We start from the raw sequence: 243,793 nt of genomic DNA on the forward strand, positions 1-243,793 counted from the left end.
AGGAAAGAAGACTCCAAATCTTCTCCCTTTACAGCATGGTCCCTTACCAGATGCCTTAGTGAAGGAATCCGGTGACAAACCATCTGTAAGGAATGAGGCAAGAGACAACATGGAACTTTGGGGATGTTTCCACAGCCAGTTAAGGAGGCTCCTATTCATCATGTGGTTAGCCAATGGGAACCCATTATAAAATGTCTTCAAATGCTTCATAGCCTCCACAAGGCAGTTCCCTTACACACAATGGCAGTTCTCCTAGAAGCAAGATCCTCAGCTTCTCCATGTGAAGAGAGCCAAATGAGGCAGACCTCTATTCTCTATGTAACTAGCTGTCTAGGCACTGGGGCAAGAAGCACTAAATATACCTTCAACACGCTTTGTATTTCATAATATGAAAAATGGTACAAAAATAATTAAGAGAAATTCAATTAAGTGAAAAAGATCCCAGATAAACTGGGAGGTCATTGCTGGTAAGATGAAGAAAAGGAGGAGGTATGGGCTTCATTTTACAGAAGCTCACCTATTTTATGGCTGCCAGGAGATGGAAACAAATTCTTTGGTAGCTACCTACTTTAGTGCGTTAATCTCCCTAATTGGTGCCAAACACAGCTGATTCTTTACTGCTAAAATGAAAATGGTGTCAAAATATAACATAACTATACCAACTTTTAGAATGATCAATTTAAACTTTTGTGCCCTCTGAATTTGGAGGTGAGGGAGTCCTAAGGTAAATAAGCCCCAGGCACCTCACCCTAGTTAAGGCATTGAACAGAGCTAGAAAGGATGGAGAGTAGAAATAATGGACCTGAAGAATGAATTCTCTCTACAAATACTTGATTATTAATTTTTCAACATTTTCTTGAACTTGATAGAAAACTCATCATATCAAAAGATTAGCCAATTCCATTTTTAGAAATCTCTGATTGTTAGGAATTCTTTCTCAGGGACAGCCAAAATTTGCCTTTTTATAACTGTCTCTACTCATTAATCTAGTTCTATTATATAGAGCCAAAAAAAAGTTCTTAATTCTTTTTTTTTTTAAACCCTTAGCTTCAGTCTTGGAGTCATATTGACTCCAAGGCAGAAGAGTGGTAAGGGCTAGGAAATGGGGGTCAAGTGACTTGCCCAGGGTCACACAGCTGGGAAGTATCTGAGGCCAGATTTGAACCTAGGACCTCCCGTCTCTAGGTCTGGCTCTCAATCCACTGAGCCACCCAGCTTCCCCCTAGAAGTTCTTAATTCTTATTCTACATGGCAACTTTTCAATGTTTGATAATACTCTCCTGGACTCTCTATTTGGTCCAGATCTGTGATTTCATGTAGGGAACTCCCAGGAAGGAAACTCAGTCTATCAAGGTAGCATTGCTACAACTTGCAGGTTAGAGAGCTGCCTGAGGCACTAAGAGGCTTGCTCAGAATCATACAGCCAATATCTATTGAGAAAAGGTTTGCACTCAGATTTTCGAAGACCAGTCTTCTATCTATTTCCCACTCTGTCTTTCATAGTTAACATGCCATAACTAAGTGGAATTAAATGGCAAAGTCAGCAAACTTTGGCACTAATCACAAAGCTTATTGAACTAGAAAAATTCAGTCAGTATCTTTCATGGGTTTTAAAATACAGATTTTCAAAGATATTAACCTTCATTTATTAAATCTGCAACATAATACTGTGCAGTAATGGCTAAACCAAGATTTTTCTGCCCTCTGAATTCTCCTACTTACTGACAGTTCCCAGATTTTTATGATTACAGTGATGCTTGTGTAAACTAGGTATGGTTTTTTGATCAACAAATATTTATTGGTCATCTGCTAGTGTAGGTAAAGGGAAAACATAAAAAATATTTTTGAACACAAAGATCTCTAAAGAACTATAAACCTTTACAGTAGAAGTTCTTAATCTTTCTTGGGTCATAGACTTCTTAGACAGTATGATGAAGCCTATGAACTCATTCTCAGAATATTTTAAATGCATAAATAAAATTCATAGAATTACAAAAGAAGCCATATATATCAAAATAGAATTATCAGAATAATGAAAAGGACAGATTCCCAGACTGCAGATTAAGATCCCTACATTAGCTCTTTTTGTAGTGGCAACAAAAATTAGAAACCAAGATGTCCATCAATTGGAGAATGGCTCAACAAGTTGTGATACATGGTTGTAATGGAATACTATTCTGCCATAAGAAATTATGAATAGGGTGAGTTCAGAAAAATATGGATTTTATCAACAGATGCGAAGTGAAGGGAGCAAAACCAAAAGAACCATGTACACAGTAATGGAAATATTATATGATGATCAATTATCAGAAAAACAGTATCCAACATAACTCCAAGGAACTCATGATGAAAAATGCTATCCATAGCCAAAGTAGGCACTGTTGGAGCCTGATCATAGATCAAAGCATTCCATCTTCCACTTCATTTCTTTTATGAGTTTTTTCTTGCAAATACAAAATGTGTCTTCTTTCATGACATAAGGAATATAGAAATAAGTATTGCATGCTAGTACTGGTATAACCTACATAAGACTAGCACCTCAGAGAAAGGGAAGGAGGAAGAGAATCTGGATCATAAAATGTCAGGTAACAATTGTTAAAAATTGCTTCTACATAGAATTTTTAAATAATTAATTTTTAAAATTTGGTCAATTTGGAACATTATTCCCTGGTTACAAAAATCATTTTCTATTCCTCCCTCCCCTTCCCCCTCCCCTCCCATAGCCGATGCACAATTCCACTGAGTATTACATGTGTCTTTGACCAGAATCCATTTCTATATTGTTGGTATTTGCACTAGGATGTTCATTCAGGGTCTACATCCCCAATCGTATCTCCCTCAACCCATGTAATCAAGCAGTTGTTTTTCTTCTGTGTTTCTACTCCCACAGTTTTTACTCTGAATGTGGATAATGTTCTTTCTCATAAATCCCTCCAAGTTATTCAGGATCACTCCATTGCCATTAATGGAGAAGTCCATTACATTCAATTGTACCACAATGTATCAGTCTCTGTGTACAATGTTCTCCTGGTTCTGCTCCTTTCACTCTGCATTACTTCCTGGAGGAAGTTCCATTTCCCATGGAATTCCTCCACTTTATTGTTCCTTTGAGGACAATAGTATTCCATCACCAACATATACCACAATTTGTTCAGCCATTCCTCAATTGACGGGCATCCCTTCATTTTCCAATTTTTTGCCACCACAAAGAGCACAGCTATGAATATTCTTGTACATGGCTTTTTCCTTATTATCTCTTTGGGGTACAAAGCCAACAAGGCTATGGCTGGATCAAAGGGCAGACAGTCTTTTAGTGCTCTTTGGGCATAGTTGCAAATTGCCCTCCAGAATGGTTGGATCAATTCAACTCCACCAGCAATGCATTAATATCCCAACTTTGCCACATCCGCTCCAGCATTTTCTCTGATTACAAGAGATTTAGAGCACTTTTTCATGTGCTTATTAATGGTTTTGATTTCTTTGACTGAAAATTGCCTATTCATGTCCCTTGCCTATTTATCAATTGGAGAATGGCTTGATTTTTTGTACAATTGATTGAGCTCTTTGTAAATTTGAGTAATTAGACCTTTGTCAGAGGTTTTTGGTATAAAGATTGTTTCCCAGTTTGTAATTTCCTTTCTGATTTTGGTTGCGTTGGTTTTGTTCATACAAAAACTTTTTAATTTGATGTAGTCAAAATTACTTATTTTACATTTCGTGACTCTTTCTAAATCTTGCTTGGTTTTAAATTTTTTGCCTTCCCAAAGGTCTGACATGTATACTATAAGGTGTTCACATAATTTACTTATACTTTCCTTCTTTATGTTCAAGTCATTCACCCATTCTGAGTTTATCCTGGTGTAGGGTGTGTGAATCTTAAAAATTCTTGGACCCTACTTCAGAACACTTGGTTAAGACCATTCCCCATTTTAAACAATGAAGGGACTTAGATCAGGAATGTGAGACCTCTACTTCACCCATACTTAAAGCATGCCTTAGGGGAAGATAAAGTTGTAAACTCCTTGCTGAACAATGAAAAGCACTTAACCCATACTTATAGTAAGGCAAAAGCCCTTAAGCTGTGCCTATTTTTAGATCTAATACAAAAAGGTGCTAAGTACCTATAAAGGTCAAGCAACTTGTAAACTTGCAAGGAGCAAAGAGGTGAGAACTTACTCAGAGGTTTTAGTCTACTTAGGTATGAATTACTCAAAAGTTTAGTCTACTCAGGTGTGAATTAAAAATGGTCTGTCCTTTGGAAAACATCTACTGTGATTGGTAGGTGTAAGAACTTAGGGGAGGTGACATAGGAGAAAATTTGCTTTAAAAAGGAGCTCAGAAAGGGCTCTGGGAAGCATTCAGCTGGAAAAGTCAGCTGGAGATTGAGCTGGGAAAAGCTGAATTGGAGGAGGCAGATGGCCAAAGCTGCTTGATTGAGCTAGCTGAAGCTGAACTGGTGTCTCTCTGAACACTAAAATCTTGCTTTGGACAGATCTTGTGGTGAGTTGATAAAAAACTGACTAATCTTTCTATTAGGGCTTCAGTCTAGGCTGGTCTAGCCCTTTTCTCATTATTTCCTTTTACTCTCTCTCTCCCTTTCATTAATTCCTCATTAAAATCTCTATAAAACCCAGCTGAATTTGGGTATATTTCATATTTGGGAATTTTTCCCTGGCAACCACTTTATATTTTGATTTAAATCAAGACACTGTCTTGAAACCATATTTCTGGGGTCACAATTTAAGCCAACCACTCTTTTAATTGTTACAGTTTATGGCTCCCACTATTTTATTTGCTACAGGTGTGAGGTGTTGATCCAAGCCTAATCTCTCCCACACTGTCTTCCAATTTTCCCAGCAGTTTTTATCAAATAGTGGATTTTTCTCCCAAAAGCTGGGATCTTTTAGCTTGTCATAGATTGTCTTGCTAAGGTCACTTACCCCAAGTCTATTCCACTGATCCTCCTTTCTGTCTCTTAGCCAGTACGAAATTGTTTTGATGAACACTGCTTTATAGTATACTTTGAGATCTGGGACTGCAAGGCCACCTCCCTTTGTATTTTTTTTTCATTATTTCCCTGGATATCCTTGATCGTTTGTTCTTCCAAATAAACTTTGTTATTGTTTTTTCTAATTCAGTAAAAAAGTTTTTTGTAAGTTCAATGGGTATGACACTAAATAAATAGATAAGTTTGGGTAGGATGGTTATTTTTATTATGTTAGCTCGTCCTACCCATGAGCAGTTAATGTTTTTCCAATTGCTCAGATCAAGTTTTAGTTGTGTGGAAAGTGTTTTGTAGTTGTGTTCGTATAGTTCCTGTGTTTGTCTTGACAGATAGATTCCTAAGTATTTTATATTGTCTAGGGTGATTTTGAATGGAATTTCTCTTTCTAATTCCTGCTGCTGAGATGTGTTGAGATAAATAGAAATGCTGATGACTTATGTGGGTTTGTTTTGTATCCTGCAACTTTGCTAAAGTGGTGATTACTTCCACAGATTTTTAGTTGATTCTCTAGAATTCTTTAAGTAGACCATCATATCATCCACAAAGAGTGATAGCTTGGTCTCCTCATTGCCAATTTTAATACCTTCAATTTTTCTTTTCTAATTGCTACTGCTAGTGTTTCTAGTACAATGTTAAATAATAAAGGTGATAATGGGCATCCTTGTTTCACTCCTGATCTTATTGGGAATGCATCTAGTTTATCCACATTGCAGATGATGTTTGCTGATGGTTTTAGATATATACTGTTTGTTATTTTTAGTAAAGATCCTTCTATTCCTATACTTTTTAGTATTTTTAGTAGGAATGAGTGGTGCATTTTGTCAAAGGCCTTTTCTGCATCTATTGATATAATCATGTGATTTTTCTTGGTTTGCTTGCTGATATGGTCACTTATGTGGATGGTTTTCCTGATATTGAACCATCCTTGCATTCCTGGTATGAATCCCATCTGATTATAGTGAATAACCCTCCTGATCACTTGCTGGAGTCTTTTGGCTAGTATCCTATTTAAGATTTTTGCATCTATGTTCATTAAGGAGATTGGTCTATAGTTTTCTTTCTCTGATTTTGACCTGCCTGGCTTTGGAATCAATACCATATTTGTGTCATAAAATGGATTTGGTAGAACTCCTTCTTTGCTTATTATGTCAAATAGTTTGAATAGTATTGGGATTAGCTGTTCTTTGAATGTTTGATAGAATTCACTTGTGAATCCATCAGGCCCTGGGGATTTTTTCTTAGGAAGTTCTTTGATGGCCTGTTCAATTTCTTTTTCTGATATGGGATTATTTCAGAATTCTATTTCTTCTTCTGTTAATCTAGGCAATTTATATTTTTGTAAATATTCATCCATATCACCTAGATTGGCAGGTTTGTTGCCATATAATTGGGCAAAATATTTTTTAATGATTGCTTTAATTTCCTCTTCATTGGAGGTGAGTTCTTCCATTTCATCTATGATACTGTTAATTTGATTTTCTTTTTTTTTCATTTTTTATTAGATTGACTAGTACTTTGTCTATTTTGTTTGTTTTTTCAAAATACCAGCTTCTAGTCTTATTTATTAGTTCAATAGTTCTATCACTTTCGATTTTATTAATTTCTCCTTTAATTTTTAGAATCTCTAATTTGGTTTTCTTCTGAGGATTTTTAATTTGTTTGCTTTCAAGTTTTTGGATTTGCATGTCCAAATCATTGACCTCTGCCCTCCCTAATTTGTTAATATATGAACTCATGGATATAAATTTTCCCCTGAGTGCTGCTTTGGCTGCATCCCATAGATTTTGAAAGGCTGTCTCATCATTATCATTTTCTTCAATGAAATTATTAATTGTTTCTATGATTTGTTCTCTAACTGATTGTGTAATTACCAATTAATTTTTGATTTACCTCTCCATGTACCCTTACTAATTATTATTTTTATTGCTTTATAATCTGAAAAGGTTGCATTTGTTATTTCTTCTTTTCTGCATTTGTATGCCATGTTTTTATGGCCTAGTATATGGTCAATCTTTGTGAATGTACCATGTGCTGCTGAAAAGTAGGTGTATTCCTTTTTGTTCCTATTTATTTTTCTCCATATATCTATTAACTCTATTTTTTCTAAGATTTCATTCACTTCTTTTACCTCTTTCTTATTTATTTTTTTTATTTGATTTATCTAAATTTGATAGTGGTAGGTTTAGGTCTCCCACTAGTATAGTTTTACTATCTATTTCCTCCTTCAATTCTCCTAGTTTCTCCATTAGAAATTTGGGTGCTATTCCATTTGGTGCATACATATTGATTAGTGATATTTCCTCATTGTCTATACTCCCTTTTATCAGGATGTATTTGCCTTCCCTATCCCTCTTAAACAGGTCTATTTTTATTTTGGCTTTATGATGGCAACTCTTGCCTTCTTTCTATCAGTTGAGGCCCAATAGGTCTTGCTCCAATCTTTAATTCTGACCTTGTGAGTATCTACCTGCCTCATGTGTGTTTCTTGTAGACAACATATGGTGGGGTTTGGGGTTCTAATCCACTCTCCTATTTGTCTATGTTTTATGAGTGAGTTCATCCCATTCACGTTCAAAGTTATGATTGTCACTTGTGAATTCCCTAGCATTTTGATATCCTCTCCTAGTTCTGTCCTTTCTTCTTTTGCTATATCCTTTTAAACCAGTAGTTTACTTTCAACCAATCCCCCTAATCCCCTCCCTTGATATGCTTTCCTTTCTGGTCCCTCCCTTTTTGTTCCCTTCTTGTTTTTTTTTTAGGGTCTGTTAAGTTCCTTCCCCTCTCTCCTTCCCTCCCTTTTTGTACTACCTCCCCCCTTAGTTTTAGCTTCTCACTTACCCTAGGATAAGATAGAATTCAAGATCCTAATGGATCTAGATGCTCTTCCCTCTCAGAGTTGATTTCACTTAGAGTAAGGTTTAAGTATTATCTATTAGCATTCTCTTCCTCTTCTTCTTATATGAGTATTCTTCCCCTCCCCTTCCCATGTGTATCTTTGTGTGAAAAAGATTATTCTATTTAGTTTATTTCTTCAAGTATCACTTGGTACCCTCTTTGATTCCCTCCCACCCTTTTTCTTTCTTTGCATAACATCTTCTATCCCTTAATGCCCAAATCTTTTCCTATGAGTGATTCTTCTGATTACTATTATAATGAATACAGTTTTTGGGAGTTAAAAATTACCTTTTTCCCATATATTAATATATGTAATTTGATCTAATTGTAGCCCTTAAAGAAGAGAGTTTGAATACAAAGAAAAAACATTTTTCTACTTTTCCCTCTTTTTTCTTATTTAACTTTTCATGTTTCTCTTTCTCTTTGTGTTTAGATATCGAACTTTCCACTTAGTTCTGGTCTTCTCTTGACAAATACTTGGAAATCTTCTATTTTGTTGAATGTGCATACTTTCCCCTGGAAGTATATAGTCAGTTTTGATGGATAGGTGATTCTTGGTTGAAGACTCAGTTCTCTTGCCTTTCTGAATATCATGTTCCAGGCCTTGTGGTCCTTTAGTGTGGAAGCTTCCAGGTCTTGTGTGATCCTGATTTGTGCTCCTTGGTATCTGAATTATCTGTTTTTAGCTTCTTGTAGAATTTTTTCCTTAGTTGAAAGCTCTGGAATTTGGCAATTACATTCTTGTGAGTTGTCTTTTGGTGGTTGTTCTATGAACTCTTTCAATGTCTACTTTGCCCCCTTGTTCAAGAACATCAGGGCAGTTTTCTTGGATGATTTCTTGTAGTATGATGTCAAGATTTCTGTTTATTTCTGGCTTTTCAGGTAGACCAATGATTCTCAAATTGTCTCTCCTTCCTCTGTTTTCATGATCTGTCCCCTTGTCAGTGAGATATTTTATGTTTTCTTCTATTTTGTCAGTCTTTTGACTTTGCTTTATTAATTCTTGTTGTTTTGCAAGATCATTAGTTTCCAGTTGCTCAGTTCGGGTTTTCTGCTTTAACCTTTTGATTTTCAGCTATAATTTTTTGGTTTTCAGCTTTAATTTTTTGATTTTGTGATATAATTTCTTGATTTTCTTTTTGAACCATTTCCCACTTATCTTGCCAGAAGGCTTCTATATTTTTGATTAGCTCCAATTTAAATTCTTCCAAAGCTTGTGGACAATTTCCATTTCTTTTGGAATGTTTTGGAGCATTTATTTGGATTTCCTCTTCTGCTGTCTCCTCTGTAGTCTGTATTTTTCTTCCATAAGAACTATCCAAGGTCAATCCCTTCTTCTTGTTTTTCTTGGTGTTGGGAAGTTATTCCTGGGCACTGTTTACCATAACTATGATTGTTGTTCCTTCCTTTTCCAGTCAGAAATCTGAGTGAGGAGGGTAGGCTCTCTGTGTATGGAGCTAAGGAGCAAGGCTTTTGCCTGAGGCAAGCTCTTGAGTCTCCACTGCTGCATTGCCCTTCTGGGGGCGCCCAAGGTCTGTGTTCCCCTGTCCACTTGCCGGGGTTTTGAGTGTAACTGGTCTCAGGGGTAGGTCCTTGGTGGTCTTAGTCAGCTCCCAAGACCTAGAGCTTCCCCTTGCATGTTCCAGAGGTGCCCCTCTCTCACTCTTTGATTCTGGTGCATGCTGGCTATAAGCTCCCAAGCTCCCCCGCCGGCCCGCTGGGGTTTTGAGTATAACTGGTCTCAGGGGTAGGTCCTTGGTGGTCTTAGTCAACTCCCAAGACCTAGAGCTGCCCCTTGTACATTTCAGAGGTGCCCCTCGCTCACTCTTTGATTCTGGCACACGCTGGCTCTAACTCTGGCTCTGTAGGTGAGGTGGGGGAGGGTAGATCAGCTCAAATTTGGGTGGGAGCATTTTCACTCCCTTAATGTGTGGAAATGCTTAGATCCCACATACCTTCAATGCTGCACCCTACTGTAGAGTCCCTTTGTTCTTATGAGAATGGTTTTTGGGGATCTTTTTAGGTCTTCTATATCAGTGGGTCTGAGGAGGAGAAGTGTCCCACATCTAGACTGCCACCGTGCTTACCTGGATGTCCTACATATAATTTTTTTTAATTTAAGTAAAAAAAAAAAAGAATCCCTGTTTTGTAATCTTCTTTCTCTGTAAACAGGGATAATTATTAACAAAACAGTCCTCAATTGGCAAGAAAATTGTTAATGATAGCATTTTATTGCAATAACTAAGATCTATGAGTACCATCATGCTATTAAAATTTACAGTGTGCATAAACCACCAAATTTTGGAAAATTCAAGTAAACCTCTCTTGCTGATAGTTAATAATAAAAGCAACAAACTAAATAAACTGTGACAGAAAACAAACAAAAAATACAATTGATGTGACCTTGGGAAAGTAATTTCATTTTCCTGAACTTCAGTTTCCTCATCTTTAAAAAAGGGGAAATGAGTAAGGAATCTTCAAGATCATCTCCCAAGTATGTCCTCCATTAATTCATGTGCTAATCAATATTCTCAAATAACAGACATTCATTGGCTTCAGTCACCTTATAGTACAACAGTTAGTGTATAAAATTATTAAGTATGAGGACAAATTGGCTTATTATGGCAGTTTGTTTACTTGAATTTTTGTTCTTTAGTTCACAACTCTTAAGTGAGACTTTTCCTTTCCACAGGGCACAGAAAGAATACTGGAAGAATTTGTTGCCAGCTTCAGGAAGGCCATACTTTCCTTCTTTGTCAAAACCAAATGCCTGAGAAAGAATGCCAAAGGAATAACTAAGTTATAATAACAAAAAGAGGTCCTTCATGAAGACTTCTTTGACCACGTTAGCCCATATGAATTATGATCTTTTATTATTGTTTAATTATTCAAAAGGCTTGACAAATTTCTCCTGAATCAAGAAGTCAAAGAAAATTGTAAATTACCTGCATTAAAAAGTACTTATCAATGGCAAAACATGGCTTTAATTCCTTTTCTTTTTTAAGTTTTAGCTGTGGGCAAAGCCAAAGAAGAGGGAAGCTAGATGATACAGTAGATAGAGCACTGGGTCTAGAGTCAGGAAGACCCTGAATTCAAACTCAACCTCAGACACTAAGTGTATTACCGTGGGCAAGTCACTAATTCCTCCTTACTTCAGTTTCCTCATCTGTAAAATAAGCTGGAGAAGGAAATGGCAAATCCTTCAAGTATCTTTGCCAAGAAAACCCCAAATAGGGTCAAAAATTGGACAGAACTGAAATGACTGAATAACAAAGCCAAGGAGATAGGCAGATATGTAAAAGGCCTCAGAGGTGTCCCTGAAGTCCACCCACAAGCCCATTGTCACAAAAAAGGGTTTTCTCTTCAAAGAGAAAAACTCCTTTCTCCAAAAGAGATTTGGGGGTTACACAAGTATTTGCATAATTATAAAATTTGGAAATTGCCAGAAAGCAGTAGAGTTCAAAGAAAAGAAATCTCTGATTAAACATTAGTTTGTAGTATTAAGAAGGAGGCAAGGAGGGCATAGGTTTTTGTGGGAGAGCTGGGGTGGGGGTGGGGAGTCCTAGTATTTCCAAATACATTCCTCCTTTTCTAAGGATGGACATTGAATGGGGGTAAGAATGGAGTGCCCTTCTCCAGAACTGGTACTGGAAGATCAAGGCAACTTTAAAAAAAGTGGACTTTGTAAAGTGGAATTGTTCAGAGTGAAATAGGGAAAACAGCAGCTTCTGCTATGGGTATATAGTGGGGGGGAGGAGAACATGAAAAATTAAGGAAGAACCTGAAAGGACCATCTGTGCTGGGTGCAATGGGATTTGTAATGGATGCCCTTGCAGTGGTGACATGATGGGAAGTTCATTATATCCAGTTGCTGCCTTTCATCCTGTCTATATCCCCACGTCTTAGCCATCCTCTCACTTAGCCCAACCCCTGGTCATCAGCAGCAAATACTATCAGAAGAAAGAGTATGAATTACTACTCTTCCTCCCACCTAAGACCCTACCAATCAATGTGACATATGGAAGAAGAAGCAAGGAAGTACCTAAGTAACCATTGGTCCAGAAAGGAAAATTAAAGCCACTTTTAGAGATAATTTGCTTTCTTGTGCTCTAGAAAACACACCAGAAAAGGAAATTGAGATAGAACTGGAATGTTCATATTTTACATGACAAGAGGTGGGAAGTGAAGGGAGAGGAGTCTGTCCTCCCTTTGCTGGGCCTCCTAACTTGTGTTCTCCCCCACAGTGGTTAGAGAAAAGAGGTGGGGAAGACTGACTTGCTTTATGATTTGTTTAATGTTAAAATTTATCCAGTTGGCAAAAGAGTAAGAGACAGAACCAGCTGTCTTTTCTCCTAGATAATTAATAATTTGTTATTTGCTGGCTTGGTTTTTGTCCAAAGGTTAACCAGTTTACATTGTCCTCTTTTAAAAGAGTCAGAGAGAGAGAGAGAGAGAGAGAGAGAGAGAGAGAGAACTTTCTGCATTAATTATTCATATTTTAATGAAGAAAAGTTCCAATTATTAAATCTTTAACAGTAGTCACTTGAAAGGGTAGGGATGTTCCCCACCAATTAGTATAATAATGGAAGGTCTGAATCTGAAATGAAGGAATGGAAGGAATTAATCAAATATGTATATAAACTAGGTACCAAAAATATAAAAGAACAAAAGATCAAGAATATCAAGGGAAATAATGGAAAAAAAATATAAGGGAAGGTGTCCTAGCAGTACCAGATCTTAAATTATACTATAAAGCAGTGGTCATCAAAATAATATTGTACTGGCTTAGAGTCAGAAGGGAGGATCAGTGGAATAGACTTGGGGTAAGTAATCTCAGCCAGACAGTCTATGATAAACCCAAAGATCCCAGCTTATAGGACAAAAATCCACTATTTGACAAAAACTGCTCAGAAAATTGGAAAACAGTATGGGAGAGATTGGGTTTAGATCAATATCTTCATATCCTATATCAAGATAAATTCAGAATGGTTGAATGACTTGAATATAAAGAAAGAAACTATAAGTAAATTAGGTGAACACAGAATAGTATACTTGTCAGATCTTTGGGAAAGAAAAGATTTTAAGACCAAGCAAGAGTTAGAAAAAAATAAAATAATGTTTAAAAGTTTTTTAAAAGTTAGAAAAAATTACAAAGTGTAAAATAAATAATTTTGATTACATTAAATTAAAATGTTTTGTACAAACAAAATCAATGCAACCAAAATTAGAAGGGAAGCAACAAATTGGGAAACAATCTTCATAACAAAAACGTCTGACAAAGGTCTAATTACTCAAATATATAAGGAACTAAATCAATTGTACAAAAAACCAAACCATTCCCCAAATGACAAATGGGCAAGCAACATGAATAGGCAATTTTTAGATAAAGAAATCAAAACTATCAATAAGCACATGAAAAGTGTTCTAATTCTCTTATAATTAGAGAAATGCAAATCAAAACAACTCTGAGGTACCAACCCACACCTAGCAGATTAGCTAACATCACAGCAAAGGAAAGTAATAAATGTTGGAGGAGATGTGGCATAATTGGGACATTAATGCATTCCTGGTGGAGTTGTGAATTGATCCAACCATTCTGGAAGGCAGTTTGGAACTATGCCAAAAGGGCTTTAACAGACTGTATTCCCTTTGATCCAGCCATACCACTGCTGGGTTTGTACATCAAAAAGATAATAATGAAAAAGACTTCTACAAAAATATTTATAGCCATACTCTTTGTGGTGACAAAAAAAAAATGGAAAATGAAGGGATGGAGCTCTGTGGTTGTGTCTCCTTTCATTCTGTCAGCCAATAGTGTGTGTGTACAATCTCACATTGGCAAATTAGTGCAAGTGGCAGTGGTGTGCTGCATTTCCATTGTGTACAGTATGGTATTCATCTGAAAAAATTCCATGATATAACAAAAACTCCAGGATACAGAATTAGATTTTATCTTTTTTAAAACTTGCGATAGTGAAGCCGCAATAAGTGAACTGCAATATAGTGAGGGACAACTGTACTTCCTACTTCTGTGTCTCTGGGAAAGTCACATAACCCCTGTTGCCTAGCCCTTACCATTCTTCTGCTTTAGAATCAATAAACAGTATTGATTCTAAGACAGATGGTAAGGGTTTAAAAAAAAAAGAATAAAGGGCCCCCTGAGAAAGTCCAAAAGCCATGGAGAGGACATCAATCAGAGTCATGTAATAGTAGCATTCACATTGGACCAATTTAGGCTCCTAGGAGCTTTGTTGTTTCTAGCATTCTGACCTGACCTGACATAGGATCTTGGAGATTTGGTGAAAAAACATACAATTAAATAGCTTTTAATCATTCACATCAATTAATATGTTAAGTTATAACTATTAATAGTAAGTAATAGTTCTAGTTATTAGTTGATTGAATAATAGGTACTGATAATCAATAATCACGGAATCAAAGGAAATAGATCATTATAAAATAATTGTAGAGATAGAATCACATGTTAACTTTTACAAATGATCAGGGTGTTAAACCATGCTATATGTATCTGCATCTCACTGACTCCTATGATTAACATGCTCACATTAAAGTCTGTTTTGCTCAGAAGAATTTCTCCCAGTTTCAAACTAGCCCTCTGAATCCCAAAGATTCAGGGTAGGGGACCTGGCTCCAAGAGATGGAGGTCAGTAAAAAAATCCCAAGACCAAACCAAACCAAGATGATCATTCTCTCAAAAATGCAGCAAAGCCTAGCCCTGGCACAAAGCTCCAAGTCAGGAACTAAGACTGGAGAAAAAATAAACCAAAGAAAACAACTAGTAATAATAATATCTAATATTTGTATAGTGTTTTAAGTATTTGCAAAACATTTTATACACATTATTTAATTTTATCCATACAACAACCCTGAGAAAGAAAAAGCATAAATAAACATAGAAGAAGGGCAAGAGGGACAGGCATCAAATAAACCTCATGCCAATCTGAAATGGACAAAGGAGAGTTGAACACACACACACACATACACAGAGTCTGACATGGAAATAGATCAAACTCAACAGGTAAACAAATAGCTAAAAGGTTATCTTTTTACCTAAAGCCCTTCCTGATACTACTTAATAGCAGTGCCTTCCCTCTGCTAATTATCTCCAGCTTAGCCTGTATTTATTTGGTTTGTACATAGCTGTTTGCATATGGTCTACCCCATTAGACTATGAGTTCCTTGAGTTGCTTTTCTTTGTGTCACTAGCATTTTTTTTAGAAACCCTTACTACCTTCTGTCTTAGAATTAATACTAAGTATTGGTTCCAAGGCAGAAGATCAATAAGGGCTAGGAAATGGAGGTTAATTGACTTGCCCAGGGTCACACAGGTAGGAAAGGTCTGTGACCACATTTAAACCTAAGTCCTCAATATTGTAGCTTCTAGACTCTCCTCCTACCAGCACTACTCAGAAACCTTTCCTTTCCTTTTCTGGGTTGACTCCAAACAAATGGGTCACTCTCTCCTGATTCCAAAGGTAAATACAAATGGAACAAATGCATCACTCATTGCATCTTACAGCACAAATCAATTTTATGACGAATCTGTGTCCTCAAGGACTGACACTTTCAGGTTGAGGAAGTTAGAGATAATAACTGAGAAGATCCTGTAGAGGAAGAGATCAGAATGCATGGTAGGGACAGCTAGGTGGCTCAATGGACAGAAAACCAGCCCTAGAGTCTGGCGGTTCTGGATTCAAATCTTGCCTCAAACATTTCTTAGCTGTGTGGCCCTGGGCTGGGCAAGCCACTTCACCCCAATTACCTAGCCATTACCACTATTCTGCCTTGAAACCAATATTTAATATTATTTCTATGACTGAAGGTAAGATTTTTAATTTTTTTTAATATTAAAAAAAAGAATACACTGTAAACAAGAGAAGTTCAGTAATGAAGGGGACGAGTTATGAAGCTGAAAGGACCACAAGAGGAAGACCACAAGGAAAGGAGGAAGTGTTTGAAGTATGTAAGTGAAAAACTGTAATGACAATAAGATGGAGCTAATGATGAAATCTTGAATTCATTCTACAATAGTAAATAAGTAATTCAACAAGAAAATTCAATTGAACATTTCTATAAATGCTCTGTGCATTAAAAAAGTCAATGTACAAGAATATTCATACCTACACTCTTTGTGGTGGCAAAAAATTGGAAAATGAGAGGATGTCCATCAATTGAGGAATGGCTGAATGAATTGTGGTGTCTGATGGTGATGGGATACTATTGTGTCCAAAGGAATAATGATCTGGAGGAATTCCATGTGAACTGGAATGACCTCCAGGAATTGATGCAGAGTGAAAGGAGCAGAACCAGGAGAATAATGTACACAGAGACTGATACACTGTGGCACAATCGAATGTAATGGATTTCTCTATTAGTAGCAATGCAATGATCCAGAACAATTGTGAGGGACTTATGAGAAAGAATGTTATCCACATCCAAAGAAAGAACTGTGGGAGTAGAAACACAGAAGAAAAACAACTGCTTGATTACATGGGTTGAGAGGGATATAACTGGGGATGTAGACTCTAAAGGATCACCCTAGTGCAAACATCAATAATATGGAAATAGGTTTTGATCAAGGACACATGTAAAACACAGTGGAATTGCATGGAATTGCCTGTCAGCTACTTGAAGGATTGGGAAGAAGGGAGGGAAAGAACACGATTCTTGTAACCAAGGAAAAATATTCTAAATTGTCCAATTAAATAAAATTTTCAAAAAAAAAAGTCAAAACATTCCTTACTAGAAAGGAATTTACATTCTACTTAGGGAGGGGAGACAAAGCAAAGGAAAAGTCTGTGTACATCCATCCTTAAGAAACCACTGCTAGGCCCACAGGGGCTGAAAGGCTGTTCTCACTTTCTAAAGGACCCTTAGATGACAAACTATTTAGAGCTTAGATTTTAGGTTCACATCCAAGATTTCCAATATATATATATATGTATATATCTTCTCTTACTAAAAGACTAAATCTCTTCACTACTATTACTACATGACTTGAAAGAGAGTCTCAAAACTCCCACATGGTTGATCGGAACCAGAAAGGTCAACTCTGATCATAGTTCATAGGATGGCTTTCATTATACAGAGGAAAAAAAATAGAATGTGATTTGTAGAAAGAGTAAAGGGTCATTGGGCTAGACAAGCAATTATTTGAATTTTCTGCCCTCACTTGATCTATACATGTCATGAGTACTCAGTCTTCTTCCTAGAGCTATTATTGTCCTCTACTCACCTCAACCAGACAACTCCTACTAATATTACCCTCATTCTTCAGCATGTGGCAATGAATATTTCTTTTTCCTGCAAGTGAATTTTCTCATAATTTTGATGCCAACATCTTGAGCCCACACCCAACAAGCAAATCTTGATTTGACACTTTGAGATACAGAGATTCAAAGACATGGTTCCAAGTTTGGTCATTTAGATGCTTGGTTTTAATGGCTCTCAGTAAAGAAAAAAATGAAAAGATGGCATACAAAGAGAAAGGTAGATACAAATGGAAGAAATGCATCACTTACTACATTCATTAAATTACAATACATATTTTTCAGTGTATTTAGGTGATGCAGTGGATAGAGTGCTGGCCTGAAGTCAAGATGACTCATATTTCTGAGTTCATCATTTACTTACCATGTGATTCTGGGCAAGTCCCTTCATTCAGTTTGCCTCCGTTTCCTCATCTGTAAAATGAGCTAGCAAAGGAAATGGCAAACCACTCTAGCATCTTTGCCAAGAAAACCCCAAATGGAGTCAAGAAGTGTTGGACTTGAATGAAATTACTCAACAACATACAGTATTCACTCCAGCAAATTAATTTCTTGGCTAATGGATGGACAAATTCACATCTCTTCTAATCCTGGACTGGACCAAGTAGATTACTCAGGATTTTACTCCTGCCTTTCTGATTTCCCAGTAAATTCTGGCATGGATTCTAACTCCAGGACTTCTGATTGTCCTTCTCCTAACCTTTCAAATCTCACAAGTTCATAGATGTCTCCATTTCTTCACTCTGAAACAGGAAAAATTAGGAAAATAAACACTGATAGAAATAATAGCAGGGCTTTGTACTACTTACAAGATATATGGTCTTATTGGGAATCTGAAGGACTAAGACCTCTCTTGCTAAGCCCAATCAGACAGGAAAGAACAAATCTTCAATCCTATGGTTTTGATCATTTTTTAAAGGCACCTGCCTATTTTGTAAGGATTAGTTTAACCAAAATTGGATATAATTCATAAACCCACTAAACCAGGTACATGAAATCTTCGATACATTGTAATATGTTGAAAGAAAACAAATTAATAAGAAAGCCACTCTCCACTCCTCTGGGTTGTAGAAATCTTATTCCTGCTCTTCATACATCCTCATGTGCTGTATGTGAAGTATGATTGTCTGATAGATCAAGAGAGAATATGTGTCACATCACACATTAAATATTAATAGAACTGATCTATGTTCTATTTGATATACATTTAAATAGATATATAAGTAGAAGTTCTAATATTTTCTTTTTATACTCCCAGTATATTATCTTATATACTCCTAGGATCTGAATACCCCACTTTGGGAGCCTCCAATCTAATCTAGTGTTTCTATTTCATAACTGAGAAAAGTGAAGTCCGGAGAAATGAAGACTTGCTCAAGGAAACATAAAACTGTAGTTTAAAAAAAAATCATTTTGCACAGATTTTGAAAGCTAAAATATGTGGTCATTAGAGTGACTTGTTAAATATTAAATATAATGAGAAAGTAATTTAAAAATCATGTGCACTGGAATATACTAAGAATATATGTAGATGTACTTCAGAATAAAATAAAAGTTTAGGGGGGTTTTGCCAACAGGAAAATGAAGTGATTCCCCCTTTTTTTTTCCTTCATAAAATGGAAGATTTGTAAGTAGAACAACCAAAGGAAACTGGCTGAAGCAAGCTCATTCCAGTTCCCCAGTAGATGTTGACTGTGGATTAAAAAATAAATAAAGAAATGAAAGCCAGCACAGTGAACTTTGATAAAAGTTGTCTCACTGATAATGTCAGGGGTTGAACCCTGCCAATGGTTTCGTGAAAACAACCTACAATGATTTGAAGAGATGAGTTGAAATGAGAGGTGAAGGTTAGTTGACCAATAAGGTTCCTGCCTCATAGTAGTTTGATGCTATTACCCTAAGGCATAAGCAAGTTAGGCAATTCATTTTGGCTGAACAGTGAGAACTACCCTCTGAGGCAAACACATCCCTGGATCAATCAATAATGAAAATGCCTGAGTTTTTGGAAGGGTACACTTTTATCTGAAATAATTGGATTTGTATGTGAATGTATGTGTTTAATATTCCAGAAAATATTTGGTGCATAGAGATACTGACATGGTTAACATTTATAGCACCATCTTTAACCTAAAGGTTAAAGGCACTCCATTTACTACTCTAATGGAACAGCAAATGGAGTGCCCGCCCCTTCCTGAGTTCAAATCTGGCCTCAGATGTTTACTAGCCATGTGATACTGGGCAAGTTACTTAACCCTGTTTGCATCAGTTTCCTCATCTGTAAAATGAAGTCCATCATGGTGTGCTGCATTAAAGAAGATGTTGGGTTCTATGAACAAAGCTGAAGTGTAGTAACTCAAAAGAAATGAGATGCGCAGATTTAGAGATATCTCCATCCCAAAGATTCATGCTGACTATTTTTTAAAATCCTTTGGGTGGGAGGCGGGGAAGCAACGGGCAGGTAGGTTGCTTAGTGGATAGAGAACCAGGCCTAGAGACAGGAGGTCCTAGGTTCAAATGTGGCCTCAGACACTTCCTAGCTATATGACCCTGGGAAAGTCACTTTGCCTAGCCTCTTCTGCATTAGAACTAATACATAGTATTGATTCTAAGACAGAAAGTAAGGGTTTAAAAAAAATAACATTCTATAGAGAGTGTCAACATGGAATCTAGAAACCCCAAACTTGTAGCCTAGTAAGATCTAATGAACCCTAAGTTTTAGGACTAGCTTGGAAGTTGGAGACCCCCAAACTTGTACTGGTTCCCTGCACCCATGAGAATCCATCCTGAAGGGAATCTCAGGCTAGTGGTTTCAGACTGAATGATGGACCCTAAGGAAAATGACAGTCCCAGTTAGGTGGGGCTAAGCATATGCTAAGTACCCTTTTTGTCTTAGGTAGTCTTCCCTATTGTATCAGAGACCCTTTCCTAGGAGGACCCACACCTGGGCAGAGACCACCCTTTTAGTATTCTTTGTAAGTAGCCCCTTCTCTCACACCCTAGCCTTTATCTATGATTCTTTTCCCAAGCTTGATTTTATTCTCAGTGTAGTTTGAACACTCTCACTTTCTTTGTAGCTATAGTGATGTCAATCATCTTTCCCTGCTTCTGGATCTCCCCAAATGGTATATAGGTTCCTCATATTCTTTTGTTCCTTGGAATTGTCCAATCTAGCAAGGGTGGCATTCTCAGGAGTCAGTGTCCAGAGAAGCCAGAGTTCAATCCTCGGGCTCTGTGTGGAGGCCTACTATTACACTGAACCCCTTTTCCTTGATTAAAGAGTGGCTTTTCTAACTACTTCATATTTCTGTGTCATTCCCAGACAACACTTCCCAAGGTTGCACAAAGTAGTAAGCAGCCAATGTGGGATTTGAATCTAGATATTCTGTACTAGAGCAGAATTTGGATATTATATTTATATGTGTTCAGTCATTTTTTAGTCAAGACCATCTCTTCATGACTCCATTTGGGGTTTTCCTGGCAGAGATACTGAAATGGCTTGCCATTTCCTTCTCCAGCTCATTTTATAAATAAAGAAACGGAAGCAAACAGGGTTTGGGCTGGAATCACACAGCTAGTGAGTTTCTGAAGCAGGACGGAACTCGGAAAGATGAAGCTTCCTATAACACCAGATCTGAAATTGCATCCACTTAGACACTTAGCTGTCCTTTCATCAATTTCACTTATTTTTCCAATTTGTGTCAAATTGAGTTGGGATCAATAAATAGCATTTTTGATCCATTATGTCATCCAGCAGCTCCCTTCCATGTATACACAGAAATGCAAAATAGTCTATTCTAACTCTCAACTTCTATTTAAGAGATGTTCTTTCCTTCCTTCCAAGACACTCTTGAACCAAGAACTTAGTGTAGAGTATTTCCAAGTCACTGTGGAGCTGTCCTTTTAAATTGCAAGTTGCCATTGCAAGTGACTCTCATTGCCAGCTGAAATATTTGAGCTTGCAAGACATTTTTGACTATGCCGGTACAAGGCCAATCTAGGGAGGAAATATGACTTGCCTGTTTATGCAGTCAGTCGACACTTCGACAAATATCTTATCGGTCTCCATTGCAATAGCGATTATTAGCTACTATTAATATATTGGATAGCTATGCACCATATTGCTATGTGCCATACACATTGGTAACCGCCATCTTGGACTACCTCACCCACTGCTGCTCTATGTACATAATATGAAGGGGGAAGGCAGTAGCTGCTGGATGAGACCTGCGGATCCAGGAAGACATTACGCAAAAAGGGGTGCATGGCCTCAGCCTTGAAGGAAACTTGGGCTTCTAAGAGGAGATGAAGAAATGCACGCAATTAACTGCGCCAGCAACGTCAAAGAACTGACTGAGATAGGAGATTGTCTCGTGTGTGTAACACCTGGAAGACTAGCCTCTCTGGGCCAGAACACTCGGAGGAGAGCAATGTATTATAAAAAAATAATATCATAAACGCCTATGTAGAAATTTAGCGGCATGACTTGGGGCGGAATGTGCTAAAAGAATGATACTGCAAAACCCCGTTCAGATTAGCAGCAATTAGTCCGCGAGATCTGTAATGTGTCAGATGCCTTCTGCCGGCCTTGGGCAATGTTGATCTGGAGCCTGGGGGTTCTGCCTTACTGACTGCTTGCTTGGATTTCTCTCTTCCCAAAGCTTCGGTGAGCTCCGTGTGCTCTAAACGGTCTGATAAGGGAGAAGCTGGGGGGCGTGTTCCTCCGCCCACCCATGGTGTTGGATGAGGGAGGTTTCCACCCCATTCCAAAGGGTGAGGAAGGTATAAGGACCCGGACCAGGGAGAGGGCTCCTGCTACCTCTTGCTACTTCGCTGCTCAAGACTGCGGCAACTTTCCCTACCCGATCCCAGGGAAAAGCTGTTTGTTTGTAGGCAAAGATGGTACCTGCTGGAGGCAAAAAGATGAAGAAGGTGAGTCTCACCGTGCCTACGTGCTCTCTCTGTCTCTCTATTTCTCTATTTGTCTCTGTCTCTCCTCTATCAATCTAATTTGCGCTTTCGCCTTCTCACGCGCTTCCCGGTAGTGTGTCCTCTAGCCTACCTGCCCCTGTGCCTTTGGGCTCTAGGTGCCACATGCCCTATTTCCATGTCCTTGGACCCTGAGGCCCCGAGATCTTCTCGAAAATCAACGCCTTGGGGGTGGGGAAGTTTAGGGCTGGGAGTGGGGAGTAGAGAAATCTGTTGGAGAACGTATTGTAGTTCTTCGAAAGCAGAGGTATGTTGCCGGCTTCGGTCCCTGGGTCTTTCTGGCTGGGAGAGCTGGAGAGGTAGGGTGTGGTTTCGTTCTTGGGGACCGAAACCGGAGCCCTGGGGCTGTCGGGGCAGAGGAGCAGGGAGAAGAACCAAATAGGTACACCTCCAAGATAGGCAAAGAGTCGGACTACTTTCTCAAGCTGGAGTCGGAGCTAGATAGACGTATTGGGGATTGAAGTTCCCGGTTCAGCCCGCTGAAAAAGGTATAGTGGGGTAGGAGGATGGGGGCGGGAAGAGCAGTACTCGCGGACTACAGTCTCTCAGAGAGGATGCATCGCCTTTCCTGGTCTTCAGGTTTTTGCCTGTAAAACTGAGGGGGAGATTAGAATTTCTTCAGGACTCCTCCAGGGCTGATCTTTGTTGTTCTTTTTAAGAACTTATAAACTCAAAAGTTGGATTTCCTGGTCTTCTCATTCAGCTTTGCTAGAGAGCTGGGATGTTGGACGTGGGTTGGCAGCGGGGATATCAGGTGCTTAGGCAGAAGGTGGTTGCAGCACAGTTCGGATTCCCTTTGCCTTCCTTCTATCTGCTTGCTTTGTACCTGGGGGCTGTAGGAGGCCACCAACTTCTTGGGAGCAACAGGCAGGGGAGAGAGGGAAGAAAGGAGGTTGATATGCCAAGTTTTCTTCATCAGAAGAAATTTTCCTTAAAATCACATCCACATGGGTAGCCATAAACATTTTTTCAGCAATCTAGATCACACTTTAACAAAACTATTTTCTGGAAATCTGATAAAACTCTTTTCTGTTTTCTTCTTCCCCCTTTATTTTTAGGGAATTCTCCAACGTTTGGATTCTGGAGAGATTGTAATTGGAGATGGAGGATTTGTCTTTGCCCTTGAGAAGAGAGGATATGTGAAAGCTGGGCCCTGGACCCCAGAAGCTGCAGTTGAACACCCAGAAGCAGGTCAGTTAATGGGAATGACTACATAGTATCCTATCATGTCATTCTTAGACACTTTCCTAGCTGTATGACTGGGCAAGTCACTTAATCCCAATCATCTAGCTCTTATTGCTCTTCTGCCTTAGAACCAATACTTAATATTGATTCTAAAAGGGAAGGTAATAGTTAAAAAAGAAAGATTCTAGTAGAATATCCTCCTGCTAATAACTAAGTAAACCTCCTTTTCTTAACCCTTAAAAGGGAGATGGGGATCAGCTGGGTGGCTCAGTGGATTGAGAGTCAGGCCTAGAGACAGGAGGTCCTAGGTTCAAATCTGGCCTCAGACACTTCCTAGCTGTGTGACCCTGGGCAAGTCACTTGACCCCCATTGCCTAGCCCTTACCACTCTTCTGCCTTAGAACCAATACACAGTATTGACTCCGGTAAGGGTTAAAAAAAAAAAAAGGAGGTGGAGTGTAATTATATTGATTGCATGGCAGTATATTGAATACTGTCAAAAGAAAATCTCATGGATCCAGTTTCTTTCCAAGCCTCTCTAGAAATGTCCAGATCTGATAGAACAAGATGTGCCCTATTTTGTTTTTGGTTTTTGGGTTTTTTTCCTGCTCATTTTCACCCAGAGAGGTCTGGATTTGGCATCAAGAAGATTTGAGTCTGAATCCAACCTCAAATAGTTACTGTGTGACCTTGGGTAAATCACTTAAGCTCTCTTTGCCCCCATTTCCTCATCTGAGGAGAATAATAATAGCACCTAACTTCCAGAGTTGATGTGAAGATCAAATGACATTTTGTCATTTGTCAAATACTTTGCAAAGGATAAACTGCAATACAAAGGTTAGCCATTATTAATTTTTAAGGAATTTATTGGCTTAGAAAAGAAGAGGGCTCAGTGGTCAAGGAAAAATGAAGAAATTCCAGAGCAACAATAAATAATAACTGATTGTTTCAGCTAATATTTTAAGCTAATTAGCAATTCTTAATACCTTTAAGCTAAGAAAGGACCTTCCCTCTAGTTTTGTCACCCATAAATTCCCTCTTCGATCTAATTGACTATTCAATGAAGCCTGATTATCATCTCAGATATTAGATCAAGGACACTGGCTCAACATTATCTCCCAATTTTTTTAAATAATATTTTATTTGATCATTTCCAAGCATTATTCATTAAAGACAAAGATCATTTTCTTTTCCTCCCCCCCCCACCCCCCATAGCCGACACGTGATTCCACTGGGTGTCACATGTGTTCTTGATTCGAACCCATTTCTATGTTGTCAATATTTGCATTAGAGTTTCATTTAGAGTCTCTCCTCTGTCATGTCCCCTCAACCGCTGTAGTCAGGCAGTTGCTTTTCCTCGGTGTTTCCACTCCCATAGTTTATCCTTTGCTTATGCATAGTGTTTTTTCTCCTGGATTGTTCCGGGCCATTACACCACAACCAATGGAGAAGTCCATTACATTCGATTATACCACAGTGTATTAGTCTCTGTGTACAATGTTCTCCTGGTTCTGCTCCTCTCGCTCTGCATCACTTCCTGGAGGTTGTTCCAGTCTCCATGGAGCTTCTCCACTTTATTATTCCTTTTAGCACAATAGTATTCCATCACCAACATATACCACAATTTGCTCAGCCATTCCCCAATTGAAGGGCATCCCCTCGCTTTCCAGTTTTGGGCCACCACAAAGAGCGCAGCTATGAATATTTTTGTACAAGTCTTTGTGTCCATTATCTCTTTGGGGTACAGACCCAGCAGTGCTATGGCTGGGTCAAAGGGTAGATATTCTTTTGTCGCCCTTTGGGCATAGTTCCAAATTGCCCTCCAGAATGGTTGGATCAATTCACAACTCCACCAGCAATGAATTAATGTCCCAACTTTGCCACATCCCCTCCAGCATTCATTACTTTCCTTTGCTGTCATGTTAGCCAATCTGCTAGGTGTGAGGTGATACCTCAGAGTTGTTTTGATTTACATCTCTCTGATTATAAGAGATTTAAAACACTTCTTCATGTGCTTATTAATAGTTTTGATTTCTTTATCTGAGAACTGCCTATTCATGTCCCTTGCCCATTTTTCAATTGGAGAATGGCTTGATTTTTTGTATAATTGATTTAGCTCTTTATAAATTTGAGTAATTAAACCTTTGTCAGAGGTTTCTATGAAGATTTTCCCCCAATTTGTTGTTTCCCTTCTGATTTTAGTTACATTGGTTTTGTTTGTACAAAAGCTTTTTAGTTTGATGTAGTCAAAATTATTTATTTTACATTTTGTGATTCTTTCTATGTCTTGCTTGGTTTTAAAGCCTTTCCCCTCCCAAAGGTCTGACATGTATACTATTCTGTGTCCCAATTTTTAAAACACATTAAGAGACCTTTAGTACTTCAGACTTATCCCAATAAACTGAGTAAGTATTTTGAGGTGATAGACAGAAAGTGATGGGAGTAACTAATTGGTCTGAACACAGAGGCAAAAAGATGTGAAGTCGAGGTAAAGAGTTTTAAATGTGATCTTGTACAGAGCAAGAGGAAGCTCCTATTATGGGACTTAAAGGAGAGGAATAGAATAATCCAAGTGAGTTTCATAATGTGCAAAATAGGCCTTGCTAATCAGTGACGATGCAAAAAGAAGCAAAATGTCCTGCCCTCAAGGAGTTTACAATCTGAGGGAACCATAGCATGCACACAAATAGATGCAAAGTAAGCCACATTCAGGATAAATAAGAAATACTTAAAAGGAGACTTCCAGGAATGGGGTAGAATAGCCAAAGTGAGTTTCATAATGTAGAAAAGGAGTCTTTGCTGAGCTCTGGAAAAAAAGGCAAAAGACAATTCCTGCCCTCAAGGCGGTTCCAATCTAATGAGGGAAACTGCATGGACACAAAATATACAAAGCTAGCAATATACAGGATAATTTTTTTTAAATGAGCAGAAAGAGGTCCCTGGAATTAAGAGGGGTTGGGTAAGGCTTCTTGTAAAATATACAATATTAGTATGGACTTAAAGGAGGCTGGGGAGGTCAGTAGTTAGAGTGGAAGAGGAGGAGCATTCCAGGGATCTATGATAGCCAGAGAAAATGCCTAGAATGCACAGAAAAATAGAGTGCCTTGTTTATGGAATAGTCAGGAGGCCAGTGTCACTGAATTGAAGATTATATGGTAGGGAACAAGGTGTATTGGAAAGGTAGGAAGGAGCTAGATTATAAAGGGCTTTGAAAGTCAAATAAAACATTTTGTATTAGCTCCTGGAGGCAATTGAAGTGTCTTGTAGAGGGGAGGGGAGGTGATCCAGCAGACACTGTAGGAAAAATTTTTCCAGTGGCTTCATGTATTACCTAGAGCAGAGAAAGAATTGACATAGGGGGACACACCATCAGGCTATAGCAATAGTTGGGTCAAGAGGTGATGAGAACCTGCACTAGAGGAGTGGCAGTGTCAGAGGAGAGAAGGGGGAATATTTGACAGATATTTCAAAGGTGAAATCAACAGGCCTTGTCAGTAGCTTGGATATGGGAAGTAAGATAGTAAAGAATTCAAGATGACTTCTAAGTTGTGAATCTGAAGGACTGGGAGGATGGTGTTGTCCTCTTTAGTAAAAGGAAGATAAGAGGGGAGGTTTTAGGGGGAAAGATAATAAGTTCTGTTTCAGACATTGAGTTAAGATGTCTGCTGGGCATCCAATTTGAGAAATCTGAAAGGTAACTGGAGATGCAAAATTGGAGGTCAGGAGATTTGATCAGGAAAGGTAGACTTAGAGTCATCAGCTTAAAGATGGTAATTAAATCCAAAACCAAGTGAAGTAGTATAGAAGGAGAAGAAAAGACGATACAGGACAGAACCCTGACGGACATCTATGATTAGAGGTCATGATCTGGAGGGGATCTAGCAAAGAAAATAGTGAGGGAGTAGTTGGATAGCTGGGAAGAGAACCAGGAGATAATGATATCTTGAAAACCTAGAAAGGGAGAGTATAAAGGAGGAGAAAGCAGTCAACGTTATCAAAGACTGTAGAGAGGTTAAGGAGAATGAGAACTGAGATAAGGTCATTGGATCTGGCAAGTAAGAGATGATTAGTAACTCTGGAAAGAGCAGATACAGAGAAATGGTAAGATTGGAAGCCAAATTATAGGAGGTAGGAAGAGTGAGAAGAGAGAAAAAGGAAAACCCTTTTCAAGTTTAGCTACAAAGGGTGGAAGAAAAATAGGAAAAGGGTTTTTTTTCAAGATGGAAGAACATGGGCATATTTTACTCAGTAGGGAAGGAGCCAATAGACAAAGAGATGGAAAATAAGTCAAAGAACAGTGATGAAAGAAAGAACAATTTGTTGGAAGAGAGAGATGGAATGGGATCACAAATAGGAAAGGAGGTCAGTCCTGGTAAGGAGTAAGGCCATTTCATCATATGAAATGGGAGTAAAGAAAGAAAAGGTGGCAGAATGTATCTGAGTAATGGTAGATACAGAAGAGGGGGGAAAGTATTCATGGTTAAAGGCCTCAATTTTTCCTGTAAAGTATGAAACAAAGTTCTCAGCTGAAAGAGAGCGGATAGGAGGAGAAACCATGAAAAGTCTTGAGGAGGGGTGAAAAGGTTTGGAAGAACTGCTATGGGTTGTGAGTTGAAAAGGGGGATATAATAAATTGCTTAGCAGCAGTGAGAGCCCAGTTGATGTTGTGTATAACATAAATTTATAGTGGACCCAGTCAAAACAATTGTATGACAAAGGCAATGTATGATGGGGGTGATCCAAGACTGAGACTCAGTGGGCTCAGTAATATGATGAGGGGGCAAGAAATTGAAGAGAGGAGAATAGAGTAAGGTTGAATTGGTTCACTAAGGGATCAAGAGGAGAAGAATAGAGTGACTAGTGCAGGGGAGATGGCTTAAGAGAGAATTTGAGAGGTCAAAGGACTGGAAGTCACCATAAGGATGGAGAGTAGAGTTATATAAGGGAAGGCAGAGGGACTGGTGAAAAGCCAATAGATAATAATGTAGTGTTGGCAATTAATCGTGGTTAAGAAATCTGTCCAATCAAGAGTTTCTCACAAATAAGCATACTTTTTACTTAGCAAACTACATGAGTCTTATTAAAACCAAAATGCAGTTATTTGGGCTCAAAGTTAGGTAAACTCCATTTTGGTTACGAATATATCTCTTTGGAGATTATTTAGTTCTCCAGCATTTGCTTTTTGACTGAATTAGAGATTCTTTTCTAGTGATTTTGATGGTTCTTAGATTTAATTGATATTCTACTAGAATCTTAAATGATTCAAATTCCACTATACCATCATTTGGTTCTATATTCTGTTGCCAGCAATAGATTACTATATGCATTAGGAGCAATAGATTACTATATGCAAGACTTATGGGCACATTGCTATGTGGTATACTCCTTTTGCTGCACATTGCTCTTAATGTCAGATGCTGATCTGGTTAGGCAATGAAGCAGAAAGGTAGCCATATTTGTTCATCTTAAAAACAAATTTGCTAACTCCATTTATATAGGACTTGGACTCAGTAGCATTTTAGAATAATAATAAAAATGTTCATAAATCTAACAATAATCAAGTATTAATAAAATGATTTTATTATTAAAATTATTTTAAAATAATAAGAAGAATTTAGTATAATAAAACATCTTAGAAATGGGACAGAGATTTTCCAAGTTGGCTCTTTATCTTATTAGAATCAATAAGTCCCCTGGTCGAAAAATCTCTTACCTATGGCATGTCATATAAAAACCACAAAGCTGAAAGATATTTGCTCTTCAATATAATGCTACAACAAAAAAAATATTTCTAAAGGATGATGCAGCCGTGCATATTTAGAGCATCTTCCTGATTCCAAGGTGTAACGGTCCTTATCCCTAAAGGGACATGGCAGCAGCAGACATTCAGACTACATAAGTTTCCCTGATGCCCCACTGTCACCATCCTGTTCAGGGCCACTTATTCCCCTACCATACACATAAATATTTGTAACTTGCACAAGATCGTGCATGTTTTAAACATGCCAACAGCCTTGTGGAATATCTACCTGGTATTTTAGGATTTGGTGTAGAATTCTTTAAGGGAGGTTAAAAATAAAAAGGTTACCCTCTGACTTTAATGGCACAATAGAATCCTTGGGATTTTAGAGTGAATGCTTCAAGACTCCTGTGATAAAGAAATATAGACTGGTAGGATTGGAAAGGACTTTGGGAGGCCAGGAGACCTCCTTCTATGCTTCCAGATGTTCTAGAAGTTGGGGGAAGCTGGGTAGCTCAGTGGATTGAGAGCCAGGCCTAGAGACAGGAGGTCCTAGGTTCAAATCTGGCCTCAGACACTTCCCAGTGTGACCCTGGGTGAGTCACTTAACCCCCATTGCCTAGCGTTTATCACTCTTCTGCCTGGCAACCAATACATAGTATTGATTCTAAGATGGAAGGTAAGGGTTTCAAAAAAAAAAAGAAGTTGAGGTTTTTACTTCCATGAGAAATAGCAAGGTAGAGTTATAAGTATACAAAATCAGAATCAGGTGGATTAGGTTCTATAAAATTGTTGCATATTATAAGACTATTGGGTAAGTAGGTGGCAAAGTGGATAGAGGGCCAGGTCTGGAGTCAGGGAAATCCATTTTCCTGAGTTCAAATCTGACTTCAGATACTGTGGTCCTAGGCACATCACTTCCATTTTGCCTCAGTTTCCTCATCTGTAAAGTGAGCTGGAGAAGGAAATGACAAACCATTCCAGGATATTTGCCAAAAAAAACCCCACAAAACCAAATAGGATCATGAAGTCAGACATGGTTAAACAACAACAAAAGAGGGAGGATGTTACGTACAGTGATAGCAATGAAAATCGAATAAAACATCATATGGAAATCACTATATAAATCATAAATGCTATAAACATGTCATATTTGGTCTTGCTGATATATTAATAAATTCTGAGTTGTTACATGTGACTAGGTGTTAGTTAGTGAACAGTTGTTGAAAATGATTATGGCTCTGGGAAGGGGGGAGGGAAAGAAAATGAATCATGGAAACATGGAAAAATATTTACAAAGAAAATGATTACTTTATTTCAATTTACAGTTCGACAGCTTCATCGGGAATTCCTTCGAGCAGGTTCAAATGTCATGCAGACCTTCACCTTCTATGCTAGTGAGGACAAGTTGGAGAACAGGGGAAATTATGTTGCAGAGAAAATATCTGTAAGTAAGATCCCTCTGTGGAATCATCGAAATGATGTGTCTGGAATTCTCTTGGTATGTTGGTGATCTTCAGGACTCTTGAAAACTAGAGAAACGACAACGTCTGGGTGAAATGAACGACTCTCTTAACTGGGGAGTACTTCATATCCAGAGTCATTAAATAAGAGGTGTGCTGTGAAGATGGAAGGAAAATATCCCAAATGATGACCCTGATCTCAATGCCTGTTACTCCGTGTTTTACGTGATGAGGTACCTTTGCCAGACATTCAACTCTAAAAGAACTGTCTGGCGTAATCAAAGGAGCATCGATTTAAATGAATGTCATTGCCCGTCATTAATATACTGGTACTAGATTCATTTGCTTGAGAGATGACTATTTCAAAGTAGTAGGGTGCCAGCTAGTCTAAAGCCAGAGAGACTTGAGTTCAGTCCAGCCTGAAACCCTTCCTAGCTGTGTAACCCTGGGCAAGTCACTTAATTCTGTTTCGCCTTCATTTTCTTAATTGTAAAACAGAGTAACGATAATGCCTTTTTTCCCCTTAAAATATTATTTTATTTTAAGTCTCCAAAGGAAATATAATGATAATACATGCTTTTCCATCATAGGGGCAGAAAGTGAATGAAGCTGCCTGTGACATTGCCCTGCAAGTGGCTGCAGAAGGTGATGCTTTGGTTGCTGGTGGAGTTAGTCAGACACCATCATACCTGAGTTGCAAGAGTGAAACTGAAGTGAAAAAAATTTTCCGTCAACAGTTAACAGTCTTTATGAAAAAGAATGTGGACTTTCTGATTGCAGAGGTAAATGCTGTCCCCAGAGAGAGCCTACTTGCTCACTTGACACCACGTCACTTGGGCTGACTCTTCTGCAAAGATAATGCTCAATTGGTGGCCAAGAATTCAGACAATGAGGGCAACACTGAATTTGAACCCAATTTTCTTTCAGTATTTTGAACATGTTGAAGAAGCCGTGTGGGCAGTTGAAGCCTTAAAAGAGTCTGGAAAGCCAGTGGCTGCTACAATGTGCATTGGCCCAGAAGGAGATCTGCATGGTGTGACGCCTGGAGAATGTGCAGTGCGGCTGGTTAAAGCAGGTGAGCCCTTAGGGAGGTCTTTTGATGTCATGAAAAATGCACTTTGATGATGGATAAAGCACTTGTACTGGCTTTAGCTACTAGGAAAAGCAGGCATTAATAGCTTCTCCCTTCAGAGACTCAAAAGGCTGTTAAGAGGCAAACAGTTGCAATTAGGAGGTGGAAACCAGTGCCAGTATTAACACTCCTAATGAACCACTCCCTAATTAAACTCGTAGTTTTCTTTAAGACAGTAAGCAAAAGTCACAAGAATTTATGCTAAATAAGTTTTCAGACTTTAATAGCTTTAAAGCCAGCGTCCCAGTGGTTGAGCTGGATTGTTCTTGTTCATGAGTATAGCTCGTTTTATGTAATAGATGTACCTATTAAGGACAAAGTAGCCTCCTGTGGGGAAAAAAACATTTTATTTATTTACATATACATATATACACACATACATATATGTACATGCATGTATATGCATTGTAGAAATTGGGAAAGTCTTTTTCAAAAAAACTTTACCTTGGAGATCATTTCAAAGTGATTTTAGAACATGGGAGAAGAGCCCTCACTAATCACCTCTGATATATTACCTCGGCATGTGCCATAGCAAAGGATGATAATAGTCTTGCATGTGTATTGTTTCCCCCATTCAAATGAGAGCCCCTTGAGAACAAGAAGTGCTTGGAACACAATAAGAGCTAAATAACTAATTGGGAAGGTCCTACCAAGCTGAAAAGACTTGGCAACAGTCTCACGTCTAGGACTAGCCTAGCTACATTCCCTGCTCATTCTTCATCAGAAGGCTGGCCAATGGACACTGGATTTCAGAGCCATTTACACCTTATGAAACTGTCTCGTGAATGAAGCCCAGAGTGCCTCAGGGTGGGAATTACTCAGCCTGAGAAGAATCTCAGATGTTCTTGAAGTGCTGAAGAATGGCGAAGTGATGAGAGGAAATAAACATTCCCTTGAACATAGAAATAAAATGGTAAAGTAAAAATATTTTTCTTTCCACCTTTAGGAGCTTCCATTGTTGGTGTGAATTGCCATTTTGATCCTACAATTAGTTTAAAAACTGTGAAACTCATGAAAGAGGGATTGGAGGCTGCCAAATTGAAAGCCTATTTGATGACACAGCCCTTGGCTTACCATACTCCAGATTGTGGCAAACAAGGATTTATTGATCTTCCAGAATTTCCTTTTGGTAAGATGGGATATTAAATATTCTATTTAAAATATCAATAGCAGCAAAGCTATTTGCAATATCTTATTAGATTTATAGTTACTCTATGAAGTCAATCAGTATAATTATCTCCAATTTATGGACAAAAAATCTGAGACTCTCCTTTAGTCGCTCAGCTAGTAGGTTTCATAAGCAGCATTTGAATCTAGGATGTCCTAACTCCAAGTCTACTACATTGTTCACTCCCACCCCACCCCATCTCCAATTTTTTCCTCCAGTCCCTGGCATTAGCTGTAAATGAAAAAAAAAGGGGGGGTGGGGGAAGTAAATCAAATGACAAATTAAAATGAGATGAAAAGTAAAATAAAATCCAGAATAATACTAGAGCATTCATCCTTTTAAAAATAAATATCTTTCTAGATCCTCTAGAAGAAAAAACTAACTGGGATAATTTTAATTTTATTAAACTTTATGGTGCATTAGGAAAAATACTAAACCTGGATTCCAAGGACCTAGGTTTGAACTCCAACTCTGTTATTTATTACCTGGATTTCCTTGGCAAACTATTTAATCTCCGTGGGTCTCAGTACCTTATCTCGAAAATGAGGGGCTTGTGCCAGATGGCCTGAAACCCTTTCCTACTCTAAATATATGATCTTATGAATGAAAGCAATTTGTCATTCAGTATTTCATAAGGCTAGAGCAGCCAGGTGACACAGTGGAATAAGAGTGGCTTCAGGGGTAGCTGGGTATCTCAGTGGATTGAGAGCCAGGCCTCTATAGATACAGGAGGACCTGGGTTCAAATCTGGCATCAGACGCTTCCCATCTGGGTGACCCTAGGCAAGTCACTTAACCCTCCATTGCCTACACCTTACCACTCTTCTGCCTTGGAACCAACACACAGTATTGATTCTAAGGTGGAAGGTAAGGGTTTTTATTAAAATTTTTTAATTTAATTTTTTTTAAGTGGCATGGAATCAGGAAATTCCATCTTCCTGAGTTCAAATCTAGTCTCAGACACTCAGTAGCTCTTTGACTCTTAGCAAGTTACTTAACCCCATCAGCTTCAGTTTCCTCATTTGTAAAATGAGTTGAAAAAGGAAATGACAAATTCCTTTAATATCTCTGCCCAGAAAACTCCAAATAATGGGATCTCAGAGTCAGACATTACTGAAACACCTGAACAACAAAATTTCATATGTTGATATTATTAAAAATAAATTACTAGAAGATTTCTCCCAATGGTAGTTTTCTCTCCATCTCTTCCATAGGATTTATTAAACCTTTGGCTTCAATTTTTCTTCGAACTCCTTCACAAAGGATGGGGTGAAGGCCACGGGGAGAACACTGAGGTGGAACTATAGGCATGAAATATTGTATACATAGTGTTAACAGTAATATCTTTTCAATTATTGATTAAAAAAATAAGCTTTACCTGCCATCTTAGAATCAATACTAAGTTTTGGTTCCAAGGCAGAAAAGGAGTAAGGGCTAGGCAATGGGAGTGAAGTGACTTGCCCAGGGTCACACAGCTATGTATGGATAAATTCTGCTCATTTTCTTCCTTCTTCCCCTCTTTTTCCCCCTGGCCCCATTCTTTATCATAATGGATAATTCTTAGAAGAGTAAAAGGAGAGAAATATGGAAGGAATTTGAAATTATTTTCCATCATTAGTCAAGTGAATTGACTAATGAAACTAATTCATTAAAAAATCATTCTTCAATCATGTTTCTTGCTTTGTTTACACATTCTTTTTGGACAAGGTATTTAGGTTTGTTTCTGAAATCAAATTTTAAAAATTGTCATCTTTTTTTTATCAAGACTTACTTTTACTGATTAAGGAAACTCTTGAAGTTAAGATAAAATCATTTCTATTACAGGTCTGGAACCCAGAGTTGCTACCAGATGGGATATTCAAAAATATGCCAGGGAAGCCTACAAGCTGGGTGTCAGGTACATCGGGGGCTGCTGCGGATTTGAGCCTTATCACATCAGAGCGATTGCCGAGGAGCTGGCTCCTGAAAGGGGCTTCTTGCCTGATGCTTCTGAAAAACATGGCAGCTGGGGGAGTGGCTTGAATATGCACACCAAGCCCTGGGTTAGAGCAAGGTAATAATACATTTTGCTACTCTTTCTTCCTCATTTAAATTAGTTACAGGGTTTTGGTGACCAAGTCTGGCCTCAATGAATACTAGAACTGATTCAAACATTGGAAAACTTTTAAATCCATGTCTTATATGTCTTGAGACTTGATTTACATCAATTATTAGGTAATCCTGAGAGACTCCCAGCATGCTTTCTCCCCTTTACCAGGTTATGTCACAGAACCATTTTCATAAAAAAACTCCTTTAAGAAATGATGACTATCAAAAAGACGTCAAGGCTTCTCAACAAGTCATCACTGGATGATGTGATAGCAAAGTCTGACACTGCCATGAAAACAGTGGACATTCAAATATTAATGGGAGCATTTTAAGTTACAAAGATTTGAACATGATGGAAATGGATTAATTTTTAAATATTTGGGGCTATATTGGGATTGGGATTAAAAGCTGGAAACAATCTCAGAAGCCAGCTAGTCTACCCCACTACCACTTTCTCACCACCAATTTTTCAGATGAGGAAAATGGAGGCAGAGGAAGATTTAAGTGCCATTGACCATGGGCAGGATTTAAACCCAAGTTCTCTGACTTCAGAGGGCTTTCTCTTATGGCATGCCAATGTCAACAATAGAATAGATAATAGTTTTCATCCTATCATTCTACTCAGAATAGAAGAGGGACTTTCTAGGGCTTAAATTTTTGAAGTCAAAAGCAACCACACTGATTAAACTTCAATATGTTTTGAAGGTATGGCCATATAGGACTTAGAATGTATTGGCAAAACAGTATATTAATAGAAAATATCTTATTAGTCATAACCCATACGGGAAAATATTTAGACTGATTTTTCTTTTTTTTTTAAACCTTTACATTTTGTCTTAGAATCAATACTGTGTGTTGGCTCCAAGGCAGAAGAGTGGTATGGGCTAGACAATGGGGGTCAAGTGACTTGCCCAGGGTCACACAGCTGGGAAGTGTCTGAGGCCACATTTGAACCTAGGACCGCTTGTCTCTAGGTCTGGCTCTCAATCCACTGAGCCACCCACCCAGCTGCCCCTAGATTGATTTTTGATCCCTGAATTTATATTAGAATCCCAAAACAAACTTTGCTCAGAAAACAAATACACAAACCATTATCTGCCCAAATCAGCAAATTTACCTAAGTGTGCATCATCTCACTACCTAAATCTGGACCATAAAATAAATTCTTAAAGCACAAAAGTTCATTCTTTCAACAATTCCCTTCCTCGACACAGGGCAAGGAGAGAGTACTGGGAGTCACTACCGCTGGCTTCTGGTAGGCCATACTGTCCTTCTATGTCCAAACCTGATGCCTGGGGAGTTACCAAAGGAACTGCAGAGCTCATGCAGCAGAAGGAAGCCACAACTGACCAACAACTGAAGGAACTCTTTGAGAAACAGAAGTTCAAATCTTCGGTAGCCTAATGTAATCACTGTACTCTTGTTTCTTGGGTGCATTAACACTCATAATTTGTAATCTTCTCAAATTAAATAAAAACTGAACTTTAAAAACAAGATGTGATTTTGAAGCTTCCTTATTAGTGCCAGAATGGGGCTTTTCTCATTTCTTTCATGGTACTTTTGGGGAGATGATCAAATTAATTTAGGAGACCTTAAGCATAAGGCAATACATGTAGAAACTGAATAGACTTGTGTTATTGTCTTTTAGATTATTTTAACTACAACTGATCCATATCTCATTTTAATTCTTTCCCCTCAAACTGTCTGACCCCTCTTCAGAATGGATACTTATAGGTATCTAGGATGAAAAAAAAAAACTCTAAATTTTCTGAGGCCAGGTAGTCTACATTTTATAGATAGGAAAACTGAGCCCAGGTCTGGGAACTGTAATTAGATCAAAGCTACTATTTTTGGTAATAATGCATTAATAAATTATTAGCATACCTCTTTTTTTTTGAGAGGGAATAAGTTTATTGGATCAGTTTCTCCTGGAATGGGCACATTTACCCTCAAGTCAGAGAACTATCCAAAATGGGGATTTATAACCTTTGTGGCTCAAGATGAATTTCATCCAAGTCTCCATTTGGCCCAGTGACAGCTCTGGTGCTCCCATCTCTACAGAATGATTTTTCCAACTGACCACCAAGGAGCCCTTCACTCCCATCTGTATCCTCTCCAATTTTATTTAAAGTATGTGGGAGGAGGAAATCCAATTTCTTGGTTCTCCCTGGGCCAGCCCATGAGGTCTCTAGGGCAAAGTTTAAAAAATAGAGCTGGGACTCCTTGCAGCTCCTGCCCCTGAGCCAGGCTTCTCAATGCTGAGTGTCCCTGTATCTTCCCAGATAAAAATATCCCTCCCTATCCAACATTCCCTTATTAGGATATAGGTTCCTTGAAGATAGGAACTGAATCTTGTATTTGTATCCTGTGGAAAGGAAACTAGATTGACAGTTGGTGGGGAAAGGGGCAACTGGGAGTGGCAGTCGGATTTTGTGACTAGCACTTCCTTCCTGCCAGAAGTGGCAGTTGGGTCTTGTGACTAGCACTTACTGCTGGGTTTTTGGTTCCTTCCTGGTGTGGGAGGAGGGAGGAGCTTGTTCAGCCCAGTCTGGTGTGGTGTGCCTCTTCTTGGTTCAACCCAAAGATTCAGGCCCAATCACTTCTGAAAGTCAGACCTATTCTTGTTTGCTTTCTGTCTACTGCTAAGATTCTGAATTAGACAAAGTGAGGACTGATATAGAGTAGACAGGAGTGGGAGAAACCCTCTGCCACCCTCTGGGGCCTGGCCTCAGCTCTGAAGCTGAGAAAAAACTCCAATCCCAACTGGTTAATAAACTTTATATTATTTGAATTTGCAGTCAGATAAGTGGACTATCTTTTCTGTGTATAGAGGGAGCTAAGCATCAGTTCAGTCATTCAAGACAAACAGTCCTTATCAGACCCCTGCTGCTTTCTCTTAGCAGGGGGCATCTCTCTCCTTTGCCTCACCGAGTAATATTCCCTCTCTCCCCTCAACTCCTCCATACCCTAATACAAACCTCCCATTATTTCCCATTTTTCCAATTCCCCCATTTCCTTTCCATATAAATATTACAATCCCCAGCACTTAGCACAATGCCTAACATTGTAAGTAAGTGATAAATACTCTTAAACATTCAGTTATTCACTATACCAGAGTATTTTAGTAATATATATTTAGTGTATATTATATATATATTGTTGGACTACCTGTCAAGATGGTGGCTTAGAAGCAGTGAAAGTTCAGACCTTGGAAACCCTTCCTTACCGATCGCAAACTGACTGCTCCTAGGACACCAAAATTCAAGCTGAACAACAGGACAGACCCGGGGAACCCTCCTCCTGGACTTGGATCAAAAGGTAAGGCCCCCAAAAAGACAGAACCCTAGATCACTTGGATTTAAGGGGTAGGCAGAAGGAAGGTCCCAGGACCCAATCCCCCAACCCAGAGTGCTGAGCCCATGGCAGCAGCGGGAAACTCAGGGCTGGCAAAAGGGCCTCAGGGCTGGCTATTCTGAAGGACTCACCTTGAAAGTAACCTGAGCCAGTCTCTAGGGCGCCCAACACAGACAACAGAGAAACATAGAGAGAAAGGGGAAGCCTGTAGCCTCCTGGCTGGGTTCTTCCATCTGAGTCTCAAGGGAGGTTCCAGCTTTAGGGCACCAGCTGAACCCAATCCCATCAGGAGCCCTCAGAGCTACTGAAAGGACAGAAACCTCAGGGCTGGCAAAGGGGTTGCTCCTAAGAGCTTACCTTGAAAGTAACCTGGGCCAGTCTCTGGACATTCAATACAGACTGTAGAGGAGGAGGAGTTTTTTTTTTTTTTGGCTTGGGGATCATTAGGCCCACACCAGCTGAACTTAATCCCATCAAGAGTCCTCAGAGCTTCTGAAAGAACAGGAACCTCAGGGCCTGCAAAGGGGTTGCTCCAAAGGGCATTCCTTGAAAGCAACCTGGGCTAGACTCCAGGCATTCAACACAGTTGTGGAGGAGAAGGGTTTTTGCTTCAGGGCTCATTTGGGCCCAAACCAGCTGAACCTAATCCCATCAGGAGCTCTCAGAGCCCAGGGAGGCCATGACCCCTCCCCCTTTAGAGAGCAGGATGAAAGATGATCTTCAAAGAAAATCAGACCAGAAGGAAAAGGATGACCAAAAAGCCAGAGATGAAATCTAATCTTTAAGAACCAGAACACAACAACTGGAATCAAGTGACCTCACAAGGCAGCAGGACACTCTAAAACAAAACAAAAAGAATGAAAAAACTGAGGAAAATGTGAAGCATCTCATTCACAAAACAGACGATTTAGAAAATCTTTCAAGAAGAGACAATTTAAGAATAATTGGACTACCAGAAGACCACGACAAAAGAAAAAGCCTGGACATAATACTAGAGGAAATTATCCAGGAAAACTGTCCCCAAATCCTAGAACAAGAGGGGAAAGTGGAGATTGAAAGAATCCACAGATCACCCCCTGTATTTAATCCCCAACTGACAACAACAAGAAATGTTATAGCCAAATTAAAAAACAATCAGATGAAAGAAAAGATATTACAAGCTGCCAAGAAGAAGTCATTCAGATACCATGGAAACACGGTGAGGTTAACACAGGATCTGGCTGCATCTACACTGAAGGACCGAAAGGCATGGAATACGATATTCCAGAAAGCAAGGGAACTAGGTCTACAACCAAGAATAAAATACCCATCAAAACTGACTATATTCTTACAGGGGAAAGTATGGTCATTCAATACAACAGAAGAGTTCCGAGCATTCATAAATAAAAGACCAGACCTGAACATAAAATTTGATGTCCAACCACAGAACTCAAGAGAATCATCAAAAGGTAATTAAAAAAGAGGGGGAGAAACAAACAAAGCAACAACAAAAAAATTTTAAGAGACTCAATAAGTTAAAATGATATGTATCCCTATAAGAAAAGAGGTCATTGGTAACTCTTAAAAACTGTTGCTATCACCTGAGCAGCTAGAAGAATTACATTCAGAGGGAACAATGACAAACTGTATAGGATGAAAGGACAAGACATAAATAGGTATATAGATATATGCATGCATAAATACATATACATGTGTATGTATATATATATATGCATGACTAGAGCTAAAAAAGAGGTTATGACTAAAAGAAATGGGAAAAGAAACAAATGGGGGTAAATTTATATGTCACACAGAAGCTCATGGCAGGAGGGGGGAGAACATCGATACACTGGAAGGGTAAAGAGGTTGGAGATAGGAAATACTCAACTCTTACATACTTTGAAACTGACCCAAAGAAGGAAGAACAATCCAATCCATTGGGGAAGAGAATAGATTTGCCCCCTATAGGGGAATAGAAGGGTAAAAAACAGATTGCTGGGGAGTGAAGCAGTACAAGGGAGGGAGAGGGTGTGTGTGTGGGGGGAATTTTAAAAAGACTACAGGGGAAAATAAGGGAGGGAATAAGAAGGGAGGGGGTAGAAAGGGAAGTAAAATAAGAGGGGGGGACTAGGGGCACCAACTATAAACAAACATTGGTATAGAAGGAAATAGTGAAAGAAAAGGCAGGACCAGGAGTAGAAATCAAAATGCTGGGAAATACACAGCTAGTAATCATAACTCTGAATGTGAATGGAATGAACTCACCCATAAAACACAAGCGAATAGCAGAGTAGATAAGAATCCAAAACCCTACCATATGCTGTCTGCAAGAAACACATACGAGGAAGGTAGATACGCATAGGGTGAAAGTAAGAGGATGGAGCCAAATCTATTGGGCATCAAATGATAAAAAGAAGGCAGGAGTAGCAATCATGATATCGGACAAAGCCAAAGTAAAAATAAATCTAATTAAAAGAGATAGGGAAGGTAATTACATCCTGATAAAAGGCAATATAGACAACGAGGAAATATCTGTACTCAATATATATGCACCAAATGGCAGAGCATCCAAATTTTTAAAGGAGAAACTAGAGGAGTTCAAGGATGAAATAGATAGAAAAACTATACTAGTGGGAGGTCTGAACCTTCCCCTATCCGAACTAGATAAATCAAATTAAAAAATAAAGAAGAAAGAGGTGAGAGAAGCAAATGAAATCTTAGAAAAATCAGAGTTAGTAGACATATGGAGAAAAATAATTAGGGACAAAAAGGAATACACCTTCTTTTCAGCAGCACATGGTACATTCACAAAAATTGACCATGTACTAGGGCACAAAATCATTGCAAACAAGTGCAAAAGGGCAGAAATAATAAATGCAACCTTCTCAGATCACAATGCAATAAAAATAATAATTAGTAAGGGTACATGGATAGATAAATCAAAAATTAATTGGAAATTAAACAATATGATTCTCCAAAACCAGCTAGTTAAAGAACAAATTGTAGAAACAATTAATAACTTCATTGAAGAAAATGACAATGGTGAGACATCCTTTCAAAACCTATGGGATGCAGCCAAAGCAGTACTCAGGGGGAAATTTATACTCTTGAGTTCATATATAAACAAATTAAGAAGGGCAGAGGTCAATGAATTGGGCATGCAAATTAAAAAACTAGAAAGTGAACAAATTAAAAACCCTCAGATGAAAACTAAATTAGAGATCCTAAAAATCAAAGGAGAAATTAATAAAATTGAAAGTCAAAGAACTATTGATTTAATAAATAAGACTAGAAGCTGGTACTTTGAAAAAACAAATAAAATTGACAAAGTACTAGTCAGTCTAATTAAAAAAAAGGAAAGAAAAAAACCAAATTGACAGTATCCAAGATGAAAAGGGAGACCTCACCTCTAATGAAGAGGAAATCAAGGCAATCATTAAAAACTACTATGCCCAATTATATGGCAAAAAATGTGGCAATCTAAGTGATATGGATGAATACTTACAAAAATATAAATTACCTTAACAACCCCATATTAGAAAAAAGAAATTGAACAAGCCATCAAAGAACTCCCTAAGAAAAAATCCTCAGGTCCAGACGGATTCACAAATGAATTCTATCAAACATTCAAAGAACAGCTAATCACAATACTATACAAACTATTTGACAGAATAAGCCAAGAAGGGGTTCTACCAAATTCTTTTTACGACACAAACATGGTACTGATCCCAAAGCCAGGCAGGTTAAAAACAGAGAAAGAAAACTATAGGACAATCTCCCTAATGAATATAGATGCAAAAATCTTAAATAGGATACTAGCAAAAAGACTCCAGCAAGTCATCACAAGGGTTATCCACTACGATCAGGTAGGATTCACACCAGGAATGCAAGGATGGTTCAATATTAGGAAAACCATCCACATAATTGACCATATAAACAAGCAAACTGACAAAAATCACATGATTATCTCAATAGATGCAGAAAACGCCTTTGACAAAATACAACACCCATTCCTATTGAAAACACTAGAAAGTATAGGAATAGAAGGGCCTTTCCTAAAAATAATAAACAGTATATAGCTAAAACCATCAGCAAACATCATCTGCAATGGGGAAAAACTCAAAGCCTTCCCAATAAGATCAGGAGTCAAACAAGGATGCCCATTATCACCTTTATTATTTAATATTGTACTAGAAACACTAGCAGTAGCAATTAGAGAAGAAAAAGAAATTAAAGGTATTAAAATTGGCAATGAGGAGACCAAGCTGTCACTCTTTGTGGATGATATGATGATTTACTTAAAGAATCCTAGGGAATCAACCAAAAAGCTAATTGAAACAATCAACAACTTTAGCAAAGTTGCAGGATACAAAATAAAGCCACATAAGTCATCAGCATTTCTATATATCTCCAACCCAGATCAGCAGCAAGAATTAGAAAGAGAAATTCCATTTAAAGTCACCCTAGACAATATAAAATACTTAGGAATCTATCTGCCAAGACAAACATAGGAACTATATGAACACAACTACAAAACACTCTCCACACAATTAAAACTAGATCTAAACAATTGGAAAAACATTGATTGCTCATGGGTGGGATGAGCTAACATAATAAAAATGACCATTCTACCCAAACTTATATATCTATTTAGTGCCATACCCATTGAACTACCAAAAAACTATTTTACTGAATTAGAGAAAACCATAACAAAGTTCATTTGGAAGAATAAAGGATCAAGGATATCCAGGGAAATAATGAAAAAAAAAATACAAAGGAAGGTGGCCTTGCAGTCCCAGATCTCAAACTATATTACAAAGCAGTGGTCATCAAAACAATTTGGTACTGGCTAAGAGACAGAAAGGAGGATCAGTGGAATAGACTTGGGGTAAATGGCCTCAGTAAGATAGTCTTTGACAAACCAAAGACCCCAGCTTTTGGGACAAAAATCCACTATTTGATAAAAACTGCTGGGAAAATTGGAAGACAGTGTGGGAGAGATTAAATTTGGATCAACACCTCACACCCTACACCAAGATAAACTCAGAATGGGCGAATGACTTGAATATAAAGAAGGAAACTATAAGTAAATTAGGTGAACACAGAATAGTACACATGTCAAACCTTTGGGAAGGGAAAGATTTTAAAACCCAGCAAGACTTTGAACGAGTCACAAAATGTAAAATAAATAATTTTGACTAAATCAAATTAAAAAGGTTAACAATCTTCATAACAAAAACCTCGGACAAAGGTCTAATTACTCAGATCTATTAAGAGCTAAACCAGTTGTACAAAAAATCAAGCCATTCTCCAATTGAAAAATGGGCAAGGGACATGAATAGGCAATTTTCAGTTAAAGAAATCAAGACTATTAATAAGCACACGAAAAAGTGTTCTAGATCTCTTATAATCAGAGAGATGCAAATCAAAACAACTCTGAGGTATCACCTCACACCTAGCAGATTGTTCAACATGACAGCAAAGGAAAGTAATGAATGCTGGAGGGGATGTGGCAAAGTAGGGACATTAATGCATTGCTGGTGGAGTTGTGAATTGATCCAACCATTCTGGAGGGCAATTTGGAACTATGCCCAAAGGGAGATAAAAGACTGTCTGCCCTTTGATCCAGCCATAGCACTGTTGGGTTTGTACCCCAAAGAGATAATAAGAAAAAAGACTTGTACAAGAATATTCATAGCTGCCCTCTTTGTGGTGGCCAAAAATTGGAAAATGAGGGGATGCCCTTCAATTGGGGAATGGCTGAACAAATTGTGGTATATGTGGGTGATGGAATACTATTGTGCTAAAAGGAATAATAAAGTGGAGGAGTTCCATAGAGACTGGAACAACCTCCAGGAAGTGATGCAGAGCGAGAGGAGCAGAACCAGGAGAACATTATACACAGAGACTAATACATTGTGGTATAATTGAACGTAATGGACTTCTACATTAATGGCTTTACAATGTCCCTGAACAACCTGCAGCGATCTATGAGGAAAAAAAAAAACTATCCTCAAGCAGAGGACAAACTGAGGGAGTAAAAACACCGAGAAAAAGCAACTGCTTGACTACAGAGGATGAGGGGACATGATGGAGGAGAGAGGCTAAATGAGCACCCTAATGCAAATACCAACAACAATGAAATGGATTCAGAGCAAGGACACATGTGATACCAAGACGAATCGCTTGTCGGCCACGGAAGGGGTGGCGGGGGGGTGGGGTGGGGGGGAAGAAAAGAAAATAATCTGTTTCCAATGAGCAATGTATGAAAGTGACCAAATAAAATAATGTTTTAAAAATATTATATATATATATTGTTATATATAATATATAAATAATTTAGTAACTTATATGAACAGCACTCATGACACCAATTCTCCTTGTAAGCCCACAGTTCACAAAACTTCAATCAGAAAGTTGTATTTAAAATCAAAGAAAAACAAATGTCATGCAAAATGACACCAATGGGCTGGTAGAGTTCTATATTAGGGCACAGTCTCAGGTTCTTAAAGGCTCCTCCTGTAGTTCTTGCAACTCCCAGCAGGTGGCACTAATGCTACTCCCCATCACACTTGTGATGGCTCAGGACCGGTGAGATTGACTTGGTCCTTTGCATTTTGTTTGACAACATGCTAAATATAACAACAACTATCTGGTGAAGTGGATGGGGTGCTAGACTGGGATTCAAGAAAAATATTTGCTTTTGCAAACCCTAAAGTACCATTGACTCTTTTGTGACTCCATTTGGGGTTTTCTTGGCAAAGATACTGGAATAGTTTGCCATTTCCTTCTCCAGCTTATTTTATAAAAAAGGAAACTTGAGTGATGTGCTGAAGGAAAGAAAATATGGATTATCGCTTGTCATACCCGTGGTTTTGCTTCCTGTTCCTACAATCTGTGGATTTATGAGAGCAGAGAAGCTTCTGTTAGGCATTACATTGGGCTATGTGCCAACAAATCAGGTCAACAAGCATTTATTAAGTGACTACACTCTGCCAGGTACTAGAGGAGATGCTGGGACTAGAGGATTAGAAGTGGATTTTTGACCTGAAACTTCCAGGGAACTGAGAAATATGCCAGGAAGAATCTTGCATCTGTATTTTCCCAGGAGCTGGGAGAGAGAACTTTAGCTTGGATTATGGACAGATGCACGTTGAACTCAAGATTGTCAATAAAGATCAGGCTAAGAATTTTGGGTTGTTGCTCTAGGGGTAAGACACAGGCAACTATAAAACCTTGATCCTGGTGTTAAAAATTAGTTAAACTGAGAATAACCTGTTTTTTTTTCTAATGGCCCATGGATAGATATCTATGTGTATACACTGTGGTAAAGGATATTGATTTTCTAAATGGCTTGGCAGATGACTGATTATAGGGTAAATGCCAGGGAGAAGTCAGAAGAAAAGGATGTGATCTCAAAGCCTCATTTTAAGAAGGAAGAACCACTGGTCCCTTTGGTTGTAACAAGGGAATTTAGGAGAGAGCCTCAGCCTTGCATTCTGGCCATGTCACATTTGGCCACAACATTTTGTGAGTAGAGACCATGGACAAGAACTATAATTTTAGTTACATTTCCAGTGCCTGATGTAAGACACAGTCCCTTTAAGGTGCTCTGCTTTCATATGGGAGAAATCTTATTATATCTTTGGGGTATAAACCCAGTAGTGCTATGGCTGGATCAAAGGGCAGACAGTCTTTTAGCACCCTTTGGGCATAGTTCCAAACTGCCCTCCAGAATGGTTGGATCAATTCACAACTGCACCAGCAATGAATTAATGTCCCTACTTTGCCACATCCCCTCCAGCATTCATTGCTTTCCTTTGCTGTCATATTAGCCAGTCTGTTAGGTGTGAGGTGGTACCTCAGTTGTTTTGATTTTCATTTCTCTGATTATAAGAAATTTAGAACACTTTTTTTCATGTGCTTATTAATAGCTTTAATTTGTTTATCTGAAAATTGCCTATTCATGTCCATTTATCAATTGGGGACTGGCTTGATTTTTATTTTAGCTCTTTATAAATTTGAGTAATTAGACCTTTGTCAGAGGTTTTTGTTATGAAGATTGTTGCCCAACCTGTTGCTTACCTTCTAATTTTGGTTGTATTGATTTTGTTTGTACAAACCCTTTTTAATTTAAAGTAATCAAAATTATTCATTTTACATTTTGTGATATTCCCTATCTTTTGCTTGGTCTTAAAATCTTTCCTTTCCCCCATGGGAGCAATCTGATGAAAATCATGTGTGAGAAACAGAGAGAAGGCCAGTTTTGTTGGATTTTGGAATATAGGAGGAAGAATTATACCCAGTGAGGTCAGTGAGATAGGTTGGAGTCAGGTCATGAAGAGCTTTAAAAGCTAAGCAGAAAGGCAGCTAGGTGACTCAGTATATAGAATGCCAGACCCAGAGATGGGAGGTCCTGGCCTCAGATATTTCTTACGTGTGTGACCCTACACAAGTCATTTAACCCCAGTTGCCTGACCCTTCCTCCTCTTCTTCCTTGAAATGGAAAAAGAAAAAGAAAAAAGTGAAGCAGACTCCAACTAATAAATAGGCAAAGGATATAAACAGGCAGTTTCCAGAAGAAATCAAAGCTATCAATAGTCATATAAAAGTGATTTGAATCACTAATAATTTTTGAAATACAAATTTAAATAACTCTGAGGTACCACCTCATCCTCATGAAATTGGCTAACATGATAGAAAAGAAAAATAACAAATGTTGGAGGAGATATGGAAAAGTAGGATACCAATGCACTATTGGCAAAATTGTGAACTGGTCCATCCATTCTGGAGAACCATTTGGATCTATGCCCAAAGAGCTATAAAACTGCAATGACCACTACTGGACTTGAATCTCAAAGAGATCACATTAAAGAGGAAAGGACCTATATGTACAAAAATACTTACCACAACTCTTTTTGTGGTGGCAAAAAAAAATTAGAAATTGAGGGGATGTCTAGCAATTGGGGGATAGTTAAAGAAATTTTTGGTATATGATGGTGATGGAATATAATCATGGTATAGGAAATAACAAGTAGAATGATTTCAGAAAAACCTGGGGAAACTTTCATGAACTGATACAAAGTGAAGTGAGCAGAACTAGAACATAGTAATAGTAATATTGTAACAATCAACTGGGAAAGACTTAGCTACCTTGATCAATATGATGATCCAAGACAATTCCAAAGGACTCATAATGAAATGTTAACTGCCTCCAGAGGGAGAACTGATAAACTCTTAGTGCAAATTGGAGCATAATTTTTTTTCAATTGGGGGGGGGGTTATTGTTCTGATGTGGTTTTATTTTTTGTAACACTGCTAATATTGAAATATGTTTCTCATGACTTCAAATGCATGATTGATATTATATATGCCTTCTTAGAGGGAGAGGGGAGGGATACAGATAATTTGGACCTAAATTTTATTGTAAATTAGTTTTTAAAACAGATTTTATTTTTTTTAACCACACAGAGTAGTTTGTGTTTTATCCTAGAGGTAACAGGAAGACACCAGAGTTGAATGAGTAAGGAAATAACATTGTTGGATCTGTGTTTGCTCATTTAACTGACTCTGTGACTTAGACAATAAGATTCTGAAATACTTTTCTTTTCCCTCGGTAAGCTCTATTCTTATAGCACTTCATCCTTGATTAGCCCCTCAAATTGCTCAAAAATCTTTCTAGGTTTCTTTTCACTTCTATGTTTGCATTTCACAGTTTCTGCTCATAAAAGTCTTTTATTAAATTAAAGATCCATTTTTTTCTCCCGAAGGATTTTGACTCAGTTTGCAGGATAAGTTATTATTGGCTGTAAGCCTTTATTTTTTACCTTTGAGAATATTGTATTCCAAAATGTTCTCTCCTTTCAGTAATTGCTGCTAAGTCTTGTGTGATCCTCACTATGCTACCTAAATTCTTTCTTTATGGCTCCTTGAAGTATTTTTTTTTTTTACTCAGACACTCTGGATTTTGATTATAAAATTTCTGGGTGTTTCAGTTCGGTATTTCTTGTGGATCAGTAGATCCTTTGTATTTCAACTTTAACCTCCAGTTCTAGTAGCTCTGGATGGTTTTCTTTTATGATTAAATAATATAAAATATATTTGTATGTATAGCTACAATTCTATATCTCAAAAAGATCAAAGAAAGAGGAATAGGATCCATACATACAAAAATATTTATAAAGCTCTTTTTTTGTAGCAAAGAATTGGAAGCATAAGGAATATGCCAAGTGGGGAATGGCTGAACAAATTGTGTATATGAATGTGATGGAATACTATTGTGCTAAGTGGGAGCAGTTTCAGACAAACCTGGGCAGACTTGTATGAACTGATTCAGAGTAAAGTAAAAAGAGCCATCAGAACAATTTCTACAATGACAACAATATAATGGAGACAAATGACTTTGAAAGATTTGAGTTCCTAAGTCAGAATTCTCTGATCAGCATAATGACCAACCAATTCAAGATGGCTCATGAAGAAACAAGTTACCCATCTATTGATAGTAGTAATGGATTCAGAGTGCAGATTGAATTGACTCTTTTTTTTTTAATGTGGTTCTATGAGGGAAATTGTTTGTAGCAAGGGTTTTGTTTTTCTTCATTTCATAATCGAAAGGCAGAGTAGAAAATAGACAGATGGAAAGAAGAGATGTATTTTTTTTTCATTTCAAATGAAAATTAGTTGATTTTTTTTCCAAGAAAAGGTAGTAACCAGGGTTTTATTTTGCTTTATTGATCATGGTTTTGAGGGAATCTGATGATTCTCAAGTAATATCTCCTAAAATTGCTTTCCAAGTGGGTTATTTTTTAAAAACCCTTATGAGGACCAGAAAGGATGAGGCAACAGGGTTTACATGGTTTGTCCAGTATCACACAGTTAGGAAGTGCCCGAGGTCATGTTTGAACCCAGAACCTCCCATTTTGAAACCTGGCTTTCAAGCCATTGCACCACTAGGATGCTTCCAAAGTGGATTATTTTTGCTAGTCGATACCTTACATTTTCTTCCATTTTTTCAACCTTTGACTTAGTTCTATTCTCTTATTTTCTCACCCAGTGGCTAAGTTTTATTTATTCTATCCTATTGTTCAAGGAGTCTGACTCTTAGGCAAGTTATTCCTCCTTTGATTCCAAGCTATTTGTTTTCCTTTCAATTTTTTCACCTTGAACTCTCATTTCATTCATCATTTTAAAAAAATCTCTCATTTTACTTCATCCAACCAGTTCTGTAGTCTTTTTCTCTGAGGCTCTGCTTATAATTGTAAAGTGACTCTCGTTTCTGAATTTACTTCTTAGTCTCCTCTTAACCCAGAGTATTTTTTTTTTTAAATAAAAACCCTTACCTTCTGTCTTGGAGTCAATACTGTATATTGGCTCCAAGGCAGAAGAGTGGTGAGAGCTAGGCAATGGGGGTCAAGTGACTTGCCCAGAGTCACACAGCTGGGAAGTGTCTGAGGCCAGATTTGAACCTAGGACCTGCCATCTCTAGGCCTGGCTCTCAAACCACTGAGCTACCCAGCTGCCCACAACCCAGAGTATTTCTTAACTGTGCTTAGTGTTTTCTTCTGTTTATTCCTATTTTCAGTCTTAGTTCTTTACTCGGCATTTTGTACTTGGGCCATTACCCCGACCACTCTTGGATAGGTTGGGTATGCTTTGTTTGGGCCTGGACAAAAAGTAGTGAATGGGGTGACCCTGCCCTCTGCCTCTCCGTCTCTTTGGAGTCCCCTTCAGATGCTCTCTTTCTCCTTCTCTGAGCGATAGGCAAGTCAAAGCTGGTTCTGTGTCCTGCTATCATCCTAGGAGGCACCAGGGAAATGTTAGAGATCTTACTAGCCTCAAGCATCCTACACAGGTTTCCCCACAGAGATGTCCTGGAGCTAAGTTGGCCCTTTCACCCACTAAGTTTCCAACATGCTCACAAGCTGTCTTCCCGAGCAGCAACCTATCCAGGCTGCTTTGGTCCCTTTGTTGTGTTCTGACAGGCCAGTTCCTGGCTTCAGGCATCTGATAATTGAAGCCAGAGCTGGCTCGTAACCTCCCCAGTCAGAGTGCTTCCTGGCTTCAGGTCTCTCTATAGAAGATCCTCCTGATTTCCCTGGCTCAGCAACTCTTACTACTTCTGCTGGCTTCCATCTTTATTACGAGAGTTTGTGGCCGCCTCATAGGCTCAGCCTCTCATCACCTCGAGGACTTTGGTGTGTCACTTCTCTGCACTTATGCTGCCTTTCCTGATGAGGTCCCTTAGTCCTCCTCCAGCAGTTTCTAGATGCTTTTTATGCCTTTCTAGACTGGGCAGAGAAGTTTGCTTCTATTTCTTTGGGGATTTCTTTATCTTGGAGGAGGCCCATTTCAGATATATGCTAGAGTTGACGTGTGATAGAGCTGGGCTTCTCTGTAACCTTTCATTTCACCATTTTAACCAGAAGTCACTGCCAACATCATTTATTGTTCAGTCATTTCACTTGTGTCCAATTCTTTGGGACCCTATTTGGTCTATTTGGCAAAGATACTGGAGTGGTTTGCCATATCCTCCTCCAGCTTATTTTACACATGAGGAAACTGAGGTAAGCAGCATTAAGTGACTTGTCCAGGATCATCCAGCTGGTCGGTGTCTGAGGCCAGATTTGAACTCAAGAAGATGAGTCTTCCTGAACTCCAGTCATGGCGCTCTAACCACTGAGATACCTAGCTGCCCCTGTCAATATCATATAGGAGCTCATAGCTAAGACAGTCCAGAAGCAAACAATATCTAAAAAACCTTTAGTCAGGGGACATTTCTCAGAGTTTTTATAAATCATTAGAGCTGGAAGAGATTTTAGAGATTATCCTGTCCATGTTCATCATTTTTCAGATGAGGAAAGAGAGAGATTTCATAAATATGAAGCTAGAAAGGACCTCAGAGGGTAGCCAGTCCAACTACTTATCTTACAGTTGAGGAAATGGAGGCACAGAAGGATTAAGTGACATGTCCAAGGTCACATAGATAGGCATCATCAGAGGTGAGATTAGACTCAAGAGGCTCTGATGCTCCAGTCAGGGCTTTCTCTGTTGTAGCATGCTGCCTCCCTAAATAGCCACAGTCACAATGAATGAACACTTATTAAGCAGCTACTCTGTGTCAGGTACTCTGCTAAGCAAGTCAAATAAAGGGTTTGCCAAAGTTTCCACAAGCATGCAGGCAGCGAGGTAATTCAGGGGATAGAGTGGAGTCAAGAAGACTCATCTTCCTGAGTTCAACTCTGTTTGTCTCAGTTTCCTCATCTGTAAGATGTGTTGGAGAAAAAAATGACAAACTCCTCCAACATTGTTTTTAAACTCTTACCTTCCATCTTGGAACCAATATTAATAAATCAATAAAGGTAATTATCTAGCAGCAATGGGGATTAAGTGACTTGTCCAGGGTCACAAAGCTAAGAATTTGAGGCTAAATTTGAACCCAGGGCCTTCCATCCCTAGGTCTGACTTTCAATCCACTGAGCCACCTAGCTGCCCCCTAGTATTTTTGCCAAGAAAACCCCAAATGGAGTCATGATGATAGGATCAGATTAAATCCTAACAGTACCTGACACATAATAGCTGCTTAATAAATGTTTGTTCGTTGTGACTGTGGCTATTTAGGGAAGTAGTATGATATGAGAGAAAAAAACCCTGACTGGGGTGTCTGAGTCTCTTGAGTCTAATTTCACCTCTGATGTTGCCTATCTGTGTGACCTTGGACAAGTCACTTAACTCTTCTGTGCCCCCACTTCCTCAACTATAAAATGAGTAATTGGGCTGGCTATCCTCTGAGGTCCCTTCCAGCTCCAGATTTATAAAATCTCTCTATTTCCTCATCTGAAAAAATGATGAACTTGGTCAAGATAACTTCTAAAATCTCTTCCAGCTCAGCCCAGACAGGACTAAGCAACAAAGCAGCAATAATTAGAGTCTGTTTGGGAATACTCCCTAACCAATGAAAAACCATCTCTCTGTTATGGGTTTCCTAAACAATCTCATCTGCTATTTCTATCACAAAGAAGAGATTAATTGATAAAAAAGAATAATTTAAGATATTTTATTCTCTCAATTACATGTAATAAGACACAAATTGTCTTCCTCCTTCCCTTTCCTGCCCTCTTCCTAGAGATGGTGAGTAATTTGATCTGAGTTATTACATGTATTATCATGCAAAACCTTTACCATATTGTTCATTGTTGGAAGAGAATATTCATTATAAAGCCAAAACCCCAAAATAAAACCCAAAATGACAAGTGATAAATCCTATGCTTTCATCTGTATTCCAACTCCAACAGTTCTTTCTCTGGAAAGCATTTTGGGGGGACAGCTGGGTGGCTCAGTGGATTGAGAGCCAGGCCTAGAGACGGGAGGTCCTAGGTTCAAATCTGACCTCAGACACTTCCCAGCTGTGTGACCCTGGGCAAGTCACTTGACCCCCATTGCTTAGCCCTTACCACTCTTCTGCCTTGGAATCAATATTGAATCAATATTGATTCCAAGACAGAAGGTAAGAAAGATAGATAGATAAATGAATGAATGAGTAAATAAAGTTTAAAAACATTTTTTCAAGGAAAGCATTCTTTGTCATAAGTCCTTCAGAATTGTCCTGGATCATTGTATTGCTGAGAGTAGCTAAGTCTTTCATAGCAAAAAAATAAACATTAACATAGAGAGATTTTAGGTTTTTTAAGAGAAACTGTTGTCAGTGATTTGGAAATGGACCAGGAAGTGAGGACAGAGATGATCAAGAGCCAAACTATTTGCAACATTTAAAGGAACAAGTTGAAGGTATTTGGGGGTATGGGAGGGGAAGCAAGGGATGTTGAAAGACAGCATAATACAAAAGAATACAAGCATGATTCTAGGAAATGGAAAGATCAGCTGGCGATATTGGGGAAGAATTTCATGGGATTCACCATAGGATCATAGATTGATAGTTAGAAGGGACTTTGCAGGGCATTTACTCCAAGCCTGGAATTTGACAGATTAGGGAATTTAAGCACAGAAAAATAAGTTATTTGATCAATGAAGGGTTATCAGGGGGTTGCTAAGTGGCAGAGTACAAGGCCTGGAGTCAGGAAAACCTGGGTTCAGATCTGACCTCAGATACTTCCTAGCTGTGTGACCTTGGATAAGTCATTTAACCTCACTTGCCTGGTCCTTGCCTTCTTGTCTTAGAATTGATACTAAGAAGGTAAAGATTTTTTTTAAGTGGGTGAGGTCACCAGGAAACAGCTCTAGAAATCTTAAAGTAGCTTGAAACATTTTCCTGTGCTTGAAAATGAAAAGGAAAAAACGGAAAGAAAAATGTCACTAACTTTGGCCAGATGTGAACTTTAAAAAAGATTGGAAAGACATTCTAGATCTGTAAAATCACATGAATAGGGATACTAAAAATTAAACATTGTAATAATTTATATGCTAGTTTGTACTATTTACTTCTGGAACATCAAGGGAAGCAACTTTTTAGGAGCAAATGAATTCCATAAATAAGGTTTCAGAAGTGTTTCACTTAATTTTAAAAGCCGATCATTTTAAAATACCCTCAAAGCGACTTCAGCAACAACCATTTCTAGACAAATGGCTCCTGGGCCAGTTATACCTTATCCCTAACTATTCATCAAAAGAGATTCATTAGATTCCCTACTTACCACCGCTTTGTGATCGTTAGTTTTTACAGCTATAAGGATTCAAAATCAATAAAGCTTAATTTCTTTAAAACTCTTTTCAAGATCCAATTTTTCTTTAACTCAAGGTGACCTTCCTTTCAACTGTTTGGAGTCTTCGAAGTTTTACTGTGCTGTGGAAGCGAGTTCTCTCTCCCTACCCCCAAATACCTGGCCTGGATCTAAGATCAGAGGACTTGGGTTCCAGTTCTGCCTGCCACACCCTGTGTTGCTCAGATCAGCCAATTCAATCTGTTTCCTCGGCTGTAAAATCCAGATAATGTGTGCTCTGCCTACCTAACTGAGCTGCTGATTGAGGATCTAAAACATTCTCATAAACTCTTCAATGATACGTCCTTGGGAGTTGTCGTCGTTGTCGTCATTAATTAGTGCTCACACCTCTTCAATCATCTCTCAAGAATGGCCACTTTGGTCTCACAGGCAATCAGCAGCAACAACAAAGTTTGGGTTCCCTTCTGTGATCAGACAAGGCAGCCATTGCATTTCCTAATCAGCAAATGCCTTGGCAATTGTCAACAGATCCAAATATCTGAGTTCAAAATACCTGAGTTCAAAACTCCAAAACTAATCCTTGTCCTAGACTAGATCATCCTCCTTGAAGGTTGAAAATGGAACTTATTTAGTTCATATTCTGTTCTCAAGGAAAATCAAGCTCGTACATGTTTCATTTTTGTTCCAGATATGGGATTTCATGACTGGATATCCCAGTGTGGAAACTCCCTCCACTAATGTAGATTGGGAGATTGTCAAACTACGAACCAATACTCCCTCTAAAGCAAACTAAAATAATAGCTTAAATGTATTATAGTAACAATAACTATATTTATATTACATTGAATTTATTGAACATTGAATGTTCATAAAGATTTATACACATTTAAACCTAATAAGACTCCTCAGAGGATACAATAATACAAGTATTATTGCCATCTCCATTTTACAGATGAAGAAATAGACTACAGCAGGCAGCTACATAGCAGAATAAATAGAGCACTAGGCCTGGAGATAGGAGGTCCTGGGTTCAAATCTGACCTTAGACACTTCTTAGTTGTGTGACCCTGGGCGAGTCACTTAACCCCATTTGCTTAGTCTTTGCCACTCTGCTGCCTTAGAACTGATACTGAGACAGAAGGTAAGAGTTTAATAACAAAAAAGGAACAGAGAACGTAAAAGAATTGCCTATTTTGAAAGCAGGTCTTCCGGACTTAAAGTTGAACCCCCTATACACTACATCACATTGCCTTAGGAATTCCTGGCAGATAAGCACAAATCAGTAACAAATCCTGGACAGTTGCCTTGGGTATTGAGCTGTTAAGTGGTTTGTCCTGTCCGTGGTACCAGACAGAATTGATAACTATCAGACAGCTCTTCCCAGGTCTCCACCCATTCCACCTCCTGGTACTTCTAAGTTAAAGGCCAGTGTCCCTTTCCTTTGTGGTTTGTGTAGTCCATGGGAGTTTCCAAAGCCTTCCTGTTGGATAACACCATGTTCAGACCTATTTGTGATAGAACAGGTTCTTCCACATACTTAGGAACTCAGAGAAGAAAATTCCCTCTTCTACCGAGCTTCTTGTTGTGGGCAAAATGATGTTTATTTTGGTAATTTACAGGGCTCTCCCCACCACAGCTGGCAGGTTGGCAAAGGAAAACCAAGAACTTGGGGGCTGATGGTCCCTTAATAACAGATGAATTTGTGTCTGTTGAGCAGTTTCAAGCCTTAAAGCCTTATATATGTGTGTGTAAGTTATTATTATCCTTAGCAGTATTTCTTAGAAAGGCAAATCTTCCCCTGATGTTTACCACAGAAAATTGCTTTCATAGGAGCATCTCTCACAGAAATAGAGAATTGAAAGGAAGTGCTTATGTCCCCCAGCAGGTTCCCCTGATGAAATCTTCAGCCACTTACTTAGCGATCATAGATGTGAGACTGTCATTAGCTAGAAAAAAATCTTTAGCTGCAGAAATAATTCCCAGCTTCTGCCAAGGAAATAAAGAGAAGGGACAGGGCGATGCAGGGAATGCTACGTCTGTGCCAGAGCCAGTTTTGACCCTAATAAGCAAGCTCATGTTTTGGACTGGTCTGCCAAAATGCACTGGAATGAAAACCAAATGGCTGCAATTGTCTATGCAGAGAACAAACGATCAAGAAAGGATGCTGCAGTTGGAAGCATTCATGAATAATAGAAATTTTGTTCGTTAGAAACAGAGTATTTTAAAGCTTGGTGATCTCGTTCATTCCTCTAATTTTATAAGTGAGATCTTCAGAGAAATAAAGAAATATGCTTTTGTCTACAAAAACCAGCATTATAGTTGTCATATTATCAAGGGAATTCCAAACTTCCTTTTTTGTTTTGTTTTCAAATTTTTAATAATAACAATGATGAGCATTAAAAGAATACTTCAAGGTTTACAGAGAGCACTTTGCTGATTTTATCTCATTTTATCTTCCCAATAGTCTTGGGAATTAGGTGCTATTATTATCTCCATTTTACAGATAATAATACTGCCATTATTGTTGTTCAGTCATCCAGTCATGTCTGGCTCTTATTGACTACATGGACCATACCACAGTGATACTGTCATAGGATGTTCTTGGCAGAGATACTGGAGTGGTTTGCCATTTGTTTCTCTAGTGGAGTAAGACAGAGATAAAGTGACTGGCCTAGGGTTGTATAGCTAGTAACTGTCTGAGGTCAGATTTGAACTCAGGTCTTCCTGATTCTAAACCCAATACTCCATCCACTGAACCATCTTGCTATCTCCCAACACTAATACTAGCTAACCTTAATATCATACCCATTATTGCTAGGCATTGTGCTAAGGGCTTTACAAATATTTCATTTGATTCTTACAGCATCTCACAGATAGGTGTTATTCTTCTTCTCATTTTACAGATAGGGAAACTGAGGCAAACAGAGGTTAAATGATTTGCCTAGAGTTATACAGCTAAAAAGTGAGGTTGGATTTGAACTTAGGTCTTCTTGATCCAGACCCAGCAATCTATCTATTGCACTACCCTCCAGTTTTATTGACATATTTTGTTTTTATCTTAAAGTCTTTTCTGAATGAAAAACCTTGTTACAACAACAACAAAATAATCATAAGCAAATTCAATTGAAATGTCATGTGGTACTCTATGGACTATTGCACAGGGAATGTGTACATCCATACTCCTCTCATACCCTCAAGTCCTCCAGTGAAAGGTAAGAAGTATATTTCCTCATCTCTTCCTTCTCAGGACAATGCTTGGTCACTATAGTTATGATATTTGCTTTTGCTTTACTGTTCTTTTTGCTTACATTTTTGTCATCATTGCACGTGTTGTTTTCCTGGATTAGCTTTCTATACTCTTTTCATACAAAATGGTGTAGCCAAAAGAGCAGTAAACTTGGAGTCAGAAACACCTGAGTACAAACTCACCTCGGCCACTTATGAGCTGTATGACTTGGACAAATTGATTGACCTCTCTGGAATTCAGCATTCTCATCTTTGAAATGAAAGGTCCCTTCTAGCTCGCCATCTATGATCCTATGAAATGCCCCATGTTCCTCTGACCTTCTTCATATTATTTTTACCTTATGAAATGAGACTTTTATATTACATTTGTGCAGCACAATTTGTTTGGTTATTCTCCCAATTGGGTACTCATTTTGTTCCTAGCTCTCTACTAATAAATAATATTTATATGACTATCTTTGTACATGTGGACCCTTCCTTTTTGTCCTTGATTACCTTAACGTATATGACTAGCAACAAGATCCCTAGGTTGAAGAACATATTTTGGATTATAACTGCAAATTATTTCCAAAATGGTTGGATCAATTGATATGCCATTCTGCCAATAATGCATTAGTTGATCTATCTTCTCACAGTCCCTCTTACATGGAATATTTTTCTGATTTTTCATTTTTTACAATTTGATGAATATGAGATGAAATTGCAAAATTGTTTTAACTTGCATTTCTCCTATATGGCTGGTGACATGTAGCAATCTTTCATGTGGTTGTCCAAATTTCCTTTAGCAGCAAGCAAAGTACAGAATCAGTCATTCAACAAATATTTAAGGGTCTTCTATGTTCCAAGAACTGTACTAAACACTGAGTAAAGGCAAAAAAAACAATCCCTTCCCTTGGGGAGATCATGAAATGAGTAAAAAGAATTTTAAGAAAATTGTTTTCATCTTAAAAGAAAATAGAGATCTGTAGATAACTTTAAAAGGATAAGTATAGGGAAGTATTGGTGGATCAGGACACTATTAATTTAGCTATCTTAAGATATAGTAGTAGTCTCTCGGTAACCAAGGATGACAATTGTTTTTGTGCGTTTTTGTGCACAAAGACACCTGTGCATGAAGATTTAAGTGGAAAAGCTGATGCACAGAGACAGTCCCACTCTCTCGGCGTTGGAAGCCTGGGTCCAGTGGCACGAAAAGTCGTTACACCTGGAGACTTCCTCAGCTGCATTGGATGGCCGTGTTGTCTTTTGTACTCCAACACGCCCTAAGCACTCCACAGTGCTTTGCTGCGTCGCCATCTCAGCCGTTGAACCTTCTTGTTGGTTTCTTCTGCCTATTCCGCCGAAGCAGTCTTCACATGCTGGGTGAGCAAAGCCCTGGTTCACCAGGGGTTGATGACCCGATGGCTACCCTCACAAGGTTTAGCCGGCCTGTCGAAGCCGTTGCCCGGGGTGTGGCCACTGCCACATGCTAACAGCTACTGGGAGCCACAAGGGAGAGCTGGGTGTCAGGTGAGGGTCAGTGGCTGGAGAGCTGCCCTAGAAGGGCACGACAAGCCCTCCATACCAGAGATAGTACTCCTCCCTGAGGACCCCATACACCCCATATTAAGATATAATGGTTAAGAAAAGACATAATTCAAAACCTTTGCAGATTCCAAATCACCTAAAAATTTAATTAGTACTTTAATAGACACTTGGGTAACTAGACTAAAAGATACCTGGCATCACTGTCACGTTTTAAATGAGGGGTTCAGAGTGAAAAATGTCAAAGAGCCACCTTCCATCTCTGGATCTATGCTTACTGAAAACATTTTTACATACAAGTGAAGGTGGCTAGGCTATATGCATTTTCCCAAGTAGGACTGACATTTGAAAATGAGATATGGCGTTGTCAACTATTTGAATTAATCATGTTTTCTAGGACTTTGGGGCTTTTCTTAAATGGAAAAGGAGACTGAGAAAGAAAAGTAAGGAATCAAAGCAATTAATAGTTTTAGTAAAATAGAAGTATACAAAATATATTCTGCCAAATCAACAGCATTTCTATTTAACAATAACAAAAGCAAAGAGGAAATAATAGAAAGGGAAGTCTTATTCAAAATCACTATAAAAGACATAAAATGTCTGGGACTCAGTCTAACAAGACACATTCAAAACATAAATGCAATTTCAAATCACTTAAAATGCCTTATCAATTTTGTTTGTTTTATTTTATTTTCAATTTCCCAGCATTTATCTATTTTTTTCCAATTGAAAGAACCATCCTAAAGAATTAAAAAAAAAAAGGCAGGGGAGGATATAATTTCAGGAAAACCAACCAACACATCAATCAAATACAATAATTCTGTAGTGTTCCACATCCATAATCCCCCACTTCTGTAAAGAAGGGAGAAAAGAACTATCTTCCATCTCTCCTTCAAAGTCCAACTTGCTCATTAAAATTACAGAGCACTTCGTTTTAATTGTCGTTGCACACATAGTGTGTATTGTTTTCCCTTGCATCAATTCATAGAAGCCTTCCTATGCTTCTCGGTATTCATCATATTCATTGTTTTTTTTAAGCATGGTAATATTCCATTATATTTGTGTATATTTTTATATATTTTATATATATAATATATATTTGTGTATATATTGTGAGAATTTGACTAACAATTCCCCAATTAATGAGCCTTTACTTCGTTTCTGATTGTTTGCTACTACAATTGTGTGGCTCTAAATATTTTGATGGATATAGAAACTTTCTGCCTTAGACGTCCTTGCAATATATGGTTAGTAATTGGATCTCTGGATGGAAGGGTATGGAAATTTTAGTCATTTCCTTATTATAATTCCAAATTATTTTCTAGAAGAGTTGGATAAATTCAGTTTCACCAGGCCTCACTAGAGGGCCCTTCTTTTATAGTTCCTACAAAATTATCTTTAAAGAATCAAGAATTACTTAAATAATTAGAAAGATTTATTGCACATGGTTGAGCTGTGTCAGTATAATAAACATGATACTATCTAAACTCTTTCAAAGATTTAGTACTATTCAAGTCAATCAACCAAAGAGGTACTTTATAATGCTAGACAAAATGATAACAAATACATTCAGAGGAACAAAAGATCTAGAATCTGAAAGGAATAACTTTTTAAAAGTGAGAATGAAGGGGGAATAGCACTTCTAAGCCTCAAATCATACTGTAAAACAGTTAACTATTTTACTAGTTTGGGAAATTTTTGAGTATTGCAATTAATTAAATGGTATAAAGATATAGAACTATGAACATGTTTTCCTGGTAGTCATAACTATCTATTTAATAATCTATTTACGAAGAGAATCAAAAGTGTGTTACCCATGATTGCCAGTGCTGTGGGACAATAAGATTCTTTAATCTGGGCCTAGGTGGACACTTATCTATGAAATCTTTAATTTTTAGAGAAAAAGAGATACCTTGTCAGTTCATTTAGGAGTATAAAGCAAAAATATCCAAAGCAATTGGATCTATATAGCTATGCAGAATAAATAAACGATCATTTTAGGCATGTATATCAAAAGAATTCTTTTTATCTTTGAATTATTCAGCCATTTCCAAGAAAATTACTTCTGGATCTTTTATCCTTTGAGAGGACAAAGGTTTGATGAAGGGGTTTACAACAAGCCTTATAGATTCTATATATGAATGCCAACCTAGGCTTTGGAGGAGGGAACGATTTCTACAAGGGAAAAAATAACGTAGAGATTATAATATTAGAAGACACCAGACCTCACTCAATGCAGCTATGTGTTCAGGTGTATAAGCATGTACATATTTTCTAACAAATAATGTTTATTTATATTCGTAATGCAAAAGAATGACAGTTCTAAAAATCCCAAGTGTAAATGTATCATAGGAAAAGTCACAGTTCACCAACCAGACATTATGAAATTATTTGCAGCAGGCATAATTTAGTAGACCCTGCCACACTGCAGAAAAATAGCAAATTGAAAGGTTACCAAATAAATCTTTTTAACATTCATTTGAAAAAATTTTTTTAAGTTCCAATTTTTCTCCATCTATCCCATCTTCTTTTCCCTTCTCCCTACCTGAGAGTAAGCAATCTGATGATATAGATTTTGCACATGAAATCATATAAAACATTTTCCCATATTAGGCATTTTGTGGAAGAGATCTTAAACAAAAAAAAAATGAGGAAAGAAAGTGAAATATAGTGTATTTTGGTCTGTATTCAGACTCCATCAGTTCTTTCTCTAGAGGTAGATGATATTTTTCATCAGGAGTCTTTGGGATTATCTTGGTTCACTGTATTGATGAGAATAATTAGGTCATTCGCAGTTTTTCATCGTTCAGTATGGCTGTTACAGGGTCCAATGTTCTGCTTCTGCTCACTTCATTTTGTTTTGTTCATGTAGGTTTTTCTGAAGCTGTCGTGCTCCATATTTCTTAGACCAGAAGAGTATTCTATCGTAATCATACACCACAATTTGGTTCAGTCATTCTCCAGTTGACAGACATTCTCTCAATTTCCAATTCTATGCACCCCACTAAAAGAGCTACTATCAATATTTTTGTTTGTATAGGTCCCTTTATACCAAGTAATTTCTTGGTTTCTTCAGAACTCTCATTTCTGAGCAGTCTTTTCCTGATAGTTTCACCAAGTTAGAAATAAAGGCTGGACCTGAAATTTCATTGGTATAGGCGTAACAGTCCTCATAATATTGGGTGGCCTACAAGAAACAGAGCATTATAGAGAGATCTGAAATGCCCCACTCCATGTCTAAGGGAGACCAGAGTTCCTTCCACCTTCGTGGGGAGTAGGAAGTTGTTCAAGGATATGTAAACACGTCCTGACTTTCCTATCTTCAAGAAGAGTATTAAGCTTAAAATAGACCAATATGAAAGTGTGTTTTGTATGATAATACAGGTGTAGGACAAGGGGGGAAAAGGCTATAAAAAAGAAGAATTGATGAGAAAACATACCTTTCTCCTCCAGTTAGAGAGAAGAGACTATGAATGTAAAAGGTGGTATATAAATAGATTTCATTAGAAGGGAGGCTTCAATTGAAGAGAAGAGATGGTTTAGAGTAATTGACTGCAGTATAAATAAAAAAGGGAAAAACAAAACATTTTTTAAATTAATAAAAAACTTAGAATAACATCTACTTATTACAAGATTTTTGAAGTCTATGGGTCTGACTCTTTTAAGGATTCAGGATAAAAGACTGATACGTACCCAAGGGAGTAATTCTGGCTCAAACCTGGAGGTTATCATCCTGATTAACTTCCTTCCTCAACAAGTGTATAAGACAATAAAAGATATCAAGCAAATTTATTTATTAAAGCAAGCAAGATAGTTCTCTGGAAAGATACACAGATTAGTTTAAGTGACAGAATACACCAGAGTAAAGGTGCTCTTTGACCCAAGAGCAAGATGAAATCTCAGCTTAACTGGGAAGGGAACTATTTAATTCAGTGAGTTCCCTCTTAGCAGTCTCTGAGGATTCAGGTCCTTGGAATCAAGGGACATTTTTGAGGTGTCAGCTTTTTCCCTGTGGTTCATGCAATATCTCCTGTTAGCCATTCAAAATCAATGCCTTCCAGTAAAGGAAAGTGGTAAATGTTGGGAGGGTTGTGGCAAAATAGGAACAATAATCTATTGTTGGTGGACTTACAAAGTGATCCAACCATTCTAGTAGACCAACGATTCTTAAATTGTCTCTCCTTGCACGATTTTCTAAATCCTCTGTTTTGTGAATTAGATGCTTCATATTTTCCTCAATTTTTTCATTCTTTTGTTTTTGTTTTATAGTGTCCTGCTGCCTTGTGAGGTCACTTGATTCTAGTTGTATTCTGGTTCTTAAAGACTGGATTTCATCCTTAGTTTTTTGGTCATCCTTTTCCTTTTGGTCTGATTTTCTTCGGAGGTCATCTTTCATCTTCTTCACCTCATCTTTCATCTGCTTTGCCTCATCTTTCATCTCCTTTGCCTCATTTTCCAGCTGGTTGATTTTGGCTTTCAAGACACTATTTTCTTGTTTTAGTTCAAGTGCCTCTGTTTCCAGATGACTTATCTTAGTTTTTAAGTTCTTTTCCCAATTGTCTTCAGCCTCTCTTAATTGTGTTTTGAATTGCATTTTGAGTTCTTCCAAAGCCTGTATCCAATTCGCTGGGATTTCTGCTTTTTCCTCTGTCTCGTTCGCTCTTTGCTCATTACCTGTGCAGAAGCTGTCTATTGTAATTTCTTTCTTCTTTTTCTGTTGTTTGCTCGGGTTTACCCCCTTCTTTGCTCCCCATATTTGTATGTGCTCTTGCTCCTCTCATTTTTTTTTTGTTTTGGGGCTGTCAGTCTCCCCTCTTGGAGCTTTGTCAGATATCTTGGTACAGTCTCTAGGGGAGGAATGTTAGCTTCCCTGTCCTCTGGAGGCTTTTGATTGATTAAGTTCAACTGGGTTGGGCTGTATGTGCGCTGAGACAGAAGACTCCTGGAAGCCTGGGCCACCCAGGCTCTCTCTAGTTCTCTCCAGCTGCTTCTCCACTGTCTGCAAGGTTCCCCAGTGCCTTTGCCCACCTCCCTGAGCTCTGAGGAGTCCGGATAGGATTAGGTTCAACTGGATTGGTCTGGATGTGCCCTGAGGCAATGATGAGACTGGAGCCTGATGGAGGGACCCAGCCACAGTCCTGGTCTCTCCCTGGCTTACTCCCCACTGTCCACGCTGGACACTCTGAGCTGCTCACAAGGTAGACCCTCCAAACCAGCACCTTTGCCCACTCAGACATTCCCCCTGCCGCTGGGGGCTCAGCCCTCTGGGTTGGGGGGGAGAGGTCCTGGGACCTTCCCTCTGCCTTCCCCTTAGACCCAAGTATTCTTGGGTTCCAGCTTTTGGGGGGCTTACCTTTTGATTTGAGTCCAGAAGAAGGGTTCCCCACCTCTGTCCTGTTGCTCAGCTTGAATTTCGGTGTCCTAGGAGCATTCAGTCTGTAATCGGTAAGGAAGGGTCTTCCCAGGTCTGAACTTTTGTGGCTTGTTAAGCAGACATCTTGACTCCGCCTTCCCTGTCGATCCAACCATTCTAGAGGGCAGTTCGGAACTATTCCCAAAAGGCTATAAAACTATGCATACCCTTTGAACCAGTAATGCCACTACTGGGTCTGTATACAGCCCAAAGAAATAATTAAAAAGGGGAAAGAAACTACTTGTACAAAAAATATTCTTTTTTTGTGGTGAAAAAGAATTGGAAATTGAGGGATTTTCAAAACAAGGGTTTTGAAAGCAGAGGTCAATGTAAGGTTGAAATGGCCAACTAAAAGGTTGAAATTAAATAACCTGAGAAGGTTTTGAGGTATGGAGGGAGGGACTGGAAGGAAGTCTTGAGAAATAGGTTTAGGAGAGGTGAGGCATAGGGAGAAGTGGAATAATAGCAGGTTGTGTCATATTGGGAAATGTCAGACTTTCTTAGTAGGAAAGTAGAACACTTGTAAGTTAATGGTGAGATCCTGTATGTAACCATCCATATGCATGGCTAAGGTATAGTTAAAATCAGTCATGGGGTTAAAGGAGGCTAAGGAACTGGTAGATTAAGAATTCGGAGGGATATTAAAGTCCCTAATATAAAGTCAGGAGTTGAGGAGAAAAGAAAGATGGTGGGCCAGAAGCTGAACACTGAGAAAGGAGAAATAATTACTAAGGATTGCTATACATCAGTCACTATAATTTGGATTGAGTGGAAAATATTAATTGTATGAATTTCACAGTACAAGTACAAACTGGAAAGCTGATATAGAATGCCCTGCTGCATTAATGATAAAGAAATGATCATCAGTGCTTTAAATGTGTTATACTAACAAGTCAAAGAACACTATATAAAAGCAGTGAAGATCATAAAAAAATTTTGGAAGGTGAGAAAAGCATTTGGTAAAAGGCTGCTTTGGCCTTTGTTTTGGTAATTACATTTTGCAGAAATGCAGCCAAGATACATTGCCCAGGAAGTCATGCAGTGATGTCAACCTTAGAAGAAAGAAATACATAATTTAAAAAACCAAGCAGACATCAGACACTTTCAAGGAAGCAAATTTCAGGGTCACATATGGGGTCAGTCTAATTCACATCTGCATCTACAACTGCATATTCAAGCATCATAATGATGATCCTGAGTCATTAAGAAAATAGTTTGGCATGCTTGGTTTCACAAGGTCAGGAAGTATGCAGTGAGTTTTATAAAGATTTTCATTCAACATTTCAATGTTTAAAGCTTTGTTTACTTAAAAAAACTCTCTTCCTTAGAAGATCTCTAAAGCTGAAAAACAAGACTTTACTTTATGAGTAAGTTTCCACTGGGATTTATTTATCTGCCAATTTTCTTCCCAAGATGAACTATGTGTATAGGACATCATCTATGAGTCTGGTTAACTCCACACCTTGTGAACCACCAGTGGGACACAATGCCTGAAACTCTATCATTATAGATTCATTCATCAGTACCAGTCAGCAAACATTTATTAAGTACCTACTATGAACCAGGGACTGTGCTAAGCACTGGGAATACATACAAATAGAAGTCGAGATTTCCTACCTTCTAATGGGAGATTACATTCTAATGGGAGAAGATTATATATGAAAGAAAGCTGAAAAGGAAGGGGGAAGGAGATGAAGATATTTAGACTTGGGGCATGATAGAGTAAGTCATGGGGATAGTCCAGAAAAGTGTGAGACACAGCTAGCCTAGGTATTTTTTTAAACCCTCACTTTCTGTCTTAATAACAACTCTAAGACAGAAGGGCATTTGGTTGTTTGCTCAAGGGTCACACAACTAGGAAGTGTCTGAGGTCAGATTTGAACCCAGGTTCTCCTGTCTCCAGTCCTGGCACTCTATTCACTGTGATGCCTAGCTGCCCTACTTGGGCACTCTTAAATGGAGATTGGGAGGAGTCATCCTATCAGAAGGAGAATAAACAAAGATGGAGGGTACCTTCAATGTGAGAATTTCAGAATTAGAAAGAGCTTCCAGGATGGGATGCTTCTAGGACAAGGTAGGAAAAATCTGCAATGTATCCTTGAGAAGGATCCTCATCCACTTAGCTAAATATCATCCTATTGATGCAATTTATTTAAGCTTCAAGAATCCATGACTTCCACTTGCAAAAAAAGTTCAACTTCATTAATAATCAGATTTTTTTAAAGCCCATTAAGGTATTATGTCTAAGGAGCAAAAAATAACTTAAAGCAATGAAACTCAATGTTGGCAAGATCCCCAAAACAAGTACTCTTATTCTTTAGCAATGGAATAGCAAACTTGTAGATTCTTTATGGAGAGCAATCTGTCAGTACATAGTAAAGGTGAAAAAGCTAAACATGCATTTTGATTCAATAATTCCATCATTGAAACTACCAACTGAAAAGCCTTATGAAAGACAACAATAAAAACACTTCCTGCTGAAATGTTTTCATGGCTTAATTATATTTATTAATTACTAAAACTAGAAGCAACCTTAATATCCAATAAGAAAATGGCCAAAGACGATAAAAGAATGTCTACCCTTTGATCCAGCCATAGCACTGCTGGGTCTGTACCCCAAAGAGATAATGGACACAAAGACTTGTACAAAAATATTCATAGCTGCGCTCTTTGTGGTGGCCAAAAATTGAAAAACGAGGGGATGCCCATCAATTGGGGAATGGCTGAACAAACTGTGGTATATGTTGGTGATGGAATACTATTGTGCTCAAAGGAATAATAAAGTGGAGGAATTCCATGGGGACTGGAACAACCTCCAGGAAGTGATGCAGAGCGAGAGGAGCAGAACCAGGAGAACATTGTACACAGAGATTAATACACTGTGGTATAATTGAACGTAATGGCCTTCTCCATTAGTAGCGGTGTAATGTCCCTGAACAATCTGCAGGGATCTAGGAGAAAAAACACTATTCATAAGCAGAGGACAAACTGTGGGAGTAGAAACACCGAGGAAAAGCAACTGCCTTACTACAGCAGTTGAGGGGACATGACAGAGGAGAGACTCTAAATGAACACTCTAATGCAAATACTATCAACATGACAATGGGTTCGAATCAAGAACACATGTGATACCCAGTGGAATCATGCATCAGCTATGGGGGGTGGGAGGGAGGAAAAGAAAATGATCTTTGTCTTTAATGAATAATGCTTAGAAATGATCAAATAAAATATTATTAAAAAAAACAAAATAAATAAAATAAAATAAAATTTTTTTTAATGGGGATAATAATAGCACCTAAATTGTTGTAATGATCAGATGACATTATATTTGTTACTTGGCATAGTGCCTGGTATGTAAGAGGTGCTACATACATGCCTATTCCCTCCCCATCCTCCCATAATATAATGCAAAATGTTAATATTAAATTTTGTGGTTGAGACTGAATATATTTTTAGTTGGTCACCAGGGATTTAAATTCTAAATCCCAATGAAATACTCTAGTCAGAATGGGATTTTTGGTGGTTTATTTACAATAGAAGTGAGGGGAAAGCGCCAAAGCAAAATCAGAATGGCATATGCACTGTGACCCCATATTAGAGGAAAAATAAATGAGAATAAATAGAAAAAAACTGGTAGCATCTTAGAGGGAGAGAATGAAAAGTTATGATCTCTTTTGCATTAAAATTAACTATTTAGTTGTAGTCAAGTAGGTTCGTTTGGTGGTACTAAGCATAAGAACATACTAACTAACATTCATGAACTTTTTAATGAAGCTTTATTTTAAAATATATAATAATCCATTACATCTAGCCAATCTCATATATACCCTCTAGTTAACTACCATGAAAGTGGAGACAATAATCAAATCAATGCTACCTACCATTCCTACTGCAAAGAGCATATAATCAACAGCTCTGCTGTTCCACTCACAGTCCTAGTGACTCCTCGGTCCAAATTTCCTTTCCTTGGACACCACTATGCATATGTGTTATTTTTTCCTATAACAATACAAATCTTGGAGGAAAGAGACCATTTAACTTTTGCAATTGTATCCCCCAATACTGACACCTAGGTTCTTAATAAATGCTTATTCTTTCACCCAGGTGAATACTCCTCCCATCAATGTAAATATAATCTGACTGTACTTTATTATATCATCCTTATGAATTTCTGTGGTTATATGTGTGTACATTTGTATATATACATATATACATTTACATAATATATAACATCTTGTACTACTATATATTATATGTAGATATACATATATAATATATAACATAGTATACATTTGTGTATATGTATATATATATATTTATACATACATATATATGTACATTGTTGTTCAGTCATCTGATCCCACCTGTGTGTAACTACATTTCCCAGGAGCCCACTGACTTCCTGTCATTACATTCTTCCTGTAGACAGAGGATATTGGGCAGTGGGGTAGGTGATTCTGGCCTCTTTTATTTTGCTTCCTGTCAGTGATGGTGGTAAGTGGCATTTTTGAACAGGCTGAATAGCCATGGGCACGTGATTTTTATTTTGTTATCTTTTTATTCCTTTATTTCTAATGATCGTTAATAAATCTCTTAAAATATATTTTTATTATTTGAGATTAATTTTCATTTTTACAGTGATGGTGACCAGAAGTTGGAGAAGGAATTTTCAATTTTTTAAAATAGCCTAGATAAAATTTTTAAGTCATGTTTCTCCTGCCATGGCTTTTCGCCACTTCCCTACCCTCGAACTCCAAGAGAACTCTGAACTCTCTTTGGAGCTGCTGCCCTGCTTCTGCTGGTATGTTTGTTTGTCTGCTTTTTTCCTTCCCACTTTTTTCTGGTTATTCACTCTCCCAGCTTGGCTGTTTTAGTTTGAGGGAGCTGTTTCTCTTGCCCATCTGCTTGAGCCAGTATTCCTTGTTGCTGCTCCTGGCACTTGCTTCTGCTCCTGATCCAGCCTCCTGGGTCATCCCAGACATTAGCTCCTGATCTTCCTGATCTCAGTTGCTCCTGATCCCAATTGCTCATCCTCTTGCTCTGGCCCCAACCCCAGTCTCGGCCTAGACTGCTAATGCTGATCCTGTGGTGCTGCTGGTAGCTGCTGCCATGTCTTTGGAACTCACAAACTGGGAATCCTTGGAGTCACTCTCCAAGCAGCTGGTAAAAACTGGGGTGTGTTTTCCTTAGACAACAATTAGCCCCCTAACTCCCTTTCTAGGTGGCATAGGAAGCAAGTCACTCCCTAGTGTTTTACCCCATGGGGGAAGAGGAAAGAAGGTTACTCTTCCAAACAGGAAGTACAAAAAAAGCCATTGCACAGTGCCAAAGAAGCAAAAAGCTATTTGCATAATGCTAATCAAGCACAAGGTCAAAGAGACCAAACCAATCCTACACAAAGAGCGCAAGGACTTGATCATGTGTGAGACTTGAGGCTGTTTAACATGTGTTAAATGCAGGACTTCCTTGTAACACACACTCTATATCAAGTGCATAACATCAATTATTCTAGTTCCATCCTGGCTTCCATTCGCTACTAAAATCTAGTCCATTTTCTGTCTTTCATAGTGTGGAAAATTTTCTGTAGTCCTAGCTACTGACTGGGTAAATGCATAATTGCTTAAATCACTTTAATTGGGCCCTGATTCAAGGACCTGTTATAGGTTTATTTTCCTTTACTTAGAATTTTTACACATAAGACTTTGACATTCTATATTTCATTCACAAGTTATTTTTTTCTCTTTTATTTGGATTTTTTTATGTTTTTTATTTCTCTTGCTAATTGATTCATATACATCATAACTCAGTCATGCATCCCTTTAAGTGATGCCAGTGATTTTCAACATCCTGGGGGGGGGGTGTATTATTATTCTAAAATGCAAAGTTTAAATTCTATTGAGAGTAATTTTAGGATAAGAAACATGCTACCTCTCTGAATCCAGAAAGTGAACTGTTTGGAGAAGTTTAAAGACAATTTTAGTGTTGTGATTTAAATCTAAATTTAATTGGTCGCCAGGGAAAATCCCAAATAATAAAATACCCAAGTCAGCTGGAAATTTATGGTGATTTGATTGATATAGTGGAAAGAGATTAAGAAGAAGGAAGAAGGAAAGGGAATAGGATTTCTCTGGCCTGGCTAGTGCCAGAATGAAGACCAGAGGCTCTAGAAAGTAAGGAGGAAGAAATCAGCCTGAACTCCAAAAGGGCTCAGCCAAAATGCCTGAACCTGAATCAGCTCAAGGGCAAACTCACTGCTGAACCCAGACAAATAGCTGCCACCATGCCAAGATATCAGAACACTTAGCACACTGCCAGCCAGAGTTACCTCTCTGGGGAAAGAGGGAGAGAGAGGAAGTGACATGCCTAATATAGATGATTTTACATCACTTTCCTGCATCTCATCTGGTACCAATGATAGCTTAGCTTGACTTAGGACAGCCCAGGGGTCTGTCTGTTGTTTCTGATTTGCCATTTGCTAGCACATACCCATATAATGTGGGTGTGCACATTCCTGGGTGCTAGACGAAGCAAGATAGAGAGAATAAAAATCACAGAAGGCACCACGAAGATGCCTCCACAGACCACACGCTGCACCAGAAGATCCAGAGTGAACTTTGGGATGTGGTGATTTGAACTGTGTGGGTTTTAATGCATTTGTTTTGTATGTATACTCTTATGCCAAAGAGGACTGCCCCTAATTGGCTTTTTGTCAAAGTTCCTAGCAATATTTAGTTTTGTTCTTTTTCCCTTTTATCCCCAAATTATCATAATTTAAAAGTTGATCATGTTAAATGATCACTTGGGGAGAGTAGTCTCCCAAAATGATCATTGTGAGGAATGTATCATTGGAAATCTGTTACCCTAAAAATTGCATTTCCTGGGAGCCCAATGACATCCTGTCATTAGGTACTTCTGGTAGACAGAGGATATTAGGTAGTGAGGTGGCTGATCCCAGTCTCTTTTTTTTTTGCTTCCTGTCAGTGATGGTGTTAAGTGGGGTTTTTGAACAGGCTGATTAGCCATGGGCATGTGGTTTTTGTTTTGTTAACTTTTTATTCCTTTATTTTTAGTGATCATTAATAAATCTCTTAAAATATAATATTTTTTACTGTTTGAGATTAATTTTAATTTTTACATCTGACTCTATGTGGTCCCATGGACAAAAGTCCATGAAGTTTTCTTGGCAAATATATTACAGTGATTTGTCATTATCTTCTCCAGTGTGCCCCTATTTTACAGATGAATAACAGAGGCAAATGGGAGTTAAGTGATTTGCCTTGTGTCACACAGCAAATACATGTCTGAGCTGGATTTGAACTCAGATTTTCCTGTCTCCAAGCATTGGCTCTATCCTTTCCTCCCCATATACATATGTGTGTGTGCATATGTATGTGTATATATATGTGTGTGTGTGTGTGTGTGTGTGTGTGTGTGTGTGTGTGTATACACATGTGTGTATATCTATTTAGTTCTGTGGTCAATCTTCTCACTTAACTTAATTAAGCTAATCCTCCATCGATAGACTTCTAGTTCATCACTGGGTCTGAACTAAAAAATTTCCTACTTTGGTAGGGCAAACAAATTCCTTTTGCAACTTGGACTCTAACTGTATGTCCTTCAAAATTTTAGTCACTTTAGAATAGAATGAGTCATTAGAATAGTTCTAGTTAACTTTTTTGTTTGTATTTATTATCTCAATTTTTTTGCTGATTTTTTTATACCACCCTAATTTCCCAATATATTACTTCCCTATTTCCTATACAGTCATCTCTTATAACAAAAAAGGCAGTTAAGACAACTACCCAACATAGCAAGCATATTTGACAGCATATGCAGTGTTCCACATCCATGGTGTAAGGATGATATTAGAAAATAAGTATTGTTTTATTAGTTTAGGGATAAAAAGTAGAATACTGGCTTGAGAAAGAATTGGAGTTTGAAGCAAAGCTGAGAGAGCATGTTGATTTCAGATGTTGACAGTTATAACCATTTTTCTGTGTCAATTACTCTTTCTGGCAGTTGGGAGTTGCTCTCTGGCAGTTGGCAGAGACACACACTCAGATACTCTCTCTCAGAGCTGGAGGAGGTAACATTTTTGCCTCTCTCTGTCTGAGGGAAAGATCTTAAAGAGCTTAGTGTTTTCCTTTCCCAACTTGGGAAACACTATTGACTATCTATTGCAGTTTTTATAGATTGATTTAACTCTGAGAAGACCAAAGAAAAACCTGGTCTTTGAGTTGGACTCTGAGTCTGTTAAGGCTCAGAGTCCTAAGTGGATTCTTGTTGAGACTCAACCAACTAGCCTTTGCTATTTTATAATTTGAAAGCAAAGTTAAGAATTATAAGGATAATAGTGGTAGTTTTTATTTAGATAGTATAAATTTGGGTTAGTCAGATCAGGGAGGATTAGTGTAGCCTGTGAAACACAGGAGAAGCGGTTCCTTACAGAACCAGGGAGTTCTGGGTGGATTTAGAATCCCTTAGAATTAGAAATCCTTGTTATCCTTGTTAAATTTCTATGATTTTAAAGTCTAAAAGAAGTAAAATCAATTGCTAGTAAAAAATTAAACAAGGAGTCTGGGGGGGTGGGAAGCATGAATATATTAAAGAGATGACAAGAGATGAAATCACACCTGCCTCAAGTCATATATGAAAACAAGGATGATGCATCTTAAAGTACTGCCATAAAATGTGTTAGTTGTTAAAGAAAGGTGTGTCCAGATGACTGCCTACAGTTAACACCTGTAGGAAACATATGACAATAAATAAAAATCTAAACAGTAGAAATTAGTCAGTGGATTCATCATAGGCACAAACAAGTTTTAGGACAGGAAGACTGGAGTCTATCTCCTTGGATTTGTAGGCAGGAATGGGTGTGGAGGGAATGAGAAACAGAACAAAAGCAGAGAGCAAAGCAAATTTTTAATTGAGGGGTGGGGGTTTAGAAAGGTGGATAATATAGATTTTGTCCTAGTGCTTTTATGTCTAAACCTGGAATCCTCAACCTTTTTGTGTGTCCTGGACCCTTTTCATAGTCTGGTGAAATCTCTGAATCTTTCTCAGAATAATATTCTAAAATTCATAAAATAAAATGCACAAGATTACCAAGAAAACCAAAAGTTAGTAAAAATAAAGATGCGATTTTTTTCTCCTATACCCTATATTCATGAAATTCTCTATAGGTCTCTTGAGTCTGTGTATCCCAAGTTAAGAACCTGATTTAAAGTAAAATGTAGAGTGATGAATGGGAAATACCAATACCTCTTGGGGCCTATCTTTCATATGTAAAAAGGCAGTTGCAACAGAATTTAAAAAGAAAATGGAAGCAAATATATAGAAATTCTTTTCAAGATCTAGACTCTTCTTGAAAGCTCAATGTTTTGAATTCAATATTTAGAGATCCCCAATTCCAGTTTTTAGAACATGCCCAGGACAAGATTGGGGGTGCCAAGTAGACTGCAATTTTATTGATAAACTATTTTGCCTTCTGATTGATGACCAAATTTGAGGGGAGTATTAATTAGGTAACAGAGTAGATTAGGTTACTCAGATAATTAACCTATGTTATGTTATTAACATGTATTATAAACAACTAATTAAATAGTCAAGTAATACTTTTTTAAATTATTAAAATCAATAAATAAAATCCAAGTCTATTCAAACAACAAATTAAAACAATAAAAACTCAAGCAACACAAAGCAAACAGGATATGGACTCCTGACAATTCTCATTTATTAGATTTGCTGATGTGATCATTATTTCATATCCTATCATTGGCTTGCAGGGTGTCCAAGTAAGTGAGATCAGCAAGTATGCAAACAGAGAGTAGAAAAAAGTGAGATTCTTTGAGAAGATAGAAAATAAATCTTAAGAAAGTAGCCCCATTTAGCCTAGGTTGATACAGCTTCAAAGAAGGGATAAGTACTATTGTCATTCTTACTGTCTGACTTGTTTGTCACATGCTCAACCTACCACAGGACCTCCTTGACCCCAAATACCTAGTTCTCCACCTGTGGCTTCCTCTCCTACTCCCTTGATACTCCACCCACTCCTCCAGTACTTCTTCCCATTTCCCACTGCTAGTATCTCCCCAGGTCATCTACCTGGCCGCACCACATCTGTCTAACCCCCAAGACCTGACTGTCCTGTCTAGCCTGTTCTGTGGCCTATCCACTAATCACATGGGACCCCAAGCAAAATATCCAAAAAGGTCTCTTTTGGTCTGATGCTCCCAGAAATGCCTCCAAGCTCTGCTAGGACAGTTTGGAAAATAGCAATATTCAGTTAAAGGCTAGTAAGTTAGTGTAGACATAAATGCTTCTTAGTTTCTTCATAAAGACATTCAATGGCTCCTCCCCACTTATGTACAAAGGAAGTGTTCAGAGACTTTGACTAGAGGTTGTTCATACCTACAATAATGCAGTTGTTGGGAACACCTATTCCCATTAATTTTATGAGGATTACACTTTTCTTACTTGAATGGAATGTCTTCAAAATGAATACAGGAACACTGGAGTTTAGAGCTAGAAAGAAATTCAGAGATAACATAATCCAAGGCTCTCATTTTACAGATGATGGAGGCAAGCCCCATTCTCTGCATCCCCTTCACTTGTTCTCTCCTTGTGGTCTTCATTCTTTGAGGAAGGGATGGCCCTTCACCTTCTAGAGTGCACCCCTCTATTTGTGTCCTCCCTACTCTCTGCTACAGTCTCCTTCCAAAGCTTTACACATCATTGGCTTTTGCCTTATATCCTGTTTCTCTCCTCATAAATTGTTTCTGCCTAAGTACTCAGGACTCAGCAGTTGTTAAAATCTTGCCATTGCCACCTCCTCTAGCTACTGGCCTCTATCACGCTTTCCTTTCACAGATGGACTCTTATGTGGAGCCATTTGCCCTCAAAGTCTTCACTATCTCATCTCTGTCTGTCTGTCTGTCTGTCTGTCTCTGTCTGTCTCTCTGTCTCTGTCTCTATCTCTGTCTCTCTCTCTGTCTCTCTATCTCTGTCTCTGTCTCTCTGTCTCTGTCTCTCTGTCTCTCTGTCTCTCTCTGTCTCTCTCTCTCTGTCTCTCTGTCTCTGTCTCTGTCTCTGTCTCTGTCTCTCTCTCTCTGTCTCTCTCTGTCTCTCTCTCTGTCTCTCTCTCTCTCTCTCTCTCTCTCTCTCTCTCTCTCTCTCTCTTTTTTCTCTCATTTCTTAGTCTCTTGTAGCTTGCCTTCTGATCCCACAACTCTCTGGAAACTACCTAAGGAAACCAATGTCTTCTTAATCTCTAACTTCCCCTTTCTCAGTCCTCACTCTCATTCACTTTCTTCTGCTTTTAACATTATTGCCCACTACTTCTTCTGGATGCTATCTTTTGTGATAATACTCCCATCTTTCTATTCTGGCAGCCTCCTACTCTGTAAGGATTAATGTGTGTGTGTGTGTGTGTGTGTGTGTGTGTGTGTGTGTGTGTGTGTGTGTGTGAAAGAGAGAGACAGAGACAGAGAGGGAGGGGGAGAGAGAGAGAACCTGAATGGATCACAGAGAAATAGAAAAAGCAGAGCAGTTTTGAAAGTTGTAGGTCGAATCTATTATAGTCATGTAAAGAAAAGTAAACTGTATTAGGGACTCACTTCCACATACAATCCTCCCCTTCTGTTTTACAACATACTCTGGGTGCTTACTAACTTCAGGATAATTTTTTAAGGAAGAAAGATAATTTCCTTCCTTCTTCCTAGCTGATAGGAGTCCTGAGAGCCTTAATGAATTCTATACAGAATATCACTGAATCAGATAGAAGAAAGTTGGTCAGTGAAAAGGATTTCCTAAGCCCCTGTGTACACCAGGTATTGTGCTAAGCACTAGAATTTAATTTTGTTATTTTTAAATGCACTACATATTAGGAGAAATAGTCATCCACTTTAGGCCTAGCTGTAAGAGAAAGTTTTAATCTATGAGAATTGTAACAACTGATATTTTTATGGAGCTTAAAGGTTTACCAAACACTTTATATACACTATCTCATTGGATACTTGGGTCAAGTCTGTAAGATAACTACTTCAGTTATGAGTATTACTCACATTTTACAGAAAGAGAAACTCAAGTTCAGAGAGGGATTGTATATTGCTCACGGTCCCACAAGTAGTGTCAGAAGCAGGAGTCAAACCCAGATCTCTCTTGATCCCACATCCCAAACACTTTCCGCTAAATCATGTTTCCTTTTCAATGAACTCCTAGATTCAAAAGTTAAGGGGCAGCTAGATGGCTCAGTGTATTATTTGAAAGGCCTGGACTCAGGATGTCCTGGGTTCAAATCTGGCCTTAGACACTTTCCAACTGTGTGATCCTAACTTAACCCCAACTGCCTCGCCATTACTGTTTTTCCATCTTAGAGCCAATAGTTATTATCAATTCTCAGACAGAAGGTTCAAAGTTAAAGGATATTGATGTCATTCGTATTATTTTAATTTTATTCATTACAGTATCTTGTTTTCAGATGTTCTTACTATGTGCCAGGCACTGTGCCAAGTGCTAGGGATACAAATATAAGCAGAAAGAAAGACAGCCAGTGCCTTCAAGGAGCTTACACGCTCCTTGAGATGAAGGCTCCTAGAGCTGGGGCATTGTAGAGAACATTCAGGAGAATCAAAAGTGCAGCCAGGTCAGGAAGGAAGGCATGGCTAGCAAAGGCTTCCTCCTTCAAAGAAAGATTCTGCAAGGAGCTGGGTGTTTAAAGGCAGAGTTCTCAGGTCCAGAGAGTACTTCCAATGTATAAGATCCAAGAGTGACCAGGATGAAGAGGATCCTGGGGCATTGTAGAGAAAGTCCAGGAGAGTCAGACATACATCCTGTAGAAGAATAAATGTAGAATGAATTTTCCCTCTTCTCATTTCCAAACATATCCTTCCCTATTCTGGGCAGGGAAATCCCTTGGAACAAAGAATAAAAGAGACAAAAACATCCAATTCAACAAAAGTAATCAATACATCAACCAAATTGGCAATGTATGCCTTGACCCTTAGGAGTGGGAGAAAGATGAATCAATAAAGGGGATTGATGGAATGATGGGAGTTAGGAGGATATCTAGAAAAGAGCAGTGTCCCAGAAGTCCAGGAAGTAGAGTTCCCAGAAGGAGCTATTCCCCTTCCCTCACAAAAGAGAGAAAAATATTTTCTCAAATCTGGTGAAATTCTGGAGTTTTCAGTTTGGACATTTTCTATTTTTATTTTATTGTTCATTAGATACTCCTCGTTGACTGAGGGTAATGCTGAGACACAGTAAAACATTTGTATACATTTAAATAAAACAGAAATCGGGCATCCTATCTTCTGGTCCTTAAGGAATTTCTAAGAACTCCAATTGTTTTCTATGTACAAAAAGAACTGAAAGGAGAAATTAGGATTAAGCTACAACTAAAGACCTTGGAAGTTCAACTCTGGCCTCAGACACTTCCTAACTGTGGGACCCTGGGCAAATCATTTTGCCTTATTTGCCTCAGTTTCCTCATCTCTAAAATGAGCTGGAGAAGGAAATGGCAAACCAGTTTTTTTGGCCAATAAATTCCAATAACATATTTACCAATAAAATTCCAAATGGGATCACAAAGAGTGAAATGATTGAAAAACAACATGGGACCTGGACAGACAACATGGCCTCTGGAGAGATTTCACTGACAAGGCTGATTCACAGGGATCTGGAGTATTACATATGTGAAGTGGGTTTTCTCTGCAGGTTGGACCAGATGACCTCCGAAGGTCTCCTCTAGTTCCATGAATTAGATTTGTTCCCCTTGACTGCACCGTCACAGGATTTTCCAGTACTAAAGTCTTGCGCAGAATGTGCAATGCCGTGGACAAATGAGTCTTTCAGCAGGAACCTTAATGCCTTCATTGTTTTCCCAGTGTTTAAATGAGTAACCTGAGAATTACCTTAGCAAAGTTTTTTGCATGAATCTATAAATAATCCAGTGAGATGTCCAATAAAAGTCCATTGTTCTGCTGCACTGTTAAGGAAAATATGCCTCGATTCAATTAGTTGGCAAGATCCCACCTGCTGTAGGTACAATCAGCAAATATTGTAATGCTACGTCTACAGTATTGCTACATAGGTGTGAGTTATTTTAAAATAAGTCAATAATTTATTTGCAATTAGAATTAAATTCCCTAGAACTATCCCAGAGTGCATATAGGTCAGTCCCTTCATTTTACACTTGCCTAAAAATGTACCTCAAGTTGGAGAACTGGTTTGAATAAACCTCGGTTTTTTGTTGTCGATCTGGCACCCTTCAGCTTAGAATGTACTTCATGGAGCACTGGACTTGGTTTCAGGAAGGTCTGAGTTGGAAACTTACTTCAGAGATGGTGTGACCCTGAATAAGTCACTTAACCTCTCTAAACCTCAGTTTCCTCATCGATAAAATGAAGGAAATACTAGCATTTTTTCCCCAGCATCTTTGGAGAACTGAGGTAGCATGGGCAAACAGCTTCGCAAACTTTAAAGTGCTGTGTAAATGTTAGCTGCACTGACTTTTACAACACTTTGCTTCTTAGTTACTTACTGGTGTAAGGGGAGCACAGCTTCCATTTCTAATAGGATTTTGGAGGATTTTAATTAAATCTTCCCTTCTACAGGAAGTCTACCCCAATCTCTCCTAATCCTAGGATCTTCCCTCAATTAATTCTCGCCTATTTATCTGGTGTATAGCTTGCTCCGTGTGTATGTGTTTATTTGGATATTGTCTCCTCCATTAGATTGTCTTTTTCCTCTTTTTGTTTCCCTGTCTAGGCAGCGCAGAGTGTGGGTCCTGGAATCAAGAGGATCTGAGTTTGAATTTAGCTTCAAACCTACTGGCTATGTGACCCCAGGCAAGTCACTTAACCCTGCTGGCCTCAGTTTCCTTATCTGTCAAATGAGCTGGAGAAGGAAATAGAAAACCACTCCAGTATCTTTGCAAAGAAGCCCTAAATGGGGTCACAAAGAGTCAAACAAGATTGAAAAATGACAAAACAGCAACAAGCAAGATCTGCTTTTAAAAAAGATTTCTTAAAAAAGAAAACAGACTCAGAAGTTTAAGTAACTCACCCAAAGTTAACGTGGACAGCAAGAGGCTGGGGTGGGGTTTGAACCTCAGTTTCTCTGACTTCAAATTAATTGATCTTTCTGCTGTGCCACACTGACTCCCACATACATGTGAATTGATTACTTATTATTGTTTTCTTACATTTGATGGCATTCATTTGGAAATGATCCCAGGACAAGTTACAATCCCACTGTTGTTCAATTGTGTTTTAATATTTGGCAGCTGGATAAAATTATTGCATCATATAACTGAATTAAATTATTGAGATATAAAGTCATTGAAAGCTTCCTAGGGATAAATCCAATAGCATTCTACTGTATATTTTATCCTGCTCTTAGATAATTCTGAATTCTCTTATTGGATGAATGAATAAATAAATGCAAAACATTAATTAGTGTTCACTAAGAACCAAATAGTATGCTAAATGCCAGGGATAAAAATACCAAAGCTAAAAGTCTCTGGCATCAAGGAATCTATATATTCAAAATGGTGGGGATGACAGGGACAATAGAGTTCATGGTCCTTGATGTAGAGATAGTCATGTTTAGGACAGTCACTACATTTTGAAAGTTTTTCATTCCATATAGTTTGGAGGTTATTGAGTATTCATTTGGAAGTTGCTAAGTATTCAGTGGGGTGATACTTATTAAAAATGTTATTGAGGGGGGAGCTGAGTATCTCAGTGGACAGAGAGCCAGGCCTAGAAACAGGAGGTCCTAGGTTCAAATCTGGCCTCAGACACTTCCCAGTTGTGTGACCCTGGGAAAGTCACTTGACCCCCATTGCCTAGCCCTTACCACTCTTCTGCGTTGGAATCAATACACAGTATTGATTCCAAGACAGAAGGTAAGAGTTTAAAAAAAAAAAGTCATTGAATTTTTAATGTGTCAATAAATGTTTGGGACACTATGGGAAACAGTTTCATTTGTGATAATGTTCTAGTTCCAGGGCAATTTGTTTCATAAATTCTCAATAATATTTTAGGATCAGAGCAAGTAGGAGTCACTAAGCCTGGAGCTGGGAAGACCTGGGTTCAAATTTGACCTCCGATACTTCCTAGCTGTATAACCTGGGCCCCTGATTGCCTCACCCTTGCTGCTCTTTTGTCTTAGAATTGATACTAGGACAGAAGGTAGGGATTTTAAAAGGGAAAGAATATTTTTAGGATTTTCATCTGCAAAACAGGTATTGACCATGTTAATTTATGAAAGACAGCAAGCTTGTGATGCATCATTTGGGCTTCTGGATTGTGTCTTTCTGGAAATTCAGTAGGTGCTAGATTTTAACATTATCTCCAGGTGATCATGGTGTAACCATTGAATCTCTGATAATGATCTGGCTCTGGTACACTTTGTTGGTTGGTTTCTCAAGGATCCTTTGAAGTCTATATTTATAACATGAGGATTTGTGAAATGAAAGATAGTGAGTTTCTAATATAGAACTCTAACTACCATGTTATATCTTGTTAGATACTGAGTAGGTGATAAAGTTTTGCAGACTGAACTGATGTTACACTTTCATCCATATCTTGTATAATCTGCTTTGGTCACAAAGTCTGGACATCTTAGAAATAATCCTTATGAAATTTCTGTGGTGATAAGCTGAGCCTTAAATGCCATCATAAATCCCTTTATTTCCATAAACATGGCACAGTGGAGAGGTCATTGGACTTGGAATCAGGAAGACTTAAATTCAAATCCAATGACAATACTTACTGGCTGTGTGAACCTAGCTAGGTGAATCATTTTATTTCTATCTGTCTCCATTTCCACAACGGTAAAATGGGGATAACAATTCCCAAGGTTGTTGTGAGGATCAAATGAGACAATATTTATAAAGCACTTTGCATAGGATTTGGCACACAGTAAGTGCTCTATTAAAGCTTGTTCCTTCTCCTTCTCTTTGTCCACATATTGTTGGATGAGCTCCTGTAGATGTCACCGGTGGAAGACCTTCTGACTCTACTCTTAGAGAGTAGCCATTTCATAGGTCTTAGCCAGGGTTAGATCACTTTCAATTTTATTCAACTTTCAGGGATGGATGCCAGTTGGCATACATGGAGTGTTCATGGCAGACTAACACCTCTGGTGTGAGGGCTTGCCAACTATATTCAGGGCTGCTCATCCATCTTTGGTGTCCCCCCTTTGCCCAATCCTCACTTGTGTCTCCAGGAAGCTGTAGACTACACAGTGGCTACATCCTAGTAAAACCATCTGGATAATGCACTGACCTCAAACCCGTCAGTGAGTTGGGGGAATGTCCCAAGCATGTGATGCCATGATGGTGGCTAAAGCAAATCTGGAGGGCTTAGAGCTTGGTCAAACACAGAAGATTCCAAGGTCATCTACGGTATCCTGGTCATCAACAGTCATCTTGACTTTTCTCTGGCCACTAGATTTGATGACTCTGGAAAAGAGAGTGAGGCTGATGACTTTGTGCAATTCTTCCTCACTTAAATCCAATTCATGAGCAAGTTAATCCATCATTCATTCATGATGTCATTGATCTTCTTTAAGAACAAAGGATGAACAACCAGTTGTCAATCTTGACTAGTGCTCAGTTCAAAAACTGTTCCAAGAATATTTCTGAGAATACTATTATTATTAACAGTGGCTTCCTAGTCATTACTTTTTGATTGCTAACTGGGCATTTGGGGCAAATCTGGCAGAGTAATAAAGATACATTTCATTATGGGTAGATGGGAATTTGAACCCAGGAACTGATCATATTTGGAGAAGAATGGTAATACTCTACTTTGTGAATGATTTTAAAGGTCAAATATATAAGTTTATTTAAACATGTTTGGCTATTTAAAGGCCTTCTGGAGATATCTTTTTATAATCTTTCATCATACCCAAGTCATTTTTAAGCAAATATTCAGTTTTCCAAAACTAAGAAGCTGGCCATCTTAAAGCAGCTTTTTTACAAAGTCTACTTAATGTACTCCTTCACATAATGTCAATAGATTTGCCATATTTCTCCCCTATATATACATTCTTGTCCACTCCTGGATGACAGGCAGCTGCAGAGTATCTTTTTTTATTAATTTGTAATGAGTCCATGAGGGGCCCCTTATGTGGAAAGATATCCTCCCTAAATACTTTCTCCAGATGCACTGAGCCTTAAAATTCAATTAACAAGGCTTGAAACTCCCAATTAAATATGTAACCTAAAATGCAAATAACCTATGAAAGAGGAAGCAACAACATCAGCAGATTTAGATGAAAGAATAAATAACAGATATTGGGTCAGTCCTGACAGCCCACTCAGAGGGTAGAAGGAAACCCAACAGGGGAGAAGAAGAGGAAACAAGAGGTACTATAAGAAAAAAAAACAAAAAACAAAAACAGAATTTCCCCTACTTTGGAATTTGACATAGAGTTGATCCTGTAGGCCACAGTCCTTTTGTCTACTAAGAAGTAAAATGTCAGTCAAAAATGAAGAAAGAAAAGAGTTTTCAGTGTTATGTTGAAAGATCCTCTATTCCATGTGTTGGTTAGATTCTCTGGAGGATGTATAGGTGAAAATGAATAGGATAGGAATGGGGGGAGGATTATGGTCTGTGTCATTGGAGGGAGCAAACATACCTAGATGAAATCATAGATCAAAACTGTCTTGCTGCCAAATTTCTCATCTTCTCATCTCAGTTTTTTAAAAAATCATAGGATTTGGGTACTTCAAATGCTTGTTGAGTGATTGATTCTTCTAAATATCAATCAATTATCCACAGTGGTTGACCCTCAAAGATACACTGAAGGATAAAAATTCATACCCAGATAATGATACTTGGCTATAGCCCTTTACCCATGACAAACCATATGCAAAAACTGGAATACAAATTGTCATTAGGGAGATGGATGAGTGGAAAAGGAAATGGGATGGTCATGTAGCAAGAACAAGTGATAACAGATGAACAGCTCAAGGACTTCACTGGCTCCCAGGAGACCTAGAGGAAAATCCGCAAAGTATTGTACTCCTTGTGAAGGATACATGGAATGGAAGACATGGACATGATGAGAAGCATGGATGGAATGTACATATGACAGGGCTTTCCCTGCATTTGTCTAGACCACCCAACATGGAGACATCCTGCTTCTGGGAGAAGACATCCTGGCAACAGTCTCTTTTCATGGGCTGCATGGCCAGAATAGGCTGTATCTTTAAAACTAGGAGACTGAGACAGTCATATTCTCTATTTCCATGGCATCCAAAAAGGGTAAGGATCCTGTTCACCCAAAGGAGGGAGCTAGTTTACTCAATGTCAGCAAGACCAAAGCTCAAAACTAGTCTCAGATTAGTGTCTGTGCAGCCCAGGGCAAGTCAATTAACTTCTGTCTGCCTCAACTCTAAAATGGGGATAATAATAGTACCTATCTTTCAGGGTTGTTGTAAAGATAAAAGATACTACTTGTGAAGTACTCAGCACAGTGCCTGGACCACAGTACAGGTATAATGAACTGAACTAGTAAGTGAGGAAGAGCTGTTTTCTCATCCTTCCTCCGTTTACCCTATGGCCCTGAGAAATAGACTTGAGCTTGGGATTTTCATTTGTCTTGTCTTGTTTGTCTTTCTCTGTTCTAGAAGCAGGTGGTGTAATCCCCAGTAGTCACGGAAGTCTTGGAGCTAAAATTCCAGGCTGGAGATATCTCACCAGAGAAGTCCTTTAAAGTCAGGGTGCCCAAGGCTTGAGCCCAAGGGGGATTTGGACTTGGATCTTGGTGGCATTCTTCTGTATTTGAACTATATAAATTCATAAATAAGAATTTAGAAGTAAATTTCTTAAGCTAAGTTATAAACCTAATTTCCTTCCTTTTCTTAAAGACCAAGGTGGTATGGGAAAGAGTATATCCCACAGGTTGGGGGGGGAAGATATTTACATGTTTGTTTTTGCTATGGTTCTTATTTAACCATGAAGTCGTGTCCAACCCATTATGACCCCATGGAACATAGCATGACAATACTGTCCATGAGATTTCTTGGTAAAGATATAGGGATGGTTTGCTATTTTTTTTTCTCCAGTGGATTAAGGCAAACAGAAGTTGAACGTCTTTTTATTTTATTTTATTGATTAAGGAAAATTTTCCATGGTTACATGATTCATGTTCTTTTCCTCCTCTCCTCTCACCTCCCTCCCATAGCCAAAGAGTAATTCCACTGGGTTTTACATGTGTCATTGATCAAGAACTATTTTCATATTGTTAATATTTACACTAGGGTGATTATTAAGAGTCTACATCCCTAGTCGTATCCCCATGTGATCAAGCAGTTGTTTTTAGAAGTTAAATGCTTGACTAAGGTCACTCTTATTATCTAATAAGCATCTGAGGCTGGATTTGAACTCAGTTCTTCCTAGTGTTCTATCCACTGAGCTATCTAGCTGCTTCCTGTAAATATTCCTTTGTAAAATAAATATTCCTTTGTAAAAAAAAAAAAACCAATATGGCAGTTAAGGAGAGAAGGGGAACATAAAAATTGGGGAACACTATCAGTAGGGGCCAGAGTCAATGACAAAGAGTCTAGAGACCCCCCAACCCCCTTAAGGGTCCTAGAGAACCCTGGGGATGGGGGGAGAGGTGAAATGTAATACACCTGGCTTATAGGCAATGAAGTTCAGAGTAGTCACTATTATATACATTAATGGAGAGAGTACCTGCATTGATAACACTGTCATTGAAATAGGATTCTACTTAAGAATCACCACTAACATGGAGGGGGTATTGACACTTTGAGTTACTACAAAGCAGAATGAAAATAAGTTATTGGATGTGCACTGAAATATTGGAATGTGCTTCGGGTACTTTTGTCCTATTCAGGTTTCCATTCTGTAGCCCTACATCCATGCCATTCCTCATGTCCCCATATAGAGGCATTTCATGTAATGGCTCATTTCTCTTGATATTAAAACCAATCTCATCTACCAAAAACCTTGAGTCATACAAGGACAGGACAAGAGCCAGGCACTCAAGCCTGCTTTTAATTCTGCTTTTAAAATTATTCACTCTGAAACCTCAGGCAAGGTTCATAGATTCAAAGCTAGAACAATCTTAGAGGCTGTCATATCCAGTTCCTTCGTTTTACAGATGAGGAATTTGAGCTATCAAATGTCTGAAAGAGGATTTGAACGCCAGTCCTCCCTGACTCCAAGTCCCATGTACTAACTGCTACAACATGCACTGAGTCAGAAATAGTGTGTCCTAAGAAAAAAGATCAGAATGCAAATCACAAGACCCGGGTCCTAGAAGTGCTAGTCAGCTCTGACTTTTACTGACCTGAATCAAGGCACAGCCTCTCTGAGCCTCAATTTCCTGCACTGGAAAGAGAAGGGCCTATCTAGATGGCTCTCCAAGGTCCTTAACAGTTGCAATATTTGATGATGCCTGACTGATGTTCTCTGCCAGTGAATAGGCACAATTAGCCACCATCACAGTTTGTAGTGTTCTGTCACTTATTGACCTAGTCATTCTCTTGGGTTGTGGGGAAGGGAATCAACGATGCTGCCTAAGGATGGAGGTAAAGGGAGGGCAATGGAACACACAGGCATGAAATGCCTCTAAATCAGGACATAAGAAATGGGATGGGGGTAGGGCAACAGAATGGAAACCTGGACAGGTCAAAAGTACTCACAACTGTATAATTGAAAAATCTGTTACCCTAAAAAAAAGAACTACATTTCCCAGGAGCCCACTGACTTCCTGTCATTACATATACTTCCTGTAGACAGAGGATATTAGTGAGTGTGCAGGCCTCTTGGGGCTTTTTCTTGGGCTTGCAGCCAGCATGGAGGTGGCATGGTAGTCAGTGAAGTGCAAGGATTTTTAATGGGCTAATCAGCCATGGGCATGTGATCTTTATTTTATATCCTCTTTATTCCTTGATTTCTAATGATCATTAATAAATCCCTTAAAATATAAAATTTTATTATTGAGATTTAATTTTAATTTTTATATAACATATTCCAAGATTTCAGTGTATCTTGCCATGGGTGTGGGATCTCACTCATAGACTTCTTCCACAATGTAGATTCCAAACTCACTTAACAGCTTACCTAAAATCTGGGACAGCTAAGTGGTTCAGTGGATAAAAAGCCAGGAGACAGGAGGTCCGGGGTTCAAATGTGACCTCAGATACTTCCTAGCTGTGTGACCCTAGATAAGTCACTTAACCCCCATTACCTAGCCCTTATCACTCTTCTGCCTTGGAACTAAAGACAAAAGGTAAGGGTTTAAAAAAAAAAAACTTATCTAAGATCATTTGGCCACATCACAGTAACACAACAGTCTACAGAGTCTATGCTTCACTGAAGGAAGTATAGAGTTTTCCTTCCACAGAGCCAGTTTACAAATAAAACCCAATGTTTATAGAGCAGGACCTACTTTTAAAACACACATATTCACACACTCTCACGAATTCCCTCTCTACTTGGTGTCAACAGGGATTTTTGGATGACTCAGTTTACTCTTACCTTTGAGAAATCCCAGTACCAAGTACCCCTATTTTGGTTTGAATGTTAAGCACCTTTTTGTTTTGGAGGCTCTCTATTGGATGAGTTTTCTTCTCAGGTAGCCCAGTTTGACCTTTGCATTTGATTTGTACCCTAATGCCAAGAGGTTTACGCACCTGTTTGTGGTTAGTCACTGTAGGCTTCCCAAAAGGGTATAAAGAGACTCTCAGGTTTGCTATCTTTTTGGAGTTGGCACTAAGAGCTGTGTCTTCTCCCAGGGATACTTGGCTCCGTGTAGTATTTAGCTCATGACTCTGTGTGGTGGCCAAAATGATGAACCTGTCCCTTTTTCCTGATTAAAGAGTGGATTTTCTGACTACTTGGTAGTTCTGTGTTATTTTCAAGTTATCACTGGCTAGCTGTCAGGTCCTTCCCACAAGGACAAACAAGCAGTCAGATGTCAAGAACATGCCCATCATTGAGTTAAGATTCTTGCAAAGATTTTTTTTTTGAAGATGAGAGATTTCAAGTTGTTTCAGTTCCCTTACACTTGGCCTCCTTCCCTGGGGAGCAGAAACTTCCTCATCTGATTTCTTTAGCTCAGTAATTGTCTGCTCGGATTCCAGGTAAGGACAGAAGGGAAGGAAAAGGTTCACCTGCCTCATCAAGAGCTGGAGAGCAGCTGTGGCTTTTCCCTAAGCAAATGTTGACTTTTAAGCCTATTAAACATATTTCAGACAGATTCAAGGATCCCAGAGTTAGAAAGAAACTTACAGCTCTGATTCAACTGTCTAATTTTACAAATTAGGAAACTGATTCCAAGAGTATTGATTAGCCCAAAGTCACAGGATTAGTAACAGTAGTGTTAGTTAGGATTCGATTCCAGGTCCTCTAACACCAAATCCAAAACTTTGCCCACTAATTCAGAAATAATGCCTCTCCTCTGAGACTACCTCCAATTTATCCTGTATATAGCTTGTTTGTACATAGTTATTTGCATTTTTTTCTCCCCATTAGAATGGCTGGTCCATAAGAGCAGGGACTTGTGATATAGCCCCCGCACTTAAAAGAGGGGTGGAAAAGGGATAAATATTTTCTCCAGTAATATTTTATTGTGTTTTTTTCACCAATTACATGCAGAAACAATTTTAAACAGTTGTTTTCTGACGTTTTACTGTCCAAATTCTTCCCCACTCCTTTCCCTAAGATAGCAAGCAATTTGATATAGGTTATACATATGCTATCAAATACATATTTCTATATTTATCATGTTGTGAAAGAAGACATCACACATAAAAGAAAAGAACACCAAGGAAATAAAATGAAAAATGGCACATTTCAATCTGCATTCAGACTTCCTCTGGCAGGGAATAGTATTTTTCATCCTGAGTCCCTTGGAGTTCTTGGATCATTGCATTGCTAATAATAACTCATTTATAATTCGTCATCCTGCAATATTGCTGCTATTGTGTATGGTATTTTCCAGGTTCTGCTCACTTAACTTTGCATCAGTTCATATAAGACTTTCCAAGTTTTTCTGAAATCGTCCTGTTGGTCATTTCTCATGTTACAATAGTATTCCATTACAGTCATATACTGCAACTTGTTTGGCCATTCCCCAAGTAATGGGTAAAGGATAAGTATTTTTGAAGAGCCTACTATATGCCAGACACTATTCTAAATACTTTACAAATATTACCTTGCTTGATCCTTACAAAAATCCTGAGGTATTTAACACAGTGCCTGGCACTTAGTAGGCACTTAATAAATGCAAGTTGATTGACTGGCTCGTATAGAAAAGAGAATTTAGAACTAGAGGAGAACTCAGAGATCATATAATCCAACCCTTTCTTTTTATAGATGAGCAGACTGAGAGTCCACTAATAGTAATTGACAGAACTAGGATTCAAATCCTGGTCATGCAAACTCAGGTCTAATGTTCTTTCCTTCTTCTTTAAAAATTAATTTTCTTTATTTTTTATTACATTTTGAGTTTCAAGCTGCCTCCCTCACTTCCTCCCTCCCAGCCCCACACTACAGAAGGCCAACATTTGGAAGAGATAGCATCTGTGAAACCATACAAAACAGAGCTCCAAATATCATCAGTTCTTTCTCTGGAGGTGGCTAGATCTTCCTTCTTAGGTCCTTTGTAGTTGATTTGAATAGCTTAGTCATTCATATTTACTCTGCAAATAATATTGCTATTACTGATTACAAGGTTCTCTTAGTTCTGCTTATTTCACTCTTCATTATTTCATGCCAGTCAAGATCAACTTTTTTTTCAATCAGACCATGGTGCTAGATGTTATTGTACGGTACTGCCATGTTATTTTCTGAAATCACTTATAAAGCACAATTTGTCAAATTTGTTAAAAACAAAAACAGTCTACAACTATATATTCTAGTCTGTGTACTTTGAACTCGATATTAAAGTTCAAAGGTATGAGTAAGTAAAAGTCATGTTTATTTGCTTGGGAGAACAGTACGCTAAGGACGATGCTTTGTATCTGATAAGTTTCCAGAAATATTTGCCTATAAGTTATTTAAAACAACAAAAAATACTCTTATTCAAAAGTGATGTTATACTACTAATTTTCTCTTTTTAAATGGTCACTGAAGGAGTACACCTTGAATGTGTTTGGCTTTAATGAAGTTACCTCAAAGTACTTAAAAATGTAAATTTTTTTATTTTTATATACTTTTTTTTTACTTTTAAATTTACTTTTAATTTAATTATTTTAATTAATTTAATTAAAATTTACTTTTAAATGCTATTTACATGCTAAAATGCTATATTTCTATAGCACAATACTGGGATTCAAACTTCAGAACTTCTGATTCAAATTTGATTCTGAATCATCCAATAAACATTTATAAAGGTACTTTGCTGTGAGCTATGTATACAAAGATAAAAACATAAATTAGTCCCTGTCCTTAAGGAGTTTACCAACTACTTTGAAGGTTAGTTGATTAGTTGTGTCTGATGCCTGCCAACCCCATTTGAGGTTTTCTTGGCAAAGATACTAGAGCAGTTTGTAATTTCCTTCTCCAGATCATTTTACAGATGAGGAAACTGAGGCAAAAAGGGTTAAGTAAATTCCCCAGGGTCACACAGCTAGAAAGTGTCTGAGGCTGAATTTGAACTCAGGTCCACTTAACTCCAGGAAAGGCAATCTATCCACTCTACCACCCAGCTGTACTTTACCTACTACTAGAAGGATATAATATGCTTATGAAGGGTGTTTAAAAATAATTTATCAGCAAAAAAATTAATTTTTCAGGGCAGCTACATGACTCAGTGGATAGAAAGCCAGAACTGGAGACAGGAGGTCCTGGTTTCAAACCTGGCCTAGATACTTGGCAAGTCACTTACTCCAACTAGCCCAGTGATGGCAAACCTTTTAGAGACAGAGTGCTGGGCCCATCCCCCCAGATCAAGTGCCGAGCCTGCTCCCAACACATCAACTGCTGGGCACACTCTTCCCTCTTTACCCTATACTGGAGAGGGGAAAAAGCACTCCCATTGGACTGCTGGGCGGAGGGGAATGGAAAAAAAATGGCATCAGGCATGGTGGAGACAGGGAGGGGAGCAACTCTGCCCAAGTCCCTCTGCCATTCTAGTAAGGACTGGGGGGAACAGCAACATGCCCACAGAGAGATCTCTGAGTGCCATCTCTGGCACCCATGACATAGGTTTACCATCACTGGCCTAGCCCTTACTACTTTTCTTAGTATCTGTTCTAAGACAGAGGGTAAGGGTTTTAAAATAATAATAATTTATCTTTTTGTATTAATACTTTTCCCTTACATCACCTTCATTTCCAAATGTATGCCCTCAAAAAGAAAAGAAAAAAAAAAGAGAGGAAAAAAGTTCAACAAAACCAGTGATTTTCAGCTATGTCTGAAGAATTCACTTTTTCAAAGAGTCTTTTCTAAGGTTAAACTTCTTGGTCATTAGAATTACATAATAATTCGTTTGGGCTTTATTTTTCTCTCTGTTTATATTGTTATAATCATTCTATATATTGTTTTCTTGGTCTTGCTTAGAAGTCTCCCTGTACTTCTTAGAATTCTTTATAGTCATCCTTTCTTAAAGGGCAGTAACACTCCATTATATCCATGTAGCACAATTTGTCCAGTCATTCCCTAATTTTTGAGCATCTACTTTGATGCCCTTCAAAAGTGTTTCATTGAATATTTTGGTAAAAATTCCTTCCTTCCTTCCTTCCTTCCTTCCTTCCTTCCTTCCTTCGTTCCTTCCTTCCTTCCTTCCTTCCTTCCTTCCCTCCTTCCCTCATTCCCATCCCTCCTCCTTTCCTCTCTTGCCTCCCTCCCCTCCTTCCCCTTATTTCCTTCCTTCCTTCCTTCCTTCCTTCCTTCCTTCCTTGCTTCCTTCCTTCCTTCCTCTCTACTTTCTTTCTTTTTCTTTGATCTCCCTTCATTCCTCCTCTCTCCCTCTCTCTGTGTATACGTGTGTTTGTCCCTCTCTGTCTCTGATTCTCTCTCTCTGTCTCTCTTTCTCTTCCTTCCTTTCTTCTTGACCTATATATATTCTTAGCAGTGGGTTCTTTGGTCCAAATGGCATAGATATTTTAATTACTTTTTCTAAACACATAATTCCAAGTGCTTTACACAATGGTTGGATCAATTCACAGGCCCACAAACTTTACACCTGTGTATCTATCTTTCTGCAGCATCTCAACATTGACTATTTCCATTTTTTAACAACTCTGCCAATTTACTGGGTGTGAGATGAACCTTAGAGTTGTTTTGATTTTCATTTCTATTATTGGGAGTGATTTAGAGCAATCTTTCACATGGTTGTTAATATGTAATGGGACCACTTCCCCCATCCCCCAAACATATTTAGTCACCAGTCCTTAGAACATATAAATACAGGTGTGAAACATGGACAGAGAATTATATTTACTGGAGAAGAAGACCAGGAGACATTGTTCTTTTGACATAAGAGAAGGATTATGAGGTATTCCAAAGAGATGGAAATGATTCATATATGACACACAAGATAGGACTTGTAGAAGCACTGTGTAGATTTCAATTCACATCTAAACACCTAGAAGGCTGGCAAATTGTAGTGAAATACCTACCTGGCAAAGTAATTGAACCAAGCTGTGCCCATGTAGTTTGAGGAGAGGGGATGCCACAGTACCATAATACCTTTGAAAAGGGTGATCTTTACATAAAGTTTGACGCATAGTTTCCTGAAAACAACTGGATTAGCCCAGAGAAACTCTCTGAACTAGAAAACCTTCCAGCTAGATCTGAAGTTCCTAGTGTGTGTGGTTGATGACATAGAAGAGATGTGTGATGGCACTTGGAGCCCTGCAGGTGGTCAGAGGAGGAAGACTTAAAATGACAGCTCTGATGAGGAAAGTAGCCATCATTGATGTGGAGTACCGTGTGCCCACTGGTAAACACTGCTTTAAAAAAAATTTCATAAGAGGAAATCCTTTCCAGTTTTGCCTAATTTGTTTTCAGCAATCGAGCTGGATTGTCTAAACAATCCAGGTGAACTGATGGGCATCTATTGCAGCATATGAAACTTTTAAATTGGTTGTAGTATCTACAGAGTGTATAATATAAACTAACCATAAAGCTTTATATTTTCATTTTGACTGTTCTATAGCAGAATAAAACACTTAAAAATGGAGGGGGGGGGCAGCTGGGTAGCTCAGTGTATTGAAAGCCAGGCCTAGAGATGGGAGGTCCTGGGTACAAATATGGCCTCAGACACTTTCCAGCTGTGTGACCCTGGGCAAGTCATTTAACCCCCATTGCCTAGCCCTTACCACTCTTCTGCCTTGGAGCCAATACAAAACAGAAGGTAAGGGTTTAAAAAAAAATGGATGGTCATGCATGGTTCACTAATGAATTGAGCTCCCTTATTCTGTAGGTATTCTAAAGGGTTGGCTGGTCCCTTGATGTCTTTCTAAATCTTGAAAAATAAAATGGAAGCCACCCTGTGGAACTTAGGATGTTTGAATAAAAAGGCATACTGAGAAATCCATTTAAGGTCTTATGGATTATTTTAAACAGAAAAGTGGCTTATGTGATTAAGAGGCACTGGTGATAGTTGCTAATGAATATAAAAAAGGCATTTCAAATTTATTAATAAGGATATTTCAGAAGGCAAATATCTAAAATTCTTTTAGCTAACTAATAATGATAGCTTTATCTAACTTGAAAGGTTGTATCCCAATTTTTACTGCAAAAATCTTCTTTGTATTTTTTTTATCAAATTTTAAACTTTTTTCTAGATTACATATTGATACAATTTTCAATAATTATTTTCTATTATTTTGCAATCTGTGTTTTCTCCCTCCCACTGACCACCTTCCTCCCCAAGACGGAAGATAATATCCATTTACATGCATTATTATTCAATACATATTTCCATGTTCATCATGTTGTGAAAGAAGACAAATAGCCTATTCTAGAGAAAATTCGTGGAAGAAATAAAGTGAAGAATGGCATGTTTTAATCTGCATTCTGCTTCTGTTGGTTCCTTCAATACCAGTGGATAGCCTTTTTAATCATGAGTACCTTGGGATTGTCCTTGATCCTTGCATTGTAATTTACAATTGATCATCATAGTTTATTGTTGTTACTGTGTACAGCATTCTCCTGGTTCTGCTCACTTCCTTTTGCATAACTTCATATAACTCTTTACAAGTTTTTTTGTGATCTTATTCATTATTTCTTGTGGCACACTAATATTCCATTACAATCATGTACCACAACTAGTTCAGCCATTCCTCAAATCATGGACATTCCTTCAGTTTCTAGTTCTTTGACATCACTAAAAGAGTTGCTATAAATATTTTTGTACAAGTAGGTCCTTTCCCCCTATCTTTGATCTATTTGGGACACAGATCTAGTAGTGGTATTAATGAGTCAAAGAACATATTAATCCAAGAGCAGGAATATATAAATGAAAAGAACTTGTCCTCTAAATTCAGACTTTTAGCTTCAGTTACCCATATCTTTTCAACCATCCGATATAAAGCCTTGAAATGAAACTAATGAACTAAGGTGTAAATTAACAAGATGAATCACTTAAGATGTTGTGATAAAGCCAGTGTAATTGCCTAGATGGAAAGCCAAAGGGATTTCAAATCATAGTATCAGGTGGGGCTTCCTGTGACCTGAGCAGAGTTATTACTGCCATTAATGGAGCAATTCCTTTTCCCAACATGGCAATGAACCAAACTACCCTAAGTCATTTATAAACTATGCCGCTCAAGATGGGATATACTACTCTTTCCAAGTCATATACATTGCTTGACATTTCCATCATTTTAAAGTACAAATGAGTCATCCAAAGATCTAAAACATGACCATTGGTCTATGCATTCTTTTAGGTAATGCTGAAAGACTAGAGACTCCAAATGGTCATGGGTAAGGCTACAGTGTGGCCCTGCCCAAGATTTTTGATGAGCATACCACACTATTTTATGTGTTTATATGTTAACTTCTTCAGCACCTATTATTATAATGTGTAGGTACTATACCAAATCAAACATTACAACATAAGGTACAGTCAAAGGATTACACAAACTACAGAGAAACCCTCTAGCTGTTGAATGATTCAGACAATAAAAAAACAAAATGACAACAGGGAATATAAACAAAGTTTAAGATTCAGGGAAGTAAACCAAGTTTTTACTGTGCTCAAAAGACTAAGAAATTCTGGTCTAAAATGATAGACTCTTAGAGGACAAGGAAGTTTAAAAGAAATGGAGTACAGTCTCTCCATTTCTCCATCCATACCCCCATTACTTCTATAGTATTATTTATAGGTGGTCTGCCTCCCTCTGCCTGAACATGTTCTGTGATGAGGAACTCACTACCTATGAAGTCAGAGCTCTCTCTCCTTCCCTCCCTCCCTCCCTCTCTCTCTCTCTCTCTCTCTCTCTCTCTCTCTCTCTCTCTCTCTCTCTCTCCCTCCCTCCCTCTCTCTCTCTCTCTCTCTCTCTCTCTCTCTCTCTCTCTCTCTCTCTCTCTCTCTCTCTCAGCACTAATTCAAACAAAGTTCTTCCTCAAAGTGAGCTGAAATATGCCTCCTTATAACTTATCGTCTTTGGTTCTAGCTCCACCCCCCGGGATTATATAAATCATCAAAATTTTTCCCGAGTATGTGAAGTGAAGTTATGTATAATAAACCTTGAAAGGTAGGAGGGCCCACACCAGATCATGAAAAGATTTAAATGAGTAGGGGAATTCATATTTTAGCCTAGAGACACTAGGGAGCCTGAAGGTTTTTGAGCAGGAGAATAACTTGGGAAGATGAGCTTCTGGAAAATAAATTTGGCACCTGGCTAAGGGCTGTATGGAGAAGGGAGAGACTCAAAATCAGGCATTCAATTAGGAGGTTATTACAATAATCTAGGCAGGAAGTGATGAGGGTTTGAACTAAGGAGAGCCATTAACCTTGGATTTTCACAATATCTTATTTCAGTTCTGAAATCAGACTACAGATAGTTCACCCTGTGAGCATCTACCTGGAAGTCATTTTAAAATAATTCCTTTTCCAAAGGACAGTCTCCAAGTATTCAAAGTCTATTACCATGCTACCTCTTCTCCTGCTCCCCCACCTCAAGTCTCTTTTTTTTTCCCTAGACAAAATAATATGATATCCAGACCCTAAATCTTCATTGTTCTCTTCCTCTAGTTTCTTGGTTAGTCACTTCATTAGTTCAATTTGAATTTTCAATCACTTAAAACCCCTAGGACTTTTTCTGCTGAATAGCTACTAAATAAATGAATTATTTATTATTTATTAATTATTATATGAAAATATTTATTAAGTACCTTCTGTACCTGGAATACAAAGACAAAAATAAGATAGTCCTTGCCCTCAAAGAGTTCACATTCTAATAGAGGGAGAAGATACATATAGCAAAGCAATGAACAGGGAAGGGACTTTTGTGTTCTGTCTGGAAATATGCCAAGTGTCTGCCATCCTCTATTTACAAAACAATCAGTTTAAAAAAAATTAAAACCCTTGTCTATTGTCTGAGAATAACTACTAAGTATTGGTTCCAAGGTAGAAGAGTGTCCAGAACAAGGAAAAAGGGGTTAAGTGACTAGCTAGAAAGTATCCGAGGCCATATTTGAACCCAGGACTTCCTATTCCTAGACCAGGTTCTCAATCCCCAAACTTATTTTTTTTTAAACTTAAACACAGGATCTTACATTTATCCCTGTGAAATTTCATCTTTCCAGTTTGGCCCACTCTTCTAGACTGCCAAGATCTTTTTTGGATCCAGATCCTGTCACCAACCACAATTTGGTATGCCTCCCAGCTTTGTGTCATCCACCAGTCATTGCTTTCCAAGTGAAATGAGTTCCAAGAGACTGAGTAAGTCCTGTCATCTGTCATCTGCCCAGGCTTCTCTAGCAGTACTATCAGAGCTATAAAAGTCTAGCAAGAGCTGTAAAGCCAAAAGTTATTTGTGAGACAACTGAATTCTAATGCTTCCAAATCTACCATGGATTTCCTGAACTACCCCTTAACAAGAGACCACTGCAGAATTAGACACCCAGATGTCTGTGTGCTCAGTGCTGCCCACAAGGACAGACGTGCGTTATGACAGGCATGTGTATTATGCAAGACTGGAAACCCTTTCCAAACAGTGTAGGGAAACAGCTCTGTTTAAATTGTTATGCCAGGAACAGAAAATGACATTTTAATAATGTTGTTTTCCCTACTGAATGAATTTCAAAAGGGAAATCCATTTCCAGAAGTATATAACAGCAAGAGTATTTATTCCTTCATTCTCTTCCTCCCCAGGATTCTCCTTGACTGCAATACAGTAGGAAAAGAAGATAGATTGAGTTGATCCTCTGCCACCAAAGTTAGCTGGGTAAATTTTCATGATGTCAGTTCACCAGCAAGGTGGTAGAGTTACCCCCATGAGCCCTCAGTTATGGAAAACTTATTATATTAGCCCATTGGCCAGTAGGCAGAAAGTCCAATTCCCCATACAGATAAGACTGCTTGTGTGATTTGTAGATGCTAGGCTGCCCAACCTAAGCATCCTCCCCCCCCCCCCAGCTTTATCTGTCATTTAGTAAGAGGAGGCAGCTGAGGAGATGTGACAGTTTCATTTCCATGTGCATCTCCATCCATTCAACAGCTGGACCACTTCCTCAAGAGCTCTCTCATCTTCATTCTCTCACTTCTCATTCTTTGCAGCTGGCCTTCTTCTAGTCTCATTCCTTTTCCAGTCATCTAGAAAGCTTAAAGGGCCTAAAGCAATGAAAATAAAACTAAAGTGTCTGTCAAAGCTTTGAGATAATCTATTCTAATGGAGTTATTTTATTGGTGAATAAACTGAGATGAAATGGCCAGAGGCAAAGAGGCAGCCCAGTATAACAGAAAGAGCACTCAACTGTGGCTGAATAGGTCTGAGCTCAGGTCCCAAGAAGGGCCAATAACTAGGTGTGTGGTTTTCAGTATGTTACTTTGCTTCTCTATGTATATATCAAGTTCTTCACTTATAAAATAAAGAGATTTGGGACTGGATGGCCTCTACAGTCCCTTTCTGCTTCCATAGTCTTTATGAACTCATGTTTGCTCAATATCATACAGTTCACATAGTCAAAACAACTTGATATGAACATAAGGCTGTGTCCAACATGCTATGACAAATGATAAAAAGACTCTCCTTTTCGGAGAAAATATACAAAAGAGACATCTCTAAGGGGAAAAGAGAAAAGAGTAAAATAAGGCCCCCAAACTCCTGCTTGAATTTCATTTCTTTACAAGTTTCACTTTTGTTAGTATAGCAGCTTTCCATCATTGAGAAATTATAGTTAATTAGGGCCAAGCTGAAACATTTTTTTCATTGACCTCCTTTATATGAATTTAGACACCACAGGCATGCATAAAGTATCAGCCAACAAACCCTTCAGTTGATCCATGCATACCTATGTTTGAAACAGCCCTCGTTTATGTTCTCAACATTCCATAGCTTCCTCATCAGAACCTTCCCTCCAGTCTTCTTCATAGTCTGTCCAAGTCACAACCAAATCAGTTGTCCAACTTTGTTGCTCTCTTTACTCAATCAACGACAGGGCTCCTTGTTTCCTCTGTTCCTTTCTTTGGTATTTGGAACCCCTTCACCGTACACCTCCAGCCTCCCTCCCTTCCCAGACTCTTTACACTACTCACCTTCAGATACTCTATGGGCTAACCAAACTGTGCAGTCCTCACAAACATTTTACTTCCTGTCTTTTCACTTCCTCTTGCCTAGAATACACTCCTTCTTCAACTCCCCATTGAAAAATCCCTTTTGTTGTTCATCTGTTCAGTTGTTTCAGTTATTTCAGTCATGTCCAACTCTTCATGAGCCCATTTGGGGTTTTCTTGGCAGATATTCTCCTTCTCCAGCTCATTTTACAGATGAGGAAACTGAGGCAAAGTGGATTAAATGTCTAGTCCACTGTCACACAGCTGAATTTGAACTCAAGTCTTCTGGACTTCAGGTCCAGCACCACCTAGCAACCTTTAACCTCTTTTCAAGTTCAGGTCAATCACTATATCCTTCAAGAGGCCTTTACTGATCCCTTTAATAACTGGTGCCTCCTCACTCAAAAGTATTTTGTATTTACTTTGAATATATTTTTATTGTTTGTAAATGTGTATAGGCTATGCCATCTGTTAGAATGTGAATGCCTTGAAGGCAGGAATTGTTCCCCCAACACACACACTTGGGGATTCTTAGTGCCTAGCCCAGCTCCCAGAATAGAACAGGTGCCCACAAATGCCTGTCGACTGAGAGACAGAGAGGAAAGATCTTGTGTCACTTCATGGTCTTCATGATCCATAAAAAGGAGATTCTTAGAGCAATTTCCAGCAGGAAAGTAGTTTCTAGCATTCCTTGGTCAGAAGGACAATGGCTCACTATGAGACATCTTGTTCACAGCCATGTCTATAAACAAAAGTGGGCAGAAATAAGGGAGGTTGGAGGAATACTGTAGCAGTCATTATGTGGGGCTGGCATACAATTAATTCTGTTTTGTTTTTCCCCAGCTAATCATCCAAGCCTTAGGAACAAAAGCTGAATGATCAAGCCCTGTTCCAAGAACAGTTTTGATATCATTAATTATGTTGGTAAATAAACTCTCAAAAAGCAAATGAAAACAAATCAAGCCATATTTCAGCCCCCTTGGAAAGGAGGTGTTTGCCAAAATGGAAAAGTCCTAAGTGGAAGAGAAAAGAGGAGGAAGACATGTGCCACCCCTACACACACACACACACACACACACACACACACACACACACACACACACACACACACACACTAACTTCTAAGGAAAGCAAAGCATTGAGAATAAAGAAGAAAAAGAAAAATCCCTAAAAAGTTAAATGTTTTAAGACTATTGAAAGAGACAGAGAGAAAAATCAAACAGGAATTTGCATGTCACTCAATTAGTCACCTGTAGAGTCATCCAGAAAAGAATGCCAAGACTTTTATATAACTTTATGTCTTTAAATGCAAAGACTAGTTGGACAAGTTTTCAGACAGGAATTAAAATTAAGGCAAAAGCAGCAGGCACTGCCATTACATAGTAAGCATAGCATAAGGCAGGTTACATAGAATTGTAAGTGAGGTTTTTCTAGAGAATAGCACGAATCAGATCTTTTTAAAAATTATTTATTTTTTAAGAATATTTTCCCACGTTTACAGGATTCATTTTCTTTCCCTGCCCTCTTCACTCTCCCTCCCAGTGCCAACAAGCAATTCTACTGGGTTGTTCAAATGTTAGCACTTGATACCTATTTCCATATTATTCATTTTTGCTATAGAGCGTGAATCAGATATCTTGGCACATTCATGATTATTAGTAATCTACTACATAGTTCTACAATCATATCATTCTGGATTCACCAACATAATAGCATTCTTCTCCTCCAGAGCTCTTTTCGTGCTCGGATGTCAGGTCTTTTAGAGACATTATCTCATCAACTTCCCAACACATGCAGGGTGGGTGGGTCAAAGAGCAAAGACTGGGATCATAGAATTCTTGATTCTCAAATTGCTAGTCTAACCACCTAATTAGGTTGAAGCCAAGGCTGCATTTCATTGAAAGGCTTTTGATGAAAGGGCCATTGGTGAAGACCTGGAGAAGATGTAGCAAATCACTGAGTTTTGTTTGTATGTTTGTTTTTCTGGCAGTACTTGTGGGTTGAGGTGGAGACAATCAAAGGAAGAGGCTAGAGGACACCTGGCATCAGTCTTTGCCACCCATTTACTAGTCACTGCTTAACAGGAATGACAAAGAACTAGAGTGTGTTGATGTTCCTGGATCTTTCCCAATCTCTCCCAATTCCAGGGCCTTTCCTCTGTTTGTTAGTTCCTACTTGACCTGTATATAGCTTGTTTGTATATATTTATTTGCTTGTTATCTCTCCCATAAGACTTAAGCTCCTTGAGAGTAGAGAGTGTTTGTGACCTCTTTTTTGTTTCCCAGTGCCCAACACTAACCAGGCACTCAAATGCTTATTGACTGAATGACTAATTGAGAACTGAAAAGGACAAATGATACAGGGAATAGACCAGCTTCTAAGTTAGGAAAAGCTTAAAAATAACAAGAGCTTAGAGCCCCTCAGGATGATGAGAGGACAACTACGAGAAACAATAATTTGTCTTTTAAAACAATGAAGAATATAGATAAAAGAAATGCTTTAAATATATATATCCCAGATTTTGGGTGTAAGAGGAACACAGTTTTGGGACAAATAAAAATCTTGGAAAGAGTCCTGGACTAGGTTTTTAGTTCTGGCTCTGTCATTAACTAGTCATGTGATCCTGGGCAAATCATTTCACTTCCCTTAATATTATTTTCCTTATCCCTTTACAGAATAAAAGAATTGCACCAGATTCTTTTTTTTTAAATCATGTTACTATCCTTTGTTCTTATATCACCTACATTAAAAAAAAAAAACATCCTTACTTCTATCTTAGAACAGATACTAAGTATCAGATTCAAGTCAGAAAGCAGTCAGGCAATTGGAGCTAAGTGACTTGGGTCACACAGTGTGAACTTTAGATTACTCCATCCTACTTAGTCTAACAAAATCAGGAATGTCTACACCCATACTTAAGGATTAAGGATCTAGGAGAATGGCCTATGATAGACATGTGCTAGCAAATGACAAATCAGAAACAGCTGACAGACCCCTGGACTGTCCTAAGTCAAACTTAAGCTACCATTGGTACAGGTGAGACACAGGAAGGTGATGTAAAACTGTATATATATATATTTCCCATCACTTCCTCTCTCTGGGCTCTTTGGCGGTGGAGAGGTGACTGGTGGCAATGTGCTGAACCTTTCGGCATCTTGGCGTGACAGCAGCTGTTGTCCAGGTTAGTGGTGAGTTTTCCTTGATACCATACTGGAAGAAGCCTAGTAACCTAGTTCAGATGAGGCACTCTTCTCTGAGCTCTCTCGGAGTTAAGACTGATTCTTTCCTCCTTTACCTTTCAAACACCATTGTCTTAGAAAAGTCTCTAATCTTCAAAGACCTCGTGGTGGAGGACTTTGAACTCCCCCTGGCACAAGCCAGGCAGGAGAAATCCTATACCTTTCCCTCTCTCTTCTCCTTAATTCTTTCCCTCTATATTAATTAAACCACCATAAATCTCCAAGCTGACTTGGGTATTTTATTTGGGATAGTCCCTGGCAACCAAAATTAATTTAGATTAGGTCACAACCCTAAAATTATCCTTACAACAGCTAGGAAATGTCTGAGGCTACACTTGAATCCAGGACCTCCTGTCTACAGGTCTAGCTTTCTATCCTTTGAGCCATCTACCTGGTCCTCTATATTTTTAATATATCCCTTCCTGCCCCCTCTCAGCAAGCAATCCTTTATATCCATGTATAAAAAGAGAGAGGGGAAAAAATAGATCAGCAAAACTAACACACACATAAAAGAAGTCGTACAATATCAGTGGCCTGAATTATTTCTAGGGGCCATTCTAGTTTAAGATTTGGGATTCATTTTTAGAATTTTAATTTTTTTAAACATTCTTTTTAAATTTTAAGTTCCAAATTCTCTCCTTCCTTCCAGTCCCTCCTCCACTCATTAGAAGGCAAGCTATAAGATATCAATTATATATCTGAAGTCATACAAAACATTTCTATATTCTGTCACTATTATTATTATTTTAAGCCCTTACCTTCCATCATGGAATCAGTACTGTGTATTGGTTCTGTAAAGGGTGAAAATTATGGTTGAGACTGAAAAAAAATCTAAATTTAAATAGTTGCCAAGGGAAATCCCAAATAATAAAATACCCAAGTCATCTGCCAAATTTTTATGGTGATTTAATTACAACAGGAGGAAGAAAATATTAGAGGGAGAGAGAGAGGGAGAGAAGGAAAGAGGGAGAGAAGGAAAGGAGTTTAACTCAACCACTCTAGCTCAGGCTGAGCCAAAGTGGTTGTTAAGGCTTTGGAGAGCCAAGGCAGGGAAAGGAGTCAGTCCTTATCACTCATGTGACCAGTCTGAAGGAAAGCTGTCTGCTGGGCTCCTCCATGCTCAAGCTTCAGGATCGAACTGACTCTAGCCCTCCTCACAGGAAGTCTGGAGAACTCCCAAGGCTGTTCTCTACCTCACTTCCTGCACCTCACATGTGCCAATGGTGGCTCAAGCTTGACTTAGGACTGCCCAGAGATCTGTCCTTTTTTTGCACATGCCTGTTGAAGGCCATTTTCTCAAATAATTAAATCTTGAGTTTGATGCAGCCCTTCCTAATCTTAGGGTGGAGAAGGTGGGTTTCCAAGACCTGATTCTGTTATTCCAAGTATCACTATTGTTTTTGATCAGGAAATAGCTAAATCAGATCTTCTAAAGAATGGTCTGGTTAGGGTAGAATAGTTTTGAAATTCACAGTTCCAAGGCAGAAGAGTGGTAAGGGCTAGGTAATGGGAATTAAGTGACTTGCCCAGGGTCACAGAGCTGGGAAGTGTCTAAGGCCAGATTTTAACCTAGGACCTGGCTCTCAATCCACTGAGCCACCCAGCTGCCCCCTGTCACTATTATTTTTATACTGGTAGGCAAATTACTCTCTCTCTCTCTCTCTCTCTCTCTCTCTCTCTCTCTCTCTCTCTCTCTCTCGGCCAATCAGTTAGCACATTCTATTGTTTACTCCCTCAACATTTCTCTTATCTGTCCCTTCTTCTCCACCCACACTGCCACTACCTTAGTCCTTACTCTCACCACCTCTTGCCAACATATTGGAAAATCCCCCTAACTTGTTTCTGTTTCCAATAGCTTTACTGCAGTGTATTCATACCATCAATTTCCAAAAAATTGCCTAGCCCTGGCACTCTCTTGCTCAAAATCTTTCAGTAGCTCACTATTTTCTCTAGGACTTATACAAATTATACAAACTTGTTGGCCTGTCATTTAAGGACCTCAATAATATGAATTCCAATTACGTTTCTGGCTTTATTTTTTTTTTAATTTTATTTAGTCAATTTAGAACATTATTCCTTGGTTACAAGAATCATTCCTTCCCTCCCTCCCCTCTCCCCACCCTTCCCATAGCTGACCCACATTTCCCCTGGGTATTACATGTGTCTTTGATCAAAGCATATTTCCATGTTGTTGGTGTTTGCATTAGAATGTTCATTTAGAGTCTACATCCCCAATCATATCCCCCTCGACCCATGTATTCAAGCAGCTGTTTTTCTTCTGTGTTTCTACTCCCACAGTTTTTCCGCTGAATGTGCTGGCTTTATTTTTCTATTTCTCTTCTCCATGAACTTTGAATTCTAGGTAAACTAGATTCTTAGATCTCTTCCTTCTCCCTTGCCTCCATTCATTTGCTTGGGCTATCCTTCATGCCTGGAGGATCTTCCTTTACTTCCTTTACATCTTCCTTTACTCTGCCTGTTGAAATGTCCCCTTGAGTCTCCATTCAGATACCGCCTCCTCCCTGAAGTCAGCCCTGATTCCTCTAGCTGAAAATGCTCTTTTCCTTCTTAAATTTACCTAGATAACTAAGATAATTAAGTCTAAATCTAATCTTTACCTCCATCCAAACCATTATTCTTCCCTAGCTAGTAGATCAAAAGTCCTTAAGAGCAGGGAGGATGTCACTGACAATCTTTATATCTTTACATCTTCCACATGGGGTGTAGGGGGTATTCAGGGAGGACTGGCACCTCTGGTAAGAGGCTTCACCAAGCCCTTTTCAGGGCTGCTCATTCATCTTTGGTCTCTACCTTTCATCCAACTCTCACCTATGGCTCCAAGAAACTGTGATATATACAGCTACACACCCCAATAAAATCACTTGGCAGATTGGCTAAACTGTTGTGAGGGTAGTTGACAAGCTTCGAACCTATTAGTGAATTTGTGGAGTGTCTTCCCCAAGCATGTGAAGATTTCCCTTGGTGGAATAGGCAGATGCGTGACTTTTTCCAAAATCCACGAAGGTCACTGAAAATAGTTGTGGAATGTTTAGAACTTGGTGAGACATCAAAGACACCAAGGTCATCCACTGCATCCAAGTTGTCCTGACTTTTGTCTTGCCATTGGATTTCAATAATTCTAGAATAGAAAGTGAGACTGATGAACTTTTTTTTAACCCTTACTGTCTGTCTTAGTAGCAATTCTAAGGCAGATGACTGGTACGGCTAGGCAATCAGGGTTAAGGGACTCACCCAGGATCACACATCTAGATTTGAACTCAGGTCCTCCCAGCTCCAGGCCTGGTGCTCTATCCACTGTTACCTAGCTGCATCCTGAAGATGACTTTGTGCAACTCAGCCTCACTTTGTCTAATTCAAGAGTAAGTTAAGACATCATTTTTGTCATTAGTCCTCTTCAAAAATGAAGGATGAACATCTTTTGAGAGCCTCCTAGAGCACTAAGAGCATTGTTCAGGGAGCATCACATTTTAGTGTGAAACAGGATTTGAACCCACGTCTTCTTGGTTTCAAGGACAGCTCCCTATTCACCACACCACACAGATTCTCAGAATAACAGAAGCCTTTGAGGAGTGATTTAGACCAAATTATGTTCTCTTGATTCTTTAAGGGAAACATTCACTCCCCTTTCTAAAATAGCCTCCTCTTCTCTTGTAGTTTCTTTGTTCTATATACTAGTCCAGTGATTCATTTTGCCAATAGTTCCTGTCCTAATCTTCACTTAGACCTCTATAGTTTCTCATCCTCCTTATTCCTCTTCTACTTCTTCCTCCTCCTTCTCCTCTTCTTCCTCTTCCTTCTTCTATCAGAAGGGCTCCTTCAATATCACTTGGCTTGACTCCACTTGGAAACGAAGAAACTGAAGTTCAGAGAGAGAGAGAGATGTTGAAGTGACTTTCCTGCAGTCAAAAGTGGCAGAGCCCAGATTCTATATGAGCAAGACAGAAGATGAATTGTCCTCTATTTTTTGCTGAAAGAAAATGGAAAATGAAACAAGAAATGCATCAAAGGGAAGAAGAAAAAAAGATGTAAAATTAGAGCAGAATTATTGAATTATATCACTTGAAGAGCTACCAGATCCAGAGCTGCCTCATCAGAGGAAAAGTCATCAGACTCTTCTATCACCCATGAAGAGCAGTTAACAAGAGCATGAACTTGCTAACTCCCAAGCTATTCATGGGAGTTTTTAGGGCCTGAGCCAGGGATAGAGTAGAAATGAAATGAGCTAGGGGCACAGGGATAGGAATATTCTTCATCAGATCAAGAAAGTGAAGTTATTATGGACAAGATTCTAACCAATAAGGAGAATTTGTTGATGAAGTAGAAATAAAGGGGAGGAAGTAGCCATTCCATCTTACACTATGTGAAAGGGAAAAGATAGGAAATCTAGGCACAACTAGACAGTACAATCATAATACAATTTGCTGTACTATGGTACAATAAGCACCCTAGATTGGGAGGGGAAAAACAATTAGTCAACAAGTATTTATTAAGCATTTACCTGAACCAGTCTATGTTACAAAATACAAAGAATAAAATCCTTCTCAAGGATTTTGTTCTCAAGGAGTTTGTATTCTAAAAAAGGAAACAAGTATATACGTAATCATAGAGAGAATTAATATAAATGCATACAGAGTAGTTAAATACAAGGCAATGTAGGGGGGAGGATACTAACAGGTGGGAGAATGAGGAAAAAGTTTCATGCAAAAAGATAATGTCTTAAAGAAAATGAGGGACTCTTTAAGGTGGGCCAAGGGAGTACATCAAGACACGTGGGATTAGTGCAAAGGTCTGAACAGTTTCAAATTCACACATATCTGATTATATTATGTATCAGTTGTTATTCCTACCACTGAAGGAATCATTATCATCCAAAAATAATTTACTCTATTATTTATTGTTATTCACATTATTTGTTGTTATTGTTATTATTTTTATTATTTGTCACTTGCATTGGCCCTTCTCTCCCCTACCTTCACTATGGAAGACATCCACTTCCATCTGAACAATGGCAAGGGAAGCTAAACCACAGTGATCATCATTAGAGTCAGGAGCTCCTGAATAACGACTAGATGACAGAAAAAATCCACTCATGAGCATAGTGGGAAGAAGGTCCTATGACCTCTGGCCCATAAAGGATGTTCCTTGACTGATGATCAGAAAGAGGAAACCTTAAAGCTCAACTTGTAAGCAAAGATGGAAGAAAAGGACTCCAAAGACATTTGAGTTGGCCTAACATGATATGCTCAACAAATTTCCCAAGTTAGCTCCTGAATAGGGAAATACTGATGAACTGTTTTGAAATATTACATTAGGGCATAATGCTTAAATATATTTAAAGAAAAGTTACTGTGGTATAAACATAGGAGAGGAAACATCACTCCCATAGAAAACAGTGACATTAAATTCCATCATATCACTGTTAGAAGAATGTCTTCAAGACAATTATAAAAGAAAAGGTAACATAACTGTCTAAAGTACCAGAGTGTCATTCATTCTAGTTATTTCCAGTCCATTGGCTGCCTGTGAATTTTATCTTTCCAAAGGTGGCATGTAAAGGTTCTAGTCTTTTATTTGATTCTGGGTGTGGTCTCATTTTCTGTAAAACAAATGAACACAAGGCAGGATACATATGTCTGGTAGAAACATGAATGCCAAAGATTTCATGGGTTTTCAGTGGTATTTCATAATAATGTCCTGTATTTTGATGCCTTTGTTTTTTTCATTTGCTCCATTTTGTAATCATCTGCCAAACGCAAATATTCCTTGTCACATTTCAGAAATTATTCATTATTATTATTATTATTATGGGGCCATCCCTAAACATTTGTAAACAATGATCAGAAAATGAAGGGACCAAAGGATCTTGTTAAGAGGATAGCCAAAAAAAAAAAGAAGTTAGAGAAATAGCATTTAAAAACAATTTATTCTTGAACGTATGAGTGATTCTCCATTGCAATAATACTTTTCATGAGATTTATGGTAATAAAAGAGATTGTTTATTTTTTACTTACTCATCATATCAACAACAAAAAAAAAACAAGGGGGGAAAAGACTGTAGAATTTGGTCAAATATAAGATGAAATGCTGTTCTTCCAAGAAATGTTGTTTTAACATTACAATGTATACTTTATATTCACAGAAATGGAATCTGGGAATGCAGGTAGAGCATTTGTGCTCTGGCTCACTTTCGCAAAGCCAGATCAGCTACATTTGACCCTCAGGCACTAGAAATACCATGAAGAGCTTGGGATCCTCAACAGCTAGTCATTCCTTACCACCACCCCTCCCCTCGTCCCCCCATTACACAACCATTGCCAAGTGATCTTTTAGAGAACAGGACTGTGGGGAGGGCAGAGGATAAAATAACTCTCTTTGACTCCATCCACAACAATAGCTCTTAGAAAAGTAGTCCTCAGTGGTTCCAATAACAGGAAGATCTGTTATTGGATTGAGAAAATAGCTTTCTGTCTGTTACTCTATCAGGACCCCCTTGATTCAAAAATAACTTGTTTATTGAATAGACAAGTACATTGGCCCAGAGCTTAAGATACAGACAGTACAGAGTTGTTTTCAGCTATTAGAGAATAGGAGCTAAAGATTAAGCATAGAAAATTGGCCAGATTAGAAGGAACTGGCAGAATTTAAACACGGGTTTGAGGAATTTCACTCTGAGAATTAATTTCCTTCTCAATTTTCTTTGTCTGCAGAACAGTAAATTTCAACTTGGCTCTGGTGGCCTCTGGGTCTTGGATTAGTATTGATTTGTCTTTCATTTCTATCTTTGTTTCAAGAATGCGAAGGTGTCTTGTATCTTTAAGTGTATGATTAAGGATAGAATAACAGAAGTAATTTTGTTCTGAGCTAGGAATTCCCCCAATAGTTCATATGCATTTAAAACTGTCTTCTCCCTTTATTTAATAGGTTTCAGTCTTCCAGGAATTCTGTTGACCATTGTTAGAAAGAATCCTGGATGAACAGAAACGCTGACTCTTAATGAGCATATTATTAATCTTGGATGAAAATCCTGCCTTTGAAACTCATTTTCTGTGTTTCACCCTACATCATATATATATATACATATATGGGGGGCATCATATTTCTTATTCCATTGGACTGGAGAAGATAGAGGGAAAGAGAAAATTGGGAAATTGAAAATAAAGTTTTCAAATTTTAAATAATTTTCAAAAAAGAAACTCATTCTCTGAATGTCAGTTTCCTCATCTGTAAAATGGGGGTAATAAAACCAGCCTTATTAATAACACTTCCTGAGGTTATCATGAGGCCCATATGAGATTAACAATGCATGTAAAACACCTTGCAAACTTTGAAATACTTGTAAATGTCATTTTTATAGTATGTCCCACAAGTCTATGTGCAGGTTTAAGTTGCTAAAGTTCAAATGTTTTTAAATTTTAATATTAATATTTTATTTTTTCAATTATATATAAATAATTTTCAACATACATTTTTTAAAATTATTAGGTCCACACTATCCACAAGCAGAGGACAAACTGTGGGAGTAAAAACACCGAGGAAAAGCAACTGCTTGACTACAGGGGTTGAGGGGACATGTCTGAGGAGAGACTCTAAATGAACACTCTAATGCAAATACCAACAACATGGAAATGGTTTGAGTCAAGAACACATGTGATAACCAGTGGAATTGTGCATTGGCTATGGGGGGGGGGGAGGAAAAGAAAATGATCTTTGTCTCCAATGAATAATGTTTTGAAATGACCAAATAAAGTATTGTTTAAAAAAATTGAGGTCCAAATTCTCTCCCTCCTTCCATATTAGCCATGTTGTAAAATTTAAAATATAGATAACAAACAAGAAAAATAAATACATTTTTTAAAAAGTTTGCTTTGATTTGTATTCAGACTCTATCCAGTCTTTCTCTGGAGGTAGGTAGCATTTTTAATCATGGATTGTCTTGGATCTCTGTTTTGATTGGAGAGTCAATCAAATCATAGTTGATCATTATTTCAATGCTGCTGCTGTTACTGTATATAATATTCTATTGGTTCTTCTCACTCCACTCTGTATCGATTCCTATAAATCTACCCAGAAACCAATCTGTTCATCATTTCTTATAGTACATCAGTATTCCATCCCCCACTACAACTTACTCACCTCCGCTCTAATTGATGGATATCCTCTCAATTTACAAATCTTTGCTATCACAAAAAAAAAAACCTGCTAAAAATATTTTTGTACATATGGGTCCTTTTCCTTTTCTTATTTTTAATCTCTTTGGAATATAGACCTAGTAATGGTATTGCTGGCTCAAAGAGTTTGGGCAGTTTTATAGCCCTTTGGGCATAGTCCCAAATTGCTCTCCAGAATGGTTGGATCAATTCACAGTTCCAACAACAGTGTATTAGTGACCCAATTTTTCCACACCCCCTGCAATATTTATCATTTTCCTTTTCTGTCATATTAGCCAACCTGATAGGTATAAGTCAGTACCTCGGAAATGTTTTAATTTGCATTTCTCTAATCAATGGTGATTTATAGTATTTTTTCATAATGACTATAGATAGCTTCAATTTCTTCTTCTGAAAACTGCCTGTTTATATCCTTTAACCATTTATTAATTGGAGAACAACTTGTATTCTTATATATTTGACTCAATTCTCTCTCTATATATATATATATATACATATGAGAAAAGCTTAAATGGTTTTTAAGCTACTAGAGCTTAAAACTATAGGAAGACTTTTGGTACATGCTATATAATTGCTGTTGGGAGAGTAATCATCTTGTTAATGCTTCAGCAGAAGCAGCTTCTATTGTCTCCGGGTACCAGAAGACTGGCACATCATCATTACTGTTGTCATCATCATCATTGCTAGGATTTGTATAGGGTTCACTCTGTGCCAGGCTGTGCTAAGTTCATTACAAATATTGTGTTATTTGACCCTCACAACAACCCTGGGAGGCAGGTTCCATTATTATCATCTTCATTTTACAGTTAAGGAAACTGAGGTGGACAAAGAAATGACTTGTCCATGGTCACACAGCTAGTAACTGTCTGAGGCTGGATTTGAACTTAAATCTTCCTTCCCAACTCTGAACCCAGAGCTCTATGTACTGTGCCATTTAGCTCCTTAAAATCTAAAAAGGGAACTCAGTCACTGGAACACAAAGGGGGGGGGGGGCTCAAAGACAAGGTCCACCAAAGTTGAAGCTGGGTGCATAGAGTAAGGTTAATTTTTAACCTTTAATCTTTAAGTTAACCTTTAACAAGTGAATTGTTTTAAGGCTTCTAATATTATTCTACCTGTTCAGGACTAGTCAGGACTGAGCCTACAGGAGAAACATCTGCCAAGTTTAAGGGACATGACATTGGGGAGATAGCCCAACACCGTGTTGTGTTCCTTTCCAGACACCGTTAGCGTGGTATGAGGTGAACAGGATCTTTTCCAGTGGGTATACATGAGCTTGGAAGGAACTTGCATTTTTTGGTTAGCAGGAGTCTTAAAAAAACGAAGCATACCAGTATCTAGTCAACGTTTATTGCTTTCTTTTAAAGAGTCCTGGCTAATTGATATAGCTGTCCTTGTGAATGAGTTGTCCTCCTATCCTTTTGATTAGGAAACGGAAGAAAACTACATTGAAGTGAAACGTGAACTCCAAAATAAAACAGTGGATTTCTCTCAAGGGGATTCGGGACATCCTCAGAGTTCCCATTTGTGCTTTTATTGGATGCTTCTTCTTTGCATTAGTTATATCCATCCAGGAACTTCACCAAGTGGAAGTAGGCTCTTTTGAATTCTCTTATGTGGTCTGAATCATGGACTTGATGCTGCAAAGTTTCTTTCACAATCATCTAGTCCAATCCTTTCTTGTAATAGTTGAGAAAATTGAGACCCCAAGAAGTTAAGCAATTCGCCCAAGGTCATACAGGTAGTAAGTGACCCTAACCACTCAGTTCCTCAACCTACTCATTTCCCATGAGCTCCTCCTCTACCCCACCTCAGCTCCACCCAAAGGACATACCTTCCATTTTGCCATCATCCACAAATGTACCACCTTCATACTCAAGAATCTAAAAGCCTCTTATCTCACCATGATCTAGTGGCTTTTCACCTCTTTCTCTGCCTTCCTTTCCCCAACATAGTGACCTTCTGTTCCTTGACCCCTCAACTCTCTCCCAGACCTGTACAAGCATTTGTTCCTTTTCTTCCCATCTGAAATCCTTGCTGAATCAATTCAACTCTAGACTGCCTTTCTCTTTTCAATCTCTTGCCCCCTTATCCCATCACTGAAAGGAGCTAAGCCTCAGCCTTGGGTCACTCCCACCATTAATAAATGGTGTCTACACACATACTACTTAACAAAATTGAAATCATGCAATTGTTCTGGTTGGGTGCACTACAAATTTTATAAAATCTCAAGTGGTTCCTCATTGCTGTAGGCAATCCTACTATACTTCCCTTATCAACTCACTATCCCACTTTCTACAGGGGCTCTTCCACACTTTTTTACGCCTCCTTAAACTTTTCTTGGCACACACTCTCTCAGCTGAAATACTTCATATTTTACAGAAAAATATTGAGGTCATTCTCCATAAATTCCTTCTTCTCCCTTCTTCCTCATCTCCAAATCACTCCAGTGCCTTCTGCTATCTCCTCCTTTGCCTGTTTCTTGTGATCTAAAGCCTTGCCAGAGCTAACCCCTCCACTTGTTCAAATGATACCATTCCATCTGACATCCCCACCCTTACACTGCTTTCCAATCTCTCCCTGTCTCCTGGCTCATTTCCTACTGCCTACAAACATGCCTATGTCTCCCCTATTCTGAAGAAACTCTCACTTGATTCTTCTGCTTCCACTATCTTCCTATGTCTCTTCTGGCCTTCCTGACTAAACCCCTTTGAAAAGGCCGCCAACACTAGGTGCCTCCACTTCCTCTCCTCTTACTTTCTTAGCTTCTTCTGATCTTATCATTCTGATTTTATCATCTTCCGATCTTATCATTCTGCCAAAACTTCTCTCCTCAAAGTTACTGATGATGTCTTAGTGGTCAAATCCAATGGCCTTTTTTTAGACCTCATTCTCCTTGGTCTCTCTGCAGTCTTTGACATTGTCTATCACTGTCTCCCTCTTGATAGTCTCTTCTCTAGTTTTTCAGGACACTACTCTCTCCTGTTCCCTTCCCATCTCCATCTCCATCTCCATCTCCATCTCCATCTCCATCTCCATCTCCATCTTGTTCTTTGCTGGATCCTCATCCAGATCATGCTCCCTAACCAGAGGTATCCCTTACAGCTCTGTATCGGATTATTTTCTCTTCTCCCTCTACACTACTTTGCCTGATGATCTCATCAGCTCCCATAAATTTAATGTTATCTAATAAAATTTAATAATTTCATAAAATACCATCTATCTCTAGGCTGATGATTCTCCAGTCGACTTATCCCCAACCTCTCTGGTGACCTCCAATCTTGCATCTCCAACCATCTTTCAGATATCTTTGAACTGGATATTAAACTCAACATGTCCAAAAGCTAATTCATTATCTTTCTTTAAAAAAAAACTTACCTTCTGTTTTAGAATCAATACATGTATATTGGTTCAAAGGCAAAAAGGTAGTAAGGGTTAGGCAATTGGAATTAAGTGACTTGCCTAGAGCCAAACAGCTGGGAAGTATCTGAGTTCAGATTTGAACTTAGCACCCCTTGGCTCCAGGCCTGGCTCTCTCTCCTCCTGGTCACCTAGCTGCTCCTCCATTATCTTTCTCTCTAAACTCTCCCCCCAGCTCCCTACCTTTCCCTATTACCTCCAAGGGCAATACCTTCTAGTCAGTCCTTTAAGCTTACAACCCAAGAGCCATTCTTGATTCCTCACTATCTCTCAATTTCCCAGTCCAATCTGTTGCCTCTCAATTCCAATTTTGCTCCATGAGGTCTCCTTCTCTCCTCAGGCACCCTAGGTCACCCTCCCAGGGCAGGTGCTTGTTATCTACATCTGATTCTTATAATAGTCTGTTGATAGGTCAGCCTGCCAAGTCTCTCCCTACTCCAATCTAGTCTCCATTTATCCACTTGATTTGCCTAAAGCACAGGTCTGACTCTGTCACCCTTTACTCAATTACTTCCTGATGCTTACTCTTTGATCCAGCGTCACTGGCTTCCTGCTTGTTCCATGAATGAGACACTCCATCTCTGACCACTAGGCATCTTCTTTTGGCGGTCCATCATGCCTGGAAGGCTCTCTCTCCTCTTCTCTGCCTACTTACTTGGTTTATTTTAAGTCCCAACTAAAATCTTGTCTTCTACAGGAAGCCTTTCCCAACTCTCCTTAATTCTAGTGCCTTTTGTCAAGGTGGAATCTAGAAGCCCCCAAACTTGTAGCTTAGAAAGATTTCGTGATCTAACAATAGACCTTGAGTTAATTTTGAGTAGGGATGGCTAATCCCGTCAGATGCCTCTTTTTGCCTTAGAAGCTTCTCCCATCGTCCCACATCCACCTTTTGGCTTTTGACACTGACATGCTACCTACAGGTACAACTCAAGGTCCATTGTAAGAGGCAGTGAAGTAGGACTTTTCCCTCAGGGAGGAACTCTCATGTGACAAAGTCAAACCTGGGGTCTTCACCTTCAAACCAAGTAAACTGGGGATCACTAAATCTTTCTAGGCTACAAGTTTGGGGGCTTCTAGATTTCACCTTGACACTTTCTCTCTTGATTAGTTCCTTTTATCTTGTAATATAGCTTATTTGAACATATTTGTTTGCTTATGTCTCCTCTGTTAGACTGTAAGCTCCTTGAGGACAGGGACTATCTTTTGCCTCTTTTGTAATCTCCATTACTTAGGAGAGTGCCAGCACATACTGGCACTTAGTAAATGTTAATTGATTGAAGCTGCTTAGGGAGAATTTGAACCCAGATCCTCTGATTTCATATGCAGTCGGGTTTTTGGTTTTGTTTTGTTTTCACTGCAGGCCTAGCAATATTGGACCACTTTTCTCCCCATCTTTAGTCAGTAGATTGCCCAAGATTTGCTTTATCCAGATAATTCTTAAAAATTAACAAGAATTAACTACAAATGCTCTCTCATAGTTCAGAGATAGAATGGCCTACATGGCTCCCCAATTTAGTCACCCTTTAATGTGGAGGTGTTCCTATTTTCATACTATTATTACCTTCAGTTCCTAGGCTCAGAATCTGACTGTCTGATGTCTGTCAGAAGACAACCCCCTGGTAGGCATGGAGGACAAAAGCCATGGAAAATGTTGCTCTAGAACCTGGAGCCCTTGGGATGAGAAGGAGGAGGGACCAAGATCCCTTGAGCTCCACCCAACCTAGACTCCAGTGGCAGCCTCCACTGGGATTTGGTGCATTCCAAATAAACTTCCCTACTCAAGTGAACTTACAATAGATCCCTTTCTCCTCCCTCCCCTGGTGCATTGTTTCTAGGAGGGATAAATATAAACAGCAAATCTCCAGTACTTCAGCTCTGTCTTCTTGATTCTGACTAACCTCTGTGGAAAGAAAAATAGAGAGAATCTAAAAAGCTCTTGGTCCTATACAGCGATGTACTTTCATGTATTATGTATATACATTTATATGTTATCAATTTAGCTACAGATAACTTCTAGAAGTTGTTTAGGAAGCTAAAAGAGGAATTACAATATTCCACTTTGCTGTGGTTACTTAGTTTAGAAATACTGTCTTTCTGTGGTTTTGTGGTTTCCCTTTTTTTCACTACCATGAACTCTATTAACTGTGAGTATTAAAGATAGGTAAGATTTGCAAACTATGGTTTCCTGTATTTGAATAATACCTTATTAGGTTTTTTAAAAGCTTAGACTTTGGATATTAGATAGAGTTTTAAGGTGGAGAAAATACTTTCTTTTCCACTCTTGTTGGAGACATTAATGCTTTTTTTTCTGAAGCTGCTGCTCATATAGATTTTTCTTATTGCTTGAAATTCTGCATACAAAAATATCACATGAAAAACAATCCATTTTGTAAAGAATTATAATATAGAATTGGAAAATTTTACAATCAACATGCTCGCTGAGATTTCCTGAACTTCTCAATCACCACATAGTTAACAGCCTTCGTAGCATGAAGCCTTACAACACTACATGATTTCAGGGTGCTTAAGTAATTGTTGTTGCTACCAGAATAAAAACTTCAGGCCTTTCACTTACACACACTTAAAAATGAAAACTAACAGAGCATCGGTTTCTATCATTGCTCCCTAGTGAGCAGAATTGTGGTGTGTGCCCTCCCCTAGTAAATTACCCCTCCCCAGATCCTCTATTTCACCACATTTAATTTGTACATGTGCCTGTGATTCAGGTAGGAGAGGAAGGATCACAGGAAAGGAAATCTCAATGTGGTTCCTAAATTAAAGCAGTGAGCGGAAAGATAGAGCAAAGAGGATTAACCTACAGGTCACACAAAGCGTTGCCTTCTTCATGGGGATTGACTACTCTGTCACCATAGCACCAAAAAAGACTGAACTGCTATCCCTAAGCTACAGAAGCACTGATTATTACTAGGTTGGCCCTAGGAGCTATTTAATGGGTTTTGAAAATGAAACATTTTTCCCATTCACACAGTATCTTGGATAACACTACCGTTAATACTTTCTTCTGAGATTTGGGGTTAGACTGTCAAAAAAAAATAAAAACTTGACACATGTGATACCCAGTGGAATCGTGCGTCAGCTATGGGAGGAGTGATGGGAGGGGGGCAGGAAAAGAAAATGATCTTTGTTTCTAATTAATAATGTGTGAAAATGACCAAATAAAATAATGTTTAAAATGTAAAAATAAACAAATAAATAAATGAAAACTTCTCAAAGTGGTATTAAATTAAATTAAAACTTAAATTAACACCAGGGAAAGATAAAGAAGGTCATCTTCCATTCTTGAAGGAAGTTATTTAATATTTTTTATTTTATTTTATAATGACAGTTTCATTTGGATTGCCTGTAATACTTCTGAGTTTTAAGATGTGGAAGAAAGTGACCAGAATGTTAAGGGGACTAGAGACTAACCACTATGAGAATTTGTCGATAGAAGGAGTAGCATTTAACTTGGGAAAGGGGAGGCTTTGGTTAGAGGGAGAGCAGTGGAAGGTAAGGATAGGTGCATTTAATTGTCTGATGGACTTTGAAGTGGATGAGGAATTAGGCATATTTTCCTTGACTCCCAAGAGGACAGAAGAAGGACCAGTGGGTAGAAACTGCCAGAGTTATAACTAACAATTTTTTTGTGGGTGGAGGGGAAGGCAAATGCAAGATAAACATTTTTTAATACCAAATACTTAAAATCTGTAAGTTCTGTTAGAATGAAATTCTTTAAAAGTATAGATTATGAGAAAAAAAAATCAAAGCCTTGTTGTTGTTGTTGGTGTTTGTTCTACCTTTTGTTATCTTGCCTTGTGCAGGAATAAACAGTATGAAGTACATATCATTCCTCTTCTCTTTCTACTGGCATTGTCCTGAAGACCTTTTCAGTGAGCATAAAGAAGATATTACATCCCAATACTTTTATACAGTTCCAGAAAACCACTCCTTTTATCCACCTGTACAATAGTTCACAAAATAGTAAACAAAAGAATGATAAGAGCTTTTTCTAGGGTTTTTTCTATATGAACCACATCAAAAAGAAATTATGAGTGATATAAGAACTAACATTATAATACTTACAATGTACCAGGCACTGTGCTAAGTGTTTTGCAATTATTTTCTCATCTGATCCTCACAATAACTTTGGGAAGTAAGGCTATTATTATCATCCTCATTTTACAGATGAGGAAACTGAGACAGACAGCAGTGATTTGCCCAGAGTGATATAGCTAGTAAATGTCTGAGGCCATGCTTGAACTCGGGCCTTTCTGACTCCAGGCTTAGACCAAAATTGGAAATAAACTAAGTGGTCAATAATTGGTGAATAGCTATGTATTTGATAATATACTATGTCACAATTAAATATTATAAGTTTGTAGAATATATTCATTCATTCACCAAATATTAAGCATTATATGCAAGGCATTATAGTTAGATGCTTTGGGAAATTAAAAAAATACAGTACTTGACCTCCTGGAGTTTATAGTAGTCTAATAGATGCATGGACATATTCCCTTAAAATAAAGTAGAAAAAAACAGAACACAGTCTAGTACACACTGATTACAATGAAGCAGAAATTTTATATGAATATAGCTATTTATAAAGATTAGAAATAATTTACAATTTAAATGAGAAACATTAGAACAATTTATAAAGATTAGAAAATAATCTTGACTTTTATTTATTTTAAAAAAATTTTAACAAGTTTTAGAAAATTTTATTTAATTTAAAATATTTTTGCATGGTTACAAGACTCATATTCTTTTCCTCCCCTTTTCCCACCCCCTCCCATAGCTGACACACAATTCCACTGGGTTTTTACATGTGTCATTGATCAAGACCTATTTCCATAATATTGATATTTGCATTAGGGTGATTGTTTAGAGTCTACATCCCCAATCATATTCCCACTGACCGATGTGATCAATCATATGTTTTTCTTCTGCATTTCTACTCCGTACATTTCTTTCTCTGGATGTAGATAGCGTTCTTTCTCATAAATCCCTCAGAATTGTCCTGGATCTTTGCATTGCTGCTATTCAAGAAGTCCATTACATTCAATTGTGCCACAGTGTATCAGTCTCTGTGTACAATGTTTTCCTGATTCTTCTCCTCTCACTCTGTATCAATTCCTGGAGGTTGTTCCAGTCTCCATGGAATTCCTCCACTTTATTATTCCTTTTAGCACAATAGTATTCCATCATCAACAGATACTACAATTTGTTCAGCCATTCCCCAATTGAAGGGCATCCCCTCATTTTCCAATTTTTGGCCACCACAAAGAGCGCAGCTATGAATATTCTTGTACAGGTCTTTTTCCTTATTATCTCTTTGGGGTACAAACCCAGCAGTGCTATGGCTGGATCAAAGGGCAGACAGTCTTTTATCGCCCTTTGGGCATAGTTCCAAATTGCCCTCCAGAATGGTTGGATCAATTCACAAAACTCCACCAGCAATGCATTAATGTCCCTACTTTGCCACATCCCCTCCAGCATTCATTACTTTCCTTTGCTGTCATGTTGAACAATCTGCTAGGTGTGAGGTGATACCTCAGAGTTGTTTTGATTTGCATCTCTCTGATTATAAGATATCTAGAATACTTTTTCATGTGCTTATTAATAGTCTTGATTTCTTTGGCTGAGAACTGCCTGTTCATGTCCCTTGCCCATTTTTCAATTGGAGAATGGCTTGATTTTTTGTACAACTGATTTAGCTCTTTATAGATTTGAGTAATTAGACCTTTGTCAGAGGTTTTTGTTATGAAGATTGTTTCCCAATTTGTTGCTTTTCTTCTAATTTTAGTTACATTGGTTTTGTTTGTACAAAAACTTTATAATTTGATGTCAAAATTATTTATTTTGCATTTTGTGACTCTTTCTAAGTCTTGTTTAGTTTTAAAATCTTTCCCTTCCCAAAGGTCTGACATGCATACTATTCTGTGTTCACCTAATTTACTTATAGTTTCCTTCTTTATATTCAAGTCATTCGCCCATTCTGAGTTTATCTTGGTGTAGGGTGTGAGGTGTTGATCCAAATCTAATCTCTCCCACACTGTCTTCTAATTTTCCCAGGAGTTTTTATCAAATAGTGGATTTTTGTCCCAAAAGCTGGGGTTTTTGGGTTTGTCAAAGACTGTCTTACTGAGGTCATTTACCCCAAGTCTATTCCACTGATCCTCCTTTCTGTCTCTTAGCCAGTACCAAATTGTTTTGATGACTGCTGCTTTGTAATATAGTTTGAGATCTGGGACTGCAAGGCCACCTTCCTTTGTATTTTTTTTCATTATTTCCCTGGATATCCTTGATCCTTTATTCTTCCAAATGAACTTTGATATGGTTTTCTCTAATTCAGTAAAATAGTTTTTTGGTAGTTCAATGGGTATGGCACTAAATAGATATATAAGTTTGGGTAGGATGGTCATTTTTATTATGTTAGCTCGTCCCACCCATGAGCAATCAATGTTTTTCCAATTGTTTAGATCTAGTTTTAATTGTGTGGAGAGTGTTTTGTAGTTGTGTTCATATAGTTCCTATGTTTGTCTTGGCAGATAGATTCCTAAGTATTTTATATTGTTTTGGGTGACTTTAAATGGAATTTCTCTTTCTAATTCTTGCTGCTGATCTGGGTTGGAGATATATAGAAATGCTGATGACTTATGTGGCTTTATTTTGTATCCTGCAACTTTGCTAAAGTTGTTGATTATTTTGATTAGCTTTTTGGTTGATTCCCTGGGATTCTTTAAGTAAATCATCATATCATCCGCAAAGAGTGACAGCTTGGTCTCCTCATTGCCAATTTTAATACCTTCAATTTCTTTTTCTTCTCTAATTGCTACTGCTAGTGTTTCTACTACAATATTAAATAATAAAGGTGATAATGGGCATCCTTGTTTGACTCCTGATCTTATTGGGAAGACTTTGAGTTTTTCCCCATTAGCTAGTAGCTTTTGATCAATTATATAATCACTTATTAGAATTTTGAAAAGTATGCATGTGGTATTGGGTATAGAACTGATAAAATAGCTAGTGGATATATGCTTTACTTTTCTTTTCATAGATTTAGCATAGGTATGGGAATATCTAAGTGGAGATATCCACCAGACATTTGGTCACATGGAACTGGAACTCTGGAAAGGACTACATATGTACATTTGGGAGTCATCATCACATTCATGGGAATTGTTGAGCTCAACAAGAGAGAAAATGTAAAAAGAGAAGAGAAGATAACCCAGGACAGAGCCTTATCATATATCTATATTTAGAGGATAGGAAATGGATGATAATCTTGCAGAAAGGATTAAGAAAGAGCTATCAGAAGAGAAGGAAGAGAACCAGGAAGGAGAAATGTCAAGAAAATCCAGAAAGAAAACAGCAGTCTGGATGACAGGTCCATAGGGTCAAATCACTGCAGTGTCAAGAAGGAAGAAGACTAAGGAAAGGTTATTTGATACATTATTAAGAATGATAAATTCTTCTTTATCAAAACAATAGTTTGGGTGCCCTCCTATGGTTGCATGGTGGCCATTATTTTGAGTGAAGACATCATTTTCCTGCAAGGTGACATAGTAAATCCCTCTTAACTAACTCTAAGGTCATTCATCTTCATGGCTGAATAGTTGAAAAATCACAGACCAATCAGGGAGAAAAAATGGTGGGATTGAAATCCAGATGTTAGGCAGAAGGTAGATGGCCTTTTCTAGAATCATAGATCTATAGCAAGAAGTGTCTATTTGAACTGGCTTATATATGCTATATCATAAGTCTCCATTTTATTATTAATAATAATTATTTTATTATAAATCTGTTTAAATGAAATTTGTTCTCATTGAAAAATGTGGATTTATGTATGGGATGGATATACTAAAAAATATCTAATAATCTTGGCCATTGCATTTTATCACTGTGGGTTGTGCCCCACAGCCTGGAAAACTCTGCCTGCTAAAAATTTGTGATAGCCCCCTTTTCTTCAATTTGTATGGTAGAAATTGTTTCTTAAACTGAAGTTTCAAGTTAGAAATCTTCTTAAACTGAAAGTACTGAGGAAAAAAGTTAAAAACTAGTCTTCTCAATTCACAATGAACACCAAGTAGTATCTAAAAGCAGAGGTTTGGCCAAAGTTTCCAGCTGCTTGTGTGGTCTGACAATATTGACTTGTAACTAGCTGTTACTGGAGACCTAAAGATGTATAGATTAAACATTTGGACATTTGTGCATATTTATAGATAGGGATAAGAATGATTTCCAATTTTTGCAGTTGTACACTAGAAGACCTGAAATATGGATTAAATATCAACAAGATAGGAATGCCAATAAGAAATAGCACATATTCTCCATCCCAAAAAAGGCACTTTTTATGCTCATTTTAATGACATAGATTACAAGCCCAAACTGCCCAGTTTCTTTGTATTTATATATTTTTTAATCCTGGTAGCCCTGATAATTTAATAATTTATCAAGACTTTTAAGAGTTTAATAACGACATAATCAGGTTCCCAGAACAGTACATAATAATGAAACCTGAAGGCAATAAACTGCACTCTGCACCAGAATTCTGGAAATGGCTAAAATATTCTTGCAGCTGCTCGGTTTGAATTTAATTGGATGTCTTCTGACATCCTTTAAGCTACTTGAGGACAGACAAGGGACAGTTTTCCCTGTTGTCTTTGTATCCCTAATACTTAGCACAGTGCCTGGCTTTGCTTGTTGAATGGAATCCTCAAACTCACTTCTTCTCCCTTGAAAGTTTAATTTCAGGGATTTGGGAGACTATTCACATTAATCAAGGAGTTCTTAAGATCAAGATCTTGGTGAACTGGGGTTTTTAAGTTTTTGCTTTTAAAAATTTTTTTTATAAATGCAAGTCAGCAGTTTCCCTTGTAATCAGATGTATTTTATTTAAAAACATTTTGAGAAGGTGGCTTCAGAAGATTACTACCACATTAAAAAGTGAGGACTCTCGCCCAAATGCAATTGATTTCATTTGTTTTGTTTCCAAGTTTTCAGGGAGGAGTCTTCTGGACATTTTATATTGCACCCAATATTACCCCGAAATGACCATTCTAACACTTTAATGGGCGCCACAGAAAGGGTGACGAAAGAGTACTGAGGAAGTGTTCACATCTCAGTCTCTCCCATGTACACTCTGAAACAGTTTCTGAGGAGGAAGCCACAGCATCTTATTCCCCTATTTCGTTCCAGGTTTCCCAAGACTTCAGGAACACCTGCCCCAGAAGTCAACATCTACCTCGTCCCTTAACCCCATCCTCCCCATCCCAGGTGGAGAGAGCGCTGAGTTCCACGCACTAGCTCCTGCAGAAGGAATCTCAGCACAGGGTAGGAAGATGAGAGTATTGGGATGAGGATGTAGGAGCCCAAGGATGGGGGTTGGGAGAAAAGTAGGCGTGCCCAGTCCTGCGCGCGCCGCCGCCGCCGCCGTCGCGTCACCAGCGTGCCGCACGTGTCCATGTTTACGTCCCTCGTGGAGCCGGACGACGTCAGCAGCAGAATGGTAACATTGTTGCGATGATGAGGCGGAGAGTTTAGAGACGCGTCCCGCTTTGGCTGGGGTGGGCGGGGGCTGGCCTTGGAGACTGGGGCTGACACACTGACCCGACCCTACAGATCTCCGGACGGCGTCCGCTTCTTGCCCTTCCCCACTGTTCGCTGAGGCGGGACTACGTGGGGCCCTCTGTTTCCCTGACGGGAAAGGAGCGGCGAGCAGCGGAGCGGTGGGCGGCGGCGGCCGGAGAGGAGCGAGTTGCCGCAGCGCTGGCGCTTGTAAACAGATCCTATCACACGTGACCATGTGAACTACCTGCTTGGGCGACGCGTATTGTCTTTCTCGGCGGCCGGAGCCGAGCAACCGCCGCCGCCGTCTCGCGCGCCACAAAGAGCGCGGCCAAGCCCCGGGGCCGCGAGCGCTTGTGCGCGAGACCGAGCGCGGGCGCGACCCGGACTCGCTCCCCCAGTCCTCCTCTTGCTCTAAGATGGCTGATGGTGGCCGGTGAGGGGGGCGGCCGGGGCCGGTGAGTTTCTCGGAGCAGGGCGGGGGAGAGGGAAAGGGGCAGCCGGGAGCCCCGGCCCCGCCGCGCCAAGGGGGAGACCCAGCCATGTCGTTCGCGGTAGAGGAGACGCTGGAATCGGATTGGGTGGCTGTTCGGCCGCACGTCTTCGAGGAACGGGAGAAGCACAAGTTCGTCTTCATCGTGGCCTGGAACGAAATCGAGGGCAAGTTTGCCATAACCTGTCACAACCGCACGGCCCAGCGCCAGAGGAGCGGCTCCCGGGAGCCGGCGGCCGTCCGAGGGTCAGCGGAGGCCGGACCCCCGCCGGACAGTCCGGGTCCAAGGAGCGCCGGCGGCAGCCCGACCTCAAGAGGCCGGGGGGAGCCGGCGGCTGGCCGGAGGAGCCCCAGCTTGCGGCGGAGCCCGGCCTGGGCTGAGGGCGGTGCGGCGCGAAGCGCGCACCCGCGGGGGGATGCCTTACTTAGGGGCCCCGCGGCTAAAGCTGGGGATCCGACGCGGGCCCAGGCCAGCCCGAGCAGGAAAGCCCTGGGTAAGCGGGACGCGGCGGCCCCGGGGGAGGCGCCCGGTCCGTCGTCTGTGCGGGTGGTGAGCGCGTCTGGCGGGGCTGCCGAGGAGATCGAGGTGTTGGAGCTGGTGAAGGAGGACGAGGCGGCGCCGACGCTCCTGGAGCTGCCTGAGCCCGAGCCGCCCGCGGAGTTGGACTCGCCCCCCGAGGAGTGCAGCTGGGCCGGACTCTTCTCCTTCCAGGACCTGCGCGCCGTCCACCAGCAGCTGTGCTCCGTGAACTCGCAGCTGGAGCCCTGCCTACCCCTCTTTCCAGAAGAGCCCTCCGGCATGTGGACTGTGCTGTTCGGAGGAGCCCCGGAAATGTCCGAGCAAGAGGTGGACAGCCTTTGCTACCAGCTCCAGGTCTACCTGGGTCATGCTTTGGACACCTGCGGCTGGAAAATTCTTTCCCAGGTTCTTTTCACTGAGACCGACGACCCGGAGGAGTATTACGAGAGCCTCAGTGAGCTGCGGCAGAAGGGCTACGAGGAGGTGCTGCAGCGGGCCAGGAGGCGCATTCAGGAGGTGAGACCGGGACTGGGATCGGGACTGGGGGGGGGGGGGGGGGAGGGAACGGGGCTGAAACAAACATGTAGGTCACTTTGTTGCAGAAGGTTTGAAAGCAGTTTTGCACTTTTGTATCTGGTGGGGAAAGTAGATTTGGTTGGAACGTTTAGAAATTCTTGGCTTAATACCTCCAAGAACTGACATTTTATAAGAGTTTGCAAAATGTTATTTATGAATTCTCATTCTTATCACATTGACCCTGTTAGGTGAATGTTATCCCCCATTTTATAGATTAGGAAACTGAGGCTTTTAGGGATTAAATGACTTGCTCAGGGTCAGGCAGCTAATAAAGGTTTGGGGAGTGGAAATTTGGTTTCCACTGAGCCATAATGCCCTGCAGAATTCTGGTCTCCGTGATGATTTGAAGAGTCCCAATGGAAAGAGACGTTGACTCTGGAATCGGAGGACCTGGCTTCTTGTCAGGGCCTCAGTTTCCCCATTGGTAAAATGATACCGCAAATACTTTACAGTTTTTAATTCTATCATCCTAAATGATAGCTTATAAAACTTGGTTTTCCTGACTTTTTGAAGCATCTTGGATAAATTTTTGGTCGACTTCTCAATTCCTGTGTATTAGAGACCCTTTAAGAGTTCTAGTCTCTGTTCTGACATTGTCTAACCATGTTACCTAGTTCATATCATTTAATTAATTAATAAGCATTTTCTCAGCACCGTTCTTTAAAGAGGGTGGTGTACCTTTCAAACCTTACCTTACAAATACATAAAAATGAGACTGAGCTGGGGGGAGGGGGACAAAGCAATATCTTCACATACCAGTTAATAGTATTTATGTACATATACATACACACAAAATAAACATGAAGCGCTAGGGAGAGATTTGTTAGCCACTTGGGGAATTGATCTCTTAAAGCATCTGGAATGTGAGCTGAACTGTGAAGGGAGCCAGGAGATTCTAGAGGTGGAGGTGAGGAGGCAGACTGTTTAAAGGCATTTAGGTGCATGATGGAATGTCATTAATCTCCTTGGGCCTCAGTTAATCTCAACTCTTGGGCTAAACATTCCCCAAAGAGTTTAGACAATGCTTTTTTTTGTTGAAACCCTTCCTTTTTGTCTTGGTAACTACTCTTAAGACTGAAGGGCTAGGGCTTGGCAAATGGGGTTAAGTTACTTGCCCAGGGTCACATAGTCAGGAAGTGCCAAAGACCAGATTTGATCCCAGCTTTCTATCCACTGTGCCACCTACCTGCCCCTAGACAGGATATTCCTTAAGATTTCCTCATCCTCTACCATTCTATATAGACTTCTAACTTGTATCAGAGGTGATGGTACTGCAGGATTGGCCTTGGCAGTTAAGACTGACAGACCTATATCCCACCCAAGAAGAATACAATTCTTGTTATTTTTATCCACTAGTAACATGCCAATGCTAGGACTTCCCTCAAGACAACAAAACTGACCACATACTTTCATTTTATTTTTAACTATTGTGTAGTAGTTTAGTTAAACTTCGTACATATCACACCAGATAATTTGACTGACCATATGGAAAAGAAGCAACAGATCCTATTTAATACATATATGCTTTAAAAGGTTTTATAAACCTCAAAACTTAAAATCTTTTCAGAGATTGTTAGGAACTCAGGTTTCAAATAGTCTTTTTTAGGTTGTTCTTCAATTTTAAAGAGATAAGTCATTGGGAAGGAATCTTATGTTCAAATTTAGTGTAAACATTTTTTAGTTTCAGAATTTTAGTGTAGATATTTGAAAGATTTTGTGTCTTGCCAGTAGTATATGTTAGAAATACATGGGGAAAAGTCTTAATGAATATATGTTCTAGACTGTAGAATGTGAAAATAATTCAACATCTATTGAGTTTACATAAAATGGAACTTTGATTTAAACTTTTAAATTATGAATTGTTTTTCCAATGGAAAATTAAGATAAATTCTCAAAAAGATTTTGTACTATTTAAATCTTTGCAGTTTACCTATATTAATTTTAGCTTTCAGATCATACAGCTTAAATAAAAAAGAACACCTTTGAATTTTCTTGTTTAGTTATTATTCCTAGAGGTTACTTTTTGATTATTGACAAATAGTACCTAATCTTGATATTAAGTCAAATAAGACTTTATGTTCTCAATAATGTACTTTTAAAATCTTTGCTAGAGTTAAAAAGTTTTAAGAAAATTTTCTCACTCATCTACATGTTTACAACATTGCCTGGGTCTGAGTGGAGCAGTTCCATGGAACTCTTTCCACCATCCTCTGTTATTAAAGGTGAGTCAGAATTATAAAGCAGTACTTTTTTGGTAGCTGAATCCCTTTGGATTGGGTCTAACACAGACCAGCATTATGCCAAATTTTGTGCTGGATCACAGACCCAGTATGTTTATAATGGAACTCTTGTGTCCTCTCATTTTGTGTTCTTTTTTGTCTTTGTTTTGTTTTGTTTTTTAGTTAGTGTTGATGTGGTAATTTTAACTGCAAGGTTTTTTGTTTGTTTTCATTATAGTTACTTTTTTCTTTCTCACATCCATATTTTTCATCAATTCTTTTCTAAACTTGCATTAGTTTCACTTCTATTTAAATGATGAAACTTGGCTCTGTATAATACATGAATGCTCCTTAATACAAAAAAGAATGTTAAGTTCTTATAGGAAGTAAATTTGGGTCAGAAATAAAGGTTGTCCTACATAGAGGAAGTTCAAAGATAAGTATGGGTTTTCTTTAGTTCTTTGGAGGAAAGGTGAAATCCAAAACAGTCAGTACATTTTCAGAAATGAAGTTTATATGCTGACTCAAAGCTTTACCTTTTTTTTTTCCTTCTGTGGGGATATTCAGTTTTTTATATTTTGAGATCCTTTCAGGGTTTTTGGTGCTGTGTAAAACATAGTCCAAACTAAATAAAAGGAAGATTCTATTTCTAAATTTGCCAGATATTAGGTATGTAAATAATATTTTGGAAAACAATTGTTTAATATTAAATGGAAAAACACATAATTAGCTCTTTCATCATTAGTTTTAACTAAAAATGTTCAATTCCCATAGAAGTCATCCATAGCCTCTCAGTTCTTTTGAGCCCATATTAGCTTGTTCCAGTGGGACCTTTTATTCTTAAACTTTTGATTCACATTTGTTGAACTTACTCTTGTACTTAACTTAAGTATGTTAAGTCATTTGCTCTTACACATACCAGGTAAACAAAAAAGTACAAGTTTAGATTAGCTTATTTTTGTTTTGTTTTTCCTATTAGGTCATAAGATCATAGATCTAAAACTGGAAGGAACCTCAGAAGCTGTCTTAGCCCAACCCCTTCATTTTACAGATGAGGAAACTGAGGTCTAGGAAGGTTAAGTGATTTGTCTATAGCCCCACCAGGCAGTGATCATCACTGGGGATTTGGATCTAGATCTTTTAGACTCTAATGCCCATTTTTTCCCCACTGGACCACTGTAATTTTAATTAAGCTTAATTATCCTTGAGGCAGTTGGAGAGCTGCTTGGAAGCCAGGAATGACTACCTGGGTTCAAGTTCCACCTCTGCCCTTGCTGGTTGTGTGACACTTGGGAGAAATAACAATCTCTCTTTGCTCTTGGCAATTGCAGAGAGAAAATGTCAGCCTGGATTGGTAAGAGTATGAGTTTCCTTGTTCCCTACCACTGAATCACAGATCCATTCCCTGTTCCTTAATATTAGTAAGAACTCGCTATTCTATAGCCTTTTAAGGTTTACAAAGTACAGTTCTCACTCCTCTGGAAAGTATAAATAGTGTAAATATTCCTATCTTCATTTTATAGTTGAGGAAACACAGCTGCCCAAGAGGTACTATCACTTGTACCAGGTCACTCAACTATTAAATGTCAGAGACTGAGACAGGAACTTATACCAGTTCTGACTTCCCAAGTTCAATGCTTGCTCTTTTAAAAAAAAAATTAATAGAATTTATTTCCAGGTATCTCAGCCCTTCTCTCCCTTCCCCACATCATAGAAGCAAACATATGATTATGTCTTTTGTGTGTCCATTTTCCAATTCATTCTCTGGAGGCGAACATTCACAAGTTAATTCTTCAAGTATTGAATCTGTAGCTGTAGATAATGTTCTTTTGGTTCCATTCATCTCATTCTTCATTAGTATCTCTTATAGCTCTTTCCAAGTTTTTTTAAAAAAGATTAATCTGCTCATTGCTTCTTTTCTTTTTTTTTTTCATTCTTACCTTTCTCCTTAGAATCATTACTATGTATTGGTTCCAAGGCAGAAGACTGGTAAGGGACTAAGCAATGGGAGTTAAGTGACTTGCCCAGGGTCACTCAGCTAAGAAGTGTCTTGAGGCCAGATTTGAACCCAAGACCTCTTGTCTCTAGGCCTGGCTCTCAGTTCACTGAACTACCCAGCTGCCCATTGTTTCATACAGTGAAATAGTATATCACACACATCCATATATCACAATTTGTTTAACCATTTAACCAGTTGATGGACATCCCCTCCATTTCCACTTCTTTGCCACCACAAAGAGATTTGCTGTAAATATTTTGGAAATGTAGGGTTTTTTCCTTTATTCTTGATCTCTTTGGGAAATAAACCCAGCAGTAGCAGGACATACACAGTTTTATAGCTGTCTGGGCATAATTCCAATTGCTCTCCAAAATGGCTGGATCAGTTCGTAGTTCCACCAATAGTCTATCAGTGTCCCCACTTTTCCGTATCCTCTTCAATGTTTGTTATTTTGCCCTTTTGCCATTTTAGCCATTCTGATGGGTACAAGATGCTATTTCAGAATTGTTTTGGTTTGCATTTCCCTAATCATTTGTGATTTAAAATATTTTTTCATATTCTTTACATGACTTTGATTTCTTCATCTGAAAACTGTCCATATCTTTTGCCCATTTATCAATTGGAAGATGACTCTTATTCCCATAAATTTGATAAAGTTCTCCATGTATTTTAGATAAGACCTCTTTCTGTAGGCTGTCTATGAAATTTTTCCCCCAGTTTTCTGCTTTCCTTTTAATCACTGCTCTTTCTTCTTCAAAAAGTTATGTTTTTCTTGGGCTTTTTTTATTCTTTGACCCTGCAATGTTCAATTTTGCCATTTTTTTAAGGATTGTGATTTGGACCACACCTTTTATTGTTTAAGATGTTCAGTAAATTGGTTGGAAGATTTTTAAAAATAGAATAGTCTTGTAAATGTAAATTCAAGACCAGTGGTCTTTCCATTATTTTATAACCCTTTTTTCTTCCCCCTCAAGTTTTTTTAGTACTACTGGACAATCCTGAGTACTTTTAGTATTAGTAAATTTAGGAGCTATTAAGTTATAAATACTTTAAAACATTTTAAAAATTTGAATTTGTATAAGCATCTTTTTATGCAAAATTTGTGTTATAAGAGCAGGTTAAGTGGAAAGTTGAGAATCTTTTTGTAATATGAATAATCACTTCAAAAGAATGTTTCATAAGTTTGGATTTTGGTATATCTAGTTTTTTTTAACTCGAGACATACTAATCAACATAGTAGTTTAATGATTTAGGGGTCCAAAAACTAAGACATCTAGGAATGTTGTGCCAGTATTAGTTGTGTGACTTTAACCTCCTCATGTCCTCATTTTTAAGATGAGGTTTTTGAATGAGAATTCTGTACCTCAACAGGAAGTTGGTTCAGTGAACAGAGCACTGGGATGAGAGCCTGGAGGACCAGAGTTGGTTTTTTTTTTAACTTTATTTAATTGATTAAGAAAAATTTTCTGTGGTTATATGATTCATGTTCTTTGCCTCCCCTTCTTCCACCACCCCCTCCCATAGCTAATGCTCAATTCCACTGTGTTTTACATGTGTCATTGATCAAGACCTATTTCCATATTATTGATGTTTGCACTAGGGGGATCATTTAGAGTCTACATCCCCAGTCATATCCCCAACAAACCATGTGACCAAGCAAATGTTGTTTTTTGTGTGTGTGTTTCTACTCCCACAGTTTTTTTTCTGGATGTGGATAGTGTTCTTTCTCTTAAGTCTCTCAGATTTGTCCTGGATCATTGCATTGCTAATAGAGAAGTCCATTCCGTTCGATTGTGCCTAGTGTATCTATCAGTCTCTGTGTACAATGTTCTCCTGGTTCTGCTCCTTTCGCTCTGCATCACTTCCTGGAGGTCTATCCAGTTTGCATGAATTCCTCCAGTTCATTATTACTTTCAGCACAATAGTATTCCATCACCAACACATACCATAATTTGTTAAACCATTTCCCAATTGAAGGGCATCCCCTCATTTTCCAATGTTTTTGTCACCACAAAGAGTGTGGCTAGAAATTTTTTGTACAATTCTATAAATATTTTTGTACAAACCTTTTTCCTTATTATCTCTTTGGTGTATAAACCGAACAATGGTATGGTTGGATCAAAGGGCAGGCAAAGACCTGAGTTCTAATATAACCAGATATTTCCTAGCTGTAGTAACCAAACTGGTCCCTGTTGGCCTCAGTTTCTTCAACTATAATATCGAGTTAAATACAACACTTATCTCTGAGGGTGGGTTTCATGTCAAGTGAGAGAATATTTGTGCTCATTAGTGTTGTTCCTTGCTTCATAAATGTTTGTTCTGTTTCTCTTCTCCTTTCCCCTTCCTAAGTACATTGTTAGCTCTAGGAGCATAGGCTTTTTGTATCCACAGTGCCTCAAACATACTTAGTAGATATAGTCAGTTTAAAAAAAATTGTTATATTCTCTGTCTTAAGTTTATAAAATTAAGATGGATGTATTGTAGTAGAGTGGAAAGAGCAACAAATCTAGGATCAAAGGGCCTGATTCTGATCCCAACTAGTTACCTTTGGTGAACTTGGGCAAGTTACTTAACTAACCTGGGCCTCATTTCTTTCATCTTTAAAATAAAAGAATTGTATTAGATGACTTGACCATCTCTTCCAACTCTAAATCTGTGCCTTGGTAGCAATTGACAAGTTGTGACTGATTGAGAATAATAGATTTTCTATTAGTTTAATTTGTAGTATCTGCCAGTAAGATAAATTGCATTTGAACTAATAATGAGCATTATAGGGAAAGCCTTCAATTTATTATAAGGTGAGTTTACCTTGAATTCTGTCTGAAAGCTTTTTCCAAATGAAAGTGCTTATGAGCTATACTGGTTGTTGAATAATATTTGAAAAAAATGGTATCACTAAAATAAATATTAAAACACTCATATCAAACTAATGTGTTGGGTATGGGCTCTAGAGACTACAGTCTCCAGTCACGCAGTCACACAGCGTGTTAGTGACAGAACCCAGAACCTAGAAATCCAGGTCTTTTGACTAAAAAAATCAACTCTTTTTGTACTATACATTAGTGTTTTCTTTTATCAATTCTAATACAGAAGAGTGGCAAAGGGCTTGCAATTGGGGTTAAATGACTTGCCCAACATCACTAGGAAATAACTGAGACCACATTTGAGCCCAGGTCCTCCCAACTCCAGGTCTGGCTCTATCCAATCTGCTATCCAGATTAAAAATTTTTATTTTATTTATCCAGGGTCTTGGACAGAATCTTAAAGTGTAATTATTTTTTTTTCTGAGAACTAATAGATTTTCATGTGTAAGATGAAATGTCTATGTCTGTGTACGTATATATATTTGAGGAGGTGTGTTATAATTTTCACAAGTAAGGTTTTGATTTCAAACTTTCTCAAAGTGCACAAGGCAACATGTGGTATAGATAATTTTTTAGACATGTCTTTTTTCTTCATTAATCAAGAATTAATAATAGAAAATTGACAACACATTAAGACAAAATATGTAATATTACATAGATTATCGCTTCTTTTCCAAACATTTTCAAGTGTGATTCAAATGTAATGAAAGTTTTTAAGTGTGATGACAGCACAAAAATGCAGATAGACCTGAATAAGGACAGAGAAAAAAGCTCCATTCAACATCAGAAGGATTGTGTGTGTGTGTGTGTGTGTGTGTGTGTGTGTGTGTGTGTGTGTGTGTACAGGAATTCTTCTGTTTTTATTTAAATTACCCCCAAATATTGTAATAATACCTTACATTTCTATAGTGCTCTAAGTGCTACTTCTATAAATATATTGATACTTCAGAACAGCCTTTCAGCTATGGGAAGTACAGATTTATTTTATTGAATATGAAACAGTCTCAGTCATATATTAGTACCAACTAGCAGAACTAGGATTCAGATGCAAGTCCTCTAAGCTCCCCATCCTACTATAATGCCTCTCTTTTGGCATTGCTACTCTATGCCTCTCACAATTGTATATCAAAATGCTGTGACAATTTTATAAAATAAACTAAAAGGATGAAATAACAGAGGTGTTAGTTTATAGAGAAAAGTTTTAAGTAGTGCAAAGTACAATATGCAAAGTTTCTTCTGACTTGGAGAATTCATGATTGAATTATATAACGTGGAAATTTAATCTTGATGAGCTAAGCTTAAATAAGTCTGGTTGCCAATTCACTGCTATTTGGTTAGAATTGGGAAAAGATACTGTTTTGAGTACCCAGTTCTATTTCATAGTCAGCAATAAGAACAGATTGAGGAATAGAGGTTGAGTTATTTTGTTTTCTGCATTTTGTACAGAGTTCTAGACTACTAAATAGTGGTAGTAGGGAGTGTCCAAGTCTCACTAGTCATCATGCTGCTAACATTTAAGGGAATCTGAACTTGAAGCTTAATAATCCTTTGCAGCTTAATTTCCTAAATGCAGAGGACATTAGAATAGTGATAATACTTGATTTATTTTTCATTCAGTCAAGTGCACCATAGGTCATTGATGGTGAACCTTTTAGAGACTGAGCCCTGCTCACCCCAGGTCACTTCCTTACCCCAGATGGGGTGGGAGAAAGAGAAGGGAATGGTTCTGATGCTCCACTCAGGAAAGGAAGTAAGCTCTTTGATTGGGCTGCTAGGCAGGGGCTGGGAGGCATGCAGGAGAGGGGGAAGGCAGTGGAATCCTTCTGCCTTTCTAGTAACTAACTCTGATGGGTATCTCGTGCCCAAAGAGAGGTCTCTGTGTCCCATCTTTGGCATGCATGCCAGATGTTCATCACGGCCCTAGGTGCTTGTGTTTATTCATTTTCATATTTAATATTATGGTTCACTCAATATTGGGCCAGTGCTGTTCCACCTTTGTCTACTATATATATCCATTGATAGCTTGAAAAGTGTGGACAAGGGTCTTTTTCCTAGGCATTATAGATGACAAGTGATTGCTTGACTATTACTTTTTTTCTTTAACTTCAAATAACTATCATCTGTTAAATTTAATTGTGGTTGGACTCTGAAAAAAAAATATATATATATATTTATATATAGTAGTAGTAGTCTCTTGGTAACCAAGGATGACGATTGTCTTTGTGTGCTTTCATCTATGATAGATGAGTGTGCACAAAGACACTTGTGCGTGAAGGAGATTTAAGCAGAAAAGTCGATGCACAGAGACAGTCCCACTCTCTCGGCGTTGGAAGCCTGGGTCCAGTGGCACGAAAAGTCGTTACACCTGGAGACTTCCTCAGCTGCATTGGATGGCTGTGTTGTCTTTTGTGCTCCAACACGCCCTAAACACTCCACAGTGCTTTGCTGCGTCGCCATCTCAGCCGTTGAACCTTCTTGTTGGTTTCTTCCACCTGTTCCGCTGAAACAGTCTTCACATGCTGGGTGAGCAAAGCCCTGGTTCACCAGGGGTCCACGACCCGATGGCTACTCTCACAAGGTTTAGCCGGCCTGTCGAAGCCGTTGCCCGGGGTGTGGCCGCTGCCGCATGCTAGCAGCTACTGGGAGCCACAAGTGAGAGCTGGGTGTCAGGTGGGGGTCAGAGGCTGGAGAGCTGCCCTAGAAGGGCATGACAAGCCCTCCATACCAGAGATAGTACCCCTCCCTGAACACCCCAATAAGAATATACATATTTAGGTGGTCACCAGGGATTTAATTTCTAAATCCCAAAATGAATTACTAAAGTAAATGGAACTTATGGTAGTTTATTTACAATATTTACAATAGAAGGAAGATATTAAGGAATATGAGGGAGAGAGAACTCTGGCTTCTTCTGATACCAGTTAGAATTTCTAAGCCCCAGCCAGGGGAAGAGAGTCTCAAGAAGTTGTGCCTTTCCTGGAGGCTTCATGCCTCCAGAAAGATGGGGTCACTAAGTCAGCTTTTCACTCACCTATAGTAACAGTCTAAAAGAAGTCTGGGTGTTGGTCTTCCAGTCGTTCCTCCGTCCTTTATTCCAACCCCCGGTAACTGGCTGTCTGAATGTCCTTCTTCCCTTCAGTTCCAAGTGACTGATCCCTTCACACTCCAAGCCCGGGGTGACTGACTCTCTCTCCAGTCTCTTTTTCCTCTTTAAAGAACTTTTTCTCTTGTGTCACCTCTAAATTTTCACAATCACAGCAGATGCTTTTCTCCAGGACTGCCCATTCTTTAGTTCTCACCTTCTTTGGTTAGATTTTATCTTTTTGGATTACTTAAATCCTCTTTTGTCAAGTTCATCTTTTGTAGTTACTTAACACCTTTTTGTAGTTAAAATCTAAAAATAGATTGTAGCTTACAATTTTATCTTCACTATAAAGGAAGAGCTAAGTACCTTCATTGTTACAATCAGGAGATAGCTAAATCCAGTCTTCACAGGTCCTATATCAGAGACCATTGTACTTATAGAAAAGCTAATTTGAATCCCAGCCTAGCTAATTGGGACATAAAGCTGTAAGTCAGATACTGCATTCCTTACATAGAATTAATAAAATAAAAGCTTTCTTTGGTTTCTCAGTGGGAAAAACAAACTTTATACCCACTTAGAAGTATTTTACAGTATTTAGTGTTTCCCTGAATTATTAAACTTGTCATTGCTTGAAACATTTTGTTTTTTTAAAACACCTGACTGGGAGAGCCAAGTGAGCTGATTTGAAAGTTATAATAACCTTTTTAACTTGTCATTTTAAAATATTCCAACTCATTTTAAAGCAGTAATCAGAATTAGAGGATTGTGTTGTGATCTTCTCTAAATCTGACCTTTTTTTTCTGCCTTACTGCTTTCATTATTCTCATGCCCTCTCCTAGAGTTTCCCAGTACTGAATCCCCCTTTTCTACTCTCCTCTTTCCATTTCAGATATTTTCCTAAAAAGCTTATTCCATTTTCTCTAGGTAGCCTTTCTTTTCCTTGTCTTGAAGAGGAAAAATGAGACCCTGCTTCTTTCCCGTAGAAGTACTATATAGACTGTGAGGTGTCTGTAGTTGCTATATATATATATATATATTTTTTTTTGGTAGTTTGAGAAGGACCTGTTATAAGGAATGAAAAAGAATAGAAAAAATTGAAAATGAGAGGAAAGCCTGCTTTTAAAAAAGCAATGTTATTTAAGTTTGAAAACTGCTTTAGAACAGATAACCTTCGTATAAACAAAAAATATATGACAATGACAGTGAAACCTTTTCATTTATTTGTTTGTTTGTTTGTTTTAAGCCTTTACCTTCTGTTTTAGAATCAGTACTGTGTGTTGGAAAGGCAGAAGAGTGGTAAGAGCTAGACAATATAGGTTAAGTGACTTGCTCAGGGTCACATAGCTGGGAAGTGTCTGAGATCAGATTTGAACCCAGGACTGGTTGTCTCTAGGGCTGGCTCTCAATCCACTAAGCTCCCCCCTGTGTAATCTTTTTAGAAGAGCATTCATTTTTGAAGATAATGCATTTTTTTAGCTTACTGGAACCAAAATTTAAAGTAAGATCCTTTCATTTCTTTTTGTGGGGATTAGGTTCTATGACTACATTTCTCATTATTTATATTTTCCAATTTTCCTGAATGTTGAGGCTGATTCCACAGTTCAAAGTACTTCTGCTTTTTTTGTTGTGGCAAATAGAAGCATTTAAGACAGATATATAATTTGCCTCAGTTTCCTGGATATGTGGGCCATGAAAAGGTAATTTTAGAGCTTGAAGGGGGAGGGGCCTCTTATATTATCCATCCAACTCTTCGACACAGATAAATAAGGAAACTATGAACCACAAAGAGGTCATACAATGAAGTACTGAGAAAGAACTAGTACTTAGAACTTGAATTTCCTTATTCTGGTCCATATTATATAATTTACACCTTAGAGCCTAGCCATAGCAGCTGTTTCAAGCCAGTGTCTAAAAAGACATAGCTAGTCAACTCCATATTTGTGTGTTTGGCCAATTTGGGGGCAATCTGTTAGCTATAATAGTCTGAAATTAATTCTATCACTATTTGGAGGATTTAACTTACATGTACCTTTGTGGTTTTCCTCTTTAGATAATCTGTATGAAATTAAGAAGAATTCCTTGTGTAGAGTTTTTTGATTACTTTTGTTTAAAATTGGGCAGTCTTTTCAACCTGAAATTACAGTACTGTGTGAATGACCTTTTCAGAGCCGTAGTTTCTTCAGGTGCCTCTTCCTCTAAATCATATGATTCTAGTTATTATAATTCCAAAATGATGAGATCTATGACTGTTCCCCTAGCATATGTTGATATTATGAAGAAATAACATAGTTTTTTTGAATGTGAGATTAAATGTAGTCTGTGACACAAAACTCATTCCTGATCTGCTTCTTAGATGCTGTTTGCAGCTTCTTTCATATTCCTGATGTTGGGGTTCAGGAAAAGGCAGATTCCCCTAAAACTTCACAGCTACTTTCAAGTGAGCTGCTATCACCCTTGCTACACCCAATGCAACAATCTTTCTACTTTTGAATTTCACCCCATCTCTTTTTATCAGCCCCTCTACTTGTTTGTTGAATCTGTTGCCCTCACTTTCAGTATTAAGTACCCAACTTTGTCGTCTTCATCTCAGGCTTTGCCCATAACAGCTTGACACCCTCTCTAACAAACTGGTATCCTAGTTCAACATTTCTTTCACAGTGTCATTACTTAAATCTTCACTATACCCCATTGTCTGAAGGCAGGTAAATGGCACAGTGGATAAAGTGTTTGGGCCAGGAGTGAGGTAGACAAATTTAAATTCAGCCTCAGACACTTAATAGCTCTGTGACCTATATAGCAACTTATCAGCTCTCTTTCTGCCTCAGTTTCCTTATCTCTAAAACAGAGATAACAGTATCTATTTCCCCAGCATCAATTTATGGAAATAATGAAGATAGTATTTATAAAGCACTTGCTAGCTAGGATGATGATAAACTCCTTTTTCTAATCATTAAGAGGCACACTGCCTTATTGGATATGAGGCTAGACCTCAAGTTAGAAAGTCTAAAATTCAAATTCTATCTCTGGTACTTAATAGGTTTGTGACCATCACTTAACCTTTCTAAGCCTCAGTTTATAAGGATGATGATAATACTTGTACTGCTTAACTTGTAGATATTCAGTTGAGATAATGCATGTAAAATGCTTTGCAAACTTTAAAGTGTTGTGTATTCCTTCCATCTCCACCTCATTTCCTTTATTTTTACCTTTTTTTACCTCATTCCCAATTTTTAATTGATGTCAAATTGCTAAAGAGTAAATTACGTGTGGATAATTACAGTTGATATTATGTGCATGTTCTAATTTTTATTTTATATTCTTCTCAATGATGAGAAAGTATAGAAACTTAATGTCATGATTTGTCACTCTTAGCAACAGGATTAAGTTAGGGATATGTGATTGGAGGTGTTGAAAGGATATTATCAATGTGTTAAGTACCTACCTTGAGGATATCAACATCAAAAATATAGATTATGAAATTAACAAAAAATTATTCCAAGGAATCCACAGGCTTTCCCAGACTGTGGCCATGTTCTATGACACAAAAAAAGGTTAAGTACATCTACTCTAGACTAATTTATTCAGTCATTTATTTGACTTTGGAATCATCTGGGACTATATATTTACAATTAGCATTAACCAAAAAGGCCATTTAATTCTTCTGTACCTTCTACAGTCTCTTATATTATAACATCCTAAAACAAAAATTAAAAGTTTTTAAAGAACCCCAGGTTTCACACAAAAGACATGTAGCTACTGTTGTTGGCATATTTATCAGTGCTGTGACTCAAAGAATGTAACTAAAATTGGAAAGGACCCTAGAACTCTTCTAGTTCATAAGATCATAGATCTAGAGCTGGAAGAGACCTCAGAAAACATAGTTCATCCCCTTTATTTTATATTTGAGGAAGCTGAGACCCAGGGAAAGTTAAGTGATTTGCCCTACAGTCACCTGAGTAGTAAATGCCAAAGTTGAACCTCTTACATTTTACAGGTTTATAAAATGTACAGATTTGTCCAGGCTAGTAAGTTACACAGTTAGAACTCAAACCCAGACCTTCAGATAACATTTCTATAGCATTCTGAGCTTCTTGCCTAACATGATTGAGTCACAGGAGAATTTGAACCCCACACTTTCTTCATTGTAGGTTCCTATCCAAATCTTCTGTTGTTTCCAAATGCCTCTGACTTATGATGGTAAGACTTACATTAATTACAATCTAGTTTTGTTGTGACTTAAAGCTTTTGAACCTTCACACATCACCGTACTTGCTTGAAATACTAAAATGACATTTGATATAGAAGGAGGCAGGTAGCATAGTGTCATGAAAAATAGTCTTGATAATAGATTCAGACAATTTGAGTTAAATACTGCCTCTGATAATAGTCCCTCTCTAATTTTGGGCAAGTCTTTCATTAATGAACAAGCATTTATTATGTGTCAGGCACTGTGCTAAGTGATATTTCCTGCCCTCAAGGTACTTGCATTCTCTCAAGGGCAATGGCATATACATCTATAAATAATATATAGAATAGATATGATATCTGTGAGGTGACTCAGAAGAGAGAGGAAGGCAGGATAGAGATCAGGAGATGCTTAATGTAGAAGGTAGTAGGTGGTACTGGAGCTGAGTCTTGAAGGGTCTTGGAAGGAATTCTACCAGGTGTAGGGTGAGGAGATTGGGAGGGAGTACATTCCTAGGACCAGTGCAAAAGCTGAGGAGGAGAAGAGAGATTGAATATCATATATAAGGAATATCAAAAGGACTATTATAACTAGATTAGGAAAAGGAGGAAATTTATGTACTGGAAAGGTAGATTAGGACCAATTTGAAAGGGTTTTATTTAAAAGCCAAATGGATTTCTTAAGTGAACTGTCTTAAGCTTCAATTCTATCTGTAAAATTGTGGGTTTCAACTTCAGTGGCCTATAAGAGGGGAGAAACTAAGTTCACAGTCAATAGAGAGCCAGGTCTGGAATTGGAGATCCTGGGTTCAATTATGGCCTCATACTTCTAGCTGTGTGACCCTAGACAAGTCACTTAACCCCGATTGCCTGATTCTTACCCCTCTTCTGCCTTGGAATTGATACTTAGTTTTGATTCTAAGACAGAAGGTAAGGGTTTAAAAAAATAAGTCTGAAGTATTTTAGCTTAGGTTATAGTTCTTTGACTTTCTCTTGCCTTTCAGAATGATAGTACACTTAATCTAATATTCTTACATTATTTGTCCAATAGATGATGCTACAACTTAGTTATAACTGAATATAAGTTCCACGAAAGCTGGAACTTTGTGTTAGATGTTCCCTTTTCTCCCAGTGCTTTGGATATATCAGGCCAACTGAAATATTAACTGAATTTGTTTTCTTTTGTTTTAATCTGTTTGCTTACTTAGGTATTTATCTTGTACTAATCATAATCAGTGCTTACTTAGTACAGTGCTTACTAAATGCTTATTGATTGATCTACTTCTTTGTGCCTTTTAAAATTCCTAGTCCTAGTATATCTGCCTCTCTCCTCTCTCCCAAACAATGTTCCATACACTCTTCCTATTTCATTTTCTCTCATGATTTAAAAAGTAAAGTAAAACTAGGCATTATTAAGGAGGATAAAGGCTATCTCTTTCTACGTTGCAAGTAACCAGAAGTCTACAGGTCCTATTTACTTCTCCAATCTCTTCAAAATCTTTTCAAAAGTTATCTTCCTGTTCAACTTCTTTTAATTAAACCTGTTTTTCCTACTTACCTTCCTTTTTAAAAAGGAGAGGGAATGAACCTATGATTTAATATTGCTATTAATATTGCTATTAATATAGGAAACAACTCTGAGGTGAGGAAATGCTGTCTGCCAATTCAGGTCACCACCTTCTCTGCAGCTTATTGTCTTAAGAGAACTACTTGGAGCCCTGAGATGATATTGTGACTGGCCTAAGGTCACACAGCAGTATGTGTTAGGGAAAAGACATGAATTCAAGTTCTACTCAATTGAATTGGGTACATTCAAAGTTGAGTCATTCTTGGCCCAAAGGTGGATGACTCATGATCTCCAGTGGTTCTCAAAACTGATTTTAAGACCCTATACTTGTGAACATATGGCATGTGTGCCAAAGATGGCATGCAGTGGGCACACTCTGTGGCACATGTGCCATTGCCTGTCTGAGTTAGTTACTGAAAGGCAGGGGGACTCATATGGAACTGCTCCATTCCCCCTCTCCACCACGCATTCTTTGCCCCCTCTCTGCCCAGCAGCCCAATGGAAATCCTTAATCCCTTCTCTGTATAGAGTACCCAGTACTTCTCTCCCTTTTTTCCACCCCTATCTGGAGTAAAGTGTGGGGGTGGGGGCACAGCGCCCAGTCTGGGATGAGGGTGCGGCATGGCATACAGTGTCTAAAAGGTTCACCCTCACTGCACTATTAAATCTTAAAAATTATTGAGGGCCCCCCAAAGAGCTGTTTATTGATATTTACCATATTGGAAATTAAAATGTCTCATACTGCCTTTTAAATACCACTATAAAAGTAGTTGTTTTTATTATTTTCCATTGCTTTTTGAACAGTTGTACTTCATATACAATATAAGTTAAATAGGTTTTTGAAAGGTTGATTTTTAAGAACCTAACCCATCATTTATAGCATTATTTCAAAAAGAAAATTTGCGTTACAATTAATTAGCTTATCAATGAACTCTTAAAGCATGAATATTTCATAAGTTAAACAATGCCTAAAATTTACTATTCACTGCTTCATTGTGTTAGAATAAAGAAAATCAACTGGAAATTTTTGCACACTTATTTTTTGTCTCCTTACAAAACATTTTTCCTCCTTGCCTTCTCTCTTTAACAAAATTAAAAAAAAAACCCATGTAACAAATAAGCATAGTCAAATAAAACAAATTCATTTTGCTAATATTTGCTAATAAATATAAAAAATATTTGCTATGTTCACCAAAAATATTTTTCTTATTCTTCATATTAGTCCTATCAACAGGGTAGCATTCTTCATCATTGGTCTTTCAGTTATGATTGATCATTGCATAGATTACAGTGAAGTCTTCAGAACTGTTCATTTTTGCAATATTAATGTTTTTATTTTTTTAAACATTTCTGCCTTAGAATTGATACTAATTATTGATTCCAAGGCAGAAGAGCAGTAAGGGCTAGGCAGTGATGTGCCCAAAGTCACATAGCCAGGAAGTTTCTGAGGTTATATTTGAACCCAGGACGTCTCCACTGAGCCATATATCCACCCCACAATGTTTTTTAAACTAATTTGTCATATCTTCCTACATTGTTGCATTTGTTTACTTTCCTTGTGGTTCTATTATTCTGGGATATTTGCAAAGAAAATCTGTTCAAATCTTTTTTTTTTTTTGGTTAGGTTGCTTAAAATTCCTCTTACTGAAAATCTCTCCTCCCCACAAATAATGCTTATGTTCAGGGTTTTTTGTTTTTTTTTTAATGTCAACCTTTTATTGAATGTATCAACCAAATCTGACATCATGTGTTCCATACATACTCCCCCTACTTTCACAAAGAAAGGAGAGAGGTACATTTTCTTTTCTCATCTTCAGGGCTTGGTTATTATAATTATGCACTACTGGATATTCCATTTCATTGTTTTCTCCTTGTGTTGTAGCCACTCTGAAATTGTTCTGGTTGTGTTGGTCCTATGGCTCCTCTGCCTTGACTGGATCTTGGCTTCTTTTTTATGGTCATTTCAACCCCTCAACTATACACAAACTTCTCTGATACTTCACTGTACCAGCTAGCACCATGAACCTTCCTACTCGGCAATCCCAAAAAATGGAGGAAACATCAAAGAAAACTGTTCAGATTGAAAAGAATACTGAAAAACCTTATCTTCAATTTGTCCTGAATGCTTTTTACATTCTTATGAAATGTTATAATATTTATTCTGGTCCATTTCTAATTCTTATACCATCTTCCATCCTCCAGAATGTAAGCTTCCTGAGTGAGGACAGGGATTGATTCACCATTGGTTTTTATATCCCTGTTGCCCTTCAAAGTGACTTACACATAATACGTAATACATAAGTAATGCATTAGGATGTTTATTTAGAGTCTACATCCCCAACCATAAGCCCTAGACCCACGTATTCAAGCAGTTGTTTTTCTTCTGTGTTTTTACTCCCACAGTTTTTCCTCTGAATGTGGATAGTGTTCTTTCTCATATATCCCTCCGGGTTATTCAGGATCACTGCATTGCCACTAATGGAGAAGTCCATTACATTCGATTGTACCATAGTGTCTCAGTCTCTGTGTATGATGTTCTCCTGGTTCTGCTCCTTTCACTCTGCATCAACTCCTGGAGGTCATTCCAGTCTCCATGGAATTCCTCCACTTAAAGAGCTCAGCTATGAATATTCTTGTACAGGTCTTTTTGTCCATTATCTCTTTGGGGTACAAGCCCAGCAGTGCTATGGCTGGATCAAAGGGCAGACAGTCTTTTATCGCCCTTTGGGCATAGTTTCAAATTGCCCTCCAGAATGGTTGGATCAATTCACAACTCCACCAGCAGTGCATTAATGTCCCAATTTTGCCACATCCCCTCCAGCATTCACTACTTTCCACTGCTGTCATGTTAGCCTATCTGCTAGGTGTGAGGTGATACCTCAGAGTTGTTTTGATTTGCATTTCTCTGATTATAAGAGATTTAGAACATGTGTGTTTCTTGTAGACAGCATATGGTAGGGTTTTGGATTCTAATCCACTTTGCTATTTGCTTGATTTCATGGGTGAGTTCATTCCATTCACATTCAGAGTTAATGATTACTAGTTGTGTATTTCTCAGCATTTTGATTTCTACTCCTGGTCCTGCCTTTTCTTCTTTCACTATTTCCTTCTATACCAATGTTTGTTTATAATCAGTCCCCCTAGTTCCAACCCTTATTTTACTTCCCTTTCTACCCCCCTCCCTTCTTATTCCCCCCTTATTTTCTTTTTCCCCCCCTCCCCCCTTATTTTCTTTGCAGTCTTTTTAAAACTACCCCCCCCCCACCTTTTCCCTCCCCACCAGTCTGTTTGTTACCCTTCTACTCCCCTATAGAGCACAAATCTATTCTCTGCTCCAATGGATTGGATTGTTCTTCCCTCTTTGGGTCAATTTCAATGCAGGTAAGACTTGAGTATTTCCTATCTCCAACCTCTTTACCCTTCCAGTGTATTGATGTTCTCCCCCCTCCAGCTATGAGCTTCTTTGTGACATATACATTTACCCCCTTTTGTTTCTTTTCCCTTTTCTTTTAGTATTAACCTCCTTTTTTTGCTCTAGTTGTATGTATATATGTATATATGTACACACACGTGTATGTATTTATGCATTCATATATCTATATACATATTTATGTCTTGTCATTTCATCCTATACAGTTTGCCACTGTTCCCTCTAAGTGTAATTCTTCCAGCTGCCCAGGTGATAGTAACAATTTTTAAGTTACCAATGATCTCTTTTCTTATAGGGATACATATCATTTTAACTTACTGGGTCTTTTTTTAAAAAGGAGGTGTTTTTGTTTGTTTTGTTTTGTTTTTCTTTTTTCCCCTCTTTTAATTACCTTTTGATGATTCTCTTGAGTTCTGTGCTTGGGCATCAAATTTTCTGTTCAGGGCTGATTTGTTCTTTACAAATGCTTGGAATTCTTCTATTTTGTTCAATGACCATACTTTCCCCTGTAAGAATATAGTCAGTTTTGCTGGGTAGTTGATTCTTGGTTGTCGATCTAGTTCCCTTGCTTTCCAGAATATCATATTCCATGTCTTTCCGTCCTTCTGTGTAGATGCAGCCAGATCCTGTGTTATCCTCACAGTGGTTCCATGGTATCTGAATGACTTCTTCTTGGCAGCTTGTAATATTTTTTCCTTGGTCTGATAGTTCTTGAATTTGGCTATAAAATTTCTGGGTATTGTCAGTTGGGGACTATGTACAGGAGGTGATCTGTGGATTCTTTCAATCTCCACTTTTCCCTCTTGTTCTAGAATATCAGGGCAGTTTTCTTGGATAATTTCCTGTAGTGTGACTTGTAAGCTTTTCCTTTTGTCATGGTCTTCTGATAGACCAATGATTCTTAAGTTGTCTCTCCTGGAATGATTTTCTAAATCTTCTGTTTTGTGAATGAGATGCTTCATATTTTCCTCAATTTTTTCATTCTTTTGGTTTTGTTTTATAGTGTCCTCCTGCCTTGTGAGGTCACTTAATTCTAGTTGTATTCTGGTTCTTAAAGAGTGGATTTCATCCCTGGCTTTTTGGTCATCCTCCTTCTGGTCTGATTTTCTTTGGAGGTCATTTTTCATTCTCTTTACCTCATCTCTCATCTCCTTTGCCTCATCTTTCATCCTCTTTACCTCATCTTTCATCTCCTTTGCCTCATTTTCAAGCTGGTTGATTTTGACTTTCAAGACACTATTTTCTGTTTCCAGATGACTTATCTTAGTTTTTAAGTTCTTTTCCCAATTGTCTTCAGCCTCTCTTAATTGTGTTTTGAATTGCATTTTTAGTTCTTCCGAAGTCTGTATCCAATTCACTGGGATTTCTGTTTTATTTCTTGATGTTCCCTCTTCCTTCTCCATTCCATTTGCTCTTTGTTCAATGCCTGTACAGAGGCTGTCGATTGTAATTTCTTTTTTCTTTTTCTGTATGCTCATATTTACCCCCTGCTTTGCTCCCTGCAGTTGTCTGTGCTCTTGCTCCTCTCATTTTTTCTTTTTTGGTTTTGGGGTTTTCTGTCAGTCTTCCCTATTCGAGCTATCAAGAGATCTCTCAGTGCAGTCTGTGGGATAGGGGTGTTGGAACTTGAGCTTCCCTGTCCTCTGGAAGCTTTGATTGGATTAAATTCCATCAGTTTGTGGGGGAGGGGTGTTGGACCTTGGTGTCTTGCCTTGGTCCCTCTCTCAGTTCTCTAGCTCTGTATTTTGCGGGACATAACATTGCCATGCTTCAATGCTGGCAGACAAACTCCTAGCTTTTGATTTTCCAGGGAGCCTTTCTCCCTGAAAGGTTGAGGAGGGCAGAGTTGAGCTTTGTTTAAAGCCATTGAGTGGATCAGCGTAAATTGTTTTCCAGAGCTGGTGACTGGTGGAGGAGAGGGTGTTAAGTAAGGTTGTTAGGGATTAAACTAATCTGCAATTAGTTCATTGGATTGTTACCTTGTTATTAAACCAGTTGTGTCAAACTCAAATAAAAATAGGCTCTATCTTAAAAAAACACACACAAATCAACATTATCTTTGTCATATTAAACATTTCTCAATTGCATTGGGACAATACTCTGGGGGATTTTTTAGTCTACAAGAGCCAGCAGGCCACAAGTTTGACATGGTGATACTTGAAATGGTTTTTATCTCCCATGTAATTCTTAGTTTTGGATGATGATCTAAGAGGTTATGAAGTTTAGAGAAAGTTGTTTAGTCCTCCAACTTGTTAAGCCTGCCACTCTACTTGCTCATTAAGCTTCAGTGGCTCTCTGTTACCTCTAGAATTCAAATATAATGTTGTTACCTCTAGAATCCAAATATAATGTCTTGTAATTTAAGACTCTTCATAACCTAGTAATGCTTTCTCCTTTCAAATTAATTTACTCTGTATATAGGTCTAGTTTCTTACATGTCATCTCCCCTATTAGAATGCATGATTCTTGAGGAAAGAAATTGTTGTTGAATTTTTTATTTTGCTTTCTGTTTCTGAAAACATAAGCACCTGAGTTCTTTATTGTCCAACTACTTTGTTAAAAGATAGCTTTTATTTTGTGATTAGTTTCAAGGAAAATGACTTTTGTATTTTGAAATCTGCTATGTTTTTCAACATTGACCATAAAGCCCTCCCTGCTATATGTAGGGCACTATTTTAAACACTGGGAATTTGGGATTTAGGGAATTTGCAGTTTAGGGATAACAAAGTATACACACATGCATAAAAGTCACCTTTTAAAATAAGTTCATAAAAAGAATACATGGTGGTGTGTTCTCATGTGAGGGTATTTCTGTCTGGGAAAAGTCAAGGGAAAAAAGTTTCTTTGGGAAAAATTTCATGGAATAGGTGGCATTTGTGCTGGTTTGGATAGCTTAGGGTTATCTGTCAGCAGAAGATATTTAGCAATACTGAGCAAATATGGAGCAAGGAAACAAGACTTTTCTGAGGATGAGATGAGCATGCAGGTGGCTGCAGAATAGTGTACATGAATTGTGATGTGGGAAGTAGTACTTGAGATTTAAGGTAGGGTTGAGCTAGATTTGGGAAATCTTTTAAATGACAGGCTGTAGAGCATTGGGAATTGGTAAATGTTTTTGAGCAGTTTAATAATACAAGTAGGACATGTACATTAGGAAGATTTACCTGGCCCTGATTGGTGTGGATTGACTTAAGGTTAGAAGAGACTTGAAGTGTGATGTAAGGTGAGAGAAACCAGTTAGACCATTGCAGTAATTTTCAAAGATTATTCAGATTATAAACCATTATGGTTCATACTGTTAATGCCATTGACTGAGATGGGGTAATGAAGATGAATGATTTGATTCTGAACATGAATTACTATTAATTACTATTACTGCTGATAGGAAGGATCAAAGGTTTAAACTTGGAAGGAACCTCTGAGATCAATGGGATAGATGGATAGAAGGTGATTTGAAAAGTGATCCTGGAGCCACGCATAGAAATCAGGGCCAAAGAGTTTTGTGGAGTGTGTTTAAAACCGTAAGGATGATTATTTGAGGCAGCCTGTAGGTAGTGGGAGAGAGGTGTTAAAAGAGAGAGGAGAGAAGTCTTGGGAGCAGGGAGGTGCAAAATGAGTCTGAGGATACAGTTAGAGTGGCAGTAAAAAAGCCAAAAAGCTCCCCAAAAGTAGTATACTAAGAGGGGAAGGTTGTAGGTATTGTCAATGGATGTAGAAAGATTAAAAAAAAAAAGATGAGGACTGAAATTTTTCTTGATTTGGTAATTAAAATATTATGGTTGCCCTTTAAGAGGAAAAAAGAGAGCAGGAGTGGTATTAATTTTGTAAGAATTTGAGGAGCATGTTATTGGGTAAAAGTGAATATAGACTTCTTAAATTATTTTTACTAATATTCTCCTTAGTAGATAAAATTTTAATTATAGTAATATACTCTCCAGTAAGTCAGGCATCTTGGGAATATAGTATGGATTATTAAATCTTTTGCTTTCTCTGTAGTTGAATTTTTTTTAAAACCCTTATCTTCTGTCTTAGACTCAATACTGTTAATTGGTTCCAAAATGGAAGAGTGGTAAGAGCTAGGCAATGGGAGATAAGTGACTTGCCCAGGGTCACACAGCTGGGAAGTGTCTGAGGCCAGTTTTGAACCTAGGACCTTCCATCTCTATGCCAGGCTCTCAATCCACTGAGCTACCCATACCTAGCTGGCCCCTATATTTGAGTTTTTGAAGTTTGATACCAGCTTGATAACTAAAGTAGAATCACAAAGTATTACAATTTAGAAATGCCAAAGGTACAAATTATAGATTTTCCTATTAAACAATGATAATTTTTCTGTCTCCTCAAGATGACTAATATATTGTTTTCTCTTGGAGGTACTAACGAGTCACTTAAATTGGGAATGCACTACTATACTGGTTATTTAGTGACTAATTCTTGAGTAATGTGATTAGTTTAGAAAGTTAATGTAGAGAAAGGTCTTTTTAGGAGATAGAATATGTAGTGGTCTTAATTAGTGAATTTACTATTGTTTTATATTTAATATAGGATTTGTTAGTTTCAATGTCATCTTTTTGATACTTTAAAAAATTGAATGAATTTGGTACAATAATATGAATGATGAAATTGTTACGGATTTTATGTTACAAGCTTTTGCTACAGTTGTTTTGCCTTTCGCAAAATGGACTTTTTGTCTAGTTGTTTACTTCATGTTGGTCCACCTTAACTATCACCTCTTGTATAAAACAAAGCTTGTCCCATTCTTTTAGCCAATAGGTGATCTGTCACCCTCTGAAAAGTCCTTTAAACTTACCATTTATACCAAATATACTATTATATAGCCTGTCACTTAAAAAAAACCTCAGTATATATGTTGTTTCTTAGTGTTCTATCTCTTGTGTATGTATATCTATCTTGTATTTCTAGATTATTCTGAGAACTTTGAAGGAATGATTTTTTTGTCTTATCAATTCCTCATTAGAAGGAAGTTTATTGACTGAATTCAAAATTGGCCTCAGAACTAGCTTTATCCCAAGATCTTCATCCATATGTATGTATGTGTTTATGGCTATATCTGATACATACACATATATCACATACCTAATATTTCTCTAAACTGAGAAAAAATATTTCAACCTAATTGATACATCTCTAGGCTTGACTTTTAAGCCACTGAGCCACCCAGCTGCCCCTCTAGAATCGTTAAATGCTCATATTGTTGTTGTGCTAAAACTTGCTGCATTCGCTTAGATTATTAGGTTATCACGAACAGTTGCTGAATGTAACCATTAATCTCTGATTAATCCATACCAATTTAAAATTATGTTCTTTTTAAACAAAGTTCTGAACTGTTTGGCTTTTTTATTGAAGTTTCTAAAATTTAGAAGAGGACTTTTTGCCAATAGTATGTCTCTTGAAAGGGAGGGGATACATATGCCTGGTTGTCTGGTTGAGCATTTTGTAAACTTTGGGGGATCCTAGGTTTGGACTTAGGCCTTTATAAGCAGATTTCTCCACCCATTAACTCTTCCAGTGCTTGTAGGGTCAATTTCCGGTCTAGTTGGTTTCAACTTCCTTTCACTGTGGGCATATGTATCCTTGCACATCTCAATGGTGAAGGTAAAGGTCTAGGTCCCTGATTAAATTAAAAGAGAGGGGAATTCCAAGTCCCTGGTTGATTAAATTAAAACAAAGGGAGATGAATTCCTTTCTCACACTTGGAAATGGGAAGTTAAAAGGAGAGTCAGTTTTTTTATTGCAAGAAACTTGAGGGGAAAGAGTTTGACAGGTGAAAAGTGTAATATTATACTGTTCTTTTACTTGGAGCTAATATTCCTAATATGGTAGGAAAAACAGCAAGGAAAAAGTCATTATTTATTTGACAAATATCCAGCCAGGAAAAGAAGGGGTGATCTTCCACATTGAATATGTAAAAATTGATTTTTCATTTATGGTGTAATTCTGGTTCTTTAGTAAGGAAAGAACCCTATTAACCTAAGGCCTTTAGAGAATTCAGTTTCCCTCATGATTAGAACAATCAACCTCTGGTGCTGTAAGGAATTTCAAGGAATTAGCAGAGGGGAAAGGAAATTGACAAAAATCAAGACAAAAGAAAAATTATGACCGAAAGAAAAGAAATCTGAGAGGCTTAGGAAATTCTGTTTTGTCACATGAATAAAGAAAGCAAAATTCTATAGTTTTAAGTGAACTTTTTAAGTGAAAATTGTTTTTAAAAGATTATAAGTAATTTTACTTAATCTTTCCTCCTCAGTTCCATCTCTGCTGTCCCTGTAATTTCCCAGTGTTACTAAAAGTGCTATTATGGTATCATCTATGTGGTAAACCTCATGAAGACATTCTTGTGTGAAAGCCCCTAAGGCTGTTCTCAGGTCCTTATTAGCAATTTCAGAGATGAATTAATTATGTTACTTATTACCCTTAAAATGCCTGTAGCAAGAGCCAGCATGATATAATAGCAAGAACACTGGGTTTGGAGCCAGAACACCTAGGTTTGAATCCAACTCTACTCTTTTACTGTGTGGTCTTGGGTCTCAGCTCCCTGCTTTATAAAATGAGAAGAAATGAATGAGTTCCTAATTCTCTTTTTAATTTTTGTAAAGAAACTTTTTTTTTATATTTTGAATTCTAAATTCTCTTTTTCCCTTTCCTTCTCCACCTACTAAGAAAGGTGTCTCTCTCTCGTTTACTTTTTTATGCTTTTAAAGAGTCCTGTATTGAATATCAGATTTTCTATTCAGCTCTGATTGTTTCATCAGAAAATACATGAAAGTCTTAAATTTTTTTTGCTATTAAAATGACAAAATATGTAATGTAACAATAATAAACACATAAGATTTGTTATAATGTTTATCCAAGAGAAGCAAATTCTCACATTAGCTATATCCACAAATCTTACCTCATTTTTTTCTCTCCTTCCCATCCCTCCCCAAGAAGACAGGTAATATAGATGTGTGTATATATATATATATATATATGTGTATATATATATATATATACTATCATATAATACATATTTTCCTGTTCTTCATGTTGTGAAATAAGACATTATTGCTTACACTGGAGAGAAATACATGGAGGAAGCAAAGTGAAGAATGGTATGTTTCAATCAACATTTGGACTCTGTTCCTTCTAAGGTAGTGAATATTCTTTTTCATGAGTCCCATCTGCTTCAATGTTTATTATGTTAGTCAATCTGATAGGTGTCATCTAATTATTTAAATTTCCATTTTTTCCCTTGAAAGATTATACTCAGTTTTGCTGGGTAGTTTATTCTTGGCTGTGTTCTACATAGATCCTTTGACTTCTAGAATATCATATTCCAAGCCTTATAATGTTAAATTTTGTGTGATTTTGATATTTGAAAGATTCATTTCTGGTTGCTTATAATGTTTTCTTCTTGACTTGGGAGCTCTGTAACTTGGCTCGAATATTGTCGAGTTTTTATTCTGAGATCTCTTTAGGAGCTGATCTGGAGATTCTCTCAGTTTATATTTTACCCTCTAGATCTAAGGTTATTGGGGCAGTTTTCTTTGATAATCTCTTGAAATATGATGTTGAGGCTTTTTAAAAAAAATCATGACTTTTAGGAAGTCCAATAATTCTTAAATTAGTCTCTCTCCTTGTTCTATTTTCCAGGTCACTTGTTTTTCTGATGAGGTTTCAGTTTCTTTTGACTGTTGTTTCTTGATGTCTCACGCGTTAGCATGTCATTAGCAAACATTAACAAAATTCTATTTTTTCTTCAGTGAGCTTTTGTACCTCTTGTGAATTTTTGTAACACTTTTTCCATTTGGCCTCTTCTGTTTTGTTTTGTTTTTAATCAGTCCTTTTCTTCAGTAAATTTTTGTGCAGCCCAGAACTGAGTATGTGTAATAGTTTCTAGTCAGCACCAGCTATACCCAATGCTAGCAAACAGTTCCCTTTAATCCTTTTCTAACCAGTTGTCTAACCTTGTCTCTGCACTGAGAGCTCCCAGGGCTGCTGCCACCACCAGTGTTACAGTTGACTACTACCCCATGTCATAGATCTTTCCATCTAAAATTGTTTTAGGCTTGAAAAATGTCTTACTTTGATCTTTTTTGACTCTGTTTCAAAATTTTATTTTGAGCAGTTACTTTAAAGCTATTTGGAGGAGAGTTTGCCTGAGTTGCTGCTTATAATCTATCTCTGCCTTGCCCCCTGATTTCTAGATTCTAAGATCCTGAATGACTACCTAGCCTCTGTTCCAAGAGCTAAACAGTTCTGGAACCCAGATCCACCTGAGGAATGAGGAAGCCCATTTTATTTTGGGATAGGGCTAATTGTTAGGAAGTTTCCCCTTAACCATTTATTCCAAATATCTGTAGCTTTCACTAATTTGTTTTTGCTTCTACCTTTTTGGGTCATGGAAAATGTTATCTAATTACTCTTCCATATGGCAAGTTTTCAAATGTTTGAAGATGGTTAACATGTTACTGTTAAGTCTTCCTTTCTGAGCTAAACATCCATTTTTTCATTAACTGATTCTCATGGGGACAAGGTCTCCAGTCCCCTCTCTTTATATCCCATTTAATCTTTGGGCTCCAGTTCATTTTGCTTCCTTTATAAACTAACCCCTTTCACTCTTACCCTGCAGTCATCAATCCACAACTTTAATTCAGGCCCCTCCTCTGTCCACCAATTCACTCCTATTAAATGGCTTACCCATTCCCTTTTCTTGTTTATTTCTCTTTCAGCATAATCCTTTTAATAACCCTTATTATTATTTTCATAGACTCTTAGCTGGAAAGAATCTGTTACTGCAGCTTAAAGTCATCCAGATTTACTACTCAGGTAGACCCATTCATTCCTTGGTGTCCTTATTGATTTTCCAGTAGATTACAAAAATTAATGTATACTTTTGGTGATATAGTCTTTTATTGGCTAAATTCTTCTTTCATTTACAGAATATAGTCGATTGTTCACGGTTAATTTATCATTAGCAGAATACAAAATATGTTAGCTAAAATAGACTAACCAATTGAAAACTGTAATTGTGTTTAAGATAATGTAATGTTGGAAAAGCATGAAACTTAATAGCAAGGAAGACAGATTAATAAATTAACAGTGTTAACTGAGATGCTATGAGCTTGTGTGCAAGGGTATTAAGTTTAGTTTCTGCATAAGAGCCCCGTAAAATACTGTTCAGGTTGGGGGTGGGATATATTGTATAAATATGCTATAGATATTTTTGTAAATATACTGTACTTTATATATACACCACAGTTCTAACTTTATTACACAGTTTAATTTCCTTGTCACTTGGGTGTACATTTGTATAAGGTGGGAAATGTATAATGGTTTAGTTTTAAAATACATAAAATTTGGTGTGTAAATAGTAACACTCCCTAGTTTTCAAATTCTTAGCTATAAAATGTATTTTTTAGTGACTTAAAAAAGAGGAGTCAAAGCAAAGCATTTAAGTATTGATTTGTATTGTCCTGGAAAGAACCATCATGTATTAACTCTGCCATGACCCAGCTAAAATCTTATTTTTATTATATATGTTGCCATTTATTTCTCTTTAATTTCTAACATGTTTATTATTCCTTTGAGCAAGTATCAGTAAATGTAAAAATCAGTAAATAAAGTAAATGAAGAGTTTCTTTTGAGGTAGAATTTGAGATTATAGGATAGATCATAAGACTTAGAGCTGAAAGAAACCATACATATATTTCAACTCATGACTTCACTTCATAGATGAGAAAAAGAGATGGTTTACTATTTAACTATTAATGTTAGACAGCATTTATATAGTGATTTACAGTTTATGGAGTGATTTATATGCATTATCTCATGGAGAAGAGTGAACTAGAAGTATTAATTTCTCTGTTGCTTTTTTCATCTTTAAAACAAGGGTTAATGATTTGACTGAAGACAATACAAATACTATGCAGTGAATCTGAGATTTGAACCCAAGTCTTCAGATACTAGGTTCATTATTCTTTCCACTAAACCAGGCTGTCTCCCTAAAGAGTAAAGAATTATTTCCAAAATGCTAGTGGTTTAAATCCAGAGATAGCTTACTAATCATTGTAATAGCTCCATCATTAATTTTTTATTGTTGTACATTGAGAACAGAGTTCCAACTTCATTTGCATGTTCCAGGACTTAGATATACTATTGAAACTTTAGATATTTTAAATAGTGAACTATTCTATAGGAGTTCTGAATCTATTTAAATAATATGTCTTAAAATAAAGATAGCAAACTTTTGGAAACTTGGAGGAAGAGAATAAAAGATTGCAGTCTGATAAAGTTAATATACATTTTTCAGTTTATTAACCTATCTTTTTTGTGGTCCCATTCTTTGGAAATGCTTTTAGTCTCAAATAGCTAGAGTAACTTTAAAGACTTCTATAGCTTCCACAGTGAGTGGCATGTGGCTGAGCATCTTACCTTTCTTACCAGGCAGAAATGGCCATTCAGATATGAATACAGACAGACAGATTCTCTGAAATTTGACTAGTTTTATATCAGCAGTCATCATTTTCATATAGCTTCTCTTCCTGTCTGGACTGGATTGAACCTTTGATAAGCATATTTCCTCCAACAAATACTCTTTGGGGTGAGGGGAGGTATGTTGGAAAAGTTATAAATAGGGGAAGGGAGCCATGAAGTTTTCATCAACTTCACTATTGGGTCATTTTATGCCAGTATGCCACTAATGATACTTGTGAGACAGCCTTAAAAGTAGGATTATGACTAGTAGCCCTAAATTTTGACTTCAAAATTAATGTGATTTGCTTCTTTGTGTGGTAACTGTAGTCAAGGGAGGAGTAAAGTGTGAGAGGAAAAAATTAATCCCAGAGAGGCAGCTAGGTGACTGGAGGATAGAGAGCCAGGCATGGAGAGAGGAGGTCCTGGGTTCAAATCTGGATTCAGATACTTCTTAAGTGTGTGACCTTGAAAAAGTCACTTAACTCCAGTTTCTTAACCCTTATCAAAGCTATTTTGTCTTGGAGTCAATACTTAGTACTGATTCTAAGACAGAAGGTAAGGATTTTTTATTTAAAAGGAAGAAAGAAAAAAATAATAATCCTAGAGAAAATAACTTTTACCTTTTTTATGTGTACCAAAATAATTATGTACCATGATACTACCTATCGTTTGACTTTTTAATTCAGTAGGTGATTTTGGAAGGCACTTAAATATCAAGACACTGTGGTAAATAATGGGTCAGTTGCCATAGAGCTACTAACTTTCAGAAGTCACTTTCATGCTTTCTTATAATCAAATTCTGTCAACTGGCATAATTTTACTCACATTTAAAAACACAAGGATGATTCCCTGAGTATTTTTTTAAAAACATGCATAATATATACAACTGTGAAAATATAAAAATTAATATTACTCTGATTTCTACTATGTTGAATTTTAATTGTTAGTATCTGCCTGAACTCAACTTGCTCAGTAATGCAATTTTTCCTAGTCTGAGTTAATTTAAAGTGTGACTGAAAAGAAAAGTCTATATCAATCAGGCTATTAGCTCCCTGGAAATCTGTCTGCTGTCTGTAAGCCCCAACCTGCTTAATCTGGTGCCACCCACCAAAAGACATGTCTTCTATTCCTGTCTTGCCTATGCTTGTGCAATTAGGAGAGGCTTGTTCTCCCCCAAGGGGACAGCAAACATGGTGGTTCTAGTTCCCTAACAAAGATTACAGAGGCAGATAGATCTATAAAACAATTAACATTCCTTAATTGTCATCAAGGGGTCATGATCATACACACCTCTTTTATTTATGCCAATCCACTTTTCCTAGTATACCCAATTGTAATATTCCAAAACTACCCAGACCCACCCTACCTAATACCCGAATGTCAATAAAGGGTCTCTTCCCCTTATCATTGGGTAGGTGATACTGAGATCCACCTTATTGAGGTGGATAATCTGACCTGCTTTGATAACAGTATAACTGTTATATGTTATAGTATGTCACTTTTGTTAAACTGATTTAATTTGTTTTGCGTCAGCTTACCTTTATTACATTTACTTGCCATATAACAAAGGGTAAAAATTAAAATTAGTAAACTGGTCATTTTTTTAAAACACCACCTGCCTCAGAATCAATACTTACTAAGTATCATTTCCAAGGCAGAAGAGTGGTAAGGGCTAGGCAATTGGGATTAAGTGATTTGCCCAGGGTCACAGAACTAGGAAATATCTAAGGTCACATTTGAACCCAGGACTTATCCTCTGAGCTACCTAGCTGCCCCTTAAATGGATAAGTAGAAATTTAAACATTTCTCTTTAATAGTCTTGAGATTATCATCATGTTAGAAATAGTGTAAAGTGTGACACATATAGGGTCAACTAATGAAGGTTTATAAATACCTTATTTTATATGCAAAATTTTTATTTATAGATATTTTTTCACTAACATGCATCTTTTACAAAGTGATAAATATCTGTAATATGATACAATATATAGCTTGATAGATAATAAATTTGACAAAGAATTCAAAAATAAAAATGCTTAAAGTTGCATCTTTTGTTTGCTTCCATTACATGATTTCTTATTATATTAAAAATAAGTGAATCAAATTTCAGAAAGTAAAGAAAGAGTCTCTTGGTGAAGGGAGGGTTCTATTAGATTTAAAATTTTTCTTTATTACTTTAATAGACTCTTGTTCACCCACTAATAACAGAATTTTGCTTCTGTATTATACTAGGTATGTGCTATTCAAAAGGCAGTAATAACTGGTTGACTTATGATGTCAAATGATTAGTTGTAACTTAAATGAATTTCCTTTATTGTCAAGAAACCCTAACAGATTCAAAAAATTCTCCTACATGCTAATTCTTCCATTTGTGACACATTCTGTGTTTATCAGAGACAGAATCTCTGGCTCAGCATGACACTGAAACCAAGAATGTTTTTAAAAAATTAATGCTTGTCGTTTCAACACTCCTTTTCAGCTCTGCCTCTCTAAAAGCCAGCCCCAGTCAACTTTTCTTGCAAATCCCTGTTCTTTTCTGAGTTCCTTGCTTACCTCCACTCTACCCAAGCCTCTTCTACTTTGTCCAGGAATTGTGGTCTTTAACTCTTTTGGTTTTTTTTTTCATTCCTCCTTTCTAAAAAAGGGCACTAAGTAGCCACAAACTGGAGCTAAGTAATCCAGAGGTAAACAAAAATTAGGAAGGATTGCCCCAGATCCTATTAGAAATTATTGCTTTGGGGGGAGGGTATCCTCAGCTTTTAGGAGTGCCTAGAAGTTTAAACACTTAAGTATTGACTAACTGATTTAGCAACAATAATGGGCCCACTTAATTATTCGATGATAGTATCTGTCCAAAATAATATGTTCTGATGGTACTAGCTCTTAGACCTGTTCATCCACCTGCAAGTTATGATTTAGACAATAATCATTTTTCATTCACTTAAGTTAGGCCAAACACTTAAATATGATTATAGATCTCATTTGGGAAAGTTTGCAAGTGTTCCTGGACTTGATACAATCAGTATAGTGTCATCTGTTATCTACAGGTTTTCACCATTTGTAGTATTTTACATTTGGGCTTTTCTTTGGAATCTTCCATGACAGAGGCAAATCCCCTTTGTCAGTATACTTCTTGCTGTTCTATGACTTGACATATCAAGATATCTTTCAAGGAAGCTTGTATGGAAGATATTTGTTGGAGAGAGACCTTAAGGGGACATTATGCTTTAGCAAATCAAATGTTATTTTTAATAATCAGAAAACAAAAATACGTTGGCTTCTTATTTTCTGCTGTTATACAATATTTCATATGTGTTTTTATATGAAAAGTTTTAAGTTATTTTAAGGGTAAGAAATTTGCCTCCTAGAATCCAGCGAGTCCTGAGCAAACTGGGTGTGCAGAATTGAAACTGGAGGTGGGGTTGGTTAAATTAATTTGTTTCATTAAAATTGATTTGTTTTGTGTGTACTTTGTTGTGCCAAAGGGGACTGCCCCCTAATTGGTTTTGTTCTTGTTTCCCTTTTGTTTCATTCTCAAATTGTTGATTTTCCCCTTGCAAGAATGTATGTATGTATCTTTAGTTTGTTATGTTTGTTATGATCCGTTGGGGAGACTGGTTTCCCAAAGGATCACAGGGTGAAATGTGGGTTTTAAAGTGTTGTGACTGGGGAACTGTATCCCCCAGCCTGCCTTGGGGGTCCCTCCCTACTACTTCCTGGCGTGGATTGGTCTTGAATTAGACCAATCTCATGCTAGGGAGGGGTCATTCCCCCCACACACACACACACACTTCCTGGGATGGGGTTAGTCGATATAAGGACCAATCCTGTGCCTATGAGGGGACTTTGAATCTAAAGAGATTCAAGGTTTAGGGAGTTAGTTAATTTCAGCTGGGGGAAACTCCCATTTTTCTTACTTTATTAAAGTTAATAATATAAAAGGTTTTCTTATTTTAATCATTTCAAGAAGTATGCCTGCTCTTTTCTCATATTTTCCTAGGTGTCCTTAATATGTGTGTAGAATATTCTCAGAGATTGTATAGAGATGCTAAAGTAGTTATGAATGAACAGTGATATTTTCTTGATCTTTTTTGATGATAATTATATATCAGCTTTCTTTATCTCACTTCCTGCCCCCCTCATCCCTCCCCACCCTTGTAGTTAAGTTGCTTTCAGCATAGATCTCCATTATTTCTATTGGGTCTGGTCTAGATCCTTTTTTTGTCTTTTTTTTCCTTATTGTCATTCCTGCTTTTCTGATGTGTAGTATATTAGAGCCTGTGTTAAAATCTAAACATGGTACTCCCGCATTGTCATCGATAAAGAAAAAAAGTTTGATATAGTAACCTTAACAGATATTTAATATTTTTTGTCTTCTTGGCACCCCAAGTTTCATCCTTGATGAAGAGGAAATAGCATTTCTAGACCTCAAACTATTCTAAAGCAGCAATCATTAGAACCATTTGGTACTGGTCAAAAAATAGAGAAGTCAGTAATGAAACAGATTAGACAAAGGAGAAATGAGTACAGTGTAATTGAGTAATAATCCACTTTAATAAATCTGAAAACATAAATTATTTAGGAAAGAACTACATATTGACAAAAACTTCTGGGAACCCTGGGAAGCAATTTGACAGAAAAAAAGGGTGTTGGGTAGAGGGACCTCCTTAGATTATATGCCTAGGAGCAGAATTTCTGAGTCAAATGATATGATAAAAAATTTTTGTAACTTATGAACCTAGGATACTGAAGGTGGTTTAAAACATGTACATTGTATATGCATGCTTCTATGTATATATTACATATAGCAAGTTTATAACTTAAGTTGGTGTATTTTTTGCAAAAGAACATAAGGTTATGCTAGGATATTTCAGGATCAAAAGTCTTCTTCATTCTCAAAATATGTATTTTTATTAAAACCCTTACTTTCTGTCTTAAAATTTGAACCCAGGACCTCGCATCTCTGGGCCTGACTTAATCCACTGAGCCACCCAGTTGCCCCCAAAATATGTATTTCTTAATGCAGACACAACCTTAAATATATAAAAATTATGTACATTTTAAGTTTTCTTTCATTGTACTTCAATTCAGGATTCCTTAATTAGAATTGGAACTGAGTTAAGTTAGACATAAATAGGAAATAATGTATTGATTTAATAACTGTTGGAAATTTTAGTGTAGAACTTCACAAAGCAATTTTGGAGTTTTTTTCTTAGTGGATTTTAGTAATCTAACAAATTTGAATTGTGTGTGTGTGTGTGTGTGCATGCACACATACAACAGGTGTTATTTATACTACTTTGTGGCCAAAATGTCAAACCCAGGTTGTGGAACCTTATACTTAAAATTGAAAGTGGGAAGAGATTCAAAGTTGGAGGGAATGAAAAATAATCAGTTAGCATTTTGCATGGTGTCCATTGTATATTTTGTACTGGGTGCTACAGAATAAATGTGGAAAAACAAAGTCACCTTGGGGTTGAGATAGTCATATTTCAAGTAACTAGAGGTCACAAGGAAACATGTTTGATAATGTAGTTCCATGAATAAAGACAGAGCGGAATTATAATTATGTAAGGGAGTAATCTGCTTCAATTGGAGTTAGTAATTTTTGAGAAGCATCTGCTTTAGTTGGAGAGGTTCAAATCATAGTTGACTTCCTAAAAGAGATAAATCTTGAGCGAGGTCCTAAGCAGGAATGGGTCAGTGATGTGAATAAATATAACAAGTTGCAAGAAACATTCCTGATTACAATGGAGGGGCTTCTTTGGTGGAATAGTAGGAAATTGAATTTAATATGACCAAGAAAGACTAAATGTTACAGCATTTTGGCTCATTTGAATTTAAGCAAGAGACAGGGAATCATAAAAATGTTTAAATAGAATGGTATCACGGTAACAATAATTTGAAAATCAATTATTCTGGTATGGAGTGGTATGAGGCATGTTCTGAGAAAAAATTGAGGAAATAAAGACCAACTTGAAAACTGTCAGTTATTTAGCAAATTTCTCTAGCTTTTCATATAATTTGTGTAATATACCACAAAAAGCATATTATGCTTTTTTTTTATTCTATTAGAATTTGGAATGCTATTTTAGGGAGCTTAATGTTAAAAAAAAAAGACATTTACAGCATATGTAATCAACTTCTTTTGGGGATATCAGCATTATCATCTAAAACTTCCAATTCTCTCTCCAGCTGTTAGAAAAACATAAGAACACAGAAAGTATGGTGGAACTACTTGACCTATATCAGATGGAGGATGAAGCTTATAGCAGTCTTGCAGAAGCTACAACTGAATTATACCAGTACTTATTACAGCCATTTCGAGATATGCGGGAACTTGCAATGCTGAGAAGACAACAAATAAAGGTACACATTTTTCTGCCTAGTACCAGTAGTCTACCTGGCTTATTGGTAGTGCCCTACTATTTTGGTTTGAAACTAATGAAAATTCACTGGGTATTATAGTCTGATAGCTTCCCTTTTCACCCTCTCATCTGCCTCAACCCTTGGTACAGGGTTGGGGAAGATTATTGTTTGGAATTCCTTGTGCCTACGGGGTCCATAGAATTAAGGATGATTTGGTGAGGTCACAAAAGTTCAACTCCATGGCATTCAGTTTTCATGTTTAGATAATATGGATTGGATCTATTGAAGTACAGCTGTTAACAACCACTACTCATTAGATTGTGTTGAACAAATACATTAATTTCTTTTTTGATGATATTACGAGTCATTTAATTAAAATAAATTATCTTAGAAGTACAAATCGACAGTTTACCATAAGAATTTTTAATTGTCTATTTGAATAATGATGTGAAAGGAAACATACTAGTTTATCTTCTTTTGATAACACATAAAAACTTACTAAATAATTATATGAGAAACTGTAGCTTTTTTAATTTTGCATTTGTGATCTTGGAAACTTTTGAGTTGCCAATCACTTCAACCTCTTAGAATTAGCATTGCTATTATTTCTTAGTAGACAGAGTTCTAGATTTAGAGATTTATCTGACTCTAATTGTGTGGCAAAGGAGCAAGTCACTTAACCACTCTGAGCCACGTGCTCTGGTAATGTAAAATGGACATAATACCTATAGTGAGATAGCATGAGACAGTGGAAAGAGCATCCTCTGAAGTCAAAGGACCTCAAATCCTGCCTCTTTGTATTACCTTAGGACAAAAAGGGGGGTGGGGCAGAGGGTGATAGCCTCCAAGATTCTTTTCAGCCTCTAGATATGTTATGCCATTCTTACCAGTTTGTTGGAGGCTTCAAATGAGATAATATATGTAAAGTGCTTAATAAATTTTAATGTCAGCTATATTAAATACTTCCCCAAATTTTCTATCATCAGACCACCACCACCCCCCCCTTTAAAAAAAACTTCCTATATTTATTTAGATTTAAGCTAAAGATCAAACCATTTTTCACTTTGAGCAACTCTCATAGTTTTAGAACTGGAAGTAGACATCAATTAATGTTGAATGCATTTGTCTCATTCAGTACCAAGTCTTTTGAATTCTATATCTTATAAAAAGTGTTGCTTTTAAAAAAGCTTTTTGAGTAAGGATAATGTAATTAAAATGTATCCTCCTTTTAAAAATGAAAACACTGAGGTATGTATGTCTGAAATATATGTATTTGTGTGTGTGTGTGTGTGTGTGCATTCGAGGTTTTTTTTTAAAAAATACATACTTTCTGTCTCAGCATCAATACATTGTAAGACTAGGCAATGGGGGTTGTGACTTGCCCAGTGTCATGTATCTAGGAAACGTCTGAGGCTGGATTTGAATCTAGGACTTCTCATCTCCAGGCCTGACTCTCTTTAAATTTTCTTTTACTTTATTTAGAATATTTTTCAATGGTTACATGATTTATGTTCTTTCCCTCCCCCCTCCTGGAGCTGACCAGCAATTCCACGGGTTATACATGTGTCATTGTTCAAGACCTATTTCCAATTTATTGATAATTGCAGTAGAGTGATTGTTTAGAGTCTACATCCCCAGTCACATCCCCAATGACCCATGTGATCAAGCAATTGTTTTTCTTCTCTGTTTCGACCCCCACAGCTCTTTCTCTGGATATGGATATCGTTCTTTCCCACAAGTCCCTCTGAATTGTCTTGGATCATTGCGTTGCTGCTAGTAGAGAAGTCTATTACATTTGATTGTACCACAGTGTATCAGTCTCTGTGTATAATGTTCTCCTTATTCTGCTCCTTTTGCTCTGCATCACTTCTTAGAGGTTGTTCCCGTTCATCATTCTTTTCAGCACAATAGAATGTCATCACTATCAGATACCACAATTTGCTCAGCCATTCCCCAGTCAATGGACACCCTCTCATTTTCCAATTTTTTTTGCCACCACAAAGAGCGTGCTAGGCCTGACTTTCAGTCCACTGAGCCACCTTGCTGCCCCTTTAAAGGAATTGACCAAGCTCACAAAGGTAGTAGTTAAGGGTCAAAAATAGGATTCGAATCCAACTCCTCTAATTTCAAGTTCTTTACTCTTTCCACTGCACTAACAACTAAAATACATTTTATATAGCCAACTCATTAGGGAAGTTTCATCAAAACTCATTATTACTACCATTTTTCATAATGTGTTTATTATGCTTTCTGGACTGTGTTATCAGGGTAGGCCTACTTAAAGCAATTGGAACCACTCTATTCCATTTATTGCAGTTTAGTCTTTCAGAGCACAGGTTAGATTTATTGCAATTTTATTAATTGACATTATGTAAAGAATGTTGGTATTTAGAATATTAGGGCATATTCCTGTCCATCTAGCAGATACATTTGGGCTGACATGTCTGAAATATTGTGCTAATTATCAGTAATGAGAATAAGAGCACTTGTAAATTTTCATTAGTTAAAAGTGGTACAGTATTTTAATGTACCTTATAACTATTTTGATGATGTGTGGAGAGAACCAACAAGGAGAAAAATCTTAGACTATTACCCCATTGGTCATGATATATATTTGTACCCTTCTCCCCACCTCTACCCCCCCCCCCATCTAGCTTTTACAAAACTTTGATTATATTCTCTCTCTCTCTCTCTCTCTCTCTCTCTCTCTCATATATATATATATATACATATATATACATATATACATATATGTAATACATACACATATTTCAAGATGGGAGAGAAAAGAATGTTTTGGAAATACCTTGGTCACAGTCTTGGAGAACAGTATGTGATTTCTACTAGTGACAACAAATCCAATAAGTTTGGGAAGGATTAGATTGCAGAGGTCCTTGAATGGAAGGGAAATGCCTATTAGGAAATGCCTATTAGGAACATATGAAGAATGAATTGAGATTGAAATGGGGGAATAGTAGAGTTAGTTATCTACCATTTATTAAGAGCCTACTATGGACCAAACATTAAACTGCAGCAATACAAAAATTGGGGAGGTGAATCAATCTTTGTTGTAAGGAGCTCATAGTTTCATAAGGGAGGCAATGTGCAAATAACTCTGTATAAACAATATATACAGGATAAGTTGAGTAATCTTAGAAGGAGGGTAGGTGGGGATTGGGAAAATTTTCTTGTATAAGTGGGTAGGACTTTAGGTAAGATTTAAAGAAAGCGGGGGAGATGAAGAGAGAGAGAGAATTTCAGGGGTGGGGGGATAGCCAATGATAAAAATGCTTGGAATCAAGAGAACAGAGAATTATATTTGAAGAACAGCAAGGAAGCTAGTGTCACTGGATACTAGAAGAAACCAGGTTATACCAACCTCTAAGACAAATAAGGGATTTTTTTGTTTGATACTGAAGTAAATGGGGGGGGGGGGGGCTAGAGTTTACTGAATAAGCAGATTATATGGTAGGACAACTGAGTTTGGAAAATGGGTTGGAGTGGAAAGAACCTTGAAGTAGGGAGACCAACCAGTAATCTTTTTTGATAATACAGGTGTGAGGTATGTGGACTTGTGACAGGATAGTGACAGTATCAGAGGACAGAGATATTATAAAGATATTGACAAGATTTGACCATTTATTGGACATGAGAGAAAGTAAAGAATAGAAGATGACACATAGGTTATTAATCTATAATAACTGGGAGGTTGGTGGTACCCAGCTATAGGGAAGTTCAGAAGAGGAGGAATTGTTGGGGAGGGGAGGGAATTCACTTTTTGTGAATACTAGGTTTAAGATATCTGGAATATCCAGTTCATGATGTCTAAAAGGCATCATTGAATGAATGTTATTATAGTTTAGGGTTGATAATAAGATAGTGGCAATGAGATTAGAGAAGTTAATGCAGTTTGAGTGATATTATAATTATAAAAGTCTTGAAAACTTTTCAGATAAGGGGAATTAATTAATTGGAATAGTCATTCAGAGATGGAGGCCTGAAGTTTGGTAGAAAGGGTAAGGCTGGAGTTATGGAATTTGAGATTCATCTGTGTGGAGATTACAGTTGAAACCATGAAAAAAACAAGATTGCTAAGAGGCAAGTTTGAGGTTAGGGGGTCCAGACAAAACCCGAGCGATCATAAACATAAGGGATCCAGAAAAAGGGGAGACAATGAAGAGGTCATGAAAAGAATAGTTAGTTTGTGTAGAAGCAGAAATATCTAGAAGACACGAGAGTAGCAGCACTGTCAGAAGTTGGAGAAGAAAGGTCAAAAAGGTTGAGGACTGAGGCTTTTGATTTGATAACTTTTTGAAAAAGCTTCAATAGAGTGATGGGAATGGAAAACCAAATTGTGAATGAGGAATTGAAGACAGGGTAAAACTACTTTGTCAAGTAGTTTGTTGATTTAAAAAAATTTTTTTAAAGATAACTAGAATACAGTATAAGGGTTTTTTTTAACCATGGCCTTTTTTTAGGATTGGAGAAATTTACTTTTTTTTTCTTTAAAAAAAAAAACAGCTCTTAGATTTTGTCCTACTAATAACTCTAAGCCTGTAAGACAGAAGGGGAAGGGCTTGGCAAATGGGGTTAAGTGACTTGCTGCCCAGGGTTACATATAGTTATAAAGTGTCTGAGGTGAGTTTTGAATCCGTCACCTTCCATCTCTAGGCTTGGCATTCCATCACTGTGCCACCTAGCTGCCCCAACTTGGCATATTTTTAAGCAAATGAAAAGTAGGTTGTGAAAAGGGATAGTCCTAACATATGCATATGCAAGAGAGAAAGATGGTTGTTGAACCAAAGACCTTAGAACAGATCAGATCTAGGACACAAAGTAGTAGAATTAGCCTTGGGAGGAAAGGAAAAAGGGCAGATTTATTGAGAATCATACAAATTTCAGAAGGAGCCTTAGAGACCATCTGAAATAAGAAAACCTTTTAACTTAGGTAAGCATCTGGTTTCTGCTAAAGACCTACAGTAGTGAGGTAGGTGGTACCATCTCCTCAAGCAGTTGGTAGTGGCTCTTCCAAATTTTTTCATCTTCTTTAAACTACTGTCTTAAAAAGCATTTTTGTTTTAAAGCCCTTACCTTCCATCTTAGAATCAATACCATATATTGGTCCCAAGGCAGAAGAGTGGTTTGGCAGTGGGGGTTAAGTGACTTGCCCAGGGTCACACAACTGGTAAGTGCCTGAGCCCAAATTTGAACCCAGGACCTTCAGTCTTTGGGACCATTCACTGTGACCCCTTTTCTTCATTTCATGTCACGCATATGTCATCTGCTATTATCTTTTCTTGTCTCAAATGATTACTTCTTATTAAGGCTAATACCGCTGCACCTCCCCCACCCCCAGCTCATCCCATCTCCTTTGACAGAGTTCCTCCTCTGTCATCCCCACTCACTAATTTTCAGTCTTTTCCTGTCAGCTGGCTCCTTCCTTAATGCCTGCAAACGTGGTCATGTCTCCTTTTCCCTGGGGGGGAAAAAACCCTCACTTGATCTTCCCATCGCCACTATCTCATATGCCCGTTGTGATTAATCTTGAAAGAGTTTCTACAATAGACTTCTTCACTTTCTTTTTACTCTGAATCCAGTTTTGACTCATTATTTCCCCAAAATTGTCCTCTCCAAAGTTAGTAGTGATTTCTTAATTGCCAAATACAGTAGCCTGTTCTCAGACTTTGTCTTTCTTTGTCTTTATACAGTCATACAGCCTTTGACTCTTTGATATCTTCTTCTCTCTAGGTTTTTGGGATACCACTCTCTCCTGGAAAACCTCTTATTTATCTGACTACTCCTTATTTTTTTTCCCTTAGGGGTACATCCAGATCATACCCTTTAAGATGTGGTATCCCAAAAGGCTTTTTCCTGGACTATCTCCTCCCTCTTTTTGTTATTTTCTTTCCTTTTTATGCTTCTTTTGTTGATCTCACAGATCCCAAGGATTTAATTTTCTCTATGCTAATGATTTTCAAATCTATCTTACAGTAGCTTCTCTATTGACCTCCATTCTCACATCTCCAACTGCCAGACATCTTTGAATTCATTGTCAAATTTTGGGGGTGGGGCAAAAGTTTGATGAAATATTTTAGAAATTTTATTCTATTCTATTAAATATTTCTCAAATGTTTGAAAACTTTTAACATTCATTTTTTAAAATGTTGAGTTAGAAATTCTCTCCCTTTTCCCCCTCCCTAACCCCCTGAGAAAGCAAACAGTGTATTAGTTTTTACATGTATGGTCATGTAAAAAATTTCTATATTAGCCATGTTGCAAAAGAAAAAAAAAGAAAAATTAAAAAGTGAAAAAAAAAACACTTCAAGCAGCACTCTCTGGAAGTATATATAGCATTTTTCATTGTAGATCTTTTGGAATTGTCTCATTCAGAGTAGCTGAGTCTTTGATCACCCTTACAGTGTCAGTATTACTGTGTACAGTGTTGTTCTGGTTTTGCTTACTTCCCTTTGTATCAGGTCATATAAGTCCCAGGTTTTTCTGAAGCCATTCTGCTTGTCATTTCTTATAGCACATCACAATCATATACCCAAACTTTTTCAGCTATTCCATAATTGATGAACATCCCTTCAATTTCCAATTCTTTGTTACAACAAAAAGAGCTTTATTTTTGTACAAAAAGATTCTTTTTCCTTTTCCTTGATCTCTTTGGGATGTAGACCTAGCAGTGGTATTGCTGGATCAAAGGATTCGAAGAGTTTTATAGCCCTTTGGGCATAGTTCCAAATTGTTCTCCATAATGTTTGGATCAGTTCACACCACCAACAGTGCACTTGTGTTCCTATATTTCCACATCCTGTGAAGATGGGATTACCTCTACCCTGCCTATTCTTTAGATTTAATCACCAGAAGGGCATATACCCCAACTTATCCTTAAGAATAGGGAGGTCTGTAACCTACATGTGCTATAGTGAGTGACAAAATTGACTGACTGCCCCCCTGGGCAGTCCTAAGCAAAGCTATTATAGCTACAATTGGTCCATGTAAATTGAAAGAAAGGCACAGGATGTGATGAAAAGAATGGTCCTTAAAAGTGGGAGAAAATTCCTGTGATGAGCTCTTTCTCCTTCAAACTTGATCTTGAAGGAACTCTAGCTTGGGACCTTGGACTGCTCTTGGATTTTCCCTTAGGACTACCACATGGGTGAGTGAAAAGGCTGACTCATTTCCTGGCTCCTGGAGGGACTAGTGTCCACAGAGGCTCCCTCCCCCATCTTGGAGGAGGAGGCCACATGGCTGGAACCTTTGCTTAATTTAACCTTAGACCTTCTAGCTGGGGATTTTTGGAGCCCTGCCAGAGTAAAGCCAGGGCCTATTAGGTTAGATTTCTCATTCTACCCTCTTTCTCTTTCTTTCCTTTACCTAATTCTTTCCCTCTATTTTATAAACAAACTACAAAAAAGTCACTCTAACTTGAGTAACAATTTCAGTGACCACATTTGTATATATTTAGTCCAGCCCTTTCATTTTAACCCTTATATTCCCCTTCAGCATTTGTCATTTTTCTTTCATGTCACCTTTGCTGATTTATTGGGAATTGATACTTCAATGTGGTTTTAATTTGTATTTCTGTCTCTTCCTGCCAGTCCAATAAACTTCTTAAACTCAACCAAAACTAAATTTATTATCTATCTCCTTAAGCCATATACCTGTCCATCCCTCACTTTCTAACACCACCTTCCCTTATTATTGTAGTGGATTGTAGTGGGCAACAATAGCTCAGGCTCAAAGTGTCGATGTCCTAGCTTCTTCATCGTCTCTTACTGCCCACCCCCCAATATCCAATCTGTTGTCAAAGTCTTTTGATTTCACTTTTGCAACATGTCCTAACTATACCCCTTTCTCAAGACTACTACTGCATTATGCCTAGAAATTGCTGCAGTTGCCTGGGTCTGCCCACCTCAAGTCTTTCCCCATTCTAGTTCATCCTCCCTTCAGCTACCAAAATAACATTCCAGATGCATAGGTCTGATCAGGTGAGGTTTTCATGCTCTCATTTTTTATTACCTATATTTTGGCCATTGTGATATCTATTTGCCTCTCACTAAAAGGCAAATTTCAGTCTAGCAGTCAACAAATATTTATTAAATGTATTATTATATGCCAAGCACTTGCTAAGCATGGGATACAGAAAGGAGAGAGAGAGAGAGAGAGAGAGAGAGAGAGAGAGAGAGAGAGAGAGAGAGAGAGAGAGAGAGAGAGAGAGAGAATTTATGTCTACTTTATAATCTATACATTTACCATCTGAGTTTTGAGGTGAAGAGGAAAGCAAGGATGAGATTCAATTCAGTTAAGCACACATTATGCTAATGACACTGTGCTTGCTGTACTGGAAATAAAGACAAAATTAAATAATCCTTTTCCCTAAGGAGGCTTACATTTAGGGGAAAGGGTTTGGGAGGGAATATAACACCTAAGCTAATAAATAAATGTAAATTATATGGCAAGTAATACAAAAGTATTTTAATAGGGAAAGCATATTAATGGATAGTGGAGAGATCAGGAAAAACCTTGTGTAGAGGGAGGTCACTTGGCCAGCAAGCATTTATTATATACTTACAGTGTGCTAGGCATTCAAATAGAAAGACTATATGAGCAAAGCATTGACAATAATGGAATGGGTGTCAAGGAAAGCATCATCTTGTCATCGGAAGTGAGCCAGGTTTCATTGATTGGCAGGAGATGGAAGGAGTGAGAAAGGGAAGTTTAATATGAAAGGAAATTTGTTAGAGACCAGATATTACAGAGTGGAATAAGTGAGCAGATCTGGTGGAAGACACGGGTAGGAGGAAGATTGAAGTAATTGAGAGTAACAAAATAGGCAGTTAGAGATGAGAAATGATGTTTGTATATTGGTACCTGGATTCAGAATCATTAGGATAGAGAGAATACAAGAGAAAGGACTAACCATTAAGGAACTAGTCTAGGTAGAGTATTAGTAGTTGGATAGAGATCTGCTGAAGAAGGGAGGTGATTAGACTTTTCAGGGTTTTTGTTATTGCAGATAGTGCTGTGTCTTGTGAGAGCCTTTGAAGCCCAGTCTTATAGCCAGTAAGAGCTGGTGAAAGTATAACCTGGCCCAAAACTCTGAAAGTAGCATGGAAAAGTGGGCATGGTAGTGGGATCTAAAAAACACTGGGATATGTAGTGGTATCTTATCTCTGAAGCCCCATGGTGTGCTAGGTACTGGAGAAGGACCCACTGTACTGACAAAAAAGGGAGGTATGACCCTCCTAGAGGGCAGGAGCTTTAAAGCTTTGGTAAATGGGGGTAGAGTTGCTGGATAAGATCCTGGAGTCAACCAAAGAAGAGAAAGTGATATCTTGTTACGGGCAAATTAGTATTCTGTCTTCCCCTTTCACCTGCTCAGAAATTATCATTCTTAGAGAGCCTCACTTGGAATGTGTTTGCTGAACCCCAGAATATATAGCAAGTGCCAAATAAATGACCTTTTAATTTAACTGAATCCTGAACTGACCTTTAAACTGTATACCTCCTATCTGTTTAAACTTTCTTGGACAGCTATATACTTAATCTCATCTCCCCCTCACACTCCCCAATACAGACACAGACACACACATGCATATACCCCATTTTTTAAAACCCTAGCATAGAGTATATTCCTTCCTTTGTACTTATTTAAATCTTAGGCCCAACTTTTTTTGCTAATTTGGAGATTTTTATTTAATTAATTTAGAATATTTTTCTATGGTTACAAGATTCATGTTCTTTCCCTCCTCTTCCCCCATCCCCCTCCTGTAACTGACAGCAATTCCATTGGGTTATACATGTGTCATTGTTCAAGACCTATTTCCAATTTATTGATAATTGCAGTAGAGTGATTGTTTAGAGTCAACATCGCCAGTCATATCCCCAATGACTCATGTGATCAAGCAGTTGTTTTTCTTCTCTGTTTCGACCCCCACAGTTCTTCCTCTGGATGTGGATAGTGTTCTTTCTTATAAGTCCCTCCGAATTGCCTGGGATCATTGCATTGCTGCTAGTAGAGAAGTCCATTACATTTGATTGTACCACAGTGTATCAGTCTCTGTGTACAATGTTCTCCTGGTTCTGCTCCTTTTGCTCTGCATCAATTCCTGGAGGTCATTCCAGTTCACATGGAATTCCTCCAGTTCATTATTCCTTTTTGCACAATAATATTCCATCACCCACATATACCACAATTTGTTCAGCCATTCCCCAATTGGAGGGCATCCCCTCATTTTCCAATTTTTTGCCACCACAGAGTGCAGCTATAAATATTTTTGTACATGTCTTTTCCCTGATGATATCTCTGGGTTACAAACCCAGCAGTGGTATGGCTGGATCAAAGGGCAGTTTGTCATTTAGCGCCCTTTGGGTTATACCCAACTTTTAATTCCTTCTTTCTCTGAATTTTTATAGTACTTGTCCATTCTAACCATTAGACAGTCCTTCATCTTTTCTTGTTCTCTTTGTAAATAACTTCTCCCTTTCTCACTCCTGCCAGTCAATGAAACCTGGCTCACTTCTAATGACAGAATGATGCTTTCCTTGCCACTCTTTGTGTTTTATTAAAACTTGTTTTCTCCAAAGCTAGCATTAAATTATACCTGATAGTGATATCAGTATACTTCATCATGCACATAACATTGCTATTTTCTTTAACTTGTTATTGTAGCTATTTTGAAGAATGGTTTGCAAATTTTTATTTGGACAAGTTTTTCTTAGTTTTGTAGGTGGCGAGGTCAACATTATTGATTAGGACAGTTTCTATGCATATGAGCCCTCTATTCCATTTTTTATTCCATTTTCATTATGTTTCATATTAATTGCTTAGGAATTATCAGGGGAGGAGAAAGGGGAAGAATGTAAATATGAGATTCTCAATTGTTGTTTTTTTCCCAAAGATTTCTATGGAGAATGATTATCTGGGGCCCCGTAGAATTGAAAGTCTTCAAAAAGAAGATGCTGATTGGCAGCGCAAAGCTCACATGGCTGTGTTGTCTATTCAAGATCTCACTGTCAAATATTTTGAAATAACAGCTAAGGCTCAAAAAGGTAAGTTGCAGAGTAAAATTGTGCTTAAATTATTTTTATAAACAAAGATTTTTCCATTTCATAGTACTATGTAAACAGTATTGTAAGTCTACAGTATTTGTTTTCTCCAAAGCTATAAGACATTGGGTTCAATTCTCTCTGCTTTGAGGTTTATTTCTTTTATGATAATATTGTTACTTAGAAATTCAAACATCCAGCCTTAAAAAGAAGTCTATCGAAATTGAGGTTGGTTGAAGTCAAAGAAATTGTCAGTAATTTTTAAAATATCAATTACTGTCTTTATCTTTGTACCACCAATGCTTGGATTTTGATTCAGCTTAGCAAATATTAACAACTACCAGTGTACAAGGCAGTATTCTAGAGATATGGGTGATGTTAAGATAAAATTAAATTGTCCCTGTCCTCAAGAAGTGTTACATTCTTTGGGGAAAGGATGTGCTAAATATACACCTATATGGATGAGGAGGATAGAGAGAAGGAAGGATGTGAACAGAAGAGAAGACAATACTCAATACTCTAAGAAAGAAATTCATAGGTTTTTTTGGTATCATAGACCCTTTTGGTCTGTCTTGTTAAAAGACTCCTCAGAGTAATTTTTACACGCATAAAATGCATAGCATTTTAAAGGAAATCAATTATTGAAATATATCTTCATAGACCCTTGTTCTTTTAAGAATGCTTGAGTTGGGGGGAAAAAAAAGCATTAATTTTGTATGAGGGGGTAGAGACGTGGAGGAGGGCTGTCCAGAGAAAGTTTTATGGGACAAAAATGGCACCTACACTGATCCTTTAAGGGAGATTAGATATTTGACAGGTTGAGATAAGAAAGGAATGCATCCACTACATGGAGGATGTATTTCCTATTTATTCAAATGTAGAAAAAGTGGGAGATATGGTGTATTGATCAAGAAATAGTTTATGTTCCAATTGGTCTAGAATGAATAGATTAGGCCTTTATTAAGTGCCTTCTCTGTTCATGTCATTAGGGATACAAAGATGAAAAAAATGCAACTATCCCTGGCTTCAAGGAGCTCATATCCTTCTGTCTGGGGACTCTGTGAAGGTGAAGAATGTGAAATAAGGCCAAAAAGTCCAGATTAATCCATATAGATTGGAGAACACTTTATAATTTAGGCTAAAGAGTTTGTATTTTACTCTTGAGGTAACAGCTGCTGAGGGTTTTCAGTCAATGTCATGATCAGACCCATGCTTTAGGAAATTTAGTAAATTTACTTAAATTACCCAAAGGATTATGGAAACATAATCAACTTAAAAATTGCAATAATTTGTGGAAAAAAGGGGGGAAAAAGAACAAAACCAATGATTACTAGATTGACAAAAAGCCAATTTGGGGGCAGCCCCCTTTGGCATAAGAGTATACATTCAAAACAAAGGCATTTCAAGCCCCCATAGATCAATTCACATCCCAAAATTCACTCTGGATCTTCTGGTGCAGCATGTGGTCCCTTCAGGCATCTATCTTCATGGCGCAATCTGAATTCTGGGAGGTAGCAAGTTTATTATCCTAAAATTGCTCAAATTTAAATCAAAGTTCACAACAATAACTTGGCCTCACTGAGCTGAATAATAACAAACACAGGGATCACCCAGGAATGCATGACTAAATTATGAGGTATATGAATCGATTTGTAAAAGAAAATCAAAAACATGAAAAAATCCAAATAAAAGAGAAAACTTGTGGATGAAATACAAAATATAAAAGTCTTTTGTCTAAAAAAAAATCTTAAGTAAAGGAAAAACAAATCTATGACAGATCCTTGAGTCAGAGACCAATTAAAATGTATACACTACCCAGTCAGTAGCTAGGACTACAGAAAGTTTTTCCACACTATGAAAGACAGAAAAGGGACTAGATTTCAGCAGCAAATGGGAGCCAGGATGGCAGCGAAAAGGAGATGCTTGATAGAATGTGGCTCAGAGGAAGTCCAGCCTCTGACATATGTCAAAACAACCACAACCTTGAACCCCAAACAAGTTCAAGTCCTCTTGTCTTGGCTCAAAATTACATCAGTCCCACTGGGATCTGGTCTCTTTGACTTTGTGCTCCATAGGCACCTAGGCAGGTGATCTGTGCTTCTTTATCACTGTACAGTGGTTCTTTTGTATATTCCCTTCTTCTGGAATCAGAATCATGAAGCAGAGTCCCATAATTATTTTAAACAATCAGTGGCATCATTTTTATAGTCAAAAGCTTTTGGGGTATTCAATTAATATTAGAACAGATGTATTTTAAACTTATATTACTGCAAATTTTTAAAAAGTTTTAAAAATAAAAATATGTCAGCCATGTGTGAGTACGAATGATTTTCAGAATAAAACAGTAACATAGGAGATAATGCACATTCAAAGAAGTACCAAAGTCCCCAAAATTCACAATAGCCCATTTAATTACAATAGCAAACAAACCCACTATTATATTTCACATGAGTTTCTGAATGATATTAAAAAACCTGTGAACTGATGGATATTTGTCACAATTTTTGCAGTTGTAGCAAATCTTTCAACCTTGGCAAATATATTTTTAAACAAAGTAAAACTTATTTGGGTCTAGAACATTTCTAAGAAATCTAGATTGTTCTGGTGGAAGTAAATTAACCTGAAGAGGCTTTCAGGAGCTCTTTTTTTGGCTTTCTGATTCATGGAAACACCTTAGTAGGAACATTTCTTGGTTTCTCAACCTTTAATACAACATTCTTTATACAGTTAGTAAAATTTGTAGCCAGTACTTGAACACAGTTTCTAAATTTGAGTATAGGACTCTCCACTTTTACTGCACTGCCAATATATATATATATATATATATATATATATATATATAGAGAGAGAGAGAGAGAGAGAGAGAGAGAGAGAGAGAGAGAGAGAGAGAGAGAGAGAATTGCACTTAAATATTGTGTATTTGTTTTCCTCACACCACCAGCCTTACTATATATATAGCAAAAGAAAAAAGAAAAGGGATGAAAATTTAAAAAATCTGACAACATATTCATTATTTCCCCCTATTTCTAAAAAGGAATGAGAAAATATGTATTCTTTTATCTTTATGGTTTTTCTTATCTTTAGAGCCATCAATTGTTTTGTTTTATTAGGGTTTTAAAATTTTAATTTTGATTGTTTTGGGATTGTGTTTTCCATGTGCATTAAGTATTGTGTATTTTTTGTTGTTTTTTTTCTTTACTTTGCATCTCTGTATAACTTTGTACTTCCTCTATATTCATCATTTCTTACAGCACAATAATATTCCATTACATTTTGTATCATTTTGTATCAGCATTTGTTTAGAAATTGAGAATTAAATCTGTAGATTTACTTTGTTTCTAAATCTTTGCTGAGAGAGAGAATATGAGAGAATATATCTGTGTTTATTTTTCAGTACATGGAGTCTTTATTCTAGTGGCCTTTGTAAAAGAGATATATTTTCCAGAATGGTTGTATTGATTCCACAGCTCCACCAACACCACACTATTGCTTTCCATGACCTCTCCAGCATTAACTATTCCATCTTTTGTCATCTTTGTCAGTATGCAGGGTGCGAGGTGAAACTATAAGGCTGGGGGGTTTGTTTTTTATCTTTTTAACTAATAATTTGAACCATTCTTTCATGTGATGGCTTAGTTTGAAATTTTTTTTTAATATTTCTTTATATTCTTTGACCATTTGTGTATTAGAGAATGGCCTTTGGTCATACATTTGTGTTAGTTGTATTCATGTCTTAGATACCATATTCTAATTAGAAATATTTGATAGAAAGACTTTTCCCCCTGGTTAAACACTGATATTATTCTTGATGGTTAATTTTTGTGTAGAACCTTTTACATTTCACATAACCAAAACAACCAGTTATATCTTATGCAATTGGATCTTTCCCTTATTTGTTTAAGAATTCATTTCCTACACCCCCCCCCAAAAGGCAAATGTTAGAAGAAATTTATAGACATGATTGCCAATAAAATAGGCATTACATTAGTAATGTATTGTTGGTAAAACTAGTGGACCACAGACTGTTTTTGAGCAAGAAAATGGTATGTGCTGTGGATAGATCTACTATTATTTTTATTTCTAAGTGAAACTTAGAGGAAAAATCCTATTGTGACTGTTGAGGATTGATTTTAATCATCCTATTAATAACTGTTGAAATATAATTACATCTCCAATAAGCCTCTCTCTTAAATAGCAATTTGTATATTCATTCTTTTTTTGAAGTAGGTTGCCAGTGGTATCTAAAAGACTTTGCCAGAATTCTTTAATAGCAATATATATATACATATATATATATATATATATTGAATCTATTAATATATTTGTCTTTATACAGCTGTATATGATAGAATGAGAGCAGATCAGAAAAAATTTGGTAAAGCATCATGGGCAGCAGCAGCTGAGAGAATGGAAAAACTTCAATATGCAGTTTCAAAGGAAACTCTCCAGATGATGAGAGCTAAAGAAATCTGTTTGGAACAGAAGAAACATGCATTAAAAGAAGAGGTAACCTTGCATTAAAATGACAAAACATTTCCAGCTGGAAAAATGGAAAAAATTAAACTTAATTTCTTTGATATTATTCTATGTCTATTTCCTTGCATAGAGAACTGGCCTTTTTTTGATCATTTAAGCCACATATAATTATAGAATACCAGAGTTGGAAAGTACCATAAGAGGCCACTCAGGGCAATGTGTACCTGAATGAATTTCCTTATTATTGAGACATCCAATTCCCCACTTGGATAGCTCTAATTAATAGGATTCTCACCCCTCCCCCTTTATAGTAAGCTTAAATCAGCCTCACTGCATTTTCCACATTTTTGTCCTTTTTTTCCCTACTATAGCTAAGCAGAATCATTCTAATCCCCTTTTTCACACCAAGACCTTTCAAATACTTGAAGAAAATTTATCCTTTCCACATTGGCCCTTCCTCTGAGTCTTATCCAGTCTAAGCAAACTCAGCTTTTTTAACTGATTATTTTTAAAATAAATGTTATTAATATCTTCTGTATTTATATCACCTACATTCTCAACTTAGTCCTCCTTCAGTGAGCAAAGAGAAGGAAAAAAAAACATAGTCCCTTACCTGCAGAAAAAGAGTAGAGGTGCCTTCTCATATCTCTTCATTGGATCCCAGATGGGTCATTATTATGTTTTTACACCATTTAGTTTTATTTTTTTCCAGTTACACTATTGTAATCATCCTATGTAGTATTTTCCTGATTTTAGTTACCTTCAGTTTTCAGAGACTAGAATTCTGTGACCCATGGCCATTATATCACTTCAAGAGTAATGAAGCTGGAGAAGCTGAGTGGCATGGTGAATAGAACCAGGCCGGGAGTCAAAGGACTGGGGTTCATATCTAGTCTCAGACATTTCCTCAGTCATTTAACCCCATTTGCCTAGTCTTTGTCCTTCTGTCTTAGAGTTGTTACTAAAAGAGAGTAAAAAAATTTTTTTTAAGAATAGTGATATGAAATTGGCAGGCCTTTGTTTCAGGGAGAAGCTTCAATATTTTAAAAAATCAATATTTTAAAAAATCAATATTTTTAAAAAATATTAAAAAAAATGTATTGTCTCCCATAAGCAGTCCAACCCAGTCAACCCCTATTTAATTCTAGACCTAATTCTTTGCCTCTTTGAGACATCTGTCTAAGAAATCTGGATTAATCCTGTGTCTATCATAGTCTGGACAATAGTCTGCTGAGTTTTTCTTCCATGGATAGTAAGGCTTTACTCTTTTGAATAAATGTGCGTACATTTAATAGGCTTAACCATGGTGCAGAGCTTGGGGGCAATTAAAATTATATCTATGAATAGGGCCATCTTGGAAGACCTCGACATTTATTGGAAATATCTCTTCAGTTTTTTATTATATTCCATTCTGAACATCCTCCATGCAAGTGGCAGATAACTTTTGTAATTCACTTGGATCTTGAAAAAGTTGACATTGACTCATTAGTAGCTATTCTCTGAGTCTTGTCAACCTGTTGTGAGTTAGATATAGATATTAAGATGAGTATTTTACTTTATAAGAAAAGAAAAACAAATCCTATATGAATGCTGTGCCAATAAAGATTTTATAATAGTACCCTGTAATTTTAGTTTTTGAAAGACTACATAAATGTTAAGGAATATGTTTAAATATCTTCTCTCATAAAATACTTAGTTCCTCTGACATGACAAAATTGAAAATTTGCAAACGTAGCAAAGACCTCAGATAGCTGTATTAAAATTCAGTGCTAGACTTGAAGCTTTTTTCTTTTTGGATAGAATGCTCAGCCTAGCCTCATCTTCCTGAGTTCAAATATGGCCTCAGACACTAGCTTTGTGACCCTGGGCAAGTCACTTAACCCTGTTTGCTTCAGTTTCCTCATCTATAAAATGAGTGAGAGAAGGAAGTGACAAACCACTCCAGTGTCTTTACCAGGGAAACACCCCAGAAGAGGTCTCAAAGAGTCAGACACAACTTGGGGGTGAGGGGAGGTGGGGCAGAGCACCACACAACTGAACAAAAATAAAATGTTTAGGTCTTTGGTGTAAATGGAAGCATACTATTATTAATAGATCACTTGCCCCTATGAACAAATAGTATTACACTTAAGAGAAAAAACCAAGCCCACCAATAATGTGTTTCACTGTCTAAATTTTTATTGGCCACATTTACCAGCTCTGCTTCTTTATCTTCCAATTCCTTTTCATATATTGAATGCTTCCACAGGTTCCAGAGAACTAAATTTAAGAGGACAGAAACATCAGCAGAACATAGTAAATACCTTCCAACTTTTTTTTTTTTTAGAAAGGAATCAGAATGAATTTGAACTTTGGAAATGGCATTTTAATTCTATTTTTTCGGTAGCATACTGCAATCTAATCCAACATACATTTATTATGTGGATACTATGTATAAGGCACTATGCCAGCCACTGGCAATGTGAACTAAGAAGGAAAAGAAATCTATGTCCTCAAAGAGGTTCAAGTCTACATTCTTCATATATGTATAGCACATTGTGTTCATATATGTGTGCTATAATTGCTGATTAAAGAAGTAGGTTCATCATCTTAGATCTCTCATTATTTTAAGTTATAAACCTTTCAAGGTGGGATAAAATAATAGATTGACTTGATTTTTTAAAAAACCATTTAACACTGAAATTTTATAAGTGATATATAAAATTTAGAAATATATTTCTGTTATTGAAGTAATGGAGATTCCCTTTCCCTTTGTCAAAAAGTTGCAGCAAATTTAGGACAAGTAAAAGGAAAGACATTTTGTTGAAGGACATCTTTTAAAGCAAATAGTTTGTTATCCTGCCCAATTAAATGATTTGGGGGTGGGGAAACATTTTGTTTGTAACAGAGTAAGTGCAGTGGGATTTTCTTTTCTCTACTGCTCTCTCAGGTCATTTCTGTTGTGCTTAGTTTGTCATTGGGGAAGCCTGGCAGTTTTTGTCAAATTTTCAGTCATACTCTTTAATTCCTATGTGCATAGGCCATTCTTATAAAGATTATTATGTATAGAGATGAAAAAGTAGCTCTGTTGCTCTTTTGGTTCTGCTTATTTCACTCTGCATCTGTTCAAATAGATTTTGCTGAATCCTTTATACTTGTCATTTACTACTACAAAATGGTACTCCATTACATTCATATACATTTTTTCAGCTATTATCCATTTGATGGGCCCCTACTTTCATTTTCTAGTGCTTTGCCAGTAGAATACTGCTTTTAATATTTTGTTTTTGTTTTTTACTTGCTGGGTATACATCCAGTTGTAGAATTTCTAGGTCAAAGAGTATAGACAGTTTAGTCACTTTTTTCCCAATGAATGTACCTTTGTTTTCTTTACCTTTCTTCATTGAAAAGAAAGAACAAAACATTCCCATATTTGTACTTTTCAAAAAAATCTATCTCATTTTCCCTTTTGAATCCATCATCTTTCTATGAGGATGTAGATAGTGTATGCATCATCAGCCATCCTGTAATTGTGATTGGTCATTGTATTGACCACAGTCTTTACAGTGTTATTGTATAAATTGTTACATTCACCTACATCAATTCATGAAAGTCTTCCCAGGTTTCTCTGAAGCCATTCCTTTTATCAATTGTTATAATTCAACCATATTTCATTATATTGAAATACAATCAGTTTTTCAAATGTAAATTTGTTTTTATCTTGATAGCTATGAAGGGAACCTTTTGATCATAATTCATATTCCAAGTTTGCTTCATTGAGATTTCTTCCATAAACAATTGCAAGAATTTAATAAGCTACATGATTTCACAACAAGGTGCAACCCTTCTGACACCCACTTCCATAAATTTCAGGTCTTAGTCAAGTTAAGGTGTCATTTTTTTTTCGTTTATCTTCTAGTTCAGTAGCAGCAATGGGCAGAGGAAGGCATTTGTTCTTTGGTTACCTAAACCATTTAAATAGAAATCAAATGAGTCATAAAATATAGTAAAAATAACAAAAGCAAACCAGCTGGTAACTTTACAAATAAAGGAATGGGAACTATTTCCCCCTTTCTCTAACTAGGTTAAAATTTTGTCTTAAGAAACACTTTTGTAATTGCATTCATAAAAGTGTACATTTTGAGATTGTGTTCCAGTGTTACAAATGCTTTGACTTATAATATGGGATATCTCTTTCTTTTTAATAAATTATATGTAGAAACAATTTTTGACAATTGTTTTATGAAATTTTGCACTTCAGATTCTCCCCTTCCCTCTTTTCCCCAACCCACACCCCAGGCAATACATGATCTATTGTATTCCTGTGCTTTCATGCATATATATTTCTATTTTCCCCATGTCATGACAGAAGACACATATCACAAACAATAAAAAAAATTCATGAAGGAAACAAAATGAAGGGTGGGATACTTTGGGATAGCATTTTTTATCATGAGTCCCTTGCAGTTTCTTGGGACTTTGTTTATCAGTCTAGTTCTTATCAGTTGATTACATTACAATATTTCTGTTACTATATATATTGTTTTCCTGGTCCTGCTCTCTTCACTTTGCATCAGTTCATATTAGTCTTTCCAGGTTTTTCTGAACTCATCCTATATATCATTTCTTATGGTGTAATTATATTCCATTGCAGTGATATACTATAACTTGTTCATCCATTCCCCAATTGGTAGACACCCCCTCAATTTTCAATTCTTAGTTACTACAAAGAAAACTACTAAAATATTTTTCTGCAAGTAGACCCCCATCTCTGATCTCTTGGGGACACAGACTCAGGAAGAAGTATTGTTAGGTTAAAGGGTTTATAAAGGACATCTATTTCTAACATAGCTAGGAATGCTTCAAGCCTAAAGTACCCACAATAACAACACCTGTGAATGTAACTAATTACTCTTTCCCTTGCCCCACAATTGCAGGCTATCATGTAGGCAGTTTTCTTTGTTTTGACATGGAACAGTCTTCTGAAATCAGAGCATACCAAAAGTACTATTTTAAATGGGTAAACTGTATAAAATTCCATATCTCCATATTGGTCACCTCAGATAAAACCACATGGGAAGTATTAGAAATCGAATCATAAATATCATAAACTATAAACAAAAACTATTTGTGGAATAGCGTGGATGACCAGTAGTATTCTGTGTAAGTGTAGAACAAAGAAGACAGATTGGAAGGCTAGTTAATTTTTCTCCCCTCCTTCATCTCCTTGGATGTCATGTTTACAAAGTTAAGTTGTTTCTCTGTGATTACATTATTAGTGTGCTTTCCTTGTATGATTCTTAATGTATCAAATTTAGCACTGGCTTCTTCAAAAGCTGTCTTTACAAGGGAATAGGCTTTCTCTGGCAAGTTCATTTATCTCAAAGTAGAATGCAGAAGTTTGGGGCAAAATTCAGTGTTATTGATAGCATCACTTTTGCTGATGTCAAATGCTGCTTTATATAGTTGTTATGATTGATTCATTCTTTCTTATAGTCACTGACAGTGAAATAATGGAACTAGTCTCCCTTTCATTTTCATATAGAAAACTTTTCCATCTTTTTTTTTTTGCTTTAAATTTTATTTTTGTTATTTAAAACCCACTTCATGTAGGGCATTGAGCATACAATGCCAAAACCCTAAAATAAAACTGTAAATACCCTGATGTGAAAGATAATATGCTTTGATCCACATCCATCTAACTCTTAACAGTTCTTTCTCTGGAGGTAGATAGCATTCATAAAGTCTTTCAGGATTCTCCTGGATCATTGCATTGCTTAGAAAAGCCAAGTTGATCTTCATACAGTATTGCTATTACTGTGTGTACAATATTCAACTGGTTCTGCTTATTTTTCTCTGCATCACTTCATGCAGATCTTTCCACCTTTTTCTGAAATAATTTTGCTTTTCATTTCTTATAGCACAATAATATTCCATCACTGATATGTAAAACAATTTGTTCAGCCATTCCCCATTTGATAGACATCCACTCATTTCCAATTCTTGCCATTACAAAAGAACTGCTATAAATATTCTTGTTACAAATAGATCCTTTCCCCCCCCCTTTTTATTATCTCTTTGAGATATAGTCCCAGTAGTGTTCATACCGAATCAGAATGTATGCAGTTTTATAACTCTAGGGGTATTGTTCCAAATTGCCCTCCAGAATGGTTGGATCAGTTCACAACTCCATAGTTTATTAGTGTCCCAATTTTGCCACATCCCCTCCAACATCCCCTCCATCACCTTTCTTTACTCTGAGAGGTGGTACCTCAGTGTTGTTTTAATTTGCATTTCTTTAATCAAGCGTAACAGGACATTTTTTCATATGATTATTTATGGCTTTGATTTCTTCATCTGAAAATTGCTTGTTCAGATCCTTTGATCATTTGTCAATTGGGAAATTTGCTGTCTTCTTAAAAAGGATTAGTTAGGAACCAAGAATTTTTCCAAGAGACAAGACTTCTTTGTAGATATCTCTCTTAATTTAGTCTTAAATTTTCCTCTGCTCTTGGTCCATCTGCTATTTTTTCTTAGCACCTTCCATCTTTTGCTTAATAGTTGAAACGAACCTCAAAGATGACCTGGTCTCCCTCCATCTGTGACATTTTTATTTTAAGCAACAAAAAGAATATTCCTCTCTTCATTGAATCATTCAACTCCTTACTCAGTTACAAACTTCATGCAAGTTGCCATTTCATTATCTCTCAGTCTGCTCAGCCAATTTGACCTTTTTCGCCAAATCTTTTTTTTTTTTTTTATCAAACAGAGTTAAGTTACTTGTCCATGGTCACATAGTGTCTGAGGCCACATTTGAACTCAAGAAGATGAATCTTCCTGAATTCAGGCAGATACTTTAACCACTACCTCCCCTACCTGCTCCACCAACTCTCTTTTTTTTTTTTAAACCAAGACTGAATGTTCTGTGTCCAAAGTAAAAGATTCGTCACTTTCTAGGTAGAAGTTATAGCCGCAATAGAGCTAACACTCTGTCCTCATATCTCTCAGTTTACAGTGCCAGCCACCAAAAACCATCCCCTGCTCTTTGGCATCTTTTGGGATTCTTTCTTAGTTCTAAGTTCTCATGTAGATGTTTTCTTTACATTGCCATGTCAGGATGAATTTTTCATTAAAATTTTGCCTTTTAACATGCCACAGCAGTTACTATTTTTCTTTTTCTGTCCAGATGCAGACTTTGCAAGGTGGCACAGAAGCCATTGCCCTTTTGGATCAGTTAGAAGCAGATTATTATGATCTCCAGCTTCAGTTATATGAAGTACAGTTTGAGATCTTGAAGTGTGAGGAGTTACTACTAACAGCTCAACTTGAAAGCATCAAGAGACTTGTGTCAGGTATATATAGTAGACATTTTCTCCTACCAATGTATGTAGCCCTCTTAAGTAGTAGGGAGAAATATAAAGTGGAAGCTGCATTTCTGTTAAAAGGTAAGAAAATTCTGACAATAAGAAATCTTTTTAAAAAAGACTTCCTAAGGGTGACATGGTTTGACTTTTAGTCTTTATATCTTTTTGGAGAAGTTTCATTTGGGTCATCAAATAATAAAATGAAGAGAAGTTTTGTTTTTTTAATTTTTTAAAAAATATTTTTCAGTTTACAGGATTAATTTTCTTTCCCTGCCCTCTTCCCTTCCCCCTCCCAGAGCCAACAAGCAATTCCACTGGGTTCTACAAATGTTATCACTTGTTAGCTATTTCCATATTATTCATCTTTGCAATAGAGCAATTGAAGAGAAGTTTAAAAAAAAATTTTTAAAAACATGTTAATACAGTGGATTTTTTTAGAAAGTATTTTCCTTGGTATTTTTTTTTTTGGTAATTAAAGTTTTTCCCTTCATGGTTCAAAGCAGGTATTCTTTAATGTGCAGAAACTTGCAAGATTAGAAACTAGAAACTGTTAAATTTATTGAATATGTATGTGGTCTTGAGGTTGTACTGCAGTTTTTTCTAATTGCATCAGATTTTATCACTGATTATTTTAAACATTTTTTAATTGCATAGAAGAGATCAGAAGGAAGAAATAATGAACCAGATAAAAGTCATTATTTGATCTCTGGGGATGATCTCTGGTATAGGAATATTTTGTTCAGTAATTCAGTGATATCTTATCATTAAATTATTAGACAAAATTGTTAAGTATTCAAATGAAACCAAAGTGAACGATGATGAAGATAAAGAATAAGAATAGACCCCTGAAAGATGAGTACAAATTCAAAAGTTGAGTTGGACTAATCCAAACTACTAATCCAATTATTTTGTTGAGTAATAAGAAATGCTCAGTAAAAATACAGTTAAGCACAGAAAACACATATAAACAATCAAATAAGATTACTTAAAATATCAACTTAAAATAAGCTAAATAAGGTATATAATAATCCAGGTAGTATACTTCAGAAAGCAAGCTCTGTATTATTGATATGCCTAATAAGAAATATAGCTTAAAGAAACAAAAGTAGTCCTGTTATACTCAATATTCATCAGACATTAGATTACTGTGTTGAGTTCTAAGCTTTTCTGCTAAATGACTGATGATTTTGGAGTAGATTCTTCAAAGAACATGAACATTGAATAAAGGGTCAGAAAAATAGGAAAAACAGGTTCTTCATCTGGGTTCTATAAACTTTGAAAAAAATTGACAACTATTTCAGTATGAATTTTAAAACATTATTTTTGAAATGGATTTGAGGAGTGTTTTAACTATTTGATCATTTTTACTTTGGATTTTAACTCTGGTTAAAATAAAGCTTCATCCTAAGGTCATAGGATTCATGGCACAAAAACCACTGCATACAAAAATTGTATAAAGTTGAACCTTGAGGTTTTCAGAATTTGAAATATATTTACATAAGTAAGCAAAAGAAATTAGTTTAAACTTCAGCAATGGAATGGTGGGGGGGTAATGAATTATAGAATTAGATAAAAACTATGAGTTAGGGAATTACATTTTAAAATCTCAATAAGGGAATTCAAGCATACCAATTGTATCTTAACTGTTTTCAGCCTGCTTAAAGCTAGAAAGATGATATGGCTTCAGAGGGTTTTGTACTGATTAAAAAAAAAGAATTTGAGCAGCTAGGTGACTCAGTGGATAGAATGCCAGGTTTCTAGAGGTCTTGGGTTCAAATATGACCGCAGATACTTCTTAGCTGTGTGACTTTGGGCAAGTCACTTAAACCCCAGTTACCTAATCTTTGCTACTCTTCTGTTTTAGAATTAGTACTTAGTATCAACAGTAAGGATTTTAAAAAGAAAGAACACAGGAGAATTAGGGAAGGTCCTGGTTGAATTACTAAAGAGTCTGAACTATGGATTCTTTGATTTAAGTCATGTCAAAGTTTCCACTGATGTGGAATTAACAAGGACCCAAATTAAGGTGTTTTTTTCCTACTCTATTGACTTTTCATAACAGAAAAGAGAGATGAAGTAGTGTATTATGACACATACGAAAGCATGGAGGCAATGCTTGAAAAGGAAGAGATGGCAGCATCCCTACATCTACAGAGGGAAGAGTTGCAGAAACTACAGCAGAAAGCTCGGCAATTGGAAGCAAGACGTGGGCGTGTTTCAGCCAAGAAAGCCTACCTCAGAAACAAAAAGGTGTCATATTTTAAAATTTTCTCAGATGTTTAGTACAATTTTAAATTCCCCTTGTAGGCATAATTTTTTTCCATAGTCACATACTGAAAGTTTTTTAATAGATTTGTAAAAAATTCTAAAAGATTGAAATCCTGAAACTAAGTTGTTACCTTTTTATATTATTAAGATTGATAGAGTTAACAAATTTAGTTCTTTGTAGACTTCACACCCCATCCTCAAAGGGAAAGAAGGAAAATGATTTCTTGCTTACCTTTGGGTTCCACTTAAATTTGAATCAGTTAAGTGGCATGTACCTATTAAGTCTGTCACAGACTAGCTTAGATATTCTTAAGACTATTCTCTTGACTTTTATTGACTATATTCTATTGACTATTTATTTTTGCCCATCTGGGTCCTGGGTCATTTGTTTATTTTCTGAAGGATGTTGGTATTTATTCCATAATTGGTCTGATTTGTGAATTCAGTTGCCTTTTTAAAGGAAATAATTTTTTTTTTTAACCCTTACCTTCTGTCTTGGAGTCAATACTGTGTATTGGCTCCAAGGCAGAAGAGTGGTAAGGGCTAGGCAACGGGGGTCAAGTGACTTGCCCAAGGTCACACAGCTGGGAAGTCTCTGAGGCCAGATTTGAACCTAGGACCTCCCATCTCTAGGCCTGGCTCTCAATCCACTGAGCTACCCAGCTGCCCCCTAAAGGAAATACATTTTAATCTTGACTCCTGTTAACAATTACAGGTATTAAACTATGAACAATTTTATGAGAAAATAAGAAAAATAAATGATTATATGTGTTTTATGATGTTTAAAATGATAACATTTTCCTATTCTTCAGTTTGCTTCAGGAGTTCCCACCGGAGATTTCTTTGCTGTTGTTATAATGTGTATATATTGCTATTATTTTTTCTGTTTGTTGTGTGTGTGTGTGTGTGTGTGTGTGTGTGTGTGTACTTTTGTGTTCTTTAGATTCTGTTTTCTGTTCCTTGGATTACTTCATTTAAACCATCTCACATTTATACATTTTTCATTTCTCTTCTTTTTATCTTGTGGTAAAAATACTTGTGTTGAAAACTTAACATATTTATTTTGCAAGATGGTAAATGTCATTTTTTTTATGTTATGTGACATTAACAAAAAGTTTTGGACTTTGAAATATGACTAAATATGAAGGAAAACCAACATGATACAAAATAATTACTTATGCTTTAAAAACTAGGTAAGGCTTATACTTATGTGACCTTGGATAAGTCATCTAACCTTCCATATGTAAAATGAATGGGTTTGATTGGATGACCTCAGGGATCCTTTCCAGCTCAAAAAACCATGATTCTATAAAAGAAAGATTATTTATATGATATAGAAAAAAATTTTATTTTAAATTACTGGTGTTTACCTCATTTCTAAATTGTCTTCCTGTCTACTATAGATGGAATTCTAACTGTGAAAATGTGGGTTTTCTGGCATCTTTCTGTAACAATTCATTCTCTGGATTTAGGAGTTAGCAAGCTTCTTCCTTGAAGATCTTTTCTCGAACAAAATCAAAATCTTGGATTTTTATAAAAATACAATCTCAAACAAAAAATCAAAAATCTTGGATTTAAAATTAAAATATAATCCCCCCCTGAAGTAGGTGTTAAAAAACATCCAGTTCAGCTCAGGATGCAGTGTTAAGTTATGGGGGTGTATGAGTCAATTAGCAAAAGAAGATAAAAACACAACAAAAAACATAAGGAAAAAAAATTCAAAATAGGCCCTTGTATAGGTCCAATTTAAAGTAATTTCTGTCCCACAAGTCTGTAGGATAGAATGCAGTAATATTTCACTTACCCATTTGCAGCCAAGACTACAGGAAGTTTCCATACTATAAGAAGGAAAGGAACTAGAATTCTATTTTGATAGGGAAGTGTCATTCCCTCATCCGATTTTTGACATTCTCAGGGATATAGGGAGCCAGCATGATAGTCAAATTTTGTACTTGTATGAGTACTTCGCAAAGAGTGTAGATACAAGGAAGTCCTACGATTTAACATATGTCAAGCTTTGCAACCTCGAGTCCACATTAGTATTTCCTGTGTGCTCTTTTTGGCACTATTCAGGTTAAGTCTGTGCTCCTTGTTTTTATCCCATTTCCTGGAATCAGATACAAACATTAAACACAATCCCATAATATTTTATTAATAAATGGCAGCTTCCCATAGTTTAAAGCTTTTGGGTATGCATTTATATTATAGCAAGTATATATATGTGTGTGTGTGTGTGTGTGTGTGTGTGTGTGTGTGTGTGTGTGTGTGTGTGTGTATTAAACTTACTGCAGAAAAAATATTAATTATATGTACCATTAGTACAAGAAATGAGGGGGAAAATTATTTTAATCAAAGTAAAAGAAAAGGCAATAATAAAAACAAGGAAAAAATCAGGAATTCAGTGTGTTCTCGAAAAACAGCACCCATTTGTCTATGGATTATTATCTCCAATGCATATGATAGGGTACAGTCAATCAGTCTCAACAGAAGATGCTTTCTTCACATGCGAGCAATGAATCCAAGAGTCCTTTTCTCCAACCTTTATAGATGTTGGAGTAGTTAACAATATTTGGAATGGACCTTCCCAGGAAGGCTGAGTTGCTCCAATACGCTTGAAATTCTTAATATACACTTTGTCTCCTGGGTTCAGGTCATGAAGAGAAAAATCTAGTGGTCCGGCTTGTACCACAACTCCAGATTCATGAAGTTCATGTAGTTTGTGCTGTAATTCTTGTATATAGGAAGCGATAGTAGTATCTCCCCCTAATAGTGAGGTATATGCAGGGGAAAAAGGTTTAGCCTGTATAGGCAGATGTCCAAAAAGCATCTCAAATGGTGAGATGTGTAGGTCTCCTCTAGGCCTGCTTCTAAGATAAAATAGGGCCAGAGGGAGAATTTTAGGCCATTTTAAATGGGTCTCAGTGCATAATCTTCCAATCATAGTTTTAAGTTCTTTGTTCATCCTCTCAACTTGGCCTGAGCTCTGGGGATGACATGGAGAATGGAATTTGGGAATTATCCCCAGGCAAGAATATATCTGATTTAGGACAGAATCAGTAAAATGACTTCCTCTATCTGAATCAATACGTGCTGGCAGGCCAAAGCGCGAGGAATAATTTCCTTTAAAAGCACCTTAGTAACAAAAGCTGCTGTAGCTCGGGTCACAAGAAATGCTTCTGGCCATCTGGTCAGTTGATCTACAATGACTAGACAAAATTTATAATGTCCAGCCTTTGGCATTGTTATGAAATCTATCTATAGATGCTCAAAAGGTGTGTAAGCCAGAAGACGCCCACCAAAAGCTTTGCCACAAAAGGCATGTTGGTTATATGTGTTTTGAAGCTGAGTTAGCACATTTAAAAAGACTGACAGAGCAAGTAATAAAGAGAGAAAGGAAAGAGATTTCACAGAAATTTTTGAGGGTTTTCGTCACAACCTACATGGTCTGCCATAAACTGTAAGCATGAAAAATGTGGGTTTCAAGACTGAATTGCCAAAACTGTAGAGGTTTTGGCCAAACTGTAAAGATAATTTTTAGTGTCTTGATTTAAATCAAAAATAAGTGGTCACCATGGGAAAATTCCCAAATATGAAAATACTTCAAGTCAACTGGGTTTTATGGAGATTTTAATTAATACAAATGAAGGAATTAAGGGGAGAGAGAGAGAGAGAGAGAGAGAGAGAGACTACTTAGTCTTTCATCACTCACCACAAGATCGTTCTAAAGCAAAACTCCAGTCCTTCCCTAAAATCCTCAACTCCTGAACTCAGTTCAGAGACCCAGCTCCTCCAAACTAATTCCAAACTCCAACTAAGTTCAGAGAGCCAGAATACAGTATTTTAACTAGTTATAGCTCTCCAAAGCCAGACCTAGACAAGAGCATAATGATTGTCTTTTTGTCATATACTCTGAAAATTATTGATTTGGCCTCATCCAACAGTTATTTAGCACCTCCACTATATTTGGTAGGTTCTAGGGTAGGTACTTCTGCCACTACTTGTAATATTCTTTTCAAAGCACACACAGTTATGTTTTGGTTCTTTCCCTCCTGTGCTCTCTCCATCTCTCACCCCTCAAAAAAGTGTAGAATCCCAAGAGTTCTTTTCAATGCTTCAAGAACCTGGGATCAAATTTATAAGTTTTCAGTAATACATTCTTTTACAAGCCTCATTGACCAAAAAAAAAAAAGTACTGCCTACTCATACTTTTTTCTTGCTTCAAAAATTAAGTGCCCCTAGTATTTTTCATTTTCATGCTATTTCAAAGAACTATAGAATTTTTACTTTCCTTGCCTCAAAAATTTCCCATTATTGTACCTACTGTGTATGTAAGTAAATATTGTAAGAATTTTGAAATGACTTACATATTTCATGAGGGAAAAATGACTTGATATGGAAATATTTTAAGTACTTTTGGTGGGAAAGAAGTTTTAAGCTACTGAGACTGGTTCTGAGCATTGTAAAAACATCAATTGACCCAGACGAATCGCGCGTCGGCTAGGGAAGGGGTGGCAGGGGGTTGGGGGGGAGGAAAAGAAAATGATCTGTTTCCAATGAACAATGTATGAAAATGACCAAATAAAATAATGTTTTAAAAACTAAAAAAAAAAATCAATTGACATATAATTACAAATCATTTGCATTTTATAGACCTGGATTTTTTTCCTCAATCATCTTATGTATTAGATAGAATAGATATTTTTAAAATTGATTTTCCAATGATGACTAGGCCACAAACAGTAATTTTTCCAAAATCATACTGCTAGCTAATCATGCAGTAAGGCTTAAATCCAAGTCTCTTGACTCTTGATTACTTAATCTTTTAAAGTAGGTCCCTATAAAATTCCTAGAATTTTTACTAGGTGCTAAGTATATAAACACTACCAACAACCAGAAAAATCAGTGTGCCCTAGAGGAGGGTTCTATTCTACTAAGAACTTAAATATAATTATGTCTAAACTGGTGTTTTGCCCATCAGGCCTTCCTATTTTGTCATAGATACGCATAGGGCATTCTGAACGTGTCTAATACTAGTTTTTATAATGAATTGACTTCCTGTAAAATTATTATTCATGATGATTACCAATTTTCAAATAGAATGTCTTTTTAGCATAAAATAATCTTGGCTTAATTAGAGGACAATTTACTCCTAAATGATTTGACAGTATTTTACTCTAGTACATTCAGACAATCTATGATAAGGTAATGTTTTATTAGCATAAGATTATATTCTTTTTTCATTATTCAAAGCTACTAATGAAATACAGGTGTATCTTAGAACTTCTATCCTTTTGTCTTGGAGAACCTAAATGATGATAGTGGTTAAATCAACCTAAAGTCTAACCTTTCCTATCTCTTGTAAATGTAATCCTCAAGAATCATTAATAAGAGTTGCATTTCCATGAATGCACAATTTTATGCTTCATTTCTTGTGCCAAACTTGTACAGTCTTGCTAGTGATAAATCCTGGTATGTGGTAGATGTAGACTTCATTCCTGCTTCCTCTTTCCCTTGGTATGTAGTGAGTCATTACATAAACAACTTTTCACAAATGATTTTAAGACCAGTATTAACAAAAATAGACCTGTTTCTTATTTGCTCTTGGTAAATATCGTCCTTTTTTATGACTCTTTTTCTAAAATCTTTTTATCTGTCAAGCTCTTCTGCCTTTCTGTCACCATCTTTTCCAGGCTGCATACTTTATTCTATTGGACATGTGCTCAGAATCTAGTGTAATCATCTGCCACAAAAAAAGACTATAACAGACCTATTAACACATAGCATCCATTGGCAAAATATTCCAGAAAGCTAGCTACTTCTTGGCAAGAAGGCTGTGTTATCATTTCAGTGGCATTTATTTAGTAAGAATTTGGTTCATTCAGCTCTTAAAATAATGTGAAGAAAAAACAAGTTAGAAATATTTGCTTTTAGATACAGTATATCCATCCAAAGAGTAGATTTTGTATCCTCTTTTTTGTTTACAAAGGTAATGTATCACAAATTTTGTGAGGGGTAATATATATAGAAGGAATAGGATATTGGTATTTTTATTCCTATATAATTTATTTTTATTTTTATTTTTTTAATTTTTATTTGGTCATTTCCAAACACTATTCATTGGAAACAAAGATCATTTTCTTTTCTTCCCTCCCCCCTCTCACCACCTCTCCCATAGCCCATCGCGATTCCATTGGGTATCACATGTGTTCTTGATTCAAACCCATTTTCATGTTGTTGGTATTTGCATTAGAGTGTTCATTTAGAGTCTCTCCTCAGTCATATCCCCTCAACCCCTGTAGTCAAGCAGTTGCTTTTCATTGGTGTTTTTACTCCCACAGTTTATCCTCTGCTTGTGGATAGTGTTTTTTAGAACCCTGCAGATTGTTCAGGGACATTGCATCGCCACTAATGGAGAAGTACATTACCTTCGATTGTACCACAGTGTATCAGTCTCTGTGTACAATGTTTTCCTGGTTCTGCTCCTTTCACTCTGCATCACTTCCTGGAGGTTGTTCCAGTCTCTATGGAATTCCTCCACTTTATTATTCCTTTGAGCACAGTAGTATTCCATCACCAACATAAACCACAATTTGTTCAGCCATTCCCCAATTGAAGGGCATCCCCTCATTTTCCAATTTTTGGCCACCACAAAGATTGCAGCTATGAATATTCTTGTACAAGTCTTTTTCCTTATTATCTCTTTGGGACACAAACCCAGCAGTGCTATGGCTGGATCAAAGGGCAGACAGTATTTTATCACCCTTTGGGCATAGTTCCAAATTGCCTTCCAGAATGGTTGGATCAATTCACAACTCCACCAGCAATGAATTAGTGTCCCTACTTTGCCACATCCCCTCCAGCATTCATTACTTTCCATAGCTGTTATGTTAGCCAATCTGCTAGGTGTGAGGTGATACCTCAGAGTTGTTTTGATTTGCATCTCTCTGATTATAAGAGATTTAGAACACTTTTTCATGTGCTTATTAATAGTTTTGATTTCTTTGGCTGAGAACTGCCTATTCATGTCCCTTGCCCATTTATCAATTGGAGAATGGCTTGGTTTTTTGTACAATTGATTTAGCTCTTTGTAAATTTGAGTAATTAAACCTTTGTCAGGGGTTTTTAATGAAGATTGTTTCCCAATTTGTTGCTTCCCTTCTGATTTTAGTTACATTGATTTTGTTTGTACAAAACCTTTTTAATTTGATGTAGTCAAAATTATTTATTTTACCTTTTGTGACTCTAAGCCTTGCTTGGTTTTAAAATCTTTCCCTTCTCAAAGGTCTGACATGTATACTATTCTGTGCTCATCTAATTTACTTATAGTTTCCTTCTTTATGTTCAAGTCATTCACCCATTCTGAATTTATCTTGGTGTAGGGTGTGAGGTGTTGATCCAAGCCTAATCTTTCCCACACTGTCTTCCAATTTTCCCAGGAGTGTTTTTATCAAATAGTGGATTTTTGTCCCCAAAGCTGGCATATTTGGGCTTTTCATAGACTGTCTTGTTGAGGCCACTTACCCCAAGTCTATTCCACTGACCCTCCTTTCTATCTCTTAGCCAGGACCATATTGTTTTGATGACCACTGCTTTATAGTACAGTTTAAGATCTGGAACTGCAAGGCCACCTTCCTTTGCATTTTTTTTTTTCATGATTTCCCTGGATATCCTTGATCTTTTGTTCTTCCAAATGAACTTAGTTATGGTTTTTTCTAATTAAGTAAAGACGTTTTTTGGTAGTTCAATGGGTATGGCACTAAATAAGTAAATTAATTTGGGTAGGATTGTCATTTTTATTATGTTAGCTCGTCCTACCCATGAGCAATCAATGTTTTTCCAATTGTTTAGATCTAGTTTTAATTGTGTGGAGAGTGTTTTGTAGTTGTGTTCATATAGTTCCTGTGTTTGTCTTGGCAGATAGATTCCTAAGTATTTTATATTGTCTAGGGTGATTTTAAATGGAATTTCTCTCTCTATTTCTTGCTGCTGAAATGTGTTGGAAATATATAGAAATGCTGATGACTTATGAGGGTTTATTTTGTATCCTTCAACTTTGCTAAAGTTGTTGATTATTTCGAGTAACTTTTTGGTTGATTCTCTAGGATTCCTTAAGTAAACCATCATATGGTCTGCAAAGAGTGATAGCTTGGTCTCCTCATTGCCAATTTTAATACCTTCAATTTCTTTTTCTTCTCTAATTGCTACTGCTAGTGTTTCTAGTACAATATTAAATAATAGAGGTGATGATGGGCATCCTTGTTTTACTCCTGATCTTATTGGAAAGGCTTCTAGTTTATCCTCGTTGCAGATGATGTTTGCTGATGGTTTTAGATATATACTGTTTATTATCTTTAGGAAAGGCCCTTCTATTTCTATACTTTCTAGTGTTTTCAATAGGAATGGGTGTTGTATTTTATCAAAGGCTTTTTCTGCATCTATTGAGATAATCATGTGATTTTTGTCAGTTTGCTTGTTAATATGGTCAATTATGTGGATGGTTTTCCTAATATTGAACTAGCCTTGCATTCCTGGTATGAATCCTGCCTGGTCATAGTGGATGACCCTTGTGATGACTTGCTGGAGTCTTTTTGCTAGTATCCTATTTAAGATTTTTGCGTCTATATTCATTAGGGAGATTGGTCTATAGTTTTCTTTCTCTGTTTTTGACCTGCCTGGCTTTGGGATCAGTACCATGTTTGTGTCGTAGAATGAATTTGGTAGAACTCCTTCTTGGCCTATTCTGTCAAATAATTTGTTTAATATTGGGATTAGTTGTTCTTTGAATGTTTGATAGAATTCATTTGTGAATCCATCTGGACCTGGGGATTTTTTCTTAGGGAGTTCTTTGATGGCTTGTTCAATTTCTTTTTCTGAAATGGGGTTGTTAAGGTAATTTATTTCTTCCTCTTTTAGTCTAGGCAATTTATATTTTCCTATATAATTTAAATGGATAGTTTATCTGGAAAATAGGATTTGAAATCATTTCTCTTTAGCTTTCTTAAGTGCATATAAACAGACATATGTGACTGGAAGAATTGCAAATGTAGTTCTGAGTTAGATTTTGATGGGGGCAATTGATTACACCTTCACAAAACTTTCTGATGCTTTATCATGGCATAGAGGTGATCTTGTGTCCTTAAGACAATGCTAGAAGAACATAAACTTACAAGTTCTACCATGCTGAAAAGGTTTGAAGTTTAATGCTGGCAGTAGGATATTATGGCTTTTCAAATATCAGTAGGTTTAAATATAGCACCTCACCCACCAGTGGACCAGGAATTGGTGATAAATTCTTTTGTCTTGACAACTTATGAAAGAAAGAAAAATTCAAAAGAGCTTTTCCAATCACCTTTCACTTCTTTAGTGATTGCTGTAGAGTATTAAGACAGTGGACATCAGGGGGAACAAAAATAGCAGCTTCCTACTCTATATCACTATCATGCTCAATAACAACAACATAATAATAATAACAGTTGACCTTTCCATAGCACTTTATGGTTTCCTAAGTGTTCTCTAGATAGTTTTACTTTCTCCTCATAACAATTCCATTAGGTTAATACTACTATTGTCCCCATTTTACAGAAGAGGGACTGTAGAGCACAGAGATTGTGACTTGACCAAGGTCACACAGCTAGTGTCAGATTATAAACCAAGCCTTCCTTATGCCAAACCTAAAGAGAGCTTTCCTTTACTCTACTACTAGCTGTTGCTATTTAAAATGTGAGATACATATGTAATGGAACATGATTTGACATATTGAAGGAACTTAATAATGTCAATCTTGATATAAGTGAAAACCGGAACCTAAATAGAAAGATGACACAGTAGTTTTTCTTAAGAGAGGTCAATAAAGGGATTGGCTTTATCATATATTCAGAGGCAGCATGGAGACACTTGGTTATCTCATCTAGTGGTGCTCATGATAAGCATAAGCAAAAAGTCCACCATAGGAGTATCTTTGATAACAAATGGGGGACAGAAAGACAAAGAACATCCTCTCTATGAAGAGCTTACATTTTAAGAGGAGAGACAAATATAGTTATCCCCTTTATAGTTTCCCCATCATAGTTTCATGCTCTTGAGAATCAGCAAAAGAAATTAAATGGGAATTTGGGGGGAGTTTTGAGAAAGCCTCAGGTGACCTGCAAAGGCCAGATGACAATACAGAAAAAATTTAGAAGCTCAGAAATGCATATTTAACACCACATTTACAACAAAGTACTGTAAATTCCCCATAAAAGAAAAAAATCCAGGCTTCTTTTCTGGTATGAAGGGAGGGCCAGAAAATTTTATGCAGATTTTTCTAGATTGTAGGAATGCTATATCCCTAATCCCTGTGATTTGGAATAGATAATTTTATACATATTATAAAGGTATTAAACACCATAAATATATTTGGGGGAAGCAAGGTACTTGAAAATCTGGGGAGGCCTTATATAGAAGGTGACAGTTAACAAGGCTTTAAGGAAACTGAATTCTAGAAGTAAAAATTAGAAGGACATATACATTGCAGGCATGTTGGACAGCTAGTACAATACAAAAGCATGATGGAAGAAGGGAGGGTTCAGTATCATGTATGAGGAACCATTAGAAGACCCAACAACTGATCAGTATTATGAAAGGCAGATGTAATATGTAATAATGCTGAAAAAGTAAATTGGAGTAAGATTATAAGGCGTTTGGAATTTAAAATTATTTGATCCTAATGGTGAGAAAGACTCTTTGGAATTTCAGTGGATTCAGACTTGTACTTTTGCAAAATATGGAGTGATTGGGTGGATAGTTAGGAGGAGGCAAGACTTGACATGGGGAGACTGGAAGGCTATTGCAGTATTCCAGATGAACAGAGAGCTTCACAAGAGTTCTGCTTGAGTTGAGGTATATTGAGTTTGAGATATATGCCTATGAGATATATCTAGTTCAAAATATAAAATGAGCAGTTGGTGATGTGTGGATTAGAGTTTAGGAGAAAGATGAACCAATTCCTCTCTTGAATCCCTCTCCACCTTATATCACCAGTTACTCCCTTAGCTTTGGACTTTTTCCACCTTCACTCCTAAACACATGCTGTTGAACAAATTTGGAAAAAATCACAAACTCTTATGACAAGATCCACCACAAATTTGCTTTAGACAATTTCAACAAGGCCCTCACTTCTGTTAGGCAATCATATTAGACCTCCCTTAACCACTCATTACTTCACTCTCCACAGTAGCTCTTCCAAATATTATCATCCCTCTTCAGCCTCTCATGGTTCTCCGCACTCAGCTGAGAACTTTGCCTCGTTTTATAGAAAGAAAATTGAGACCATTTGCTATGAGCCCCCTTATCATCTATCACTCAAATGCTTTCTGACACTATCTCCTTGATTTCATCTTTGCAATATTTCTCAAATATGCTCCCTTCTTTCCTCTGACACTGCTACCACCCATATCACCTCCCACCAGGACTACTACATTAGCCTGTTGCTAAGTCTGTCTACCTTAAGTCTCTCTGCACTCTTAATTAATCCTCTATTCATCCACTAAAGTGATTTTCCTAAAGTATAGGTCTGATCCTATTTTCCCAGTACCCAGTAAACTCCAGTGACTCACTGCTGTCTTAAGTATCAAATACGGAATGCTCTGTTGTTGTTTTTTTAAACCCTTGCCTTCTGTTTTAGAATCAATTCTGTATATTGGTTCCAAGGCAGAAGGGTGGTACAGGTGAGGCGGTTTGGGGTTTAAATGACTTTCCCAAGGTCACACAGCTAGGAAGGGTCTGAGGCCAGATTTGAACCCAGGTCCTCCCATTTCTATCCTGGCTCTCTATCCACTGCCTCTCCTTTTGGTATTTAAAACCTTTCATAACCTAGCTCCTTCCTACCTTTCCAGTATTTCTTATACCTTATTTCCTGACTCATAGTTTTTGATTCAGTGACAGTGGCTTCCTGACTATTTCATGGACAAGACATCTCTCTGCCCTAGGCATTCTCTCTGACTGTCCCCCATGCCTGGAATGTTCTTCCTCCTCTGTTCCAGTTACTGACTGATTTCCTGGCTTCTTTTAAATCCCAACTAAGATCTCACCTTCTACAGGAAGCCTTCCTCAATCCCTCTTTATTCTAATGCTTTCCCTTAACCAAACTATTTCCCCTTTACTCTGTCAATAGCTTGCTTTGTATATATCTGTTTGCATATTGTTTTTCCCATTAGATCATAAGCTCCTTAAGGGCCAAGACTGTCTTTTGCCACCTTTTGTATCCCTTTGCAGGATGCCTGGTACTTGGTAGGGGCTTAATAAATGTTTGATTCATCAATCAGCAATTGTCAACAATTAGCAATAAATTTATCAATGGATTAGATAGCATGTGGATTGAGAATCTAAATGAGCCTTTCCTCATAACAAAGGAAAGCAGTGAGAATCAACCAACAAAGCATACAAGAATGGTAGTAAGTAAAATAGTAAGCACAATTAATGCAAAGAAAGAAAATTATTTTCTTTTCTCCAGACTATTACATAGCTATTATTAGATTTGATTTTAGCATTCTTTTCATTTACATTATTCCTGAATGTTGTTTCAGTCCATCCTTCCTTTATTCTTTATCTATACACATCTCCCCATTGTTCTCAGAATTTCTCATAGTCCTCATTTCTTAAATCAGAATAAGAAATGTTACAGTAATGGTTCATTACTTTCATAGACCACAGTTTCTTCATCTCATAACCCAATTGAGTACTCACTTTGTTCTGATTTCTTTTCTATCACTACTACATATTTTGGTACATGTGGGTTCTTTCTTTTGTCTTTGACATCTTTCAGGTATATACCTCATAATGGAATCTCTGCATCAAAAGATATCAATAGTTTAGTTACTTTTTGAAAAGCATAATTCAGAATTTTTTTTTTCCTGAACAAATAACTCCACCTGTAGTGCCTTACTTCCCCACTGCCCCTCTAACATTGAATATTTCTTTTTATCATCTTGCCCAATTTTCTGGTTGTGAAATCTCACAGTAATTGTAATTTATATTCCTTCATAGTAATTTGGAACAATTTTTTTTATCATGATTGTCTTTAGCATGATGCAAGTGAGTATTGGCAGTCTTTTTGTATACTCTGTAGGTTGCATAGTATAGTGCAAGGGTATAAAAATAAATTAGAAATAGATCCCTTTGGGCCATATGTTGCTTTAGAAAATCACGTTTTAATATTATGTTTTGTTGTATTTTTACTTATTTTGTTAAACATATCCCAGTTATATTTTAATCTGATTCAACTGCCCTTACGAGTTTTGTAGGCCTCACATGTGACACCTCTCATGTAGTGGATAAATTGTTGGACTAGGTTTTTCAATGGTCTGGGTTCAAATTCAGCCTCCAGATTACTAGCTGTATGACCCTGGGAAGTCACTTAACCTTCTGTTTGTCTCAATTTCATCATCTGTAAAATTGAGATAATGAAGGTTGTTGGGGATTGAATGAGATAATTATGTAAAGTGCTTTGTATACCTTCAAGTGCTGTATAAATTTTCTTTTTCCCCTGGGACTACTTATTTATTAGTAACACAATTTTGAAAGCATTGAGGATTCAATTTTTAAGATAACTAAAATAGAAAGCTGGAAAAATAATGCAAGGTTTTAACCAAAATAAGATAGGCAAAAGGACATTAGTAATGACCAAACTACATGCCCATATCTATGAGATAATTGATCCTCCAAATTATTCAAAAGTATGTACAACTGTATCACACTCCCCACCTTCCCCCATTCCTCAAAATGAGTGTGAAGGTAGATGATTATTGTGTAATGCAGCACCTTTCAGTTTTTCTTCTGTTCACCAAATTTTCCTAAAGCATTATTACTTGCATTAATTTTGTTCAGTCATTTTTCAGTCATGTCTGATTCTTTGTGACCCCATTTGGGGTTTTCTTGGCAAAGATACTGGAGTGGTTTGCCATTTCCTTCTTCAGCTCATTTTACAGATGAGGAAACTGAGGCCAACAGGATGAAGTAACTTGTCCAAAGACGTAAGGCCAGTAAATTTTTGAGGCCAGATGGGACCATATCTACTTACTTCATCACCCCTCATTGTAGTAATGGTTTCATATGTAGCTCTTTATAGAATAGAATGTATTTTCCTCCCAAATAACCCTGTGATAAGATACATAAGTACAGCTGTTATGTATCTTCATTTTACCAATGAGGAAACAGACTTAAGAAGGTACGGGTGACTTGTCTGTATCCATGTGGTTTTAAGTCTAGGGAGTGTTTGTGTGTGGGTGTGGGTGTGGTCTTACATATGCAGATCTAGAAATTGACCTAATAGAAATTTTATTTGCTATTATCTGCCTCTACATTGTGGTAAATGAATGGCATGTGGAAATCAAGGTTAATATTAACTGCCACAAGAAACAAGAAGTATCAGTTGTTAAATTAGTTTGATTTGTATTTATGCACATCTTATTTTCTTATAGGAAATCTGTATTGCAAAGCACAGTGAAAAATTCCAGCAGCGTCTTCGAAGTGAAGATGAATACAGGACACATCATTCAGTACAACTAGTGAGTTTGGGCGCTTGGTGATTGGGTATAGCTTGTTAATGGTTAAAGCTACATGTTTTAATTCTGTTTCTTGAAAACTGATTTTGGTAAACCCTCTTCTCCCCTACTTCCCCAACACACCTCCCCCCCCCCCCCCCCCCATCTACAGTATGAACATGTCTGTGGTTTAATAACAAGTAACTTCTCATTTTATAGATACTATGTAGATTTGCAATTGCTCTGCATTGAAATATTCTTAGCAGATTGCCTGGGGCATTCACTGAAAGATTAAGGAACTTGATCTCGGGTCTTGCTGATGTAAGGCTAGCTCTATCCATTATATTGTCTTCCCTGAAAAAAGTCTTTCTAAATATATAGCTCTTGATGAATTCTATAATACTGTCTTTAACATATAAATAAAGAGCACAAATACTGTATAGTTGAAAGGATGATTGATAACTCTCTAAAATTCCAATAACCCACAAAACTTTTTATGGTTTCTCTTTCTACTAAAACATAAGACAATAAAATGAAATTAATTTAGCATTCAGTTCCTCATATCCAGTTATTTGTAAGGTTTCTAATAGAGCCAGGATTATAATAGTTTAGGTAGTTTGGAGTGTTATTTTAGAGATAACTATAAAAGAGTTCCCCCTTCATCCTCTTTTCTTCTTATATTCTCTCTCTTTGCCCCCTAAACAGTAACAAAAGAACCAGCTTTTTTGTCTTGAAATTCCGTGATTAATTTCAGGCTTTTGATTTAATGCTCTGCCCCTTATTACATTGAGTCTTATCGATCTTTTATGCATCCTTGTAACTAAGGTGTGTATGTGCTAATTCTATCAAGCAAAAAGCATTTATTAAACTTAAGTACCAGCCATTGAATTATCTACTGGAGATACAAAGAAATGTAAAAGGCAGTCTCAAGGAACTCACAGTAAACAAATATGTATAAAAAAATGGGGTTTTAGTTGGGATTTGAAAGCAGAAAAGAAGAGAGAAAAGCATGGGGAATAGCCACAGAAAATGCCTGGAGTTGAGAGAAGTGTCTTCATGGAACAACAAGAAAGCCAGTGTCATTTGATCAACTAGTACTTGGGAGCCAGGGTTATAAGGATTACAGGACTGGAAAGGTAGTGAGAGTGGATCAGTTAAGATATTGAATGTCAGAGTTTTACTGATTAGGGGATGGCATGGTTGGACCTATATTTCAAGAAAATTATTTTGGTGGCTGAATGGAGAATGGACTGAAGTGGAGAGAGACTTGTAACAGACCAAGGAGCAAGCTGTTGCATTAGTCCATGTGTGAGACAATAGGGCCTATACCAGCGTGATGGCAGTATCAGTAGAGTGAAGGGGGTACATTGCAGAGATAATGAAAGGTGAAATCAACAGACTGTGGCAACACAATGGATATGGGAGGTTGAGAAGATAGAAAGGAGTATATATATATATATAAAAATAGAATGACACTTGGCTTACAAGCCTGGGAACTGGGGGAGCTAGTGTTGCCCTCCATAGTAACCAGAAAGTTCAGAAAACGGGAGAGAATTTGTGGGGAAAGATACTGAGTTGAGTTTTTTAAAACCCTCACTATCAGATCTTGTTAGCTGTCATCTTCCCTTCATGGCTAAATTCCAGGAGAAAGCAATTGACAATCTGTGCCATCACTTCCTTCCTCCCTTTTCATTCACCCTGCAGTTTGGCTTCTTTATTTAACTGAAATTGACCTCCAAAATTATTGATGATCTCTTTAATTGACAAATCTAATGGACTTTTTTCAGTTCTTTTCCTCCTTAACCCCTTGTGATACATCTCTCACCTCCTCATACTCTACTACAGATTTTTGCAGCACTCCATATAGATCTGACCATCTCACTTTCCTAGTCAGTGAGCTCCAGGAGTTCCCTGTTACATCCAGGATCATAGTTCTCTGTTTGGCACTTAAAGCTCTTCATAACCTAGCCCATTCCTCCTTTGTCAGTTTTGTTATACTTTATATTCCTCCATGCACTTACTGTTCAAGTCACACTAATCTATTTGCAATCCCCTTTACCTTGAGACTTTTCTCTGTCAGATCACTCTTGTCTACTGTGTACCTAGTTATTTATATATTGCCTCTTCTGTTCTGTTCTCCTTGAGGACAGGGACAGTTTTTTTTTACTTTTATTTGTATCCCTAGTGTTAGCACATAATTGAAGCGTAATAAATCCTTATTGGACTGACAGATTGTGCAAGGAAGATTTGATTCAAGGAGACTGTAGAGAAAGCCTGAGATGAATGGTACATAAAGAAGATAGCAAAGAAAAGCTTGCTTCACAATTTTGCCTAGGCTAGGCCTGCATGAATAACCTGAGTTGGGAATATGATTTATTTAATATAATAAAAAATTGGGGACAGCCTTGAGAAACATATTACTTTAGATGTGTTTGAACAGTACATGTTTTTCTCTTAAAACTTTGACATATTTTGGCAAAAGGTTTTATTTAAAAGTTTTATTTGATGCTTTTCATTTCATTGATTTCCAAATATTTACATAGATATCTTCTCTTCAAGTGAACTTTTCCTCAAATTAAAGATTCAAAAAGAAAGGAAAAAATCATTCAGGTTTATTACCATGAACCATTGACCATGTCTAACAATATATGAAATATTTCATACCTAATTCCTTTATACAGAAAAAAGGAGTTATATTTTACTGGTTCTGTTTACTTAATTATAATCAGTTCGTGTACATCTCATTCTCTGAATTCATGTTTCTTCATCACAATTCAAAACTTTCAAAGCCATTCTCATTTAATGGTCACATAAATTGTCATAATTAAGGTTAATAATTTATAGTTTGGGGACAACTAGATGGCTCAGTGGAGAGAAGACCAGACATGGAGTTGGGAGTACTTGGGTTCACATCTGGCCCCAGATACTTCCTAGCTGTGTGACACTGGACAAATCACATAACTCCTCCAGTTGCCTAGCCCATGCCACACTTCTTCCTTGGAATTGTTTCTTAGTATCTATTCCAAGACAGAAGTTAAGGGTTTAAAAAAATAAAAATAATGTGCAGTTTTTCAGGAGTGTTATAATATAAGATTCTTAAGTACTATGTGAAAGAATGCTTTTGGGTACATGGTAACAACTTTATTATTTACTTTTCCAAGAAGAACCTATAATCCATACTTTTCCATTTTGGTGTTTTGAGTTTCATTTGTAATGAGCAGACCAAGGATCTCACATTTAGAACAACAATAATTAACTTCATGTTGATAGCTGGTGTAATAACTGTTAGTTTTAGTTTGCTTTACCCCCTTTTTTAGCCTCTAGTATTGTCTCTGTAGAAGGAGGAAGAGGCCATTATAAGACTCATGGCTGGTTATTGTTGGTTTATTTCTTAAGTCACCACAGATAAAATTCTTGTGGATTACTATTGCTGAAAAATTATCAGTAAATGGCAGGGACTACACTTATTTTCAGTGGCTTTAATACATATTCTTTATCTTTAGGAGGCATTTTTATGAACTATGTTATTTAAGAAAGCTACTGAAGACTTGTCATCTCAAAACTCATATTTAAGGTGCTTCAGAAATGGCCTTTAACCAGCTTCTCAGCCTTATTTCACAGTGTACTTCTGTGACATTTATTGTTTGTTCTAGGCTGAGTAAATGATCTGTCCTCTCCCACTGGCTTGTATTTGTTTTTGTTATTCCTCCATGCCTGGCATAGACACATACTATATACATACCCAGTCACTGTATATTAAAACTTCTTATCCTGCTAAGTCCAGTTTTGGTGCTGCCTTCTCCTTATCCCCCTTCTCCACCCCATCCTTGAATCTTTCATGTTATTTATTTTTTTTTTTACTTCTCATATATTTAATCATATTCCAATGGGTATTATAGATACTTGCAAATGTGTTTTCTCCCTCTTATTCTCCCCCCCCCAAAAAAAAAAAAACACAAGCCCAAACACTAAATTCTTGACAAGGACTTGGTCATATTTCATTTTTGTATCTCTGGTACCTAGTTTAGTGGTTTACTAAAGTGACATTAGGCAGTATTTGTTAAATTAAATCTCTAACCAAGTCCAGCAGCTCTCTTCAGTTTAACTTTTTTCTCTGGTGTTCTGGTTACAGACTTGCCTATTTAACAACCACCATGGACAAATTATTCCACCTCTTAAAATAGTATCTATGATAACTATTATTGCCTATTAAGGAATCCTTATGTGGTTACTTTTCTAAAATTTTCCACCATTTTCTCAAGTAGGAACTAGGGAAACCTCAGAAATGTTTACCTTGCCTTAAAGTCAGGGATTTGCAGTCCTCTCCTATATCAGGTAATATGTTGGGGACTGTATAGGGGACACAATAAATTTTGTAATTACTCTAAGTAGCACAAGAGTACTATATACTCTTCTTTTTTTAAGATTATAATAACGGTCTTTAATCAGGACAAGGAGATTTTAATTTTGGAAAACCACATAGAACTATAGCTCTAGGATTATAATCTGAGAAGCCTCAGAGCTACTTCATTGGGACTTCTTTATATATACTTTAAAAAAAAAAAACCTTACCTTCTGTCTTAGAATCAATACTAAGTATCATTTCCAAGGTAGAAGAGTGGTAAGAGCTAGATAGTTGGAATCAGGTGACTTGCCCAGGATCACATAACTAGGAAGTGTATATATATATATATATACATGTATGTATGTATATATATATATATATATATATATATATATATATATATATATATATATACACTCTTTAACAGCTTCTTAAGAATAACATGTTGAGAAATTCTCTAAAATAAATAGAGAATTCATCGTTACTTGTCTTCATTTGCAAAATTGGTTGTATTAGATTATCTCTAAAGTACCTGCCAGTTTTAAATTAAGTAGTCTTGAAGTTTATAGTTTGACAGTGTATTTCAGTTTCTTATATGTTATAAATTTTATGTTACAGTAGTATTTATCTTTGCTTCCATTCCCTGACTACAAAAAGTTCTTTGATTTTACTCATTCTGATTTAATCTAGTCCTCTACCATGTTTTCTGTTGTGATTCATTAGTCATCTACATGCACTTTGCAGATGAAGTATATGGCTTTTCTACACACTAAATAAAATTTGCCATCTGTTTCAATTCCTGTTTTTAAAATTGCCCAGTAAAAATCAGTCTTTAAATGATTTCCAAAAATTAATAGCTTGTAAAAATGTGCCCTAAATCTTACCATTCATTTTTGTTTCAATTAAATTGTTAGTGTATTAATAGTGAAGAATGGCTTGAAGGATTATAGTTTTAGTGCTATAATAATAATTTTGATGCTAATTAATAACTCAACTTTTACTTTGTTCATTTTAGGTTCCTTGTACAGTTTACATTAATATCATTAATTTCATAAAAACAACATTACAATGGAGAGGTGTAGAGAAATAGACACAGTGCCTTGTTTTATAAATGGGTAATCTAATCAGCCAAATAAGATCTAAGGTTTAATTTAGTTATAATATATGAAGGTTTTCATTTGTCCTTACTGTTACTTCTCCTATAGATAGGTCCTTTATTTCTAGCACTGAGATGAAAAAAAATTCAATTTCTTTATCCTCCCTTGGCTTCTCTTAGATTTGATGTAATTATTAAAGGCAAGTATAGTTTTATTATCCATGATTGATATGAAACTGACCAAATGTGCCGCACAATTTAAGACTTAGCGCCCCCCCCCCCATTCATGGTGTCAAAAGCTGATTTTTTTTTCCCTATAATTCTAGCTTGGATAAAGCCATTATGAATACATCAAAATTCATGAAAGGAGATAAGTCATAGAATTCAAGAGAAAGGTGGTACCTGAAAAGGTGCAGCAAAGAGAAGAAGAAAGGAATGCTTGAAACACAGAGAGACCAATATTGACCTTACCTTTATCTCTATATGAACTTTTTATTTCCACAATGAAGTTATTTAAATTTGCTTCTAGGAAACAATAGGGGGAAAAGGAATTAAGAGTTGAGGTGTGAGGTATAGACAAAAGTTAATGTGTCATGACAAAAATTTTGTCATTTGTGATTTTGTATATTGGCCAGTGAGGAGATTGAATATGCTCTATTGCCATTTAAATATCTGTTCATATCAAATATTTTTATTTTGAAAACAGAGCATTGGGAGAGGGGGGAAAAAATAGCAGGTGTGGGGGAGGTTCTAGCAGTAGAATATCTAGTGGCAACTGAACTGAAAGGGATCTTAGGGACTATCTAGTCCAGAGGAGTCAGACACTCCTGAATGCAGCAAGAACCAGATTAAAATGTCATCAGGAAGTATCTAAGAAAATAAAAATACCATAGAACACAGATAATGTTGATGTGTGATGTCTAAGTATGCTGCCCAGAGAGGTCCTTACCTACAGTTGAATGACTCCCATTTCTGAGTTTGACACCATTAATCTAGTCCATCCTCTCCTTTTTACAAATAAGGAAGCGCCATGTCCCAGAAGAAGGAAATGACTTATCAGGAGTCTCAGAGACAGGGAGAACATAAACCTAGGCTATCTAATGCCACATCTAGTGTCCTTTTCACTGCACCCTGCTTGGGGCCAAGGTGCAGGAAGAGGGACAGGAAAGAAGGAGGAGTCCTAGAATTTATAGAAAACAGGATGGAGTTGGGAGATAGAAATAATGAGCTCAGTTTTACACATATTCTCCAGTTTGAAATGCTCTATGAAACAGAGGTATTGTAGGACTTGGTATCAGATGGAGGGCAGTTATTCCATTGTGATTCCCAATTTAGTCAGCATAAAATTTTAAATACTTAGGAAAAAGATTCTCAAAAAAATCACCTATTAAATTTTTTTTCTTCTGGTGTCACCTGTGGGTTGGCAGTATTGTTTGAAGATATATTATCTTGTTGTACCACTTGTGAACCACTTGTTGTACCACTAATCTGAACAAAAACCTCATATGGCAATCTATTTTATTTTTTAAATGGTATTTGAAATGATTTCCACTTGGATTGACAAATTAAGTTTAGTAGTTTTATCAAAACCATATGCTTATAGAAGCTATCTAAATTACTGACCTGGTTTTTTCCCCTGTATTTAAAAAAATGACTTGAATTAGTTGAAAGTGCTTAGTAATCATTTCCTGTCAGTCCCTTTCTGATTAGTAGAATTTTTTCTTTTGGTTTTGCTATTAATGATAAAAATGTCATAATTGATGTTTTTATGGTTCTTTATTAGAAGAGAGAAAAGTTACAAGATGAAGAAGAAAGAAAAAGCACTTGGGTTAGCCAAGAAAGACAGAAGACTTTAGACAGACTTCGCACATTTAAACAGGTAATATGAAAAACACATTGATTTACCTTTCTTATAAGAATTCCTACAAAGGTATACACAGATTATGGGGCAGCTGGGTGGCTCAGTGGATTGAGAGTCAGTCCTAGAGATGGGAGGTCCTTGGTTCAAATGTGATCTCAGATACTTCCTAGCTGTGTGACCTTGAGCTAATCACAATCCCATTTGCCTAGCCCTTAATGCCCTTCTGCCTTGGAACCAATACATAGAATTGATTTTAAGATAGAAAGTAAGAGTTCTGAAAAAAGAAGGGGAAAAAAATGTATGTATATACTTTAGGATTTTTGTACATTTGGTTTTTATTCTGTTTAGAAAATGATATTGAACTATAGAAATAATAATTTTCCCATTATTTTAATTATAAACCTGTGTATTCTTTTCCTTGCTTGTTTTTCAAATTCATATTTATTAAAGTCGGTTCTTCAGGTTTCTTGTTCCCACTTTTCCATTTTACTACTTCTGCCCTATCCAACAGGTGGACAAGGAAGTGACCTGATTGCTGACCTGATAGGCCTTACTCCCTTGCAGTCCTCTTAAATATGGAAGTTATGTTACATCTAAGTGCCAGTTTTTGCAAGTTGATTTTGGTATACACCAATGGTAGTGTCTCAGAGAGACTTAATTTTTGCACCTTTTTTAACCATACCAAATTACATAGATGAATGGCTTGTATCAGTGTTAAAATACCTCTCTGAAGAGAACTAAAAGCCTGATGACTTAGTTATTAATTTTAAGTACTTTTGAACCTTTCTTTATTGTTTGTTAGGGTCTCTGTTATAGGACCACATTATAAGTGAAACTATCTTCTCTAATAGTCTTTTTAGTAGTTGAGAGACTAGAACCTCTTAATGCTTTCCCAGACAATGTGATTTTTCTTTTTCTTTTTTTAATTTAAACCCTTACCTTCCATCTTGGAATCAATACTCTGTCTTGGCTCCAAGGTAGAAGAGTGGTAAGGGCTAGGCAATGGGGGTCAATTGACTTGCCCAGGGTCACACAGCTGGGAAGTGTCTGAGGCCAGATTTGAACCTAGGACTTCCCGTCTCTAGGCCTGGCTCTCAATTCACTGAGCCACCCAGCTGCCCCTCCCAGACAATGTGATTTTAATGTTTTTTACTCTATGACACCTAAGGTTATATAAAAAGATCCCAATATAGTCAGTCTTGTGAAGAAAATATAAACTAGTAAGGATACAGTGAAAACTGTGATGTAATCAGAGTTCTTCAACTCAAACATTCTTTTAAAAAACATCACAAAAAAAATTCCTCTGTTTTAAAGTATGGTCATGAGAAAGGCATGTGTTAATAGGACTAAAAATAGCTTGGCTGATATGACAGATAATGTAAATAAACACATTTGCTACTGCTTTTCAATCTTCATATTTTCATGTTTTTGGTTTAATTTTTTTTTTTAATGGAAATTTTGGTAACCAAAGTCTGACTGATTCTGGATAAGATAAAACCTTAATGAAAGAGTTAATAGTGGCACGCATTGATAAGATGTATCCAGTTCTGGCATTAAAGTCTACCATATATCATACATTTTGTTCACATTGTCTCAAGCTCAACAAAGGACTTCTTTCATCTTGTAGGGAAATGTATCAATAGTAATAATACCAAATTTTAAAGTGACATGAATTTATATACAAATATTGTTTCCCTTTTACATAATTTAATCAATTGAATCGCTTTCTTTTAGCGATACCCTGGACAGGTCATACTTAAATCAACCAGACTTCGACTAGCTCATGCAAGGAGAAAAAGTGTTGCTAGCCCAGCATCCAGTGTGGATCAGCCTCAGTCCCTACCGGTCACCCTAAAGGCAGAAGAGAAAACTGAAGAGGGGGAACAAGGAAAAGAGATGCTTCAATCTTTACAAACCAAGGAAGCTCAGAGACTGGCACAGCTTGAAGAGCCTTCATTAGCACAACTTGAAGCTACTTCATTACCTCCCAGTGGTGTTACCTCTGAACTGCCTCACATTGCACCTCTTCCACTTCTTACTGATAATGACCTGACGCCAGGTACTGTTACTGTTGTCCCACTCCCACCACCTCTTCCTCCAAGTCCTCCACCGCCCCCGCCTCCCCCACCGCCCCCACCACCGCCACCCCCTCTACCTACTACTAAGGATGGTCCCACAGAGCCCCTGGAGAAAGGCCTTTCTAAAGTGGAGGGTGAAGAGAAGAGAATCCCAAAGTCTGCCAGTGCCCCCTCAGCACATTTCTTTGACAGCAGTCAACTGGTCAGTGCCAGGAAGAAGCTTAAAAAAACTGCTGAAGGTTTGCAACGGAGAAGAGGTAATTTTAAATAAAAGTAGTTAATCTATTATTTAAAGTGAGGTAGAACTTTGCACTTATATTTTATAGTTCCTCATAGAACTTTAACCAAAAGCATCATGTCACATTTCATGAAATTTAAGAATTGCTTACTGCCATTAACAGTTGTCCTTTTTTCCTCTTACTTTTCATGAAAGGGATTAATGATTCTTGAGCAGTTTGGGTTTGGAAAATGGTTATTTTAGTAAAAGAAAGATATAGTAAAGCCTGAGCATGATCATCTGAGGAAGTAATCTTACTTAGGATAAGGTTGGTGTAAGTACTGATAATAGAAACATTAACTAGAGAAATGAAGACTTTTTAGAAATGAGAGTCAAAAATATCTTTAAAATATTCAATAGCAGTTATTTTCAGAATATTTATAGTGTGTCAGTCCCATTAGACAGATACAAATATAAAAAGCTTACATCATTTGGGAGGAGGCAGTAAAAAATCTATATTAGAATTGAGCATTATTTCATTTTAATTATTATTTGTTCAATTTTGTAACCAAGTCAAAATTTCTAGTTGAGATATTTCACACTTAGAAAGTAGCTTGACACTCCACCTTTATTCATCCTGCTTTCCCTTTCTATAAAATAAAAGGGTTTCACTAGATCACCTAGGGGTTTGACATTGTTCCCAAAGCTTACCATTTTCAGTGCCCAGTCATTTTTTTCTTTAGATAGCCTTTGCTCATAGTTGCAAAGTGTGGCTAGAATGCCAACTGCACTCATGGGAAAAATTGAAAGAGACATATTAAAAGAGCTTTAATCAGATTAACTTTTAAGGTGCATGCAGTAAATCTTAGTATTTTAATTATAAAGGGTAAGCTTTTCACTGAGTAGTCTTTTGGATGACAATCTGAAGAAAGATATTTTTAGGCACTTAATTTTTTAAAAAGCAATTGCCAATGGTATAATGAAAAGGATATTGCTCCTAAAATTGTAAGATCTGAATTTAAGTCACTTGAGCACTTGAGCATTTCATCAAACTTTTCTGAACCTCAAATTTCTCATCTGTAGGATAATACTATTTATACTATCCATCTTTGCTTAGTGTTGTCTTTTTTTGTTGTTGTTGTTACAATAATCACTTTATTTCCCTCCCTCCCATCCAACCACCATTACCACAGCCGACGCGCAATTTCATTGGGTGTTACTTGTGTCCTTGATCAGAATCAATTTCCATGTTGTTTGCACTAGGATGTTCATTTAGAGTCTACATCCCCAACCATATCCCTTCAACCCATGTATTCAAGCAGTTGTTTTTCTTTGATGTTTTTACTCCCACAGTGTTTCCTCTGAATGTGGATATTGGTTTTTCTCGTAGATTTTCTCCAAGTTTTTTAGGATCACTGCATTGCCACTAATGCAGAAATCCATTACATTCAATTGTACCATAATGTATGAGTCTCTGTGTACAGTGTTTTCCTGGTTCTGCTCCCCTCACTCTGCATTAATTCCGGAAGGTTGTTCCAGTTCCCATGGAATCCCAATTTATTATTCCTTTGAGCACAATAGTATTCCATCACCAACATATACCACAATTTTTCAACCATTCCCCAATAGAAGGGCATCCCCTCATTTTCCAATTTTTGGCCACCACAAAATGCGCTACTTTGAATATTCTTGTACGAGTCTTTTTCCTTATTATCTCTGTGCTCTGGCTGGATCAAAGGGCAGAGAGTCTTTTATTTTTTCTACCCACCTCCATTTTTATTCCCCCGTTATTTTCCCTGTAGTCTTTCTACAATTAACCCCCCTGCTCCCTCCCTCTCTTGTACTGCTTCCCTCCCCACCAGTCTGTTTGTTATCCTTCTACTCCCCTATAGAGCACAAATCTATTCTCTGCTCCAATGGATTGGATTGTTCTTCCCTCTTTGGGTCAATTTCATTGCATATACGAGTTGAGTATTTACTGTCTCCAACCTCTTTACCCTTCCAGTGTATTGATGTTCTCCCCCCTCCCGCCATGAGCTTCTTTGTGACATATACATTTACCCCCTTTTGTTTTCCCATTTCTTTTAGTATTAACCTCTTTTTTTTTAGCTCTAATTGTATATGTGTGTGTATATTTATGCATACATATATCTTATATACCTATTTATGTCTTTTATTTCATCATATACAGTTTGTCAATGTTCCCTCAAAGTGTAATTCTTCTAGCTGCCCAGGTGATAACAGTTTTTAAGAGTTACCAATGACCTCTTTTCTTATAGGGATACATATCATTTTAACTTATTGAGTGTCTTTTTTAAAAAAGTGTTTTTTTGTTTTGTTTTGTTTTTCTTTTTCCCCTCTTTTTTAATTACCTGTTGATGATTCTTTTGAGTTCTTTGCTTGGACATCAAATTTTCTGTTCAAGTCTGGTTTGTTCTTTACAAATACTTGGAATTCTTCTATTTTGTTGAATGACCATACTTTCCCCTATGAGAATATAGTCATTTTTGCTGGGTAGTTGATTCTTGGTTATAGACCTAGTTCTCTTGCTTTCCAGAATATCATATTCCATATATGGTCCTTCATTGTACATGCAGCCAGATCCTGTGTTATCCTCACTGTGGTTCCATGGTATCTGAATGACTTCTTCTTGGCAGCTTGTAATATTTTTTCCTTGGTCTGATAGTTCTTGAATTTGGCTATAAAATTTCTGGGTATTGTCAGTTGGGGACTATGTACAGGAGGTGATCTGTGGAGTCTTTCAATCTCCACTTTTCCCTCTTGTTCTAGAATATCAGGGCAGTTTTCTTGAATAATTTCCTGTAGCATTATGTCCAGATTTTTTCTTTTGTCATGGTCTTCTGGTAGACCAATGATTCTTAAATTGTCTCTCCTGGAATGATTTTCTAAATCTTCTGTTTTGTGAATGAGATGCTTCATATTTTCCTCAATTTTTTCATTCTTTTGGTTTTATTTTATAGTGGCCTCCTGCCTTGTGAGGTCACTTAATTCTAGTTGTTGTATTCTGGTTCTTAAAGACTGGATTTCATCCCTGGATTTTTCATCATCCTTTTCCTTCTGGTCTGATTTTCTTTAGAGGTCATCTTTCTTTTTTTTTAACATTATTTTATTTGGTCATTTCAAAACATCATTCATTGGAGACAAAGATCATTTTCTTTTCCTCACACTCCCTCTCCCATAGCCGATGTGCAATTCCACTGGGTATCACATGTGTTCTTGATTTGAACCCATTTTCATGTTGTTGTATTAGAATGTTTATTTAGTCTCTCCTCAGACATGTACCCTCAACCCCTGTAGTCAAGTAGGTGTTTTTCCTCGGTGTTTTTACTCCCACAGTTTGTCCTCTGTTTGTGGATAGTGTTTTTTCTCCTAGATCCCTGCAGATTGTTCAGGGACATTGCATTGACACTAATGGAGAAGACCATTACGTTCGATTGTACCACAGTCCACAGTATATTAGTCTCTGTGTACAATGTTTTCCTGGTTCTGCTCCTTTCACTCTGCATCACTTCCTGGAGGAATTCCTCCACTTTATTATTCACTGGAATTCCTCCACATTATTCCTTTTAGCACAATAGTATTCCATCACCAACATATACCACAATTTGTTCAGCCATCTCCAATTGAAGGGCATCCCCTCATTTTCCAATTTTTGGCCACCACAAAGAGCGCAGCTATGAATATTCTTGTACAAGTCTTTTTCCTTATTATCTCTTTGGGATACAAACCCAGCAGTGGATCAAAGGGCAGAGAGTCTTTTATCACCCTTTGGGCATAGTTCCAAATTGCCCTCCGGAATGGTTGGATCAATTCAACTCCACCAGCAATGCATTAATGTCCCAACTTTGCCACATCCCCTCCAGCATTTATTACTTTCCTTTGCTGTCATGTTAGCCAATCTGCTGAGTGTGAGGGTGGTGCCTCAGAGTTGTTTTGATTTGCATATCTCTGATTGTAAGAGATTTAGAACACTTTTTCATGTGCTTTTTAATAGTTTTGATTTCTTTAACTGAAAACTGCCTATTCATGTCCCTTGCCCATTTATCAATTGGAGACTGGCTTGATTTTTTTTGGTACAATTTATTTAGCTCTTTGTAAATTTGAGTGATTAGACCTTTGTCAGAGGTTTTTATGGAGATTGTTTCCCAATTTGTTGCTTCCCTTCTGATTTTAGGTACATTGAATTTATTTGTACAAAACCTTTTTAATTTGATGTAGTCAAAATTATTTATTTTACCTTTTGTGACTCTTTCTAAGTCTTGCTTGGTTTTAAAATCTTTCCCTTCTCAAAAGTCTGACATGTATACTATTCTGTGTTTGCCTAATTTACTTATAGTTTCCTTCTTTGTTTTCAAGTCATTCACCCATTTAGAATTTATCTTGGTGTAGGGTGTGAGGTGTTGCTCCAAACCTATTCTCTCCCACACTGTCTTCCAATTTTCCCAGGAGTGTTTTTATCAAATAGTGGATTTTTGTCCCAAAAGCTGGGATCTTTGGGTTTATCATATACTGTTTTGCTGAGGTCACTTGCCCCCAGTCTATTCCACTGATCCTCCTTTCTGTCTCTTATCCAGTACCAAATTGTTTTGATGACCACTGCTTTATAATATAGTTTGAGATCTGGGACTGCAAGCCCCCCTTCCTTTGTATTTTTTTTTTCATTATTTCCCTGGATATCCTTGATCCTTTGTTCTTCCAAATGAACTTTGTTATGTTTTTTTTTTTTAATCATTAAAAAAATTTTTGGAAGTTCAATGGGTATGGCACTGAATAGATAAATAAGTTTGGGTAGGATGGTCATTTTTATTATATTGGCTCGTCCTATCCATGAGCAGTTAATGTTTTTCCAATTGCTCATGTCTAGTTTTAGTTGTGTGGAAATTGTTTTGTAGTTGTGTTCATATAGTTCCTGTGTTTGTCTCAGCAGATAGAATCCTAAGTATTTTATTTTGTCTAAGGTGATTTTGAATGGGATTTCTCTTTCTAGTTCTTGCTGCTGAGCTATGTTAGAAATATATAGAAATACTGATGACTTATGTGGGTTTATTTTGTATCCTGCAACCTTGCTAAAGTTGTTGATTATTTCGATTAGCTTTTTGGTTGAATTTCTAGCATTCTCTAAGTAGACCATCATGTCATCTGCAAAGAGCGATAACTTGGTCTCCTTCTTGCCTATTTTAATGTCTTCAATTTCTTTTTCTTCTTTAATTGCTACCGCTAGTGTTTCTAGTACAATGTCAAATAATAGAGGTGATAATGGGCATCCTTGTTTCACTCCTGATCTTATTGGGAATGCATCTAGTTTATCCCCATTGCAGATGATATTAGCTGATGGTTTTAGATATATACTGTTTATTATTTTTAGGAAAGACTGTTCTATTCCTATGCTTTTTAGTGTTTTTAATAGGAATGGGTGTTATATTTTATCAAAGGCTTTTTCTGCATCTATTGAAATAATCATTTGATTTTTGTTGGTTTGCTTGTTTATGTGGATGGTTTTCTAATATATATATTATATATATAATATATATAATAATAACCCCAGCCATGCATCCCTGATATAAATCCTACTTGAACATTGTGAATTACCCTTCTGATCACTTGCTGGAGTCTTTTTGCTAGTATCCTATTTAAGATTTTTGCGTCTATATTCATTAGGGAGATTGGTCTATAATTTTCTTTCTCTGTTTTTGACCTGCCTGGCTTTGGAATCAATACCATGTTTGTGTCATAAAAGGGATTTGGTAGAACTCCCTCTTTTCTTATTATGTCAAATAGTTTGTATAGTATTGGGATTAGCTGTTCTTTGAATGTTTGATAGAATTTACTTGTGAATCCATCAGGCCCTGAGGATTTTTTCTTAGGGAGTTCTTTGATGGCCTGTTGGATTTCATTTTTTGATATGGGATTATTTAAGAATTCTATTTCTTCTTCTGTTAGTCCTGGCAATTTGTATTTTTGTATATATTCGTCCATTTTGCCTAGATTGGTATATTTATTGCCATATAATTGGGCAAAGTAGTTTTTAATGATTGCCTTAATTTCCTCTTCATTGGAGGTGATGTCCCCCTTTTCATCTTTGTTGCTGTTAATTTGCTTTTGTTCTTTCCTTTTTTAATTAGATTGACTAGTGCTTTGTCTATTTTGTTTATTTTTTTAAAGTACTAGCTTCTAGTCTTTATTAGTTCAATAGTTCTATCACTTTCGATTTTATTAATTTCTCCCTTAATTTTTAGTATCTCTAGTTTGGTTTTCTTCTGGGGTTTTTTAATTTGTTTGCTTTCAAGTTTTTTGATTTGCATTTCCAAGTCATTGATCTCTGCCCTCCCTAGTTTGTTAATATATGCACTCAGGGATACGAATTTTCCTCTGAGTACTGCTTTGGCTGCATCCCATAAGGTTTGAAAGGATGTCTCACCCATTGTCATTTTCCTCAATGAAATTATTAATTGTTTCTATTTGTTCTCTAACTAACCAATTTTGGAGTATCATATTATTTAATTTCTAATTAATTTTTTATTTGGTTCTTCATGTACCCTTACTGATGATTATTTTTATTGCCTTATTATCTGAAAATGCTGCATTTATGATTTCTGCTTTTCTGCATTTGTATGCCATGTTTCTGTGACCTAGTGTATGGTCAATCTTTGTGAATGTGCCATCTGGTGCTGAGAAGAAGGTGTTTTCCTTTTTGTCCTTATTTATTTTTCCCCATATGTCTATTAACTCTAATATTTCTAAGATTTCATTCACTTCTTTTACCTTTTTCTTATTTATTTTTTATTTGTTTTTATCTCAATTTGATAGTGGTTGGTTCACATCTCCCACTAATATGGTTTTACTGTCTATTTTCTCCTTCAATTCTCCTAGTTTCTCCATTAGAAATTTCGGTGCTATACTATTTGGTGCATACATGTTGGTTTGTTTTCATAAGTATCTTCTCCCTGACTAGCCAAATAAATAGTTTTTGGCATTATCTGACTCATCCTCACTTTTTGATCCTCATGGTCATACTGAAATTGTTGAGCAATGACTCACCCAGGGGTCAACTTCAAATTTAGTTCCACTAAAGCCCTTTCTTCCCTTTCCAGGATTCTTGTAACTTCCTTCTATTTCCTCATTATCTATAGTACCTTTTAACAAAGTATATTTACCTTCCCTATCCCTTTTAATCAGGTCTAATTTTGCTTTGGCTTTGTCAGATATCATGATTGCAAATCCTGCCTTCTTTCTATCAGTTGAGGCCCAAAAGGTCTTACTCCATCCTTTAATTCTGACCTTGTTAATATCAACCCGCCTCATATGTGTTTCTTGAAGACATCATATGGTAGGGTTTTGGATTCTAATCTATTCTGCTATTCATCTACATTTTATGGGTGAGTTCATCCCATTCACGTTCAAAGTTATGTTTGTCACATGTGGACTCCCTGGCATTTTGATATCCTCCCCTAATTCTGACCTTTCTTCTTCAGCTATAACCTTTTAAGCCAGTGATTTACTTTAAATCAGTCCCCCTAGTCCCCTCCCTTGATGTGTTTCCCTTTCTAGCCCTTCCCTTTTTGTTCCCTTTCCCTCCCCCCTCTCCTTCCCTTCCTTTTTGTGTTCCCTCCCCCACCACCACCACCTTGGTTTTCCCTTCTCCCTTACCCTGTTGGATGAGATAAAATTCAAGATCCCAATGGATCTGGATGCTCTTACCTCTCAGAGTTGATTTCACTGAGAGTAAGGTTTAAATAAAAACTCTCTTCCTCTCCTTCCTATAGAATTCTTCCCCTCCCCTTCCCATGTGTATCTTTGTGCGAGAAAGATTATTCTATTTAGGTTTTTTTTTCTATTTCTTGGAGTATATCTTAGTACCATCAACAATTCCCCCTCCCTTTTCTTTCTATCCCCCCCTTTCTCCATATCATCTTGATGCCCCAAACTTTCCCTATGCATGATTCTTCTTACGACTATAATGATGCATACAATTTTTGAGAGTTACACATCACATTTTCCCCACATATTAATATATATAATTTGATATAAATGTAGTCCTTATAGAAGTGAGTTTGAATAAACGAACAAGATAACATTTTTCTCCTTTTCCCTTTCCTTCATATTTACCTTTTCATGTTTCTCTTTCTCTTTGTGTTTGGATGTCAAACTTTCCACAGAGCTCTGGTCTTTTCTTTACAAACACTTGGAAATCTTGTATTTTGTTGAATGCCCATACTTTCCCCTGGAAGTATATAGTCAGTTTTGATGGATAGCTGATTCTTGGTTGAAGACCCAGCTCTTGCTTTTCTGAATATCATGTTCCATGCCTTACAGTTGTTCAGAGGGGAAATTGCTAGGTCTTATGTGACCCTGATTAGTGTTCCTTTATATCTAAATTGTCTTTTTCTGGCTTCTTTTGAAAGATTTTTTTGTTTTGCTTGGAAGCTTTGGAATTTGGCATTTACATTCCTGGGAGTTGACTTTTGGGGATTTAGTGTAGAGGATGTTCTGTGAAGTCTTTCAATGCATATTTTGTCCCCTTGTTCTAGAATCTCTGGGCAGTTTTCTTTGATGATATCATGTGTTATGATATCAAGATTACTGTTTATTTCTGACATCTTTTTGATAATTTCTAATTTAAATTCTTCAAGAGTTTGTGGATAATTTCCATTTCCTTTGGAAGGTTTTGGAGCATTTGTTTGTGTTTCCTCTTCTATCTCCTCTGTATTTTGTATTTTTGCTCCATAAAATGTGTCCAAAGTCATCCCCTTCTTGCTTTTCTTGGTGTTTGGAGTCTTTCACTTCTATACTGTTTGCCATCACTATGGTTTTTCTTCCCCTTTCCAGTCAGAATTCTGAGTGAGGAGGACTGGCTCTTAGTGTATCTGTCTGATGGTCTGAGGCTTTAGCCCCAGACAAATTGTCCGTTGTACGCAGTTGTGCTGTCTTCCCGGGGAAGCCCCAGGGTCTGACCTCCCCTGCCTGCTGGCTTTTCGGTTGTTACTACTCTCAGTTCCCTCCAGTTGCTTCTCCACTGCCTTGCTTCCATGCTCTGAGCCTGGCACAGCACAGTCAGCAAGGTACCTCTGTGCCTTTGCCAGCCCTGAGGGTCCTGTCCTTTCAGAGGGCCCTGCACTCTAAGGGGGGAGGGGTCCTGGCCTCCCTAAGCTCTGAGGACTCCTGATGGGATTATGTTCAGCTGGGTTGGGCTGGATGTACCCTGAGGCCAAAACCTCCTGGAAGGCTGTAGCAATATAAAGTGTCTCCATCTCTGTGACCAGTCTGCCTGCTCTTCCTTGCCTCTCCAGCTCCTTCCCTACTGCCTGTGTTCCAAGCTCTGAGCCTGGCACAGCCTCGCCCGCAAGGTACACCCTCCAGACAAGCTCCTTTGCCCGCCCAGAGGTATCCGCTGCCCCTGAGGCTTAACACTCTAGTTGGGGGGGGGGGGATGTCCTGGGACCTTCTTTCTGCTTTCCCCTTAAACCTGAGTGTTCTCGAATTCAGGCTTTTGGGGGGAAGTACCTTTTGGATTGAGTCCAACAGGAGGGTTCCTTGGCTCTGTCTTGTTGTTTGCTTTGATTTTCAGTCCCCTAGGAGCATTCAGTTTGTAATTGGTAAGGATGGGTATTCAGAGTTCTGTACTTTTGCTGCTTCTATGCCCCCATCTTGACTCTGCCTCCTTAGTGCTGTCTTGAGAAAAAAAAATTTTTTCAAATTCCAGGGCCTTTTATGAAGGCAAACTTTTGGGAATATCTTGGACACCATTAAGACATAATCACATTTTATATCACTAAAGACAACAGTTCTCTAGTCTAATTTCTGTTTGCTTACCAGGTATGAGAATACCAATGCACAAACTAACCAAAGTAAGATTAATATTTTTCTAGGCAAGTCATTAGGAGTTTCTTTGAAAGTCATTAGAAGTTGTAGGAATAAATACTTCTACTGTTGTAACCATCTTAGATTAGCTTATTGAAATTTATAGTGATTAAAAAATTTGACTGTGGAAATTCTAATTATATCTGTTTTGTTTTTGTTTATCAAAGTGAGTTCACCAATGGATGAGGTACTGGCTTCCTTGAAACGTGGTAGTTTTCATCTGAAAAAGGTTGAACAACGAACTCTGCCTCCTTTTCCTGATGAAGATGATAGTAATAACATCTTGGCACAGATAAGGAAAGGGGTAAAACTGAAGAAGGTACAAAAGGAAGTTTTGAGAGAGTCCTTCACGCTTTTGCCTGATACAGACCCACTAACACGTAGCATTCATGAAGCACTTCGAAGAATTAAAGAAGCGTCACCAGAATCTGAGGATGAAGAAGAGAGTTTGCCTTGCACAGATTGGGAAAACTAACATGTAAATGATCCTGTCTTTGTCAAAAATATTTTCAAAAGATTTTTTTTGTTGTTGTTTGGGGGTAGTAATATGGGTAATTAAAGTTGAGTTATAATTTGATGGTTTAATCATATTGTTTACCATATTCTTACTACATTGTCATGAATAATAAACTTTTTACATTTATTCATTCCTTAAATCAGTGGATCAGAGAAATAAGTTTTTGAGGTATTTAAGCACCTGAATGATCCCTACAGTATCACTATCTCCTTAGTAATATCCTTTTTAAAAGTGAAGCAGACTTTTACAAATTGTCATCAACACATTCTAAATGTATGTGTATCTTTAAGTTTTCTGTATTTCTGACTTAAAGAAATTGATAGTTACTATTTTAGGCTAAATAATTTCAAATCAGAAAGAAAAATAGTACTTCCTATGTGCACTGAATTTTAACAGTACCTTCCCACAGAGTCACTTTTTTAGTATTAAGTCTTTGCTAGATCATAGGAACAAGAAATTGCCAATAATAGTTACTTCTCCATTTCCCCCACAGATTTGTGGGGGGTTAGGGTTAGTAGGCAGTGTAGTAAATTATTTAATGATTACTAAAACATCTGAATGAATTCACCTAAAGATTTCTTTTTGTGTAGCAGTGGGGATAGGGGCAGGGAGATGTAGAAAATTAGACCATACTTTATTGTGAGTTGAACTACAAATTAGACCTAATATTACATAAAATTAAGAAATGGAATTATCTCATGTTTAAAATAATAATATAGTTTTGTGAATTTCACTTGGGTTTATTGACATATCCATTAAGATAAATAAGGATACCTAGTTCTCTTCTCCTTTTTCAGCCTCATTTTTAATGCATAGTATGCCTCTGACTTTATCTAGGATGTTGATTAAGAATGTTGATCAGAACAGAATTCAGCACAGAGACCTCTGACCCACCATTAGAAACATTCCCTTACTCCGGGTTGGATGTTGGTCCATAATGAAGATGAAGGTGGTAGTACATTTAAGATAGTCCATCTCCCCTCTTCTCCATGATCACCAAGAGCAGTTAGCAAAATAAATTCTTTAAACATTCTTAGCTATAATTGGTTGAGGCTATACTAGTGATTTGAACTCATTAAGAGCAATTAAATATTCTTAAAAGGATATTAATTCTATATTCTCTGATACTCAAAGTATCACAGATTGAGAGCTAGAAAAGATATTGGGAGTTCATCTAATTCAAACCTCTCTCATTTTATAGTTGGGGACATTGAGACTTAGAGATGTAATGGTTTCATAGATAATAAGTGGAAAAAATGAGATTCAAATCTCAGTACTCTTACAAATCCAGGATCCTTGCATTATACCTTCCTGCCCTGCGAAACATTATTCTGTTGTCCTTATAGTCATTCTTGATTGAGAAAATAAAAAGAGAAGCTAGGTATCTTCATTTCGTTTCTGCTGTGCATTATCATTATCCTGTTCATCCCCAAGGCTTTCCTTTCTCTCACCTCATTTCCTGGGTTTTTGTCTTCCTCATACTATTCTCATAGGACCTTGCTCCTTTTCTATTCATCTTTGCTTTTTACCACTTCTAGTTCTGAAGTCAATCTCTTCAGAGATCTCCTTTTCATTCTTGTATTTGTGATTTTTTTCCCTTAGAATTTAGTCTTTCATAGCTTCTCTGTCTCTCTTAAATGAACTTGCCTTTTTAGTCTCAGGTAATGGAGAGGTATCTTTTCATTGATCTTTTGGATTCATATCATTCTCTTTTATGTCTGTGATGAATAGGAAGTGTTTTGTTTTGGACCATGTTAAGATGACATGGTAGCCTCCAACTAGCTGGTCGATTGCTTCTACTTCCCCAGCTGCCTCCAGAAGAGTTTGACTAGTCATATCCTCTACTTCTCTAAAAGTGCAATTAAGTAAGGCAAGTCAGGAACTTTTTTTGGGTTTTAGTAGGAAGAGATCTCCAGGAACGTTCCAGACAATGATGTTAAGTGATAGCAACTATATCCTGCCTCTGCCAATTTTGTCATTTGTAAGTTGTTATAGTTGCTCTTTGATTATTCTCTCCCTGTCATCTGTGCCCTCAATTGTTGACCGATTACATATATATATATATATATATATTCATATTCTTAGTTTGATCATTAGTGTAATGTTTTTATGTATGTTGATCTTATTTGAGCCTCATGACAAGCCTATCAAGAGTTGCTATTAGTATCTAGTATTCCTATTTTACAAAGGAAGAAATGAAGGCAAATAAGTTTGGTGACATGCTTATGGTTACATACTGGCACTGCTGGATGTGAACCTAGGACTTCTGACCTCACCCTGCTTTCTACTGATTGATCTCTTTTTGGTAAATTAGATGTGAATTCTTGGAAGTTGAGCACTAAGAAGATTTTCTAATACAACCGCATTATTTTATGGATGACGAAGCATTACCACTGGGACTAGAAACTAGATAAATGCCTAGAAAGAAATTTGTATAAATCCTTCCTGTTCAGTAGGAAAAACAGATGAAGCCATATAGATTCTAGTCTTTGCTTTGCTTTTTAGAGATTGAATTTGAAAAGAATGAATTCTTAAGTAATTCTGTCTGTATAGATGTCACATACACAGTATTTAGAAATGGATACAATTGTGGTGCTTTCATTTGGTTTCATTTTCATTTTTTCCTCTTAAAAAGAAATCTGTTTTGTGCTGGCTATATATACAAGGCATTGTCCTAGGCCTTTTCAAAGAAACAGATAGAGATGGTCCTTCTTCCTCAAAGACCTTATCATCCCTCCAAGGTAGTGCTAAGATTGGCAAAAAGAACTTGAAATCAGTTACATGATGAGAAATATAACTTTGTGGAGCACTGGGGATCTGTGAAGTGTTGACTTAGAAGATTTGAATATAATACGGTGAAATCATGGACCTTAAAGCATTATTACATGTAGAATTTACAGAAGAGTGGTAAGGGCTAGGCAATGGGGGTGAAGTGACTTGCCAGGGGTCACACAGCCGGGAAGTGTCTGAGGACAGATTTGAACCCAGGACCTCCTGTCTCTAGGCCTGGCTCTCAATCCACTGACTACCCAGCTGCCCCCACATATAGAATATTCTTGATACAGCATCTATAAAATAGGCCTGCCCCTTAAAGCCAATTAATTCCACTGTACTTTTATGGGAAAACTGAAAAAAAATGGTGAATGTTTGTTTTTTTTTTCATTTAGACCATTTATCATTGGATAGTTTAGTTGTCCCGGTCACATACAAAATGCTGAATATGCATGGCGGGAAAATATCCTTTCATTGTGTTAATAGAGCCTTTGCAATGCTTATCTTATGGTTGGCTGGTTTTTTAAGATGTATCTTTGCACTACCTGTCCACAAGGAGGCAGGATGGTGCAGTGGAAAGGCACTGGATTTGCAGTCAGAGGACCTGGATTTATTATTACTTGTGTAACCTTGGTTGAGTCATTTAACCTTTAAGCTTCAGTTTCCTCATATGTCCAATCAGGGTTTGGCTTCAGCCTCTTTAAGGGCTATTCCTCTTCAAAATCTGTGATCTCTGGAGTCTCCCATTACACCACCCTGTTTATCAATGACTGTCTGTAAGGCTTGAGTCAGACACACACACAGAAGCACTAGCCCAGACAAAAGAAAATTTTAGCTAGCTCAGAACAAGTTTTGGAAATCATCTCTCATAACAAAGAATGATAGTTAAGCCGTTACAGTGACCACAGCATGGCAATACATGTAACATTCTACAGGAAAAACATTACCTCTAACAGGTTCTATTTTTTAACAATGTTGTTTTTGTGTTTTTGAAAACAGGTGACTTAAAGCCACTGAGAGGAAAAATAATGCCCACAGTTGAAGATGCTCTTCCTGCTCCTTTGGGGAAAATGTGTAAGCAGTTTGATTGTGCAGTCTAGAGGGCACTACGTCTGTGTGCGGGAAGGGAAGTCATTTTATCGGTCATCGTCACGTTTCTATCCATTCACGTGGAGGTGAAACAAAATGAATTTTAGGCGTGCGTTGTATGTAATTACAATGAAGAGAATGTGTCTGGGATACGCTCTCCCAGTTCTTTGAAAAGCACTTTTTTCCCCATTTACATCAATAGAATGGCCAGTGAAAAGTTGGAAGAATGTTTTGGCATTGATATCTACTGTGATTTTCTATCGGGACTGCTTTGAAATCTGCCCTTCGGTGCACTGAGAAATCATCTGCTTGAAAAACAGCTTCTTCCACTTCAGTTCCATCCACAAACAGTTGAACATTCTCTAAAAAGAGCAAAAGTCTCGTTTATCCTCGTAGTTGTACGATAGGAATTCTAAGAAATTCAGATGGAAAATCGACCCAAACTTCCATAATTGTTCATCTCCAAAAGAATTTCCATAAAGATGTCCAGTGACATCTGACTAGAGAAGTAGAGTAATCATGGAGATCCACATATTCGTATTTATTTGCAATGACACGATATCCTTACTCTGGCACGTTTCTAGAAAGCCACCCAGTCACAGTCTTACACTTTGAATGTCTTTGCAGTCAAACTGTCCGTGCGCTTTGAAACATAATTCTGTCCATAATTCTGAGTTGGTAGTCGTTTGAACTTTCTGTGCAACATTCTTAGGAGAAGCAATACTTTGTCATTTGATCGTATTTCCAATGCATTTGAGTCTTTCTGTTGGAACGGTTACTTTTATTATTGTAGCTCATGAATTTTCTCTTTGGAATCACAGGTGAAGATCGATTGCCTAGTGAGGCCCCAGGACACTGTGGCCTTCTCTCAATTGGTTTGTGTGCTCCCAGGGACTTCCAAAAGTAGACACCTATGGCATAGCCTCCTCAGCTGACAGTTCACCACCTTCCAGTCCTCTGAAGGAAAACTGAGGAGCTGAAAACTAGTAGCTTTGAAGCCATTTCTTTTTTGCCATCCATCCGGGCTACTAAAAGATTCATCTGTTCACAGTTGTGAATCATTAAGCATCTCAATTAGACTAAATAGTTCGAATCCTTCAGTCGAATCTTTCTCTATTAAGGGGAATCTATCTTGGCCCCTGTACAAAAAGAATTGAACTCCTGCAGTCACAGAGGGCTCTTGCGAGAAGCCAATCCTCTAAAATCTTCCAGTGTTAAAGTACCAGGATGCAGACGGCTACTCCTGTGCTAGTGAATGGGGAAAATGATGGCCATGCCCTCCTGACAATTCCCATTTCTTTTCGAAACAATCAGGAGGGGGGGAGTGAGAGCCAACGGGGTCCTCTGGCAAAGGGCTTAGCTCATTCCGATGTCTTGGCTTTAAAAAAAGAACTTGTCCACTTGCATATTGATCTTGCCAAGTATTCTTTATCGGTTGTTGAAGACTTTAGGGAAATATTTGGAAAGTGCTCATGGTCAGCCTTTTTCCGAAGTGGCATTCTTGTCATTCAGGCCACATTCTGCAGATTCATATATTCCCTAGGCAGATGAGTAAATTGAATATATGACATTTCGGTTATCCTAGAATCTTTAAACAATTTTTAAAAAGTTATTGCATGACAGTAAAACAATTAAAAATCACTTTTTAATGCAAAAAATGTTTTGAGTTTAGAGATACTGTTTTGGTTAGCAGCTTTGTAAACAATTACATATATGGAATAAAAAGAACTCCCATTTCAGCTGTACAAGTTTTCCTACCTTGGGACTTCCTGTCCTGGAAGTGATCTCATTTACTAATACATAGAACTAAGGAGAGACCCTTTTAAATTAACAGCAGCGTGCACATGGAACCTTTGGTGGGATTATTTCATTTTATGAAGCAGAATTGGGCTTAAGGAACATCCGTCTTCTGCCACATTCAGATACCAAAAGCACTTCATTGTAAGGCAATCTTAATTAAGAGTTTCCATTGCCATTAGTGTGATGCGCTCACAGCAAGGCTACATTGCTTATTATCAAGTTGATTTCCAATGACGAGATGACTGAGTCACTCCACCAATTACTAATATAATTTATGTAATTTTTTTTAAACATGAAATTTCAGGTCCCAACAGAGTTAAGCAAAATTATATTCTTTCCTTCCTCAGCAAAATGATCCCCCATTAAAATAGGCTGATTGTATTGGCCTTCGCATTAACCCTATACATACATTGTAGCTGTGTTTATAGAATTTATAATAGCTACTTGCCACATTGAAAATGTTATCTGATTTACTCCTTTCCAATTAAACCTCTGATTCAAACAATTTTATTACTGTTAATCTATCATGTTTCCATAATGAGAATTAGAAGTTAATATGCAATCTGAGCTGCCGTGCACTTAAATGGGAAAGCAAAGTGTGGATCGACTTTGGGGTGTTTGAAGGTCAACATTACAGTTCCCCTAGAGTCCGTTTCATGTTTTTCTCCTATTCATAGAATTGAGCTTGTACACACAGCCATGTACAGTGTATAGAAAAAGCATTCCTGATGCTGCATAATCTTGGGGGTGCTCTCACAGTATGGGGAAATGTGCCTCGCTCGGGAGGCTTTTCAGCGATGGTTATCCTACTTGTTTGACATACTTTGCAGACTTACTGAGCATGTGAGCAGGATAAAAATAATGATTCCAAAGTTCCATCCCCTCAACCTTGGAGCAGAAATGTTTTTATAAAGTACATTTTGAAAAGAGCCACAATATATTCTTTCATGCCTTTCCATTCCCATGAAATGAGAGCCCTTTCGTCCACTTTTGTGTAATAGAAATTATCCCCTTGTTTATTACAAGCTGAATGAGATGCATAATGACAGTAGATGATCTCGGGGTGCCATATACAAGGCCATTTGCTGTAAAGCCATCTCAAGCCATGAGGAGTGAGCATATTGCTGCCATCCCAGACACCAAGAGTTCAGTCATAAGTAAAACAAAAGGAAGCCCAAATGGAAGGACGGCATTTGGACTTTGGAATAGTCAGCAAAAGTTTTTATACATATCTATAAAAAGATATTTTAAAGTCATTTTTTTCATCTGTTATGTTTGTATAAGATGAAGGTAGCTTTTTTAGCTTAGGGGAAGGTTTTCTTTCTGCTTGTGATTTGGTTTTTTATAAAACCCAAAACAAAACCCTGTTTTAAAGTTTTATCATCTAACCCACACAGTTAACATCATCTATTTACTTGTAAAGAACTCTAGTGTCTTTAGAGACAATATCAGGGATTGGGGGTTTCAGGGGATGGCTTTACAGGGCCATTTTGCTTTTAACATGGTTTTCATTTAGTAGAATATTTCAGAACTCTGGCAGATGCATTATTGAGATGCAACCAATCCATAAGAGACACCATAAGCTTAATTGTTGTTAACCTTTGTTCTCTTTGTTGCACTGAATTAAGATTATAATTTATAAGGCTCTATTTTCATTTTAAACAGATTTTATTTTCTTTTAAGTAATTATATTATTCTGTTATTTCTGGCAAAATTCCCCAAAGCAATGAAAGACAAAACTTTATGCATAGCATTAGAGAGTTGATATCTTACAAAGCAGTGAGAGTCATTTCAGAAAAAGGAGGGAGGTCAAAGTGGAAGCACCTTACCAGTGGAGCACATTGCATTCATTGTGAACTGCTGGCAGATACAGAAGTTACCTTGTGAACTTCGTTGCAAAGTGTTGTCTAGCTCAAGCACACTGACAGATGTCACTGATTAAATTAGTTGCTCTGTAAAAGGAAGCAGTGAATATTTTCTAGCCTATAAATAGAGTGTAATTTAAGAAGTTTTCCTATAAAATGAGTTTCTATTGCTGCCTAAACTGTCATGTATGGAAACAGGTTTTTAAAGGTGGGAGGAGATGCCAGTCTATTTCCTGGTTTGGTTTTTATACATGTTCTTGTGTGTGCACACACGTGCGCACACCTATATCTGTTGTTTGTCTCATGTCTAGAGTTATTTTTAAAGGTCTCTTCATTCCAGATTCCTGAATTTGGCCAACAGTGTTTACACCTTGGAATCTGTAGGAAATCATTGTGATTTCATTTTAACAAAGTAAATCTTTCATCATCAATTGGCGTCGAGGAATTCCATAATCACTGAACAAATGTTCTTCCCTTCTACAATTCCCTTAAAATGCTTGTTTGGAAAATGTCGGATGTTGACACCTGGCAATTGTTACCAGATTTGTGGTTCCACTGAGTGTACGTACGGGGGAATGTCGTGTATCATTTGTTCAGAAACAAAGGGTTAAAGTCACTTTTTAGAAGACATGCATGTTCTCTCTCCTTGGTTGATTGTGAAAGGGCACAACAATTATTACTATTCTAACTTCTCACAAGATCTTCTCATTTTTAAGAAGTCACCCCAGGCAGGAAACGGGGATTCCCCCAGTTGTGAAGCCAGAGACTCAGACAATTTGACCCGTACCGTGAACTCTTGACCTTTGATTATCTCCACAGCCCATCGTACTGTATGTCTTGCCAAGTGTGAAACCACAATACGCAGTTTATGAAGAATAGAAAGCTACCGATCATTTTGCATGAGTGCAGCTCATTAGGGTTAATTAAACTGGCATTTTTCAGCCTGTCTGGATAAATGAAAATTCTAATGGCAAATTGATCCATCCTTCACTAGCTTTGTGCAATATTATAAAAGTAGGGGAAAAAACACACTAGCACATTGTGCTTGGCTTTAAGAAGTTCCTTAACAGTTGCATTTGAGTGGACATTTTAAATGCACATTGTATTGTAAATGCCAACTCTCGCAAATTTACAATACTTCATAATAGTCGACATTCTAAAGTATTAAGTAACAGCGTAAAGAAAAAAACTAAGCAAGCATTTAGAGCAATACTATGAAATCTCCAATAATTGTTTTGACTGTTGCCTTTTTCTTTTTCTTTCGTGCAACTTTTCTGCAATGTAATTATTGTATTGCTTTATCTTTCATGTTTTTTACACTCATAACTTCAAAGGTAAAATATTCTACACCAAGTACTGCAATCACTTTTCTCTTCTTGTACATGCAATGTAACAACATACAGTTTTGGTGCTTAACAATATTCTTTTTTTTCTTTAATAAAGGATATTTATTTGAATTGCTTGAGTTTGCTTACTCATTTTTTTGCATATTGTAAACCTTAAAATTTCTTAGACTTATAAATGTTGGAAATTTCACCATTGGGACATTTCATACTTGGAAAATTTCTTACTGATAGTGTATTGGAATGGGAACCCCATTGGCATGGGAGGTTCCTCCTCCTCCCTTCTTAAGATTACTTTAGGACAGAAACCTTTTGCTGAACAATGGAAAGGACTTTGACCTATGCTTAAGCATAGAACAGGAATTTCTTTGAGTCATGATTGATTTTAGAATTGATACAATAGAGATACTTGGAATGACAGAATCAGGTCTTGGAAAATACAATCTCCACCCCACTCAGTCCTAACAGGATTTAGGAAGGGCTGCAGCCTAGATCAAAGATTTAATCATTTGAGAATAAGACCTCCAACAGACATGTGCAAAGCCACAGACCTCTGGGTGGTCCTGGGTTAAGCTAGAGCCACCATTGGCACAGGGAAAATGATGGACAGTGATTGGTAGATGTGAGAACTGAGGGGAGGCAACTTGGATGGTTTCCTTAAAGATAGAGGGGTCTGAGGACTGAGGGGGGGTTGGAGAGTTTTGGCTCTGAGTGGTTGGAGAGGTGCTCTGAGAAGCTTGCTCTGAAGGAAGCTGGAGGTGTGGGGGCCCTGAGACTGTTTCTCCATTTTGGTCACGTGAGTGATAGGGACTGATCTCTTTTCTTTGCCCCAGCTATCTAAGGGCTTGGGCCTTTTGGCCCAGCCTAAACAGAGGGGGTATTTAAGCCCTATTCCCTTCTCTCCCCTTTCTCTCTCTCTAATTCCTTTCTTCCTCCTGTTTGCAATTAAACTCTATAAAAGGTTGACGGCTGACTTGAGTTTTCATTTAGGAATTACATAGCTGAATTCCTTGGCGACCTTAAATTAATATATATCAGTCTTTTAAAAGTGATTTCCTTGTCACAATATTTGTGCTTATTTTAGGGGGAATGGGCAATTCATGTAAATCTTACCTTTCAGACATGCTGTAGAGTATAATTCTCATTTACTTTCCTCACCACTTTTTGTGGTAAGATAATCTCATTAGTTGAAGATACAGATGGGATCAGAGGTACTGATTTTATTTGTACATCACTGTGGGGAGGAGAGAGGAGGATAATCCTGTGATTTCTCCCAATATCAAGAGATTTTATTATGGTACAGCAATGATACAAACAGAAATTGTATTGAATTTCACTTAATGTAGTAGTCATTACTAATACAAAACAAAAAGGAGCCTTATTGTGTAAGATGTAGAGTAGTATTTTGTGAAAATATTTTTTTCCTAACCAAAAAAAAGTGCTAACTCCATTTAACGAGGAATTTTATCTCATTTGTGTGGATTTAGGGGGAATGGAGCTAAAATTAATCTTCCAGCACTTTCAAGTGATTTGGATATTTTTTTATGACATCTACCTAGATGACTGCCATTTTGTAATAGAGGGATTCAGGTTTCCTATCTTCTGATGTAAGCTGTAACCCACAGAAAACCTAGAAATTAAAATAACAAAAACAGGATAAAACTTCAACTAGATTCCACAGTTGGAGTCAGCTGGAGTGGATGGTCTACTTTATTCACAGGGATTTCTAATCTTTCACCCTTGTGCTCCTTGCCAGGCCCCATATCCTTTGATGATCTCTTCCAGCACTCTAGTGGTCCTCTCCTCTTAACCACTGTCTCCGGCTTGTGTTATTTCAGACAGAGCAACAGTCCTTGGGATGTACTTGCTTATATCTTCCCCCTTAAAGGAAGCAGAAAGAAATGAACAAAATGAGCAAAGTGGGCAGTGCTAGCTCCCTTTGAGTTGAACCTTACGTGTAGCTTAATTTTTACTAAGTGGGAATTCATATTGAAAAAGTATCATGAAAGTAAATGTAAGGTCTAGGTGGTATTGGCTATTGGCAGATAAAACATCGATCTGTATGTCAAGGTCTGAAATGCAACCAGTGACCTCAGGGTTTGATCCATTGCAGATTAATAGAAAAAGTTTATACCTAATCCATTCTGAATATGAGTGCATTGTGATATGCTGGCTAGCTTAAAATTATTTTCCAGTTCATTTCATCTTAATTCATTTAGACCACAAAAATACTTAATACCTGACCCTTGTTATTTGAGTCCACAGCTCCAGTTTGTGGGGGAGAGGAGAAAAGATTCAGAATTCATGTGACCGTATGAGGATAAAAGTACTCTTTCATCTGATGTGAATGGACTGATAAAATAATTTGTAGACCATGCAATAAAATTAATGAATAAAGGAAATATGAGCAAAAACTACAGACAAGTGGAGACAAATGACACTTAGAATAGCAATTGGGGAAAAGGAACTTCAAATGAGAAGACAATGAAATGGCATGGCAAAATATTTGAGATGCAGCTAAAAATCCTCAGGAAAATGTCTGAAAAAAATTGAAAATAAAAATTTTAAAGTTGAAAATAGATTATATGCTCTGAGACAAATATAAAAATCTTGAAAATTTGGGGATTAAATTGGGGAACAAAAGCCATTTTTAAAGTCAAAATTTTAAATGTAAATCTGCAATAGAAAAAATAAAAATTCTCTAAGGATTTGGTGTCGTAGATAAAAGATTCCTTCCACATCATGACTTTTCCCATCCCAGTTTCAATGTATAAGTCAGAAAAAGAATTTAATGGGAATTTTTCCAGTATTTTGTGGAAACTGCAGACAACATGTGAAGGCCAGCAGATGACACAAAAAGCTTAGAAACTCAGAAGCAAATTGGATCATAATTTTATCTTTTGACGCCTATATATATACAAATTTCTCTGTGACAAGGTGAAAGCCAGCAAACACACACAGATTAGAAATTTGAGTTCTTAACATTGATCTGCATGTAATAATCTGTGATCACTACTTAAACCAAATTTAAAATAAGATACTGTAAATACCTCATAAACACAGCCATTCTCCAACAGATAATTGTAAAGCACCATATTCACAACTACAGTGCTCCAAATCAGTAAGAGAAATGCACATCTAAACAACCCTAAAGTTTCGCCTCACCCTCCAAGTTGCCAAGGATGACAAAAAATGGCAAGTCATTTGTTAGGAGGGTTATGAGACTGGTATGTTGATACGTGATTGGTGGAGTTGGAAAGCAAGTTGGAATTACACAAAGTGACAAAAATGCCCACACTGAAACATTGCTGGGCTTATCTTCTGGGGAAGATGTCGATTTTTTTTCAAAGCCCCCCATAGTATTCCTAGCAGCACAACTGTGGAAATGAATGAACAAATTCTGGTATGTGAATGAAAGGAATATTGCCCGGTTCTAAGAAATGGTGTGTGATGAATGCAGAGAAGTAGGGAAAGATCTATTTGAACTGATGCCGAGTCAAGTTAACAGCCTTATATAAGAACCACGATGGTGAAATGGAAAGAACTGCACAGCCCCAAAATCAAGAGAAAGTAACAAAGTTCAAACAGGACTTGAGATATAGGGACGCCCCAGCTCATCCCTTCATGGAGATGGGAGGATCACAATTGTTGCACATTGCACGTTTTCAGATTTATTTTTCTTAACTCTTACTTTCTATCAGTTATCAATTCTAAGAAGAGCAGCAAGAGATAAGCATTCAGAGATGAGTGATTTGTCTACGGTCATAGCTAGGAAGTGTCTGAGGTCAAATTTGAAACCAGGTCCTTTCAGCTCCAGAGTTGATAACTGCTGTGCTCCCAAGCTGCCCTACACCTTTTCATTGTGTATATCAGTTGCACTGATTATTTTACCCCTCTTTTTTTTTTTAAGACCCTTACCTTCCATTTTGGAGTCAATACTGTGTATTGGCTCCAAGGCAGAAGAGTGGTAAGGGTAGGCAATGGGGTCAAGTGACTTGCCCAGGGTCACACAGCTGGGAAGTGTCTGAGGCCAGATTTGAACCTAGAACCTCCCATCTCTAGGGCTGGCTCTCAATCCACTGAGCTACCCAGCTGCCCCCTATTTTCCCCTCTTTAAAAATATACTGACATGAGATGACTCTAGAAGGTGGAGAGGAAGGAATATTGGGGCTAGCTATAATGTAAGCAGACATCAATAAAAATAAATAATGATGTGCCAACAAGAGCATTGAAAGAAATTGATGAATATTTGTAAAATGACAAAATAATGTAAAAAGATCTTAACCCAATATCAGAAAAAATCAGAAGTCCATAAATTGTCAGAGAAAAATCATTGCATCAAATGGATTTTTCATTTAATTCTATCATATAAAGAACAATTAATACACTACAAATATTCTCAAGACAAAAAGTTCACCAACACTTTTAATTAAACAAAGGTGGTCCTTACTCAGGAGAGATACAAAACAAAAGAGAACCAAAGACCAATAGTAATGAATAGTGATGTAAAGTTGAGAAGAATGACAAGTGAATGGCAGCTGTTATTGTAGCAGATAGAGCAAACTGAGTTTAGAGTAAGAAAGACAAATTCAAATCCTCCCTCAGACACTAGTTATGACCCTAGGTAAGTCACTGTTTGCCTCGGTTTCCTCACTGTAAAAGGGGGCTCATAATAGTTCCTACCCATTATAAGGATCAAATGAAATATTTATAGAAACTTTTTGCACATAGTAGGTATTCTACAAGTGTTTATTCCTCGTAAATCAACAAATACATCCAAAAAGTAATTTGCTGTAATCAAATGGATTTGTACAGGGTGTGCAAGGATTGTTCACTATTAATGCTTAGCACGTTACATGGCAGACAGTAGACATTTAATACTTATTGACTGACTACTAATAAAACAACTAACACAATTAAACATAGCCACAAAAATTACAAAAAATTACATGATTACTCCAATATGTGCAGAAAAGGTTTTTGACAAAATTCAATATTCTTAAAAACTAAAAAAAAAAAAAATATGAAAGTGCCATTTTTTCATAGAATTAAAAAAAAAAAACCATTACAAACCAAGCCATAGCTTTGCACTGGAGAAATAGAAACTGACACATACAAAAAAAAAAAAAGATAAAATAGGGATCTCCCCTGTTTCATTATTTACTGCGTAGCCACAGTAGGACAGAAGAATCATTCAAAGATATAAATGGAGAAAGAGAAGACAATCATCTCTATTTGCAGATAATAGGTTTATGTGCTTTGAAAACTAGAGAAATAGCACAGAAACTAAGATGAGAAATATTTGCCGCAAGGTTACAGGATACAAAATCAACCCACAAGAATTAATCGTGTTTCTCTGCAATACTAACAAAAACAAGGAGGGAAATGATAAGCCATTTTCCAAATAGCCGTCCAAGTGATTTTCCTAAATCACAGGTCCGTCCCACTGCTTATCTACATACATTGCAGGGCTACCTATTATTTCTAGAATCAAGTACAAACTCCATATTTACGGTCTTTCATAATTTGGCTCCATCCCTTCTTTCAAGTCTTCCTGTACATTTCTCCCCTTCACACGTGTGTCTGCTGTCCAGCCAAACTAGCCTTTCTGTTCCATACACATTCTGCTCCACCTCCTATGCCTATGACTTTTCCCTCTTGGTTGCCATTCATGACTGGAGCCCATTTCCTGACATCTCAGAATCCATAATTTCCTTCAGTACTCATCTGGAGTGTTATCTTCTGCAAGAGGCTTTCCCTGGTCTCTTCAGTTCCCAGTGCCTCTCTCTACCCTCTGCCAAATCCCCTTGTATTTATTTTCTATAGATAATATGTATATATAGAAACATATATGCACACATATACACTTATATGTACATGTCTCCTTCTTGGGGAAGAGGACTGTTTCATTTTTGATTCTATCTGCTCCATACCTAGTACTTACTTCTAAGACAGAAGATCAGCAAGGTCTAGGTCAGCATTGGCAAAGATTTTCAAGTTTGCGTGCCCAAACTGCCACTTAAAGCTGCCTGTGAGCCCTCTGCATTGCTCCAGAGAGCAGAGGGAGCTTGCTTTGGGCAGCTGGACAGAGGGGCAGGGCATGCAAAAAATGTCCTCGGGCACTGGGAAGAGGGAAAGATTTCACCATCACTGGTCCAGGTCACCAGAGTTAAGTGATTGCCCAGGATCACACAGCTAGGAAGTGTCTGAGACCACATTTAAAACCAGGACTTCCTGTCTCTCTATCCACTCTCACCTAGCTGCCCTTATAGTTAGTATTAATGGATTCTTGTTGCTTGATAACAGCTTTTCTATTCAATAAAACCACAAAATGCATAAGATACCTGAGTTAACACTAACACACATACACAGGACATATAAATACCACCTTAAAATCTGACAGAAATCGGTTTTTTAAATGGAAAGAGATTAGGTGTTCATGGTTTTGCCATACCCACAAGATAAATGGCAACGCTAATCTGAGTTCATTTCCAATTTTAGTGTTATGCCAATCAAATTAATTAATTTTTTTCTAACTAGATGATAAAACAAAACAAAAAAAAACCATTTAGAAGAACAAAAGGTCCAGACTCTCAAGGGAAATAATGAGGGAAAGTATGAATAAGGGATATATTTGAATTACATGACAAAACTATTTGGTATTGATGAGAACAAAAGTAGATCAGCAGAATAAACTCAAATAAGTAAGAAGCAGAATGAATGAAAATAATACATTGTTTAATACGCCGAAGAACACCAATTACTGGAGGCTGGATATCCCTTTTGGATAACTTCTGGGAATATGGGAAATGAAGTTTGACAGAAATTAGGATTTAAACCACAATAAGTTCCAAATGAATATGTGACCTAGAGAAAAAATCACACCAGGAAAAAGAAGAAATAAGAACAGAGACCTATCCCAACTATTGCTAGGAGGAGAATTCTTTTATTTTTATTTCATAAGCCTTTACCTTCTGTCTTAGAATTGGTATTAAGTATCAGTTCCAGGCAGAAAAGCAGTAGAGGCTAGGCAATTGGGTGTAAGTGACTTGCCCAGGATCATACAGCGAGGAAGTGTCTGAGGCCAGATTTGAACTAGTTCCTAATGTCTCTAGGCCTGGCACTCTATCCACTGAGCCATCTTATCTGCCTCTAGGGGGAGAATTCTTAACTAAGCAAAGAGTAGATGAGATTATAAAAGAATAGACAATTTCAATCATGTAAAATTTAAATGTTATTACATAAATCAAATGAAGATAATTAAAACAGAAATGATAGTGGTCCAAAAAGTTTGCATCAAACACCTCTCATAAAGTCTATATCAAAATTACACAGCTGGGTAGCTCAGTGCATTGAGAACCAGGCCTAGAGATGGGAGGTCCTGGGTTCAAATCTAGCCTCAGCCACTTCCTAGCTGTGTGACCCTGGGCAAGTCACTTGACCCCCATTGGCTAGCCCTTACCACTCTTCTGCCTTGGAGCCAAAACACAGTATTGACTCAAAGACAGAAGATAAGGGTTAAAAAAAAAACTACACAGAGAATTGACACAAATATGTAATAACAGCAATTCTCTAATAATTTGGTTGAAGGATATAAATGGTTTTCAAAAGATTTACATACTACAAATGATCATATGAAATCATGCTCCAAATCATTAATAAGAAAGATGCAATTTATAACTTTATTTTTCAACTAGTAAGTATTCCGTTTCTCTCTTCCCCAATGAAAAACCAAATCCTTATAACAAATGTGCATCTCTAAGGAAAGTAAATTCCCTTTTTGTCCTTGTCCCCAAGAGCATATCTCATACCACATCTTTATGAGGGGGCTGGCATATAGATCATCTGTCCTCCGGAATCATGGAAATCACTGCTGATCAGAGTCCTTCAGGCTTTCAAAGATATTTTCTTTATTAGATTGTTACCTAAACTATTCTTCTGCTTCTGCTCATTTTACGAATCTTCTCAGGTTTCTCTGAATTCTGTTTTTTTGGCCATTTCTTAAGGCACAATAGTATTCTATTACATTCATATCCTATAATATGTCCAGACATTCATCAGTAGTCAAGTATCCCCCTTCCCCACCCAGTTTCCAAACATTCATCACTTTGGAAAGAGCTGCTCTAAATACTTCGGTACCCAGAAGCCTTCTTCCTTTTCATTTCTCTCTTTGGGCCATCACTGGGTCATATAGGATGCTCAGTTTAGTAACTTTATGGTCACAATTCCAAAATACTTTCAAGAATGGCTGGACCAATTCATAGCTTCACCAAAAGTGCATTCACGTATCTGTTTCCCCGTAGCCCCTCCAACGTTTGTCATTTTCCCCTTTTTGTCAACTTTGCGGACCTGACGGCTTGAATTCACTTCTGCCCAGGTGGAGAAATCCAGGATCCTTGCATTATACCTTCTTGCCCTGCGAAACATTATTCTGTTGTCCTTATAGTCATTCTTGATTGAGAAAATAAAAAGAGAAGCTAGGTATCTTCATTTCGTTTCTGCTGTGCATTATCATTATCCTGTTCATCCCCAAGGCTTTCCTTTCTCTCACCTCATTTCCTGGGTTTTTGTCTTCCTCATACTATTCTCATAGGACCTTGCTCCTTTTCTATTCATCTTTGCTTTTTACCACTTCTGGTTCTGAAGTCAATCTCTTCAGAGATCTCCTTTTCATTCTTGTATTTGTGATTTTTTTCCCTTAGAATTTAGTCTTTCATAGCTTCTCTGTCTCTCTTAAATGAACTTGCCTTTTTAGTCTCAGGTAATGGAGAGGTATCTTTTCATTGATCTTTTGGATTCATATCATTCTCTTTTATGTCTGTGATGAATAGGAAGTGTTTTGTTTTGGACCATGTTAAGATGACATGGTAGTCTCCAACTAGCTGGTCGATTGCTTCTACTTCCCCAGCTGCCTCCAGAAGAGTTTGACTAGTCATATCCTCTACTTCTCTAAAAGTGCAATTAAGTAAGGCAAGTCAGGAACTTTTTTTTGGTTTTAGTAGGAAGAGATCTCCAGGAACGTTCCAGACAGTGATGTTAAGTGATAGCAACTATATCCTGCCTCTGCCAATTTTGTCATTTGTAAGTTGTTATAGTTGCTCTTTGATTATTCTCTCCCTGTCATCTGTGCCCTCAATTGTTGACCGATTACATATATATATATATATATTCATATTCTTAGTTTGATCATTAGTATAATGTTTTTATGTATGTTGATCTTATTTGAGCCTCATGACAGCCTATCAAGAGTTGCTATTAGTATCTAGTATTCCTATTTTACAAAGGAAGAAATGAAGGCAAATAAGTTTGGTGACATGCTTATGGTTACATACTGGCACTGCTGGACGTGAACCTAGGACTTCTGACCTCACCCTGCTTTCTACTGATTGATCTCTTTTTGGCAAATTAGATGTGAATTCTTGGAAGTTGAGCACTAAGAAGATTTTCTAATACAACCGCATTATTTTATGGATGACGAAGCATTACCACTGGGACTAGAAACTAGATAAATGCCTAGAAAGAAATTTGTATAATTCCTTCCTGTTCAGTAGGAAAAACAGATGAAGCCATATAGATTCTAGTCTTTGCTTTGCTTTTTAGAGATTGAATTTGAAAAGAATGAATTCTTAAGTAATTCTGTCTGTATAAATGTCACATACACAGTATTTATTTGGCATATATCGTTGGGCAGCATCCTGGGTGACTGAGCAGCCCTCTCTAGGACAGCACTGCTCACCCTAATCAAGGGAGGGGACTAGAAAAGGTGTCCCAAACATTGCCTGCCCTACAAACACCCGGTCAGCACACCGCGGCTGGCGGGTCATCCCTTTAAGTGGTCGAAATCAAAGAAAAAATACAAAGAAACTCCTACTAGGAGCATGGAACATCAGGACATTACTTGATAGAGAGAAGACCCCAAGACCTGAGAGAAGAACAGCTCTAATCGGTAAAGAACTGGCGCGATATAACATTGACATCGCAGCCTTAAGCGAAACACGCTTACCAGAAGAGGGATCACTCAGCGAACCCACCACTGGATACACCTTCTTCTGGAAATGTGGAGCCTCAAATGAAGACAGACTCCACGGTGTTGGCCTGCCATCAAGACCAGTTTGCTCAAACAGCTGCCAGACTTGCCTGTGGGCATCAGCGAGAGGCTCATGAAGATCCGTTTGCCTCTCAGCAAAGACCGGTATGCCACAATCATCAGCACATATGCCCCTACACTGACCAGCACAGAGGAGACCATCGAGCAGTTCTACTCTGACCTGAGTGCCGTCCTGCACTCAGTGCCCACAAATGACAAGCTGATACTACTGGGAGACTTCAACACCCACGTTGGCCAGGACCATGAAAGATGGAAAGGAGTGCTTGGCAAGCACGGCGTGGGCAAAATAAACAACAGCTGCCTACTGCTACTCAGCAACTGCTCAGAGTTCGAACTCACCATCATGAACACTGTGTTCAGAATGGCAAATAAGCATAAAACAACATGGATGCACCCACGATCAAAACAGTGGCATCTCAGTGACTACATCATTGTACGCCGGCGAGACATCCAGGATGTAAAGATCACCAGAGCCATGAGAGGAGCTGAATGCTGGACAGACCACCGATTGGTTAGAGCGACTCTTCAAATGCGCATTGGGCCTCGCCATCCAAAACGCACCCAGACAGTTCGCGCATTTTACAATGTGAGTCATCTTAGAGATCCATCTTATTTGCAAACATTCCAGTCCTGCCTGGAAGACAAGCTGTCTGCCAAGGGAGAAATGGAACCAGTTCAGAGACGCAGTGAAGGAAACATCAAAGGCAGTCCTAGGCCCCAAACAACACAACCACCAGGACTGGTTCTACGAGAACAACACTGCTATTGAAGAACTATTGAGCAAGAAGAACAAAGCCTTTATGGAGTGGCAAAATAGCCCAAACTCTGCTCCTAAAAAGGACAGATTCAAGTCTCTCCAAGCCATGGTGCAGTGTGAGATCAGGAAAATGCAATACCAATGGTGGGAAAAAAAGGCAGAAGAAATCCAGCGCTTTGCTGATACGAAAAACTACAAATAATTTTTCAGTGCCCTCAAGACTGTCTATGGGCCATTAAAACCCACCACCACTCCCTTGCTATCCTCTGACAGTGACACTCTCATAAAAGATAAAAAAGGCATCAGCAACAGGTGGAAAGAACACTTCAGTCAGCTTCTCAACTGACCCTCTTCAGTCGACCAAAGTGCCCTTGACCAGATCCCCCAAAACCGCACCATTGAACAACTTGACGTCCCTCCTTCAATAGAGGAAGTCCAAAAAGCCATCAAACAAATGAGTACAGGCAAGGCAAGATTTGAATATGATATGGTGAAATCATGGACCTTAAAGCATTATTACATGTAGAATTTACAGAAATTACATGTAGAATTTACAGAAGAGTGGTAAGGGCTAGGCAATGGGGGTGAAGTGACTTGCCAGGGGTCACACAGCCGGGAAGTGTCTGAGGACAGATTTGAACCCAGGACCTCCTGTCTCTAGGCCTGCCTCTCAATTCACTGACTACCCAGCTGCCCCCACATATAGAATATTCTTGATACAGCATCTATAAAATAGGCCTGCCCCTTAAAGCCAATTAATTCCACTGTACTTTTATGGGCAAACTGAAAAAAATGGTGAATGTTTGTTTGTTTTTTTCATTTAGACCATTTATCATTGGATAGTTTAGTTGTCCCGGTCACATACAAAATGCTGAATACGCATGGCGGGAAAATATCCTTTCATTGTGTTGATAGAGCTTTTGCAATGCTTATCTTATGGTTGGTTGGTTTTTTAAGATGTATCTTTGCACTACCTGTCCACAAGGAGGCAGGATGGTGCAGTGGAAAGGCACTGGATTTGCAGTCAGAGGACCTGGACTTATTATTACTTGTGTAACCTTGCTTGAGTCATTTAACCTTTAAGCTTCAGTTTCCTCATATGTCCAATCAGGGTTTGGCTTCAGCCTCTTTAAGGGCCATTCCTCTTCAAAATCTGTGATCTCTGGAGTCTCCCATTACACCACCCTGTTTATCAATGACTGTCTGTAAGGCTTGAGTCAGACACACACACAGAAGCACTAGCCCAGACAAAAGAAAATTTTAGCTAGCTCAGAACAAGTTTTGGAAATCATCCCTCATAACAAAGAATGATAGTTAAGCCGTTACAGTGACCACAGCATGGCAATACATGTAACATTCTACAGGAAAAACATTACCTCTAACAGGTTCTATTTTTTAACAAAATGTTGTTTTTGTGTTTTTGAAAACAGGTGACTTAAAGCCACCGAGAGGAAAAATAATGCCCACAGTTGAAGATGCTCTTCCTGCTCCTTTGGGGAAAATGTGTAAGCAGTTTGATTGTGCAGTCTAGAGGGCACTACGTCAGTGTGCGGGAAGGGAAGTCATTTTATCGGTCATCGTCACGTTTCTATCCATTCACGTGGAGGTGAAACAAAATGAATTTTAGGCGTGCGTTGTATGTAATTACAATGAAGAGAATGTGTCTGGGATACGCTCTCCCAGTTCTTTGAAAAGCACTTTTTTCCCCATTTACATCAATAGAATGGCCAGTGAAAAGTTGGAAGAATGTTTTGGCATTGATATCTACTGTGATTTTCTATCGGGACTGCTTTGAAATCTGCCCTTCGGTGCACTGAGAAATCATCTGCTTGAAAAACAGCTTCTTCCACTTCAGTTCCATCCACAAACAGTTGAACATTCTCTAAAAAGAGCAAAAGTCTCGTTTATCCTCGTAGTTGTACGATAGGAATTCTAAGAAATTCAGATGGAAAATCGACCCAAACTTCCATAATTGTTCATCTCCAAAAGAATTTCCATAAAGATGTCCAGTGACATCTGACTAGAGAAGTAGAGTAATCATGGAGATCCACATATTCATATTTATTTGCAATGACACGATATCCTTACTCTGGCACGTTTCTAGAAAGCCACCCAGTCACAGTCTTACACTTTGAATGTCTTTGCAGTCAAACTGTCCGTGCGCTTTGAAACATAATTCTGTCCATAATTCTGAGTTGGTAGTCGTTTGAACTTTCTGTGCAACATTCTTAGGAGAAGCAATACTTTGTCATTTGATCGTATTTCCAATGCATTTGAGTCTTTCTGTTGGAACGGTTACTTTTATTATTGTAGCTCATGAATTTTCTCTTTGGAATCACAGGTGAAGATCGATTGCCTAGTGAGGCCCCAGGACACTGTGGCCTTCTCTCAATTGGTTTGTGTGCTCCCAGGGACTTCCAAAAGTAGACACCTATGGCATAGCCTCCTCAGCTGACAGTTCACCACCTTCCAGTCCTCTGAAGGAAAACTGAGGAGCTGAAAACTAGTAGCTTTGAAGCCATTTCTTTTTTGCCATCCATCCGGGCTACTAAAAGATTCATCTGTTCACAGTTGTGAATCATTAAGCATCTCAATTAGACTAAAGTCTACTGAAACGAGTTCGAATCCTTCAGTCGAATCTTTCTCTATTAAGGGGAATCTATCTTGGCCCCTGTACAAAAAGAATTGAACTCCTGCAGTCACAGAGGGCTCTTGCGAGAAGCCAATCCTCTAAAATCTTCCAGTGTTAAAGTACCAGGATGCAGACGGCTACTCCTGTGCTAGTGAATGGGGAAAATGATGGTCATGCCCTCCTGACAACTCCCATTTCTTTTCGAAACAATCAGGAGGGGGGGAGTGAGAGCCAATGGGGTCCTCTGGCAAAGGGCTTAGCTCATTCCGATGTCTTGGCTTTAAAAAAAGAACTTGTCCACTTGCATATTGATCTTGCCAAGTATTCTTTATCGGTTGTTGAAGACTTTAGGGAAATATTTGGAAAGTGCTCATGGTCAGCCTTTTTCCGAAGTGGCATTCTTGTCATTCAGGCCACATTCTGCAGATTCATATATTCCCTAGGCAGGCTCAGGATTGGAGCTAGGTATTAATCAGGTAAAGAAGTGATAACTGAACCCATGGGAGTGGATGAGTTCACTGAGCTAGCATAGAGGGAGAACACAAAAGCGCCCCGGTTGGAGCCCTGGGTGACACTGTTAGTGAAAGAAAATAAAGCGAAGAAGACTCAGGAGTGTTCACAGATAGGAAGAGAAACAGGGTAGAGGAGCGACTCAAAAACCTAGAGAAAAGAACGAATCTAAGAAGAGATGGCAATCAGCAATGTCAAAAGCTTCAGGGAAGTCAAAAAGAATGAGTATTAAGAAAGAGTATTAGATCTCGTAATTAAGAAAACCTTAGTGGGAAACTGAGTAGCTCAGTGTATTGAGCCAATTTATTTTTATTATTTATTCCAGAGAGTTTTGATTGCACAAATAATCCTAACAGGAACCCAAATGAAAGAACCCAAAAGGTGCTCTACTAATTTAATTGCAATGTACAGTTACCAAGCAAGTTTAATTGTTCATATTGATGCTTAATATTAAGTTCTAATAAAAACAATTTTTTCAAAAAGAAACACATTTTTTTCAATAGTGTAAAACACTTCCTCATTAAGGCTCTTTTCCAGCATATTGTTTCCCATGTAGATATCAAAAACAAATGAGATCCTCTGAAAGTTGTTACAACAGAGATGATTTTCTTTGATGATCCTCTGATGATTTATATCATCCGGTACAGACAGCTGAGAGAGGTGGGTTCACCAAAGATGTGTAGCACAATCAGAGGATAGCTAGCTTAGAACCCCAACTGAGGAGGAATTGCCAATACTTGGCGACACCCTCCCTGTAATTCTATTCGCTGCTATTTTGCTGATTGCAGCAAGCCCAGGAACACTGAAGAATCTCCTCTGTGAATAACATAATTGATCAAGGATTTAACCTTACTATCTATACTGTAAAATAATAAGAATAAAAGAAAAAGGCGACAAAGAAGAAGGCGACGTAGCCCTGCGAAAGTGCTTACAATATGATGTCAAGACCTGGACTGAGATTCCAGTTCTACCATTTACTGCTGGTGTCACTTTGGACCCCAGTTACTTCATTTATAAAATGAAGGGGTTGGATCAGATGATCTCTAAGCTCCTCCAGCTCTCATACTATGACACTAGGCAGAATACTGATTGTTGAGACAGTATTGGGCAGACAATGTGGAAAGATGGCACTCCAGTACATAGATCTGGAAGATAGTATAAACCAGCAAGGAAGTGGACTCAGAACTAAAGAGGGACACTGTAC

The 243,793-nt window shown here is 37.4% G+C and overlaps 3 protein-coding genes and 1 long non-coding RNA gene across 7 annotated transcripts in view; 3 read left to right on the forward strand and 1 right to left on the reverse strand.

The window, feature by feature from the left end:
• The window catches only part of BHMT2 (betaine--homocysteine S-methyltransferase 2), a 34,950-nt gene extending 24,074 nt beyond the window's left edge, over positions 1-10,876 (forward strand). For both annotated transcript variants that reach the window (XM_056824801.1, XM_001367487.4), the window contains one exon: positions 10,593-10,876. In XM_056824801.1, coding sequence (XP_056680779.1) covers positions 10,593-10,674 — 82 coding nt within the window. In that variant the 3' untranslated portion in view covers positions 10,675-10,876. The remainder of the gene's footprint in view (positions 1-10,592) is intronic.
• Positions 10,877-21,894: 11,018 nt separating this feature from the next.
• On the forward strand, positions 21,895-36,445 carry LOC100032615 (betaine--homocysteine S-methyltransferase 1). The gene is made up of 8 exons (XM_001381549.4): positions 21,895-22,119; positions 23,235-23,367; positions 30,430-30,548; positions 31,155-31,346; positions 31,492-31,639; positions 32,643-32,825; positions 34,688-34,916; positions 36,166-36,445. Exons 1-8 carry the CDS (start codon positions 22,087-22,089, stop codon positions 36,353-36,355), a joined length of 1,227 nt encoding a protein of 408 aa, XP_001381586.1. The 5' UTR covers positions 21,895-22,086; the 3' UTR covers positions 36,356-36,445.
• LOC130458531 (uncharacterized) lies at positions 30,445-39,073 on the reverse strand. Its single transcript, XR_008917933.1, has 2 exons — positions 38,663-39,073; positions 30,445-30,633 (listed from the first exon to the last, which is right to left on the reverse strand). It is a non-coding gene; the product is annotated as an uncharacterized LOC130458531 (long non-coding RNA).
• An 83,104-nt stretch (positions 39,074-122,177) lies between these two features.
• Positions 122,178-242,548, forward strand: JMY (junction mediating and regulatory protein, p53 cofactor). Of its 3 annotated transcripts, none has more exons than XM_056824804.1 (11): positions 122,178-123,805; positions 159,886-160,059; positions 170,967-171,117; positions 175,451-175,620; positions 182,756-182,921; positions 184,996-185,183; positions 199,658-199,744; positions 206,945-207,040; positions 208,757-209,357; positions 219,364-219,674; positions 240,878-242,548. In XM_056824804.1, exons 1-10 carry the CDS (start codon positions 122,819-122,821, stop codon positions 219,669-219,671), a joined length of 2,928 nt encoding a protein of 975 aa, XP_056680782.1. In that variant the 5' UTR covers positions 122,178-122,818; the 3' UTR covers positions 219,672-219,674; positions 240,878-242,548. The 3 variants fall into 3 exon arrangements, with proteins under 3 accessions (XP_056680782.1, XP_056680781.1, XP_056680783.1); XM_056824803.1 differs by lacking the exon at positions 240,878-242,548 and adding an exon at positions 223,485-228,696; XM_056824805.1 differs by lacking the exon at positions 240,878-242,548 and adding an exon at positions 223,485-228,696 and having other exon boundaries at positions 122,179-123,805; positions 208,757-209,081.
• Positions 242,549-243,793: the final 1,245 nt, after the last annotated feature.

The sequence above is a fragment of the Monodelphis domestica genome, chromosome 3, assembly GCF_027887165.1.
Source record: "Monodelphis domestica isolate mMonDom1 chromosome 3, mMonDom1.pri, whole genome shotgun sequence".
NCBI classification, from domain to species: Eukaryota; Metazoa; Chordata; class Mammalia; order Didelphimorphia; family Didelphidae; genus Monodelphis; species Monodelphis domestica.

Bases quoted from the DNA above. Each gene is read 5' to 3' on its own strand.
- LOC100032615 (XM_001381549.4), top strand. From the start codon at position 22,087: ATGGTACCTGCTGGAGGCAAAAAGATGAAGAAG. The intron at 23,368-30,429 runs GTCAGTTAATGG...TTCAATTTACAG, and splicing joins AGTTGAACACCCAGAAGCAG to TTCGACAGCTTCATCGGGAA. The intron at 31,347-31,491 runs GTAAATGCTGTC...ATTTTCTTTCAG, and splicing joins TGGACTTTCTGATTGCAGAG to TATTTTGAACATGTTGAAGA.
- JMY (XM_056824804.1), top strand. From the start codon at position 122,819: ATGTCGTTCGCGGTAGAGGAGACGCTGGAATCGGATTGGGTGGCTGTT. The intron at 123,806-159,885 runs GTGAGACCGGGA...TTCTCTCTCCAG, and splicing joins CCAGGAGGCGCATTCAGGAG to CTGTTAGAAAAACATAAGAA. The intron at 175,621-182,755 runs GTAACCTTGCAT...TTTTCTGTCCAG, and splicing joins AACATGCATTAAAAGAAGAG to ATGCAGACTTTGCAAGGTGG.